The 277190-nt window shown below is 41.9% G+C and overlaps 2 protein-coding genes and 1 pseudogene across 7 annotated transcripts in view; 2 read left to right on the forward strand and 1 right to left on the reverse strand.

Moving 5' to 3' along the window:
- LOC146758585 (hydroxysteroid dehydrogenase-like protein 2) overlaps nucleotides 1-1813 on the forward strand; it is a 12934-nt pseudogene extending 11121 nt beyond the window's left edge. The window contains exons 10-12 of the transcript XR_014934005.1: nucleotides 293-439; nucleotides 997-1125; nucleotides 1502-1813. The product of XR_014934005.1 is annotated as a hydroxysteroid dehydrogenase-like protein 2 (transcript). The remainder of the gene's footprint in view (nucleotides 1-292; nucleotides 440-996; nucleotides 1126-1501) is intronic.
- Nucleotides 1814-38337: 36524 nt separating this feature from the next.
- LOC146758586 (receptor-type tyrosine-protein phosphatase T-like) lies at nucleotides 38338-237488 on the forward strand. Of its 5 annotated transcripts, XM_085514543.1 has the most exons (10): nucleotides 40134-40244; nucleotides 45728-45838; nucleotides 46944-47170; nucleotides 49221-49389; nucleotides 125886-126011; nucleotides 190142-190413; nucleotides 194551-194632; nucleotides 197550-197665; nucleotides 199818-199992; nucleotides 234100-234909. In XM_085514543.1, the coding sequence occupies exons 5-10, from the start codon at nucleotides 125990-125992 to the stop codon at nucleotides 234453-234455; spliced, it is 1023 nt and encodes a 340-aa protein (XP_085370669.1). In that variant the 5' UTR covers nucleotides 40134-40244; nucleotides 45728-45838; nucleotides 46944-47170; nucleotides 49221-49389; nucleotides 125886-125989; the 3' UTR covers nucleotides 234456-234909. The 5 variants fall into 5 exon arrangements, 4 of the variants coding, with proteins under 4 accessions (XP_085370668.1, XP_085370667.1, XP_085370670.1 ...); XM_085514542.1 differs by lacking the exons at nucleotides 45728-45838; nucleotides 46944-47170; nucleotides 49221-49389 and adding exons at nucleotides 38338-38729; nucleotides 235035-237488 and having other exon boundaries at nucleotides 40024-40244; nucleotides 234100-234393; XM_085514544.1 differs by lacking the exon at nucleotides 45728-45838 and having other exon boundaries at nucleotides 40107-40244.
- Nucleotides 74093-75635, reverse strand: LOC146758587 (uncharacterized). Its single transcript, XM_085514511.1, has one exon. The coding sequence runs from the start codon at nucleotides 75342-75344 to the stop codon at nucleotides 74487-74489; it is 858 nt and encodes a 285-aa protein (XP_085370637.1). The 5' UTR covers nucleotides 75345-75635; the 3' UTR covers nucleotides 74093-74486.
- Nucleotides 237489-277190: the final 39702 nt, after the last annotated feature.

A 277190-nucleotide genomic window follows, 5' to 3' on the forward strand; every position in this document is an offset into this window, starting at 1 on the left:
CTCCAACACAGTAGCAATTCACTGAGTAGAATAATTATTTCCTGATACACTGACCTTCTGCATGGCTTTTAGGGGCTGCTAAGCATTACATGCCTTATAAATTGCAAATGCTCTTTCTTAATGTTAAATGAGCACATTCACTGCAGTGTAGAAAGCTGCTGATTAAAGTAGTGAATTGATTCACACCTTAGAAGCTTTTGCAGAAGAACTGCTGAAAACATATATATTCTTAGAAAGATAAGTGAGATAGAGCGTTCCAGCATTTTACAGAGAATCCATCTGTTTCTTTTAGGTGCTTCACAGGCATCAGGTGGAGCCAAGCTTAATAAAGAATCAGCTTCAGCGGGGCCTGTTGCAGAAACATTCAGAGTTATTCAGGGAGAACTCAATAAAGAAACAGTGAAATCCACGCAGGGCGTCTTTCAGTTTGAATTGTCAGGTAAGACCATCACTTGTAAAATTCTCAAATGCTCACTTTTCTAGCAAGAGTCAGTCTGTATTTTCACATGTAAATACTTGTCTTTTATAACTGGTCTAGGAACAGGGACATCTTTGGGTGTGCTCTGTAAGATGCTGCCTTTCAGAGCCAACTTCAGCACATGTGGGATTTACCCTGCTGCTGTTGTCACAGGGAGATGCTTTCTGCATCAGCAGCATGTGCTGCTCTTTTGGGGACTGTGGTGTGTTTTCCTGGTGTTTCATTTCTGCTGTGTCACCCTGCTGGCCGTGCTGCACAGGGTCAGCATGGTAGTTCTGTTCCAAACCCCTGCTGCCTCCAGCTCCACCAGCAGCCACTGCCTTGTCCCCTGACACTGTGGCACTGTGGGGCATCTGCTGGGGCTGACCTTGTCTGCACAGAGAGCGCGGGGCAGCTTCTGGCACAGCACCTCCAGCATGTCTAGCACGAAGATGGGAGAGAAAAGCAGGCGGGGGTAGCAAAGGGCAGGGCACATCAGTCCTTGTGGTGCTGCTACAGGTTCTCCCTGTTCCACTCAGGTGATGAAGGAGGCACTTGGTACCTTGACCTGAAAACCAGCAGTGGGAGTGCTGGGTTTGGGAAGCCTCCTGCAGCAGCTGATGTTGTGATGAGCATGTCGAGTGGCGACTTTGTGAAGATGTTCACTGGTGAGTAACAAACGGGTTTGGCAGAACTGAGGCAGCTACTGGTGGCAGGAAACATCTTGCTGATGGATGAGCTGACAGGCTCACCTCTCTTTGTGGTCTTGGAATTGGATGAGCTGTAGCTGGAAGTGCATGGCCTTTAAATTCCCTTCCAACGTAAGTCACTCTGTGAGTCCATGATTTTATAATAAAAATATCTACTGCTTTGTTCAGTAGCTATTGAACTTTTCAGAGTGTAGCTTCAGAAAGCATCCAGTCAATCTGTTGAACCTCTTTTCTGATGCTTTTACAGTAGAACTTGGTAGCAAAGTAACTACTCTATGATATCGCAAGCTCCAGTTCCTTTCCTTTTCCTGATGATTCTGTGTCTTCTTTTTAGGTAAACTAAAGCCAACCATGGCCTTCATGTCAGGAAAATTAAGGATTAAAGGTAACATGGCACTAGCATTGAAGCTAGAGAAGATGCTGACGCAGTTTAATGCTAAACTGTGAGGGAGAAGCTGTACCAGCAGAACATCCAGCCTTTCTTTTATAATAGCAATGCTACATTTTAAAACGATAATCTACTTTTTTCTCTTTTTTTGTGTGTATAACAACTGTGGATAAAATGCTGATCTGTTAGAGAAGATCTAATTTAGTTTTATTAAGACTGAAAGGTGTTTGTGATTAAACAATTCCTTCTTGAGAATACTTCTATTATGTAACTGGTGTTTTCCTTTCTTACACTCCTTTGGAGCAATGCAACACACCTGAAGTGGGTTTTCTTTTACATATTTGCTTGCATGCGTGCATGTCCCATAAGAAGTCTGGGAGGAGCAAATATCACCTTGCAGATCTTCACACAAACACACCCCCAGCCCAGACTGCCACAAACAAGGTAATCCCTCCCACAGCACCTGCGTGCAGCACCAGAAGGTTTAAACTACAACATGTTTACAGGCACATCACCTTCCCTCTTTAGCATGGAAAGAATGGAAACTCATGAGAAAAAGCACAAATGCTCTCTAAGGGGACAAGAGCACAGATCCTCCTCCTGGTTCAAGAGCACGTGCAAAGCCAGAGGTAGCAACCTCACAGTGTTGCCAACAGAACTGCTAAAAATGTAGGGCATTTTACTCCTAAGTATGTAGAGAATATTTCAAGACTTAGAATTTATTTTCTAACTCGTGCAATGGTCAAATAGTTTATAGTCTTCAAAGCCTGGGCTCAAACAAAATTATGTGTGCTGTAAAGGTTCCATCCCTGTTGAATTCTGGTAATACTACAGAGAATGTTGAATTCACTTATGCACTCTGCAGTCCCAGCGCCATGAAAAACATGAAGGAACTTTCCTTTTGAGGTGACAGCTTGCCTGTGGCTGTGTGGTTGTTCCCACACTTGGCTACATTATGCAATACTGTATGTGTAATGCTGGTTGCAGCAGTGCAATCAGGAAGTATGCCTTAGGATTGCCAGGGCTGTTACATCTGGAAGGAGATGTAAGCAGATGTGGCTTGTTCTCATCTAGATAACATGAAGAGTATTGAGGGGATAGTGCAAGAAAAAGAATCTTTCAAAAGCAGTCAAACAAGTGCTTTGCTGCATGACCTGAAAGGGTGATGGTACCAGATTGTCTTGGTGTGAGCACATGGTAAGATTTTTGTGTTAATAACTAAAGACCGTTAGATACGCTGCTGTTCTCTGAGCTGAATAAACATCAGCTGGCGGTACCTCATGTATGAGCAGAGGATGGGTGAGAAGGTGGTGTGTTTGGAAACTGGGGGTGGCTGGGATCTAGAAGATGCAGAGTGAGCTGACAAAAGGTAAAGGTTGAAAACAAAATGGGAAAAGAGTTTTGCCAGTTCCTCAGCCGGTGACCCTCCTGAGAACTGAGAGTGGGGAAAAATTAATCAGATGAAATTTCAGCTCCCTCCCTTGAAGACTGACAAAGATTTTAGAGGCACGTGTTCATGTTGGACTACACCTCTTTTCCCCTATGAATAAAAAACCTTGCTGCCTCAAAAAACAGGGCACCTTACCCTTCTTTGATCCAGTCTTGCTCAGATCTGGAGGAGCTGGAGAGAGCTGCAGCATAAGTATTCACATATAGTAGTACTTTTAAGCACAACCTGTAGGTGACAGCAGGGCAGCAGCACCTCCAGTGCTGTGGGCTGCTCATGGGTGTGTTGCTCAATTCTATGCAGCTGGGAGCTGCTTGCAAAATGCTGAATGTGCTGTGACCAGCACAGTGCAGAGCTTTTACTCTATCTCACTTTCTGCCTTCCCTCGGAATAATGCACCTACTCTATCACAATTGCATTTGTGTAAAAATGAATATTTGAAACCCCATTCTTTTCGTTACTCAGCTGATCTCCATTCCCTTGTTAGTAGTCCTGTGTTTTTTTTATGGCTTGCACCATCATTAGTCATCTGCCTGTGCTATAAGATTCTCCTTTATCTCTCGTTTGCCTATGCCATATTCAAGCATTTCCAGGAAAAGCTCAGGGTATTGAAATATCCTTCAGTGGTCTAAGTATTCTTTCAGAATATAGGAGGAAGGAATGTGCTTTAAGCACCCGCATCTAAGTAGCTTCTGCTACACTCATAAATTAGATCTAATCCAACACCTGTGAATAACAGCTCCCCTCTGCTTTATAGTTTAGCTGTTCTTTTGGAAACCTTAATTGTGAGTATTGTGTGAGAAACAATTGATGCAATTAGATTTGCTGGAAAGAATAATGACTGTCACTTCCTTTGGAACAAGAGGAAGTACACCATTTTGTGAATTTTCTGTCTAATACAACAGCACATGTGAGATAAGTAGTGACTAGATCTAAGGGAAGACATGTAATATGTTCTCTCCACAAGTAATTCAGCTTCAGCAGATCCACTGCAGTTAAATTTTCTAAGGTACCTCAAACGAGATCAAGGCTTGGCTTTTCAAAAGATGCGTTTGCATGTGGGAGGGAACCTCTGAATGTTGTGCAATGAGCTGCAGCCTCTCTTCAGCCCCTAAATTAATGAAGATCCGTGTAAGTATGTTCAGCACACAATCAAAGTGCTGCCAAAACAGTCCCATTTAATGCAATTATCAGCTACTTTGCACTGTCCGTGCTTTCCCTTTGTTGGCACCTACAACACAATGCTGTCACAAGGGGAGCATGCAGGCACACAGCCCTTGGCAGCCCTTCTACATGATGCTGGGCAGAGGTGAAAATACAAAGAGGCTCAGTGAGGCAGGCACAGAGTGCCAGTGTCAGGTGCTCAGGTGGGGCTATGGGCATTCTGGGGACCTTCCCTGCCCAGAAAGTGTCTTTTTTGGCTCAGTGAGAGTGTTTTGAAGGCCCTCCAGGAAAGCATGATTTGGGAGTGGAAGATTGGTATGTCATGCTGGTCACACATCCATCCTAGTGCAGAACAGAGAGCATTCATTCACACTCCTACTACTGCTCCTTTAAGCTCTCCTACAGTCTGCAGTTCTGATTTACCAGCAGTCAGCAAAGAAATCATAGCTTCTTCCTACTCATTTGTCTCTAGCAGTCAAATAAAACCATTTGTGTCAAACCTTTCTCTCTGTAGCACCTGCTTTGGCCTGGAGGCGTCTCCCTCAGACTCACAGATAAGCATGCTGGCCCTGAAGGATTCCAAACCATGGCTCTCACCACAGCTCCCCTCTCCCCAAGTTGAAACATACCTTTTTACAGTTATAAACTGCATGTAAAGATCATCATACTCGAATAGAATGCACATGTTTTGACTTAGCCAAATGGAACTGTGTGGTAATAGTTACTTGCAAAGAGTTTGCTCTGCTCTCCGAGCCATTTTGAAAGCTGTGTGCCTTGAAGGCCAACTGCTCTGATTTTAATGCCTCTTTTATCCATATTTCTGTGTCTAATTCAGTCATACTGCAAAAGTGAAGGTAGTTATATGGATTTACAGCACCTTTGGGTCTCAGCAGCAGCCTGGAGACACGAAGCACATGTGCTTGGAGACTCATACTGCCCAAGTGCTCTTTTCTTCACCAAAGGTCCTCTTCCTCAGTTAGAAGGTTCCATGGTGGAGCTGCAGGATCCTTCTTCGGGGAGATTTTATCACCAGAGTGAGGAGATGATTATACAGAATTTGTCCACATGGGTGTGTGTGCATGATGACACTAAGCTGAGTGGTGCAGTTGAAGAAATGCCATTCAGAGGGACCTTGACAGGCTTGAAAGGTGGGCCTGAGTGAACCTAATGAGGTTCAACACGGCAAAGTGCAAGGTTTTGCACTTGGGCCGGAAGAACCCCAGGCACCTGTACAGGCTGGGAGGAGTTGTCCTTGAGAGCAGCTCGGCAGAAAAAGACCTAGGGGTCCTGATAGATGAGAAACTTAACATGAGCCAGCAGTGCGCTCTTGCAGCTCAGAAAGCAAATGGGATCCTGGGCTCCATCAGGAGATGGGTGGTCAGCAGGGATAGGGAGGTGATCGTCCCTCTCTACTCTGCTCTTGTGAGGCCCCATCTGGAGTACTGTGTCCAGGTGTGGAGCCCTCAGTACAAAAAAGACATGGAGATTTTGGAAAGGGTCCAGAGGAGGGCCACGAAGATGATCAGGGGGCTGGAGCACCTCCCCTATGAGGACAGGCTGAGGGAGTTGGGTTTGTTCAGCCTGGAGAAGAGAAGGTTGCGGGGTGACCTCACTGCAGCCTTTCAGTACCTGAAGGGAACTTACTCCCAGGAGGGGAGTAAACTCTTCGAAAGGGCTGATAATAGCAGGACTAGGGGAAATGGTTTTAAGTTGAAAGAGGGAAGATTTAGGTTGGATGTTAGGGGAAAGTTCTTTACTAGAAGAGTGGTTAGGTCCTGGAACAGGCTGCCCAGTGAGGTTGTGAATGCCCCGTCCTTGGAGGTGTTCAAGACCAGGTTGGACGGGACCCTGGGCAACCTGATCTAGTAAAGGCGTATGTTTGGTGGCCCTGCTAGGCAGGGGGGTTGGAACTACATGATCCTTGAGGTCCCTTCCAACCCGGGTAATTCTGTGATTCTGTGTGATTTTGTGAGGAAACCAAACCATTTAGGCACCTGAAATGCTTCTGCTCCTGCAGTCTGGCAGAAAGCAATGTTCTCTGTCTCATGCCATCTCTGCACAAACTGGAAGGGAATGGGGAGACATATGTCAGATCCAATGGGACAGGACTTCACTGGCTGCAGTTTAAAGCAAATCACCCCACCTCTCGTTGCCCTCTATTGCTGGGTACCCCTTGCCCCTGGCCACTGGATTTCCACGCATGCATCCTTCCTTGGAGCTAAGTGTGCCTTTCCCAGCAGCAAGCAGTGAGCTGGAGTCAGCAACAAAACCAAAACCTCCTTGTGCCTTTCCCTGTCCTTCTTTCACACATCGTCTTTTAGTTTCAGAAAATAGGGCCAGACCCCAACAAAACAAGAGCTCTAAGACAAAGCAGCTGCTTTATTTTCCTCCTCCCCTTTCCTCATCTACACCCCACAGAAAGACCATTTGCCAAGTAAGGGATGCAGTGATCAGGTGTATGAGGGGCAAAGCGAATCAAGCTTAATTTCAAAGGCTTGTCTTTTCCACGTGACTTCCCTGAGGTCTGATACAATTGTACAGCCATAGACTCATAGAATAGCCTGGGTTGAAAAGGACCACAGTGTGCAGGGTCTCCAACCAGCAGACCAGGCTGCCCAGAGCCACATCCAGCCTGGCCTGGAATGCCTCCAGGGATGGAGCATCCACAACCTCCCTGGGCAACCTGTTCCAGTGCGTTACCACCCTCTGTGTGAAAAACATCAACCTAATATCCAACCTAAACGTCCCCGTATCACTTTAAAACCATTCCCCCTTGTTCTATCACTATCCACCCTCGTAAACAGCCATTCCCCTGCCTGTTTATATGCTCCTTTCAAATACTAGAAGGCCAAAGTGAGGTTTCCCTGGAACTTTCTCATCTCCAAGCACAACAAGCCCAGTTCCCTCAACCTGTTCTCATAGGAAAGGTGCTCCAGCCCTCTGATCATCTTACTGGCCCCCCTTAGCATTATTTGCAATTATCTTTTGCCTTCCTAAAAAGCACACCTGCTTCAGGGCACATTTCATCCCACTGTTAGGCCTTGTAAGAAGCACTATGGCAAGTCCATATGCAGAAAACATTGGCATTCCATTCACTAACAGAGAAACTATTCTGCCCTTGCTCCTGACTCTTGTCCCTGCCTCCTCCTGCACTGGGCAGTGTTTGTGGGCAATGAAAGAAATACCCACATTCTGGAAAATATAGACAAAAAAGAAACAGGCAGAAAAGCGGCACTAATACTTTGTCACTGGTGGGAATCTCCACAGAAAGTGCTGTGCTAAAGGTGTGAGGTTAAGGGATCATCACTGTCACGATAAAAGTGATAGCATGGAAGATTTAGCGATGGCGTGCTGACTAGAAGGAAAAAACAACACTTACCTTGGAGCTTGTTCATTTTCTCTCCTATCATTGGATATCTTATCATCATCTACGTAGCTCTGAGGTTGGCCAAAGCCTGTTGCCATGAGCTTTGCTAAACGCAACAGTGCTGTGGCTCAGAGGTATTACACCGGCACATAGCATAGGAGAACTCCATAACCCAAGTGTCGAGGGAAGAAGAAAGGGGAACTGTTACAATTAATTACGTTCACTAAATTGATAATTGTAGGCTTCTTGTCACACACTACTGCCTACAGCAAAACAGCACAGATGTTGACAACTGTGATTTCTGCATACAAGCAACCACTTGAGGCTGAGCACACTATCCTGTCTCTTTGCCATGCCTAGAAAGACCCAGAAGAGCTCAGTGTTCTCTTGCTGTTAGTTGACATCCTCCAAGCACTTCCAAAGGCACGCTGCTCTGCAGAAAAAGCTGAGCTGCCCAGAAAGTTTGTGCAGGAAGAAGGCAGCAGTGTCACTGCACGTCATCCTGGGGGATCTGAATGCATTTGTGAAGAGAACAGGGAAAGAAGAGGGAAGAGAGCAAAACCAACAGGCACTAGCACTGCTGCCCACAGGGGGCGGGGCTTGAGGCAGGGCCTGTGCCAGAGGGGGGCCTGGCACAGTTAGGGCCAGCTCAGGGCCCAGAGCAGAGGGGGAGCAGGCAGAGGCAGGGCCTTGGGGCCCAGGATGGAGGAGGACCAGGCACAGCTGGGGCCAGCTCAGGGCCCAGAGCAGAGGGGGACCAGGCACAGCTGAGGCCACTGCAGGGCCCAGGTGAGAGGGGAACCCAGCACAGTCGGGGCTGCTTTGGGGCCTGGGCCGGAAGGGGGCCCGGCACAGCCAGGGCCTATCCCCCTTTTTTGCACATATGAAATGCTCCCAGCTGTGCTGCACAGCAGAACATCTTTCAATGGAGATGAAAGCCTGTGAAATGAAAGAATCCTTTCTTATTTCTTTCACATTTGTGTTTGTTGACTGCAGTTCCAACCAGGTGGACTCGCAGTGTCTTGCAAGTGCCACCTGGAAGCAGGTACAGACTGGAGACACAGCACCCTCAATGTCCAGGTGAGTAACAGCAGCCAAGGAGGCCTTTGGGCTCTGCAGGGTCCAAGTGTGGAGCATTACACACAGGAACAGCTGAGTATAAAGACAGTGGCAGAGCTGCAGAGCTTGCCATAGTAGGGAGGCACAGTGGCTCAGCTCATTTCCCACAGTAACACAGGAAATAAGAGCCATGAGGGAAATGCAGATGCCTTCTGCCCCCATCAGAGGGGAGGAATGAGCTGCACTTCCACAGAGACATTCATTCCTCTCACAGCCACTCACACCTCAGGTGTGGAGGGACGAGCTGGGGCTGCTGGTGGCAGCTGTGGAACACTGCCATCTGTGGTGCTCCATCCTACCTTGGAGGTGGGCATGTAGAGCTGAGGACCTTTGACACTGCACAAATGACTGCAAGCAGAGATGTAGCAGAGGGAACATAAAGCATTTAATAACTTATACAAAGCAATGAGTAATAGAAATGACAGTATCTCCAACCAAATATCCCCCATCCTAGCAGTCATATCTGATCTCTACAATCCCACCCAAACAATTTCCCAGCCCCCTCCAATTCCTCCTCACTATCCCACCCCTGAATTTTCCTCCCCCAATTCCCACACAGTAATTGCCCACACTAATTACCAGCATGCAGGGCATGGGGAACACCTGTTCCTTGTGTGCAGACACCTGGAAAAAAAAGAAGTGGCAGGGAACTGGGGGTCTGTAGCAGGTTGTGGAGGCTCTGCATAGAACGTAACCCCAGACCACAACCCCATCAGCTGCTGGGGCAGCATCATCCCTGTCACTGGGGGATGTTGCCAGTGGTGGACAGGGACACAGGGAGAAGCCACACCTTGGTGTAGCTCTGATCTGCTCATGTCCAGTCCAATCCTCTATAGCACTTTCCATCTTCTGTCCTTTGTTCTTAACCGTATCCTTCCTTCTCTTCTGCTCTTTTCCTTTCTTTTAGGTGTCTTACCTGTATCTGCTTTTCCCCTCTTCAGTTCTTTTACTGCTCTGGTCAGCATCCAGTGTCTGCACCGCAACTCTAGGTTTTGGGATGGAGAAAGGTACACAGGGCATAGATTTGTACAAGAAAAGCTCTCTTGCTGTGCCCAACAGATGACAAAAAGGAACCCTCAGGACCACAAAGGCAGCTTGTTTCTCCAAAGGCCACAGCGTAAGCTCGTGTAACTGGGAAGGACTCTGTTATACATCTCCGAAAAGTGCCTTTGAATGAATAATTTTCTGGTCTTGTTTCCAATTGTTTCTCAGAGGAAATGAGGTTTTTATCCTTGTATCTTTGCAGGAAGACAGAGAGGAGGGAACCTGTCTGGTGAAATGCTCAGGTGCTGTTTCCTTCCGTGCACCAACAGCCTGTTTGTGTCCACACGATGCCAGTTGTCCTCCTGACAGTTTCTACCGGTCCTTCTCCGAGTCCTTCTGCTAAGCACTGCTATTTCTGTATCCTCGGGGCCCTATTAGGACTAAAAAGAGGAGCGGATAACAGATGGAAGGATCTGGCCTTCTGCTGGGTGAAAGCCGCCTGCATGTCCTGTTCCTGCTTTCTCTTTTCCTCAGGTGGCATTGTGCTTCCCAAGGAGCATATGGACCTTTTAGATGGGAGTGCGCAGCAAGGAACACATGGGGTCTCATCTTCCTCCCTGCTCTACATCTGAGTGAGGGACACTGTGACCTGCTCAGGAGGCAAGATGTCATGTCAGGGAGGTGTGTTTGTGTGTTTTCCTTGTTTGGTTTTTTTTTTATATTTCTTTGTATTGCTCATTTGCAAGAGATTGTGAATTCTCCTGGTTCAAACTGCAGTTGGCTTAATCAAATGTGTAAGAAATATATAAGGGCTGCTGAGGCCAGGCTGGAGTTGCGTTTCTTTATGAACTGGGGTGTTGCTGCGGATACGTTTATCTCCTGTTTTGTCTCTTTTGTGGCTGTTCAAGAATATTAGAACATGTTATGTCAGTGTTTGTTGCCATCCTGCTTTCTCTTCTCTGTCTTGCAGGTCAGCTCGTGCTAGAAGTCAGTGGTATCACTGTATGAATGGAGGTCAGTTTAGGAGCAGCTGCTGATGGAAGGAATCAAAACCAGGCTAATAAATGGAAGCATCTCCTGGTAAGGTGTCAGAAGTGGCAGTAATGATGTCTGTCATCGTTAAAACCAGAGGGCAGGCTCATCCGAGTGCTTGCTGACTGATACTTCGGAGTATCTCGTTCTCCAGCTGAACGATAAAGCTAAACATGCTGAGCCATTACAGCTTGTGCTGAAGTTGTGAAGTGCCCCCAGATGTTTCCTTTAGTGGTAAATCATGTTCGGGCACTGTGGTAGTCCTATCTCTGTCATGATCTGGAGCACCGTGTCTTGTTGCGAGCCTTGTGTGCCTGTTTCCATGAACCTTGCTTTCTCTCTTCAGAGTAAGGGCAGGGTGCTTCCTTGCTTTTGGTGGATTCATCCAGGAGGCTGTTAGAAGGCCAAATGCAATGTTCATTACATGGAGGGACATGATGGGAATGGACTGTCGTTGCCACCAGGCAAAAGTGAGTTTCTTATGTCATGAATGATATAATTTTGATTATTCAGAGCAGTTGCAGTGTGGTAGAGGATGTCACGAAACCATTTATTTGGGAGCGCAGGGAAGAGTCATGAGAACCGAAACCGTAGTTTCTGTTTTGACTGTCAAAATGGTGGAGTTTCTTTGGGAGGGCAATAGCTGGGCTTCCTGTTAGCAGGCCCCCTCTGAGAGATTGGGCTTTGCTTGCTGCTTTGCTGTGCCTACCTGCCTGCTCCCTGTGCTTGTTCCTTTTACCTTTCCGTGCGTCTTTTCCCTTGCTTTGATGCTTTCCCTTTCAGGGCTCCTTTTCTCTTTCAGTGCTGCCTTTGCCCTTTTTGTACTCCTTTTCCCTATCAGTGTTGCTTTATGCTGTTCCTTTCCCTTCCACTGCTGCTTTTCCCTTCCACTGCTGCTTTTCCCTTCCACTGCTGCTTTTCCCTTCCACTGCTGCTTTTCCCTTTTAGTCTTGCTTTTGCATTTTAGTCTTGCATTTCCCTTTTAGTCTTGCTTTTCCCTTTCACTGCCGCTTTTCCCTTTCACTGCCGCTTTTCCCTTTCACTGCTGCATTTCCCTTTTAGTCTTTATTTTCCCTTTCGCTGCTGCTTTCCCCTTTTACTCTTGCTTTTGCCTTTTAGTCTTGCTTTTGCCTTTTAGTCTTCCTTTTCCCTTTTAGTCTTGTTTTTATTTTTTAGTCTTGCTTTTCCCTTTTAGTCTTCCTTTTCCCTTTTAGTCTTCCTTTTCCCTTTTAGTCTTCCTTTTCCCTTTTAGTCTTGATTTTCCCTTTCACTGCTGCTTTTCCCTTTTAGCTCTGCTTTTCCCTTTCACTCTTGCTTTTCCCTTTCACTCTTGCTTTTCCCTTTCACTCTTGCTTTTCCCTTTCACTCTTGCTTTTCCCTTTCACTCTTGCTTTTCCCTTTCACTCTTGCTTTTCCCTTTCACTCTTGCTTTTCCCTTTCACTCTTGCTTTTCCCTTTCACTCTTGCTTTTCCCTTTCACTCTTGCTTTTCCCTTTCACTCTTGCTTTTCCATTTCAGTCTTGCTTTTCCCTTTTAGTCTTGCTTTTCCCTTTTAGTCTTGCTTTTCCCTTTTAGTCTTGCTTTTACTTTTTATTCTTGCTTTTCTCTTTTAGTCTTGCTTTTCCCCTTTAGTCTCTCTTTTCACTTTCAGTGCTGCTTTTCCCTTTCACTTCTGCGTTTCCCTTTTAGTCATGCCTTTCCCTTTCACTGCTGCTTTTCCCTTGCACTGCTGCTTTTTGCTTTCAGACTTGCTTTTCCCTTTTAGTCTTGCTTATCCCTTTCACTGCTGCTTTTCCCTTTCACTGCTGCTTTTCCCTTTCACTGCTGCTTTTCCCTTTCACTGCTGCTTTTCCCTTTCACTGCTGCTTTTCCCTTTCACTGCTGCTTTTCCCTTTCACTGCTGCTTTTCCCTTTCACTGCTGCTTTTCCCTTTCACTGCTGCTTTTCCCTTTTAGTCTTGCTTTTCCCTTTCACTGCTGCTTTTCCCTTTCACTGCAGCTTTTCCCTTTCCCTGCTGCTTTTCCCTTTCAGTCTTGCTTTTCCCTTACACTCTTGGTTTTCCCTTTCACTGCCTTTTTTCCCATTCTCTGCTGCTTTTCTCTTTCACTGCTGCTTTTCCCATTCACTGCTGAATTTCCCTTTCACTTCTGCTTTTCCCTTTCATTGCTGCTTTTCCCTTTTAGTCTTGCTTTTTCCTTTCACTACTGCGTTTCCCTTTCACTGCTGCTTTTCCCTTTCACTGTAGCTATTCCATTTCACAGCTGCTTTTCCCTTTCACTGCTGCATTTCCCTTTTAGTCTTGCTTTTCCCTTTCACTTCATCTTTTCCCTTTCACTGCTGCTTTTCCCTTTCAGTCTTGCTTTTCCCTTTCAGTCTTGCTTTTCCCTTTTAGTCTTGCTTTTCCCTTTTAGTCTTGCTTTTTCCTTTTAGTCTTGCTTTTCCCTTTTAGTCTTGCGTTTCCCTTTCACTGCTGCTTTTCCCTTTCACTGCTGCTTTTCCCTTTCACTGCTGCTTTTCCCTTTCACTGCTTCTTTTTCCTTTTAGTCTTGCTTTTCCCATTCAGTCTTGCAATTCCCTTTCACTGCTGCTTTTTCCTTTCACTGCTGCTTTTCCCTTTTAGTCTTGTTTTTCCAATCACTGCTTCTTTTCCCTTTCAGTCTTGCTTTTCCCTTTCAGTCTTGCTTTTCCCTTTCAGTCTTGCTTTTCCCTTTCAGTCTTGCTTTTCCCTTTCACTGCTGCTTTTCCCTTTCACTGCTGCTTTTCCCTTTCACTGCTTCTTTTTCCTTTTAGTCTTGCTTTTCCCATTCAGTCTTGCAATTCCCTTTCACTGCTGCTTTTTCCTTTCACTGCTGCTTTTCCCTTTTAGTCTTGTTTTTCCAATCACTGCTTCTTTTCCCTTTCAGTCTTGCTTTTCCCTTTCAGTCTTGCTTTTCCCTTTCAGTCTTGCTTTTCCCTTTCAGTCTTGCTTTTCCCTTTCAGTCTTGCTTTTCCCTTTCAGTCTTGCTTTTCCCTTTCAGTCTTGCTTTTCCCTTTCAGTCTTGCTTTTCCCTTTCAGTCTTGCTTTTCCCTTTCAGTCTTGCTTTTCCCTTTCAGTCTTGCTTTTCCCTTTCAGTTTTGCTTTTCCCTTTCAGTCTTGCTTTTCCCTTTCAGTCTTGCTTTTCCCTTTCAGTCTTGCTATTCCCTTTCACTGCTGCTTTTCCCTTTCACTGCTGCTTTTCCCTTTCACTGCTGCTTTTCCCTTTCACAGCTGCTTTTTCCTTTCACAGCTGCTTTTTCCTTTCACAGCTGCTTTTCCCTTTCACTGCTGCTTTTCCCTTTCACTGCTGCTTTTCCCTTTCACTGCTGCTTTTCCCTTTCACTGCTGCTTTTCCCTTTTAGTCTTGCTTTTCCCTTTCACTGCTGCTTTTCCCTTTTAATCTTGCTTTTCCCTTTGAGTCTTGCTTTTCCCTTTCAGTCTTTATTTTCCCTTTTAGTCTTGCTTTTCCCTTTTAGTTGTGCTTTTCCCATTTAGTCTTGCTATTCGCTTTTAGTCTTGCTTTTTCCTTTCACTGCTGCTTTTCCCTTTTAGTCTTGTTTTTCCAATCACTGCTTCTTTTCCCTTTCAGTCTTGCTTTTCCCTTTCAGTCTTGCTTTTCCCTTTCAGTCTTGCTTTTCCCTTTCAGTCTTGCTTTTCCCTTTCAGTCTTGCTTTTCCCTTTCAGTCTTGCTTTTCCTTTTCAGTCTTGCTTTTCCCTTTCAGTCTTGCTTTTCCCTTTCAGTCTTGCTATTCCCTTTCACTGCTGCTTTTTCCTTTCACAGCTGCTTTTTCCTTTCACAGCTGCTTTTTCCTTTCACAGCTGCTTTTCCCTTTCACTGCTGCTTTTTCCTTTCACTGCTGCTTTTCCCTTTCACTGCTGCTTTTCCCTTTTAGTCTTGCTTTTCCCTTTCACTGCTGCTTTTCCCTTTTAGTCTTGCTTTTCCCTTTTAGTTGTGCTTTTCCCATTTAGTCTTGCTATTCGCTTTTAGTCTTGCTTTTCCCTTTCACTGCTGCTTTTCCCTTTTAGTCTTGCTTTTCCCTTTTTTGTCTTGCTTTTCCCTTTCACTGCTGCTTTTCCCTTTTAATCTTGCTTTTCCCTTTCAGTCTTGGTTTGCCCTTTTAGTCTTGGTTTTCGCTTTTACTCTTGCTTTTCCCTTTCACTGCCGCTTTTCCCTTTCACTGCCGCTTTTCCCTTTCACTGCCGCTTTTCCCTTTCACTGCCGCTTTTCCCTTTCACTGCCGCTTTTCCCTTTCACTGCTGCTTTTCCCTTTCACTGCTGCTTTTCTCTTTCACTGCTGCTTTTCCCTTTTATTCTCGCTTTTCCGTTTTATTCTTGCTTTTCCTTTTCTCTGCTTCTTTTCCCTTTCACTTTAGCTTTTACCCTTCACTGCTGCTTTTCCCTTTCACTGCCGCTTTTCTCTTTTGATTTTGCTTTTCCCTTTTAGTCTTGCTTTTCCCTTTTAGTCTTGATTTTCCCTTTTAGTCTTGATTTTCCCTTTTAGTCTTGCTTTTCCCTTTCACTGCTGCTTTTCCCTTTCATTGCTGCTTTTCCCTTTCATTGCTGCTTTTCCCTTTTGGTCTTGCTCTTCCCTTTTAGTCTTGCTCTTCCCTTTTAGTCTTGCTCTTCCCTTTTAGTCTTGCTCTTCCCTTTTAGTCTTGCTCTTCCCTTTTAGTCTTGCTCTTCCCTTTTAGTCTTCCTTTTCCCTTTTAGTTTTCCTTTTCCCTTTTAGTTTTCCTTTTCCCTTTTAGTTTTCCTTTTCCCTTTTAGTTTTCCTTTTCCCTTTTAGTTTTCCTTTTCCCTTTTAGTTTTCCTTTTCCCTTTTAGTTTTCCTTTTCCCTTTTAGTCTTGCTTTTCCCTTTTAGTCTTGCTTTTCCTATTCACTGCTGCTTTTCTCTTTAATCTTTCTTTTCCCTTTCACTGCTGCTTTTCTCTTTTATTCTTGCTTTTCCTTTTCTGTAGAGAGTGTTTTTTACAGCTAGTTAGCTGAGAAGGGTTGTAATCTTGGTGCAGCTAAGCAAGCAGCCATAACACCTGCATGGACAGCAAGAACAACAGGATGCCCTGGGATGGTGAGAAACTAGCCATGGTTCTGGGAACTCAGCAAGGGAGTAGCTTTCAGTTGATAACAACAAGCTGTTAAGATACTCGGGGATAGTATGTAATTGGGAACCAATGATGAGCTCCACTTTTGCAATATGTATGAGCTAATTATCCGTATTATAAAGGTACACGCAGCCAAGGAATAAATGAGATTCGCTGATCATATGTCAATGACAGGTGTGGTCGTCTGCTTTTCTCCCGCCGTTCTGCAACAAACACCTATATACAAATTTAAGAACACAACTGAGTAACTGTTACTGTTTATTAACAACCAGTTTTAATAATACGATAAAAGTATGTCCTGAGAAAGGGGAACAAACATGCTTCTTCAAGGTTTTTTAGCTGTTCTGGATCTCAGCCGTCGCTTGATGATCAGATGATCACTTTCCTTCTTTTGTTCCTCAGATTCCTGAAGAAAACATTTCAAAAGTTACTCATCTTTTCACACAAGACTGACACGCTCTTCTTGACCAACGCAAACATATTTCTTCCCCTAAATGGATTTCAGAATGGAATTGGCTTATTATATTTTATTCAGAAAACTATGGGATACCGAGATCATTTTAATGCAGCTTAATCACTCCGCCAGCTTCCTCTGCTCCATATGTGCGCGTAGCAGTACCTGCTAAAGGAGCGCTGCCTCAACACCACGTGCGTGAAGGCCAAGTACAAACAGACATTTTCTGTTGGGGTGACCTTTAGTGAGAACTGACAACTGAGGAGTGAGTGCGAGAGCAAACCCGGGCTCTGTGGGAAAGCATCTGGCGTGAGTCTCTGCTGCCAGCCTGCACTGCAGCAAGCACAGCCGTGGCTGCCAACTCTCACAGAGGGTGGATTAGGGATTAGAAAGTGCAGGAAGAGAAGACAAAGGCAAGGGCTGTGTGCTTGCAAGCCCTTGCTGCCTGCTAGGGTGCAGTCTTGTGTAACTTAAGTCTTGTGATTGGAATAACACCCACTACAGAGGGTTGTAAGATCTAGGAATATAAAGGTATGCTAAAGGATTCAGTAACTTTCTAGAATGAGAAATATGAGTGCAGACAATCAGCATTTCTCTCTAATTTAGATAGGTGATCTGACCTGTCCTTTATCTGGCATGTAAGGCCATGAGAGGTAGCACAGTGGATTTTGCTGAAGAAATGGGCCAAATTTGGTTGGCTGCTCCACCTTTTATCTGTGAATTGCACGCATAGCAAGGCAAGAGACCCCAAAAGACGGGCAAAGAAGGAAGACGGACATCAGTTTTTATGTTGGTGCGCTGAGCCTTCATATGGGATTCTTGCACTTTCCCAGTATCTGAACGGGAGTCTTGATTTCCAGACATGGGAGCAGATTTCCCATGGACATGTGGCTCATGGCTGACAGAAAGGCTGGTGTCCATGCGAGGATGAGCTTTGCTACAGAGGCTCAAGGAGATGCGGCAGTAATGGCGTGGCCCACCTCTTGTTCCCCTCTTGGCAGGCTCTCTGCCCTCTGATTAGATTTCTTTGGCTGGGGAACTGCACAATCACTTCTTCCTTACCCAGATGCTCTCCCAGAACTGATTGCATCTGGCTATCCGTGGAACTTCCAATTTTGCTGGCAAATACATTCAAAGCTTCAGGAGGTAGGAGGGAATGCATATACTAACATACACTTATGTATATCCATTTGCTGCCTTGCAGGACAGTATCATCACAAGTGCTGTTTCTATGGAAACAAGACTAAAAATACAGAATAACAGAAATTAGAGTCTCATCTAACAAGTATTTTCTATCCTGGACAAGGTTATTCTCATTTATATACTGTGCCTGCACATGTTTGCATGGAGACGGGGTTTCATTTTGTTTTGTTGGTGCTCTCGTCTGCTCTTACATGCAGAGCCCCTCAGCAATAGTCCTGCTGTTATTTCTTCTGAAAAGAAATGCTGCATTGCATCAATATGTGCTGCTGAAGCACCTCAATGAGATCAAGAATTGACGTTAAGGATTCTTCCCCATCTCAGCTGCTTTGCAGCTGCGTCTCCAGGGCACTATAGCAGGTGCCCAAAGCAGGCAGCTTTTGCCCTTTGGCTCAGGGCAGCCACCTGCTTTGCTCCAGTGCTGGTGGTGTCGGAAGGGCACTGCAGGCACTGATCTGCCCTCACCTCACAGCTTTCCCAAACAGGCCTTTGGGGCAGCAAAGCACTGAAGCACCAACAGTGTGTTGTGTGAACCCCGTGCCCTTCCCCACTTGAGCTGCCCGGGCCCACTAAAAGCTTTAAAAACCCATGAAAGTGCTCTTGCAATTTGCATATAAGCAAGACTGCACTTCAGAAAATCTTACATTTTACTTCATAAACATAGGCATCTGCTGCTAATTAAAGTAGCAGCATATAATTATACCCTTTCTTATTAGTAGATATAGAGTCTGACAGTTGCCTAGATACAAAATAAGCAACCACGGATTGTCTTCTGCACTTTAACAAGCAGAGAGAGCAGGAACAATAGAAATGTAAACTTATTCTATATTATCTCTGGTAAGTGCGCCTGGGAAAAATGTTTAATCTCATTGGTAGCTTGTAATTTTAGCTGTAAGGTTCTTCAGCAACTCCTCTGTTTTCCACAGTAAAATACCAACCAGTTGGTTCCTTGCCCCATCCTTGGAGGTGTTCAAGACCAGGTTGGACAAGGCCCTGGGCAACCTGATCTAGTAAATGTGTATGTTTGGTGGCCCTGTTAGGCAGGGGGGTTGGAACTACATGATCCTCGAGGTCCCTTCCAACCCGGGTCATTCTGTGATTCTGTGGTTCCTCTGGGGAGAGCAGTGAAGCTCCTTGGGGAAGGTGTCGGGCAGGAGGAGTGATAGTGGAGCTAGTAGACACCATTTTTCAGAGACCCCATCTTCTGGCTTTTTATTTCCAGGGAAGTAATGTCTGCTTCCTGATTAAAATAAAACCAGTGCAATCCAGGATTGTCACTGTAGACAGAGGCAGATAAACAGGAGCAAAGTGAACTGTGTGCAGAGCGTAGGTAAGGTTTTTAAAAGGCGGTGATGTTGCCAAATGTGGTTGCCTTATTTTCTAATGGGTTAAGTTTGCAGCCAAAGCAGCCCGGATGTGACAAGATGGATCTTCAAAGTCCTTACTGCTTCTCGTCAAAATACTCATGACGCTGTAGTGAAAAATCACTTCCCTGCCCCACTGAATATGTCAGCTGCATCCTGAGAGGCACATTGCAGTGCGTGACCTTTTCTTTCCTCTTGTTCTGCTAATAACCCCCAACTTTCCTTGCTCGCAAATCTAAAACTCTGTTGATACACCTACAGTCTAAGTGCTCTTGTTATTAAACTGTAGGGAAGGTAATCAGAGCAGCTAATGCCACGATAATCCCCCTGATCCATACTGTTATCTTTGGAGATATCAGAAATGATGCTGCCTGTAAAAGCGATGATGTATGTTCTGGTTAATTCTGCACTGGGAAACATTTGAAGCTAACCTTCAGAGTGTTACATGCTGGAGGCTGCAATGGGATTTCAATTGCCTTTCTTATTGACTAACAAAAAGTGCAATATTTCTCAGCAGAAACCACTGGCTTATTTCTAAAAAGTCATAGTGATAATAAGAAAGTTCATTTTGGGAAAGGTCCTTCTTCCCTCTGCAGCAGTGTGACACCTAGGCAAAAGGCCAAGGCTCATAGGGATGGGCAGCAGCCTCCCTTCCTTCTCCCTGTGTGGGGCGTTAGGAGTTGAAGAGAGACATGAAGCTTCCCTTTGCGATGTCAGCTGGAGCAGAATTTTGGGTATGGCTTCCCGTGCTCTGAAGACAGATTCGGTGGGCTGTTGCTGTTCTCTCTTTTCTGAAGCATCACCAGTTTTAGGTTCTGCGTTACTGTTTTGGCAATGATGCCAAGGAGATGCCAGCCTACTTGGTGCTTTCCAAGCTGGCCAGATCTACAGCATGGGCATTGCTGGCACACCTTCTGGTTCAAAGTTTTTCTGCTATGGCAGCACTGGGATGCCAGTAGAGAAAGGCCAAGGCAACTCTTTCTCTCGCTGTGCCAGTCCCTGGAAACCACCTTGCCACCTCCTCCCAGCCTGCACACAAACCAATTGATTTGCTCCACTCTCTGAGCCTCCTGGCAGCCCACTGTGAGCTGACACAAAGGAAGACCCACAGATCAAAAGAAACCAGCACAGAGACAAGGGGAAAGCATTACAGGAAAGCAAAGTGCTGCAGTGAAGTTCTCTTAGCATCTTTTTCCATCTCTGTTTTTGTTACTGGGCGATTTCCTTTTCATTCCCAGTGTGATAGAAACTTTATCATCCCAGTAACATTAATTTGCTAGATCCACCCCTCTCTGAAAGACTCCTGACAAGAGGACTGCATGGCAAACTCCTGTGCTCTCTGCCTCCCCATCGAGTTTCTCAAATATTCTGATGTTGTCTCAGAAGTGCCTTTCTTCTGCTGTTTTTGTTTCTCAGCATGAACTTTATGGTCCCCAGAGGTAGATTCAGAGCTTAAAGGTAAGTGAAATGCAGTGTCACTGGGTGTGCTTCAGGCTCTTCCGCATGAAACGCAGAAACAACAATCTCTTCACCTCCTTCCAAGCATAACTAAAGCCCTATTTTCAGTAGAACAAACTCATGCAAAAATTCCATAAGGTTCTTAATAGAGCCAGCTGAGTTTGCTGCTCACCCTTTCAATCCGTGGGCATTTGACAATTGTGAGATGATGTTATTTAAGCGAGTATCTGACAAAGCATCTGGTAAATTTTGCCCCCCTATTTTTCAGGAAACCAGATTTCAAGGTAAGGTGATCTTAGAGGTTGCCTATTGCAGCCGTGCTTGACATTTTGGCTGCAGGCAAGACATGCAAGTGCACGGCTGTGCTGTGCCAAAAAGGTATTTCTCTTTTGTTCTTGGTGTGAAGTCTCATCTAACTTGTTTGCTTCAACTGTGAAGCCTTGAACCATGAAGATCGCAGCGCTGCTCATCCTTTCAGAGCACTGTCATCATTTGATAGATTAATCAGGGTTACTTAGCAGGGATGCTTACCTGGCAAGGCAATTCCTTAGCTTTTGTACCCCTTGAGTAAAAAACTCAAGAGCAATGAGCAGCTGCATCTGGCTCCAGCAGCACTATTAAACTTCAATACCAATGGGGTATTCAGTGAAGGGTATGAGGGCTTCATGTCTTACAGTTGATTTTTTTCTCCCTTGAAGATACCTCTGTATTTTGTCTTCGGTGAGGTGAAAATTTCACTGTAACCCGCATTGTTGCATCTGATAATATTTACAAAGCTTTCTGCCTTAGTAGCCTTGAAGAAATTCCTGTCTCTGGTTTATATTTGCTATGAGCAGACCAGTGCATGTTACCATTGTTGTTTAAAGGATATTTGTGCTTCAAGACCTTTTGTGTAGCATCTCTTTCCAGCTTTGGAGTCAGACTTTCTGCTCCTCCCCTGCAGGTCTTCATGCTTCCTAAAGCGTGCCCGTGGGCACAAGATGAAGCACACACGTACCAGTGTCCTGAGGCTCAAATGCTTTCTGTCCTCAGGAAAGATCCTGAAAAGCCTTTTCCTAAGTGAAGCTCTGGCCCTTGTTTGGGTTGGCTATGAGCTGGCAGAGACAAGATCCTTAATGCTACCTGCATGCATGCTTAGATTGGATTTTATGGCTTGTGAGCCTTCCTGCAGCCCTCTGTGTGGCAGCCTGACATTTAGGCTTCTTTCTTCTTCCATCTTAAAGAGGGGTCAAAAGCAAGTTAGCTTTCTGCCTTCTTTCTTATCTGATCTGGTCTTTGTACCATGATCTGAGCTTTTGTCACCTGCGTGGACAGCTTATATTAACACTGATTTTAGTTTCCAGCCTTTGATCTGCTCTCTTCTAGCTATTAATCGTCTTATCTCGTTCATCAGTAAGACTGCTTTTCCCCTGAGGGGAGATATTCTCTTCCTCTGCCCCGTTTTCCTTTATATTACTGCTGCAGCATGTTTGCAGTGCCTGAACTTGGCTCTGCATTGTATTTTCTCTAACTACTTGCTTACAGATGCAGATTATCAAATAACATCCCATCTGCAAATGGACTCCTAATTTAAGCTTCATAGTATCTGAATATCACCACGCTGCAATCACATCAAGACTGAAGGGAGAAACACGTTTTGCAGAATGGCAGTGTTGTATTTCAGATTGGAGTCAGCCTCTTGTGAAAGCAGCCAACACTTTTGCTCCAACTGGAGCATACTGATGCTTCTCTTCTGTGACTCACTTGAGGCTGCAAATCTAGCTCAGTAACATCTTATTCTTGGTAACAGTGGTCTTCAGAATCCCTCCAGTTTTGGAAGGCTTGTATCACATTTTTTTTTCCCCAAGGACTGAGCCATAGGTGGGCTATGGCTTCTAGGCTGCAGACCTTGTGTATGTTTTTAAAAACCTAAAGGAAAGAACTAATATCTTTCCTAAACAACTTAGTACAAGCTGTGCTACGTTACTTGAATACCCTTTCCAATTAACATCTTCTGTGTACAATTCTTGAACGGCCACTAATTTGTGTTTGCTCCATTTTAGTGTAGCACTGTTTAAGACATCAGTTTATTCATTTGATTAGTTTAGCCACAGCAGTGGCACTCCCAAATATACTTTTGTTCCACTGTCCAGGTAGCTTGTCAATGTGCATATTGTTAATGCTTTTGTTTTCTTCTTTGCTTTCCCTTCTTTTTTTTCCCTCCTGCAGTTCTGCTGCAGTCAGCCCTAGAAATATCTTGAAGCATAGATTTCTTCTCTGTGCTAATTCTTTAAATGCCAAAAAGTCTTCCTGCTTCCATATGGAGGCTTTTAAGCTTTTTCTTATGCAGAAAACAAACATTTTCTGACAGCTGCAGAGGAATTCAGCCTGCTCTGGCATTTCAATACAGACACCTTTTTGCTTGCTAGATAACCACTTTGGGATGAGAGGTAGTCTTAAAAGTAGAATTTTATCGAGTATTTCCTTCCTTTCTCATAACAAAATTCAAAGCCTTTGGTCTACAAATACATATGACTTGTACCTGCCTCACTGCTGCTGAGTGTTAGCAGCAGGGTGCAATGAAGCCCTGTTTTCCTAAGTTACAGAAGGTCTTCTCCACCTGCACAGAGGCTTTTTCACCTCCCGCTAGTGCTGTGCAGTGGGAATCAGGGCTCATTTGGAGCAAGTGTAGGTGACCTCTGGGTGCTCACAATGCAATGAAAATACAGTAACCCCAAATACAGAGCTTGCTGTACCTAACACATTTACTTTGCAGATCCCTTTGTTCAGATTCCTGTTGCACAGAGTGATATGCTTTATCCTGCATAAAGATGGGTCACGCTGCTCCTGGGAGTGCAGGCTGTACAACTTTCCACTCTCTTCTGAGAGCATCGTGCCTGACAAGTCTCTCTTCGATCTCGCTAGACCCTCAGTAGCTTCCAGATATCCAGACAAGAATAAATGCCAGGATGTTCTTTCATTCTTCATTGTCAAAAAGGATTGCAAGATCATTTTTTCTACAGACTGACTGAACTTGCTCTATCTATCCAAGCCTTTTCCATCTTCATATTAAATTACTTCCTCATATTTCTACATCGGGCTATGATGAGTACAGCATATGGGAAAGTTAATAATGAAAAAGCAAAGAAGTTAAAAGTAAATCTGGAGTTTTAAATTTATTCACGTTAAAAAGCCAAGTGCTACTTTAAAAATTATTTCCTATGTTTTCAAAGTGTTATTTCAAAAAATATCTCCACTAAGAAAGCTAAAAATCAAATGTGAGTTGAAACTTTTTTAGTTTCATATGATGTTAATGAAGAATCTGGGCAAAACAACAAACTCTGAACCCAGATTGCAAAGTCTGTACAACCAAAGGAAACAAGGGGGGGTACCTACTGGGGGTGATGGCTGACAGGCAAACCGAGAAGAACGTGAACCCCAAGTACTTCAGCCAATAGGAAAAGGGGGAAGGGCTCACTACTGTTGGGGTATAATGATAAAATAGAGGCTGTGTCCCTCGGTACTTTGAGACATTCCACAGGGGAATGCCCCAGTGAATTCAAAATGAGAGAGCTGAAGATTCGCCTCTGTCTCTTTTTGGGATGATTGAATAAGCCTGCTGGAGCAGAAATTTTCCAAACAACTGGTTCAATGGTTCACCCACAGGTCTTAGGAGAATGGGAGGAAACTGGGGAGAGGCTTATGCATTTCTTTCTGCCTTTCTCTTGCCTGTGACACAGAGGTAGTACTGCAGCATGCAGAAAGGCTGCTCTGCTGAAGAGTGCTGAGCACACTGCCAGCTGCAAAAAATGTCATAGTGTGAGATTTAAACAAGAAAAAACAAATTAGTTCTCCTCACCCTATCTTGGAATTTTGAGGTGTCTGTGGGACTATTTTCTAAGGGCTGGAGGGCTGGAGGTTTGTGTTCTCTTCTCTCCTTTTGCTTTTTAAAAGATAGCTAAATTTCCTGTGGGATTATGTGGCTTAAAAAGCCGTAAGAGAGGGAAGTCTGAATCCTCGGGAGCAGTCATTGCCCTGCACAATGCAGAATGTGCAGGCAGGTGGGTAGGAAGGCTGTTAGTGTACAAAGATTTGTCTTCGTGCATTTTCATCCTGTGAGGACTGTTCAAAAGCTGCTCTTGTTTAAGGCAATTGCAGAGATTATCATTGATGAAGAGTGATTTAACAGTTCGTAGGTGCCATACATTCACTGTGCTGGCAATCCGGGCTCTCCAACAGCCTCCCCAAGGGCGGGCCTACAGCTGGTAAGGACATGCTTAGAGGCGGCATTTTTTCTGACTACTAACTTGAAAAAGTGGTGAACTACTCCTTGGTGTGAGCAAAGGAGGGACATCAGAGAGTGAGGGTGGCTGCAAGACCCCTCCCAGTGCCACGCTGGCCCCTCTGCCCCAACAGCTGTGTGAGGCCTCACCTGTGGCCTTTACCCACCCATGCCCAGGCCCTGTTTCAGCCCTTCTGAGGTCTGCACCAAAGGATAGCTGCTACAGATCATGCAGGTATGTGTATGTATGCTGTTTTGGTGGGTACCTAGCTCTGTTTAACACAAGTTTGGTTGGCAAAAGATGTCTGGGTGCCTCCTCTCTCCTGCTCCACCATGCAAGACTTGCGCTATGCAGGACACATGGCTGGAACTTGCCTGCTTGATGTGCTAAAGCCAGCCAAGTCTCTGTTGTGTCAGCTTTACAAGTCAAGAGGAGCTCCACCTGAGGCTTTCTTTTCCTTTCTCTGGCCAAGATATCTCAGCCCTGGAGCTGCCAGCTGGGGTGTGGGTGGTAGCCGGTGTGCAGGACTCCACCAGAGCTCGCTGCTTGCTTTTCCCAATGTTAGCAGGGTGAGCTGAAGAGTTTGAAAGGAAAGAGGATAACTTCCTCAGTTGGAAACTAGGGGTGTTGGTAACTCTGGGAGTCCTTTCTAGCCTCGTATTTCCCATCCCCTTCCCCTGTGGGAAACCTGAAGGAGCAGAAGTAATCTACTTCCCGCTGCTTAGCTGTATTTATTTTCCACTGCCTGCCTCTCGGTCTGCAGCACCACTAATGTTCCCAAAGCACCTGAAGTCATTTATTTTCTACCTCTGCCTATGGCAGTGGTATTGCACCCTAGAAGGTTTTTCTTGAAGCCTTCTGGGCTTTGTTGGGTGCGCTCTAGGCATGTGAGAAAATAAACGGGTATAGAAGCAGTATGTGTTAAATCCACAGCGGGTGTCTAGACTGCCAAGGCTTGTATATGTTTTCACTTTTAATAAGTGTACATAGATATATTACTAAGTATCTAGTAGACAAACATACTCTAGATGCTGGAAACTTGCTGCTCCTATGGTCCTCACAGGAGCAGTTTGAACAGCATCATCTTCCCTTTATAAACACTGTAGCATTTCTCTAAGAACTTAGATTACTTTTGATGCTCTCCATTTAATTAGGAAAATCTCTGCTTGTTTTACCAGCTTTTCTGGGTCATCCAAAGCCCTGTGTGAGAAAAGATGCTTGGATGTTGCTGGGGTTGTGCGGGTCTCCCTGCTCTGAACTGAGCTATGCATGCATAGACCAAGGTTCAGCATTTTGGTTAAGAGGAAAGGAGCCAGTCAGCTGCTTTTTCAAAGAATGATGAGGTTTAGAGTGATTAAATGTCTACAGGCTTCTAAGGTAACAAGGCTTCAATTCTTCAGTGATTATAAATGGCTGAGAGTCAAAATGGGACTATTTATTTCCATGAGTGACTGCGTAGGAAGTGCCTAGTTCATGCTGTGAATAACTTGTGTTTTTCCTCTTCTTCATTCCCTCGGCTTCTGATGGTCTCTTGCAGACGAACTTAGACACATTTCTATTAGCTGTCCCCAGCTGGTGTCACTGGCATCTCCTAGATCTACACCAGCAGTTTTTTGGCCTCAGTCATTAAAAAATACATGAGTAAAAATACAAGTCACTGGCTCCAAGGTGGACATAGTGAGCTAGGCTGCTTTCCCCAGTATCTAGCCAGTCTGCATCTAATGGTGAGCCTGCAACCAATAAAGTCCTGAGGAAGGCACATAAGATGTAAAGCCTTTCCCCTCTTATTTCCCTTGGACTGTTTTTCCCATCTTTCCTCATGTGTTTTGCTAGCAGAAGCACCTGTTGTTTGTCAGACAGCTACTTAAGACTTAGGCTGGAACAGGCACATGATACAGTCAAAACTTTTGTAATCTGAACTCCTATGTAACTTTCCTACTTACCACAGAGGAGATAAATCCTCTTACCCACCTGTCAGGTAGGCCCAACAGAGCAGCTGGAAAGAAGAAAACAAGCTGTGCATGACCATCCAATCCCTGCTGACCATTGCGGGTGTTGCTGGGAGCATGCTTTGCTTTCTCCTGTGTAGGAGATATTACCTGGAGCTTTACCTCTGGGGTCTTTCTAGGCACTCTGGTGCTGAAAAGTCCATTCTGCTCAGCAAAGTCATCAGAGGTGAAAAAAGCAGTTTGAGCAATTGATAGAGCTTAAAGTTACAGATGAAAAGGGAACTTCTCAACAAAGGCTTCAACTTTTTCTATAATGTTGCTGCCCCCAGGCTTGCTCTGCTGATGACTCTCTGTTGGCCTGTGCTCCTTGGGGTCATAGGAAAACTGCTTTGTCTGTTGAAGATGGGGGTGGAGGAGGAGAAAATAATAAGTTGGTCTTTCTTTTTTCTTATTTTTTTCCTCTCTGGAATTGAAAAACATGCAGTTTTAGAAGACATTATGTCAGTCTGTTCCTGCTACGGAGCAAGATTAGTGTTGTATACAAATGGAGATGTTAGGAGAAAAATGTAATGCAAAACAATGTCTTGTTCCCATGCAAGCTAGAGTGGCTGCATAATAAATACAAGGCATCCAGTCTGTGTTTAACATGCTTTTTTGAAGCCATGAAAAAACCTTCAGTAAAAGTCTCCTAAAAAGCTATGAAATGAAAAAGTAGCAGCTGATTCTTACAAATGTTTCTTCCTGGAGGTTTATGTTTATCTTCAGTATTTTTGTTTAGGATTGTTTGACCCTCACACAGCCCTGTGCAGAGGGCATATATAAAATCAGAACAGCTCCATTTTGAAACACGTGGGGTGGCTTCTGAGCTCACTGGCTCTGCTGTAACTAACACTGCAGCACCTCTCTATCTCTCTCTTAAAACTGAGACATCAAAAATGTTTTCTCCAGCCTCCTCCTCCTGGCCACAATTCACCAACCTTGCAGAAGATGAGGGATAGCAATCCATGAACTTTACGGCTTCAGTGCTGGGGTTGTTCCTGGGCCAGCTGCTCCTCTGGGTCCTGCTGATGGTCAAGGTATGCATCTCTGGAAAAAGCTGGCTTCTGAAGCAAGAGGTATAGCATTGAGACCTATTTGAGATCAGTTCAAGTGCACTGATGAGCTGCAAAGCAATAAGGCATCCAGTAGGAACACGTAAGGTGGTATTTCAGCACTTGCCAAGGAAGGGCATTTATCTGCTATTAAGTCAGCACCCATCAGGATAACAACTAATTGAAACCAAAGGGACCGCTCACAGCGTAATATACCAGGCAACGTGAATAATGATAATACTATTTGGCCCTCAGTTAGTCATCTACAGTTTCCTTCTAGAGCTAGAGAGCTCTGGCTGTATCTCCTGCTGCTGCACGTGGGCTCTGTGTGGATTAATTTGTGCCTCTGAAGAGGGGTGACTGCTGCTCATGTCTGCAGGTGTTTGGCCCAGTCTTACCCCTTCCATTTAAGAACTGAAAAATCTGTTATTTTTTTCTTCCTCCTTTACCACAAACTATCTGGGGTCTCTCAAGTGTCTCAAATAAATCTTTCTGATTTCTCTTTGTGCCTGCTAAATTATGGCATCTTTACTGCAGGATAACAAGCCTGGCTGCCTCCCAGCTGGTTTCTTTGCTGGTTGCCCAGCTGTTAGCCTGACCAGAAAGGTGACACGGATGTCTGTCACAACGCAGGGTTTGCCTTTTCTTTCACATTACTTATGTTGCTGTAAGTATACTTGATGAGGTTCAAACACATGAAGTCTGTGGGAATGAAAATTCCTTGTTATTGCCCATTAACATCTATGCAGGGAGACTGGTACTCAACAGTACCAGTGGATGGGGATTTTTTTTTCTTACTGCTGGGCTTGTTTCTTTTTGTAATATATCTTCCTGGAAACTGATTTTGGTTCTCCCGTTGCTGTCTGTGAACTTTAACAAGTAGACAGACTACTGTGATGGCTGCTGCTGCTGAACAATATTGGATGAGCAGACAGGGTTAGTGCTAAGTTTTGGAACACACTCAGCATGTGCCCCTTGAAGTCTGGATTCTTTCCTGGGACTTGAGGTCCTTCTGTGGACTGCTGCTGTGGCATTGCCTCTGCTCATTAGATTTGATACTTCTGTAAGTATAGAAAGGTGGCTTACTGTTAATAAGCTTCTCTGTTAATCTCAAGCGTGTCCCCTTACTGTGTAAAAGCTCCTTGCAAACATAGACTCCGAATCTCATCTTGGCTGTGCTTCTTCGTTTCTGTTTGTGCCATGCATTGCAGTAACGTATCATTTTCTGAATCCTGCCAGGAAGAATGTCTGCTATTCTTCATAGTCTTCTTTATAAGATGGCTTCTGTAGTGTTAGTCCTTGCCTGCTCTGGGAAACAAATACTTTGCTGACAGTGTTTTCACTGATACATCTTGCTGTACTATTTTTGAAAGCTGGTCTCGTCTTTGCACTTGGGCAATTCTCCCTTTAGAAAATGTGACAATGAAACCCATGTGGCACCTTTTGTTTTCGCCATAGCTGCTGATGAGTCATTGGTAGGAGACGCTCTCAATGAATTTTAAGTTTACACAGCACCAAATGAAAGTACTTATTTGGACACTTCCAGTCGATGTTGTGCTCAAGCACAATAGCAGCAATTAACTTGAATGTGATTATTGTGAGGTCTGGTTTTGATCCCACCAAAGATGTCCTCAAACACATCCTGCACTGTGAGCTACCAGATCTGAGGGTGGGAGGGCAAAGCACAAGGATGTGTATTTTGGCCACTTCTGAAAACAGAAGCATCTGGATGTAGATTCTGTCTAAAGGTCTCACCCTGCAAAAATGTCAGCCATCATAGTACCAGATTAGATCTTCACTTAGCTCCAGTATGTTTATCAAACTGCAAGGTTTTGCTTCCCCCATCCCCTGCTTCTGCAGTCTAAAGCTGCTGAGGAGTTTCATAAGAATATGTAGCTGTAGTTCCTGTAAATGGGTGAGAAAAATGAACTGCCAACAGTCGTATACTTTATCAATTAGCAGACTGGAGCTGGAAAAAAGAATTATGCCCACTTGTCCTCAACAGTTTCCTGTTTACTGGATTTATTGAGCCCATTCAACTTGACTGAAACATACATCTGGATATGCAGGACTGCTGCTTAATATGTGTGAAGCGGGGGATTTAAAAATCAATCATATTGAGGAGCAACTATTTTCAGTCCTTCACTCTTTCACATTTCTGCCTTTTCACTGTGTTCTCCAAGCTGTGAAAGCTTTTAATTTCAGTGTGTTTGACTGACACCCCAGAGGATGTGACTCATGAGTTAAGGGATGGACAGGAAGTGTTCAGTGGTTTCTCAGTAGGGATACATCTGTCCTGAGGCAATTCTCCTTTTTAAGTGGCAGGGGGCTTTAGTGGGAAGAAAGGAGGTTTTGACTAGGAATTATAAAGGGTATCTAGTAGAGGCTTCTAAGAAAAATGCTCACATAAATTCTTTTAATTCTGTGCTAATAGGGACTTGTCAGTGAGCATCCAAAGGTAAAGTTTGGCCAAGTTTGATCAGCACAGAGAGCAGAAAAGGATGTGGCAGCCCAGAGTGCCTTCTTTCCCCAAGTTTCTCTGGTTGGAAGAGCCACTTCTCTGGTCTTGACAAGAGGTCTAGAAAGAAAAAGACAGATTCTGCCTACACTAGAAATAAAGCTATGCAATATGCCTACGTTCTGACACAGAGCTCCATGGGCAGTTTTCTGTGGGCAATTTCTTATTCTTTCCTTGCTTCCTTATGCTGTTCTCTTTGTCATGGTGTCAAGATGTCCTGTGGATTTTATGACTTGAATTAGCTCATGCTAAGTAATTTACCTGAATGTTAACTATATAATAACACAGGGGAGGTTCAGGTTGGATATCAGGAAAAGGCTTCAGCCATGGGGAGGCTGGGCACTGGAACAGGCTCCCCAGCTCAGTGGTCATGGCTCCAGACTGCCAGAGTCTTAAAAAGGTCTATTGGTCAGTTTAATCCTACAGCCTAAGCTGACTAGAACAAGATATGTTGCAACTATAATGAGTCTATTTATTTCAGTGTATTCTTATTTATTTATCTTTCTGTTCCATGGGTTCAAACTCAGCTATAGCCCTAATCTATTTTATATATGGTTTTCCCTGGCTTCAAAGTTTTGGTTCAGACCCCTAGGAAAGTGCAGAGAGTTTCTCCAGACAGAAATCCGTTCAGCTTTCTGATGTGTCATGGAAAGACTTTTTTTGGGTGCTCATATGTGGAGCCAGTGAAGCGTTTTGAAGCATCCCTCACCTGTAGACCACTCTTCTGACTGCTTTGTGAGGGAGACGCTGGGTAAGGGATCTGTGAAAAGTAAAGCAGCTTGAAGCTTTTCTTGTGATCTTGCCAAGCGGGATAAATGGCTTCCCCATTTAAACAGGTCAGCCTCTAAGAGGTTTCTTTTCCAATTGGCTGCTGTGTTAGGGCACTCTGGGAAGACATTCTGTGATGTCTCGGAAAAGTTCAGAAAATGCATATAATGTTTCTCAGTCTTAAATTCTTTCATTACCATTGAAGGAACTTCTGGGATTTTGCTTTTTTATTAAAGAAGACTACGGGTGTGTAGGAATCAAACTTCATAAGCTTATGAACTTGAAGCAAATGAACGCATTTCCTCCAGTTTCCTATGGCTCTAATCTCAATAGGCTTTGATAATATAAGAACAGGGAAAGGACAGCTTGTGGTGATGGACAGTTTAATCTCACCTGCCTGCTGTGAAATACACTGGTCGATCTAGAGAACTGCAAAGTATAAATTGCCTTTTTAATACTGATAAACAATAAAGGGGTAAACAAAAACTTAAGGAAATATTACATCCTAATTGTAGTTATCTGCTGGGATCAACAAATCTGGTTCATCCCACAGCTTCTGCTGTTTATTGAGTCTCTCAGCCCCACAGTAATTATTTCCTTAGCCCTTAGTTTGTTTGTGCTGTAACAATGGCTTGAGGATGAGAAATTCTGTCCATGTTTATTATGCAACCAAAGCAGCTGACCAGCTAAGTATCTGTCTGATTTTTTTTTTATCAAGGAGTTTGTAAGCAAACTTATAATCTAAATGATGCCCTGATGTAATGTAAAGAAAGGGAGGTGATGGATAATCCTCTACCCCTCTCCATCCCATTCCTTACAAGTCAATAAGCTGCATTCCGTGCTACTTCAGGCTGTTTGCATGGAAAAGAGGTAAAGAGGGAATAGACTGAAATTATGTAACTTGTTTAATCGTAGAATTATAGGGCTGGCAGCAATGCTTCAAGTCTCCCTCACACCCAGCCTTTACTTGTGCCCTCGGAAGAAGCAGGATCCTTTCAGAAACTCCGAGCTGAGTCTCGCCTCTCTATCACAAGGCAGAGATGGATCTTACCAGATTTTCAGGCTGATCTGATGAAAGAGAGATGGAAAAATGCTACATCCTGTCAGTTTACAATCAGGCAGCCTCCAGGTGCCACAGCTTGGGAGTACAAACACCATGAAGAGCATCTGTTTGAGAAGATCTAACACAGGGAAAGAGAATGAAATTGAGACTGGGCAGAATATCAGAGCAATGTTTCACAGCAGTGAGGACTACTGAGTATGACTGGGAAAACAGCAGAAATGATCTTAAGAGTGGGGTGATAACTATGAACCAACCCATGCACACTGCCCTGTAAAGGAGGAGGAGCTTGTTATCTGCCTGGTGGGGAAACTGTACATCAATTGGTTGTTTGCAGTCTAATGAAGGATCCAAGTGTGCTGCCCAAAGGTGGACATTTTCACTGATTTATGCCAGAGGAAGACTCCTGGTAGCACTTCAGCTCAGTCTGATTTCAGTGTGTTGCACTCATGTCTTATTCTAGTGAATTAGGCCAGAGTAGAGTCCTTTGTTAACATAGGGTGGTCAATTGTATTTTGCCTGTAAAGCTTTATTTTTTATGCCTTTTTCTCCTTTTGCTTCAGGATCCCATGTCCCGAAGCATTTAGAAGAGCAGGCTCAGTTACAAGCACTGTAAGGGCGGTGGAGATGTGTGGCTGCTTACAACTGTCATGGACAGATGTCATGGGAGCTCAGCATTTTGAACAAGAGACAGGCAGAGCTGTGCTGTCATGTCTAAGGAATATGATCCCCGTAAGAGGAATGATATCTGCTATCCTGTAGGGCATCATGTTGATGGGTGATGTTAGCCTCTGAACTGCTTTTCATGACACTTGAGTGGGTCACTGGTAGCTCCCCAAAGAATTAACTGCTGTGGTGAGGTGGGAAAAGATGTCTGACCTTGGATAGCTGGCCTTTGTGCCTCAAGCACAGCAGCTGGTGCCCTCCCTCTGCAATTGTTTTGTGGGAGTCTGGGAGGGCAGGCAGGCAGGCATGGAGACATCCCTTTCACAGAGCAGAAAGGGGCTTGTCTGGCTGTGCTTGTATGCTTGAAACGTGGAATGAACTTAAATATCCCCTTTAACTTTCTTAGAAGAAATCCCATTTGCATGTTACACCATTATTAGCAGAGACAATGGGACAAACACTGGTATCCTGTTAATTATGGGCATGCTAATGATATATACTTCTGCAGTCAAATAGCTCTGTAATTCTATTTCCTGTCTTAATTTTGTGCTTTGCTGTTTGAAATGTTAATGAAGCCAGAATTCTCAAAGGTCATCCTCTGAATATATCGGCTTTTTTATTTTTTTATTTTTAATTTTGTTTCAGAACAATTTAAATGAGGTTTTGTTCTTAATGTTGCTAACAATGTTAACTTTTCTGTTTAATTAATGAAGGTGTAGGAATATGCCTTGGCCCTGGTCAGCGAGCTAAATGAGAACAGCTCTGTGTTCTTCTCTAAACCATTCCCTGACATTTTCTGCCCTGATACGTGTCCTGTTGCCTTGTTTCCCCCAGCAGCCCCTGCCTCTTTCTCTTCAAAGATGACATGGAAGAATAGTTAAAGGAAAAAAGAAAAAGAAAAAACAAGAACAAAAAAAAACCAACAGAAAAGTGCAAATTTAGCAGAACTGAGCATTGCATTTTCCACGAGGCCATTTATCATCCTCAGAAAGTTTAGGTTCTTCACAAATAATAAAGCAAAGAACTGGTAATTGCAGTTTTCGGCTAATTGGCAGAACTGTGTCATGCAAAAAGGAGAATTTCTACACTGCCTTTGCTGACGATACTTGAAGGTTGTTTTAAACTTTCTACTAAATTAAGTGATCGTCCCTTGTCCGGGTTCAATGTTAATCCAACAGGTGGGGTTTTCATTTGTTTTTAATACTCTTAGATGACGGGGAAGTGGCAAGTGTAAGAGGTTGTTTCCACCAACTCGATTTGTGTGATAAAGCTCTCCAGGTCTGTTGTATGCACCTTCATATTGTAAGCTAGGTTCTGCTTTCTTTTTCACTGGAAAGCAAATGGAAGCTCTGGGTTATTTGGTGCTTTTGTACATGACCATACAGCTTTTTGGTGCCTTAAATACCTCTCATGCAGCCAAAGCTTCTCAGTGGTTAGAAAATGCAGGAGCCGTTTGTCTGGCTTTTTTCAGTCTGAACTGCTGACAGTTTCCAGCTTTAGGAAGCTCTCACCTGGCTCCCAGTGTTTAAGTCTCTGATACAGTGGGGCTGAAAAGGAACTGGCCAGGGGGAGGATATGCAGGTATTTGTTTCTAATGAATTAATCGAAACTGGATCAGAAGGGAGTGGTGGAATTTTTAGCTAGCTAATCTATCAGCTGTACTTGCATGTACCTACAAATCTGTGCATGAGAGGCAAGCCAAGAGCTTCTGCAGTAAACTTGCTATTTTTCACATATTTAGATAGCGTGATCATCCTGCATGTGGAGGGCAAATGTGTGAGTGGAATTTTACCTGCTTCTAATATAATCAACAGAGAGTTTGCTTACTTCTCTCATACACCGTGAAGGTGACTTTGGTCTACCTCTTACATTTCTCACTTTACAACTGAGATTGTCAGTGTCTTTTAGCTTCACTGCCTAGGGCTGGATAGTTCCTCAAATATTATTTTACAGCAAGTGTTTCCACCTACAGCGCTGAATTTGCATGTTAGAGCACTTCAAGGGCAGCTTCCCAGCCTACAGACCCTGCTGTTCAGGTAGATAGAGGACAGTTAATCAAGTGTCTGAATGGAGTTCAGCAAGCTTTGCACAGGTATTCCTGGTGTGTCTCAGTGTCAAAATGGGGCAGTATTTACCCTGTGGTGAACAACCCTGGATGCAGATATAACAGCTGCTTGGGGAGGAGTCTGTGGCATTTGTAGTTCAAGAACACCCACTAGCTTAAAACCAGGGTTGTGGCCACATAAACTTCTAATCTAACACAACTGGAGAGACTATAAGCCTCTTAAACCAGCTTTTCCTGGTTTGTGGACATCACTTGTCCATCAGCCGTGGTAGTAGAACTGCCCCAAAACTGGGGAGGAGAACCATGCTACTGGTTAATGTCTCCTGCAACACTGCTGTTCTGGGGGGTGAGGCAGTTCGATTATTTGAATGCTTACTACACTGATATTGCCAACCTTTCTTTTTTTCCTCCACTATTATAGATCTAATCATAAAGTCCAGCTTGTACCCAAAGCACTAGCACATCCATCAAGACGCATTATGTTCTCTAGGGCTTTTTATTTTTATTTATTTTTTTTAAATAAAGACTGTATATTTGGCATTATATAAGAAATCAGTTTTGAGAGAAGATTGATGTTTTCAGCAGATTTTGGTATTTTATGATATTTACAAAGCCCACAGAAGTGCAGAGGGAGAAAAATATGACTAACTTTTCTTGAGTACTCCAAATAGTTAAATTGAAGTGAAGCTCTTTGTTGTTCCCCAGCAAAACAAAAACAAAAGTCTCTTTTGTTTTGTGTGGTAATTATGGATTTTCATGAGCACTCCCTGGTAATCAGGTTTAATGACACCAAACCCAAATCACATTATAGTCATTTTCCAAGGCTGTGTTGGAGACATGCCACATTAACCCAAAAGAACAAAGCTTTCGACGACAAGAAGAGTAAAAAGACAAAGGGAAGCAGCAAAGAAGTAAGATTTTTCTTACCTGTGACTGTACCCTTTGCACAATGTGATGCTGCACTAGAGGAATAAGCACTGATAAAAATATTGGAGAAATAATGTTGTCCTTGGATATCTTGGGAATCTAAGGGATAAACTTGTGTAAGGATTTACTCTTAATTTTATCTTCTTTACTATCATGTCTATTTGATTAAGCTAATAAAAAAACTGTGCTGCAGGTTGCATTATGTTATTTTAATATGCTCTTTTTCTTCTTGCTTGCTAAGCCTGACTTAGCTCAGTTGTCGAGTGCCAAGGGTTATGGGTTAGACTGTTCTGTGAGCTCATGAGCTGCAGAAAAAGGTTGGGGCTTGGTGGGTTGGAGGAACTTTCTATAGGAAACTAATGGGGGAATCTCATGTCTGCTGTGATGAGTAATGCTTTAGCAGATGCGCATGAAATGATGGAAATAGATCAACTGTACCACCACATTAAGCACTGAAAATAATTTTGGAAAGCCTGTCTATCCAGGCTATCCAAATAAAAACTTGATAGGAATTTCATTGCTGAGCTGAGGAGGGGATGTGGTCAAGAAGTAGGTAACTTAAAATTCATACAGGGAGCATGCTTTAACATAAATGCATGTTTTGAGTTCTGGTAAGATATGAAGTGTGCACACTGGCACACTTGTATCCATTTTTCTATTATGTCATATGCACTTATTAGTGAAAACCTCCATGTAATTTTTAATATGTGCTGAGTGAGTAAGATAACTCTCAGTGTGAATTTTCCTGCACTATAACTTTTGCTTTCTGGCTTCCACAAAGCACCGTAAGGACTTCATCTGTAATTAGTGAGTTGTTCGCATTGCTGTAAAGTGGTAACCTGCTGTAGCTATTGTCTTCTTGGCTGTACACAACTTTCAAAAATATGGTCTAGGATGTCATTATTCTTTTCTTTGTGGTTCAGAAAAGGAATCCATTTTCTTTGATAAAAGACCCATTGATCTTTGTGATCTATAAATCATTCTTTCAAAAGAAGCCCTTTGAAATATCAATTCAAGGTATTCTCACAGAATATAACTTTATAGCTTTTTCTAGTGATGGAAGATAATCCTTGCGCCTATCAAAAAGGAAAATCCATACTATTTTTCATTGAATTTTGTGACTTTAGTTGAAGCTTTCTGAAGGCCCAACATTACCATCTCTAGCCTTGTATACCATATGAAGTCAAAGCCTTTGTGTCAAAACAGCATTTCCTTACCTCCAGCAGAGCTTGAGATAATCGAATTAAAAACAGGACTGTACGAAACAGCACTCCTTGCAGCACTGCAAAGGCTTAGCACCTTTCATGAGGAACACTTGTGCTGTGTGTGATTTCTTCCTATTTCTATTTTTATTTTATTTTATTTTATTTTATTTTATTTTATTTTATTTTATTTTATTTTATTTTATTTTATTTATTGTCTTCTAAGGAACTGGTTTTCCATTACTGTAAACTGCTTTAGGAGCCCTGATAAACTCTCTCCATAGGATGCGTTTCAGCCATAACATACTTCCTGTACCAAAACAGTCTCGTAGTCTCTGATGTTCAAAAGTAAGCAATGTCAGGGAAACAAAGACAAGCCCATCACTTGGGGACTTGTTTTATTAGCCTCCTCTAGCTAAATACTCCCTGACCTACATCTGGAGCTTGTCTGCAATTAGGAAATAACTATGTCTGCTGTGTTGAGCAAATCAGGAGAGAAGCTCTCAAAACAAGTGAGCAGTGGGTTATGCCTAAGCTGGGGATATTTAAGGCAGAATCCTGAAGTTCACATTCAAGCACGGAAAGTGAATGACGTGGTAACGTTCTGGTGCGCAATCCTACACCCTGGTCAGAAAGGTGACTGAAAGCAGCCCTCTGTGGGTTTGCTGATGGAAAAGCTGAGTTACCAGACTTTGATCCATAATCAGCACCATTATTCACTGAGACGGTTGGGATAGCCCATGTTAGAGTCAGGCAGTCTCTAATCTTTAAGTAGGAAATTTGCAAAGCCTTGGATCAGTTACATTCTGAGTAGGAATAAGCTCTGTTTTCTTGTGGGGATTGAATATCAGTAAGACTCCAGCAGCAGGGCTCCCCTTTGCTCCCACAGTGAAGTGGTGTCCACAGCTCTGTACCTTTTCCCACATTTCATGGTGTCAGTGTGGAGTTTTTAACAATCAGCAGCACTTAAGTTAGCTAAGAGGCAGGCAGTGTGTTGGCACTGCCAAGAATGTCAGCAAGCAGTTTGTGGCCACCCCACATAATTGACACATCAGTGCGTTATTCAGAGTTTGCTCCATACAAACTGTTAAACAATGAGTTAGGATTGCCAGCAAGGATAGTCAGTTTGGGAGTATGAAAATGTGTGCATCAGCATCTCTAAAATAAGAGAAGAAGAAGCAGCTTTGAGTCTGGGAAAGATTTACAGGTAGGCAGCACCCACTTGCTTTAATTAAGACTGAAAGAGAAGAGCTGAAGGTGACCTGTAGGGGTATAAATGAATCTGGTGTGTGTAGTAGCAGAATAGGGATTAAAAGACCTGAGGAAGGGAACTGACTATCAGTGTTTGCTAGTGAGGAAGAGGAACCTGCAGCTTTTGGATGAGTACAGAGCTCTTCACTATTCAGTAAGAACCCAAACAGATTGAATGCAGTTTCCTCCTTTCTGGCTAAACAAAGACTGATGGAATATTACAATAAACTTCAGCCTTTTACTGCTTTAGTCAGTATAAAATTATAGAGAACAGGTCAGCCCTGTGAGTGCAGAGGAAATAGGTCAGGGGTAAAGCATATGAACAATAGCATCTCCATTTTCATAAGATATATTATTCCTGTTTTGAGGCAGATTCTGGTCTTTGTGAAGTGCCAGAGGGCATCTGTTGTGAACTCTGGAACAGGTAGATGAATGGTGGCTGAATTTAACTAATATAAGGAAGCCTTCATTAACTAATGAACTGAATAAGTACAAAGAGAAACTGAGCTTGAATAACTCAGCTTCTCCTCTGAAAAGAAGAACAATGGCATGGAAATCAAATAACATACTCCTTACGTGGGAATAAATTTCTGGCCAATCAGTCCTTGATTTGTTTTCCAGGTTGTACCCGTGCTGGCAAGCTTCATTTCTCATGAGTTGCTGGTAGTTGCTGGCTCTGGGATTCGTGGGTGGTTTATGCCAGAAGGTGAGTCCCAGTCTTGGCATTTGAGCTCTGTGTTCCACATGCAATGTAGTTGTCAGCATTTGGGCTCATGACCTTATTCTGACTGACATATCCTGTCCTATGCCCTGGAAAACCCATATGTGCACAATCCACTGTCAAACAGAGTTCATAGAGAGGACACGTTATTCATATAAACCTTGTTTTGAAATCTTTGGTCTTTGCCCTTTACCTGTTTATCTGTAAGTTTATTTACAAGACTGCTCTGTGTCCATTTGTGTCTAGATGATAAGTGACAAAATCAGATCTCACTTAAGGCTTACACTTGTTTACTTCTAGAAGATGGTGTGATATAGGTGCTAGGAGAGGTGAATCTATTGCAAAACAAAACAAAAATATTTCATTCAAAATTGAGCTTAGATACTTTCTTCTTGTAGTTCAGACTCTTTTACAAGGAATACAAATATGCAATCAGGTAATAGTGCAATCAGTGTCCTAATCAAAGTCAGGGGTCACTTGCTAGATGATCTCTTCGTTTGACACAAGTAGTAGGTGGCCAGATAGATAGTAGAGGACAGATAATTGCTATAGATAAAGAAACAATACAACCAAAATCAATTCAAACTTTTTTACTCTTATGACAGCAATATGAGTCATGCTGAAAAAACCTTCACAGCACACCTTTGTTGTTTTTTTTTTTTCCCTGGTAAATGTTTCAAAGGCTGAATATGAAATTTGGGTACAATTATTATTCCATTAAAAATAAAGATGTACTGCATCTGATTTCACTGTGTATCCAAACAGTTTTTAACATTTTTTTTTTTTTCCAGAACAAAATTGCACCAAGTAAATTTGTGCTAGAAACTTGCACTTTACACAGGAAAGAAACATTATTTTCTGGGCTGAGTGTACAGATGCTGCTGCTTTGGTACACGTGAAGTTCTTTTGTGTTTTATAGTCAAGTGTGTGATTTTTTTTTTTTCCACGTGGATGTACTTTTCTTTTGAAATGCCATAAAAATGTATTTTCTCCGCTTCCAAACAAAGATCAACAAGTATGTGATGCACTGACATGTCAGCAGTTACACAGGATAATTTTCCATGAAAAGGATGCTAATTAACTTGAATCAAAATGAATTTGAACTAGAACTTGCCTTCTGGTGGGTGAAGCATGTAACCAAAGTAATAGCCTATGAAAAAATGGGACACGTGTATGAAGGTTTTTCTTTTGTGGTGTGGCACTCAGGAAAATACTCTTCATGTTGTGGAATTTCACGGTGCAGTGGTTGGTAAGTTTCTCTCTATTTCATTCCCCATAGATACTCTTGAAGCAGAACTGCTGAGTCACAGCCTGCACCAGTGACGGAGCTCCTGGTGGGAAGGCAGGGCCTACCCAGGGGAGCTTAAGTGCATGTAATGTGTCTGAGTGATTGGAAGGGCTGGAGCCAAGATCTACCCTTTCCAACACCTCATTTGAGGGTTGGTGGTGAAGGTGAGGATATCTTGTTGGAGATTCCTGTATACCTGAGGCCTTCTCAAAGTAAGTAGCTACTTTTCTTTATTTCTGTGTCTGCTGTGTTTGAGCAAATCCTCACTTGTTGCAGCCTGTGATCTTGCTCCTCTGCTGTTGTAGTTGTGCTTTCTGTTGTGTTACAGCCCTAAATTGTGCTCTTAGTCTGTGGTAGCTCTATGGGCTTTTTCCAGACCTTATTTAAAAACAAATGGAAAATGGGCAAAGTGGGTGTGAGAGTCAGACGAAAAAGTTTGGGTTTCACAGTGTCAACAACATGTATTGCCTCCTTTGGATTCCTTGACAGGTGACAAAAGATCAGAATTTCTATATTCTTCGCTGCACTATTTGTTACAAGGCTATACTACAAAAGGAGAACTGTGGTTTCTTTTTCCTATTTCCATTTCTTTTCTTCCTGTTCATTAAACTTCTCTTTGTAGAACATAGTTTATCAACTGGATGTATATGAAAGGATGCAGCCTTTTCAGCCAGAAATTTGACTCAAGCACTGCTGTTGAGAGGAGAATGCCAGTTGTGCTTGACAACTTAGTACTCTGTTGAGTGTGGAGTAGCTTTTGATTAGTTTTAGTTTTAATGTAGGCATTCTGCAGGTGAGAGGAGGTTCATGTAGAATCAAGGTAAATGTTTTTGAAAGGCTGTTTCATTTGCTCAAGCAGCAATAATAAACTTGCAATTGTTGCATATATATTTCTAGGCAAGTCAGTAATTTGCTTCCAAAGTGATTTGGTTATGTTTGGCCACTCGTAATGAAAAGCCTTATTCTGATTAATCTACAGCACATGTCAATTAATCTCTTGTGTAAGACTGAACTATAGTGCCTAATGTGGTTCTTCAAAGTGATAACCCTCTTATGCTTTGCTAAAAAAGTACTTGTCTTTGTAGTTCTGAAATAGATTAAATTAAATTTCACATTGTTGCTGTGAAGAGAGGAGGTAGGAAGAGCCCAGTCTCATAGAATCATAACTGGAAAGCAGTTTTGCTCTTCATGAACACTCTTGTAACCTCACTGTACTAACGTATGGGCAGAACCTAAAGGAAATGACATAAAATCCAATTTAACTTCAGACTCTTTCATTTTATAAGCAAGAAGAATTTGTGAATCTGCATAGATGCAATTGAACAAAATATGTAATGCAAGCCCTTTTTCATTGACTTAATTTAACCAATTTCAGCCACGTGTCAAATCACATGAGGGGGATGCTCTAGAAACTAGTAAAGTCACAAACCTCTTAACTAATCTTGTTGATGCTAATTTAAATTCTTGTAATAAATTTCTATTATAAAAATATCAGAGGGAAATAGGAAATGCTGGTACATAATGCTCAGGAGATATGAAAACTAGTCTGATTGGCTGGGAAACTTGTGCCTTTCAAAATTCCACACTTACGAGCAGTCCTATGAATGTTTTGGTCAGTTGCTGGCATTTAATGAAACCTGCAGAATTCATGGCATCTGTAAGAGTCCCACATTGCATTAGTTGATGATGGGGCTTGGGCCAACAGGCTCAGTGTCTCTGGATGATGGATCTCAGGTTGAAAATCACTGTGCTCGCTCACCCTTCTGATCATCCTGGACGTCAGATTCATGGGAAATCAAAGTTGCTTTGTTATGCTCATTTCTGAATGGAAACGCTTTGCATGCCTCTCATGTCTACATCTGGGCTTTGGGTCAGATGCTTTGCACACTCAAGATTTCATTCAGTAGCTGTGGCAGAGTGCATCATGTTAGGTTTTCATTCGTCAGTCCTGGGTGCTTGAAACTGTAAGGAAGAGCCATTCTCACAATATGAGTGAGAAACCTGAAGTTGTGGGGTCCTCAGCGCATCAGCTGCAGCTGACTAGCTAGTTAAAGATAATCTGGTCTTTCTAATTTAAAAATGTAGTGTAAGATGATAAGTTAAAGGGAACACTGTTACGGTTGTACATGACGCTAGAATAGATTTGTCCTCAGTGCTGTTACAAAACAAGTCTCCACAAACAAATTTTAGTGTCTCATTAAAGACTGCTTTATTGAGAGCATAGTGAACAATGGATATTTAAGGTTATTTTTTGAGAGCAGAAATTATTTACGTTTAAAGAAAACTTTGACTTTATTTCTTGACCATCTTAAGCTATAAATCTTAAGCTGTGTTTTACTTGCTCTGTTATTACCAGAAATGCAGTGTAGTAAAACATGAAGTACTCAAAAAAAACCCCGCAAACATTATTGAAGTCTTATATGGGCACTTAATGTTGAAACATCTTTACTACCAGTTTATAGACACTTAAAATATCATTGTCCTATAAGGTCAATTGCTCTTGCAACTTCACTAGTGGCAGTTACACTGCCTACCCTGTATTGCATTAAACCTTTGTGTACTTATTTAGAGTCATGTGCTTCTTCCACTTTCAATGCTCTTACATATGTTATAGGAATCAGAACTTTTAAAGCAGGCTTTTAAAAATCGGATGTAACTTTTAAATCATATGTGCCTTCCTTTTGTTTATTTCTAGAGCTGTTAGAGACACAAATGAAAATTCTTTTGTAATATAATTGATGTCTGACTATAACATGAATCTTGTCATATTCAACTTTTACCTCTGTTCTTGTACTTGTATCATTCTGCTCTTTTAGCAGAATTGAAGAGGATAGTGTCTGGTCTTGATAGCTTGGGTACAAAAAGGGATCTATGGCGAGTCCTAAATGAAATCATTTATCTGCTTTAAAACTATACTTCAAGGACTGTTATGCCTTCAGCAGAGATTTGCAGGGGAGGGGAAGAGATCAGAAGGAAAAACTGAAGCGATGGGTCATCATGACATACTTGCGTACAAGCATCAATAAATACACTTCTTAGGGGCAGTTGCTGGTACGTCTTCCTCCCAAATATGAGTACAGAGGTATGGTGTCTGCCAGCACCCACTGGGCAGCTCAACACACAGCTACATGCCACACACACTCAGGAGAATGCACAAAAGGTAATTTGTGTAGGCATAAATATATGTACCGAGAATATAATTCCTTAGGAGCAGGCAAGCTGATTGTTTGATTCAAATTGTTTCTTAATTGAAACACAAAACAGCTCCTCTTTAATCTTCAGAGTACTTGAAATCATGTCTAGCTGGGAATATATGAACAACAGTATATGAACTGCATCTTTGAGGAATGATGTCTCTACTTTTTTCCAGTAACAGATGCCATTTGGATTAACAAATAGGGATTCTCCTCACAGCAGCAGTATCTGATGGGGTTATCAAATTCTCTGAAACTAAAGAGAATGTGACAGTGACATCAATCAGATGTTATTGCTGCACATACAAATTCATTTGCTAGCCCAAGTGGTAGTTCATTTTTTTGCAGCTGGGAAATTCCTTTCAAGATTTGGTAATAGCTCAGCAGTGTGTATGAGTGGATTTGTATACATAAATGACATATATGGGTGCTGTGGCAGCAGTACAAAGCCATACAAATCTGGAGCTGTTTGTTCCTGATTTGAGGCTTTCCATCATCAGAGCTTTGTCTTTTTGGCCTGTGTTAAACATGGGGCACATAACATCAAGTTGAAACTTGCCGTGGTAGATTCACAGATGTTTCACCTATGTATTTGTTAAATTAAATGTAGGTCTGTAGTGACAAATTTCAGTCTTGATTAAACCTACGTCGAATTATAGTCTGGTGCTGCAGTTTTCACGTTCATTTTGTAGTGGAGTAGGTATCAGGCTTAAAACCTTAACCATAATATTTAGAGGATGTTCAACACTAGATTTCTGTTATAACATTGCCTTTATGGTTTTAAATGGTAATTGCCCTAGTGGCTATTTTATGCACTCAAGTATAAGTGCTCTATATGTGTATAATACCTGGATTTAGTTGTCTTTGTTCAGAGCCATATCAGGCATAGCAACAGCTCCTGTGGGTCAAAAGCTTTTGCCTTTTGAATACCCTCCGTGCCTCTCTGAGTTGACCTTCTCTTAGGAAATAGGTTCACAATAGGGCTGAAACGTCCTGCATGCATTTCTCATTTCGTAGTGGAGCATTGCAACTGCTATGTCCTCTTGGGCTTTGAGCTTTGAAGAGCTCCTCTTCCTTATGGCTGCTTTTAGACAAGAAAAAATATGCCAGCAGACTCTATATCTGTGCGTTAGCACTCCATGTACTGCATTCCCTTTCTGGGCTGTTGCATTAATTTCACAGTGTTTTCCAATATCTAGTAGCTCTGAATCAAAAGAATCTTGGTCTTTTCTGTTTCTAGCAGTTCTGGATTTAGAACAGTCTAGAAATTAAACGATGTCCTAATCTTTCCTTAGTGGCAAATGAGGGAAGAGTACTTGTCTGTGTGGGCATGGCCAAATTGTGGCACTGGGACTTACAGTCCTGATGTTAATCCATGGAGAGAACATCCTCCTATCCACACTGTTATTGGGCCATGAGAAATTAGTTTATTATGAACAGGATTTAGGAAAAAAAATTAATGAAGTGTCATTAAAAAAAAAAATATATATATATATACACATATATATTTTTTCTTAAAGCACCCTGTAAAGTAAAAGCATGAATTCAGTTTGTTTGTGGAGTCAGAGGCATCTCGATATGTATTCGCACTTGTTAATGAAGGGGGACAGCTGCCTGGAGATGCAGAAATTGTAGTTGAAAGGAACTCTGAGAAACACTTATAAGTGTATGTCTATGTATTTTTATAGTCTTTTGTACAGATTTGTATCTATTCACTGTAAGAGAAACGCTATCCTTTTACAGTCTCCATTGAGTGGTATTGGCTTTGAAAGGTATATTCCACCCCTGCTTTGTTCACATATGCACATTATTTCTATTTTAAGGTTTGCTGTGAGTAAAAGCAATCACTGGGTAGGATTCATCTCCTTACAACTATGTCTCTTTAGAGTCAGTGGAGATCACATCAGGACAGTCAGTAGATTCTCGAGTGCAATTCCTGCTATCTTAAAGCAACACTTAAATAGGTCAGATTAATTGTGCCTGAGAGGTTTATTTCTTTCCACTGATTATGGAGGGAGAGTAGATGTTTGTATCACAGTCATCAGCTCTGAAGCTCAGTGATGTGCATCCCACCTGTGGTGTCAGCACAGAGTGGTTCCTGCAGTGAGGTGCTTCCCATCTACTGGCCTCCCGCTCTGCATTTCTGTGGTTCTGCTTTCCTGCACACCAGTATGATTTTTGCCTTGACATTAGAGTTCATAGATGTGAAAATGTAGTCTCCAGATGTTTTAATTCTGCCTGTCAGCACAAGAACCACATTCTAAAACACTTCGTTTGACATAATGCATAGGAGAGAAGTGGAGGTGCTGTAGGAGACTTTGTCAAATGGGTCCTTTGCTGTTACAACTAGGGCAAGTTAGCCCTGTTTTGAGCATGGTTGGATTATGCAACCTCCAAAAGCCTCTTCCAGTCTGGTTAATTCTATGACTCTTCATCCAGAGTTTTTCAAATTCATGGTTATTAGTGGCAGGTTTTAAGTCGGGCAATCTGTCTTTTAACAGGTCATAACATAGCAGCCAGTCTTGGGCCTGTACCTTGCTATCTGACCTATTCCTGGGGCTGGATGAGGAGAGCTGCCTGGATTTTCTCCATGAAGTTAGGCAGGATCTTCTGTAGGTACTCAGCAGAGCATTGCTTGGCAAACTTTTTTTCCCCTTTCCTTCCTCTACAAAGAATAAGTATATAGAATAAAGTGAAAGAAGATATTTTTCTGTTCTGCTAAGGCAATTTTGTAAGACTTGGCGTGAGTATCCTGGGAGTCTAAGCTAAAGATGGTGAACATATGGGAAAGCCCAGGAGGAAGCACAGAGTTTTAGTTTTCAAACCTTACTCTTGGATTGCTACAGTAATGTAATGAAAGGACATTAAATGAGCTGAAGTTATTAAACCCTAAAGGTTACAGAGTCCTATTGGGGGCCACATTCAAAATGTAATTAAGCCAAGTCCAGATATTTTAATTTCTAGCTGGAGATTTACACAACATAAGTAGATTCTTCTTCCAATTCTAAACTTTATTGAAAATAAGCTTGTTAACTTGTTTATTTCTCTCTAGCAGTAACTGAATAGACATTGTTTAGAGCCACTTGGCTCTAGTAAAACAGTAGGTACCAGTATCAAAGAGTCATGGTTCAAATCAGATCATGTATCTGGGAAAACAGATGCTTGCACTCTGCTATTAAAGTCTCACTCCCCCAAAACCATGTAGTCTGCAAATGGTTATCCATTCTGATCCTCCAAGGCTCTCCCTGCCTGTTGTTCCAGATGGTCCATTGCTGGTATAATGCTCTCCATTACAGTGTGTGAGAGAACAATGGTCCTAGAACTGTTAATTCTGCTTATTAGGAATATAGGATTACACTTATAAGAGGTTGTTTCCATCTAAAACATTCCGATTTCATTGTAAAATGAACTTGAGTGAGTTTAACTCTTCAAGAACACTATCTTTAAAAAACAAAACACAAGAACAACAACAACAAAAAGTTCACCAAACATGAACACCACCGAGAAAAATCCTTAAAACAAGCCAAAATCCAAAACCAAGGACATATCTTTATGGATTTGACTTGGCTTCCTATTGCTGGATTGGCTCAGCTTTTAGTAGTCCCTTCTGTCCTTCTGTCTGACTAGCTGCTCTTCTCTGAAGGAGTCGGATTGGCTCTGCTATCTATTTTCCTCAGGGAGAAAGCTGGCATGTGGTTCAGGTGCCTTGTGCTGCAGTTTGCAGGTCTGTGCTGGAAAGCTGACTCTTGAGATGACCTGGGTGAAAAAGAAGACGTCACTCCCTCTGCCCCACATCAGTTTATTTCTTGGACTAATTCTGTGACCTGTTTGGGCATTGTGACTCCAAACAAGTTTATTCATGAAACACATCTTGAGTGTGTCCTGTGACTGCCTTGGAGCTGGGAAGATGATTTGAGGGGGCAAGAAGCCAGCAGTCTGCCTTGGTGAGTTGTGCGCACACTAACTAGGGTTTGAGTGACCTGGAATAATCAGGCACTGGCAAGGTATACCTGGGTGCTGTGAAAAGGTGTGGATTAGAATTCTTAAGGTGAGGGGAGACTCAGTCCTAAAACTCGCTCCTTGGTTGTTTGTCTTGACTGTTGGAGGCAACGGGCTGGCACTGAAAAAATGCTTAAGTTTTAAATTCAGAACAAAAACCTGCAGCAAGCCAAATCACCTTATTTAGAACTTACTAATTGCTTATAACTTTGCTACATCAGTGAAGACATTAGTTAGAAGCAATTGTGGGGCAAGGAGGAAGATAAGAACATGTTTTTAAGACTGTCTTAATATTCAGTCGTACTAAACAAGGTTGCTATGCTTGAGACAACAAGAGTAGAGGAGAACTGCTGAGAATTGCTCTCCTGCTGGAAGGTGTTTGTGTTTGGAAGTACAAGCACTCTGCCCAAGAGACAGCGGGCTGCAGGCTGGCGTAAAAGCTGCTTCAAGGACAGAATCCAGTGAGAATGGTTTGTATGCAGGTGGAGGAGAACATGAACCTTGGGCACCACTCTCCCTTTTTTGTTTTGTTTCTCTACTCTGATAGGGTTGTGTAGGGCTGGGCTTCTTAGAGGAGTAACTGTATTAAAGACAGCAATTCCTGAAAAGGTCAATTTAGGATACCTTCGTCTTGATCGGTAAACAGACAAAAAAATAGATGTGTGAGTTTTGCACTTGAATCTCGATGAGCAGGAGGCATGTGGTAATGTGTGAGAAGAGCCTCAATGTGCAGAGCAGCCCAGAGAGACCAGTTCAGCAGCAGATCGGGATGTGGGAGTCAGACAACGCTCCCACATTAATTAATGAGGTGAGGAAATAGAATCACATGTTTTCCAAGTTTGTTCTCCAGAGAAGATTTATCTGGAAAAGCTTCTGTGTTGATTTAATGGAGATGTGCACACTATGAGGTGTTTGTATGAACAGTTCTGAGCTATTTGGATGCATGTCCCAAAAGCAGAGTAGGGCAAGCGGTGAGAAACTTCTCCCCTGCTTTTTTATTTGCTTACCTTATTTCTCACTGAACGAAGGTGCATTGGGTCTGAGGGCAGTGTCTGAGCCAGTTATTCCTCTGTCCTTCCGGGGTACAGTGCCAGACCCTGCCTGTTCCCTGCCGGGTGTTTCCTGAGGGAAAACTGAATGAGGAGTGGGGAGTGAAGAACCTGTTTCCCCCAGGAGAGCAGCTCAGGGATTTGTATTGAAACAGGCCAGTGATTGAGCTTAGTCCTTAACCAAAGTGTTAATGCTGGCAGCTTGCCTGCACAGTATAAAAAAAGAAGTAAAAAAAAAGGTAGGGGGAAGGATGAGGGTGAAGATGTGGATGGAAAAGAAAACACAGCAGCCTGTAAAACCCATGCAAAAGAGACAAAATGAATGTGCTACAAGGAAGGCAAGCTTCCTGGGTGAGGTCAGAATGGAGAGGGGAGCAGGTCACAGGCACAAGCTTGAGAAGGTTAGCTTTGAAAAGCACTCCAATGGCTTTTTTCTGTGCTAGGGAGCAGCAGCTGTTGGTTGTGCCTCTGCTGAGGTTGAATTTTGATCTACTTCAAGCTGCAGTAAAAAAGATGCAATATCCTCTGCAAAATGCCTGCTGAGCACAGAGCTGGGTTTGCAGGGATTGCATGGGTAGATCAATCTATTGGCTTATTAGCTAAAATGATCAGGAATTGCATCACAATGGACTATCGATGTCCCATAGCAGCTGATGGCTCTGAATTCTCATCTCTTCTCTTTGAATATCTATTTTATGTATGTAAGTATATATATATATACATACATACATGTATATAAATATAAATTTAAGTTTCTTCATAAATTTTTAGGATACAGTGCACTCGTACCTTGTAACAATTGTATCTTCTGAGATAATTGTGCTCTTAATTTTTTCTGCTGGTTGTTTCTTCTAGGCTTGCCATCTGTGGGACTGGCAGTCCTCAGTGGCTTCAAACATCCCAGTGAAATTTGATCTGATCTTTCCTTTTTCTTTGTCTAAACAAGCATGGTCTAAACTAGTTGGTTCAGGGTGCGTGGCACACAGAGCATGCTTGACTGAGAGTTTCCAGGCAGGGTGAGGATCCTTATGAGGAAAATCCATTCTCTTCAGTGAAAGCTGCCTTCAGAGCCTGGGAGCCCTGGGACAACTGCAGCCGTGCCTTGCAGTAATCTGGTAAGCAAGAGAAAGATGAGGCTGATTGGAAAATAAACCGAAATGATACAATATTTGCAATGGATAGCTTTCCTCCTGTCTCTGCATATATTGAAAGTTTGTGCTATTTGATGATGCCTCTCCTTTCCCTACCAAATGTTTTACTGTTTTGCTGCTTGCTCTGAAGCTCTAGCAGAGACCTGCTGTGGTACCTAACTTCTAATCTGAGGGTCAGCAGGCTGGGCTCATTCAACAGCAAACTCTGTGGTCACTAAAGTGTCACTGATGCCATGTCCCAAGATACATCCCAGTCAGGTTTTCCAGAAGTGAAAAGATGACAGTTCTGACAAATGCCGATGAAGTGGGAATTATCAAAGCAATGTAAAAGGGGAGTGTGTTCAATGAAGAAAAGAGAAGTTTCCTTTTGGGATTGGGGGAAAGGACTGAAATGAAATGAAGCTTTCTTGTAAATATTATAGAGAAACTCTTTGCTGGCTTGGCTGAAAGACAAAGTTAGCATGAAGTAAACCGGACAATGAATTGTACAGACAGTTGGATAGGCAGGCCTTGGATTTCTTCATAAAGACCATTTCCTGTGTGTTGTTAATCCTGTTGATTTAAAAACAAAACAACAACAAAAGGTTTCCTTAATTGTCCAGAAGTTTGCTGGACCCAAACCTTGATGGCTATTACGTATTTTCCACAGATTGCACAAATCTAAGTTTAGTTTGGATGTCATTCTAGCTGACTCTTTTTCAGCTATGCAGTGGAATTTGAATGTGGGTTATTATAGTGGGTCCCTTTTTCCTTTACTGACAATTTTCCCAGCGGTGTAATCAGTCTGTGATAAGTTTTGATTCTGCGTTAACTCTTGTGAGATTGTTTTTATGGATTCATAAGGAATCAGACCTTTGGAACCTGCGTTAGCAGAACAGAAAAACTTTTCCTCTTGTCCTCTGGATGCAGAAACGTCGTGTCACCTAGAAAAAGTGACACAGTAATCACAAGCTGAATGTGAATTTGCAGAAGAGGGCTGTTGTATGGTCCTTAGCTTAGAACTGCATGATGCTTCTTTAGAAGGGAGACCCTGAAGAGGCGTTCAAAATGGAGTACTTGATATGCTTCATGTAAAAACCAATGCCTTAGTGGAAATCATGTGTTGCATTTTAATATTTCTGGTTTTGCTAAGGGAGAGGAGAAAAAAATAATCCAGGTTGCTATTTCTAAATGAGTTCTAGCGGTGACCCATACAGTCCACCTTCTTCTTTTACACAGGCACACAAGGGATCTCTGACAGTAAAGAGAGCTAAGTTTGCATGCTTAAATTTAAAATCCTGCTTAAATAGAGTTTAACTAAGACCTTAACTCTCTTGACATTAGACCTAATAATTATTAGGCAAAGCAAGTACTGTCTTTTATTAAACTAATGGGTAGAGTTGGAAGGAAAAAAAAGACAAGCTCCTGGGTGTAAAAGAATTTGTCTTTTTTTTTTTTTCCCCCCAACATCTCTTAGCGAGAGGTGGGGAGAATGAAGTATTTTCTCTTTCCATTCAGTGCTTTTCTTGCCCATGTCCTTGATTGACCATAACTCTGTTATATACTACATTATGAACTATTGCTGTTCTGTGGTTGTGTGATTAAAAATGAGAGAGGTCCTATTGGGGGAAGCTGCAGTCTGACTGGGACTAGACTCCATGGCGAGGTGCAGTAAGCAAAGGAGCAGCATCAGGAAGAGACAGTGAAAAAAGCATGTTTACAAAGGTCAGTTCTCCATGTGGTTTTGGTTTTGAAGACCAAGTACGTAATGCAGTAAGCTTCAGAAGCTATCAGCAGCTTCTCCTAGCTGACAATTCAGGTACTGGGGATAAAAGAAGTGATTTTGAAGGAACTGATGAAACTTGTGAGGTTACATGTTAACATCCAGTAGATGTGAGCTCCCAATTGCCAAGCTGGCCTCTGTGTTCTTTCATTTTTTGAGGCCTGTGGCAGATGTAGGAAAACATGAGGAATTCTGACCTGTGAATTAGGTTGGGATCTTTAATTAGGCAGGGAACACTTAGGAAAAAAATTGGCCTGAATGGGGATTTTTGAGCAATGAGCTGATTTGAGAGGTTCAGGTTTGATATCCTGCCAACTAAAGTTTTGCATTAATACTCAGGCCTCTCTTGCTGCGTGAAGTAGGATGAAATCTGTTTGGGTTTGCCCAGTTTAGCAACATTTTAACTGGTACAAAGCACATATAAACTGTCTGCAGGCTGCTCAGTGTCCCTGACTCATGCTGGATACAAGCAGCAGTTAAAGTTACAGCATCCCATTCTCCAGCTGTGCCTGGTCTAACAGGGCAATATCTGCTTGAGACTAAGAATGGTGTGGGTCTTCCTGGCCAGTTGGAAGAAAGCTTTAGCACGCAAGCCTGGATGTGGAAACAGTCTCGTCTGCAAGAGTAACTCATTTCCATTGTTCTGAGACCTCATTTTCTACAATGATGTGGAAACACTGCTAATGAATTTCAATTCATGTTCATCAGATCTCTTGGATTTGATCAAATATAGGCAGGTCTAGTATAAGACTCAGTAAAAGGGGATTTAGTTTCTCAGTAGCAGGAGTTATGTTCTCTCTATTGCCCTGTATTATCCAGCATCAGAACTAAGCTTGGTAGAGCCTGTTGCAAAGGTGGAATGTGCTTAGCTTAAAAACTAGGTCAGGGTCTGAGTAGGCAGTGATTAATATCAGGGTTCAGACCATGTGTAACCCATTTCTGTGAAATATTTATATTCTCAAGAAGGATTTTATCATGGGAGGATTTCCCAGCAGGTTAGGCATATACCAATGTAGCCTTCATTTTTCATGCTGTGATTTAACTGGGTCTATTCAAGAAATGAGTAATTGCTACATCATTGTGATTTTTTGCTTTATCTTAGAACTGCAAGTTTACCTGTTGCCTACAGGGTTCTAATATGAACCTGGTGAACCACGAACGAAATGCTGTTTTGGAATGTAGCTGAAATTAAATCTTGATGTGGATCCTTTGCATGATTTCTAGAATAATGTTCTGCAGGGTATCCCATAACACTGCTGTGATTCTAACACTTGCCTGTAAGAATGTTTCCAACGGCATCCCTAACAGCGACTGGGAATCACTGTATGTTTTCATCTGAGATGTGTACTGACAAAACTTTTAGAAGAGTGTTTTGAGAATGTGATCATTTTCTATCACTTCTATTTTCTTGGAGTGTTTGCTGCTAACTGTGATCATAAACATAATAATAAGAAAGCAAGAGGATGAAAACTGAGACACAGGCAAGATCCACGTACTCTACCTGGTGCTAGTATTGCCTCGCTATGAGAATCATTGTTCTCATCAGCCACAGAAAATGTAGTTTAGTTTTGTCTTCTCAAGCTTATCTACTTTACGCAAGCAGCTCTAAGACACCAGGCTGAGTCATGCCTGGTATGCCTGGTAGATAAGTCTACTTCATGCAGTCATTTAACTTACAGTGCTTATCCCTTTCATAGCATAACGAGTCGTTTTTTCATCTTTGAAGTGCTTTCAGACTGTTTGCTCTTAGTTCACCTAACACCTGAGAGACAGTGACTGAGAAACGGAGGTTAAGGGGCTTGCTTCAGGCACAGAAACAGTTGGTGTCTGGGCTAAATTCAGGTTTCTGTACACTTGATTCCCATTCCAGAATTAGGAGCCTCCATTTAAAAGCCAACTAAGGCTTATATCTCCTTTTTGTTTCTTTACTTTTTTAAAGGGTAAAAACTATTTTGTTGCTCCACTGCAGCAACGCTAATGCAAGTTTTAATGTGGTAGCTGTAAGAAGGTATTTGTTACAGGTGACAGCTTAGAGTTTCTCATAATGACAGCTCCACACAAATAATAATCCAGTAGTTCTGTGTTAGGGTTGTCTGATGGCAACAAAATTCTGAGAATCAAAGGTATGGATGTAATTAGGAATCTTGCTAATGATTCTGTGCGTTTTTGTTTTTTCCTTCTCAATGAAATGAGATTCACACAGATTAATTACTACCTGCTATAAATAAACCCTGAGAATGGCAATCTGCATCGCAGTGGCAGAGGGTAGCTGTCATTTAATATATCACAGCTTTCCACACACCTGTTCACCCGGTACTGTTCCTATGGCAACTACACTTTATAAGGGAAGCTCTGCATAATTAGCATGGATCGAGGTCTATATCAATCAGAATAATTTGGAAGAGTATGGAGAGCCCAAAGGAGAAGGCAATGCTACTTGTCTCAGTAGGGAAGGTATCAGACCTCTGCTGCGTGCTACATAGTGAGGCAGTTACTAGGAGAATTCAGCAGAATTAGCAAATCTGAGGAAGCCAAATTATACAAAACAAGAAACTTTATCTTTTTTATTTTTTTGGTTATGAAACCATGTTAGAATGAGCTTTGAAAAGTGAACAAAGACAGAAAACCAAACTAAAACAAAAACCATGCTTGCATAGGAGGCTTTGTTGCAACTTAGGACATTTCACAGAGTGCACAAGTGTTGTCAGCCTGGGGACCAGGCGGTGATGGCCAGCACTGCTTGTAATGTCCAGCTATGCCTTTTACCTTATTGATCTTTGTTTTTTGTCAAGACCTGCCAGACGCATTTCAAAGTGACAGATGCAGATGTGTGACCCGTGTTGCCTCACAATGCAGCACATTAAATGTAGAACAACAGCTTTAACTTCAGTTTTATTTTTTTTTCTTGGCTGCTGGTGTCAGAAATGTCACTTAAAAAAAACAAAGCTCAATGATTTTATAAAATGCCTATAAAAAGAATAGTGCTGAAACTGGGAGAGCTTTGTGTCTGGTTGTGTGTGTGTGCACAGAAGACTGAGCGAGTCTTCTAACACTATCTTGGCTTCAAGTCTCATCTGGAAGTGACTCAGTTTTCAGCAGTATTTTTTGGTTATAAAATGCTATCCTTTTTGACATCTACTAAAAAATGCATTTAAAATCTTCCTTAAATATATGACCATCCATTTATCTGTGCATCGTAGATCTATCTGAAGTAAGAAGATGAGTAAAATGTCTCCTGATGCAATGCTTTAAACAACTAGACTGAAGCAAAGATTATTTCTAAACAGATAATTTACTGTTTATTAAAGGGACTAGATTGGGATAGCAAGAAAAGGTCCTCTAGATCTGAATGTATTAATAAGGAAAAAGCCCACTGTCTTGTCAACTTCTGTGTCTACACCACCAGGGATACTTCAATGACAATTACTGAGAGATAGTTACTCATGGAGATTAAATATAAGTTTACTTCCCTCTTCCCCTGCCCCATCCCTCTTGAGCTTAGTGGTATTAGAATGGACCACTGTCATCACAAAACTTGAGCGAAACCACTGAATCATTCTATGTGTGCATTCAGAAACCCCTTTAACTACAACAGGCTTTAATCACTATCTATAAAAGAAATTGAGATGAAATGGAAGTCTGGTACGTGTGTTATCAGTTCCCAAAGCTAGCCAATACACTTGGCATAAAAATACGTTCATATTCCAGGCTTACTTTCAATGTATCTTGCTGAAAATGAAGAGACTGTACAAAACCATTCCACCTTTGAGCTTACAGCTGATTTATGTAAAGTAGCAAAATGGGATCAAAGGTGTCCTGATGTGTCTTCTAGATTGTGGTTCTTGTAGATTCATAAAACACTAGTAAATTCAGCAAATTTCACCCTCATGACGAATAGTTTCTTCAGTGAACAATGTTTAATAGACTCCAGGTGATGAGACAGGCAGAACTGCAGGAAAGATCTTTGAAGGTCTGAGGATTAGCAAAATGCATTTGGAGTTTGGGTTTTCCTTGTAAAATGTATGGTCTACTTTGTCCCTCAAAGACCCAGACTAACTAGTTTCTTCTGTAAGGATGGACCTTCGCTTTGTTTTGCTTTGGTTTCCACACTTTGGATCTGTGTAAATCTGTGTGCCACGCTGAAGAACAGCTGTTGTGAGTTTGCCTTTATTTCTCTCCTTCCCCCCCCCCTTATTTTTCTGCCTAATTTTTACTGAATCTGTCTTCTCTTGCAGCTTACTTTAGCTCATTCAGGGCTAGAGATCTGGAATGGGAATAGGAAAAGCAGTCAGTCAGATCTGTAAGCCTTACTTCTTTGGCAAAAGCATTGGCACTAACTCTAGTTCTTCATCACTTTTATTACATCATTATGCTGGCTTACTACACTGACTTTTCAGTGTAAAATTGGCACAATGTGGGCTTTTGGAAGGTGGGGTTTAATGCAGGTACAAAGCCATGTAAAGCACTTGCTGGGGTTGCACACTGGAGGAAAGAGTAAGTAGGAAAAGAGGCAGATCCCTGTAGCGCCCACATGCTTTTATCTCAAACAGTGGATCTGTTTGTTTCTGCTGGCATATGGAGGTGCTTTGGAGAGCAAAAGGATCCAGAATTTTGCCATCTGAGTGAGACTAGGAGTGAAATGTCATGTACCCTTATAGGACTCAATTACAACATTTTGAAATGCTTGCATTGGGCATGCATACAAACACATTCAGAAGAAAGGCAAGGCTCGATTAATGATGGTGCATCAAAAGTTCAGCATCCTAAACCTTCCCTTTTAAACTCAGGGAGTCTTTAGAGATCTTGTCAACGCTGTTTATGTTGCTTAACAGTGTCTTCTGCCATTGACAAAGCAGCACTTCGCTTCTGTAGTTAATGTGGCAGATTCTCTCTGTCCCTATTCGGATGCTGATGGAAGTTATTTACAGCCTCAGCAGAAAGATCACACAGCGCTGTGATAACTGGCCCCTATCGACACTGCCAGGTTTCCAGGTCTGTAAGACAAATGTTGCTGCTGGCTCTCAGCACCCTGTGTGCCTTGCATTCTGATGCAGATTTTTATTACCTGGCAGGTGGCTTGGGAGAAAAAAGAGCTGAGATCAATAACTGCAAACGATCAAGTCATGTCAGAGAGGGGTCAGCATCCAGCACTTGTGGAAGCTGCCCCTTGACACGGCTCTTGTGGAGGAGGAAAGGGCCTTGATTTCTGAAAAGCACTGTGCTGTGTTAAGAGTGCCTAATTATCGCTGTTGCTACGGCCGGCTAAAATAACAGAGGGCTTTGAACAGGACTGGTGAATAACTGCACTTAGCTCTGATTGTTGGCTGTGTTGCTGCTGTCTCTCAGGTCTATGCTGGGTGTTCCTGGTCTGGAGACCCAAATGCACAGTGCTGTGGGCCTGGGAGAAGACCCAAAGGCCTTGGGCAGCCCCACACCAACTGTGGCCATTTTGTGCCTGGGGTGGGCTTATCTCACCTGCTCTTAAACACCACCAGTGTCACCTTCCTTTAGAACACTCCTGTGTGGCAAAACCAAAACCAGCAATTTTTGCTCTGGTTGCCAAAGCAGAACTATGAGAGGCAAGGGCCTTGTCAGAGTTTCAGACAGAACTCCAGCAGATATAGCAACCTTTTCATTTCATCTTGGTTCGTATCTCCTTGGAATTAGATGAGCAGCAGATTCTGCAGTTTTCTTCCGGCGCAATCCAGGAAGATGTCTGTAAGCAATTTCTGCATTAAAGTCCCTATTTATATCCGTAATTAAAGAAGTAAGTATCGTAGTTATCTTTCTAATTTCATAATTACCTCTTTGAAATAATAGCCCTGTTCCAGGTGTTTTCAAAAATAAAACAGCCAGGGAAATTAATTTCAATTAGAATGGAAAAATACAAACTGAAGTGGAGTGTTTTTTTGTTTTTAAAGATAACAGAAAAAACAACAATAAAACACAACTGCAAAGAACAAAAAAAGCCCAACGTGCACTTCTTGGAGTGTACTTCATTTAGATAATTAAATCCGTACAGTGTGAATGAACCATTGGCAGCAGTGCCCTTTGTCAAATGACATTTAGAATGCATTAATCTGCTCAATTCTGAGGCTTCTCAGCAGCTTAAAACACATCTGGAGGCAGAAAAAATCAGCGATTTCTTAATGGGAGTGAATAGTCTTTTGGTATGTAATACAGATGCTCTAGGCTTTCTCACTTGGAAGATTTAGTAATGTTGAGAAACTCAAGCTGTATTCGTGTGAATTCAGAAGCAATCACAAGCTCATAAGCTTGTTTATGCTTATGTTTAAGTGTTTATGTTGGGGTTCAAAATAAAGACTTTTTTTTCCATCCCAAAGAAAATGAGAGAACCCATGAAGGAGAACACTCTTATCTCAACCATTTCTTTTCCTCCTTTCTCCCTAATCTTTCTTCCAGCACCTTTTGTATTGTCTGTTACCACTACAAATCCTATTTTCTTCCTGTGACAGGGTTGTAGGGGAAACTGTTTGATGTGGGATATGTGGAAAGGAGCTCTTAAGAGAGCTGCCAAAGCTGACAGATTTTGGGAGAAAGTCATGCTTGTTAAAGCTCAAAGTCTAAAGTTGAATTCTGTTAGCAGCACCTGTTCTCTTCCCTTCTCTGGCTCTTGGCAACCCTTCAAAGTGGTCACTAGAACAGAGCTCGTCAAAACAGATAAGGCCTGAAAGCAAATTATTAAGGTCACAACTCCCTTCTGGAGTCTTTCAAAGTGTGTTTGTTGCCCTTGTGATGTTGTTGCTCCTATCGGGAATGACATCAGTGAAGTACAGTAGAACCTATCTTCCTGCAGGTCCCCTTGTGAGCCATTAAAATTTGAGACTTTGAAAACTTATTCTGAGTTTTTAATTCATCTGTGCAGGCCTTTGGGGATGAAGCTTCAGGTTTCAGTAAGTGTTTGATACAAGAGAAGGCCTCAAAGTCTGGACCTTTGGATTTGTGTGACATCTGAAAGTGGCCTGGACATCTCTGAAGAGTGTGTTCTCGGGTTGGCTCCCTGAACTTCTCGGAAAAGATCTAACATTGTTCTTAACAAGTACGAAGAAGTGCTGTGGCAGATGGTGAAAATGAACAGGAGGGTTCATTTTACCTCTTTAGAGGTAAATTACAGTACTGGGAATACTTGGTGTCTAAAAGTATGTGCTTTGAGGTTTAGAGGGAACTTAATGATATCTGTGTTATGCTAGCCGTGTACTGTTTCCATTTCGAAGTAAGATCTGGCACGTGCCAACCTTTCCCATCACACACATCACCCGAACTAAATGATTGTTTTCAATTGCATTAATTTTTCTGAATAAAATGTTAGTCCTTTAAGTAATAATGTGGTACAACAAATTGGGTGGGAAGGTTCTATGTGGGCACTGAATAGGAATGGAATGAAAGATAACCAGGATCCATTCATAGAAAAGGTGCATTTCAAATTGAGGGTGGGACCGCAGATCAAAAGAAGAGAAACGGAGTGCTTATGATCTCTGAAATTAGTGCTTTAAAAAATAAATAGGGGGAAAAATAATTTTTGAACATTGCAAGGTGTAAGGGAATTTACATTGGACGTTTTTCATAAATGTTCTTTTTGTTAGTAACTAAGGCTTTTGCAGCTTGAAGACTTGATCCCTTGCAGCCTATCATTTTATCTCTCCTTGATCCTGCAGTGAAATCATAATACTTCATTTTTTTGAGCGATATTATGATCATTTCCATGGCAACAGACTGATGTCCAAAGTACGGGATCATGACTTCAGTGTAGGATCAAGGAAGGGGAGATAAAGTCCTTATTAAAATACGCACTTTGTCAGTAAGAAACGAAACTCATGAAAAATCAATTAATTTTATTATGTGTTTCCTTCTCCAACTGAACATAAGTACAATAAAAAGTACCTTTTTATTTTTTTTAAAGAGGCTGTTTATTTTTGCTTGTTAATGCTGATCAATAAAACTTTGGCTTTAAAGAAAACATGAACAAAGGAATTCAAGCTATCATATATCGTATACATATATAAAACCTTACATAAAATCCTGATAATATACATATATATTTAAAAAACAGAGTGTTTTCTCACAATCTTTAGTAGGTCTACTGTTATGAAAGTAGACCTTCTCCCCAAAAGATTACTTTTGTGCACTTATATGCCAATTAGGAAGCTCCTGATCATCCCAGCTGTAGTTGTATTCCATTAGGCTCTCTTGGTCATGATATTTCTCTCTTAAGACATTTGTTCTGCCTCCAGTTACCCACATTAGGGAAAAAGAAATACTGGCCTCAGTGACCTATGCTGCAAACCCTGATATGTGTTTGGCAGAGGTGACTGCCTTCTGACCTACCAGATATTTTGGAGGGCATCATGAAAGCCAATGTTAAAAGATGCTATTGGCAGTCCAGAGGCATCAGAATTTTGCCAGATAAAAATGGTCAGTGTTACATTTGTTTTGTGCACTCTCTTTCCCTAGAACTGGCTTGGAGAGGTCACTGCATGAAGACTTTCTTGATGTTTCTAAGTAGGAGCAAGAAGGAAGCAAGGGATGTCCTGTTTTAGTAGTCCTATACTGAAAAATACACAGTGAGCTCTGTGGAATCGTGCCTCATGCAGTGGTTATTAGCAGAGGTTTCATACTCAGTCTGAAGTGGTTGTCAGTCCTGTCTACTCCCTCTCAGACCTTTTTTCTAACCAGTTGTCCTCCAGTGAGGCAGTACCAGGCTATCTGTATGTCTGTGATGTGTGGAAGGGCTGAACGTGTGGTTGCCAGCCTGTAGTGGAGAAGAGGGATGGTAAGGCAAGGATGGATGAGGCTGGACCATGAATGCCAGCCTATCCCATGCTGTTGGCTTCTAAGAAGCCACTATGAGTCAGTCTGTGGTACTCTAATATACTTGCCTTTTGTCACTGGATGAAGATGTTGAATTATCTGCTATCACCCCATGGGCCTAGTTCTCCTCTGTCTTATACCAGGTGTGTCAGAAGTATTCCTCCTGAGACCAATATTTTGGTGTAAATTAGAGGAGAATAAAACCCTCACTGCAGTGGATAAAAAAACAGACATAGATTTCACGATCTCTCCTCCCATCAGTGTGTGCCTGATTTATGCACAAAACTCCTATTAGCATTGGTGGGAGAAGAGATAACTTACATTGCTAAACAGGTTGTTTTTTTTTTTTTCCTCAGCTACCTGAAGCTACTCAGCATAAGCCTGTTGTGAAAGTGATTGGAGATTTAGGAGAAGGAATGCCAGAGAGAAATAAGAAAAACAAAACTAATTCTAAACCAAGCAACTGTAAGAACTGTGGGCTTTTTCTTGTGATTTTCCTTGAAACCTAGAGTTTTTAAGCAACTAAATAACTATTCTTAATGGTTTTGAAGTCTTGGAGCGGCTCTGTGGGTGGGGATTTGCAGAGCCCCTGATGAAGGTGGATGTGAAAGGACAAGGAAAGCTCTTAGGTGAGAAAGCAGGAGTAATTTCTCTGCTCATTTCCCTTATCCCAATGTTCCTTGTGACAGCAGAACTCCGTAGAAATGCAGCTCTAGCCCTTACTATTTTGCAAATCAGGTTTTGCTCCCTTTTCCTTTTAATAAAACTTCTGATCTCATTGCCAGCCTCAGAGCTGTAACATTTAAGATTAGTTTTCCCTCTCTCCCTCCTTCTCTGCAGTGTCTTCTGAATTTCTGTGACTCTTCTTGAATTTCTGGTCTCTAACAGAAAACTTGTTGTCTTGCCCTTATATACAGCCACCAACTTACTCACTGAAATTTTGGGTAGAACCTACCCATTTTGCTGTTTTCCAAGTGCTGGCATTGCAGTAAACTCTTGAAGGCAAGAGTTAACCTTTTTAAAGCAGAAGCATACAGGACCCACATAGACTCTATAGTCTCACTATATTCTCACACTTACCATTTCCTTTATTGATTTGCCTGTCTAAATGAGTACTTCTAAACTCTGTGGGAGTTTTCCGATTAGATAAAAGGCAATTCATGTCACCCTGCTGCAGCTCTAACAGCCATAACCAAGAGCGTGCGTTGAGGACTCTCAGCAGAACAACCTGGTTTAATCAAGGTGGCCCCCTTCGGTGCTGCCTCATCTGTAGGACATCTCTCAACATGCTTTCTTTACTGGAACTTTAGAGGAATGGTCTGCAGCTACACTAACAGCTAGATGGCTAGCAGAGAAGATGTGTGAGCTTCCCTCTCTTCACCTGTTTGGGGAAAGTGCTGCTTCTTTCAGAACACAGGTGTGATGCACGCAGAGCTTGGCAACTGTCATCAGCTGGAGCTGCCTGTAGCATCACCCTTTTCAAATGAGAACAAAATGTCTGAGAATGGCACTGCTGCTCATGTGAATGGTGTGGCTTCTGTGAGAGCTGAAACTGATAAACTTGCTAACAGAGCCAAGGTAGCGTTTTCTGAGTCTTATGCGTTTGCTGGAGAGTAATGGACTCTGTGTTTTGTGAGAGAAACTCATTTTCTTGTGTGCCTGGAGAGTGCTTATGTACCCTGTCCTGAGAAGCAACTGATGGACAACCTCTGGGCATGGCTGAAGAAACCACAATGGGAAGTGGGGGTTTCAAATTGAAACTCCATTGAACATTTAATGCTCTGCATCCTATCCTGGCTTTGGCCCTCTAAGTTTCTCCCTGCTGCTGCCTTCCACCCTCCTCTGCTGTATGCCCTTCCTAGCTGACCTGTCTACCTTCAGAAGGATCTCCATGCTTTTTGGTTTACTCTCCTGCATCAGGTTTCCGGTGCCTCTCCTTGGTTACTCCAGTGAAACAGCCCACACAACTACCCATCTTATTGAGGCTGCGAGCAGTCTCCGGGCTCTGCATGGCTTTTAAAGGCAAGGAAGTCCCTCACATCACAAGGATAATGGTCCAGCAGCCTCCTGTTAGCACAACAGATCCCCAGCAGGTCCTTCTTGACCTTGGGCCAATAGTAGGATTTAGCTGCTGCTGAGAGGAGGCTGGGGAAGGCTCAGGAGGGAAATGTCCCTCTCATCCAAGAGGAACAATTCTTGGGCCTGAGGGGGCTGAAGCAGAATTTAGAGTAGCACAGCCTGGTCCCACTAGGTGGGAACCCATCATGAGGATAAAGGGATGGGGAAGAGATGGGCATTTGTGGCCTCAAATATTTGTTATTAGGAGAGAAATGTGTCCGAGTATACAGAACTTCATTTGCTTTGCTTCCTACCTGCAGTCCTCTTGGAAGACACCTTTGCTCAGAATTGTTGAGTGGCACTGGGCTGAAGCAAGGGAGATGGGTTTCTCTCTGTGTACTCCTTGGTCTCATTTACTCTTTGGTGTATAGTGAGGGCTGCTCATAGCTCTTTCCGCCCACAGAAAGAGCTTGTAGCTTTGACTGTAGAAGACAGATGTAGATGTGACCTATCTAGATTCTGAGCACGACTGAAATTTCTTTACATGTGTAAGATCTCCACAAAATACTTCTCAGTATCAGATGCTCTTTCTCAAGGAACTGGGCCATCTAAGAGCTCCTTGAGACTCTGGAGCAGTGCTGCTATGTGCCCCAAACTGTGATCAGAGTCCTGTGGAATATTGGGTGGCTGAGGAGTATTTTTCAGTTGCAACTTCCCACACTGTCACTAAAGTTACAATGAGGACTATGTTAATTATTACCAATGCATTTTGTCATTGTCAGAGTTAATGCTGAATATTATTCTTTCTTTTTTTTTTTTTTCTTTTTTTTTCTTTTTTTTTCTTTTTTTCCCAGCAGGGAGAAGTGAAAATCCTGTTATTTTATTTTTTATCTAATATGATTGTGATATTAGTAATGCACTTTTTTTTTGAGTAATACAACTCTTTGTTCAGCCTTAGCAGTGTATTTGGAGTAGTGGTCTTCTCTTGCTGCCTTGTGTGTCTGCTGGGATGAATGCTGCAGTAACTCTGTAATCTGTAGCCCCTTCTCGAAGTGTACCAGCTGCCCTAACATTCTCATTCTGCTGCCCTTTGTTGTGTGGCTACATAAATCTTTCCATCAAGCACGGTGCCCCTTAGCTGAGAACACCTCAATCCACTGAGGCATTAGACTTTTCTGAGGAAACAGTATGGCTGAAAAATCTTGCTTATTGGCAGCGTTGGAGAATGTTGCCAATAGGAAAACCCGTGATTTGTCCCTCCTGCCCGCACTACTGCAGTAACCCCATGGCTGACCTGCAGCCTTGCATTGTCAGTATGTTAATGCCACCTGGCTGCTGTAAAGCAGAATGGGAGACGGCTCTGCTCTGCTTGTCTCTCTTCTGGAGTGTTGCTGGCTGTGCTGATTTCTGTCTTCTCTACTCTGCCTACGCATCCACTAAACTTGTAAGAACTCAGTTATGTTAGAGGCTATACCCTCCCCTTTCAAATTCGGGTGAAGTTAGCTACTGAACTCAAATGATAGGGGAGGACTTGCAGTTTGCACATTTGCTGGACAGACAGCATGAATATATCAGCACACTACTATTAGAAAACTAGGCTAGAAATAAATAGTAAAATTCCTGTGAATTTATGATGTGGTTCTCTGTATCTTAAACATCCTCATGATACTTGACTCACTTAAACAAATCATTATAAAAACATTCAGTGGGGGAAGTTAGGAAAAATCCCCTAACGATCATGGCAAATGCTGCTTTTCAGCTCTCACTGGAGCACATACCAAGACGCAGAAACCCAGCGTCCAGTGCTGTGATGACTAAGATGCTGCTTCTTTCTCACACTGAGAGACCGAGGGCAATGTGAAAAGGAATAAGAAAAGTAAAAGTGTAGTGGAGATGAAAATTATTTGATGGCAATTAACATGTTTTTCCTACACAAGACTAAGAAAGTTCTTCTTCCTTTTTAATGTTTAGAATGCCCCTAGCTGTAAATCTTACAAGTGTATGGGAGGACTTTATTAATTTTGAGAATTCTTTAACCTTGCTTTACCATCATCTGGGAGGCACAGCTTTACTCAGGAGTATGTAATTGCTGAACAAATGCTGCATCCGAGGGTAAGATGAATAGAATTAAGGTTGCCATGGGTACTTCACTTTTGAATTTCTTTACTTTGGAATTTAAAGTCTAAACATAAAAAATCCCAACAATTTTTAGCGCTGAATACACGTGTAAATTAATGTCTTAGCTCATGGCTGCAGTGTAGCCATTACTGTCTAATGTATAATTCTCTGTATACAGACAGCTTTGTTTTCACTTGTTCTCTAAGTTTTTAATTGCCTGATGTTTTGCAGTACAACATAAAGCACAGGTGTTCAGAAACAATGTAGAAATGAAGGGAAAAAATTAAAAAAAGAGAAGCAGGTTATCTTTTGACTAAGAAATTACCTCTGGTGTTTGGCAGAGCGAAAGGGAAGATAAATGATGATCAGCGTTCGGCTGGGGGTTTTATGGGTACTGGTGCGGGCTATAAAAAAACAATCAGAAGGAGTCTGTGAATAAAGGCATGTAAATGTCATTGATTGGGGGAATATCAAATTGCAGAGCATCTCTTCTCTTATATGCAGACCTGGGAGCCTGTCTCTGAGAGGGGGGTTATCTGATTCCAGCCTGAAGGTTTCATTGTGAAGGGAGGTTGTGATGAGGAGGGGCTTGGCCTCTTCTCCCAGGCAACAAACAGGACCCAAGGAAATGGCCATAAGTTGTACCAGAGGAGGTTTACACTGGACATAAGACGGAACTTTTTATCTGAAAGAGTGGTCAGGCACTGGAATGGCTGCTCAGGGAGGTGATGGAGTCGCCGTCCCTGGCAGTGTTCAAGAGGCGTCTGGATGAGGAGCTATGAGATATGGTTTAGTAGCTTGTGGTAGCAATGGTAATGGGAGGACAGTTGGACTAGATGATCTTGTAGGTCCTTCCCAACATTGTGATTCTATGATCAGAAAGTTGTATTACATTGTTTCTGATGTTCATGCTGGCACCTCATGGATAATGCAGTAGGTGCTGCCTTGAGGTGAGGGGCACTGAAACGATCCCAGGAGGGCCAGACTCACCTCACTGCTGCTGATCTGCCTGGGACCTCACATGTTTGAATGGGGCTGTTAAGTTCATTTTCTGCAGTGTGTTTCTGAAACCTGACAGAAAGACCACAAGACCCTTTCAGGCCTGAGTTACAGGGACAGTGCTCTCATCTGCCACTGAATTAGGCACAAGGGAGGATCCCAATATGTTCTGACCCAAGCTACACCTGGTTGAAGTACTCTTAATGAAGTTCGTGTAGGGTGGGAATTTCAAGAGAGTACTGAGCAAGCAAGCAGAGAAGTGATGGTTATGTAGGGGCGTCTGCTGGCAGGGCTAAATTCCTGCCCATTTCCAGAGATGCATTGATAGGCAACTCTACTTCTTTGAGTCTTGTGAGATATTCTGGGAAATGTCTTTTTAATGGTAATAGCCACAAGTTATAAGGTGTGCCTTGAGACAGGATGGCTTTTATATATTCTTACCCACATTACAAATTGTGGTATGAGCTGGTGTGTGTGTTAGTCTTGATAGAGTTTAGTCATTATTTCAGCGTCAGTGCTTTTTAATCATGCTTCCCCTGTCAAACATAGCAAATATTTCCATTCTTCACTCGGGTAGTTTTTTCTTTTTCCCTGTAGCCCTTCCAAACGAGACAAAGCAATAGCATTATTTTAGTTCATCTGTATGTTTGTGCATCTCTGCTCTTAGCAAAGAGCATGCTAAAATCGATGTCCATTGAGGAACTGTTGCTATTGCCCTTGCTGCCTGATACTCCACAGTAACTGTAAACTGAAGTCCACTGGAGAGTTTGGGGTTAGAAGAACGCTTAATATCAGAAGGGAACCCATATGGTAAATTGTCTTAAGACTAGTTGCTGGAGGATTTGTAGTTTCTAGCCAAAGCAAAGCAATAGTGGATATTTTGAAGAGAAAGAGCCCAAATTTCACTAAGATCAACAATGCTCAGGCTGGGATCTAGAGAGAGTAACTGTGGAGTTCTTCTGATTTGTTCCCTGACGTGTGTTCTAATCTGGGACAACTCATTTACTGAACCTCTAGCTTTGGGTTTTCCTGGCTGTAAAATGAAGATGTGAAGGTTCACAATGATTAAGATGAGAAATGTTATGCAAGTGCTGGAGGAGAAGGGAATGAGATGCTCCTTCTCAACACCAGTCCTTAGAGGAATGTCATTGTGGCATTGTCTGAAATATCTTCGTCTTCACTGTTTTACTCTTCTTGCACTTTCTCCTTTGGGTTAACCTTTTTATTAAGTCTCCAAACTGGCTCAAATTCTCTGTAGACTTAAAGTGAAATGCTAGTAGAGGGGTTTGGTTCTTTAATTCCATGGGGACTGAAACAGAGAGGAAGAGGCCTTAGGAGAGGGCCTAATCTGCAGTGTCAGAAAGGGCTAGAGAAGAAAGAGGAGTTCCAGAGAAAGCTGATGAATTGTGTATATGTGAGAACAGAATGTAAGATATATTTCATGGAACAGTTCTTGACAGAGGCGAGGTAGAAAAGCAGTCCATTGTGCACCTGATTACCTTGATGTATTCTGTGGCAGGCTGTTGTTGGATGGCTTTCTGGCTGGATGGCTTTCTGGATACTTGTCCTGGGCTGCAATATAGCCATTCCTCTTCAGCCCCCAATCTCTTACTGTTATTTTAATATTTCTTTTAGATGTCTCTCATCTCCCATGAGTAACTAACCACAGGCTATCCTGAGCTCTTCTCTATCTGAGATTTAATATCTTTGATATTAGAGATTCTTTCCATTACAACTCTGTAGTGTTTTTTCTTTCTGTTTATTGACATACGTGCACTAAATAAAACAATGTTAAGCCCTGTTTTGTAAAAGTTCTTTGGAGCATTATTCCATATATTGGAATGTATAGTTCCCTATATAGATTGCCTTGAAACCTCAACAATAGATTTGAAGAACTTTCTGCACACAGTTTTACTATTAGTCTGGAAGCTATTTTATGTATATATTCTTTGTGCATGGGCTCCCTCTGGAGCTTTCTCTTATTAAAAAAAGAAAGAAAACCCTTTAAAACATATTTAGAGGGAGATTTTAATAAAAAGCATCAGAAGTGCTGCTATGTCATTGCAGGGTTCAGTAGAGCACTGTTTGATATCAGTGTTAGGTACATGAACAGAGTCTTACTGTATTATGCCATCTGAGGAGAGGGGCCCTTATAATTAACATCTAGTTGGTCTTGGAGAGAGCCTTGTGTGAAAACAATGCCTCACAGTGTAAGAGTAATTAATTACAGTACTCTGAAGATGCAAAGTGCCATGTAAATCCCAGACATTCATCATAGCGTTTAGACTCTAATGGCTAATAACAGATTTGATTTCGCTTTCAATGAATCATCATAATCAAAGAAAATTTTGCTTCTCTGAATATTTTCACTATTTTCCAGATGTGTTTTATTAGAGTGTGAGCACAGAGGGAGGAGAAACATTTTAATTTACTGAAATCAAACTCTGCCAGTATTGGTGCAGACACTTCCAGTGCTTTCCCCTTGGAAATTCTGGGAAATTTTTGGAAAGAATTTTATGTGTGAAACCTATTCGGTGATGCTGAAGCGTTTACCAGCATCTAGTGGCTGGCAACCCTGCCTGCAGTGGGGCGTTGGAAGTTGGTGATCCTTGATGTCCCTTCTAACACAAGGCATTTAATGATTCTGTGCTTTCATAGTTTTCCTTATCGAGGACAAAGTAAGCAGTAACATCTACATTGGTTTTCTCTGAAGGGAAGATAGTAAAAGTCGTATTTCCTTGAATTATGTTACTACTTTTTGAAGAGCTTATAGATAGTGTTATTCTGAGGAGCATTTTCTCTTTATTTTAATAAAATTGGATATAATTGTTCTGTGACCAGCTACATGTACTTTTTAAAAGATGCAGTCTGATTGACAACAGTAACAAAAAGACGTTATGTACTTGGATTTTTATCCTGTGATCTGCTTCCCAAGAGTCTTAAACTGAGCAGGGTTGTAGTTTGCTCATGTCTCAGTGCACTGTGACAGGTGTATCAGAAATTCTGTCACCCTTCTGGCCATTACTGTTTTTATCAGAGATTTTAGTACCTTATCAGATTTGAAGGAATTTCTACCGCATAGCGGCGCGACTGGGTTTCTGTTTCTTTTTTGAAGCTATTTCAGTGTTTTCTTGGTTTGTCTTCCTTGTGTTTAACATGAATGGAGTCTTGTACAATTAGCTTACAGACAGTGATGTGATAGAGATATTTCTTGCATGGTTGTAATGAATTTATGACTCTTCTTATAAAGGCATTCTGATAACAAACAATCTTTTTCCTGTGGAACACAGGGAAGGAGGCCAGGATGTTCAGCTTCAACAAAGATTCCCCAGTCATTGTTATATATATATTTTTTTACTCTATGGTGAACCAACTTTTATTTGCTAGTATTAGAAGCTCTTTTGCACTCCAACTTTTGGCAAGAATGACCCAGTGAGCACAAACACTGTTGCTGGGTACGTAGAATCTCTCAGTTTTGGCTGGTGCTCCAGACCCCTTCACATCTGGTCAATTTTTCTCTTGAAGTACATTGGTCTGATTAATTGTCTGGGATGAGAATATCACAGGTGTCCATACTGTTCAGAGTTTCTTCTAAACGTGGAGGTCTACACAAAGTGCATGCTCCCTTACGCTGGTATTAATCATCCTTGCCTATGCATCTTATTTTTGCAGCATTCCTTCCTGTAATGGGAGGTTGTTAGTGGTTTTGCTGGTCTTGCTGCTTATTTTTATTTATTAGCCAATGCAGGACTAATAGTATATCGGTTTTAAAAAATAATAGAGCCATTATCTTTGAGACCACTATAAGTTGAGTTACTTCTTCCATTAATAATTCACATTTTTAGTCCATTTGCAAATTAAACATCACATTTTCATTTTTAACATCTACTGCTCTTTGGAAAAATTTAATTTCCTATCATTGTCTCATAATTAAGCTCACTGTGCATACTGTGTAACTTAAAGGACTCTAATAAGTAGGACATAGAACCAACTGTTTCAAATCTCTGCCCTTTAGAGTAGACACATTGAACATAAAAGTGGTTAAAAAAATGAAAAAGCAAGGGAAGCAGCAAAATCCAATGGGATTTTGTTGTTTCACTGAGCCATGTGCCTGGTACTGTGACTGTGGTCCTACTGAAAAAATGTTTCTTGACACTGTGGTAAAATGGGAGTTACCTTTCAGGCTGAAAACTTTTAATGAAGTTCTGTTGCAGTTTGGTTTGGCACACAGCACACGCAGGTGTTTTTGCTCCATTTTCTGTCTTCTGGATCCAGCCACTCTTTTCATGTAGCGAGAAACAACAGCAAGGGCTTCAGCCTGGCAGGGACTGCATGGGACTGATGCTTTGCAGATGGAAAGCAAAGTGCCTTACCCAGGCAAACACAGAGGCACGGCAAAAGTAGGACTGCAGGGAGGTGAAAGAACCAGCTATGGGTCCAACAACATTAGTAAGTTAATTTTCTGGACATCTGTTCAGATCCCATGAATTGTAAAAGGATACATTTTCCCCTGGTGATAGGACCCCACAGTTTGCTCCCTGAGATTTCCGCCTCTCTTTGCAGAGTGAATCTCAGGTGTTTTATGAGCAAATGAAAACCAAGATTTGCCTTGGTCCTGTGCTGTTAACAAGGCTGATTTTCCTCTGTCTGCTTGAGCTGCTGCTGATGCTGCACAAAGCCCAGCTGGTTTTGCAGGAATGGAAATGATATTCCATGAATGATATGAAAGGCATAGAAAGGCAAGAAAGAGGGAAAGTAATCGTGTGGGCTCAGCTGTTTACTATTTTCAGCGTACAGGAGACTTTTTCTGGTCTTCCTAAGTGAACCTGGTGAACTGAATGTATAATGTTAGCTCAGACCATGGTTCCTCAGTTTTCTGTGGTTTGCTAAGTAAGGACAGTGATTACAATTCTTCTTTTTCCTGTAGAAGATCACTGAAAACTAAATGAAAACCGTGCGCTTGTGCTGCACTTGCTGCTATGTCTTTTTCTTCCTCTCTCCCTCCTAACTACCTCCTGACCCAATTAACTGATGGAGAGGTAGAATAATAAAAAAGAATGAGTTCACATTAGTTTCTTGAGCAGAGGTGTCTCATTGAAGAAGATGGGTCTTGTGCGTGCTCCCACAAAGCGAAAATCCTTGGAAAATGCACACAGAGTGCAGAGCTGTGCTTTGGATCAAAACTTTGTAGAAACTAAGCTTCTTAGTTTTGGCTGCTGATGGCTCTGTTAGCTTGTCATTTTAAATGCATCAAGTTCCTCTTTGTGATGGCTGAATGAGTGTTATTCCATTCATTTGCTTTATGTGAGGACATTTTCCATACAGTTGATGCATGAATGGGTTTATGGTCCAATTTAAGATGAGTCTGGGGTTCTTCTGGAATGCTCTGCTCTACCTGTAAGGCTGGTGATTCATAAGGCAGGAGGGGTTTAACATCACAGACAAACACTGATTTATAAGAATATAAAGTGTTAAAACATTCTTTTTCCTCTTATAATTGTCAGTCCTAAGTCTCTTGTGGGGAAGACATATTTCACATTAAAAAAAAAGTAAATGCCACAGTTATACTGAAGACAAGAAGGATTCTTCCCCTCCCCACCCCAGTTTGATTAACCACAGCATTGTTTTTACTCTTGAACATTACTTGTTTCCTCTTCTATCTTGTACCAATAATATCCAGAGAGTGCTTGTACAAGCTTAGAGATTTTATTCCTTAATTTATACTCCAGGGGGTACATCTCCCAGAATCTTTCTAAGGAAAGGCCAGGGAAATGAAAATTGTTGGAGTTCTTATAGCCGCACCACTGAAGTATTTTAACCTTTTTATTGCTGTGTGGGTACATGCCTACAAATATTACCACTGACCTAAGTTTGTTCCGGGTTATAAAACTGCCTCCTGTTGATAAATGGGACTTGTCTTTCCAGAGACCAGGAGGCCAAGTATTTTAGGCCTCACATGATTATGATTTCCTCTTTTATTTCTGCTTATATGAGCTTAATCCAATACCCAGTTGAGGAGATAAGTCTTCCTGTTGACGCATGCAGCAATTGAAGGAAAAGATACAACAAAGCTGTTTGAAAGTTTCTGGTAGTTTATTTTTGTCAAAACAGAAGTGATTTGGTGGTTTCTTTACAGCTCTTCTCTCTGGCTGTAAATATGCCTGGAGAGGGAGCCTCAGTTCTAAACCAGGAAGAGCAGCCCTGAACCACTTACCCCATGCTGCTGATGAGTGTCTGAAGTGTACAGGACCCTTTTGTATTCTCTTTTTGCTACCACGTATAAGAAAGACCTTTTATTTTCATTCTTATACAAAGTGACATTAAGTTAGGTCTGCTTTCCCAACAATCCCACTGATGCATATCTTGGACTTTCTCCTTTGGGCTGCTTCTACAGCATGGTATGATTGCAGTGGTACAGGGGTCATCCTAGGTGGCTGAACTTCCCTTCGTGCAGAGGGCCATCACTGAGCCCAGAGGAAACGTAACTTCCACAGGAGTCCTAGTCTGAAAGTGAGCAAGGACTTTAAAGTGGCCTTTAGGGGCGAATTTATGTCAGCCTCTGCACTCTAACTTGTGTTAAGCATGCCTTCTGTCATGGAAAAATCCAGGCTTGATTATTTTCATGGATGTATTTCTCAAGCGTATTTAACTCTATTCCTTTCCTCCTTCAGGACTCCAAATAATGTCTTGTGTAATTGCCATTGCGAGCAAATTTTTGGAAAGAATATTGCATTTGAGCTGTCAGCAATGCAATAATATAATAAGCAAATACAAGGTATGGAATAGGGTTGCATTCACAATATCTAAGTGCGTGTATACATACATGTGAAAACTTGTATGCGTCATATATGTGGAGTGTACATAGGTATAAGTATCTATGTATGTACATGTAAGGAGATTCTTTTACTGCAAGTGGTATTGGTCAGCTGAAATCTGTGAAATAATAAAGTAATCCACATATTGCATGTTGAGAATGAAAGGGAGAAATGTGCATGAGAATACATTGAAAGATCATGTAGCTGTACAGTTAAAGTAAATGTCTCAAAGTTTCAAGAGAAAGTAGGAAAAATACTCTTTACAGCTGTGCACTTTGCAGTTGCTGATCTATGCAAACTGATAAGACTGATAAGCATTTTGGAAAACAGACCAATAGGAAGGGGAAGCTTGTAAAGTCACCTCCCCACACAAAGCAAACAAACAAAAGAAGATAATTCTAGGATGCAGAAATGGGAAGTAATTGCTTTGCTGAGTACCTGAGATACTGCCAAACTCTTCACCTGGTGTGGTTTACTCAGTTTTGGATATCACGCTAAAGAAAGATGTGAACAAACTATAGAGAGCTCACAGAAGAGAATAATCAAAGTGGGAAAGACACACCTGAATGAAGCAATTTCTCAGCATAGAGGGAAGATGACAGGGTGGGATGTGGTAATGTTTTTCAAATATCCAAGGTGGCTATGTGAGGAAGGAAATAATCTATTTTCGGTATCCAGAGAGTTGTTTGCTAATATGAGTACCGTCATCAGATGCAGAATTGAACTAGGATTTCTTATTTATTTTGTGAATCAACATATGCATGGTCATGTATGCAGCCATTGCTGAATTTGATGGATTTTGTTGGCTCTGCACTACATGCATATGTTGCAGATATCAAAAAGAAAAGTGTATTTTACCAGAATCTATTTCCTTACATTTTCTTGGTGGCTTTTTCTTGTCTTGCTCCCACTCTTGATGCAAGTTCATAATAAAATTAGGCCAACTTGATTCGTTTTTACGCTTGTGGCCTTTTCTTTCTGTAAAGCTGAACTAGATCCACAAAGAGACATCACAGAATTTGGCATCTTTATCCCATCATGTGCTAGGCTGCCTAACTCTAGGTGCAGCATTTGGGAGCTGAGCAGAGGGGCAGGATCACCACCTTTCACTTGCTGGCAGCACTTGCCCTCATGTAGCCCAGGACACCATTCACCTTAGTGGCCAGGGCTCCCTGCTGGTTCTGCCTAGTGTCCAGCAGAACTCTGACTTACTGTCCAGATGGTTGGCACCATCTATGAAAGAGCCTGGTGATTTTTCTCCTCAGTTGCAGAAATTTGCTCTTCCCTTCACTGAGACCCACGGGGATCCTGCCTGAAATGTAACAGTGGCACAGCAGCAGGAAAAAGGGGAGAAAGCATTTGGGGTAGGGAGGCAATGACCACTATGCTGTTGGCAGCACCAACACGATTCTGCATCTCTGTTTCTGCTTGATTTCCATGGTGGAAGTGGACAGCAATGACAGGAGTCCATGGGAGCTGATTTGTGTCCCAGCTGCCACACAGCCCCAGTCTTGCCAGCTCCACCACTGTTGTATTGCTGCTGCTGGTGGGGTGGAGTCTTCCTTGGTGATGGCAGATCCTAGTAGTTACTGGCCTTCCTGTGGGAGGCTCACTGGGTCCCCCCCAGATGGGCTGATGCCACAGGGCCCTGCCGTAGGCTCTGCCAGTTCCTCACCAGATGATGCATGATCCACAATGAAGGTGGAATAGATGCAGCTCTTCTGCCATGGTTGGCACCTCATCCCTGTTGAAGCTGGTTGGGCTGCTGAACTGGGCAGAAAGTATATTACAGGTGTGCTTGCTACGGTGTTTCACTTCATTGAATAATACGAGATTAATTCTCATTTTTCCTGTGTTCCCTTGAACAGCCACAGGAGCCTCGTGATATTTGGAGTTTTTTTAAAAGCAAATTGAGGTATCACATATGAAGCTGTTCTCCATTTTAAAAAAATCGGGGGATTCAAGTAAAAAAAGATCATGATGTAACTTAAATGTTTCAAAAATCAAGGGTATCACTCAAGGCTATGTGCTGCTATTGGATTGGAGTTTGATTCTTTAGTGTTCTATGTGTTTTCCTTCCTCTGATGAGTTCCTGCATTACTCACAGTGGGATGGTTTGGGACGGGGTCTGATTTTGTGATGTCATCACGCAGTGTCATCACATGCAATCATAATCGGTCCATCTTCTGCTTATTAGGGTCTTTGTCTCTTTTATTAGTAATATCAGGAGTGCTGATTTACGGTCATAAATTTCAAAGATGAAATTTAACACCCTCTATCTATAAGGACAGAAATATGGAGAAAGCAGCATGGGCAGCATGGGTAGGAACAGCAACGCCAGCAGTCTTGTCAAAAACACAGAGACTTTTTGTTCTAAGTTTTAAGGGATGTTTATTAGGTATTATAAGCAGCAGGCCGAGAGGCAGATGTTGGGCTCCCGGCCTGCCGGAGCCGTGCTGTGACGGCATTGCGGTGCCGGCCTAGTGCCGCCGCCGGGGCCGCCTCTTGCAGGGCAGCGCAGAGTCCTGGGGGCTGCTGCGGGCCTTCCTCTTCGGGGGGCGCCGGGGCCCCCCAGACGAGCGGTCCCTGCCCTGGGAAGAGGGACCCGCTGTGGCCGCCTGCCCTGGCTCCGTGCTGGGCCCTGCGGTGCTGGTGGAGCGGCCTGGGCCCGAGGCAGGAGGCTCCTGATGGGAGGTGCTGGTGATGGTGCTGGCTGCAGGACTGTCCTCCCTCCCTCCAGCAGCACGGGTGTCCTGGTGGTCCAGCTGGTGGCGGATGGTGGGGCCGTACAGGGCTGCAGCGATGCCGATGAGCCTTCTGACGAAGGGCACCACGTCACCACTGGTGGTCATCTGCAGCGCCTGCACCAAGGCCTCCTGGTCCAGCCCGTGCTGGCACAGGAAGTTCACGGTGGTGCACTGTGCCACGTAGACTTCCCACCAGTCGTCGCTGGACACCTCATGGATCTCTCCCTGCAGCCATCGGAGCAGGGGTCCGAGGTCTTCCGGATGTTGCTGGAAGAAGGCAGCCCAGACCTCGGCTGGGAAGTTGTGCTCAGCTGGGATGAGCACCGGCTCTGCAGGCCCCTGCTCGTCCTGCAGGCCGTCACCTGAGTGCGCTGCGGGCTGCGGGACAGCACACTCCAGGTAATCCTCGTCCGACCTCACCGAGTATCGGATGGTGGCGACTTTGTGCCCGCATACGGCACAACTCGGTTTCTTCTGTGCCCACCAGACGGCACAGCCGTAGCACAGCTGGTGCTGGCAGGGGGTCACGTAAGCCACATCCTCCCGTACTTGCCCACAGATGGGGCAGGTCCAGTCGGATGTTGCATCCATGGCCCGGGCTGTTCGGTGGGCTGGGGAGAGCTGAGGTCGGGAAGCTGCTCCCCTCACAGGTGCTGCAGCAGGCAGAAAGACGGTGTCACCAACTGCAAAAGACAGAGAGAGGCCACGGTCACTCACTGTCCCAGTCTCTCATCAGCAAACCCTCCCGGTCCCTGTTCCCCTCCTGCCACTGCGGAGGCCATGTCCCCACGGGCATAGGCCGGCCTGGGGAGGGGCCCTCAAGAAGCACCCCCAGCTTCTGGCGTCAGGCATTGCCACGCTGCCCACCTGCGCTGCTGCACGCTCCTCTCCTAGATGTCCCAGACGCCTGCAACCAGCAGGGTCGGGGTACAGCTCAAGAGGCTCTGGGACGGCGGCTGAGTGCTGCGCAAGCAACACCCAGATCACGTTCCAGCTCCAAAACTCGCCCTGTCCACACTCCAGTCCTCGCACACTCGCTCGGTTGGAGGCCAGGCACGAACTGCTGGGCTGGGCTGCTGCGCCCGCATTGGAGCAGTGTGGGCCAAGCAGTCACAATCCATCGCACGGAGATGTCACAGACCAGGGCTTGGCCGTGTTGCTGGGCCTCGCCTTCACTGGGGGACATCACCACCCGTCCCACAGCGACGCCGTCATCCACTGCTTGCTCATCACTATGCGCCAGCCTCACGTGCTGCACGTTTTATTATTCAATAAAATTTCCTGCTTCCCTCTGTCTCTTGAAGTTGGTGATCTTGGAGATCTTTTTCGGCCTTCATGAATCTATGATTTTGTGTTACCCAAGATCACTCTGATTTAGATGCTGAGGGAAACCTTTGTTAATGAATTTTCACTGCCAGTGTATGGAATCTGTTTTAAGATTTTTATATCAAGTAGTTTGAAGAAGGTAAAATAAGAAACAATTTTCTATCCAAGTATTTAGTTGGACATATGCTGCTGGTGTAAAGGAAAGTTACATGGTTTTTTATTATGGAAGATTAAAAATATTTTTTTTTTCTGTTTTTTAGTAAAGTGATGTTTTTATTAGTAAGTATATAAATTTTATTCCTGTACATAACACTGTGCTTTAGCCATTTTCATAAGCCATCTTGGAGTAGATTTATCTTAGAGTAAAAAAGTTACTTCTTACATCCAGTGTCTTGTTTTTCTGTTTTGGAAGAGATACAAAACAGAAGTCAAATGCACATACATCAAGTTATTAGCACTCAGTGGAGAAAATGTAGTGCATTACCAACAACAGTTCAGCTCTAGCTGATCTCCAGACAAAGGTACTTTATGATTCTTACACCTTCACTTGTATGGAGAGCATATCTACTGTCACAGAATATCGCCCAATTGAATGCTGTACTGGCACTATGTAGAAAATGGCACCCACATAAGTGAATGGATGTTTTGTTACTGCTTTCAAAGTGCTACTGAGTATCAGACTTGCCTTGTGACTTGCATAAGGACTGTCCTATTTGAGTTGTGGCTGAATTGATGCTGTCTCCCAGCAAGTGGTTTTGAGGCTTCTCTCTTTCAGCTAGCTTTGAAGGCTCAGGGGCAGCAATTCCTGGCTGAAGGTGAAAATTCTACTGCAAAAAGATGAACTGTCCCCTCGCTAGTGCTTGCTTGTATTTCTGTTCTATTTGGAGTATAATTTCATTTTGGGCCTTCTTCCTCCCGTGTCATATGAAAGTTCTATGCTTCTTTTTGGGTATTTTTTATTTAATTCCTGTCCAGAGGGGTATAAAATGCAAGATGAATTAAGCTCCTTGAAGATAGGAACATCTACCTCTTTTCATGTACCATTTTGGGTGAATGTATATAAAATGTCTAAGAAGATGTTTCATTGAGAAGTAATCTGAAACCTATGGACTGAGTGACAACAAGTTTGTTTTCTTTTGACATGAAGGACCACGTCAATTAATGTTTGAAATTTAAATGACCTTGTGAAGGAGAAAAATAAGTACTAGCACTGTCGAAGGACCTCATGGGACTGGTATCTAAACCTTTTTCTACTAAGCACGGTCCTTTTCAGTGGGGAAAAAAATATTAAGAATATTAAGGAGAATTAGAACTGGATTTTCTTTAAGGTCCTTTCCAACCTGAGCCATTCTATGACGCACTGCTTGCTCTCTTCTGAACTAGAAGAACTTTGCCCTTAAACTGATGCAAATGCAGTAGCTGACATAGAAGAACAAGAATGCTCTCTGAGAGTTTTTGTTATGAAATACGTCAAATTTGGGTACCTTACTAAAAATACATTGTGTTTTGATCTTATTGGCTGTTGGAGCGCTTGAATAGTTAAAGAAACATTGAAAACCAGGATATTTCTGTTGTGAGGTGACTGTCGTTTGAGTTTTCTTTCGTGATGAGCCTTCTTATTTTAAAGGAGCATGATCTTTGTACTTCTTGTTTATCACCTTAATTTTTTATGAATTCAGAATGCTTTAAGAGAACTTGCTATGTCTCTTTGTTTATCTTTTTGCTTTTGTCACTATTAGTTTTGAACACATGAATGTGTGATCAGCTTTAAGAAACTGTCCGGACACAGACCAGAAGAGGAAAAGCTGCCGCAAAGACATGCCATGGTTTTTAACCTCCCAGCAGTTAGCTTGCTCATTCTGACTATGCAATTTTTTAAAAGCCTGCATGAATCCTGGTGTAATCTGAGTCTGCCACACTGTGATTTATGACACCTTAATGCAGGAATTTAGATTTTTGCTTGTCTGCCATGAGGCACCAATTGTAGTAAAGAGTTAACGAGGGGACATGAGTAACTTGAGCACAGAATAATTTTGCTGCCATAGGTAGGATTTAAGCCTTACAAACCTGAACATTGTGTTATAAATATGGTAAACACTGCCTCTTGTGTATGCCATTTGACAAGGAAAAAGTAGGCAGTGTGTTTGGAACTTGCTCCCTATAAATGATAGGACACAGAGCATTCATGCATAATTTTCTGGGGTCTGCATGTGCAGGCTGGTACCAAGTTAATATGCCACATAGGTGCAAATACAAAACATGAAAAAACCACTCACAAGTTGTTCTTGAAGTTTCCATCAAATGCCCTTTGAGTTTATACTTTATTTCTAGGAGTCCCTTATATTTCTTTTTATTCAAGATGTTTGTCATGATGCATCGGATGCAGCACAGATGGGAAATGAGATTTTTATCTGGAAATGTGTATTATCTTTTACAGAAGCATAGAGTCCAGAACAACTCTGAAAAATGAGTTTATCTGTGCAGCTGCCTGGGAGAAGTCTTTCTTAGTTTCTATAGGTACCTTGTATGCTTAGTGGGAATGCATGACCAGCCACTCTTTCTCTGATCATGCAACCTAATATATTTAATTTCGTGGGTAAGGTTCAGAAAAAAGGTGGAAGGGATTTGTCAGGGAATACAGCCAGTACGTGTTTGAAATGTTTCTTTAAACTTGGCTCCTTTAACTATAAAGCTAGAAATTTAACTTGGCTTCCTGGGCAAACTTCAGTCGTCCTGATAAACATACACAAGGATGTTTGGATAACAAAAGAGAGAGCATTACCAAGGTGATGCTTAATTGAGCTAAATCCACATATAATCATTCCTGTTATAGTGAAGTGCTGTTCCTCTTAGATGAAGTAAGCCACTTAGAAAATTCTGCAAATGTTTCATTGTGTTGCTGCTGCTTCTCTGACTTACACTAATGAGGATGAGGAAATGCTCTACTGAAATCCGTGGTGCTAAGCAACTGTTAAACATCATTTGACATGCCAATATTAAGACAGACTTATGTTTTCTTTGATTTTCTTTTAGTAAATTATTCATTATTATTATAAGTGATTGGGCAAAACTTCAAAAGGAAGAAAAAAGCAGCTAAGGATTGAAACAGGAGGAACTCACGTTGAACTGTTAATACGAAACGATCCCAGGAGGGCCAGACTCACCTCACTGCTGCTGATCTGCCTGGGACCTCACATGTTTGAATGGGGCTGTTAAGTTCATTTTCTGCAGTGTGTTTCTGAAACCTGACAGAAAGACCACAAGACCCTTTCAGGCCTGAGTTACAGGGACAGTGCTCTCATCTGCCACTGAATTAGGCACAAGGGAGGATCCCAATATGTTCTGACCCAAGCTACACCTGGTTGAAGTACTCTTAATGAAGTTCGTGTAGGGTGGGAATTTCAAGAGAGTACTGAGCAAGCAAGCAGAGAAGTGATGGTTATGTAGGGGCGTCTGCTGGCAGGGCTAAATTCCTGCCCATTTCCAGAGATGCATTGATAGGCAACTCTACCTCTTTGAGTCTTGTGAGATATTCTGGGAAATGTCTTTTTAATGGTAATAGCCACAAGTTATAAGGTGTGCCTTGAGACAGGATGGCTTTTATATATTCTTACCCACATTACAAATTGTGGTATGAGCTGGTGTGTGTGTTAGTCTTGATAGAGTTTAGTCATTATTTCAGCGTCAGTGCTTTTTAATCATGCTTCCCCTGTCAAACATAGCAAATATTTCCATTCTTCACTCGGGTAGTTTTTTCTTTTTCCCTGTAGCCCTTCCAAACGAGACAAAGCAATAGCATTATTTTAGTTCATCTGTATGTTTGTGCATCTCTGCTCTTAGCAAAGAGCATGCTAAAATCGATGTCCATTGAGGAACTGTTGCTATTGCCCTTGCTGCCTGATACTCCACAGTAACTGTAAACTGAAGTCCACTGGAGAGTTTGGGGTTAGAAGAACGCTTAATATCAGAAGGGAACCCATATGGTAAATTGTCTTAAGACTAGTTGCTGGAGGATTTGTAGTTTCTAGCCAAAGCAAAGCAATAGTGGATATTTTGAAGAGAAAGAGCCCAAATTTCACTAAGATCAACAATGCTCAGGCTGGGATCTAGAGAGAGTAACTGTGGAGTTCTTCTGATTTGTTCCCTGACGTGTGTTCTAATCTGGGACAACTCATTTACTGAACCTCTAGCTTTGGGTTTTCCTGGCTGTAAAATGAAGATGTGAAGGTTCACAATGATTAAGATGAGAAATGTTATGCAAGTGCTGGAGGAGAAGGGAATGAGATGCTCCTTCTCAACACCAGTCCTTAGAGGAATGTCATTGTGGCATTGTCTGAAATATCTTCGTCTTCACTGTTTTACTCTTCTTGCACTTTCTCCTTTGGGTTAACCTTTTTATTAAGTCTCCAAACTGGCTCAAATTCTCTGTAGACTTAAAGTGAAATGCTAGTAGAGGGGTTTGGTTCTTTAATTCCATGGGGACTGAAACAGAGAGGAAGAGGCCTTAGGAGAGGGCCTAATCTACAGTGTCAGAAAGGGCTAGAGAAGAAAGAGGAGTTCCAGAGAAAGCTGATGAATTGTGTATATGTGAGAACAGAATGTAAGATATATTTCATGGAACAGTTCTTGACAGAGGCGAGGTGGAAAAGCAGTCCATTGTGCACCTGATTACCTTGATGTATTCTGTGGCAGGCTGTTGTTGGATGGCTTTCTGGCAGGATGGCTTTCTGGATACTTGTCCTGGGGTGCTGCAATATAGCCATTCCTCTTCAGCCCCCAATCTCTTACTGTTATTTTAATATTTCTTTTAGATGTCTCTCATCTCCCATGAGTAACTAACCACAGGCTATCCTGAGCTCTTCTCTATCTGAGATTTAATATCTTTGATATTAGAGATTCTTTCCATTACAACTCTGTAGTGTTTTTTCTTTCTGTTTATTGACATACGTGCACTAAATAAAACAATGTTAAGCCCTGTTTTGTAAAAGTTCTTTGGAGCATTATTCCATATATTGGAATGTATAGTTCCCTATATAGATTGCCTTGAAACCTCAACAATAGATTTGAAGAACTTTCTGCACACAGTTTTACTATTAGTCTGGAAGCTATTTTATGTATATATTCTTTGTGCATGGGCTCCCTCTGGAGCTTTCTCTTATTAAAAAAAGAAAGAAAACCCTTTAAAACATATTTAGAGGGAGATTTTAATAAAAAGCATCAGAAGTGCTGCTATGTCATTGCAGGGTTCAGTAGAGCACTGTTTGATATCAGTGTTAGGTACATGAACAGAGTCTTACTGTATTATGCCATCTGAGGAGAGGGGCCCTTATAATTAACATCTAGTTGGTCTTGGAGAGAGCCTTGTGTGAAAACAATGCCTCACAGTGTAAGAGTAATTAATTACAGTACTCTGAAGATGCAAAGTGCCATGTAAATCCCAGACATTCATCATAGCGTTTAGACTCTAATGGCTAATAACAGATTTGATTTCGCTTTCAATGAATCATCATAATCAAAGAAAATTTTGCTTCTCTGAATATTTTCACTATTTTCCAGATGTGTTTTATTAGAGTGTGAGCACAGAGGGAGGAGAAACATTTTAATTTACTGAAATCAAACTCTGCCAGTATTGGTGCAGACACTTCCAGTGCTTTCCCCTTGGAAATTCTGGGAAATTTTTGGAAAGAATTTTATGTGTGAAACCTATTCGGTGATGCTGAAGCGTTTACCAGCATCTAGTGGCTGGCAACCCTGCCTGCAGTGGGGCGTTGGAAGTTGGTGATCCTTGATGTCCCTTCTAACACAAGGCATTTAATGATTCTGTGCTTTCATAGTTTTCCTTATCGAGGACAAAGTAAGCAGTAACATCTACATTGGTTTTCTCTGAAGGGAAGATAGTAAAAGTCGTATTTCCTTGAATTATGTTACTACTTTTTGAAGAGCTTATAGATAGTGTTATTCTGAGGAGCATTTTCTCTTTATTTTAATAAAATTGGATATAATTGTTCTGTGACCAGCTACATGTACTTTTTAAAAGATGCAGTCTGATTGACAACAGTAACAAAAAGACGTTATGTACTTGGATTTTTATCCTGTGATCTGCTTCCCAAGAGTCTTAAACTGAGCAGGGTTGTAGTTTGCTCATGTCTCAGTGCACTGTGACAGGTGTATCAGAAATTCTGTCACCCTTCTGGCCATTACTGTTTTTATCAGAGATTTTAGTACCTTATCAGATTTGAAGGAATTTCTACCGCATAGCGGCGCGACTGGGTTTCTGTTTCTTTTTTGAAGCTATTTCAGTGTTTTCTTGGTTTGTCTTCCTTGTGTTTAACATGAATGGAGTCTTGTACAATTAGCTTACAGACAGTGATGTGATAGAGATATTTCTTGCATGGTTGTAATGAATTTATGACTCTTCTTATAAAGGCATTCTGATAACAAACAATCTTTTTCCTGTGGAACACAGGGAAGGAGGCCAGGATGTTCAGCTTCAACAAAGATTCCCCAGTCATTGTTATATATATATTTTTTTACTCTATGGTGAACCAACTTTTATTTGCTAGTATTAGAAGCTCTTTTGCACTCCAACTTTTGGCAAGAATGACCCAGTGAGCACAAACACTGTTGCTGGGTACGTAGAATCTCTCAGTTTTGGCTGGTGCTCCAGACCCCTTCACATCTGGTCAATTTTTCTCTTGAAGTACATTGGTCTGATTAATTGTCTGGGGTGAGAATATCACAGGTGTCCATACTGTTCAGAGTTTCTTCTAAACGTGGAGGTCTACACAAAGTGCATGCTCCCTTACGCTGGTATTAATCATCCTTGCCTATGCATCTTATTTTTGCAGCATTCCTTCCTGTAATGGGAGGTTGTTAGTGGTTTTGCTGGTCTTGCTGCTTATTTTTATTTATTAGCCAATGCAGGACTAATAGTATATCGGTTTTAAAAAATAATAGAGCCATTATCTTTGAGACCACTATAAGTTGAGTTACTTCTTCCATTAATAATTCACATTTTTAGTCCATTTGCAAATTAAACATCACATTTTCATTTTTAACATCTACTGCTCTTTGGAAAAATTTAATTTCCTATCATTGTCTCATAATTAAGCTCACTGTGCATACTGTGTAACTTAAAGGACTCTAATAAGTAGGACATAGAACCAACTGTTTCAAATCTCTGCCCTTTAGAGTAGACACATTGAACATAAAAGTGGTTAAAAAAATGAAAAAGCAAGGGAAGCAGCAAAATCCAATGGGATTTTGTTGTTTCACTGAGCCATGTGCCTGGTACTGTGACTGTGGTCCTACTGAAAAAATGTTTCTTGACACTGTGGTAAAATGGGAGTTACCTTTCAGGCTGAAAACTTTTAATGAAGTTCTGTTGCAGTTTGGTTTGGCACACAGCACACGCAGGTGTTTTTGCTCCATTTTCTGTCTTCTGGATCCAGCCACTCTTTTCATGTAGCGAGAAACAACAGCAAGGGCTTCAGCCTGGCAGGGACTGCATGGGACTGATGCTTTGCAGATGGAAAGCAAAGTGCCTTACCCAGGCAAACACAGAGGCACGGCAAAAGTAGGACTGCAGGGAGGTGAAAGAACCAGCTATGGGTCCAACAACATTAGTAAGTTAATTTTCTGGACATCTGTTCAGATCCCATGAATTGTAAAAGGATACATTTTCCCCTGGTGATAGGACCCCACAGTTTGCTCCCTGAGATTTCCGCCTCTCTTTGCAGAGTGAATCTCAGGTGTTTTATGAGCAAATGAAAACCAAGATTTGCCTTGGTCCTGTGCTGTTAACAAGGCTGATTTTCCTCTGTCTGCTTGAGCTGCTGCTGATGCTGCACAAAGCCCAGCTGGTTTTGCAGGAATGGAAATGATATTCCATGAATGATATGAAAGGCATAGAAAGGCAAGAAAGAGGGAAAGTAATCGTGTGGGCTCAGCTGTTTACTATTTTCAGCGTACAGGAGACTTTTTCTGGTCTTCCTAAGTGAACCTGGTGAACTGAATGTATAATGTTAGCTCAGACCATGGTTCCTCAGTTTTCTGTGGTTTGCTAAGTAAGGACAGTGATTACAATTCTTCTTTTTCCTGTAGAAGATCACTGAAAACTAAATGAAAACCGTGCGCTTGTGCTGCACTTGCTGCTATGTCTTTTTCTTCCTCTCTCCCTCCTAACTACCTCCTGACCCAATTAACTGATGGAGAGGTAGAATAATAAAAAAGAATGAGTTCACATTAGTTTCTTGAGCAGAGGTGTCTCATTGAAGAAGATGGGTCTTGTGCGTGCTCCCACAAAGCGAAAATCCTTGGAAAATGCACACAGAGTGCAGAGCTGTGCTTTGGATCAAAACTTTGTAGAAACTAAGCTTCTTAGTTTTGGCTGCTGATGGCTCTGTTAGCTTGTCATTTTAAATGCATCAAGTTCCTCTTTGTGATGGCTGAATGAGTGTTATTCCATTCATTTGCTTTATGTGAGGACATTTTCCATACAGTTGATGCATGAATGGGTTTATGGTCCAATTTAAGATGAGTCTGGGGTTCTTCTGGAATGCTCTGCTCTACCTGTAAGGCTGGTGATTCATAAGGCAGGAGGGGTTTAACATCACAGACAAACACTGATTTATAAGAATATAAAGTGTTAAAACATTCTTTTTCCTCTTATAATTGTCAGTCCTAAGTCTCTTGTGGGGAAGACATATTTCACATTAAAAAAAAAGTAAATGCCACAGTTATACTGAAGACAAGAAGGATTCTTCCCCTCCCCACCCCAGTTTGATTAACCACAGCATTGTTTTTACTCTTGAACATTACTTGTTTCCTCTTCTATCTTGTACCAATAATATCCAGAGAGTGCTTGTACAAGCTTAGAGATTTTATTCCTTAATTTATACTCCAGGGGGTACATCTCCCAGAATCTTTCTAAGGAAAGGCCAGGGAAATGAAAATTGTTGGAGTTCTTATAGCCGCACCACTGAAGTATTTTAACCTTTTTATTGCTGTGTGGGTACATGCCTACAAATATTACCACTGACCTAAGTTTGTTCCGGGTTATAAAACTGCCTCCTGTTGATAAATGGGACTTGTCTTTCCAGAGACCAGGAGGCCAAGTATTTTAGGCCTCACATGATTATGATTTCCTCTTTTATTTCTGCTTATATGAGCTTAATCCAATACCCAGTTGAGGAGATAAGTCTTCCTGTTGACGCATGCAGCAATTGAAGGAAAAGATACAACAAAGCTGTTTGAAAGTTTCTGGTAGTTTATTTTTGTCAAAACAGAAGTGATTTGGTGGTTTCTTTACAGCTCTTCTCTCTGGCTGTAAATATGCCTGGAGAGGGAGCCTCAGTTCTAAACCAGGAAGAGCAGCCCTGAACCACTTACCCCATGCTGCTGATGAGTGTCTGAAGTGTACAGGACCCTTTTGTATTCTCTTTTTGCTACCACGTATAAGAAAGACCTTTTATTTTCATTCTTATACAAAGTGACATTAAGTTAGGTCTGCTTTCCCAACAATCCCACTGATGCATATCTTGGACTTTCTCCTTTGGGCTGCTTCTACAGCATGGTGTGATTGCAGTGGTACAGGGGTCATCCTAGGTGGCTGAACTTCCCTTCGTGCAGAGGGCCATCACTGAGCCCAGAGGAAACGTAACTTCCACAGGAGTCCTAGTCTGAAAGTGAGCAAGGACTTTAAAGTGGCCTTTAGGGGCGAATTTATGTCAGCCTCTGCACTCTAACTTGTGTTAAGCATGCCTTCTGTCATGGAAAAATCCAGGCTTGATTATTTTCATGGATGTATTTCTCAAGCGTATTTAACTCTATTCCTTTCCTCCTTCAGGACTCCAAATAATGTCTTGTGTAATTGCCATTGCGAGCAAATTTTTGGAAAGAATATTGCATTTGAGCTGTCAGCAATGCAATAATATAATAAGCAAATACAAGGTATGGAATAGGGTTGCATTCACAATATCTAAGTGCGTGTATACATACATGTGAAAACTTGTATGCGTCATATATGTGGAGTGTACATAGGTATAAGTATCTATGTATGTACATGTAAGGAGATTCTTTTACTGCAAGTGGTATTGGTCAGCTGAAATCTGTGAAATAATAAAGTAATCCACATATTGCATGTTGAGAATGAAAGGGAGAAATGTGCATGAGAATACATTGAAAGATCATGTAGCTGTACAGTTAAAGTAAATGTCTCAAAGTTTCAAGAGAAAGTAGGAAAAATACTCTTTACAGCTGTGCACTTTGCAGTTGCTGATCTATGCAAACTGATAAGACTGATAAGCATTTTGGAAAACAGACCAATAGGAAGGGGAAGCTTGTAAAGTCACCTCCCCACACAAAGCAAACAAACAAAAGAAGATAATTCTAGGATGCAGAAATGGGAAGTAATTGCTTTGCTGAGAACCTGAGATACTGCCAAACTCTTCACCTGGTGTGGTTTACTCAGTTTTGGATATCACGCTAAAGAAAGATGTGAACAAACTATAGAGAGCTCACAGAAGAGAATAATCAAAGTGGGAAAGACACACCTGAATGAAGCAATTTCTCAGCATAGAGGGAAGGTGACAGGGTGGGATGTGGTAATGTTTTTCAAATATCCAAGGTGGCTATGTGAGGAAGGAAATAATCTATTTTCGGTATCCAGAGAGTTGTTTGCTAATATGAGTACCGTCATCAGATGCAGAATTGAACTAGGATTTCTTATTTATTTTGTGAATCAACATATGCATGGTCATGTATGCAGCCATTGCTGAATTTGATGGATTTTGTTGGCTCTGCACTACATGCATATGTTGCAGATATCAAAAAGAAAAGTGTATTTTACCAGAATCTATTTCCTTACATTTTCTTGGTGGCTTTTTCTTGTCTTGCTCCCACTCTTGATGCAAGTTCATAATAAAATTAGGCCAACTTGATTCGTTTTTACGCTTGTGGCCTTTTCTTTCTGTAAAGCTGAACTAGATCCACAAAGAGACATCACAGAATTTGGCATCTTTATCCCATCATGTGCTAGGCTGCCTAACTCTAGGTGCAGCATTTGGGAGCTGAGCAGAGGGGCAGGATCACCACCTTTCACTTGCTGGCAGCACTTGCCCTCATGTAGCCCAGGACACCATTCACCTTAGTGGCCAGGGCTCCCTGCTGGTTCTGCCTAGTGTCCAGCAGAACTCTGACTTACTGTCCAGATGGTTGGCACCATCTATGAAAGAGCCTGGTGATTTTTCTCCTCAGTTGCAGAAATTTGCTCTTCCCTTCACTGAGACCCACGGGGATCCTGCCTGAAATGTAACAGTGGCACAGCAGCAGGAAAAAGGGGAGAAAGCATTTGGGGTAGGGAGGCAATGACCACTATGCTGTTGGCAGCACCAACACGATTCTGCATCTCTGTTTCTGCTTGATTTCCATGGTGGAAGTGGACAGCAATGACAGGAGTCCATGGGAGCTGATTTGTGTCCCAGCTGCCACACAGCCCCAGTCTTGCCAGCTCCACCACTGTTGTATTGCTGCTGCTGGTGGGGTGGAGTCTTCCTTGGTGATGGCAGATCCTAGTAGTTACTGGCCTTCCTGTGGGAGGCTCACTGGGTCCCCCCCAGATGGGCTGATGCCACAGGGCCCTGCCGTAGGCTCTGCCAGTTCCTCACCAGATGATGCATGATCCACAATGAAGGTGGAATAGATGCAGCTCTTCTGCCATGGTTGGCACCTCATCCCTGTTGAAGCTGGTTGGGCTGCTGAACTGGGCAGAAAGTATATTACAGGTGTGCTTGCTACGGTGTTTCACTTCATTGAATAATACGAGATTAATTCTCATTTTTCCTGTGTTCCCTTGAACAGCCACAGGAGCCTCGTGCTATTTGGAGTTTTTTTAAAAGCAAATTGAGGTATCACATATGAAGCTGTTCTCCATTTTAAAAAAATCGGGGGATTCAAGTAAAAAAAGATCATGATGTAACTTAAATGTTTCAAAAATCAAGGGTATCACTCAAGGCTATGTGCTGCTATTGGATTGGAGTTTGATTCTTTAGTGTTCCATGTGTTTTCCTTCCTCTGATGAGTTCCTGCATTACTCACAGTGGGATGGTTTGGGACGGGGTCTGATTTTGTGATGTCATCACGCAGTGTCATCACATGCAATCATAATCGGTCCATCTTCTGCTTATTAGGGTCTTTGTCTCTTTTATTAGTAATATCAGGAGTGCTGATTTACGGTCCTAAATTTCAAAGATGAAATTTAACACCCTCTATCTATAAGGACAGAAATATGGAGAAAGCAGCATGGGCAGCATGGGTAGGAACAGCAACGCCAGCAGTCTTGTCAAAAACACAGAGACTTTTTGTTCTAAGTTTTAAGGGATGTTTATTAGGTATTATAAGCAGCAGGCCGAGAGGCAGATGTTGGGCTCCCGGCCTGCCGGAGCCGTGCTGTGACGGCATTGCGGTGCCGGCCTAGTGCCGCCGCCGGGGCCGCCTCTTGCAGGGCAGCGCAGAGTCCTGGGGGCTGCTGCGGGCCTTCCTCTTCGGGGGGCGCCGGGGCCCCCCAGACGAGCGGTCCCTGCCCTGGGAAGAGGGACCCGCTGTGGCCGCCTGCCCTGGCTCCGTGCTGGGCCCTGCGGTGCTGGTGGAGCGGCCTGGGCCCGAGGCAGGAGGCTCCTGATGGGAGGTGCTGGTGATGGTGCTGGCTGCAGGACTGTCCTCCCTCCCTCCAGCAGCACGGGTGTCCTGGTGGTCCAGCTGGTGGCGGATGGTGGGGCCGTACAGGGCTGCAGCGATGCCGATGAGCCTTCTGACGAAGGGCACCACGTCACCACTGGTGGTCATCTGCAGCGCCTGCACCAAGGCCTCCTGGTCCAGCCCGTGCTGGCACAGGAAGTTCACGGTGGTGCACTGTGCCACGTAGACTTCCCACCAGTCGTCGCTGGACACCTCATGGATCTCTCCCTGCAGCCATCGGAGCAGGGGTCCGAGGTCTTCCGGATGTTGCTGGAAGAAGGCAGCCCAGACCTCGGCTGGGAAGTTGTGCTCAGCTGGGATGAGCACCGGCTCTGCAGGCCCCTGCTCGTCCTGCAGGCCGTCACCTGAGTGCGCTGCGGGCTGCGGGACAGCACACTCCAGGTAATCCTCGTCCGACCTCACCGAGTATCGGATGGTGGCGACTTTGTGCCCGCATACGGCACAACTCGGTTTCTTCTGTGCCCACCAGACGGCACAGCCGTAGCACAGCTGGTGCTGGCAGGGGGTCACGTAAGCCACATCCTCCCGTACTTGCCCACAGATGGGGCAGGTCCAGTCGGATGTTGCATCCATGGCCCGGGCTGTTCGGTGGGCTGGGGAGAGCTGAGGTCGGGAAGCTGCTCCCCTCACAGGTGCTGCAGCAGGCAGAAAGACGGTGTCACCAACTGCAAAAGACAGAGAGAGGCCACGGTCACTCACTGTCCCAGTCTCTCATCAGCAAACCCTCCCGGTCCCTGTTCCCCTCCTGCCACTGCGGAGGCCATGTCCCCACGGGCATAGGCCGGCCTGGGGAGGGGCCCTCAAGAAGCACCCCCAGCTTCTGGCGTCAGGCATTGCCACGCTGCCCACCTGCGCTGCTGCACGCTCCTCTCCTAGATGTCCCAGACGCCTGCAACCAGCAGGGTCGGGGTACAGCTCAAGAGGCTCTGGGACGGCGGCTGAGTGCTGCGCAAGCAACACCCAGATCACGTTCCAGCTCCAAAACTCGCCCTGTCCACACTCCAGTCCTCGCACACTCGCTCGGTTGGAGGCCAGGCACAAACTGCTGGGCTGGGCTGCTGCGCCCGCATTGGAGCAGTGTGGGCCAAGCAGTCACAATCCATCGCACGGAGATGTCACAGACCAGGGCTTGGCCGTGTTGCTGGGCCTCGCCTTCACTGGGGGACATCACCACCCGTCCCACAGCGACGCCGTCATCCACTGCTTGCTCATCACTATGCGCCAGCCTCACGTGCTGCACGTTTTATTATTCAATAAAATTTCCTGCTTCCCTCTGTCTCTTGAAGTTGGTGATCTTGGAGATCTTTTTCGGCCTTCATGAATCTATGATTTTGTGTTACCCAAGATCACTCTGATTTAGATGCTGAGGGAAACCTTTGTTAATGAATTTTCACTGCCAGTGTATGGAATCTGTTTTAAGATTTTTATATCAAGTAGTTTGAAGAAGGTAAAATAAGAAACAATTTTCTATCCAAGTATTTAGTTGGACATATGCTGCTGGTGTAAAGGAAAGTTACATGGTTTTTTATTATGGAAGATTAAAAATATTTTTTTTTTCTGTTTTTTAGTAAAGTGATGTTTTTATTAGTAAGTATATAAATTTTATTCCTGTACATAACACTGTGCTTTAGCCATTTTCATAAGCCATCTTGGAGTAGATTTATCTTAGAGTAAAAAAGTTACTTCTTACATCCAGTGTCTTGTTTTTCTGTTTTGGAAGAGATACAAAACAGAAGTCAAATGCACATACATCAAGTTATTAGCACTCAGTGGAGAAAATGTAGTGCATTACCAACAACAGTTCAGCTCTAGCTGATCTCCAGACAAAGGTACTTTATGATTCTTACACCTTCACTTGTATGGAGAGCATATCTACTGTCACAGAATATCGCCCAATTGAATGCTGTACTGGCACTATGTAGAAAATGGCACCCACATAAGTGAATGGATGTTTTGTTACTGCTTTCAAAGTGCTACTGAGTATCAGACTTGCCTTGTGACTTGCATAAGGACTGTCCTATTTGAGTTGTGGCTGAATTGATGCTGTCTCCCAGCAAGTGGTTTTGAGGCTTCTCTCTTTCAGCTAGCTTTGAAGGCTCAGGGGCAGCAATTCCTGGCTGAAGGTGAAAATTCTACTGCAAAAAGATGAACTGTCCCCTCGCTAGTGCTTGCTTGTATTTCTGTTCTATTTGGAGTATAATTTCATTTTGGGCCTTCTTCCTCCCGTGTCATATGAAAGTTCTATGCTTCTTTTTGGGTATTTTTTATTTAATTCCTGTCCAGAGGGGTATAAAATGCAAGATGAATTAAGCTCCTTGAAGATAGGAACATCTACCTCTTTTCATGTACCATTTTGGGTGAATGTATATAAAATGTCTAAGAAGATGTTTCATTGAGAAGTAATCTGAAACCTATGGACTGAGTGACAACAAGTTTGTTTTCTTTTGACATGAAGGACCACGTCAATTAATGTTTGAAATTTAAATGACCTTGTGAAGGAGAAAAATAAGTACTAGCACTGTCGAAGGACCTCATGGGACTGGTATCTAAACCTTTTTCTACTAAGCACGGTCCTTTTCAGTGGGGAAAAAAATATTAAGAATATTAAGGAGAATTAGAACTGGATTTTCTTTAAGGTCCTTTCCAACCTGAGCCATTCTATGACGCACTGCTTGCTCTCTTCTGAACTAGAAGAACTTTGCCCTTAAACTGATGCAAATGCAGTAGCTGACATAGAAGAACAAGAATGCTCTCTGAGAGTTTTTGTTATGAAATACGTCAAATTTGGGTACCTTACTAAAAATACATTGTGTTTTGATCTTATTGGCTGTTGGAGCGCTTGAATAGTTAAAGAAACATTGAAAACCAGGATATTTCTGTTGTGAGGTGACTGTCGTTTGAGTTTTCTTTCGTGATGAGCCTTCTTATTTTAAAGGAGCATGATCTTTGTACTTCTTGTTTATCACCTTAATTTTTTATGAATTCAGAATGCTTTAAGAGAACTTGCTATGTCTCTTTGTTTATCTTTTTGCTTTTGTCACTATTAGTTTTGAACACATGAATGTGTGATCAGCTTTAAGAAACTGTCCGGACACAGACCAGAAGAGGAAAAGCTGCCGCAAAGACATGCCATGGTTTTTAACCTCCCAGCAGTTAGCTTGCTCATTCTGACTATGCAATTTTTTAAAAGCCTGCATGAATCCTGGTGTAATCTGAGTCTGCCACACTGTGATTTATGACACCTTAATGCAGGAATTTAGATTTTTGCTTGTCTGCCATGAGGCACCAATTGTAGTAAAGAGTTAACGAGGGGACATGAGTAACTTGAGCACAGAATAATTTTGCTGCCATAGGTAGGATTTAAGCCTTACAAACCTGAACATTGTGTTATAAATATGGTAAACACTGCCTCTTGTGTATGCCATTTGACAAGGAAAAAGTAGGCAGTGTGTTTGGAACTTGCTCCCTATAAATGATAGGACACAGAGCATTCATGCATAATTTTCTGGGGTCTGCATGTGCAGGCTGGTACCAAGTTAATATGCCACATAGGTGCAAATACAAAACATGAAAAAACCACTCACAAGTTGTTCTTGAAGTTTCCATCAAATGCCCTTTGAGTTTATACTTTATTTCTAGGAGTCCCTTATATTTCTTTTTATTCAAGATGTTTGTCATGATGCATCGGATGCAGCACAGATGGGAAATGAGATTTTTATCTGGAAATGTGTATTATCTTTTACAGAAGCATAGAGTCCAGAACAACTCTGAAAAATGAGTTTATCTGTGCAGCTGCCTGGGAGAAGTCTTTCTTAGTTTCTATAGGTACCTTGTATGCTTAGTGGGAATGCATGACCAGCCACTCTTTCTCTGATCATGCAACCTAATATATTTAATTTCGTGGGTAAGGTTCAGAAAAAAGGTGGAAGGGATTTGTCAGGGAATACAGCCAGTACGTGTTTGAAATGTTTCTTTAAACTTGGCTCCTTTAACTATAAAGCTAGAAATTTAACTTGGCTTCCTGGGCAAACTTCAGTCGTCCTGATAAACATACACAAGGATGTTTGGATAACAAAAGAGAGAGCATTACCAAGGTGATGCTTAATTGAGCTAAATCCACATATAATCATTCCTATTATAGTGAAGTGCTGTTCCTCTTAGATGAAGTAAGCCACTTAGAAAATTCTGCAAATGTTTCATTGTGTTGCTGCTGCTTCTCTGACTTACACTAATGAGGATGAGGAAATGCTCTACTGAAATCCGTGGTGCTAAGCAACTGTTAAACATCATTTGACATGCCAATATTAAGACAGACTTATGTTTTCTTTGATTTTCTTTTAGTAAATTATTCATTATTATTATAAGTGATTGGGCAAAACTTCAAAAGGAAGAAAAAAGCAGCTAAGGATTGAAACAGGAGGAACTCACGTTGAACTGTTAATACCCACAAGGAAAGTGTTTTGGAACAACAGTAACAAAAAAGGCATAGCCTTTGTCCCAAATCATTTTTCCTCTTGAGTCACTTATCTAAGGACTGTTTGACAGATTCTGGCTCCATTTAATAACAGTTTTATGCACTCTGCACTCTCATTTTCTGTGGCATAAGGAGAACCTGTTGCTATTCAGGTGCCTATTTGGCTAACATAGATAAGTTCACGGGAAATTGGTAGCAACCAGTACATCTGGGAAGAGAGAGATCAACTCAGTATGTTCATTCCGATGCTTTAACTTCTCTTGCTTTTTAAAATTAATTTAATTTATCAGAAGTTGGTAAAAGATTGAAGTAAGGGGAGGAAATGGCATAGGCTGTGGTTATTTCACGCTTGTATTTTGAGGTTGTTTTCTGGGCATGATCTGCATTTCTTGGTCTTGCTTCACTCTATGTAGTGGATGGAGATGGAGGGCTTAGCTCTGGTGTAAAGCCAGCTGTTTCTGCTAGGAATCATGATATTCATTCACAGGTTTTTCCTTCAGGTGATTTTTACTGAAATTAAATGGTCTGGGAGTTACTTGAGTAGCTTATGATGCTTTTCTACAAGCATAAGTGAAGTATTCCTGGTCTTTTAGAGCACAGCTTTTCTTTAAATTAAACCATTTTCTGTGTGCTTTTATATAACCATTTCTTTATCCTTCTTAAAAAAAAATAAAAATAAAAAAAGCAAGTTTATACAGGAGGGAATACAGGAAAGTAGAGAACGATATTTGGCATGTTTTCTGAAAAGGGTAGATTGGGTTCTTGGCATCTGTTTGTTCCATATTTCTGAATATTGGGTTGGCCACAGTTTTTCGCAGTCTTCTTTCTGAAAGCTTTGGTCAGCTTGAATTCTAGAACAGCTGGATCTTCTGTGAAAAGTAGGTGTCAAGAAGACTCTGAGGGTCCTGGATTAGCAATTTCTTTCCCCCAGGCTTTCAGTCGATTGTGGCTGACAGTGCTGTACTTAATACATTTTCTTTCCAGTTGTTTCTGACAAATGTAAAGAAATCAATTCTGATATTGCTTTAGAGGAGCACCTTGTTCTCTGGTTTCTTGCTGAAAGCTCACTAAGATCTTATTATTCAGAACTCAGCAATTCCTTAGAGGAATAACTGCTGTAATTTGGACTGGGAATTTAGGTAATGGAACAGTATTTATGTGAGTCCACTTACAGTGGAAAAGAAGGAGAAGAAAAATGTGAATAAAGGAAGGAGAAATATGTCAAGTATTAGTTCAGAAAAAATTAGCATTCAGTAGTTTTGTTCATATTTTATATTAGAATGGCAGATTGTTTAAAATTTAGTCCTAAAGTCCCACAGTAGTGCTAGTAGTTAGATAGACCTCATTTTATCTTTAGGATAGCAAGAAGAATTCCCTTTTTTTTTTTTTTCTTTCCTCCAAAATATGAATTTAATATTGTGACTTGTTAGATATGAATCCGTTTTGCTTTCCTAAGGGCTTGTGCATCGCTGGAGATATTAAAGATGGAATAGCCTTATTCAGTCATCAACAAGGCTGTTACAGGTTTTATTCTCTGGACTATGGTTTCTAGTATTGTGCTCTCCTGGTTTGATATGCTCTCAACAATAAGGCTGCCTTATCTTTTCTCAGGAGGATGTTCTACTGCCTAATACGAATCACTATCAAGAAATACTTAAGATATCAAGTGTACTGTTTCTAAGAGATCTGATGCAGCAGTGTATGAAATTGCTCTGTATGGAACTCGTGCTGATCCATCGACACAGGGAAGCTCAGTCTGAGCTTCATGCTTCTGGAGTTCACAGGAAGGTTCTCATCAGAGGAAAAGGTTTCTTATTTTGCTGCATATATTCCACCTAAAATTAATTTTGAACAAAACTAATGATAATTCATCCACATTGGTGAAATATGAGGTCTGCTTCAAAAATAATGCTTCCTACTTTGTTGGCCTACAACATTAGAGGCAGATGGTGGTGGTACGGCAGTAGAGAATGAAAATTCCCACCAATATTCCATTGCATTTTGTTGCTGTGTGACAGATAGAAGCAGAAGGGCAGACTAACAAAGTGGTTTCTGGCATGGAAGTGCAGATGAAGCAAAAGTGTGTCATCCAGTGGTTTGGACAGGTTATGGAGGCTCTTAATTCTCCCTTATAGATGAGTTCCTTTACTTCATGTGTCTTACTTGTCTTAAAACTCTGTCCATTTTATTAACATAAAGCAAAATTTGCTATCTACTAACTAGAACTGAAGGCAGTTCAGCATGCGAAGTCACTCTGAAGCCAAAGAAGCATGGATTTTTACCTCCCCGATTGCTAAGCAGCAGATGTAATAAAGCTGAAATATTTGTATCACTTATACTGGAAGTATGCTCAGTTATGTCACTATTTTCAGCTCATCTCTGAAGTCAGTTATGTCTATGCCTGCAGAATACCAGGAAAGCTTGTTATGAGTATTATCTACTTCATTACCTACTTCATCCAAACCAACTAAACTAGTGAAGAAATTTCTCCTCTGTAGCACCTCCCCATGACATGCCTGTAATCTTCATAGATGTTTGCAGAATTTTTGCCATCTCACGTGGTTGGACGTTTGCTGAGGTGCCTTACTGCTGGCTTAAAGAGGAAAGCAACTGAGAGAAGGACCTTTGTGACAGCAAGAGCAGAGTAACTGGTAAAGCCCATTTAGAAATCTGCAGCTTTTCTTGGCCAAGGGCTCCCCAGGGAGCTCTCTGGAAGTAGTTCTGTCCATCTGCTGAAAGTAAGGATACGTGCTGCTGCTTAGCTTTGCGCCCAAGCCTTCTTGGTAAGCTAGTGTCAAGGTTTTATCAGTGTTCAGTTGTTACTGCATCACCTGCTGAATAGACTGCAAAATGTGACTGCATGAGCAGTGGGAAGAGCAAGGGGCATTTTATGTATGTGCACTAATGTGAAGGCAATATTAACTGCAGAACCTCCAATTTGCTTTGGTCAGAAGCTGCTAAGTTTGCTTTTTGTTGTGAGGAGCAAGATTGAAAAATAAGTAAATCAAGAAGTTTTCTACTGCTTTCATAAGTATGAGTGTGAATTTAGGCCACAGAATAAAACAGAGATTCTGAATTAATACTAGGGAGTACAGCATCTGAACCTTTACCTGAACAGGCTTTTCTACTGTACCAGCTCTAAATTTCCGTTGTTCCTAACACCAACCATACATGTAAATCTTTTGAGATGTGTCTCTTTTGAGAAAATGTATCGAGAGGTGACCTTCAGTGTGCTGCTCATTGTCACCTTCTAACCAAAGCCACTATGCTCAACTTAGTAGGCAGCTCTGCTCAAAGTGCTTGACTTATGTTTGAGATGCTCTGCACTGCTCCTTCCAACGTGTGAGATATTCTCAATAGCATTTAGACTGTCAGGAATTGACAGATGCATCTGTTTTGGCTGTTCCATGTTCATAGTCTCAGTCTGCACCAGCTGTTTTCTCCCAGTCCCATTCAGGCAAGAGGGCAGACTGAGTGCCACGTATATCCTTTCTTTGTGTGTTTGTGAGAATAAGTTGTCTACTCCTTCATAAAATGCGTCTGTGATGACAATCTCATATAAATGAGGGCAACCTCTTGAGACACTATCTCTTTTTACAACCATTGTTTCTCTTTATTGAGATACACAGAACTATTTTCATGAAATAGGATAGTTTCTAAGGCTTCCAATTGTATTATTTTTTGTTTTTCTCTGTCTGTTGCTTTATAAATCAGCAAATCTCTAATGTGTTTGACACTGGGTTTCAACAGCGTAGGCAGGCATTCTGGTTTTCAATTTTCTGTTGAACACAGTGTCGGAGGGTGACAACCCACACTTAAATGGTATTGTTCCTTAATTAAATAGTACGGAATATGGATAGGAAACTGATTCCAAGGTCTTTCAAATAAGCAATTTATTTTGATACTGTTTTCCAATACCTATTTAAATGAAGGATAATGGTGACTAGTGGTTGCTTGTCTCCAGGTGCTCTTTAAATTCATCTCCATTAAACTCTGGTCCACTTTCAGACATACCTCTGGGCAGGTAGAACATGCAAGAAAAATGCATTTGATATAAGCAGTTGTTAATTCAATTGTGCTATCTTCTAGTGAGACTGTTTCAGAGAAATGCAAGTAGAAATCTAAGGGAAGTTTGTTTTAATACACGGAATGAAAATGGATTGGGAGTATGCCACTCCAGCCGTGCTCTATCATCTAAATTACTTTTGGTGACCTAATCCTTGCCAATAGCTGTTGTTAGTAACCATAAATGCAAACTGACACGTGAAACCTGTTTTGTTCAACTTCAGGCAAAGACTGCTGAATTTGCCTGTTCATCAAATTGTTATGCGCCTCATATGTTTTAAAGTACTTCTATTTTCTCTCTTCGATGGTGTGTGATGCCACAGTAAGTAGTTACTAGTTAATGCTGTTTAATTTCCACCCCTATGAAGGGAGACAGGTCATTTTTACACTTTCTGTATATGAGCATGTGGACGTTCAACCTTTGAACTAAACCTTCAGTTTAGTGTTACAAAAGCAACACTAATCCCCATTGCTGGGACATCCATCAAGAAGTCCATTTGTTTAACTGTTCCACACCATAGACATGAATCCTTTGGTTTCTATGTCTATTTTTGCCACAGCATCCTCGTGTTGTCCTCTGTGCTGCCTTGACTTTTTTTCTTTGGTAGCAGACTGCTTGATAGACTTCATCACAGCATATTTGAACTGAAGAGGTCAATTGCGTAGCCTGAGCTGAACTCTGTTCCTAGCATCAGTTGTCTTGAGTGGTGTAGCTCTGCAATCCATCTTTAGTTTAAAGCATCTGTCGTGGTTTTCAACTCCTTCTCCATAACTGAAGAACCAAGTTATAACATTCAGAACAGGGCAATACAGTGAAGCACTGACATGTTTTGGTAGTTTAAAGAAGCTCCAAGTTTATTGTAGTAAAACAGGGACAGGCAGTTTGCATTTGCTTCTGCAACTCTAATCTCATCAGAGTTAAGACAGCCAAGATAAACCTAAGGCAACTTCACACTTAACATATCTTTTTAATGCAGTCATGCTTAACGGTGCTGCTGCTGTATATTCCTAGGGTAACTATGGCCTGTTTCTCAGTGTGTGCTGAAGTGTTTCTGTTTTTAATATAAGGATCTGACTTGAAGAGGAGAAAAACATCCCTTTTCCAAGTTTTTCATGCTGAGAACTACAATTAAAAGTAATTGCTTCTATTTCCAAAGTAAAACATGACTTTTAAAAGCTGTAATATTCAGCAGTACCAGGAGGACGCTTATGTCATGTTGAGACAGTTTCGATATTTCACTTTATAGGTGCTCCCATCTGCCTCTCTTAAAGCAGTTCTTCCTGAGAGATGAATGAAGCAGGTTTCTCAAAAAGGCAATATAAAGGGAAGAGGAACACAAAATACCAGAAATAGAAAAATGAAATAAATATAAATGCCGCATCAATCTGAAGGCATTTGTGCAAATTGCCTCATAAATATAAACAGTGTAGACTGCTGTGATAAGTAGAGGCATTTTAGGGCTGAGATGTTTTGTATACAACTCCGATGCTAATTGTAAACGAAAAAGATTATATTGATAAATGAACCTTGTCTTACTTCTTTTCTTCTTCTTCTTCTTCTTCTTCTTCTTCTTCTTCTTCTTCTTCTTCTTCTTCTTCTTCTTCTTCTTCTTCTTCTTCTTCTTCTTCTTCTTCTTCTTTTTCTTCTTCTTCTTCTTCTTCTTCTTTTTTTTTTTTTTCCCCTCATAAAATAGAGGTACAAATTGCATGAGTTAAATTTGTTTTACCTATAAGCCATTATAAATAAGAGAATCAAGAGAATGTCTGAACTTTGAGAGGAAACAGAACAACATAAAATGGGTTTAGAAACCTATCTTGATTGGGCAATGAATTGTGCTGAAACAGCTCAACATAGAAGGACATGATCAGAATATCCCAAATTTGGAAATTTAAGTTTTATGCCTGGGAAGGAGAATAGACTGAATTAAAACAAAATACAAGTTCAGATGACATTGGAAGGGGAGATATGGCTTTCTGCAGAGTTTGCGCCTGCCTGGGAAAATCTGCTGTGATCTGACACATCCAGAACAACTGGACAAGTATTGGTTTTGCTGGCTTCCTTAATGTGTTGTTCCCTGGAGTGCACACTGTGGACAGAGTAAAAGCCAGATGCTTGCCAAATACAACAGAAAGGAATTACAGAATTAGAACCCTTAGCAGCCTCTTAAAACGCTATGAAACTTGTGAGATTTACACATGGCATCACTGCTTTCCGGCTTAATGAATTGGCCAAGTCCATTTTCCACTGCCCTTTGGACCTCCTCTGTAGGTCATCTCCCTGCAGAGACAGGCCAGCCTTTTAGGAGACCCAAGCTTTCAAATAGAAAAGCCATTTTTTTAAAGGCCATGCTCCTGTATCCATAGATGTAGGAAGTACTTTTAGCAGTAAGGATGGGGTAGGTTGGAGCATGTGTAGGAAGGCTGGGAAACCTGATGCCCTGACATCCTGCTCTCCATACATTTCCTGCAGGATTTGGGGCAAATTACTTTGCCTCTTTGCCTGGCAGTTACACAGTTGTGAAATGGGGACAGCTGTCCTCCTCTATTTCTCAGAGGACTTGTGAAAATAAAGGCATTAAAGATTGTGAAGCCATCTGTTGCTATGGTGATGAGGCTCATTTAGGCACTGAAGCACCAAGATTAGAAACTAATATGTTTCCTGCACAACTTATTTAGAAATATGGATAGGCGGCACTGACATGTAGGGTCTGGCTCTGCCTCCAGTAACAGGGTTACTGATTTTCATTGGGAACAGAATCTATAGATTGTAGCAGGCACTCTTTGCTAAGCCTTGGTATGTTAAATGCCTCAAATTGGGTCAGTTGCATAATGCCTCATGGTTGCTTGTTACACCAGGTAAAAACAATGTGCAGGATTTTAACACCTATTATGATTGCTAGATGCTTTTGCATTTCTTGTTAGGCATTCAGAGCTCAGGTGAACGCAGTGGGAATGTGAAAACTTTGCTGGGGAGGTACTGGAGGAAAGAGCAGAGAAAGGGTATAGGGAAATGGATTTTCTTACTTCAGCCCTGCCATAAAGAGCATGCTATGAATGAGTCAGAGGCTGGGGAGAAGGATCAGTGGGATACCTGTGATACTGCTGTTGGTGGGGAAGGATGATTACTTCCATTGTTGCTTTGCCCTGCAAGTGTAAGTTTGATATCATGAGGCTGACAGATTTTGCAGATCTTACCTGCCTGTCTTTTCCCAATGCTCTGCATCAGTACAGCTAGTGCCGTTTAGCTGTATTGAATAATTCAGGTTGGAAGGGACCTTTGGGTCCTCTGGTCCAATGCCTTGCTCAAAGGAGGGTACGCTTCAAAGCTAAACCAGGTTACTGGAATTCTTGTCTAATCAAGTTTTAAAAATCTCCAAGGATGAGTATTCCATACCCTTTATGGGCCCCAGTTTCAGTTCTGATCCACATTTTTCACTATTATTTAACTAGAATTTTCTTTGATGCTGCTTATCCCTGATGGGTCTTTATTGGACTCTGAGGAAAAACTGCAGTACCTTGAAGCCATGAGACTGTGCTTACAGGACATTTGCTTATTAGCAAATGCTGCATGACCAGAAATCTTCCTGCTTGCAAGGCCTGAGCTTCACCCCACGTGGGACAGCCCTCTGCCACACTGCTGCTCATTCTCAGCCTGAGTCCTTCCTGCATTATGCTGCTGTGCACCATCTGTGTTTGCCCTTGGAAATAAAAAGACTGGAAAACAAAATCCTACTTATGATGAGGAGCTTTAATAAGCACTTGATACAAATAGAGAAAGCATCTGGGGTCGGCTGTAAGATGTTTGCTTTTAAATGGCCTATCAAAGTATGAGATGCTTTCTCTAAATCTGATCTTGAGAGAAATCTGAGTTCTATATCCCATTTCCAGATGGCATAACTTAATATCATGGTGAATTATTTGGCACACTTTAAACAAATTCTTCTTCTCTCTGCACCTGAGACAGAAGCATCATCAAATTATGTCTGGAAAGTTTGGTGAATTATTGTTTCTTATACTTAAAAACATAATACAGCTTTTCAGACTTTTCTGGGACCTGGTTAGTATTCTCTCTTTTTAAACCTAACATGACTTTTCTCCTATGTGTTTGTGTTTGGGAGTTATTCTAGCACACCATTCTCAACCATCTGTTTTTGTTCAGTGTTTTGAATCTTCTTCCAGCTTCCCTATAGCTCAGAAGTCTCCAATGCAGAGGGAGAATAGGCTCCAGTAAAACACTAGAGTGGTTAAGTGGTTCCAGCATGACCAGCGTGAGTTTGCTCTGTTTTTAAACAATGTGAATATGAACTAAATGAAAATGCTCTGAAGGAGAAGGACAAGGCAGGAAAACTTCTTATTTTCTGTATCTTGCTGAGACATTGTAGTCAGAAGTAACAGGAAAATTGATCATTTTCTCACATCCAGGTGATGGCGCACATGGCCTCTATTAGCTGACAACAAATTTAGATTATGTTTATGTTGTAGCCAGCTTTGTCAGTAATTTTCTTTTGAAGTAGTAAATAATATTAATTGTGTAGAACAGAAGCATAAATACTGTTCTTTACCACTCTCTGCTGTTTAGAACATTATTTTGAGAAGGATTTGTATTTCCTACAGTTTTTAATATTAATTTGTTAAGTCATTCATGGCGTGTTCAAGTGATTAAGACTCAAGGTCAGCTTTCCTGTACCTCTAGGTCATTGCAATGAATTTCAGTTTTTATTTGCTTCTGTTGCCTGAAGTACAAGCCAACAATCACATGTAAATGCACTTCAGAAATTCCACAGGTGTTCCATGAACACTGGCTTATAAATTGAGTTGAGACAGAATAGGATGCAGCTGAAACATAAAAGTAAAAGGTTGCAGAACTGTATTCCTGCAGCTGGGACCATGCCTTGGGGGGCATTTATCAGTTCAGACAGCCTCCTGATTAGGACTCAAAGAAACACAGGAAAGCACAGTGAGGGTGGATGTAGGAATAGGGCATTGCAGAACATACAAGCCAAAATCAAACATCTGAGGAGTCAAAATGTCAGATATGGAGTGGCCGAAAAACAATTGGAAGTCAGTCAAAGGATCCCAAAGCCATCACAACCAAAGCAAAATGTGGTCAGAAACAGGGATAAGGCAGGAATGAGTGGTGCTGACCCTTAGAGCAATCTCAGGATGAGGTGTAAGAGCCCCACGTAGCACAGTGGTGCTGTCCCCATGTCCTCCATGCCTGCCTGGGTGCTGCCACCATGCCTTAGGCTGACTGTGAACACTCTCCAACACCTCTGCAAGCTGTACTGCTCAGTTGCATTTGCAAATTCTTAAACACTTTCTCCTTGGCAATGCCTCTGCAAGGAAACGAGTGACACTTAGGTCTCTTTCCTTTCACTGTCGGCCTTGTTCTTTGGCTTGTCAGGGTTATTATCATTAAGGGGTTGCAAAGCTCTCTTCAGCCTGTTAGCAATTAGCAGACTGTGGCCTGGGATTTCTGAGACAGAAGATGTGGCCTTGCAAAAGCAGTTACAGCTGAGAGTGGTGTCTTTGCTGTGCTCTCTTAATGCGTAATTGACTGCTCCAGGGCAGAGGGAATGAGCAGACAGAAGTATCGGGGAAAAGTGTATCGTTCTGCTTTTTCTTGATCTGATCCAAGCACTTGGTTGAATCTACAGTGAGCAAGGCATGCTTGTAATTGGCCTGACTTTTCTTTGCTGGGTTTTGTTATTCCCCGAACTATTTGGAGCTCTCCAAAGTTTTGGTGTTAAGTCTAAAGGAAGGATTTCTGTATGTTATACTCAAAATGGAGTAAAAGGTCTTCAGGGCCAAAAGCCTTTGGACCTTTGTGGTGCTACCATACTGGAAACCTAAGTTAAACACTCTATCACCACTGCAAGCTTTGTCTCTGCCTTAGAAACTAGACTAGTATTTTGTGGACTAACCTTTGTGTCTGTGAAAGCAGACTTGCACTGTGGTTCAGACCTGGTAGAAGCGAAGTTCTGCTGATCTGGAAGAAATGGTTCTTTGTTCCTATTTTCTTCCACTGTTTGGATAGAGAATGTTTTATGAAAAATGACTGTGTTCCAGGTAGCTTTGTTGCAGCGGATAGCTATAGCACTGCCATGTAGCTGTATCATCTCAGTGACTGCAATAAAAGATTCAGTGGGCTTGATTCTGCTCTCCATCTGATGTGTTTATGCCAGCAGGCTTCTGTGGCTGTATTATTGTTTGTTTCTAACAGTGTCAGAACAAGAACAGAGCTTCTGGGGACAAATATAGGTAAATGGAATATTTCTTTGGAATTCAACTCATTCGTTGCTCTCCCTCACCTGTCTAAGAGCAGACTACCCTGGCAAGGCTCTGAACCAACTTCCCATACTGGTCCTGTTCCAAGAAGGTCATCTGAAAAGTTGTACCACTTGGCAGCGATTTAAAAACAAATAATCAAACCTACTTGTCTCATTTCTTCAGAAGGGAGAGAAAGGGCACCAGTCTTAAAGAGAAATTTTTGAGCTGTGAATTCCAAGGAGACAGTGGCATCAACTACGGCCATGACAAAGTTGGAGGAGAATGCAGATTTAAGAATTACTCTATCCTTACTGAATAGTTGTTAGCTAAGGGTGGAGGAGAGTGGATTTTACATGGTCCCTTGGTTAGTGAGCTTGAGTGCATTATATACTGCTATTATGCATTAAATGCACCATGTACTAGACAAGATGTCTCAGTAGAGTTGAGGTCTCTAAAGTCAAATATAGTAGTGGCTGTCTTCAGCTCTGTCTTTAGTGTGAACATCTTTGCCAAAGGAGGGAACTTGTTTTAATTGACTTTTTTTTCTCTGCCAACATTTTGCTTTGGTAAAATAAGTGAAAAATCCTATTAGACAGGGGAAGGAAAAAAGAGAGGGACTTTTTGTCCCTCAGTGTGTTCTGAATATTTGAAGGATGTGATGTTTAGAAATCAGTGAAAGCTAGATAGGATTTAAATATTAAGGGGCAGGAATTTGCCTTCAGGTAAAGGATGATATTTGCATGACTCATGTTGTTAGGTGAACATTCCTGTGTATTGGTGACCTTTTACCTTGGTAGCAATGGGAAATATGTTAAGTAGGGGGCCCAGTTCTTCATCGTGTTCCACCATAGGAAATGATTAGAGGGAACTCAAAAATAGTGTGTAGCATAACAAGATGCTGAACTAAATATTTTCACTGCTCAACTAAATCTCCCATTGCTTTTAATAACACACTATTTTTTTTTTTCTTTCTTTCTTTTTCCCATGAATACCATACAAGAAGAGGAAATCTTGTAACAACTGCTATGGAAGCCATGAATTTCACTGCAATTTCATTTCTATAGTTTAAATTATATGAAAGAATATGCTGATTTATCTGCTTAACCACGTCTCTCCTCTGCCTGGTATTACAATTTTCAAGGTATCCAAAGAGTAGGAATGTTTTGGTGGAGGTTTGTATGGTTTCTATAATGCAGCGATACTTGAAACAAGTGTCAAGTATGTAAACAAAGTTTATTGAATTTATTCTTTCCTGTTTAAGTCCTGTACGGGCCAGGAGTCCAAAAGAGAATTAGAAAATGGTGTTCTGCATGTCTGCTAATGATGACTTAGGATTGCTGATACTTACTGAACTTGTAGTGAAAGGCTTTTTTTCCTGTTTTAAGGGGAAAAGATCTATTTTATCAAACTGTAGCCACAAATATTCAAGATTATTTTTCTGATTGGATGTTATCTGAGCTGCCTATGACTGTATCTTTAGTGTCAGTCTTTATGTTGGTCTTTTAGCTGATGCAATATAAAGAAATCATAAACAATGGAGTATGTTTATGTAATTCAAATAAAATAGTGATGCAGATAAAAATAGCTAAGTTCCATTAACTTTTCAGACCATAATAGTGAAACACTTGTAAGTCGTAGGATACGCTTGAATGTCTGTAGTACCAATTTATCCCTCTGCTTAGTCATTCATTTCTATTTAGATCTTGGTGCTTCTGTGCAGCCTGTGATTAGATTGGCAGTTCTCATTTAAACCCTAACTCATTCAGTCTTGGTTATCAAATAGCTTAAAAGGCAAGAACAAACGCTGTTGTTTTTAAGATGTACTGATATATGATTTGCATCCTTACATGTGGTATAGGCTGGATTTACCAGAGTAAATGTTCTTTCATCTGTAGTTTTCTTTGTAGGTATTTTGTGTTTTGTTGTGTGGGTTCAGTACACAATACTTTAAATGTTATATTTGTTCCAAATTCGCCGTTGTAGCGAATCAGAGCGGAGCAGGATGAGAAAGTAGCATGTTTTGTAAAAGAGAAAAATTTTACTTTACAACTTTAGGAAGTGGAGGAACCGGTACTCCCAAAAATATCCCTACCCATCAGTACTGCATCTCTGGCTCCATTCAACTTTAGTTTTCTGACTAGCAGTACTGTCTCATCGTCACCAAGCACTGTTTCAACATCAGTGATGAACAAGTTGAATCTATGTTGTATGCTATAAATGCTTTCCTGTATGAGTCTGTATCTGCTCTTTTGCAAGTTAACTTCTGTGGTGCTCATGAAATTAACTGGTGTTAGTTCATACTGAGTTGAGTAAGTCAGAGTTGTATTGCAGTTTGGAGAGAAAAATGCAGGTTTTTGATTGTCAGTCTTAGACTTGCAAATGTCTGGTTAAAGATAACTGTTCAAACACTATGGAATTTTAGGGAGGTGGGGTTTTATGCCAAGTTCTTCATAGTGGTTTTGTCAGAGGTAGAATTAATTTTCTTTATAGTAGCTATGAAAAGTTGCCAGTCTGTGATGAAAACAGTGTTGATAACAGACCGGTGTTCAGCTGTTGTTGTGTAGTGCTTACGCAGCATCAAGGCCATTTCTGCTTCTCAAGCAGCCCTGGCAACAGGAAGGCTGTGGTGCACAAGGGCTGGAAGAGGGCTCGGTCCCGTGTGACCAAAGGGATGAGCCATACCGATAGCATCATGCTTGGCACTAAACATGGGGCCAGGAGGGAAGGGGGAATAATGGGAGTATGTTTGAGGGAGTGAGTAACTGCCTACTATGGTTACGCCATGATATGAAGTTACTGAATTAGAGGTAGCATAAGGTGATCGTTCAAGCCTTGCATAGAATGAGCCTAGGGTGCAATAATTGGAATATTACTATATAGGAAAAAACATTAATTGTTCTAGAATACTTGAAATAGTTTTGCATTTTTTGAAGCAAATATCTGCTTTAACCTGTTGAGGAAGTTCTTTAGTAGAGCTGAGTTTAGAGATGTCTTCAATTTCCTGCTTTTCCATCTATTTAGACCTAATTAGCATCTCATCTTTTTCTCTTGGTTTGTGTGATTTGGTTTTAAAGATGATGTCTTGTAGACTCACTAGCAGACTTCATTTTGTTTTATTATTCCTCTAATCTGTGGATTAGAAATAACTAAAACACCAGATTTCTGAACTTCACTGCAATTCTGTGTTGCATTCTGAATTCAGGTAGTTGCTGCTCTTAGATATAAACCTTTCATTCTTTTGAAAATACAGGTACAACCAACAAGTAACGTTGGCAGTCCTGTGTTCAGATTTTCATCTCCAATTGTGAAATCTACTGAGGCAGAAGTGCTACCTCCATTGTCTGTAAGTAAAATGAAAAAGCTCAACTTTTTATCAGACATTTAGTAGAGTATTGCGGACCATTAAGACAGAGGTGGCTGTGCTAGTGGGGAAAACAATTATGTGGCTTTCTGCCTTATAATTAATCATCCAGTATGTATAGCAAAAAATTTGGAGACTTGCTTTCAGATCTGTGCTTGTGTGTGAATTTCATTAAAGTTTCTTAGGTTTCTGACTCTGAAAAACCTTTCTTTTTTGTAGCAGACTGGGTTTACCTTTAGTGTTCCTGTTGTAAAATCGGCAAAGCGTTCTGGATCCAGCGATACACCAGTGACATCCTTACTTACCTGTGGTAACTGCAACTTTAGCATTTCAGTTCTGAAGTGCAGGTTTTCTTTTTTTGGGTATCAAATACTAAATCTGTCCTTTCTGAGCATGTTAGCAATTGCAGACAGTGTTGGGCTTCCACAGTCCTTTTTTCAGTGACAGATCTGCTTTATAAAGTGTAACTAAAAGTTGTAAAGTGGGCTGAATGTTAAAGATTCTTAGATTCATGAAGGTTGGAAGTTGTTGTTTGTGGCAGAAGTGGGTGTGTTCTGTTCTTGTTGGATTGTGCCACGAAAGATGTTTTTGTTTACTCTTGTTTCTAAAGAAACAAACCTGCAAACCTGCCAGCAAGGGACTTCACTCTTACGTATGTGTAGGACGTTCTCTTCTGGCTTATGGCATTTAATTGGGGTAGTAAAGATATCTCATTCATCTTTATTTTTATATGAGTGTGTTAGGACACTGGCAAAACCTAACACTCACTTGTAGACTACTTGTTTAGCGTAACAGCATAAGGTGGGAGATTGTTCCTGGGTTTTGTCATGAAAATCCTTGTGTTCCCTTCCTCCTGCAGGAGTCTGGCACCATTATTAATGTGAAAGTCAGTTCAAATTGGTTTATAAATCTGATATTTTAAGCATACAGAAGTGCAGGCTTCAGCTGCCATAGCTGTAAAAGTTCTGTGGACTAAGGATGATCCCCGCTGTCAATCTCAGCCTCAGCATTCAGCTTTTGCTTACCCTCCTTAGTGTTAGACTTCTCAGCTCACACTTTGTACATTTACAATATACATATTGTATACGCATGTATACAATATGCTTTTCAACCTGGAAATTATTGGAGATAACTTGTTGACTTAAAGGAGGCAACCATAAACACAAATATCCTAATAACAGTGCTTTAATTTCCTGCCTGTCCTTGATTATTTCTGTGGTATTCCTGATGACTAGGTGTTTTAGTTATGAAGTTACAAAACCTTAAGTGATGACTGTATTCAAAGCAGGTGAGAGAAGGGAGGAAAACTTAGCTTTGAGCTAACAATCTTGTGCCTTTAAACTACTCATCTTGGAAGGTATCAATGATTTTCTAGGCCTTGGATCTAGTTAACCCTCTGTGTATTGGATTACTTGTTACTTCACAATATATATAATGATAAATAGGTCAGGTTGGAAACAGAATATTCTAAGAGCAGAAATTGCTGTGGCAGTAGCTGTGGAAGCTGCTAATGCCAGGTGAGGCAGTTCCCTACTACTATGTGTGATGTAGGTATACATATATGGAGGTGGGTGTCACGGGTTACTTAGATTTACCTATCCCCGTGACAGGGGAAGCCACCCCACGGCCCCCCCCGGGGCCCGGAAAGGAGGGGGAAAAGGGGAGTGGGATAAAACAGCGACAATCTAAGGAGGAAAAACTTATTTTACTAAATATGATACCGAAATACAAGATAACACAATATAATATAATTAAGGCTAACAAATCGAACGAAACAGAGAGAGAGAGAGAGTCTCCGAAAACCGAGAGGCCTACTGTGAACTCTAGGCGACACGGCTGGAACGCTTCCCACTCTCCGAGAAGTTCGAGAGAAGAAGGAGGGCACTCCAGCCTGGGAACGAGATTATATAGAGTCCTGGTCCCGTGACTTATTGTTATTCCCGTTGTTCTCTGGAATATGTAGTCTTCTTCTGTGGACTGCACATTCAACAGAAGTATCCATACTTGACATGATGTTATGATGTGGAATACTGATAGCAAAATTACAAAATTACAAAACCATGACATTCCACCCCGTATTCTACATTATTACATCATGGTTAATATATACATATATATACATATATATACACATATGTAAAATTGTGATAGCTAAATAGTAGAATTGCATGTAACATAACTAAATGTACAACTATAATAACTAAAATACACTACACATGCAAACATATATATATATATATAGATACATAAAATTATTGACTGCACTCCCCCAGCATCAAATTCCCTTGTGGCACACATTGAACATCCCCATCCTTCTGCATTACCCACCAAGTGCACCCAGGTCCCTGGGCAAAGACAGTTCCACGGATAGGTTTGCCCTTTCCAGAAGCTGGAAGGACCCAAACAGCTTTTCCCAACATGTTCTTTACATGTATAACAGGGACCTTATCTCCTTCTACAGTGTGTAGGGGGCTAGATTGACTAGGACCATCACGATTGACAGATCCTCTAGTATTGACCAACCAAGTGGCTTCTGCCAGATTCTTCTCCCAGTGCTTAAATGTTCCACCACCCATTGCTTTCAACATAGTTTTCAACAACCCATTATATCGTTCAATTTTACCAGAAGCTGGTGCATGGTAGGGAATATGATAAATCCACTCAATGCCATGATCTTTGGCCCAAGTATTTATAAGGGAATTTTTAAAATGTGTCCCATTATCAGATTCAATTCTTTCTGGGGTGCCATGTCGCCACAGGACTTGTTTCTCAAGACCTAATATGGTGTTTCGAGCAGTTGCATGGGGTACTGCGTATGTTTCAAGCCACCCAGTGGTTGCCTCTACCATGGTGAGTACATAACACTTACCACTGCGAGATCGTGGCAAGGTGATATAATCAACCTGCCACGCCTCCCCATATTTATACTTTTGCCACCGCCCTTCCTCCCAGAGAGGTTTCATCCTTCTGGCTTGTTTAATTATGGCACATGTTTCACAATCATGAATAATCTGTGCAATAGCGTCCATGGTTAAGTCCACCCCTCGGTCTCTGGCCCACTTATATGTTGCGTCTCTTCCTTGATGGCCTGAGGTCTCATGAGCCCATCGAGCTAGAAATAATTCGCCCTTATTCTGCCAATCCAAGTCGATTTGAGCCACCTCAATTTTGGCAGCTTTATCTACCTGATGGTTGTTTTGTTGTTCTTCAGTAGCCCGACTTTTGGGCACATGTGCATCCACATGACGCACCTTTACAACCATATTCTTTGTTCGGGAAGCAATGTCCTTCCATAGTTCAGCGGCCCAAACAGATTTTCCCCTCCGTTGCCAGTTATTTTGTTCCCACCGCTGTAACCACCCCCATAAGGCATTTGCCACCATCCATGAGTCAGTATAAAGATACAGCATTGGCCACCTCTCCCGTTCAGCAACATCTAAGGCCAGCTGGACAGCTTTTACCTCTGCAAACTGACTTGATTCTCCCTTACCTTCAGTGGCCTCTGCAACCTGTCGTGTGGGGCTCCACACAGCAGCTTTCCATTTGCGATGCTTCCCTACAATGCGACATGATCCGTCAGTGAATAGGGCATATTTCTTTTCATTTTCTGGTAATTCGTTGTATGGTGGGGCCTCTTTAGCACGTGATACCTCTTCTGCTGGTGATGTTCCAAACTTTTTATCTTCAGGCCAGTCCATGATTACCTCTAGGATTCCTGGACGATTGAGGTTTCCCATTCGCGCTCACTGTGTAATCAGCGTAATCCACTTGCTCCAGGTGACATCGGTAGCATGATGGGTGGAGGGAACCTGTCCTTTGAACATCCAGTTCAGCACTGGCAGTCGAGGTGCCAAAAGGAGCTGTGTTTCAGTCCCAACTACTTCGGAAGCAGCCCGAACCCACTAATACGCGGCTAAGATCTCCTTCTCAGTTGGAGTGTAGCACTCTTCAGACCCCTTATATGATCGACTCCAGAATCCCAGGGGTCGGCCTCGGGTCTCTCCTGAGGCTCTTTGCCACAAACTCCAAGTGGGGCCTTTCTCTCCAGCAGCAGTGTAGAGGATGTTCTTTACATCCTGTCCAGTCCGTACTGGCCCCAGGGCTACAGCATGGGCTATCTCTTGTTTAATCTGTTCAAAAGCCTGCTGCTGCTCAGGGCCCCATGCAAAATCGTTCTTCTTCCGTGTCACCTGATAAAGGGGCTTACAATGAGGCTGTAGTTTGGAATGTGCATCCTCCAAAAGCCCACTGGTGGTTGGTATGTCTAGTAGTTCTTTCACCCGTGCTCGTAGTGCAGACGTGGGCTGATCATGCCACTTCCTCATGTCTTCTCCACGGTCACGTAGGTAGCGCCACATGGAAACACGCGGTGCAATCGTACTGTTGTTCTTTGCTTGAGCTGGGAAGCGTGTGCGTTTAACAGCTGAGACTTTTGATGATGCAGGTGAGGAGTAGGACTGGACTAGTTTGATCAGATCCTTCATTAGACCTGGTGGCCCGTACGAGGATTGACCTTCATCAGTTGTTTCTGATACTATTACGGGATCATTACAATTAGTTGATGGAAACAATTTCTTGCACATTTCATCTACTCGGTTTTCTAGCCGTGAGATGGCAGAAACTGCGGCATGCAGTTGGGGGAGCTGCTGATCGGTGGTTTGAAGCATTATAATCAGCTCAACAACTCGGGGCCATCTGTCCACGAACCCTTTAGAACCTGTTACCAATGACTGTGCCATTCTCTCTGGTGCTGTACTTGTGATTTTCTGCCACATGTCAGGATCGGCCCTCACTCTCTCAGGGTCAAGTTCGCTTGGATCAGGGCTGTACAACATTTTCGCCATGGCCAATTCCCTCAGGCGCTGAATACCTTTTTGGACGGTATTCCAACTATCAAATTTAGGCTTCAAAGCATCCTTATAGGGGTACCTTTCTCTCACGGCTTCTAACAGCCGCAACCAGAGAGTGGCAGCTCCATCCGAACATCTGCTAATCCCTCTGTCGATACCTGCATCTTGGGCAATGCTTCCTAGTTGGCGAGCTTCATTACCATCTAGAGACAAGCTGTTGGCCCCGTTGTCCCAGCAGCGAAGCAACCAAGCAAGGATACCTTCATCTTGACGCCGTGTGAACTCCTTTCTTGAGCCTTCGATTTCAGTCAGCTTCAGAGGTCGACAATAGGTGATTTCCTCCTCATCATCAGTCTCTTCTTCATGCCTCTTGGTTTTTGCCTTTGCTTTTTTCGGTACTGCTCCATGCCCGGCACCTGGGTCTTCTGCTGCCCCCCCCTGTGCTTCTCCTTCTTTTCGTTCTAGACGCATGGACACCCGTTTCCATTTCTTGCCTTCCACAGGGGCAACTGATATTGCTACTGATGCCTCCTGTGACTGATCAGAATTAACTTGGGCTTGAATCTCAGATTGGAAACTCTCTCTCTCCAGAATAGTATGATACAAAGCACGGTATGCATAAGCCAAACCCCACATAAGGTTTACCTCCTTAGATCTCTGACCCAAATACTCACTTAATTTCTTAGGGTCCCTTAGGTGTTCAAGAGTGAAATCCCATGACACTGCGGGTCCCCATGCTTCTAAGACTTTTCCTAAACCTTTCCATATTCCCTGCCAGTCATCATTCTCTGGTTCTGGAGGAGACTTCCGCATAGAACGAATGCATAGGAACATATATGCATTCATTAATAGTGATAACATGGATGCAAGTATGAACCCTATCTCAGTTATTTAAAAGCATGTGGAAATCTGAGAGTACAACCTAAATAAAAAGGGTTCTTTTAGCCTGTACAACGAATTAAACATGGTGGTGTTTGTAAAATTGCCTGTTCCATCTGGGATGCAAGTATTTGTAAAATTGCCTGTTCCATCTGGGATGCAAGTGTTTGTAAGATTCACAATTCCATCTGGGGTGTAGATGCCAAAATTCTGACCATACCACATCTCGTAAAAGTACCAGGCAGGTGTCTCCATCAGTATCCACCTTATTAGGCTATATACCTGCACAATTCCACAACACCAAATTATGGTGTTAATAGTTGACCAATACTTTAAGAAGATCATAATTGCTTTCAATCCCTTAAACAGAGCAACTGGGATGAAGAGTGGATTCATAGCTGGCAGGCTCTGTAAAAGTCAGAGCTAGCTAGCTTTGCTCTAAGGGAGAAAGAAATCCCTTTGTTTTCTACACAAAAGTTAGATAGCAGTGCTGAGAATGTGCAGCAGCCCTTAATGTTGACAATTTGTCTGGTATTTCAAGGTCACGTTCTCAGTGAGCAGCTACGAAAAGATAACACTCCCAACACTCCCGTAACGAAGCTCTATAAGAGCAAAGAGAGAGTCGTTCTAAAAGCTAAAAAGCTCTATGCCCGCATTCTCCACCAAAAATCTGTCACGGGTTACTTAGATTTACCTATGCCCGTGACAGGGGAAGCCACCCCACGGCCCCCCCCGGGGCCCGGAAAGGAGGGGGAAAAAGGGAGTGGGATAAAACAGCGACAATCTAAGGAGGAAAAACTTATTTTACTAAATATGATACTGAAATACAAGATAACACAATATAATATAATTAAGGCTAACAAAATCGAACGAAACAGAGAGAGAGAGAGTCTCCGAAAACCGAGAGGCCTACTGTGAACTCTAGGCGACACGGCTGGAACGCTTCCCACTCTCCGAGAAGTTCGAGAGAAGAAGGAGGGCACTCCAGCCTGGGAACGAGATTATATAGAGTCCTGGTCCCGTGACTTATTGTTACTCCTGTTGTTCTCTGGGATATGTAGTCTTCTTCTGTGGACTGCACATTCAACAGAAGTATCCATACTTGACATGATGTTATGATGTGGAATACTGATAGCAAAATTACAAAATTACAAAACCATGACAAAGCGTTACGTCAGTTAGCTCTGTGTACAGCGTGAAGACTGTGTGATTCTGTGAGGAGTGGGATCGCTGAGGTTGGAGCAGTGTTTTTGGAAGTTGGTGACATAATTATAAGTCAGGTCAAATATATTCCATAAATCAATGTTCCCAGCTGTCCTGCACTTGAATGCAGATGATTTATGGATATAAAATCTCTCAGAGGAGGAGGGAAAAAAAAGAAGAAAGGGGAAAGATTTCATTAAAGTAAAACTTGAACTACTCAAAACGATTTGGTATGATCTTTACATTTGAAACCAAGCCCATCGCCTTGATTCTTTTTAGTCCTTATGCTAATAAAATGATAACTGCTAGTTAAATATTGCTCTTCAAAGTCCATGTTAATTGTGGTAACAGTTCTGGGAAATTCTATTAGTTTCTGCCACAGATAAGTGTTTTCAGAGGTAGTTAAATAACATCTTTATTCCAGCTGGGACCTCATTGTCAGGTTTCTCTTCATTAGATAATCTTAAAATAGCCTTAAACTACTAGAACTGCTGCAATACAGTCAAGTATACCGATTCTTTTTCTCCCTGAGAGACAGTTCTTCACAAGGAGAGGGAAAAAAAAAAGTACTGTTGGCTGATAGCCTAGTGAGAAGTCTATCTTGTCCCAAAGTGCAGAATGTGATTTAAAACAGTTATGCCTCCTGGGTACAGCCCGACAAGCGCTGTCACTTACATGGGAAAACAATACGCTGTAATCCCTTTCTCATCACTAAAGTGTCAGTTCAGCACATGAGGTAAATGCCATCTCTGCAAAGACAGCGTCACTGTCCTGTGCTTGTATGGCTTTGCGTAAGGGCAAAAATCACCCCATCTCTAAGTATCCCCAGGAAAGTAGTAGCCAGCTGTCGGAGTGCGGTTCAGCTGTAGAAGCATCACAAACGTGAAGGTTCTGAAAATGGTTGGGTAGATTCATGGGGAAAGAACAACTGACTTGAGAGAGGCTTGTTTGGGGCTGGGAAGGAGTTTTGAAGAAGATCTGTTGTGTGCATGTCCTATTTCTGCATCTTTCCCAAGTGACGTCTAGCAGATGTCTGACCTTTGGTCTGACGTGCTGCTGTCACTCTTCTGTTTTGGAAGCAGCATGAAGTGCTCTGCTGTCTTTTCCTTCTGCCAACCTCAGATATGTGCAGGTTCAGGCGATTATGATGGAACCCAGGGGCATCAACAAAGGTCTGATACGGTACCATGCTTGTTCTCTTAGGCTAGGAAGTGCATGAATAACAAATGGAGATACCTGACTAGCTTATTTTTGTCACTATTGTGCTTGATGTGATATGCTAAAACCTGCATCTGAAGCCTGAAAGATCTTAAGTTGCTTTTTCTTAAGAGAAGGACCATGGGGCAAACGCCAAGAAAGCATTACCTTCATTTCTTACATTTTTGGCAGTAGTGCCTTACGTGTTCTTGCTAACTGAAGTATCAATGGAGTTACAATGTGGTTCTAATTTAATGGGTATATTTAGTACCAATTCATTTGATCAGAAACTGAATCTAATTTCTGAGTTAATATTATCATTGTAATGTTTTGAAGCATTATCTATTTAATGAATCAGATTCTACACAATTACTTTAAAATTACAGTGTCTGGCATGAAAATATTATTGAAGAACACTGAGTTGATTTGAATTTTTACACTCAATTTTAACTGCATAGCTGAGATCTTTAGGATGGCGCTTTCATCTCTGCTTCTGAGTATCTGCACTTTCACCTGGGGACACTGGGAATGCATTACATGTTAATGAGGTTGCCTGTGTCATCTTGTAAAGCGAGTGCATGCAGTTGTGTGCATAAATACCCTTTCCTCTACCAAAATCAAGTGGGAGAGAAATTTTTTAGGGCTTGATGGTGTATGGATAGAACAATATCGTAGAGTAAGTGTTTGTCTAATTAACAGAGGCAGCGTTGTTAGACCTCTACTGTAAAGAGAAATTCTGTAAGCAAAGGGATTTACTTTCTTAGAGTGATGCAAAGACTTCTTCCAGAATTAGACTTCAGCAAATGAGCTTTTTGTGCATCTGAGTCGCACCTGTGAGCCAGAACTATTTCAATGTAGGAACAGTGATGAAATCTTTGACTGCAGAATTGTTTTGTATTGCACTCTATGTAGAAAACGTCACAAAATCCTTGTATGTTACTCAAAGGAAATATTGATGTATTGTGACCTACTGTATGTTAAATGCTATTCAGACCAGGTTCTAAACTTGGATCTTTAGGTGCCTTTCCCTGGGCCATCTCAGCTGTACCAAGTATGTTTGCACTAGAGCATGAAGCACAGGTTAGACCTGTGTGCACTTGGGATAAGAAGCTCAGGGTACCTGGTTCGTGTCTCTCAACTCAATGACACAAGGTTTAAACCGTGACCAAATATGACAGCAAAAGGTTTCCTGCTAGAAATTGGCTGTTGAGTATCTTGAAAAGTAATTGTGTTGATGTTCTGCCTTTCATATCTTGGGAAGAGGTGCTTTAAACATATAATGCTTCCTGGCATGGTTCAAACTGATGCTATTTTAAGAAGTAGGAACGGAGGAATTCAGAAAATCCTCCTTTAGAAATAGTTTCAATTTAAAACGTAGCATTCTAAGTTTCAGACTCAAAATGGAGAAGATCCATCCCAGAAATGGGAGGAAGGCTTTGGATGAGGGCATACTGTTTATTATTTTTCTGCTACCATTCAGGTTTTCTATAACAACAGCACAGCCAGAACCCATTTTGAAATGAAATGCGTAGTGAACTTAAAACATTACAAATGAGCCCATTTGTGCAGTTTGGAATTCCTCTAAAACCAAGGATCTGAGCGGATAGCATTGAACTGTTCTCAGTCTTCTATTAGCAAATGATTTTCTGCATCAGAGGATGAAGGAGAAGCTGTTTTCTCCCTTAGTGGAACTGCCTTAGTATTACATGGCTGATGGTCATTATTTGAGATTACCTTTGCTTTGTCTCTGGTTGCAGCTGTTTCAGGACAACACTGTGCGGTGAGATGTGCTCTGGTGGCCTCCTTTTTAACACAATATGAGCTGCTATTAGAGAGTTGCATTTGTGTTAATGCCTTTAATTTTTTCTCCTTTCCCCTGCTGTCCTTCTCTAATACACAGTTTAGGAGCCAACAGCTGTGTCTCTGCTAAATGCATGTTCTGGGTCTGGCACTGCAAGTTGAAGATTCAAAGCTGTAATTAGAGGGGCACTTTAGCATTTCTGCTCACATACCTAAGTTGGATATTTGGTTAAGCAGAAAGGGAGCTCTATATATTTTCAGGGACTCGTTTGCTATCAGGCAGGGATCTAGTCTTTCCTGGCACCTATCTGTGTTTTGCTCTTTGGACAAAGATATTTGTGCTACAGGCTAAAAGTAAGCAAATCTTCCCATGATTCCCATGTTTGCAGTGTGCTGCAGAGGATAACAAGGCTCCTGGTGCTGTTTGCCCCCACTGTACTATGATTCTGGAAGGCATTTCTGTTATTACAGTGCAATTGGGGCACTCAAGAACGTCAAAATGTGTGAAAAATAGAAAATAAATGGACTTAAAAAAGAAAACAAAAATCAAGTAACAGATAATTAACTTTTGAGTCCAGCTGATTGTTGGTGCCTTGGCCATCACTCAGCTGACCAGACTTTGCAAGGTCTTTCGCGTAGTCCATCCAGCATTTGACATCCTGCCCCCAGCCTGACTGCAGGGCACCTGAGAACAGAGCAGCTGGCTCACTGCTGTTATTTCAAGGCCTGAGTCTCTCCTGACACATTAAATGAAGATCATGATGCAACTGAAAACAGTTTTAAAAACACATCTCCTACTATCCTTGAACCCTGCACTTTACATGTAAATTGAAACTGCTGGCAACAAATAAGAGAGTATTTTATGGACCTCAGTCTATGGAAGGTGCAAACTCATAGCTGCAAAAATTGATAGACCTCAATAAAATTTATTTATGCAGCCAAACACTCGGAGTAACTTCCAATAAGCACAGAATTAAATTTAACAAGATATGTCAATTGCAACACTCATTGCAAGTTATTATTATTGTGATATGAGCCAATGAGATTCTGTCTGAACAGGTTATATCCATTTTTCTAGGTAACTCTCTGGTATTTGACTGGTATGCAGTTGAGCTATTACATTTTATATACACCAGCTTAAATATCAAGAAGCAATCTTTGGAGATCTATGCCACGCTGGATGCTTAAATTGCACGAGTGCTTCAGAAGCAGTTTAACAAAAAAAAATCAGTATTGATCAGAAAGAATCAAACTAGGATGTGGCTCTGGGCATCCTGGTCTGGTGGCTGGCGACCCTGCACATAGCAGGGGGGTTGAAACCGGATGATCATTGTGGTCCTGTTTAACCCAGGCCATTCTATGAATCTATTCAGTGAACCTATGAAACTATTGGATTTAAGTTTCTAGAGGAAAACTTTGAAACAGGTATTTTTAAAATTACCTGTATGCGGGCACAATCTGTAATCAAATTATGACTACCTTGTCTTTATGCATGCTGTATGTAGCTTTCTATGAGTATAAAATGGAGGGGTGGTCTTTGGATCATGCTAGGTGTTAGTGGAGGTTGGCTCTGGAAATGTGGTGAAGGATCAGTGAATGTCAGATGCAGAGAGAATTAGAGAGGTCATTGCAGACTGAATGACAGCAACTACCACAGAGAAAAGGAGTTATTTATTTCACTTGGGAAAAGCACTGAGGTAATAAAATGCCTTCTGAAAATCTCAGCTTAATTTTTTGCTCTCTAAAAGTGATAAAAATCTGTTTCAGTTACTTTTGATTGCAACCAGATTGCGTTTAACTGCTTTCCTTTTTCACTGTTGTGGCAGTTAACATGATTTCTGTTCCATTGCCAGAACTCACAAGGACAGTAGCTTAGAAGTCTTCAAAGAAAGCATCTCAGCTACAAGGAGATCCTCCTTGGGATTCCTGATAGTCCATCTTTTTGTTTTCATTCATCGCCATGCACAATATGAGTGAACCGATGACTGCTGCTTGTTTGAAGCTCTAACATACTAATTCTAGGCTTATTAAAAAAATTAAATAAAAAAGCTAGGGTTCATAATAGAATAAAGAAAATAAGTGCAAAAGAGCTACCTTCATGCAGCTTTTCCGCTGCCTTAGTGGATGGGGAAAGTCATAGATATGTAATTTAAATGACTCTGCAGGCTGAATATCTAGCTATTCAATGTGACATTATAAAATGCTGAAATAAAGTCAGTCAGTAGAGCGTTCTGACTGATCCAAGAGCTCCAGTGGAATAGCTGATGTAGAATGTGGTTGTAATGCACCGTACACATAACATTAGATAACCCCATTCGGATTTACAGAGTTACCAGACCCAGCACTTTTCAGATGCTGGAAGGAAAGAAAAGCAACGTTACTGAATGTTGAATATTAATTTTGGAATATAAAACTGTATTAGGAGGAAAAAGGTGGCTGTGGAACTTAAAAAGCAGAAATTGGAGCCAAGTAAAACTTGGTTATATTTATGGTACAAAAATAAAGTCAAGTAAAGCGCTATGAATTTGCATTTTAAAAAAGGAATCTTAATTTTATCATACTGTGAATAGCACAGAAGCCTCCTACAGGAGTGGAAAGCTACCTGACTAATGAATTAAAAGGATATGATTAACTGGAAGTGTAACAAAAGCCATTGGGGAATGTCTATTTAAGAATGTTTCATGATTTTGAAAACCTGTGTTAATCTTGGAAGTTTAATTACATGAAGATAGGCCGGCCCGAAAACTTCCTGCAAGTTAATCCTGGTGTTTCAGCAGCCTGAAGCTAAGCTTCATTTGCAAAGCCTGGATTCCTTGAGAGCCAGCTCATGTGCCATGCTGGGTGAACTGACTTGGTGCTGTAGCTTAAAACAACATTGGGTTTATAAACGTGTATATATTTAAAGCAATTCAATGTTACAATTGGAGAATAGATAAAACCTCCCTTGCATATGTCCAAACCAACTAATACTTTGTGTTGAAAGTAAGATGGAAAGGAAGTTAATGGATCTCCACTGTGGCAGATGAATCCACCCCATGACAGTGAGGACTGATATGGCAGCAGAGAACCAACAAGTCATTGTACTTGTAGGGGAAATGAATGTGTTTGAAGCACTGGAGAAATCATTGGTGTTTCCTCCTGAAGCCCGAAATTTCTGGATAGCTTGAGAAATGCAGCTCTGTCAACACAAGACTTTGAAGGGTAAATGTGGATTTGCATTTCACAGTTGTGTTATCTGAATTTCTGTTAGGTATGAGCTCAAGCAACTGACATAAGAAAATTATACCTTGTTTTATGCTGGGGAATCTGCTCCTTAATTTCTTCTGGTGTAGACCCTCAGGTGACTGAGGGACAAAACCTTACCAGAGCTTTCCCTGCAGTTTAAAGAGAAGCATCTTCCTCATATTCTGAATATATGCAGCGAACACGTGGTAGGTTTTGAGATGGTAAAGGCAACTTTTCTCTTTACAAAAGTCTTTTTCTTGAAAAAACAGGTAATATAGAAGTAATTCAGGAAAATAAGGAGGTATTGATTGAAATTAACCAGTTACAACAGTAGATTGATAAGATGGCAGAAGGATGATTTTCTGAGGAATGAGCCTTTCTGAAACTTCCTATCTTGTACTATGCAGAATCACAAAGCTTATCACTTCTAGGCTGTTACACATGAAACTAATGATGACTCAAGTGACAAGCACCCTCTGCCTTCTCTTTGGTATGATGCCTGTTGAGAGCTGAGGTCACTGGACAGTGCTCATCAGAAATAGGTCTGTCGAAGTTGGATCTGTTCAGCTTAGCATTTCTGGTTGCTTGTACGTGTATTTCTGATGACTTCTGTGTTAACCTTTCTGGATGGAGTAGAAGGTATATGAAGTTGTAGCTACCACCCCTGATGAAAGAAAACTCAATAGCCCTTGAAAAGATTTACCCTGTCTTAAATGAAGTGGCTCAACACAAAGTTGATTTGCACACCCTGTGCTACATGAAGTCTGCAATCTGAGAAATTTATTACAAATGGATTCTTGTAAGACAAATCGTGTGGAATAAATTGTTTTTCTAAGGAGCCAAATGCAGCTCTTTCAGTGAAGTATAGACAAAAATTATTGATCAGAGAGCGTTGTTTGGTTTTGTTTTAATTTCTGGAGTCTTACAATTCCCAAGCACTGTCTCATTCTATGACCATCTGTTTCTTCCTGAACTCTCTTCTTATTTTGTGAGGCTAAGAATGAAATGAATCAATTTCAACCCATTTTCAGAACAAGTATTCCAGGGAAAAAGCATTGGTTGGAATGGTGTGTGCTGTTATAATTTCTATCCCCAAAGCAAAGGCATGGAAGGTGACAAACGGCACTATTGAGGTTCTTGCTCTCTTCCCCCCCTCCCCACACTGGGAATGTTGTAAATGCCTCATTGAACTGTCTGAGGGTGTGTTATTTTCAGTCTGTATCTAGAAATACAGGATAACCAACGAGGCTTCTCCCATTAGTATATTTCTTTATCCCTCTTTAGAAGTATTGTTTTTTATCTAGTGAGTCTGTGAGAGTTTGACATTGGATGACTTTATAAAACATTCTACTAATTGGATTTGTTAAAATAAATAAATCAAACACTAATTGGAACGTGCCCTGCCATTATTTTTGCTTACTGAATTAGATATAATGGCGTGAAGTCCTTTTTATCATATTTGTGCACTTATTTAAACACCCCCCTGGCGCACACTTCTGCAAATTCAATTATATATTCAAAGGAGGCACTCAATTTATGCAAGGCTGGTTTACATTTAATCTGGGGGCAAGACTCAGTAACTGATGATAGGTCTGTTCAAGATTAATTAGCATCACTCAGATGAGCAGTGGCATTGTTACAAGCCTGCAGTGTAAAACAAGGGATATTTAATCTGTCCTGTGTGAGCTGTTATTTGCTTCAATATGACCCTTTTCAGGAAGGGAACGACTTCATCCTTTTTTGGCTTTCATTTTGTGTGAAAAGAGATGGTCAACACCACATGCATTATCTTAACAGTATCAGAGTCATCTCAGTTTCCTTTCTTTTTTTGCCCTACTTAGCAATTGTATTTCTTCACTTAATTTTTAGCTGATTAATGGAAAGATTCTGGTTTGCATCCCGAAATCCTTAGCCCTGTTAATTATTAACGAAGACACCAAACCCCATTTTGGTTGGTGTGCAAGTGCTTTACTTTTCCTCTGAGCTGCTTTGTGACGCTGTGGGTAGAGCTGTGACGTGCAAACCTAGAATCTAAATTCACTTAATGATATCTTTTATAATGAATTATCTTCTCTCTGTTAATGAAAATCCCTGTTCTGCAGTCAAGCAGTTTTGTTTCAGCAGTGGCTGATTTTGTATTAAGATGGAACTTATCTATGTGGTTTTTCTTCTCTTGTAATGTTCCTGCAGAGCTGTAGCTTTTAGGTATCCATACAGGTGATGTCTTAGGAAATAGTAAATATTAAGCTTGTGCTTCTGCCAGTGAAAGGAACTCACCTGCAGGTTTCAGCCTACTATGCCATTTTGGAGTCGCTATCCCTACTTAAGTAGGCATTTAAAGTCCGTAATTACATTTTTTTGTTTAGACTGAAATTAATCAGTGGGGAGTAATTGAATTTCTAAGGACCTGGCAATGAGCTGCTCATGTAGCAGAGCGGATGGCTCCATCCCAGCAGGTTAGCACTTGTGCAAATGCCACGTGTGCCTTCACCTTGCTGCCTTGCCATCTTGCTTGGGAGCTTGTTCTCACGCACACACACTTGAACATAACAGCACACTCATCAGTTGGGTCAGCAGTATTCCCCAGAAGAGGCAAGATGCTGTGCTTCTCTTTAAACTCTCTCTTCTCCCCTTATGCACGGTTTGCTCTGCTCAGAGCCTGCTGCAGCCTGGACCAGGCTGTGGGCTCCATGGGCAGTGGGGTGCTGCTGGTTGCATGGATGGGGTGATCCTATTTGATCTGGTGGCCATATGCATGGATTAAAGTAGAGTTTGGTGCTCTAAATATCTGCAGTGGGTGTCTATGAGTGGGGGCTGGCAGCAGGGCACCTCTGGGAGGAGAAGGCAGGGCTGTGCTAGGCTGGGCATGACCACTTCCACAGGGCACAGATTGTTTGAGAAAGAGCTTTCTTGCTCACGGGTGATCATGGCTGCGTCCCAACTAGGTCCACTTTTAGTTCTTGTCCCTTTTGCCACTCTCTAGCACAAAGCCGACAGGTGCTTTCCTCTTCTTGATCACCAGGATTGAGCCGTTGTGTGCTCCCTGTGCAGCCACTCTGCTTATCCGAGCATTGAGAATCGACTCCAATGCTTTTTTTCCCCCCTGTCCTCATTTCCTGCAAATTCACCTCTCCAAATTCCAATTCTGCTTCCAGTAAATTAATCCATCTGGTTTATTGCCTTGTCACTTTGCATTTGGTGGTTCCTCCACTAACTTTTCTTTCTTCAGAAATGTAGATGTGTTTGCAGCTGCTTTTAAGGCTCTCCATGGTTTATCCTTTCTTATCCAATCTCACTACACGGGTTAGCCTTGAATTTCATTCAAGGCACTTTCAAGCTTCTTAAGGTGTTGTCTCTTATCAGTGGAAACTCCCAATTAATTTCCAGAAGCTCTCACTATCCTTGTTCAGCTTGCCCTCCAACTTCACCCGCCTCTGTGTACATAAAACAATCTATTTGGCTAATTGTATCTGTATATCAGCAATTAGGTTCCCTGTTAAATAAGGACTTCTATTCTGTATTTTGTTGTTGTCTCATTTTGCTTCTGAGACTATCAGCACCTGCGTAATTTTCTCTGTACGCGAGTCCTCGTACAATTGCATGTCTTGATCAGAGTATTTATTTGCAACTCCTTCAAAGGAAGAGCTGAGAGACAGCACCACTTACTGTACTGTAGCGTGCTTTAGAGAGGTGTTGTGTAAATGGAGTTTGTCTGAAGTCCTCCTATTAGAGTGAATCTATTAAAACTAGAATGCCCTGCGTGGAGACGGAGAGCAGAGTATTTGATATTGTCTCTTGTGCCTGCTCGCTATGGGAGAAGGTGATTTTTGGCTGCATTGCATGCTTCTCACAGACAATCCAGAGCACCTGTTTTTTCTGTCAGACATTTTAATAAGCACATTTAATATTTTAAACTTGAACTTTTTCACCTAAATTAAATTAAAACTTGAGGGAAACAGCTGAAGTGCGGTCCTGCTCATTTTGACAGCTCTGAAAGCCTCACAAGAACTGTAAATTTAAAGCAAAAACTACTTTTAAATGCTGTAGGAAATACATTTGCAAGGTCTCTGCTGGAGCAGGCAAGGCTGCAAGGGTCATAAAATCTGCTAAACTCAGAACTATTTATATTAAAATTACACAACATAACAATTTTTTTCTGTTACGACAAGCTTAATCTTTAAACTTGAACAACACCGACTACGGTCAGGTACTCTATCCAACAAATCCTTCAAGCGTGTGCTTAAATAGGAATAATTTGTGTGAATTTTGACATGAATTTTTAGAAAATCATTTGTGGTTGGAGTGCACTTTAAGTCCTTTAGCAGAATAAGGATTGTATGAGGAATTTTGATGTAACTGAGATGGGTTTGGTCTTCCTTGGGACACGTAGAGAAAAAAAACACATGTTAAAACTAAAGAATGCTTAAATGACCCACTGCTGGGTAACAGTTATTGAATTGAAACCAGAGATCACTTGTGTACTTGCTATTCGTTGTGCATGTGTAGGGAATGCAGCCTGTGGGAAGGTAAAGAGCCGGGAACGTCTCTGTGCATATAACTCTGATTAGTGTCAGGAGCAATTGGCAGTTTGGCTGGCACAGCAAGATCGTGTAGCCCTGAGCAGTGCTCAGTCCCTGCAGCTCCAGAAGTGTTAGATATGTCCAGCTGACTTTGGAGTAACTGCCCAGAGATTTCTCCTTGCTTCTGTAAGAGAAAACAAAAGCAGAGCAGTGACACTGTTGTCATAATTAAGGTTAAAACCCAAACATCCAAATTACCTCATGTAATAGAGCCAGTACTACAATATGTTTGGCAAACCAAGATGGGGAGATGTGAGGAATGTACCTGAGGCAATGGAAGGGGAGGTTCAGCAGTGTAGTAATGATCCACTAGTACTAAATGGGGATAAACTAATTGAATTAGTTTGCCTGACACACGAGCATGTGTTGAAATATATATTTTTCCCCCACCGTCAATGCATTTATCTTGATTTGTAAGTGTTCAGGCAGCTGCCAGGTGGCAGTGAACCACATTCAAGTATTTCAGGAACCGGAGTAGGAAAGATCACTTAGTCAACAGTCTGGAAGGTGTGAATGCCAGTTTCTATCCACTTCTTGTTATTCTCCCATTGTAGAGAAATTAAAGGCTTACACTGTGAGGTCCAGTTCTGAAAGGCCTGGAGAAGTAGTCATGTGTCACATAGGACTTTGTGTTATTAAGCATAAGAGGTGGTTGCAAGGAAGGATGCAAGTTCTCAAAGTGCAACCCAACCCAGTGTAATTTGAATCTCAAGTGAAATCAAGCGTGTATTGCTGTAGTATAGGGATACTTTGCTTGTCTTTGCCATTTGGGTTCTTTCTTTCTCTTATTTCTTTAAAAAATCTGACCTGGAGGTTTCTGTAAATACCAGCACTGGGACCCAAATGCGTGTGCTTGTTATGTGCAATTGTCCGTGAAAATGTTAAGAAAATAGGTGGAAATAAAGGGAGCTGATGGAGGAGAAGAGCAGCAATGTGAGAAGAAAGACTTCTAAGGGATACAAAAAGGTTGAACGTTCAGAACTGTTTTCTGGATACCTTCTCTGCTCTCTGAAATATATTATACATGACTTGTTTGTTCCCCAAATTTCTCCCTCTGTAAACCTAGGTGTGAGAAATTAAATGATTTTAGTGTCATGATTATGTATAATATTAATGCAGGAATGTATGTGTTTTTCTTGCTTTTAGGTGGTTGTTCCTTTGATGAGCACTACAGTAATTGTGGTTATAGCGTGGCCTTGGGAACCAATGGATTTACCTGGGAGCAGATCAATACCTGGGAAAAGCCAACGATGGATCCTGCAGTCCCAACTGGTGAGTGAGAAGCCTCAGCAGCAGCAGAGGTGTTACTCTGTGAGGATCAGCTGTTAGCCCTGAACAGATTACTGACATATATTGTGAGCACATCATAACACCACTGTCTTTTCAGTATTCTCTGAAGAGTTCACAATAATGATAACTTCCAGTGGTTTTATTTCTTAATGGAAACTAACATTATATGTTGGTGTATATGGCATAAATCCCACAGAATGCTTTGTTGACCCTGAAGAAAAGCATATTTTAGGAGAAGGCGCTATATTTTTCTGAAAACCATAGTTTGTGCTTTTTTGGCAGTTGAAATAGCTGAAGTCCCTGCTCTAAAGCAATTGACACAATGGCAAACAGAACTGGCCAGCCAACTTGACTGCAGTCTTAAAGTATTTGTTCCAGTTAATTGATTGCACTCTGACAAGCATGAACTACTTGGCAGAATTAACATCTTGTGTTGTTGTTGTGGTATTTATATGACTGTAAATTATTGGGCTAAGAAGCCTGAAATTGCCAGGTGCCTGTTAAGGGAAGCACAGAGAGCTGATGTAACAATAGTTCCCTGCTGTAGCCGTGGAGAGGCAGGCTGGTGTTCATCCCTGTGTGTTAAAGCTATTAAAAGAAACAAAACAATAAGAAAACTTGTTTGTTTGTTTGTTTTAATTACAGCCTAGATTGGAAACTGTTAGTAACTGAATCTTTCATAGCATGTGACTTGTAGGACTATTTGTTTAGACTCTGGTATCCCAAAAGTTAATTCTGAAAGTTACGTCTCTGGTCTTGTCTGTAAGAATGCATTTCATTATTCTGAATGTGTTCTCAATGAGGGCAGTTTTATTTCTACATCTCCTCACCTTCAGCTCTTGTGTGTGTCACAGTCCCTGTTCATGGTAGACCTAACTAGGGAGAGATGGCAGTTATTTGAATTTACAGATCTCAGAATGATCTGAAGGAATAGGAACAGACATAGCTGTGATGCCATCTGGAAGGCAAGGAATTAATGGGAGGGCTTGTACTGGAAAAGTTCAGTACTTTGCTAACTCCAGATGTGAAGGAAAAATCTATCTTCCTGGCTTCCATCTGAAAGTGTTTTATCATCTGAAGATGCTGGGTCTGTGGAGAAATTGATAGGCAATCAACAGGCTGGGATGGCAAACAAACCCCAGAATAGTGCAGTGTGTTTCTTAACAAGGCCTTCAGAATTGATTTTCCCAATTAAGAAGTAGATAGAGATGTGTGTGGTTCTTTCTCTTAGTGCTGTGTTCCATATTATCAGGTAGCACTAATAGTTAGATCCATAAAAGTGTTAGAGCAACTGCAAATTAATGACAACGACAACAAAAAGCAACATAAAGAAATGCAGATATCTCAATTGTATGGAAATACAGAAGAGGGAAAGCTTCTAACAACTTATAGTGTGCTGATATTGAAACGCCATTTAAGTGAGCTTAAAGGGTATGAGGGGCAATGACAAAGTGCTTCGCTTTACTAATTGTTTTCTCAGTACTAGTCATGCAGAGCAGAAAGTCAAATCAGTAGGTAGGAAAATAAGGTTGACCACAGCAAATGTGTACAGAACACATTTCTCCACTAACAAAAATATGTTTTCAAAAGCTGTCCAAATGATGCTAACGTCGAGGTAAATTATGGTGGTCAATTAAACTGCCTTAAGCTTGCAGAGATGCTAGCGCTGTTACTGGGAGTCTGTATTGCTGGATGGAATCTTAATGCATATGTTGTTTGTATTGGTTACTTGTTTGAAAGTCTGTTTTGTGAGAATAAAGGATTACTTAAAAATCATCTAGTGGCAAAGCCAGCCAAATAAACTGATAAACAGCATGTTCCACTCCTACAATCAGAGACATCTTTAAAGCCAGAGTACCAGAACATTTGGTGATTGACTTTCTATTTTGTTTAATTTATCCACAGCAGCTGAAAGCAGCAGGGTGGAAATCCATCGAGTTTGCAAGGGTGTCAAAGGTGGTAACAGTGGTTGGAATAAGCAACTGTGGCCAACTGGAGGCAGGAAATCTCTTTTAGCATGGGCAGGAGCAACAGGAGTGCAAGAATGCATAGAGTTGTGAGCAGTAATGTGTGTTTTCTTGATCAGGATGCTGTTTTAGGCACTATGCAGTTCTTGTGTGACTGGAAACAGCATAAAATACTGTATTGTGAAAGTGGTAAAGCATGAGTGAGCAGACATTAAATTGGTTCCACGATACTAAACAAGTCTGCAGCGCAACCTGCTGGGAGACGTTGGCAGAAAAGCGTGGCCTCACCCCATCCTGGTCAGCCCACATTAATGTTGCTCTCAGAGCTATTTCCTTGTTTAAAATGTCGGCTTTCATAAGCACCAGCTTATGAAAGCTGGTCCCTTTGAATTGAACTAAGTCACAGAATTCCATCCTCCTGAATACTAATGATAACATCTAGTGCTTTTTACAGTCCTTTTCATCGTTAGATCTCAGAGTGCTCTTCAGAGGAGGTCAGTATCATGAATGAGAGCCTGAGTCTGTTATACCATGTAATTCTCTGCTCAGACACTGCTGCAAAGGTCTCTGCTCAGGGATGACTTCCTATTTTTATTTATATTATTTTGAAATCCAAGTGTGCTCCTCAAAGGAGGGGGACAAAAAAAAGCACAATTAAACTGCTCTATTAGCCATGTAAAAGTTTGTAGGCAATTTGTTTTACACCACTGCTAGCAAATAAACTGTTTGTCGTGAATTCTGTGGTTAATTCCTTAGGGCTGGAAACTGTGTTAATTGGAGGATTAAGAACCAGATGTTTGTTGTTTCAAATAAACGTTTCAGACAACCTGAAATAAATGAATTTGTAGGTATCTAGTCCCCAGACTTTGGTGCAACTCTTTCCACCTCCTTGCACAATAGCAGGAGCGATTATAACAGAATATTCCATAACAGATGGGTGTTTACTTAAGCTTGAATTTCCTCAGTGATGAGTATTCTACAGCCTCTGGGCTACTTGTTCCACTCTTTGAGTTATAAAGGTTCTCAGTACTCATCTTCCATTTTCCCTTTTATGGCTTAATCTCATTATTTTTTTCTCTATCTATGACTAGGAAGAATAATCAGTTGTTGCTCTCTTTTATTATCTCTGACGTAGCTGTGTGAGGTTAAGTCTTTGTTTCCCAGGACTAAGTATGACCCAGTGCTTTTAACCTCTTTTAATTCAGAATGTTTTGCTTCCTTCTCTCTATTTAATGCCTTCAGTCATTACCTTCTTATCTTTTTTGGGTATTTGCCTAAAGCTCTCTTATCAAGCTGGGGTTTGATACACTGTATAAGAGTCTTGGCAGGATGTGTGGCTGTAATTCTGTTCCAGAAGTTTAGACTACAGTACGTAGTTATATCCTGCTCCTTGTATTTGCTTGATGCAGTTTTTATTCTTTCTTTCCCCGCAAATAACTAGTCTTTATGTGCTTATGTATTAGATGATTTGAGATGAACATGGGGGTCTAGTCTGTGTTGAATGACAGAAGATGCTTCCTTGCTGATAAAAAGGCCTGAGCTGTTGTGTATATCAGAGGCAAAAGCTTGGTTCATGGAACAAGTTCTTGTGTTAAAACTAAGAAAAACACTGGCTTTACTTTGCATGTTATGACACTGCAGCATTCCAGGAACCCTGCACCTGCCTACCCTTGCAGCATTTGTGAGAATATATTAATAATGGAAGTATTTAACATTTAGCATTTGCATGTTCAAAGTATTTTACTGGCATTTACTAATTAACTCCAATGGAGACCTTGCTGGGCTGACTAGACTGGAGCAATTACTTTAATTGTGTTAAATACAGTCGTCCTCTGAATGCAAAGCTATGGTACAATGTGCCTTTGTGCATCAGTGTTAGGCTGGCTGTTAATCTGCTGGTTTGGCTGTGTGAAGTTTGGTGGAAAGCAATCAGCACACAGCAGTTTGAAGGTCTGGCCTCATCTTCCCAACTGCTGATTTCCTTTCATTTATACAAACTGGCACTTAGTGTAAGTGCTAGTTTACTTTGTATGTATGTGTGTGTGTATATCCATAGTTATCCTGTAAAGATGAGCAATATCGCTGCTGTTTTGGGCTGAATCAAGTAGACATTGTGTTTATCTAAGAAACAAATTTAGATGAGCTTAGAGCTGAATTAAAAGGTTAGAAGAAATCAGAGCATTCAGAATTAGCACTGTGGCATTAGTGTGTCACTTACCGAGTGCAGGCAGCTTACCTTTCCTCACACCACAAAAATCAACAAGACCCATTATCAGCCAGCAGTATTTTCATGCTAGAAATGGATGCATTGTTATCTAAGGGTTGAACTCACTTGAAATGTGTAACCGACAGTTTGGAAGCTGCAAATGTTTGTGGAAAATGCCACGAGTACATAATTTTGTGGGTTTTCTTGTGTGTATTTATGTTGTGCTTCTCAAATAGCTGCTAAGTAGCATTGCACCACAGATATGGAAGTGTGCATGTACTGCATTTGCACTCTTGCTGTTTACAGCTGAGCTAAAGCATTTGAACTGTTTCACAGTGCTTCAGAAGACAGAGTATGGTAGTACCAAGAGACTGCAAGCTGCCCTATTGGTTTAAACCCTAATGGCAAGTGCAACATTGAAATAAGAGGTTCACTCTTCAGAGATGGCAGTCAGCATTTGTCCTATAGTCTTCACATGAATATGGAGAAGGGTTCTGTGCTGACACCTTATAATTGTAGATGTTTTGAGATAATGGTAAGGTTAAGACACAAACATGTCCTGTGAACTTCCGTATGTGAGTTGGTATTGCATGACACAATGAAATGAACCTAACTTGAGAGGTGCTTGGTGTTTGAATTGCATTGCTTCTCTTGAACTCGTAGTGGATTTTTTCTTTTCTCTTGCAGCAGAGATAAGGGATGGGGACTCTTCTCTCATCTAATTGGGCGTGTACTTTTGTTCCAGTAGCTGGAGGGCTCACTAAGCTTCTCACTGAAAGAACAGAAGGGTTATCATCATTAGCATTGCTTCATGAAATAACCATTTAGCAAGTGAACATCATAGGCATGATGTATATCTGAATACCAGATGGCTAAATTCTACTTGGACTCCACTGAACTGAGTGAAGTTTTATGTTTCTCTAATAGGCCAAATGCTTTCCTGTGTCACCTTCTTCTTTGCAGCGAGTGGCACTGTGAAGTTAGTGTGAATGAATAATTGTGGAACAGCTTTCTTTGGGGAAGATGATAAACTTTCCATCTATGCCTACACAGAAGACTGACAGGATTGTTCAGTTTCATTCAGAGAGGAGTGATGTGCAGTCAGTGTTAGCCTACCCAAAGAACAGAGGACCTCTGTACACACATCAGGCATTTCTAGTTTTATTTCTTCAAGGCTAGAGTAAACACCAACGTGAGTTAGACTCAGCTTTTTTAAGTTTGAAAGGCAGTGCAGTAGAATTAACATTTTCCTGTGTCAGAGTGGATTAATACTTGCTTACAAGAAAATAAACAAACTTGTTAAAGGAATAAATTAAAACCCAATTGTGTCTATGATGAATCATGATCCAATTTTGTCTGAGAGGGGAGAAGGAAAATTGGCTCAGCTGTCTATGTATTGTTTCTCCAAAAAGTATTTTTTGTGGGGGAAAATTACTAAGAATGAGTGAAATATGTTTGTTCCCACTCTCTGACTTCCATAGGAGTAAATAGATTAGCCTGGGGACTGGGGACTGAACTCAAAGTAATTTCTCAGCTTTTAAGGTCTGAGCAAAAAGGGATCTGTGGAGACTTTTCACAGTGCATTTTAATTCTGCTCTTTACCATCTCACTTAGTGTCTGTATTTTGGGGTTGGCTTTTATAGTAACAATTGTAAATAATTCTTCTGAATTTTCATCACTAACTTAAACTGACTTGAGTCTGGGGGGATGATTTACATCTTTCCCCTGATTTTATTTTAGGTAAGTGTACCTAAGAATGCTTAGAATTGGGAAAATGAATGATTTTCATCCATACAGCTGTTTATCCATACAGCTTTGGGATGGACAGAACATTGTAAACAACTAGAGGGAACTTACTTTGAACTGCACCTTTTAAATTGCTCACACTTATGCTATCTATCGGGTCTCCCCAGAAGCTATTACTGCAGCTGATTCTTTAATAGCCGCTTGCAGCCCAGTGTTAGTATTTAGCTTTCCCTCAGAGGAATATATTGTCATCCATATTTTTTTTATTTTCTCTGGTCTAGGTTATCTGTAAGTAAATCATACCTGCATTACTATATAATTTGCTTTTCAGCCAAGGGAAACTAGCAGTGAAGACCATGAGCAATTACTTCTGTTGCACACAATTGCTTTCAGGAAGGCAAATCTAAGCAATTAGTCTTGAGGGTGATTCGTACCAAATATTAGATTTCTATCTGGTGTTCCTGTATTCTAACACCAAGTAGATTTCTTCTGTGGTTAGACCTACTGATTTTGGGTGGACCATAAATAGCAATGAATTAAAGTACGTGTGAAATTACAGACTTGTAAATTAACAATCTTGCGCTGAAAAATAATAAGCATAAGTCAGCCAACTACTCTGTGATGTTATATGCAGGAGAAGTTGATTTAATTAAGAACTCTTAGCTCTCCAGAGGCTCGCTTCTGAAGGAAGCTACATCCCGGTTATTAATGTTTTGTCAGTCCATTGTGAAATAGAATCTTTCCTTATGCGTCGTTGTGAGAGGTCAGAAGAAGCTTCCATGTAGTTGGCACTTTGGTACTGTCATCTTGCTTAGCAAGGGAGCGTAGTTTGCTCTGAACATGCACATATCAAGATAAATCAAAGAGGGTGGAAAGAATGACTTCTAGGAAGGCCTTTTAATGACCGTGAAGGAAACATGTAGGGAATGCATGTAGTTACTGCAACTTGATGTGTTAAATGGTACGTTTGAACTGTTGTGAGTCTATTTCTGATCCTTTTCAGTGGAAAAAGTCAGAAGTGGGACTGTTTGTGAGTGCCAGGACCTTTCCATTATCACCATTAGAGAGACCATGACACTTAAAAAGCAATGCCATAACATCGTTCAGCATCATGCTAGGAGGAAGGACAAGAAATCCATTGTTATACATGTTTATCTTCCATAGTTCCAGGCATATTCATTTTTCTCAGAACCTGTTGGCTCTGTCAGGAACTGATGTTTTTCAGCATCTTAGATTAGGAACAATGCAGACTATGAGGGCGTGCTGTCCACGTGCCATGGGGTAGTTGTTTGAGAGCCAAGTTAAGGCGCTGTATAACCAAAGTAATGGAAAAACGTTTCTAATTTAAAACTTGAAAATGTTAGAGAGTTGGAAAGAAATGTTTCTTTTCATGTTAGGTTTCTTCCAAGTGGATAAATACGATCTAGTTTAAATGCCACAGAAGTTAATATAGTTGTGTTAAAATAAGGCTAGCGTAGAAAACGAGTTTACTTATCCTGTGACTAAGATCTTTTGTTTTAAGTAGTTAATTCTATAGCTTCCTATAACAAAGGGAAGATTGATAGTTTTATACTCCACTTGTTAGAAGGTTTGGAGCAAGAAAAGAAGTGCGCTATAGGAAGACGAGCAAGATGTGTGAGTAGGAAGAGGCTCGGAGAAGGTCTTTCTGGTGAAGCTGGTATAGTAAAACTGATAAATGTGAAAGTAGTGGCTACTAAGGAACAGAGGAAAAACAATGACTAAGGTCATCTAGAGAAGGTAGACCCAAAAAGGAATAAGTCTGAGAGAAGAATGACCTGAGCAGTCTGTATGGACAGATGGCCAAAGTCAAGATAGATTAGATATGAATAAGATATCTTTGGATAAGATTGTGAATGAGGAGCGAACGTTGAAAGATAAGGATTTACGAAAGGAAATGCTGAGGAAACAGTAGGCAAAATTACATCTCAGAAGTGATCAGAAAGCAACAGAGGAAAACCTTGGAGGCATTCAGAGCAGAGACTGAATGGAATACAGGAAAGGCAAAAGGTTTAGTCAAGGTCCAGTCCATCATCTGCTTTTATAGCAGAGTCTTGGGCAGTTCTCTATGGGTGTTCAGCTCCTCGCAGCTGCTTAACACCAAGTCAGTGGAATTTTCCTGAAGTCCTTTGAATTTAGTGGATACTGGATACAGTCACTGAAGGGTACTGTATGTTGTAATGATTGTCTGACTAATGCAGTACTTTTCCTGTTTTATTTCTTCCCAGTAAGCTCATCTTTCTACTTTTATTATTACTATTACTTCTCTCACAAAACCAGACTCAGCATCAGAGCACAAAGCTGTATTGCGGTATCTAAGATTCCAGTGTCATTAATTATTTAACTTTACCATAGGCCTAATTTGTTGTGTAGTGAAATAAGTGAAAGCCTTTCCACCAACCTCAAAATAAATGAGATGAGATTTCATAATAGGCAGAGTACATAGTCTAGGCTTTTAAATACTTCAGTCCTTAAAAGGATGCAGGTTGTTTGGATTGAATGGTAATAACCTCAGTTAAGTGATCCTGCTGAGAACTGTGACTACTAAGAGCCCTAAGTCATTTTTTGTTCTTAGGAAATACCAGCATTTCCCATTTCCAATAGTAAATCTTTAGTGCATGTAATTCAGCACATAAAAGGAAAAAAAAAAAGAAAGGTCTGTTTTCCTGAAAGTCATTTGTGTGTGTACAAAAAGAAGCTGATAGCAACAGCTTTCGCATATTCTCATGAGAAAAAATAATGTATGCATCCCTTGCATTAGGCAATCCAATGCCTTCTATAGCATTCACCTCTTTCAGAAGGAGTGGGAACTGTTGCAGTTGTATTCCTTTGAGATGAAAGTTGTAATACTACAAATTATCGCTTGTTTTCAGTATGGACTAGAAAAATAAATGCAATTTATGCTTTTAAATGTGGAAAATTAAGCAAAATAAAGCAATTTTATATGTTTGAGGATCTTTTCAAATGAAAAGCTGCACTCAGTGAATTCTCATCAGTTCCTTTTCTCACTGTCGTGTTTCACGATGTGAACTCTGAATTGAATGAACAGCTGCAGTAAAATGGTACCAGTCAAGTCACAGGGAATTCACAGGGAGTTGAGACATTTCAGGCTGTGACACAGCCCTTTGGAGCTCTCATTTACCTTGAGAAATGGTTGACTTTTAGCATAATGTCTTCAGTACAGCTCACAAATAGAGAGGTGTCAAGCCCTTATTTGCAGTACTTATACTTAGTACTAAGAGTCAGCCTTGTACAAACAGAACAAAGACTCTTACTATCACTATTAGGGGTTTATATTTCTAATTGTGGAAACAGATTTTTTTTTCTCCTGATCTTCCCCTTCAGTCTTACTTACAGTGCAAACATGAGAGTTAATATGAAGGAAATGGCAGAGTTGATCTTAAGGGTGTTTTAGGGAAAGCAGAATAGGAAATGAAAGACATGGCTCAGGTGTCTAAAAGCCTTCTTAGTTCACCTGAAATAAGGCTATTCTTCACATTAAAGATCTGACTGTATCCCTTTGATCCTTGAAAATGCCACCTACTGCAGCGTATGGATGTTGGCTGAGCCAGGATGCAGTTTCAGCTGATGTCTTGGTCCAGTCTCATGGCTGTGCCTCTGTGCACACAACAGAAGCAGTGGGCAGAAACATGCTGAAAGCACAAACAGAGGGGCAGTGAGTGGCCGGCACTCCTCAATATCCTGAAATAACAGACCTGATTAATTTGAAGATTTTTCAGAACAGATCTTCTTTTAATCTGTACAATTACAGTGGTGAAGGTTGAGCTGTGGGGAATCTGGGCAGTACAGCTGAGGTTGCCTTCTTGCTCACCCTGAGCCAAACTGATCAAGCTACAATAACTTAAATTAAGTTCTTGTTATACTTGATGCAGCGTATGCTGATTGAGTGAAGATGCACCACAGCCTTCATTACGTGCTCTCATGGCCAGTCTGATTACTCCATCTGACCATAGCAGACAAATATCTTTCACCCTTTCCATTTTATAGGTTTAAGCTGTTTAGTAATAGAGGGAATATTAAAAAGAGGAATCATAACCAGATCATATTTTAGCTTAGTTCTCATTAGCTGTTCATCTAGAACAGATTGCATAGGACAATCTTCTGGAGTGTGTCTAATTGCTGCAACATGGTAATTTAATGGGAACACATTTTTATAAGCTTGTTTAACCGCATCTGTGCCAACTGACCTCACAGCTTGGTGTGCAGTGATGCAATGCGAGCAACTAGCCTTTAAATGTAGGGTCTTATTTGTATGGCCCCTTTTGAACTTCATTCACTGTTGTGCCTTTTCTAATGTGGCATCTAGCATCACTGCAGTATCTGAATTCAAAGTGTTCATCCTCCATCCCACTCATCATCCACAAACGTTTGTTCTTCAAGATAACTTTTAGGTCCTTAGAGTCTTATCCCTTACATTTTTCCTTCTATTCTTTATACTGTGAGCGTTTCTTTTCCTAAAATGTTCTTTGTCATAATTTGTCTAGGAACCAAGTTTTCTTGTTGTCTGGAGTGTTTTTACATGGCAGCAAACAAAGCAGCTCTCAGAACTCTGTGGTCCTTCAGCCCATCCCAGGAAATACACCATTTCTGTGCATCTATCTCAAAACCTTGTGACTGTTTCTGTTTTTCCCTCGATTCCTTCTTCATTGACCTCAGGCTTCCCTGTTACTCACAGCCTCAAGTCCAGTGGGCCACACTTGATTCTTGTAGGCTGCCTAGAAAAAAAGGTATGTACATTCTGTTGCAGCATGGCTGAATTGGTACAGAAATCATCCCTCAGCCTTTTACCCTTTAAGTGAGTGTCATGGTTTTGTAATTTTGTAATTTTGCTATCAGTATTCCACATCATAACATCATGTCAAGTATGGATACTTCTGTTGAATGTGCAGTCCACAGAAGAAGACTACATATCCCAGAGAACAACAGGAGTAACAATAAGTCACGGGACCAGGACTCTATATAATCTCGTTCCCAGGCTGGAGTGCCCTCCTTCTTCTCTCGAACTTCTCGGAGAGTGGGAAGCGTTCCAGCCGTGTCGCCTAGAGTTCACAGTAGGCCTCTCGGTTTTCGGAGACTCTCTCTCTCTCTGTTTCGTTCGATTTGTTAGCCTTAATTATATTATATTGTGTTATCTTGTATTTCGATATCATATTTAGTAAAATAAGTTTTTCCTCCTTAGATTGTCGCTGTTTTATCCCACTCCCTTTTCCCCCTCCTTTCCAGGCCCCGGGGGGGGGGCGTGGGGTGGCTTCCCCTGTCACGGGCATAGGTAAATCTAAGTAACCCGTGACAGATTTTTTGGTGGAGAATGCGGGCATAGAGCTTTTTAGCTTTTAGAACAACTCTCTCTTTGCTCTTAAAGAGCTTCGTTACGGGAGTGTTGGGAGTGTTATCTTTCCGTAGCTGCTCACAGAGAACGTGACCTTGAAATACCAGACAAATTGTCAACATTAAGGGCTGCTGCACATTCTCAGCATTGCTATCTAACTTTTGTGTAGAAAACAAAGGGATTTCTTTCTCCCTTAGAGCAAAGCTAGCTAGCTCTGACTTTTACAGAGCCTGCCAGCTATGAATCCACTCTTCATCCCAGTTGCTCTGTTTAAGGGATTGAAAGCAATTATGATCTTCTTAAAGTATTGGTCAACTATTAACACCATAATTTGGTGTTGTGGAATTGTGCAGATATATAGCCTAATAAGGTGGATACTGATGGAGACACCTGCCTGGTACTTTTACGAGATGTGGTATGGTCAGAATTTTGGCATCTACACCTCAGATGGAATTGTGAATCTTACAAACACTTGCATCCCAGATGGAACAGGCAATTTTACAAATACTTGCATCCCAGATGGAACAGGCAATTTTACAAAAACCACCATGTTTAATTCATTGTACAGGCTAAAAAAACCCTTTTTATTTGGGTTGTACTCTCAGATTTCCACACGCTTTTCAATAACTGAGATAGGGTTCATACTTGCACTCATGTTATCACTATCAATGCATGCATATATGTTCCTATGCATTCGTTCTATGCGGAAGTCCCCTCCAGAACCAGAGAATGATGACTGGCAGGGAATATGGAAAGGTTTAGGAAAAGTCTTAGAAGCATGGGGACCCGCAGTGTCATGGGATTTCACTCTTGAACACCTAAGGGACCCTAAGAAATTAAGTGAGTATTTGGGTCAGAGATCTAAGGAGGTAAACCTTATGTGGGGTTTGGCTTATGCATACCGTGCTTTGTATCATACTATTCTGGAGAGAGAGAGTTTCCGATCTGAGATTCAAGCCCAAGTTAATTCTGATCAGTCACAGGAGGCATCAGTAGCAATATCAGTTGCCCCTGTGGAAGGCAAGAAATGGAAACGGGTGTCCACGCGTCTAGAACGAAAAGAAGGAGAAGCACAGGGGGGGGCTGCAGAAGACCCAGGTGCCGGGCATGGAGCAGTACCGAAAAAAGCAAAGGCAAAAACCAAGAGGCATGAAGAAGAGACTGATGATGAGGAGGAAATCACCTATTGTCGACCTCTGAAGCTGACTGAAATCCAAGGCTCAAGAAAGGAGTTCACACGGCGTCAAGATGAAGGTATCCTTGCTTGGTTGCTTCGCTGCTGGGACAACGGGGCCAACAGCTTGTCTCTAGATGGTAATGAAGCTCGCCAACTAGGAAGCATTGCCCAAGATGCAGGTATCGACAGAGGGATTAGCAGATGTTCGGATGGAGCTGCCACTCTCTGGTTGCGGCTGTTAGAAGCCGTGACAGAAAGGTACCCCTATAAGGATGCTTTGAAGCCTAAATTTGATAGTTGGAATACCGTCCAAAAAGGTATTCAGCGCCTGAGGGAATTGGCCATGGCGAAAATGTTGTACAGCCCTGATCCAAGCGAACTTGACCCTGAGAGAGTGAGGGCCGATCCTGACATGTGGCAGAAAATCACAAGTACAGCACCAGAGAGAATTGCACAGTCATTGGTATCAGGATCTAAAGGATTCGTGGACAGATGGCCCCGAGTTGTTGAGCTGATTATAATGCTTCAAACCATCGATCAGCAGCTCCCCCAACTGCATGCCGCAGTTTCTGCCATCTCACGGCTAGAAAACCGAGTAGATGAAATGTGCAAGAAATTGTTTCCATCAACTAATTGTAATGATCCTGTAATAGTATCAGAAACAACTGATGAAGGTCAATCCTCGTACGGGCCACCAGGTCTAATGAAGGATCTGATCAAAGTATTCCAGTCCTACTCCCCACCTGCATCATCAAAAGTCTCAGCTGTTAAACGCACACGCTTCCCAGCTCGAGCAAAGAACAACAGTACGATTGCACCGCGTGTTTCCATGTGGCGCTACCTACGTGACCGTGGAGAAGACATGAGGAAGTGGCATGATCAGCCTACTTCTGCACTACGAGCACGGGTGAAAGAACTGCTAGACATACCAACCACCAGTGGAGTTGCTCCAGTCATCACAGGTAACCAATAGAGGGGCCCTGCCCTCAGTCAGGGGAGGGAAAGGGATAATAGAGTTTATTGGACTGTGTGGATTCGATGGCCTGGCACATCAGAACCACAGGAATATAAGGCGCTGGTGGATACCGGTGCACAGTGCACCCTAATGCCCTCCAGTCATGAAGGGACAGAATCAATCCATATTTCTGGAGTGACTGGGGGCTCTCAAGAATTGACTGTGCTGGAGGCTGAAATAAGCCTCACTGGCAAAGACTGGCAAAAACATCCTATTGTGACTGGCCCAGGGGCTCCATGTATACTGGGTATTGATTACCTCAGAAGGGGGCATTTTAAGGATCCTAAGGGGTATCGATGGGCCTTTGGGATAGCTGCTGTAGATATGGACAACATTAAGCAGCTGTCTGTTTTGCCTGGCCTGTCAGAGGACCCGTCTGTTGTGGGGCTGCTACGAGTAAAAGAGCAGCAGGTACCGATTGCTACAAAGACAGTGCACAGACGGCAGTATCGCACCAACAGGGATTCCTTGCTCCCCATTCATGATTTGATTCGCCAGTTGGAGAATCAGGGAGTGATCAGTAAAACTCACTCACCTTTTAACAGTCCCATATGGCCAGTGCGTAAAGCCAGTGGAGAATGGAGGCTGACAGTAGACTACCGTGGCCTGAATGAGGTCACACCCCCATTGAGCGCTGCTGTGCCGGACATGTTGGAACTCCAGTACGAGCTGGAGTCAAAAGCAGCCAAATGGTATGCCACCATTGACATTGCCAATGCCTTCTTTTCTATTCCTTTGGCCGCAGAATGCAAGCCACAGTTTGCCTTCACCTGGAGGGGCATTCAGTATACTTGGAACCGTTTGCCCCAGGGGTGGAAACACAGCCCAACCATTTGCCATGGGTTGGTCCAAACTGTATTGGAACAGGGTGGTGCTCCTGAACACCTGCAGTACATTGATGACATTGTTGTGTGGGGCGATACAGCAGAAGAAGTTTTCACAAAAGGAGAGCAGATAATCCGGATTCTTCTACAAGCTGGCTTTGCTATTAAGCGAAGCAAAGTAAAAGGACCTGCCCAGGAAATTCAGTTCTTAGGTATAAAGTGGCAGGATGGACGTCGTCACATCCCAGCAGATGTGATCGACAAAATCACTGCCATGTCTCCACCAACTAGCAAGAAAGAGACACAATCTTTCCTGGGTGCAGTAGGCTTTTGGAGGATGCACATTCCAAACTACAGCCTCATGGTAAGCCCCATTTATCAGGTAACGCGGAAGAAGAATGATTTTGCATGGGGCCCTGAGCAGCAGCAGGCTTTTGAACAGATTAAACAAGAGATAGCCCGTGCTGTAGCCCTGGGGCCAGTACGGACTGGACAGGATGTAAAGAACATCCTCTACACTGCTGCTGGAGAGAAAGGCCCCACTTGGAGTTTGTGGCAAAGAGCCTCAGGAGAGACCCGAGGCCGACCCCTGGGATTCTGGAGTCGATCATATAAGGGGTCTGAAGAGTGCTACACTCCAACTGAGAAGGAGATCTTAGCTGCGTATGAGGGGGTTCGGGCTGCTTCCGAAGTAGTCGGGACTGAAACACAGCTCCTTTTGGCACCTCGACTGCCAGTGCTGAACTGGATGTTCAAAGGACAGGTTCCCTCCACCCATCATGCTACTGATGTCACCTGGAGCAAGTGGATTACGCTGATTACACAGCGAGCGCGAATGGGAAACCTCAATCGTCCAGGAATCCTAGAGGTAATCATGGACTGGCCTGAAGATAAAAAGTTTGGAACATCACCAGCAGAAGAGGTATCACGTGCTAAAGAGGCCCCACCATACAACGAATTACCAGAAAATGAAAAGAAATATGCCCTATTCACAGACGGATCATGTCGCATTGTAGGGAAGCATCGCAAATGGAAAGCTGCTGTGTGGAGCCCCACACGACAGGTTGCAGAGGCCACTGAAGGTAAGGGAGAATCAAGTCAGTTTGCAGAGGTAAAAGCTGTCCAGCTGGCCTTAGATGTTGCTGAACGGGAGAGGTGGCCAATGCTGTATCTTTATACTGACTCATGGATGGTGGCAAATGCCTTATGGGGGTGGTTACAGCGGTGGGAACAAAATAACTGGCAACGGAGGGGAAAATCTGTTTGGGCCGCTGAACTATGGAAGGACATTGCTTCCCGAACAAAGAATATGGTTGTAAAGGTGCGTCATGTGGATGCACATGTGCCCAAAAGTCGGGCTACTGAAGAACAACAAAACAACCATCAGGTAGATAAAGCTGCTAGAATTGAGGTGGCTCAAATCGACTTGGATTGGCAGAATAAGGGCGAATTATTTCTAGCTCGATGGGCTCATGAGACCTCAGGCCATCAAGGAAGAGACGCAACATATAAGTGGGCCAGAGACCGAGGGGTGGACTTAACCATGGACGCTATTGCGCAGGTTATTCATGATTGTGAAACATGTGCCATAATTAAACAAGCCAGAAGGATGAAACCTCTCTGGGAGGAAGGGCGGTGGCAAAAGTATAAATATGGGGAGGCGTGGCAGGTTGATTATATCACCTTGCCACGATCTCGCAGTGGTAAGTGTTATGTACTCACTATGGTAGAGGCAACCACTGGGTGGCTTGAAACATACGCAGTACCCCATGCAACTGCTCGAAACACCATATTAGGTCTTGAGAAACAAGTCCTGTGGCGACATGGCACCCCAGAAAGAATTGAATCTGATAATGGGACACATTTCAAAAATTCTCTTATAAATACTTGGGCCAAAGATCATGGCATTGAGTGGATTTATCATATTCCCTACCATGCACCAGCTTCTGGTAAAATTGAACGATATAATGGGTTGTTGAAAACTATGTTGAAAGCAATGGGTGGTGGAACATTTAAGCACTGGGAGAAGAATCTGGCAGAAGCCACTTGGCTGGTCAATACTAGAGGATCTGTCAATCGTGATGGTCCTAGTCAATCTAGCCCCCTACACACTGTAGAAGGAGATAAGGTCCCTGTTATACATGTAAAGAACATGTTGGGAAAAGCTGTTTGGGTCCTTCCAGCTTCTGGAAAGGGCAAACCTATCCGTGGAACTGTCTTTGCCCAGGGACCTGGGTGCACTTGGTGGGTAATGCAGAAGGATGGGGATGTTCAATGTGTGCCACAAGGGAATTTGATGCTGGGGGAGTGCAGTCAATAATTTTATGTATCTATATATATATATATATGTTTGCATGTGTAGTGTATTTTAGTTATTATAGTTGTACATTTAGTTATGTTACATGCAATTCTACTATTTAGCTATCACAATTTTACATACGTGTATATATATGTATATATATGTATATATTAACCATGATGTAATAATGTAGAATAAGGGGTGGAATGTCATGGTTTTGTAATTTTGTAATTTTGCTATCAGTATTCCACATCATAACATCATGTCAAGTATGGATACTTCTGTTGAATGTGCAGTCCACAGAAGAAGACTACATATCCCAGAGAACAACAGGAGTAACAATAAGTCACGGGACCAGGACTCTATATAATCTCGTTCCCAGGCTGGAGTGCCCTCCTTCTTCTCTCGAACTTCTCGGAGAGTGGGAAGCGTTCCAGCCGTGTCGCCTAGAGTTCACAGTAGGCCTCTCGGTTTTCGGAGACTCTCTCTCTCTCTGTTTCGTTCGATTTGTTAGCCTTAATTATATTATATTGTGTTATCTTGTATTTCGATATCATATTTAGTAAAATAAGTTTTTCCTCCTTAGATTGTCGCTGTTTTATCCCACTCCCTTTTCCCCCTCCTTTCCAGGCCCCGGGGGGGGGGCGTGGGGTGGCTTCCCCTGTCACGGGCATAGGTAAATCTAAGTAACCCGTGACAGTGAGAAACAGGGTTTTAAAAGCTAATTTGCTTGTTTTCATGGCACGATCTTAATTCTACAAGGGAGAATAGATGATCTAATCTAATTTAATTTTGCTCTTTGAGAAGGAGGGAGATCACTTGGCCAGCTGCTGCTCTGAGCAAACATGGAGCATGTAGGCTACAAGATAAGCTTTGAACTCTATCAAGTCTCTCGGCAGTATATGCTAATGTGCGCTGTTGGGAGATTTCTGAAACTTTCTCTTCTGATTGTATTAATTAGCGTGCCACTCCAAACCAACAAAGCAGTTGGAATGAGCTGTAACTCTGTAAAACAAGTGAGTGCTGTTACACATAGGGCTTCCTCTGTCCCTGATGCTTTAGTGTGTTGGCAGTGTGGACTATGAAGATATATATTTGGCCTGATTTATGGAGTATATCTATTTCATCTCTTTCTAGAACTTTAAGCATATTTTAGCACTTTAATCTTTTCCATTCAAGCTGTTCATTTGTTAGAAAAGTGTACATGCCAATCTTGCATCTAAAGAGAAACCCTTTTCTTCGCAAATATTTAAACATTTAACATGAGGTAGGAAAGCATCTCTGAGTATCAATAGCAATACTAAATTTCTTTCTGCACTGTGACAAACCCCCTGAAAAACCAAGGCCTCTACAATTCAGGGCCTCAGAGTTCTTCAACTAATCTTCCCCAAGGTGGATTTGTTCTTTTTTGTAATCTGATGTTTGTCAGGGTGGAATAAGTTTATCAGTACTGGCTGTTGAATCTTTGTATGTAATAAGACACAGAGATGTTCCTGTATTCTTTTATCTTCCTCCATGCAGTAACGGTCCATGCAGTTGACAAAGACATGACTTTATTCCAAAAGACAGAGCAAACCAAGGCTTGGAATATAGGAGGTAATTCCTATAACTTAAATGTATAGAAGTCCATGCTTGTGCCAGCAGAGGAGTTAGGGTTATAGCACTTGGGAGCTCATACTGCTTGCTGTGTATAGCAGCTTAAATAAGACATAAGATGAGAAGCAATAGTTTGTGAGATAATGTCAGGGAGTATCATAGTGTACAGTACATTAAAGCTGTATCCCCATTTGGGGAGTTTATTACTCTATGAAATTGTGAACTTTACCTGTTTCACTGTAGCCTTGTTTGTTTTTTTCCCCTTACATCATCTTTAAGATGTTGTTTCACGTGTGCGGTCTAAATCAAGTTGTTACCTTTCTCATCTCATGTGAGGTCTTGACAAGTGTAGGTTCTGCCTATGGCTTCACCTCTAGCCTGTCCTATTGCTGAACTTGAAATAGCAAAGTTTGCAGGTTTTAACTTCTGTTTCATACCCATAAAGAAAGAGATGAAAACATTTAGCTAAAATCATTATATCATTGCTGTGTGAACTGGTTACAAACTGTTGTTTGGATCTAAGTACATTTCTGGGAGAGCCTTCCCTGTACTATTGCTAAAGAATTCTTTAGGCTTTCGTATTCTATTCAGCTCCCTCTTTAGCTTTGTTTCCCCTTGTCTGATAAGTACTGATAAAAACTCACCAACAGCCTCCCTTTGAAACAGAGGTCATACCTCCCATAGTAAAAATAAAGCATTGCATCAGTTCCTTCACAAGGACTCTATTCAAGCTACTTCTTTATGGGGGAGAAAGAAGCTACTAACATTGTTATCAGAAATCAACTCTTTCCTCATGTTGAAATTAACCTAATGATTCTCCCATATTACTTCAGTTAAAAGAATATGATCAATGTTGGGCTTCCTTGGTCACACTTAAAGCTTTATTTTTTTCCTCAGAATCTCAGATATCAGATTTAATCCTCCTACCTGCACTTCTTGAATACTTTTTCGTTATTCCCAAAGTAAAAGCAATAAATAATTTCCTTTATGTTAAATATATTTAAAGCTGCCTTAAGCTCAGATAGGAAATCTAAGAAACATCTCTTGGTGCCATATACGTACAGTATGACAGCCCATCCAGAATTCATCTGGCTATGACAAATTATTTCCACAGGCATGAATGCAGTGTCTTTTATGCATGTACTCACATACTACTGCTTAACTTGAGAAAATGATAAAAGCATATCAACTTTAGAGCCTACTCAATACTTTACATAGTAGATATTTATAGGGCATCAGCTATGCTTTTTCATTCACTTAACCTACGCTTACTTCTGGAACTGTGTTGCCTATGTAGTTGCTTATTTGCTTGATTTAAGAGATGTCACCCTTTTCTTTTGTACCTTGCTCACAAGGCACAGCTGGACCACAGCTGAGCTTTCTTGTGCATCTATGATAGGAGTGTCATCCCGCTGTAGAATGATTACAGGGCTTGTAGAACATGTACCCAATTTGCAACTAAATGATTTTTGTCTGCTATCACATCGTGCTGCAGCTTGAGATCCAACCACCAGTCTACATTTTTCCTCCCTATTTACATCGTCATAAATTATAATACTTATTTTGCCAACCAATTCCGTTATCAAAAATACACACATGTCATCTTTCTTGCCTTTGGATGTCTAACTGAAAGTTTGCTATGAAAACTGTTACCCTGGGCAGTGTGGTCATTTCTGCTATGTTTGTTTACTTTTGTTTCTATTGTTAAGGCAGTAAATCAGTAGTGTGGTGGCTGCTGTTATACTGCGAAATCCCCAAATCCTTAAACAGAAATGATGTAATCCCAACACAAGAAGTGCTAAGAAAAGAATGCGTAAGTGTGGGTAGGCACATTGGCTAATTAGCTCAAGTGCATAGGAGAATTCAGCTCACTTTTGAGTAGCTGGACATGTAGGGCTAACAGCGATTGGATGTTTTAGTGCAGAATCAAAATGCTTCATTGCAGAGTAAGCCATGTTTTCCATAGTCTTTTCACCACAACTTCAGGACACTTAATAGTTCAAAGCACTGGACTGTAAAAACTCTGTAAATGAGTCTTTAAAAGTTAGAATGAAAACAGGGGGATGGTGGTACAACCACAACAGAGTCAGTCAACATTGCAGTAGTGCAGCCTTACTGAATTGCTGCCAAGGAATGTAGATTAGGAGCCATTCTGTTTTAAAAGCTTCAGCTAAGATAATTAATTGCATTTATTTTCAAGGTGATGTCGTGCTTGTTTGTGGGAATGAGCAACAGAGAATTAGAAAAAAAAACATGGAAATTTCATCAGTGATTACCAAAGCGATAGTGATTTACTAATTGCCTTTTGCTGTTTCCTGACAGTTTGTATCTCTTATAAGCGAAACAATCTGCCTCCAGTCACTGAAAACATTTGTGTGTTGAGAGATTAGGATAAATATACCACAAGTAATTGTTTAGTTGTAAATTTGTTCTTTTCCCTTTGTGGGGAGTTGGATTTGCCTCCTGTCTTCTGTGGGAAGTGCAAATACTTACCCTGTAACCCTTAAAGTGTGCTCAGAAGACCCTAAGCAAGATTTTGGCAGAACAGAATGTAGCCAGGAGCAAAAATCTCCTTCCAGATGTGGTGGAACGGAGCCCTGGCAAATTCTTTGCTCTCCTGGTTTTGGCTCTGGGAAATTCTTGAGAGCTGCGGTTAGCATCAGTTAAACAAAGACTGCAGACTGATGCAGGTTCTGTATGTTGTCCCCATGTTGCTGCTGTTGCTTCTTAAAGGTCTTTCCCCTCCATAGCCCTGTGTGCTTCAGCTGGGAGTTGGAAGGCAGATGCAGCTACATGACTGTATTTGCACTGTGTGAGCGGGGGCTGATCTAGGGCAGTATTTTCTGCATTTTTCCTTCTCTATGCTCTGGTATTTCTTTGCCAGCAGTGTGTGGATAGCACATTAATCAATATAATGAGATTTATGTGGTTCTGTTGAGTTCTGTAGGAAAACATATTGAACGTAGATTGAATGATGGAAATGAAGGCTCAGACAAATGTCTGACATATGCGTTTCTTCAGGCATTTCAGAGTTTAATACGCAAATGGGAAAGGTGTTGATTTTGTGACCCTTCGTGAATTGGCAGATCTAGATCCACAGAGGCAGAGATCCTTCTGCTGCCATCAGTAACTCAGTTCCTGAGTGTTTAATAAAGTGCAACCGAAACCTCTGGATAAATAAATAAGTACCTCGTACTGCAAATCAGTAACTTCTATAGTAAAACCATATTCACAGGTTTTTGCTATGTGACTGTATCCTTTTTTTCCCCCCATCCTGAAATAGTTTTTTTCTAATTAAAACTAATGTAAAAGTGCAGACAAAAGTAGTGAAATGCCATATGAAGCTGCCCCATAACCATGGGCCAGGCCTATCTTTCTCACTGCTGTAAGAACAATACGGTTCTGTGTTTGTGCTGATCTTGAAATCATCCTGCAGTACTTTGCAGTCTGAAACAAATGAAAATCACCATACATTGTTGCATGGCAGATCCCATAAACAGCAGGTCTGAACGACAAGTGTGGAGTGTAATGGGATAGGAATAATTCAGTGAGAAAGCAAAAAGCCTCCTTTAAGGAATGCTTTTTGGAATATCAAAAAACCCAACCAACCAACCCTACCCACAGCCTTTGTGCACAGCGTGTGGTTACTTTCATGCACAGAGCTGGGCTGTGTGAGCAGGGAGATGACAATCCTGAGCCTGGATGGACAACCTGGACACAGTCTTCCACTTTGGATGCTGTATGTGAACTGAACCTGGTCTGCTAGAGATGTTAATTAAGTTGTAAACCTGTGGAATGGATTCCAAAAAAGCCAGACAGTTGGAGCATATAAACAGGAGGGGCAATGGCTAATTACAAGGGTGGACAGTGATAGGACAGGGAGGAATGGTTTTAAACTGAGACAAGAGAGGTTTAGGTTGGATATTAGGAGGAGGTTTTTCACCCAGAGGGTGGTGATGCACTGGAACAGGTTGCCCAAGGAGGCTGTGGATGCCCCATCCCTGCAGGCATTCAAGGCAAGGCTGGATGTGGCTCTGGGCAGCCTGGGCTGCTGGTTTGTGACCCTGCACATAACAGGGGGTTGAAACCAGATGATCATTGTGGTCCTTTTCAACCCAGGCCATTCTAAAATTCTATGATAAAAAGGGGTATATTGATGGAAGACGGCTGGTAGATTTGCTTCATTTTCCCATGGTTCCTCTGCTATTGTTCTTGAGGAGCAGAAGGGAGTGAAATGGAAGTAGTCCTCTGGTTCTCTATTACAAGCCTGTGTATTGTCTGTGTCACCTTAAGTGGTGGAAGAAATCTGTAACTACTCAGGACACCCCCTAAACTCTGTATTCAGCACTTACTTGTTTTAATCCCAGCAGTTGCTTAGTTGCATTTAAAGCCCCCGGGCCCCATTGAGTTAACTGTTGTGACTGTCACCAGGTTGTTTTTCTTTCCTGCCCAAATGAGATGTCTCCCCTGAAAATAACATGAGTCTCACATGCAGAAAGCACAGCTTTCAAATGTTAAACCAGATGGCAATTATCCTGAATTAGTCTCTCATTTGCAATGCTCTCATTTTTTTTGAGGTCTTCTTTTTTTTTTTCCTTTTCTTTTCTTTTCTTTTTTTTTTTTTTTTTTTTTTTTTTTAAACTTAAAAACAAAACAACAACTAAAACAACAGCAAAAGCAACCCTTCAGCCATTTGTGATCATTCTTGTTTGGTATTTAAAGACTTGTTTACTTTTAATTGGTTGCCAAAGTCACGTACTGTTTTTGATACAATGGAAAGGCAATAGAATCTTTCTGGGGACAAGATTTGTACTATGACATTCAATGGCAAGGATGTACATGAGGGACATGGTTCTAATCTATATGGAACAGTAAACATCAAGTACTTAACTGGAGAATACATGCTTTTACATTTGGACCATCTACATTATTTCCCTCCAAATACTATGTTGGCTATATACCGTATTTCTCTGCTTTCAGAGCTTTTGTTTTCTAAATTACATTTAGAGCTATAAAACAGAATGCAAGCAGAAGGCAGGAGACTCCCTGTAAGCTTATTTAACTTACTGATGTGGACTGAAGATGGGTTTGTGGAGTTTCTAGCTCTGAAAATGGCCGTCAGAAAGCTTTGATCTCTCTCCCACCTTCAGTCAGGTCGTACTGTTCCAGGAGTAAATCTGAAGATACAAAGCAATTTCATTTTCATTTTGAAGTCATTTAAAACAGAATTGGGCCTTTTTTTTTTTTTTTTTTTTTGTGCAGTGAGATGAGTAATGTATAATTCTGAAATACAAATACTGATTTCTCATATGTGGGCTATTCCAAAAGTAATGCCTCCTATTTTATGATGCTGGCGTGCAACATCAGAGGTGTATGTTGGTGGGATGGCAGCAGAGGTTGAACCTTCCCACCAATATCCTGTTAAATTTTGTTGCTGTGTGACAGATGGCAGCAGAGGGTCAGTCTGACAGAACGGTGTTGACATGGGAGTATGTATGAAGCAGAGGTTTGGAACTGAATTCCTCCATGTGGAAGAAATGTTACCCATCAACATTCATTGACATTTGCTGAAAGTTTATGGAAATCAAACAGTGCATGTTGGCACAATGGGGTGGGGGGTAGAGCATATCAGCAGCATGGAAGACAAGCCTCATTCTGGACAGCTGTCACACCATGGAATGAAGAGTGTCTCCATCAGCTCATCTGCGTGAATGAGCAACTTGAGAACTGTGTACAGAGCTTAATATCATCTTCAGTGTGTTGGAAGTGATGGTGACTGTGTTAAAATATTGGAAAGCCTGTGCCAAGTGGGTCCCAGAAATGCGCACACAGGAACAGAAAGAGCACCATATGCAGGTTTGTCAGGACATATTGAACCACTGTGAGGATGAAGGTGACAGTTTTCTGGATCGCATCATTATCGGTGACAAGATGTGGCATCACTGCTACAAGCTAGAGTCAAAATGGCAGTCTGTGGAGGAGTGATGTGAATTCTGCATCGAAGAAAAAGCTCAAGATGCAGCAGCCCTCAGTGGGTAAAGAAACATACACTGTCCTTTGGAATAGGAAAGGGGAGGATCCTTCTGGAGTACCTGGAAACTGGACAAACCATCAATTCTGACCATTACATCATATCTGAATAAGCTGAAAGCTTCAACTTCTGGACTCTGCCAGAGACAGTCTCAGTTTTACAAGATAACACAAAGCCACATACCTGTTTAGGGACCATGGAATATGTTGCCCATCTTGGTTGGACTATCCTACTGCACTCACCATATAGTCTGGATTTGGCTCCCTCTGACTTCCATCTGTGCAGGGTGATGAAAGATGGGCTGTGTAGACAAGATTTTTCTAGCAGCAATGCCATCATAGCAGCTGGGAACCACTGGGCCATCTCTGCTGGTGCAGATTTTGACATGCATGGCATGCAGGCTTTTTCTTGTCCATCACTGGTGAAATTGCACAGTGAATGACTATGTTGAAAACGAATGTTTTATAGGTGAGAATTTGCTCTAACGAATGGTGATATTATGCTCTTTGTATCTGTTGTTGTTTCTGTGGAAATAAATAGGAGGCATTACTTTTGGAACAATCTCTACATAAAAAGTCCCAGGTATCCATATAGTTTCTTTGCAACGAAGTAATCTCTTATGGATCAGATAAGAAGAAAGCTGCTCCTTCCACAAAATCATTCTGCCTTTGGTAGTTGCTGTGTGACCACTTAGGGGTTTGGAGTGCAAAGTGAAACATTCAAGGATTGCTTTATTCCAGTATGTTTAGGATTACTTTTTCCAGCATGTAAAAGACACAGATATTCCTGTGTACATTCTGAGTTCTTTAAAAAAAAAATACAACCATGTATTCCGATGCTGAATATGCAGAATATACTGAATAGCTTTAGTTGGTACTTGGAGGCAGTTAGAATTTTTTCTTTATCAGCTGAAAAATCTCATAGAAATCTGCAGAGTGTTCAAGGAATTCAGGTACTTCAATCCCACCCTCATATATATAACTCAGTGTTTTGAAATGTAAATCCTACTGGTATCTTAAATATACATATATATTAAGTACTTCAGAGAATGTTACCTATAAAGCATTTATTTGTAGCCATGGACTGTTTTAAGTATGTGCAATAAGATACCATGTACTGCTAACATAATTCCTAATCATATTGTAAGAGCCCGCAGACAGGTTTCTTATATCACAATCAGTGTGTTTTATAATGCATTGTTCCCCAGGGCTCGGTGCTGGGGATGCTTCTATTTAACATCTTTATTAATGATCTTGATGAGGGGGTTGAGTGCACCCTCAGTCTGCAGATGATGCCATGTTGGGAGGTAGTGTTGATCTGCCAGAGGGGAGAAAGGTACTACAGAGGGACCTGCATAGGCTGGATTGATGGGACAGGGTAAACTGTATGAGTTTCAATAGGGCCAAATGTCTGGTCCTGCATTCTGGTCTTAACAACCCCAGGCAACCCTGTGGGCTTTGGGAGGAATGGCTGGAAAGCTGCGTGATGGAAAGGGACCTTGGTGTGCTGATGGACAGTCAGCTGAATATGAACCAGCAGTGTGCACAGGTGGCCAAGAAGGCCAATGGCATCCTGGCTTGTATCAGGAGTGGTGTGATGAGCAGGACTAGGGAAGTCATCCTGCCCAGTACTCTGCACTGGTGAGGCCTCACCTCGAGTGCTGTATTCAGTTTTGGGAACCTCAGTAAAGAAAGGACACTCAGGTCCAAAGAAGGGCAACAAAGCTTGTGAGGGGTTTGGAGAACGTTGCCTACGAGGAGCAACTGAGGGAACTGGGGCTGTTTAGTCTGGGGAAAAGGAGGCTGAGGGGAGACCTTATTGTTCTCTTCCAATACCTGAAAGGTGACTTCCAATCTAGATGCAGAGGGAGATATTAAATGCAAGAAGAGAATAGTTGTTGAATTGAATCTTGAATCAGGACCGAGTAGGCAACATAAACAGTGTATTTAGTTCTGTATAAGGCTGGAGATAAAAGGATAATGACCGTAGGAGGAGGAAAGAGAATTGCATCAGCCTCTGGAATGAAGGTTCTTGTTTGTGTGCATTAAAGGAACTATTATTATTCCATAGAAATATCCATGGAGATCTGAAGTAACTATGTGAGCTGGGATTAAGTATATGTATTAGGTCTTCGTAGCATATGAAGTTGTCAAAATGATCAGTCCTAGAACTGGTCTATGGAATCTTCTGACATATGAAAATGTAGCAGGGTGCTGAAAATACAGACCCAGAGTGTTTAAAGAAAAGAAAAAATGGTATTTATAATCAAAAGAAGGAAAAAAGGATCAGAATTTGTTCCTGCCAAGAGATTAGGACAAGAATTGATTTGTGATTTCTGGACAAATGTAAGGAAATAAAACACAAAAAGCTGAAAAACAACAGTGTAAGTACAAGCACACAAAGGCAGTAATAGAAAAAAAAAAAGGGGATTATAAAGGATAAAGCTGATGCCTTTAATGCGCTGCTTGGCAGTATTAAAAGCACAATGAAAAGCAAACAAATTCTGCAGTGGATACACAGAAGTAGTGAAAAGCCAAAAGGTATCTTCATAGCTGCTGGATGACTGTACTTAGTGGAGCTTACCCCATTATAGAGAAGCTGTTAGAAGAGAGATGAGGATTCAGCAAAGGTCAAACTGAAGTGGTCTGGGGTCCTGAGGATCTGAAAGTATTATGAGAGAACAGGAAAATAATATTTTAATAGCATTTAGAAAACAGAGAAGGAAAGTGATCAACAGAGGGCCTTGTTGAATTATAAGAATGTGCTTGGAATAAAATGAGCAGATGCTACAAGAATACTTGAGCTGATGATGCATTTAGGAACAAGGAGCTGTGAACTAAAAGTGAGAGGGGGCCATGCACATTAATTTAACCACATTTCCTTAAAGAGTAATGCATCAAATAGACTTTCAAGAAGAGTAGGGTAAATGCTCCAAGCAATTTTAAAACATTAGCTAAGTTTTAACTTTCAGAGTGTGGGGAGAAAAGTGGTTTTCCAGCAGCCCTTCAGTCCCCCATAAAAATTTTCCAGACTTGCTTTGAAAAAGAGCTTTATACATCTAACTCCTCCTAACATCACTGGAATGGAGTTAGAGAGTAGAGAGTAACTGACTACTGGGATTGTTCATGAAAGTCCAGGCTAAAGAGTGAAAGAAGAGGAGGATACTGAAGTTATGTGGAAAATGAGCATCCAGTTGACCTTGCTGTTTAGCTGGACCTTCCCCCAAAGTCTCTGTTGCTTGACAGTTTTACACATGAAATTCTCTATTTCTTTTTTCTTAGTAGACGCTCTTCTGAAGACACAGACATCTCAGCCCAAAAACAGCTTCTGCAAATCGAAGTTAGTAAGCACTCTGGATTGTTTGCACCTTGCTCAATATCTGCAGCAGTTAGACTTTTGGAACAAGAACACAGAATCTTCTCTAAAAAGCTAGAGATGAAGTCATTCTCCAGTGGAATAAAAGCTTCTAGTGAAACACGCTCATTTTAATTTAAGATGAATGAGATTGAAACTGTATTGCCTCAAGATAATTTCCGGCTGCACTGTTGGTCAGTCCTAGCTCTTTAGCACTTATAGCTTGATTAACCCTTCTAGTTCTTCAGAGATTGCATTAATCCTGTTTTTTTACTCAGCCTTCCCCAGGCACAGAACTTTATTAGGGAAGAACAATATGTATTGCTGTGCTAGTGACTGAACAACGCACAGCAGAGCTGAAGGCAAAGGATCCAAACCACATTTCAGCTTTGTCCACATTTAGTTCAGTATGTAGAGCATCATACACAGTACTACTATTTTTTTCTGTTTTCTGCTATATTTTTAATTGATGACTTGCTCTAATTATACTACTAGGTGTCAATTTAAACTATACTCATCATCAAAACAAAGTTTGGTACGTTCTGTATTTGACAAGTCATGTTCTCGCTGAACAGTCGTATTTTGTGGATTTTTTTGGTGTTACTTTGACTAAAAAGCAGTCTGCTCATTAGCTTGCCTAGATACTTGCTGCTCTAACAGGTCAACATTTTCAACACCTTGGTTGTGCAGGTGATGTTTTTCAGACTCTAAAAACATTGCTCTGTCCTGAAGCAATGATTTTTGTCTTGGTCGAGTGAGAATTTCAGTAGTTATCATGGTAAATAGAACTAAGTTATAAATATGGATTTTTGCATCTGAAAAAAAAACCCAGTGTTGCCAAACGAATTCTTGCAGGCAAAACCTAAATACTTATTTTTATTCATGAAGCCATCAGTTTTTCCAAAAGGTATGCTGCAAATGCACATATTGAAATCTGTGGGAGGGTTCTATCAAGCATGCAATTACTACAGCGTGAAGTCAGTAATATTTGATAGAGACTGAAAACTGGTACCGTCAGTGACCCAGTTCTTTGGACAATGGCAATGGGAATATCTTCCATCTTCTGCACCCTTCCCATTGACGTGACTCTGGTGGTGGGTATTCTGTTGTTTCCCACAGGTGATGTTCACAGATTAAATTGATCTTGCTCTGAGGTGATATCCAATGTAAACGTTCTTTTCTGTTTCATCGTATCTCTTTGGAGGATTGGTTTACTGCAGGAAGAAATGTCAAAGTTCTTCTATCAATCAGGCAAACATCATCTCTTCTGACAGGAATTTGCTCAGTTTGGTCCTGTATATGGTGAACATAGAAGTGCACTTGTTTCTCCCTGGAATTTTTAGTTTTGGAAAGTCCTTCAGCAGGGAGTGCTGCTTAATCACTCAGTGTGACTTCGTCTCTTCTAGGTAGGCTTTTGGTGAAAGCCAGGATGAATGAATTGGTCCTCAGAATAATTTTTAAGGGAAAAATTGGATGTTTACCGCTACATGGCATGAACTTCATGGTGCCTCTTTGCCATATGATGTCTACCAATTGGCGTGAGGTTTTAATTCCCAATTAACTAGAAAAGAAATACACTTGAGAAGTGTTGAAGGTTTGTGCTTGCTTTGAGGCAAATGATCTTTGCAGATAATGAAGGCAGCATTGTATCCTTACAGCAAATTGAAGTGGAAATTTGTGGGCTTTTCTGATTGTGTGGTTTTGTTGCCATCATTTATTTCTTGGTTGTTTTTCTTTTCCCCTCTTAACCAATAGGCCAGATTTCCACATGGTGCTTTAGTTCTCTTGGAGCCTGGCTGGTTTTTATCAGTTGAGAATTTATGTCTTGAAGGGAGTGCCTCTATCAGATGTACTTGTTTTCCCAAGGAAAGAACTTCCCATTCTGCAACCTGCCTTCTCATTCCCAGTGCTTTTCAAACGTTGTAATATCTTAGCACTTTCTAAATGTTGCAAAGGATTTGAATAACTTCTACTTCAGCATATGGTATGTATCATCAGTGTAATCCACTACAGGTTCTGAGAGCTGATAGCAAACTGCATGAGAGAGTCTATGCGGAAAGTAAATGAGATGGGGAAGAACTTTAAATATGAAATTAGAGCAACAGTGAGATAAATCAATAAAACCCATTTAAAACATTAGGATAAAGTAATTTGCTTTGAATGCTCAGGAGAATTTACTATCTTGTGTTCAGTTTGTATCCCATGTTTACTTAATTTTGTCTTCTGCCTGTTTGTAATGGGTTTTTTCTGTGTTTTTTTTAAATTTTTTTTTGTTTTTTATAACTGCGCATATTTGAGGTAATTCAAGTAATGAGAGAAATTGATACTTGCAGTATAAAAATGACTGTCCAGGTGTCTTGGATGGCATTGAAACCAGTTCTGGAAGTAAACAAGTAACATTCAGGATGTTAGTTCTTCTTCACCTGCAACTTATTCTGCATATCTTGTAGAGAAACTGATGCTTCAATTTACTGTGCCACCTGGACTCTTTTACTTTGTGCCTTAAGCAGAAAGACTCTGTACTCTCTGGAGCTTTGTTATACCTCATGCTGTACTTTCTGATGCATCAGCTCATGGAGAGAAGATAATGGCACAGAGTTGTTGGATTTTTTTTTTTCCATTCCAGTGAAAATGCTTTCATTTAATTTGTGAATGTTTCTGTCACTCCACTTAAAGCAATGTTCGTGTATTTGGTTTTGCACAAAAGGTGGAAACGCTGCCTAGTTTCTCTTCACAACCTCAGTCCTTGACTTCAGCAAACCATCAGAGACTGAATTCCTCTTACAGCAACAGCTGCAGGAATTAGGAATTTTAGAGGGTCACACTTTATCACATGCAAGTACAGTGTGTCTTGCTTCACTGGAGCTGGACTCTCGTAGATTTAATTGAACTATGTTGCCGTTGGGTTTTTTTTGGTTTTTTTTTTTTTTACTGCTGCTTGGTCTCACTTTATTGGATATCTTAGCCATAGCTGTTAAAAAGCAACATTAGAGCTGAGCAAAAAATAAAATTGCAGAAGAACAAAATGTTACAGGAGGCAGATATCCATGTGTGTTTTATAGAAATAGGACTTAGGTTGCCAGAGGCGTTGTTTGTGACTTTATAGCCAAGTTGAATGCTCTAAACCATGTACAAAACTAAAAAGTGACATGATATAATGCAAGATTTAAAGATGTAGACAAGCACAGAGTTGTTTGTCTTGTCCTGAAGTGTAGAAAGGACCTGTGGTGTTTGTGGAAGGAATCACCTTGGATGGACATATTTAACCCTTAACAGCTTAATCTTCTCATGCTTTCTCAGCTGTCTCTGTTGAGACATGGGCTACATGACAAGTTTAATGTTTTAAACAGCTATTTAGAAATGTATTAGAAATTACTTGAGAAAGTATTATGTAGGTTTTAGAACAACACCAGCAATACATGCCAGCAGTTGTTTTCAAATGGCCATTAAGCAAAACTTCCACGCTTGATCACTCTTTTTTTGAGCTGACATGGTGCTTTTGATGTTGCTATGAGATGATGATGGTAGAGATACTTGCAATGTAGACATGCTGCTGTCTAAAATCCCTAAGGATTAGAAGAGCAGTTGAGGCCAGTTTCTTACTGGGTCTCTGTAGCTTGCTTGAGGCCCACGGCTTAAAGAGTCCTTGAAGCAGATTTTGCATTGAGCACTAAATAAAACATTTTCTGTCACTGTTTCAGACAAGAAATTCCTTAAAATAAAAATACTTCTAAATAATTTACAGGTTATTGAGGATATATCTTCCAAATTCAGAATGTTTACGAGTAAAATAAAGCACTAATCATTCTAATGTTTTTAAATTGAAATTCTTTGAAGGCAGAGCTGTCCGCATACATTGGGAATATGGTTGCTGTGCTTTTGTTACCTATGCATCAGTGGTTATATATTTTTTTTCAGTTTGAGTCTGCTATTATGATGAGGCTTCTGTCTGTTTTCTGCATCTAAAGGAAAGGATTGGTTCAGAATATTGAAATACAGAGGTTTTTTTTTTTTTTTTCCCTGCAAATCTCTCACAACTGGTACAGTCCAATCAAAATCAGCTTTCACGCTGTGTCTGGTGTTGCTGCCAAAGGCTGCCTGCCCTGGGCTGATGTTGATGTTTCTCTTCCACTTCTGAGAGTGTTTGTCATATTGTCTCAATCAGGCCAAATGAAATACAAACTGGAAGCAAGAGAAAGATTGGGAAATCAGTTGTGGTGTGAATGAATATGTTTGGGGGCTCTTGGGGGCTGAAGCTTGGAGACTGGGGCAAATGGGTGCTATTGAGAACTGCATTGCCTACCTGGAGGAAAAAAAGAGCTGTATGGTGTTTGCTATTTATGTTGGAAGCAGTTGTTCCTTGCTCATTAAAGGCTCAGTGATCTGATCCAGAAATAGACTTTGTTGCTTGGAGGCACGAGTTGTGATGAGTAGAAATGAACAGTGAGTAACCCATCAGCTGAAAAATGCCACAAACAGAATCCAAACTATTAGAAACCCCAAGAAAATTCATAGGTGTCAAGTTAGGTTTGTGAATAATTCATAAATAACAGTTTCCATGTTACAGAGTAAATCACTCAGGAAATTCTGCTCACCACCTTCTCATAGTAGTGACTTCTGAGCTAGTATAGTTGGTACGTTTATTATTTCTTTTGTTTGTTTCAAAACAATATCTTTATGATTAAGTTAGCTGAATAGCTGTGCCAGGATTGCAGCTGGCATCCATTCTGCTCTGCCAGCATTTCACAAGGAGCACCTCCATGACCTGTTGTTGAACAGGTGACCTAACAGGAAAAAGAATCTTGTTAATGACATGATAGCCTTTGACATTGCTTCCTCAAAACCCCACTTGCATGTGTGCTGAAAGAGCAGTGCAAAGCATTTCCAATCGTATTACAAGAGTTTGCAGAGCAGAATGGTGTGGAAAGGTGATCCAGAATGGGGAGCTGGTAAAAAGGGCTGGGATTCTAATGCAATGCTTCAGCGTTATTTTTCTGTAGGTTTGCTCCCCTCTTTGAAAGACATTTCATACTAGTAGAATGTCAGTGATTTTATTCATTCTACCAAGCATATGATCACCCTTGCTGAGATCGGTGTTCCAGTGACTAACAGTTTCATCTTTGCTTTGTTTTGGTGTAACTGCTATAAGCAGAACATCTGGCCTTATGGGACAAGGAAGGCATGTGGCTTCTGAGAAGAGGCAGCAGAACAACTCAGATTCTGCTGCTCTGAAAGTAATGCCTCCTGTTTAGTTCCATGGCATCTGCAACAGTTCCTCGCTGCCTTCCATCCCCCCTTCTTGGCTTTCTGTGCCCAGCGCTGAGCCCAGGCCGTGCCCGCAGCCTGCCCTGGGCTGCTGTGTGCCCAGGCTCCTACCCAGAGCTGAGGGCTGGGCTGTGCCCTCACTCTGAGGGGCAGAGCTGTTCCCACTGGGGAGAGCAAGAGGGGACACGGGAGTCCCCAGGCAGACCCTCAAGTACCCACATGGAGAGGCACAGACTGTTTTTGCTTTTTTAAGAATTGCTCAGGTTTTTATTGTTATTATTTTGTGTTGTCCTTTTAAATCCGTTGTGGCCCACTGTTGAAACAAAAGTCCTAATGGAGCAACTGCGGTGGACCTTCATGCTGCCCTTGAGCCCTTCTTCCCGTCCAAAGCCAAGTCCTCTGCTTCTCCAAAGGAACAGCCGCCTCTGTAGCTTCTGTGCCAGTGCCTGGAGGACGCAGGGAGCTCGGGGCCGTCCGCTGGACTCCTCGTGCTGTGGTGGTGCAGCAGCTGAGAGGACACCAGTCCCAGTCCTGCCCTCTTGTCAGGGCTCAGCTGGAGGCTGCAGAAAGCTGAAAGCCATCTGTTGGACTCCTTGTCTTGTCCCGGTGCAGCAGCTTCTAGGACAGCAGTGCCAGTCCTTCCCGTCTCCTCAGAGTTAGGGGAAGAAGAGGTGAGAGGTCTTGGGGAAGGCTGAGGATGGAGGGCGGGGAAGAAAGGGCGGCAGGGAGCAGCAGCTGGCGCAGGGGCTCTCTGGCGGATGGTGCCATTTCAACGCCAAGATGGAAATGGAGAGCCCCTGGTGCGCCGCCGATGGAGGTAGCAGCATCGCCAGGCATACAGGATGTTGTGGTGCCTGCCCTGCCTCGATGGAGGTGGATCCACCTCCATGGGTTCCTCCTCCAGAGGGATGTCCACCTCCATGGGCTCGACGCTGCTGTCTGGTGGATCGACATCCATCGGCTCAGGTTTGCTGCTGCTCCCCTGAAGCCGCCGCTTCTTTGGTGGAGGAGGATCCATCCTCCTCCACGAGGGACAACACAAAAGGTGTGAAGGGACTTTATATGTTGCTCCTTGGGCCACAAGGGTGTCACCAAGTCGCGAGTCTACTAAGGACTGATGTTCTGTTGTCAGGGTCCCTGTATTTATAGTGGTTGTCAGGGAGGTGGTTTGTGACATCAGAAAGCCATGGCAGTGTGACCGTTAGAATGTCCCATGGTGACCAAAACATGGCTGTGTTGGGCGTGGGGAGGCAATGGCCTGAGAGCAGCCATAGCTTTCAATGGGGATGTAGGGTGCATATAATTTGAAAGATGAATAGAAATAAAACCAGCTCACAGTAATAAACAGACAAGCCAACAAACTTTGAGGCAGTGCATGCTATTGAGATCCTTCAGTCATTTGCTTGAGTTCTGGGTACAGTGAAGCACATTTGAAACATTTATACACCAGTGCACACAGCAGGTGGAAGTAGGTAGAGCAGCTGGAAGTCTTGGCACTGTCCCATAGCTGCAGTGTCATTGGCATTAGCAAAATGTGTTGGGAAGAGCCCTGTGCCTGTTGTGTCATGATGGACGGTTACTGGCCCTTCATCAGCGACAGGCAGGGCAGTTGTGGGAGAGAAAGTGAAGTGTCATCTACCATAGGCCATGGTAGATGACAATTAGGAACGGTGCTTGTAGATTTGTTCCTTTTAAACATTGAAGTTGAAGTTTCAAATCCTTGGTGGTGGTTGGGAATTTGTCACAAAACTTCAACCCAGGATATCAATACCACCAATATCTGCCTCTAATGTCCTGGGCCACATAATAAAATAGGAGGCCTTACTTTTGGAGCTGTTCTCATAGCTTGCATTGAATAGGATGAGCTTGGAGTGTGACCTTTGCTTCTGAAATCCTCTGCATCCTCTGGTAGCGTGTCAGACCTCAAGAGTAAGCTGGTGATTAGATTTTTAACAGATAGGAGTTTAAGTCCTTATTGAGCTGTGTGGAGGATGTAACATGGCTGTAAGCAGTGATATGACACGTAACCAGAATCAAGAGCATGGGGATCATTTTGTAACCTCTAATTCCTGAGGGAATCTCGAACACATCCTTCCAGCAAGCACAAGTCATGGCTGCTGTAAATACTAGGGTCTGCTTTGTACAAAGATTCAAGTAGTGCATAAAAGCATTCTGCAAATATATGTATTTTGTTACGTTAATCAGTGTGCAAGGTCGTTGTGTGTATGTTCCATGTGTTAACAAGGTGAGGCAGAAGCCCCAAAGAAAATAGAAAATCAAGTCTATAAATTATCATTTTGAAATTAGACAGTGTCAGCCTTGAAAGTTCTTATGTAAATGTAAATAATGGGACTTGGTTATTGTTATCCCTAATGATTTATTCATCAGGTAGAAAAATACCTGTATTGACAGTGCAAGATAAATCCATGCTTCTTCAAAAATAGGTGACCTAACAGGAAAAAGAATTTAGTTAATGCCAGGATAGCCTTTGACATTGCTTCCTCAAAACCCCACTTGCATGTGTGCAGAAAGAGCAGTGCAAAGCATTTCCAATCGTATTACAAGGGTTTGCAGAGCAGAATGGTGTGGAAAGGTGATCCAGAACGGGGAGCTGGTAAAAAGGGCTGGGATTCTAATGCAATGCTTCAGTGTTATTTTTCTGTAGGTTTGCTCCCCACTTTGAAAGACATTTCATACTATTAAAATGTCAGTGATTTTATTCATTCTTCCAAGCATATGATCACCCTTGCTGAGATCGGTGTTCCAGTGACTAACAGTTTCATCTTTGCTTTGTTTTTGTGTCACTGCTATAAGCAGAACATCTGGCCTTATGGGACAAGGAAGGCATGTGGCTTCTGAGAAGAGGCAGCAGAACAACTCAGATTCTGCTGCTCTGAAAGTAATGCCTCCTGTTTAGTTCCATGGCATCTGCAACAGTTCCTTGCTGCCTTCCATCCCCCCTTCTTGGCTTTCTGTGCCCAGCACTGAGCACAGGCCGTACCTGCAGCCTGCCCTGGGCTGCTGTGTGCCCAGGCTCCTACCCAGCACTGAGACCTGGACTGGGCCCTCACCTTGCGGGGAAGAGCTGTTCCCACTGGGGAGAGCAAGAGGGGGCACGGGAGTCCCCAGGCAGACCCTCAAGAACCCACATGGAGAGGCACAGACTGTTTTTGCTTTTTTAAGAATTGCTCAGGTTTTTATTGTTATTTTGTGTTGTCCTTTTAAATCGGTTGTGGCCCATTGTTGAAACAAAAGTCCTAATGGAGCAACTGCGGTAGACCTTCATGCTGCCCTTGAGCCCTTCTTCCCGTCCAAAGCCAAGTCCTCTGCTTCTCCAAAGGAACAGCCGCCTCTGTAGCTTCTGTGCCAGCGCCTGGAGGACGCAGGGAGCTCGGGGCCGTCCGCTGGACTCCTCGTGCTGTGGTGGTGCAGCAGCTGAGAGGACACCAGTCCCAGTCCTGCCCTCTTGTCAGGGCTCAGCTGGAGGCTGCAGAAAGCTGAAAGCCATCTGTTGGACTCCTTGTCTTGTCCCGGTGCAGCAGCTTCTAGGACAGCAGTGCCAGTCCTTCCCGTCTCCTCAGAGTTAGGGGAAGAAGAGGTGAGAGGTCTTGGGGAAGGCTGAGGATGGAGGGCGGGGAAGAAAGGGCGGCAGGGAGCAGCAGCTGGCGCAGGGGCTCTCTGGCGGATGGTGCCATTTCAACGCCAAGATGGAAATGGAGAGCCCCTGGTGCGCCGCCGATGGAGGTAGCAGCATCGCCAGGCAGACACGATGTTGGGGTGCCTGCCCTGCCTCGATGGAGGTGGATCCACCTCCATGGGTTCCTCCTCCAGAGGGATGTCCACCTCCATGGGCTCGACGCTGCTGTCTGGTGGATCGACATCCATCGGCTCAGGTTTGCTGCTGCTCCCCTGAAGCCGCCGCTTCTTTGGTGGAGGAGGATCCATCCTCCTCCACGAGGGACAACACAAAAGGTGGGAAGGGACTTTATATGTTGCTCCTTGGGCCACAAGGGTGTCACCAAGTCGCGAGTCGACTAAGGACTGATGTTCTGTTGTCAGGGTCCCTGTATTTATAGCGGTTGTCAGGGAGGTGGTTTGTGACATCAGAAAGCCATGGCAGTGTGACCGTTAGAATGTCCCATGGTGACCAAAACATGGCTGTGTTGGGCGTGGGGAGGCAATGGCCTGAGAGCAGCCATAGTTTTCAATGGGGATGGAGGGTGCATATAATTTGAATGATGAATAGAAATAAAACCAGCTCACAGTAATAAACAGACAAGCCAACAAACTTTGAGGCAGTGCATGCTATTGAGATCCTTCAGTCATTTGCATGAGTTCTGGGTACAGTGAAGCACATTTGAAACATTTATATACCAGTGCACACAGCAGGTGGAAGTAGGTAGAGCAGCTGGAAGTCTTGGCACTGTCCCATAGCTGCAGTGTCATTGGCATTAGCAAAATGTGTTGGGAAGAGCCCTGTGCCTGTTGTGTCATGATGGACGGTTACTGGCCCTTCATCAGCGACAGGCAGGGCAGTTGTGGGAGAGGAAGTGAAGTGTTGCCACCCTTCTGGGATGATGACACTGATGATGTATTCCTTAAGGACCTGAGAGGTACCTGTGCATCAGGTGCTCTTGTCCTTACAATGACTTCAACTTGCCTGACGTTAAGGGTGAATACCACACAGCTGCTATAAAACAGGTCCAGAAGAGTCCAAAAAATGGCTTGATGGTAATTTCTTGGTACAGGTTCCGTGGGAACCAATGGGGAATGGTGCTTGTAGGTTTGTTGCTTTTAAACATTGAAGTTGAAGTTTCAAATCCTTGGTGGTGGGTGAGAATTTGTCACAAAACTTCAACCTAGGATATCAATACCACTAATATCTGCCTCTGATGTCCTGGGCCACATAATAAAATAGGAGGCCTTACTTTTGGAGCTGTTCTCATAGCTTGCATTGAATAGGATGAGCTTGGATTGTGACCTTTGCTTCTGAAATCTTCTGCATCCTCTGGTAGCACGTCAGAACTCAAGAGTAAGCTGGTGATTAGATTTTTAACAGATAGGAGTTTAAGTCCTTACTGAGCTGTGTGGAAGATGTAACATGGCTGTAAGCAGTGATATGACATGTAACCAGAATCAAGAGCATGGGGATCATTTTGTAACCTCTAATTCCTGAGGGAATCTCGAACACATCCTTCCAGCAAGCACAAGTCATGGCTGCTGTAAATACTAGGGTCTGCTTTGTACAAAGATTCAAGTAGTGCATAAAAGCATTCTGCAAATATATGTATTTTGTTACGTTAATCAGTGTGGAGGTCGTTGTGTGTGTGTATGTTCCATGTGTTAACAAGGTGAGGCAGAAGCCCCAAAGAAAATAGAAAATCAAGTCTATGAATTATCTTTTTGAAATTAGACAGTGTCGGCCTTGAAAGTCCTTCTTGTAAATGTAAATAATGGGACTTGGTTATTGTTATCCCTAATGATTTATTCATCAAGTAGAAAAATACCTGTATTGACAGTGCAAGATAAATCCATGCTTCTTCACAAACAGGTGGCCTAACAGGAAAAAGAATCTAGTTAATGCCAGGATAGCCTTTGACATTGCTTCCACAAAACCCCACTTGCATGTGTGCAGAAAGAGCAGTGCAAAGCATTTCCAATCGTATTACAAGGGTTTGCCGAGCTGAATGGTGTGGAAAGGTGATCCAGAATGGGGAGCTGGTAAAAAGGGCTGGGATTCTAATGCAATGCTTCAGCATTTTTATTTTTTTTTTTCTGTAGACTTGCTCCCCACTTTGAAAGACATTTCATACTAGTAAAATGTCAGTGATTTTATTCATTCTTCCAAGCATATGATCACCCTTGCTGAGATTGGTGTTCCACTGACTAACAGTTTCATCTTTGCTTTGTTTTTGTGTTACTGCTATAAGCAGAACATCTGGCCTTATGGGACAAGGAAGGCATCTGGCTTCTGAGAAGAGGCAGCAGAACAGCTCAAATTCTGCTGCTCTGAAAGTAATGCCTCCTGTTTAGTTCCATGGCATCTGAAACAGTTCCTCACTGCCTTCCATCCCCCCTTCTTGGCTTTCTGTGCCCAGCACTGAGCACAGGCCATGCCCGCAGCCTGCCCTGGGCTGCCATGTACCCAGGCTCCTACCCAGCACTGAGACCTGGACTGGGCCCTCACCTTGCGGGGCAGTGCCATTCCCACTGGGGAGAGCAGAAGGGGACACGGGAGTCCCCAGGCAGACCCTCAAGTACCCGCATGGAGAGGCACAGACTGGTTTTGCTTTTTAAAGAATTGCTTAAGTTTTTATTGTTATTATTTTGTGTTGACCTTTTAAATCGGTTGTGGCCCATTGTTGAATCAAAAGTCCCAGTGGAGCAACTGCAGTGCACCTTGGTGCTGCACTTGAGCCCTTCTTCCCATCCAAAGCCAAGTCCTCTGCTTCTCCAAAGGAACAGCCGCCTCTGTAGCTTCTGTGCCAGAGCCTGGAGGCCGCAGGGAGCTCGGGGCCGTCCGCTGGACTCCTCGTGCTGTGGTGGTGCAGCAGCTGAGAGGACACCAGTCCCAGTCCTGCCCTCTTGTCAGGGCTCAGCTGGAGGCTGCAGGAAGCTGAAAGCCATCTGTTGGACTCCTTGTCTTGTCCCGGCGCAGCAGCTTGTAGGACAGCAGTGCCAGTCCTTCCCGTCTCCTCAGAGTTAGGGGAAGAAGAGGTGAGAGGTCTTGGGGAAGGCTGAGGATAGAGGGCGGGGAAGAAAGGGCGGCAGGGAGCAGCAGCTGGCGCAGGGGCTCTCTGGCGGATGGTGCCATTTCAACGCCAAGATGGAAATGGAGAGCCCCTGGTGCGCCGCCGATGGAGGTAGCAGCGTCGCCAGGCAGACACGATGTTGTGGTGCCTGCCCTGCCTCGATGGAGGTGGATCCACCTCCATGGGTTCCTCCTGCAGAGGGATGTCCACCTCCATGGGCTCGACGCTGCTCTCAGGTGGATCGACATCCATCGGCTCAGGTTTGCTGCTGCTCCCCTGAAGCCGCGGCTTCTTTGCTGGAGGAGGATCCATCCTCCTCCACGAGGGACAACACAGAAGGGGGGAAATGACTTTGAGTTGCTCCTTGGGCCACAAGCGTGCAACCAAGTCGCGAGTCTACTAAGGACTGATGTTCTGTTGTCAGGGTCCCCGTATTTATAGTGGTTGTCAGGGAGGTGGTTTGTGACATCAGAAAGCCATGGCAGTGTGACCGTTAGAATGTCCCATGGTGACCAAAACATGGCTGTGTTGGGCATGGGGAGGGAATGGCCTGAGAGCAGCCATAGTTTTCAATGGGGATGGAGTGTGCATATAATTTGAAAGATGAATAGAAATAAAACCAGCTCACAGTAATAAACAGACAAGCCAACAAACTTTGAGGCAGTGTGTGCTATTGAGATCCTTCAGTCATTTCCTTGAGTTCTGGGTACAGTGAAGCACATTTGAAACATTTATACACCAGTGCACACAGCAGGTGGAAGTAGGTAGAGCAGCTGGAAGTCTTGGCACTGTCCCATAGCTGCAGTGTCATTGGCATTAGCAAAATGTGTTGGGAAGAGCCCTGTGCCTGTTGTGTCATGATGGACGGTTACTGGAACTTCATCAGCGACAGGCAGGGCAGTTGTGGGAGAGGAAGTGAAGTGTTGCCACCCTTCTGGGATGATGACACTGATGATGTATTCTTTAAGGACCTGAGAGGTACCTGTGCATCAGGTGCTCTTGTCCTTATGATTACTTCAACTTGCCAGATGTTAAGGGTGAATACCACACAGCTGGTATAAAACAGGTCCAGGAGGGTCCTAAAAATAGCTTGATGGTAATTTCTTGTACAGGTTCTAGGGGAACCAATGGGGAACGGTGTTTGTAGGTTTGTTGCTTTTAAACATTGAAGTTGAAGTTTCAAATCCTTGGTGGCTGGTGGGAATTTGTCACAAAACTTCAACCCAGGATATCAATACCACCAATATCTGCCTCTGATGTCCTGGGCCACATAATAAAATAGGAGGCCTTACTTTTGGAGCTGTTCTCATAGCTTGCATTGAATAGGATGAGCTTGGAGTGTGACCTTTGCTTCTGAAATCCTCTGCATCCTCTGGTAGCATGTCAGAACTCAAGAGTAAGCTGGTGATTAGATTTTTAACAGATAGGAGTTTAAGTCCTTATTAAGCTGTGTGGAAGATGTAACATGGCTGTATGCAGTGATATGACACGTAACCAGAATCAAGAGCATGGGGATCATTTTGTAACCTCTAATTCCTGAGGGAATCTCGAACACATCCTTCCAGCAAGCACAAGTCATGGCTGCTGTAAATACTAGGGTCTGCTTCGTACAAAGATTCAAGTAGTGCATAAAAGCATTCTGCAAATATATGTATTTTGTTACGTTAAACAGTGTGCAAGTTCGTTGTGTGTGTGTATGTTTCATGTGTTAACAAGATGAGTGAGAAGCCCCAAAGAAAATAGAAAATCAAGTCTATGAATTATCTTTTTGAAATTAGACAGTGTCAGCCTTGAAAGTCCTTCTTGTAAATATAAATAATGGGACTTGGTTATTGTTATCCCTAATGATTTATTCATCAAGTAGAAAAATACCTGTATTGACAGTGCAAGATAAATCCATGCTTCTTCACAAACAGGTGACCTAACAGGAAAAAGAATTTAGTTAATGCCAGGATAGCCTTTGACATTGCTTCCTCAAAACCCCACTTGCATGTGTGCAGAAAGAGCAGTGCAAGGCATTTCCAATCGTATTACAAGGGTTTGCAGAGCAGAATGGTGTGGAAAGGTGATCCAGAATGGGGAGCTTGTAAAAAGGGCTGGGTTTATACTGCAATGCTTCAGTGTTATTTTTCTGTAGACTTGCTCCCCTCTTTGAAAGACATTTCATACTAGTAAAATGTCTGTGATTTTATTCATTCTACCAAGCGTATGATCAGCCTTGCTGAGATCAATGTTCAAGTGGATAACAGTTTCATCTTTGCTTTGTTTTTGTGTCAGTGCTATAAGCAGAACATCTGGCCTTATGGGACAAGGAAGGCATCTGGCTTCTGAGAAGAGGCAGCAGAACAACTCAGATTCTGCTGCTCTGAAAGTAATGCCTCCTGTTTAGTTCCATGGCATCTGCAACAGTTCCTTGCTGCCTTCCATCCCCCCTTCTTGGCTTTCTGTGCCCAGCGCTGAGCACAGGCCGTACCTGCAGCCTGCCCTGGGCTGCCGTGTGCCCAGGCTCCTACCCAGCACTGAGACCTGGACTGGGCCCTCACCTTGCGGGGAAGAGCTGTTCCCACTGGGGAGAGCAAGAGGGGACACGGGAGTCCCCAGGCAGACCCTCAAGTACCCACATGGAGAGGCACAGACTGTTTTTGCTTTTTTAAGAATTGCTCAGGTTTTTATTGTTATTTTGTGTTGTCCTTTTAAATCGGTTGTGGCCCATTGTTGAAACAAAAGTCCTAATGGAGCAACTGCGGTGGACCTTCATGCTGCCCTTGAGCCCTTCTTCCCATCCAAAGCCAAGTCCTCTGCTTCTCCAAAGGAACAGCCGCCTCTGTAGCTTCTGTGCCAGCGCCTGGAGGCCGCAGGGAGCTCGGGGCCGTCCGCTGGACTCCTCATGCTGTGGTGGTGCAGCAGCTGAGAGGACACCAGTCCCAGTCCTGCCCTCTTGTCAGGGCTCAGCTGGAGGCTGCAGGAAGCTGAAAGCCATCTGTTGGACTCCTTGTCTTGTCCCGGTGCAGCAGCTTCTAGGACAGCAGTGCCAGTCCCTCCCGTCTCCTCAGTGTTAGGGGAAGAAGAGGTGAGAGGTCTTGGGGAAGGCTGAGGATGGAGGGCGGGGAAGAAAGGGCGGCAGGGAGCAGCAGCTGGCGCAGGGGCTCTCTGGCGGATGGTGCCATTTCAACGCCAAGATGGAAATGGAGAGCCCCTGGTGCGCCGCCGATGGATGTAGCAGCGTCGCCAGGCAGACACGATGTTGGGGTGCCTGCCCTGCCTCGATGGAGGTGGATCCACCTCCATGGGTTCCTCTTCCAGAGGGATGTCCACCTCCATGGGCTCGACGCTGCTCTGTGGTGGATCGACATCCATCGGCTCAGGTTTGCTGCTGCTCCCCTGAAGCCGCGGCTTCTTTGCTGGAGGAGGATCCATCCTCCTCCACGAGGGACAACACAAAAGGTGGGAAGGGACTTTTTGAATTGCTCCTTGGGCCACAAGCGTGCAACCAAGTCGCGAGTCTACTGAAGACTGATGTTCTGTTGTCAGGGTCCCTGTATTTATAGCGGTTGTCAGGGAGGTGGTTTGTGACATCAGAAAGCCATGGCAGTGTGACCGTTAGAATGTCCCATGGTGACCAAAACATGGCTGTGTTGGGCGTGGGGAGGCAATGGCCTGAGAGCAGCCATAGTTTTCAATGGGGATGGAGGGTGCATATAATCTGAAAGATGAATAGAAATAAAACCAGCTCACAGTAATAAACAGACAAGCCAACAAACTTTGAGGCAGTGCATGCTATTGAGATCCTTCAGTCATTTGCATGAGTTCTGGGTACAGTGAAGCACATTTGAAACATTTATATACCAGTGCACACAGCAGGTGGAAGTAGGTAGAGCAGCTGGAAGTCTTGGCACTGTCCCATAGCTGCAGTGTCATTGGCATTAGCAAAATGTGTTGGGAAGAGCCCTGTGCCTGTTGTGTCATGATGGACGGTTACTGGCCCTTCATCAGCGACAGGCAGGGCAGTTGTGGGAGAGGAAGTGAAGTGTTGCCACCCTTCTGGGATGATGACACTGATGATGTATTCTTTAAGGACCTGAGTGGTACCTGTGCATCAGGTGCTCTTGTCGTTACGATGACTTCAACTTGCCAGATGTTAAGGGTGAATACCACACAGCTGCTATAAAACAGGTCCAGAAGAGTCCAAAAAATGGCTTGATGGTAATTTCTTGGTACAGGTTCCGTGGGAACCAATGGGGAATGGTGCTTGTAGGTTTGTTGCTTTTAAACATTGAAGTTGAAGTTTCAAATCCTTGGTGGCTGGTGGGAATTTGTCACAAAACTTCAACCTAGGATATCAATACCACTAATATCTGCCTCTGATGTCCTGGGCCAACGTAATAAAATAGGAGGCCTTACTTTTGGAGCTGTTCTCATAGCTTGCATTGAATAGGATGAGCTTGGATTGTGACCTTTGCTTCTGAAATCTTCTGCATCCTCTGGTAGCACGTCAGAACTCAAGAGTAAGCTGGTGATTAGATTTTTAACAGATAGGAGTTTAAGTCCTTACTGAGCTGTGTGTAAGATGTAACATGGCTGTAAGCAGTGATATGACATGTAACCAGAATCAAGAGCATGGGGATCATTTTGTAACCTCTAATTCCTGAGGGAATCTCGAACACATCCTTCCAGCAAGCACAAGTCATGGCTGCTGTAAATACTAGGGTCTGCTTTGTACAAAGATTCAAGTAGTGCATAAAAGCATTCTGCAAATATATGTATTTTGTTACGTTAATCAGTGTGGAGGTCGTTGTGTGTGTGTATGTTCCATGTGTTAACAAGGTGAGACAGAAGCCCGAAAGAAAATAGAAAATCAAGTCTATGAATTATCTTTTTGAAATTAGACAGTGTCGGCCTTGAAAGTCCTTCTTGTAAATGTAAATAATGGGACTTGGTTATTGTTATCCCTAATGATTTATTCATCAAGTAGAAAAATACCTGTATTGACAGTGCAAGATAAATCCATGCTTCTTCACAAACAGGTGGCCTAACAGGAAAAAGAATCTAGTTAATGCCAGGATAGCCTTTGACATTGCTTCCACAAAACCCCACTTGCATGTGTGCAGAAAGAGCAGTGCAAAGCATTTCCAATCGTATTACAAGGGTTTGCAGAGCAGAATGGTGTGGAAAGGTGATCCAGAATGGGGAGCTGGTAAAAAGGGCTGGGATTCCAATGCAATGCTTCAGCATTTTTATTTATTTTTTTCTGTAGACTTGCTCCCCACTTTGAAAGACATTTCATACTAGTAAAATGTCAGTGATTTTATTCATTCTTCCAAGCATATGATCACCCTTGCTGAGATTGGTGTTCCACTGACTAACAGTTTCATCTTTGCTTTGTTTTTGTGTTACTGCTATAAGCAGAACATCTGGCCTTATGGGACAAGGAAGGCATCTGGCTTCTGAGAAGAGGCAGCAGAACAGCTCAAATTCTGCTGCTCTGAAAGTAATGCCTCCTGTTTAGTTCCATGGCATCTGAAACAGTTCCTCACTGCCTTCCATCCCCCCTTCTTGGCTTTCTGTGCCCAGCACTGAGCACAGGCCATGCCCGCAGCCTGCCCTGGGCTGCCATGTACCCAGGCTCCTACCCAGCACTGAGACCTGGACTGGGCCCTCACCTTGCGGGGAAGAGCCATTCCCACTGGGGAGAGCAGAAGGGGACACGGGAGTCCCCAGGCAGACCCTCAAGTACCCGCATGGAGAGGCACAGACTGGTTTTGCTTTTTAAAGAATTGCTTAAGTTTTTATTGTTATTATTTTGTGTTGACCTTTTAAATCGGTTGTGGCCCATTGTTGAATCAAAAGTCCCAGTGGAGCAACTGCAGTGCACCTTGGTGCTGCACTTGAGCCCTTCTTCCCATCCAAAGCCAAGTCCTCTGCTTCTCCAAAGGAACAGCCGCCTCTGTAGCTTCTGTGCCAGAGCCTGGAGGCCGCAGGGAGCTCGGGGCCGTCCGCTGGACTCCTCGTGCTGTGGTGGTGCAGCAGCTGAGAGGACACCAGTCCCAGTCCTGCCCTCTTGTCAGGGCTCAGCTGGAGGCTGCAGGAAGCTGAAAGCCATCTGTTGGACTCCTTGTCTTGTCCCGGCGCAGCAGCTTGTAGGACAGCAGTGCCAGTCCTTCCCGTCTCCTCAGAGTTAGGGGAAGAAGAGGTGAGAGGTCTTGGGGAAGGCTGAGGATAGAGGGCGGGGAAGAAAGGGCGGCAGGGAGCAGCAGCTGGCGCAGGGGCTCTCTGGCGGATGGTGCCATTTCAACGCCAAGATGGAAATGGAGAGCCCCTGGTGCGCCGCCGATGGAGGTAGCAGCGTCGCCAGGCAGACACGATGTTGGGGTGCCTGCCCTGCCTCGATGGAGGTGGATCCACCTCCATGGGTTCCTCCTGCAGAGGGATGTCCACCTCCATGGGCTCGACGCTGCTCTGTGGTGGATCGACATCCATCGGCTCAGGTTTGCTGCTGCTCCCCTGAAGCCGCGGCTTCTTTGCTGGAGGAGGATCCATCCTCCTCCACGAGGGACAACTCAGAAGGGGGGAAATGACTTTGAGTTGCTCCTTGGGCCACAAGCGTGCAACCAAGTCGCGAGTCGACTAAGGACTGATGTTCTGTTGTCAGGGTCCCCGTATTTATAGTGGTTGTCAGGGAGGTGGTTTGTGACATCAGAATGCCATGGCAGTGTGACCGTTAGAATGTCCCATGGTGACCAAAACATGGCTGTGTTGGGCTTGGGGAGGCAATGGCCTGAGAGCAGCCATAGTTTTCAATGGGGATGGAGTGTGCATATAATTTGAAAGATGAATAGAAATAAAACCAGCTCACAGTAATAAACAGACAAGCCAACAAACTTTGAGGCAGTGCATGCTATTGAGATCCTTCAGTCATTTGCATGAGTTCTGGGTACAGTGAAGCACATTTGAAACATTTATATACCAGTGCACACAGCAGGTGGAAGTAGGTAGAGCAGCTGGAAGTCTTGGCACTGTCCCATAGCTGCAGTGTCATTGGCATTAGCAAAATGTGTTGGGAAGAGCCCTGTGCCTGTTGTGTCATGATGGACGGTTACTGGCCCTTCATCAGCGACAGGCAGGGCAGTTGTGGGAGAGGAAGTGAAGTGTTGCCACCCTTCTGGGATGATGACACTGATGATGTATTCTTTAAGGACCTGAGAGGTACCTGTGCATCAGGTGCTCTTGTCGTTACGATGACTTCAACTTGCCTGACGTTAAGGGTGAATACCACACAGCTGCTATAAAACAGGTCCAGAAGAGTCCAAAAAATGGCTTGATGGTAATTTCTTGGTACAGGTTCCGTGGGAACCAATGGGGAATGGTGCTTGTAGGTTTGTTGCTTTTAAACATTGAAGTTGAAGTTTCAAATCCTTGGTGGCTGGTGGGAATTTGTCACAAAACTTCAACCCAGGATATCAATACCACCAATATCTGCCTCTGATGTCCTGGGCCAACGTAATAAATCAGGAGGCCTTACTTTTGGAGCTGTTCTCATAGCTTGCATTGAATAGGATGAGCTTGGAGTTTGACCTTTGCTTCTGAAATCCTCTGCATCCTCTGATAGCATGTCAGAACTCAAGAGTAAGCTGGTGATTAGATTTTTAACAGATAGGAGTTTAAGTCCTTATTGAGCTGTGTGGAAGATGTAACATGGCTGTAAGCTGTGATATGACATGTAACCAGAATCAAGAGTATGGGGATCATTTTGTATCCTCTAATTCCTGAGGGAATCCCTAACACATCCTTCCAGCAAGCACAAGTCATGGCTGCTGTAAATACTAGGGTCTGCTTTGTACAAAGATTCAAGTAGTGCATAAAAGCATTCTGCAAATATATGTATTTTGTTACGTTACCTTGGCTATTTCATCATCCTGAGCAAAGTAAGTGTTTTGGCATATATATTTGTTGACTCCAGTAATTAAACTGCTGTGGTATGAGGAGTGAATTCAAGAAATCCAGGCCCTGTAAGTGCAGCCACCTTTGACCAAGGTGCCTTGGTTCTGTTGTCTCCCCCGAATAGAACAGAATGGTTCAGTTGGCAGGGACCTACTTAAAAAGCTTCTTGGCCTCTTTAGGGATGAAACAAATTTGTGAGGGCATTGGAGTGTCTCTTGAATACTGACATGCCCAGGGCGTCAGCATCTCTGTAGGAGGCTTGTTCTAATGTTTGGCCACCCTTGTCATAATGGAATCTTTCCTTGTATCAGCTTTGTGTACTGAAAACTGTGCATTGTAGGATATAGTTCAAGAAGTTATTAGGATAGTCTGGACTACAGTAGCTGAGAATAGAAAAATACAACATCGAATGTGTAGCTTCAGTACTACTTATGGTTTATGGGAGAATGTTCACTGTAGCAGAGGCCTTTGCAAGCTGCCCTGGAGGCTGGGTGGCAAGGCCTGCCTTTCCTTGTCTTGACGTTCCCATGTCCTTCTGCATGTAATGCTCATCCACTATATGCTGAGGAAGGAAAACAATGTTTTAGAGAGTTATCTTTTCTATGAAAATCTGTTTTCGTGTTAGATATGGTTGGAAAATCAGCTCACTCTAATTCAGAAGGAGAGAAAAACTGTGTAATACATTTTCAATGGTCATGTTTGCATAATATATGCAATGCATAATCTTTCTTTCAGTTTTTTTCCTTAGGTCTTTGAGGTAAGCTTTTCTTCATGCTTTGGTGACTTCCATTGCTAAAAATGAGACAACACTTCTGGTAAAGGTTAAGAAAACCTTCAGAGCCTTATTAAGGCTTGTACCTTGACTGATCTGTAGAGCATCTTAGACGTCAAAGTAGTAAGAACATCTTCAAAAGACTGATGAGTAATTAAAATCCACGCCTTTTCAGAGCTGCAAATGCGTTGCTATACCAAAGGCTTTACATGCTACAAGCATGTCTACAATTGCCATACAACTGTGTGGTTGAATGCATGAAATCATGTCATGCAGCACATGTATGGGTTGAGAATGCAGAAATCAAGATGTACCAGGCTTTTGGAAATCATAATTGTTGTACTTCACGTGATTTAAAGGTATCTGGAGCTGTAGGCAGCGTGAATGCCGTATTTAAAGTGCTGTGCTTTCACTGACATTGTCAGAGTTTGGTACAAATCCTTAGTTGTGTGTACCCTTATGGCACTGGCACTATCTGGAATTTTAGATACTTCTGGATATTTTATTTCTAGCACCATTGCATATGACATAGAGTCATTTGGTAGTTTCCTAAATGGAAAGAAGTTAAAATCTACTATTGTATTGAGCCATATTGAAAATACTACGGAAAAAATAAGTGTGCTCATGGCCAAGAGAATTAGAGTAAGATGAGCAATATATACTCTTCAGCTCTTAACAAACTGTTTGATAGGCAAATTGTTGCATGCTGAGTCTAAGCGGTTCTGTGAGCAGGAGGAAATCATCCTCCACTGTTGTACCAAATTAGCACCCTGGATGGAGGCTGTGTGAATGCAAAATAGAAATGGAGCAAATGATCTCAGTTCTTGTTAATTCCTTTATGCCTTATTGTAAATAGAACAACTAAAATCTTGAACTGTTTAAAGTAAAAGCGTTCTGAATAGAATACGTTAGGAGGAAATTAAAACAGGATGGAATTCAGAAAGATCTCTTGGAGGAAAGTTTGCACTCAGCATACGGTATGTGTTTCACAGCGCTGTGAAATCAGACTTTCATCAAGTTATCTATGTTGAAAATGTAAACCTTCAGCCTGTTACCAGTTTTAGTGGAATATGCTGAGCCTTTGCCTTACTAGGGTGAAACATAATTGCGTGTCCTCAAAGCACAAGCTGCAAGTGGTACACATTCAAAATGGAAAGATGTGTTTTAAATGAACTGTCTGTAGGTTTGGAAATTGGATTCTTCCTTTACAGTATGAGGAGGCAAAATAGCAAAGGAAATTGTCAGGCAGCAGGACTGCTCAAATTCCATTCCTCTGGGGGCTCACATCATGGTGTTCTGAATACCAAAAGTAAGAGGAAAGACTAAACAAATGGAAAAGAGCTTGGGGTTTGTGTTTATTTATTTATTTGTTTTTAAATGTAGTTTTTATGTTTATATCACAAGCAGCAGTTGTCTGTTTTGGGTACTTTTCCTCCCCAGCTGCTGAAAATGATACGGATACAGAGCCAATCTGAGCATGGACTGTGTTTTAAGCTGTTATCATTTTTACTGCTCTTCTAGACAATGTTTTTTTAATGTAGTATATTCTCTATTCCTTTCAGTTCAGAGCTGGGAAGGGAACAGCTCTGTGCGTGTAACAACACTGGGCTCTTGACGTTTGGTTGCAGTACCTCCATGTTGTTGTGTATCGCTGGCTCAAAGATGGTAAACTTCAGGCAGTATTCCACAGTCAGCTTTTGGGTACTGGGCTCTGCATTCCAGTGCGTCTCAGTGCTTTAACAAGTAACTACAGAAGACAGTTTAAATGCTCTTAAAAAATAAAACTAAAAACTGAGTAATCTTGATTGCTTGAGAAATGCATGTGCTATCCAAACACAATACCACTGCCTTGAAAAACTGATTAGCCCGATGATCCAATAGGCTACCTGTACGTACACTGACATTTAAAGGAAAATCTAATGGGTTTCATGAGGTTGCTCACCATGCTGCATTTTGTAGATCAGCGCTCCTTGTGAATGGCAGCTGTGAGCAAGCTAAGCAAGTTATTTCAATTGAGCATCCATAAAACCTCAAGAGTAGAAACACCGTTGCATGGCTGTCAGAAATGCTGAGCTTATTTTAACAATCGTTCCCCTGGGGTATGAACTTCCTAATTTATTCTGTAAGTCTTCACCTGTGGGTAGACTGCCATCCCAGTGCCTGTGGGCAGAATAATGCATGCTGACCCTGCTGTAGCACACATAGAGTTATGCTGCTTGCAGTCAAAGTGAAAGTGGCCTCTAGAAAGGGAAGAAGTCCTAAGATCCCTCTGATATTTTTACTATGTGTTTGCCTATGTAACTGCCTATGTTTTTGGATCATGTTATAAGCGTAAGTAATGCTAATAAATACAAGTTTAAAAGTGATACGTTTTATGTTGTACATGATCACCAGAGGAAAAAAAACTGACTTACGCATTTTGAGGCATTTTCTTATTTCTAAAATGGAGCAGAATGTGGATGCTAGAGAAATCTCCATCCCAAAATCTCTGCCAGGGTGTTGACTTGAGAGCTTCCTGCAGCTGCAATAATAGAGTTCAATATATTAAATCAGGAGGCATAGAAATAGGATTCCAGAGTACATTTCTGTAATAGAGATTAATGGGAAAACTGAAAGCCTGAAAGCTTAATTGTGTCCCCATGCTTGGAATGCTAGTTTGTTTGCATGAATTTGTGGAAATTCTAGTTAGCTCGGTGTAAGTCCTACAGAAATTGCTCATTTGTTTGCAAGGCCACGAGGAGCAATTATTTTTCAAAGATAGATAATCCTACTCAGAAAGATGCTTGTTAATAATTTGGCCCTGATCCTGATCGTGCTGAGTTCAGGAGGAGCTTTATTTGTCTGCTTCATTTAGAGCAGTATCAGAACCTGAGAAAACCGCTCAAGTATGTTTTAATTTGAGTTCTTTCTACCTAAAGTGTTTACAGCCTGTTTCAACAGCGTGCTCATGGAATGGTAAGGGGGAGCTTTGCCTATGGAAAAATCTGTTTCCTTTTGAACTCATGCCAGTACTGAAAACTTCCTTCATGTTCTAAAAATACAACTGAATTTTTCACTTTACCTCTTGGCCATCTTAAACGTTCTGCTGTAATTGCCCAGCCCTCCATTTAAGTCTCGATACTTATGTTGTTTCAAGGCTGTCTCGCACAGAGTTTTAGGTTTTTTTATCTTGCTGTTCCAATTGAAGAATTAAGAAGGGTTATGTGTAGGAAACCATGCTACTGTTTGTCCTTACACTGAAGTAAGTTTATTCAAGCGTTGCTACATTTGGTGGCATCTTTGAAGACTGAAAGTATGAACTAAGAGAGATTGTTAGGGCTGCCATGGAATAAAGCAAATAAGTCATAGAATCATAAAAGATGACTTGGTGTCATCTGCAAACTTACTGAGAGTGCACTCAATCCTCTCATCCAGGTCATCAATAAAGATCTTAAACAGGACAGACCACAGTACTGAACCCCTGGGGAGCACCACTAGTGCCTGGTCACCAGTTGGATTTAACTCTGTTCACCACCACTCTCTGGGCCTGGTGTTCAGCCAGTTCTTTACCCAGCAAAGAGGGTACTGATGCCAGCCATGGGCTGCCATTATCCTGAGTGGTCAGGTACCCATCTGCATCCAGTAAACGATGGAGATTCTCATTAGCCCTTCCCCAAGAATAGAGAACTCTACCATTGCGGGATTGCTCTGCATAAGACAGCTCCTGGCCTCCACATCTCCATCAGTTCTTCTGTTTGTGAACACCAGGTCTAGGAGTGCACCTCCCCTGGTAGGCACTCTTACCAGCTGTGAAGTTTGTCTTCCATAACTTCTAGAAGCCTCCTAGACTGTGGGTCTAGATTAATGTGCAGCGTTATATTTCCAGTATTTATCAGGGGAAGTTAAAGTCCTCAATGAGAACAAGGGCTGGCAATCATACAGCCTGTGCCAGCTGTTCACAGAAATGCCTTGTCTGTCTCTTCATCCCGATTAGGTTGTCTTTAACAGACCCCCACCTGGATGTTCGCCCTGTTGGTCTTCTCCTGGATCCTTACCCACTCAGATTCAATCTTATCATTGCTGTCCCTTTGAAGATAAAAATAACATTCCACTTTAAAAAATAATTAAATAATAAAAAGAGCCTATTAAGAATAACTTTGAGGTCTAGTACAGACACTTGAAATTGGGGTAGAAAGATAATTTCAGACTAAGGTAATAAGAGATTCTAAGTTTATTTAAATCTCCTGGCTGCGGGAATTGAGGACTGATGAGTCAGCTAGAATCAGAATATCAGTAATTGGGTTCTTTTTTAGGTACAGAAATCTACACTTCAGGTAACCTAACTGATTACTTTGCACTAGCATTATTTTTTTTTTTCTCTTGGGAGGTGTGGGGGGAGGTTTTTTTTCCTTCTTTGATTCTTGGTCAAACAACCACTTGTGGTTTTAGTAACAAACAAGAAAACTTCATAATTCTCTGAGGAATTTTTTAGGGGAAGGACTTGATTTGCTAATGTGCTTTTTCACAGCTGCTTAATTGGCTACTGAAGAGAAGAGCCAGGAGTCTCTTTCTTTAACATAAAGAAAAAGAGATGATCCTAGAAAGCTTGGAGGTAAAAACGATTAAAACAATAACAAATAGATGAATCCACTTAGGTGAATCCAGCATGACAGACTAACCAGCAGAGCACTATGACATTCTAATTTACAGAAATTTCTTCAATGCCAGTGTAATAATGGATTAAAAACTGGATTTACCAGGGATTTCAAAGCTTTTGAAATACCTCCCGAGAGTTTATTAAATAAAGTAATCCTCATGGGAGGGTTAAAATTCTGTTTGGGATTTGAAGGCTACTGAAGATAGAAAATAGTCAAATGTGGCAGAAGGTTAACAAAGGATTGCCCAAATGACTTTCCTAATAGCATATTAAACTGCATTCTGTAAGAGGAAGCGAACAATTAAATAAGTAGCATGGCACTGACTGCAAAATTTGTTGAGAACTGTGAGGAACTTGAGCTGAAGGAAGAGCTGGCATACTTGGGTGTTTAGAGGCTCTGAGGATTTCTCAGCAAAGTTATGAACTATTTACGTCACATTCTGAACATCTCTGTTTGTGTACATTTAACCCTTCTGTCACTTCTAGCTCCATGTGTTTAACCAAAGTGCCAGGACTTGGTGCAGTGTTTGTTATGTGGTTGCTAAATAATGCTCTTCATTTAAGCGGGGTCCCGGTGGCGTCAATTCACGGCTACATTAACCAGTTATTTTGGTGTGGCTGGTACAACATTTGAGTTACCTTCTGGGGATAAAGGTGGATTTAGGTTATGTCAAAGAACTTAGCAGGTAAAATATTGGAAGTTTTCACCCAAAAAGTGGTATAAACTCAGTCTGTATCACCTGCAGAGCTTGGAATGGATGTTGCACAGCCATGTTTCTCAGCAGGGAAGAGCATGGCCAGAAAATGTGATTCAGTTAATGCTATTAATTTCTAATCAAAATCTAACATTGTGTGTATAACGCTATTAGGTTCTAAATGAACTGCAGTCCACAGGGCATAAATGTATACACACTTTTGGGCAATTTAGTAAAAATAAATAAATTCACACAGGCGTCCAACTGGGCTCCAAAAACCACATGTGAATAATAGCCTCTGTGGATGTTAATAATCTTGTTGCTGCTTACTATCAAAAAGACCATGAAGTGAGTCATGATCAACTATTGCAAACTATGCACATTGAGTGTGCTGAGCGTACTTGTTTGACTAAAGCACAGGGATGTGTCCTGTGGCTCAAAGGCAGCTTCTTTTAAGCTACTCAAAGAAAAGCTTTGTTATTGAGTACAGCTGTCAAGTTGAGTAAAAATGTTTGTCAATATTCAGTAACTATTGGGCTTTTACTTAGGCTTCTGTGTAGTGATTGATCCAGTTCAGTAATCGTTAATTGCAACTGCATGGTTTGGGACTTTTTATGAGCACAAATATTGCCTTGTGTTCTGAGCCAGCCACCTATTCATCCTGTTACTGAGAAATGTCTTCTGCTTGGATTAAACTAGTATTTTATTGTGGAGAGTTTAAACCTTCTCTGAATGGTAGTGTTAGTCAAGGCAGTATTTCATTTTCTCTTCCTGAGGCATAAATAATGTTCAGCTAGAAAATGACCACCCTAAGAGGATAACATGCTTGGAAATGAGGATGGTGACTCTTCTGCTTAGGTTGCTGTAATTGTACCAGGGGTTATGATAGGCAAACAAACATTGCCTGTTTAAAAGAAAAAATCTGGTTTAATTTAGTTCCCATGGGAATGAGCAAATCACAGTGATCACAGCTGGTAAAGGTGTGGGCTGAAATGACTGAGGCTCCTTTTTGCTGTGCCAATACGCCTCCACAGTGGCCTGCATGAACCTCTGCTTTTGCAGTTTAGAGCTGCTCCTTTTGAGAAATTCTTGCTCTGCCATACAGTGTGGTGACTTGTGAGATGGGCTTCATTATTTTCTGAATTCTCTCTGCCAAACTCCATCGTTGGCTGCACTGCAGTAAACCCAGAATAGCATCACTGACTTAACAGCAATTAACACTTTCTGTTAAAACCAAGCTCCGTGAAGTTGGGAGTTTGTTACAAAAATAACTCACCAGCCAACCTTTGTCATATTCTGAGTTGAGAGTTGTGGTGCTGATCTCTTAAGTGTGTAAAGAAGTGACCATATGGTCAGAACTCTGTTACGTAAAAACAAACTCCTTAAGAAACAATTCCTCTTCAGACATTGTTTGCTGCAGTTGCCTTTTGGCATTGCATTTAATATGTGTTTTCTGTCACAAATACAGACGGTAATAATCTCTCCGCGGTTGCCTGGTGAATGTTACATAGACAGACATATGGAAGTTTTACACAAGTTGCAGAGGCCGTAAAAGTTGGCCAGCAATGGAGCTGCATGCCTGCTAATGAGGTATTTGGTTCTGGCTGGCGTACAACACACTTCTTATGCTTTGGAATGACATAATAAATTATTTAGCCATTTGTCTTTAATGATTAAGCAAAGATAGAATCCAGTGTATTGAAAATAAGACTGTGCTTGGATTACTTGGAATATAGTACCTTCTAATAGACTAATAGTTTTGCTAAAATACTTCTGGTAGCCCTCATGCCAACTCCAAAGGTTATTCCAAAGTTCCTTTTGGAAAATACACAAGTGTTGAGGTCCAACTTGCATGGCCATTTAGAATTTTTATGAATTGCAACAGCAAGAAAGCCAGGAGTCTATGAACATGTGCTCCAGATGGATGTCTTATGGGGCACTGGAAACAGGCAGTGGGTTTTGTCTGATGCAGAGTTAGGTGCTGTGGAGCATCTGAGAACCTTGAGCTCCAGCAGCAGGGTAAGTGTCTGGTGGTGTTCCATCTCAGTGGCCTTAGATGAGTGAAAGTAAAGTAAACTAAACCAAGCCATTCTGTGAACCTTGAGCCATCCATCCGCGCACCTCTCAAATGAGGCTGCATCTAACAGATGTCTGCTGCATACTTGAAGAATGAGGCATAACGGAGTTTGCAGTCATCTTTTAGAACGCGTGTAGAGGAGAGAAAAAATGTGTTCAGAAGCAAACCAGAAATGAGAAACACTGTAAATACAAAGTAAAAGTAGAGAATAAAAGTGTATTCTAAAGAGGGGCTGTTGTTTTTGAATGACTTTGACTGGTCTGACATTGTATCTGAACAGTGCAGGATAGTTGCTCTGTGCGGGTAGTTACAAGTTGTTATATCATGTCTGTTGGCCGTTACTTGTATATGAAACATTCAGACAAAACAGCTTTCAAAGCCAGAAAGAAATTATGTTCCTGGTTTAGTGCATACTGTGTCTGTTCAGGCGTATCAAAGCCTGTTGCCATTGGCTGTCCCAGTCCAGAGGGGCAGCAGAGCTTCCCTTTGCCTTGCTGCCCTTCCTCCAATAAGAGCTGATGTAGCATTAGCTGTAATGTACTCATTTAATTCTTTAATGACTTGTAATCAACAACTGAAAACATGCTTTCCTTGAGCCTTGGTTGGAGAGACCTTTATTTTTAGCCATTGAGTTGTAATGAGATGGGGAATTTTATTTTTAAAGTAAGTTCCATATTTGTAAGCAAAGCTATGAGGTGCACGTTCTAAACAGCAATTACTTGTTCAGAAAAATCTGTACTGACTGCTACCTCTGAACTCATTTGTTGTTGGCATTTCCTCACGAGAGCGTTCTTTAGCATCTGTCTGTAAATTATGCTCATTACACAAGCATTTGCATGCCTGGAACCTAAATAAATGGTCAGTGTGTTTTCAGAGAGTGGGTCCGGGGGTTCTACACTGAAATGCTGCGTTTCCCATGAGTGAGAGAAGCACTTGGCAGCAGCCAGTTGGCCATGGGTTAAATCAGGTGAAGAAGATATTTAGTATTCTGCTGAACTCTGAGCCTTCTTGGAACTACATTTGCAAGAGGCTTTGAGGCTTACTAATGTCCCTACAACTCATTCCTGTGGGCCTCTCTTTCAAGGCTCAGCTGTAATAAAGCTCTTGAGTGCTGAGAACAAGATTTGCAATGTCTTTAAACATAGATATTATGCTGAGTTACGGCTATTCCCTCTATTTTGCTTATTTGCCCATTTAATAACCTATGCCTTATTAAGTGTTTAAATCAGTTCTCTACATTTTACCGAAGTGTTAAGGTAGTAATTGATAGGATGAATAGTAATCAAACTACTGGAACTGAAAATCAACAATAACTCCTCATGGTTTTAGTGTATATTTTCATGCGATTTAAAAAATGATGATGCAAACAAGAAGGTATAATTAAAATCAAAGAGACTTCTGATCTTTTGATTGTAGAGACACGTGTTTATTATTACAAGATTCATTTATCTGATAAACTGGGGTAACTTCATTGCTAATGGATCCTTTTTTTGCAGTACTGCAAAGCAATTCATACTGTATTTATAAATAATGGAATAAGGACAGTCTCAAAGCATGCTACAGCAGTGACCTTAGCAACAATGAATGAAGGCAGTGAATCCATTAAAAAGTTGTTCGCCATTGAGATTTATAGAATAGTTTGTGATTCCACAGCACTGTTTGCTTCTCAGGAACAGGCTGATGGCTGTGACAGTCACTCTTTCAATAAATAAACATTTACAAAACATGGAAAGACAATTCTGAAGATGACTGTGGAGCATTGCGGTACGCAGAGCATTTGTAAGGTACATGTAACACATGAGCGATGGCTTTCATCTGGGGTCTGATACCAAGGATTTTTGCTTTGTAAATTAAAATTTGAGGGAAAGAGGTGATTGGAGCACAGATGTTATTCCAGCAAACACCAGCTGCCGGTGTTCTTCCTCTGGTTGATGATGGAAGCAACTTGCTTGTGAGGCTTGAGTGGTAAGCAGTAGCACTGGACAGCATTGTGCACCTTCAAGTGTGAAATTTTATCATGAGTCTTTGTGATAAATCATCCCTATTACAGACCAGGGCTATTAGATGGCACTACTTTCAGGATTCATCTGATGGAGGCTTAGATCGAGGTTCTTTGGTTATCAGAGTTGTAGTTAAGTATCACTACTGTGTTTGTGCTCCATACAGATGTTAGTTAACCTCTAAGTGCTGATCTTCCACTGCATCTAGCAGTAGTTTGGGTACAGGTATACCTGCATTGAGTGCATAGCTGCTTGGGACTGCTCTGGGCTGGTGGTGAGGCCACAAAGTCCCTCTGCTAATAAGAGACCCTGCTTCAGAAGGGTCAGTGAGGCGACAGTGCCACAATCTTCACATCCTTTCAATGAGTACAGCAAATATTTGTAGTCGCTGAAGCAATATGTAATCAGTCTTGTTTCCAGAGAAGATTTATCTTATAAAAACCCTCAGCAACATAATTCTTTTCACGACATAAATATCCAGAAGAAAACGTCTTTACAAATAAAGGCTGTATCTTTAAAAAATATTTTCCTATTATCCAACAGTTTCCCAAGTGAATGAATTGTCCTCATGAATTATATGGGACTGAACTTGCAGTTTATATTCCTGTTTATCTGTGAATCAAGCTCTTTCTTATTCCATGGCAGATTAATTCAGTGTGGCCCACATTTGAGAGATAAAACCCACGGGTCTGATTTTGTCCTAATATTTGAAGAAGGGATAGCAGCTATGAGATACGCCTTGTTTAATTCTGAGTTTGTACAAGCGCTGCTCGCTGTGGTTCATCAGTCAGGAGAAGAGATTTCTGAGCCTTCTTCAGCTGTTATTACATGTAGCTGAGAAGGGCAGGGGTAGAAAAATGAGGAAAGTATAATGGTAACTTTTTGTGAAGAAGAACTGTGAATTTCATGGTTTTAACTTTAAGCAATTATATGGAAATACTTTCTTTCTTTTTTGGTTTTGTAAGATGTGAAGTTACCAGAGCTCTCTTGGTCCTGTAATTCAACTGCAGAAGAAGTGCTATGAAACTACGGAGACCAGAGTCAGGACAAAGCTTCATGTGTTTCCAGGTCAGGGTGTTGTTATGGTCTGGGCTGGTGGTGGTAGCTGTGGAGGTGTGCACTGGTTGGCTGGCAGTAATTGGTGGCATCTCTAGTTTGGCATCAAACTATGGGAACAGTTGATACAGTCAAGGGTAGGACCACCATCCAGAGGGGTAGAGGCAGGCTGGAAGAAATACTGTGAATGTGGACGTAGACTAGTCAGGTAGAGGGCAGCCTGAATATAAGTCATCAGCATGTTCTGACTGCTGATGCCATCCTGGGCTGTATTAACAGGGACCTAGCCAGCAGACAAATAGAAGTGGTCCTTCCTTGCTTGCCACTCATTAGATTGCCTTTAGCCTATTGTGTCCAATTTCGGGTGCCCCAACATCACAGACTCTGATGAAAGGGAGGGAGGAAAGTGAAGGCCACCGAGTGAGTGGTCAGGGCAGGAGCCAGCACCCTGGGACAAGAGGTTGAGGAGTGATGACATTGTTCAGGCTCGGGCAGGAAAGATTTGGGGGGGTCCTGGGAGCAACACCTCAGTGCCTCCAGGATGGGGTAGAGTCATTACTGCACTGAGTGGCTGGAGGGTGAGAGACAAGGGGTATGGGCTGAAATGAGAGGTTATAGGGGTGACAAAAAAACAACCTGAGGGCAGCCAAGTACTGGAGCAGGTTATCCAGAGGGACTGGACCATCTGGGAGGCTTTAGAGAGTCAGTGGGGAGAAGAGATGACCCTGCTCTAAGCACAGAAATGGACTAAATATGATGCCTTAGATATTACCTGAGGCCCCTTCTGACTGAAATTATTTCAGGTTGCTTCATTCCATGCTAACAGGGTCAGGTGTCAGGCCCTTCCTTTTTGAGGGTAGAGTTGTTCTTTGGTAACCAGAAGCACTGTGTCTGAAAAAAAAAAGTGCCTGTGCTGTGATGGAGCTGCTGGAAAAGCAGATTGATGTACTGGGAGAAAGAGTTTGCTGTTTCAAAGAAAGTTCTGTACTTTCTGATTTGGGTTCTCAGGGTTTCCGAAGGCTGTTTTTGCAGTTGAGCATTTTGACAGTTTTCTTTTCAAGTTTACATTCAGTCTTTAATGGTTGCTGTAATTTTACTTTTAAACAGCGCAGTTCTTCAAAGGCAGCAGTGAAAGAGCATCAGCTGAGGTCTGTCTGGTGATCATGAGGGGTTCTCAGTGGCTCATTTCTTCAGCTGTCATTTGTCAGAACACACTCATGTAATCTTAATGAACAATGTGCAAAGCCATTAAAAACTCAATTACGGCTTTCTTTTTTACTGCAGACGTGAGAAAATGCAATCATAAAGTGCTGATGTGTAAACACAATAGCCACCATCTGCTACAGAGCAGCATTTCAGCTCAAAAAGAGGGTATATGTTGCAGATGCATCAATAATAGGAAGCTTATCAAGGCATCATTATGCACCAAGCAGGGGAAAAATTGAAATTTATGGCCAGCTAGAGAGCTCTTCATGGTTTAATTCCCCAATTTTCGGTGGTATGTTTAATAACTATAAGAGAGTGCCTTTTTATGTTCACTGTCATTTGAATGGATTTTTAAAAATGAATTTATTTACCATCTTTCTTTTCTCCATGCTTTTGACTGATCTGAACGCAGCACATTTGGTTTTAGTTATTCAGGAAGGTGGCAAAGCCAGCAAGATATTAACTGATGTAACCTGTTGGTTCAAGAGCACTAAATTTAATTGACCTCATATTCAGCTCCTTTAATGAGCATTTACTTCTGTGTCCAATAGAAACAGAACAACCCAACAACTTTCACACAGCAGAGATCATTTCTTCTCTTCAAACTTTCCCATTTCAGTGTCTATTTGATGACATTTGAACTTTCCAGATGGAGGTAAACAAAAACAGCACTCAGTGTTTTTTTCTGCTCTCATTACTGTTCAAAGTCAGTCCAAATCAGTTTCTTCAAGGAATCTTTTGTTTTATACACATTCATGCCTGGAGAAATTTAAATAGGTTTTCAGTCATTCATTGATCAATAATTTCTGTTTGTGACACGTTAATGCATTCCCTAGTTCTTTATATGAGTGAGAAATGTGACAAATGGCTTGCTGGTGCCAGACCCGCTTGTACCTCTTTTATTTGCACATACAGGCCTATAAATTCAAAAGAAGTCCCATCAGCTTCAATTCTGCGCTCATGTTAAAGAAGTCTGTCAGGCTCTGAATCGCAATGTGTCAGTTTTTATTACAGCTAATAAGGCAAAACACGCTTGTCCTTAAAAGGCTGTTCTGAACTCTGTTTGTTTGTTTACTTATTGCTGATCTCAGAGCTACTGGTAAGCAATGCGTCCTGCCCAGAAAAGCTTTAGTGGCATGGACAGGTAGTCAGTGCATCCCAGCTGCTGGTCCAGGAGCACACAGAGCAACCTTTGGAAGGTCCTTGAGGGTAGGGGATGGGTTATGCATTCAGGTTCACAGTGCAAGAAGGGAAATGAGAATCACATACAGCTAGGTTTGTTTGGAGGGTAATTTGTGGTAGAGGGTATAAATTATTCACAGCAGTGAGATTTTGTGAGATAGCAACGTTCTTGTACCCACTGTCAGTCATGGCATGGGTGAAGTTTAATAATATCCCCTCCTAAGGGCAGGCTTGGGGTGTTGAGCACCAACTTGACCTGGCAGGAAAAGACCTTCCTGAGGCAGCTGCTATTTGAGGTCTCTGTGGAAGTAAGAGCAGGTAGAGACACCAGATGGCACAGTTAAAGATGGGAGCAGCACCAGTAGTGGAATTTTTTTTTATCTTTTTCACAATCATGTAAAACAGTCTCTCCCCTCTGGACTTTACTGGAGACAGTTATGATCTTAGAGCCTTTTCTCTTGTATTTCTAGGCATGCTATGGGGTGTGGGTTTTTGTTTCTAAGGCATCCAGAAATGAGAACCAAGGCTGTGAATAACATGCAAATGGCAATGATTTTTTTTTTTTTTTTTTTTTTTTGGTAAGGCTATTCTTCCCATAACGAAGGCTGATTATTTTATTAAGTGTTTTTTTGCTTGATGGATATTTCACTCACTCACGTTGTGTCAGTCTCTATGTACAGGCTCTATACTCCAGAGTTATTGTACAAAAGGCCATTGTCGTTCTGCAAATAGGGTATGATTCATTTTTGGTGGGTGTCAAAAACTAAAATTGTAATTATTGCTTTGAACTTTTACTAAAAGCTGATGTTTTTCTCCCAGAGGAATGCTCCTTATTTTCATACGTGAATCTGTAAAAGTGAAATCCTCCTTAAGTCTTTCTATCATTGAAACGCCTGCCTGATGTAGTACAGTTCAGGACCCTGTTGTGCTGGGCACTGTATAGCTTCAGAGTAGATCTTTAGGGCAGGGATCCATCTACTATCCAAATAGATAAGGATTTCCAAATAGGGAAAGGATGAGGAAGACACCCAGAAGTGAAATGATGTGTGCTAAGATCTGATCAAAGATGGAACAGAAATGAATGACCTCTTCTTTACTGAATGTTTGCTTTGGCTGTAGCATCACCCCTGTATCTTACCTGTTGGAAACTGTGCTTCCTGGTCATAAATTATCCCAGGTGATACAGTCTGAGCCCAAATCTCAGATTGCCACTATTTTAGTTTATTTGGGTGGATCAGAAGATTACTGCAGCACTCAGTGAGAAACTAACTGACGAAGGGGGTTTTGAGTTTGACTGAGAGCAGGAGTGAATCAACAGAGAATGTTTATCAGTCTCACCTTACAGACTTTGATTATTAGAGAAAAAATTGAAGGCTTGGATTCAGCTTTTCTGTTTCTTGAGCTCTTTACTGTGAATTTGGAATCTCTGGATTGGGGGCCGTTGGGACTTTTAACCTATCCAAATGAAAGATCGGATCGCTAGAGAGCACCTTACTGTAGCTTTTTTGCTTGTACCGCCTCATCCCCAGCTGTGCCTGCACTGTGCTCGAGTTTTCCAAGGTCTCAGGAGCGTGTGTGATTTCTTGTGAAAGATGCACTTTCTTCTGCATCCGTGCTTTGCAGTCCTTTACAAAATGTATACACATATCACATAAACAGAAACAAACCAACAAACCACCAAAAGCAGTTTTGTGTGAGGAAGTGGCTGGTATCTGGTGGCTTAAAAGAAAATAAAATAGAATATGTATGGCTGTCCACTGGACAAAACTGATCAGAATGTTTATCTGGCTCATCTGAGTGTCTGTCAAACTGCTGTGGCACGGAATTGGGGAAGTCAATAGGTTAGAAGTGAGGCAAGGCTTTTCAAACACAGTGTGCTGTGAACTGCAAGAGGCCAGTAGAGAAATACATTTGTAGCATGACTTGGCAGCTGCAGCAGGACTCTGAATGTCAAGAAGGCTGCATTTGATTAAAAATTATTATGCCTAGCTGCTGACACATAGATTTTTTTTTCCCCCGGATCTTGGTATTTTCTTCAGCTTTTTCTGTGAGTGTCTGCACACACATAAAGCAGATCCCTTAAACAGAATTGAATCAAATAACTCTCATAATGTTTTTTCTTATTGCTAACATTTGTCACCTTGATGCATCTGTAAAGAGATGAGTTGAGACACAATGTGCTGTAAAATAACTGCTTGATGAATCAAAACATGAGTTCAACATCCAGTGCCATGCTTAATATGATGCAAGCTTCAGGGTTAACAAACTCATAAATTGCCTTAGTATAGATTTCTCTCCTAAAATTCAGCCGGTCCTTCCCTCCTAGAAGTGTAATTGTCCTTGTTGCTGTATTGCTAGTTGAGATGTTGCTCTTGTGCTAACAAGCCTAATTCATCTAGGCTCTGTACACTGGGTTTTCTTAACACCTTGCTGCTTTCCAAAGCTTGTACCACCAAGATACAGTGTTCCCGGGTACAGATTGGCACTAAGGTGGTAGAGACCATGCAGGCAAATGCCAGCTGAGAATGTGATCTTTTATAGCATTCTTTTGTGTTGAATGTGCCTTTGGGAAAGTAGGTATTTGGGGCTGTACACTGTAGGAGAGCCCTGTGGCTTCTTGGAAGGTAAATATGACTTTGTTTAGGGTGACTCTTTTATTGCAGTGTTATAAAACAATAAAAGCAAAGTTGTATTTATAATTTCTAAGTTATCTAATTAAGGCGGTTATAGCTGGCCATGAATCTATTTGTATTTATACCCTGTAATTTAGATCTCCTTTCTTTTCTGTTACCTAACAACTAGCATAAAATAGCTAGTTTGAGTTCTTAGGAGGAACTGTTTTGTTTGCTGGCTTCTAAAGGAATCATTGACTTTTCTAGGGAATCTGCTTTAACTGAAAGAGCTCAGCAGATGTTTAGTATTCATTCTTTTTTCCCTTGTCTGTGTACAGGCTCCTTCATGATGGTGAACAGCTCTGGACGGGCATCCGGGCAGAAAGCTCACTTACTTTTTCCCACGTTGAAGGAAAATGACACACATTGCATCGATTTCCATTATTACTTGTCCAGCAGAGATCGTTCGAGTCCTGGCTCTCTGAATGTCTACGTGAAAGTGAACGGAGGACCACAGGGCAATCCCATATGGAATGTCTCAGGGGTTGTAACAGAAGGATGGGTGAAGGCAGAGCTTGCCATCAGTACTTTCTGGCCGCATTTTTATCAGGTATGAGTTCACAGTATTTCTCTGTCTGTTTCCATTGAGTGTCTGGCTGGGTGTGAGCTATGAGCTGTTGTTAGCAATAAGTCTTCTGAAAATTAAATACAGCTTTTTTTCCCCGCATTTTTTTTTTTTTTGCATCAGATAGAGTTTTCATATGACAGTTTTATAGCAAGAGATGATAGAGACATCTTGACTTAATTCTTCTCACCCTTTTTCTTTACATATGTTCTCAGGTCACAGAGGAAAAGCTGGGCAGGTGAAGTAAATTATTGGAAAGTTAGAACCCACTTATGTATCATGAAATATGCATGTAAACGGACTTGGATTGGCACTTCCCATGCACACAATGGACTCATATACTCCTTGTTAAGCAGTGAAGACATGAGAACTCTTATCTTCTGATTTTTATCGTTTTACATTCAAGGGAAAAAAAACAGTGCCTGGGAGGTAATTGCACCCTACACCTTGCAGGAAAAGGAGAAATACATATTATAGTGTAAGAAAAAAGAGCATGAGTGAGATGGGAATTACAGTAAAAGAAACTATGAAAAGGCATTGAATGCTCTACGGATAGAAAACAGTAGGAAGAAAAGCTTTTTTTTTTTTTTTTTTAAATAACTGGGTAGTAGGTCTGTAAAATCTGAGCTAAAGTAGAACACTTTAATGTTCTGCCTCCAAAAAGGAGCCAAGGATTTCAGCAGAATAGATAAGAGCACACTGTACAGGGTGAAGGGGAATATGGGATAAAGAGATGCAAATGCACTGGAAGTGGTGTTTTAAGGGCTGTGCACAACTTGTCACTCGCTCTGAAATCATATTAAAGTGATCGATACTACTTTCATATTAACATCAACCAGAATCTGCTTCGTAGTAGGTGCTGTACAGAGAGAACAGAAATGATCTTTCACCCAGGTAATCAGTGCTTGAAAAACCTGGAAAAGACAGTCTGATCTCAAACTACGAGATCCAACTGTTAGATATACCAATACCAGACTTCCTGAACCTCATTACATCTTTTGCAAGTTTTTTTAGAGGTCAGGTTTGCTTTTCCCGAGGAAGAAAATCCTTTAAATCAAAGAAGAATTTTGCACCGCTGTGCAAAAACGAAGAGCCTAAAGGCAGCAGTGACTGCCTGGGAGTGGTTCCTGCCCAGAAAATGCAAATGTTCTCTCTCTTTTTCTCTCCCTCTCCTGAGCCTCACCTTTATGATGGATAAAGTTCTAATTTCCCTCTGCTAAAGTATGGCTCTTAAAATGTTGTCAGGGATCTGACAGTCTGCTCTGTCCTTGGTCCCTAATTTTGTCCATTGGTTTCTGCAATCTAGTGACTCTCTATGTTTAAGGAAAAAAAGAAAAAAAGAAAGAAAACTTTAAGCTCTCAAAAGTGGGGGGGAAATGCAATCATGGAATTTTATCAAAATTACTGTTGGTTACATCGTAACACTTGTGGCTGAAGGAGTCCAGAGGTGGCATGGTGATAAAAGCTTCTGTGTACCGATGCCTGGGGAACGTCTCATTGACACTCACAATCCAGATTATGCTGTGAGAGTGTTATTTGTCAACTTTAAATCAAAACTGCACGCCCGGAGAACAGTTTGTGCAGAAGAGGCCTGAATGGATATTCTGTATTTCAAAAGTACAAGGTAACACAGGGGGGAAAAAAGTATTTCTCCTAAATAATGAAATCTACGTCAAGAAAAATGTTTATTTTCTTAATACCCAACAATTACACCATCAGTAATTGCTGTGTGCATTGAGAAATCTGAAGCCAACTGCCCAGGATGCAAGGTATTGACAAGTGCCCAGAGCTTTGGAGGTGTGAGTAGCAGCAAACCAGTGCTAGGCCTATTGCCAGAGGGTCATGGTTTGGGTCTGGCAATTCTGCACAAGGGTTGTATGAGTCACCTACATCCAGAAGCACTCTGCTGAGGTATTAATGTGATGGTGGTAGAGGTTTATCAGCTCTGCCCATGAGTTAGTTGTGCCTGGATTCCCAGTCTGCGAGCGTTTGTAGTGTAGTGAGAAAAATCTATAATAGCTCTAGGAGAAAGGTAAGACGTGTGCTCTTGAATTACTGCATGCCACGAGGATTAACTTAGTCCCAGAATGCACTGAGCACAGCACTACAGTCTGCCAGGAAGGGGTGTTTTGATGTACTGATCCTGTGTACTGTATTGATCCATGCCTGAAGAAGTCTGTCGTACCACGACAGATGAGCCACGCTACATCACTAACACAGACATTGCTGGTAGATAGCAGCAGTGAAATGTGGGTTTGTTTATGGGTAAGGAAACATGAAATGAATCTTGGTATTTGCAGTTCTCAGGAGCATTTAAGCATGTTGAAGAGCCAAACTTTGCATTTGCGAATTATATTAATTTCTGAGAACTTCCAAAAATGTTAAGTATTAAACACTTGTTCTTCAGCCCAGGTGCTTCTGCTCTGCCCACTCTGACAGGGCTGAAGTGGTGCAAAACTGTATAAAAGGGTGAGAACAGTGTGGAAATCTGAACTGAGAAATAAAGAGATCTTAGAGTAGAGTTAAAAAGGTAATAAAATAGCTGTCCAAACAAAGCAGTGTGAATTGAGACCCTCTGCTCTTGTCAGTGATTTTGGCAGCAATGTGAAGATTAAATCCATGGTCTTTTTAGAAGCTGACACAGCTGCTACCGACTCAAGGTTTAGGTTATTTTGTGCTCTATTAAAGACACTGAACTGTGTCACTAATTAACAGAGGTCAGTCCGCTATGTGTTTGTTTTTACCTCAAAGAAGCGGGGAATTATTCTTTCCAAGTTCTTGGCTTTCAGGAAATTGAGGTAGTAATTCAGCAAAGCTTGTAACTTCTCAGCTATAAGATAAGCAAAGTAAAGTTTGGTGGCTATGAAGGCGCAGTTTAATCCTAGTCTGAAGGGAGTCACAGTAATTGCTGTGTGACCTTAGCAGTAAGTGTCGTGTTTATCATGAATGAATTTTCATTTATCAAATAAATTGTCATTTCCATACTGAGGACATGCATTCTATTCCTTGTTTATACAGTCCTTAGAAAGTATTCTTGAACACAGGAAACATTTATTGATGGTTTGATCATCTTCCAGATATTTGCTACCTCCTCTTATCCTTCGGACAACCTATTTTTTGCCCACCTTCATCTGCTGCAGAACTCTGTTTATATTGCTAGCACCTGAGCTTTTCTTACTTTGTTTTTTCCCCTTTATTTCTTTATTCTACCTGTTTTTATCATGGCATTTTTCTAAAGGGCTTATTTCAGGAGTGCTCCCACTTGGAATGCTTTGAACTGAGGGAGTAGATCTTAAGATATCATGGGAATATAAGTAGAAACTAAATTATGGAAGCCCAAATGCAAAGCAAAATGATTAATGGCAACCTGATTATGAAGTACATGCTGCTCCACTTTTGTAGCTTGAGCTGTGGTGGTCGGCATTCAAAAAGCTGAATCTTTTGTTGAGTTACATCTTCCAATGGAGGAGATGAAGAAAAGGCTCAATAGTGACAGGCTAGGAATGCCAAATTTTATTTAAAGTGGGAATAGCAGTGTTGAAGACTGGCTTTTAGTAGTTAACAAACTTAATGGTGTTTCGGTAATGATTTTGATAGTCACGAATTATCCTGCAAAAACAGTGGCTGCTGCAGTAGTAGTAACTGTGCCAGCTGAACACATTAATTAGCTTTGTCCTTGTAAACTTTACAGCATTTAATACTGTTTTTTTCCTGAATTTTATTTTGCTTATTTGGCAATAGTTAATTAGTTTGAATTTTACCAGTCTCCCAGAGTCCCCTTGCCCTGCCCCAAACTCTCTGCACACAGTATTTGTATTGTACTTATAGAACACTTCAAATCAGATGTAATTGCACACGTGTGTAATTGGTTTCTTTGCTCTTCCAAATGGAAGCAGTACATAGTTCTCACTAATCCTAATTAATATTGCTCTTTTTGTTATCTGTGTCAAGTTGATTTTCTGTCTTTGACATGTGTCTTCATGCTGTATTGCATAGGTACCCCTTTGTTATTAATGATAAAATGCTTTGAATGTATCAGACATTGGAATAGGAGTGGAATGTGGTGACTGGCCAAATGACTAGTGCAGTTCTTTCTAAGAAAACCTTTTCTTTGTATTTCAGGTGATATTTGAATCTGTCTCTTTGAAAGGACATCCAGGGTACATAGCTGTGGATGAAGTCAGAGTTCTTGCCCATCCATGCAGTGAGTATTCTTTGTTCTTCTAACCGTCTCAATGCGTTAAATACCAGGCTTTGCAGTCTATAATACTGGGCTTGGCAGTCTTAAGTTGTGACTTATCCAATAGTGCCAACTGTAAAATCTCTTCTGTTTTGGTATCCCCCAAAACAACTAAAGACAGCCAGCCTTGTGCAATTAAATAACTTGACAATTTGTGCAAAAGGCAAAGGTGCTCTGATTCGGTCACTTGTGCCAGGATGTTTGTGGAAGTTTCTCATTGTAGAAGAGTCACAAGAACATAAAACTCTGTTTTGTTGTTTCGGAATTGTTCTGCTGTAGGAAAAGATCTAAATGTTTCTGATAATGTCCTGCGTGGTTAACTTAAGGAAATAAGACAAATTGGTTCGATATATAAAGTAGTAAAATAAGAAAAGACATATCCTAAAGGTATCTCTCAAAAGAAAGGTTTTTGATTCTGCATGAGTTATTTAATAAATAAATCTCATTTAGACTTACACAGCAACGAAAACTAATGCAAGTTCATTACACTGTTCAGAAATATTTGTTCTGTTTCTCCTACCTTAGCTGTACTATGCCCAGCTTACATTTTTCCAGCATAGAGAGACATTAAGCCTCTACATTTGTGTGCGCACTTCTTTGGTTTCTCTGTGCATCTACTGAGAGGCTCAAGGACTTTTGTATCCCTACACTGTGTATGGAGCATACAGATTTTTAACAGCTTTCATGTTCATTGATGAGTTTAGACATATCTCTTTAAAATATAGTATTTTTAAAAAGTAATCCATAATAAATTAATGTCTTTTAGTGCTTGAATTATTAATTGTTATGTAGCAGATTAAATTGAATTTATGGGTGATACTTTGGCTTATTATATTTAGGTTTGTTTATAACTTTGATGCTGTAGTATTTCCAGGTGGCCTGATGTCCTTTGGGAAGGTAGCCCACCACCCCCATCAGGTTGGAGCTTTAACAGCCCCTTTCACTGGTTCTTAGTTTCAGTAAATGAGCAGCAGCTCTTCCAAACAAAATTCTGTGGGTGAGGTTCACCCATTTTATTTCAAAGAATAGCAACCATTCGCAATGTGAGGTACATGGCTCTGCTCAAGTTTAACAGGACATTTCTGATAACTGCAGTATGGTTAATTGCAGTTTAACTGAATTATATTTGTATTTACCATGTGCTTGTTCCTCGGGCCTTTGGGTGTATTTACTTCATTAAGAAATACTTACAATCTGTGTTGACCAGATGTTGCTGATAACTGGCAGCCTCCAAACAAATCCCCCAAATGATGTGTATGCATTCCAAAGCATGTTTGGTGGTGACTGATCCCTTTACTGGGAAAGAGGCCACAGAACCAACTGTGAGGCAAAGACAAGAAGGTTATGGGATTAAAAAATATATAGCAACCCCAAATCCTGCTTGGTGAATTATTAAAACTGATGTTTAAAACTCCATCTCCAAGTACATGCAGGTTCCTCTGGAAAATTAAATGCAATCTTGGTGACCCAAAGCTGGAATTACTCAGACTATATCCAGTGCATTTGAAATCAGTTGGCAACCTGCAGTGTGTGCAGGTCCCTACAAGCTATGAGTTCTCTGCAGTCTTTGCAAATACTTCTGTCTGATTCCCAGTGTTGTCTTTGCTGTTCAGTAGTGACACTGTACAGACTTACTTTGCCCCTCGGGTTCATTTTACAATTGTTAAAACTCAAAGCACAGGAATGAGGAAGCTTCTGATTGAGCCTGAATGGCACTTGAAATTATTGGTGTTATGTTTTAGTTTTGAGGCTGGTGTGGCTATATGTGCCTGATTTGGAGCTCACTCATACCTGAACATAGGCAGAAGTCACTCCTAAATAGCCTGCAAGCAGCACATAGTACTTGCTTTGCTGCCTGTCACCCAGAGGTGGTTTACCAGTTGGCTTTGACACGCTGCTCTGACCCCTAGAAAGCACGATAGTACAGAATCCCTGCACTTTGCTTGAGTTGTCAGCAAACTGGGCATATGGAGAATGTGGCACAGGAATTAGATAAAAACCTCTGACGTAGCATGCGGGCAAGGGTTTTCTGTTCATGTGCCTGTAGTAGACAACCATCTATTTGCCAGGCTTCCTGCACACACATGCCTACATCTTCTGAACCTATTTAATTCCAATAGAAAAATGTAGGTTAGTTTGTGCTCTGAAAATATGTAATTCCTTGGCTACTTATATCCAAAAGGTAAAGATGAAGTTGAAAAATGCTGACCCTTACTGTATTAGAAGGCTGTTGTGTGTCCTACTCTGAGAGTATTTGGTTGGTGCACAAACTTCCTTCTGAAGCCCAGCAAGCACAAAGCTAATCAGATGATCTTTTTCTGCTGTCACAAAATATGTTGGTGATATCAGCATTTGGATGTTGGTGGTTTAGTGTTGAACGAATACTGAATTTATTGTCATCAAAAAGCAGATATTGGCGTTATTAACCAGTGCAGCAATCCAACACTTACCAGTAATATCAATGTTTCATTTAATATCAGTGATTTTATATCAGCGGCATTGTTACTCCACAGTTACAGGATGTATTTGATAGTCAATACAATTGAAAGGAGAAAATTCTTTATACAAATTTGTTTTGGCCAGCCACACTTGACAACCTCAATTTCATTTCATTTTGCCCTTGGTAGAGCCACAGTTTCCTAAAGAGAAAAAATGTTCTCAGTTACTCTTAATAGAAGGGAGTAACAAATTGTTTTGGTGACCATGAAAGATCTGTAAGATCCCCTTGCTCTGCACCAAGTAGCTCAGTACTGAGGGACAGCTTTATTTTGCTAAATCTCTTTGTCAGGAGTAGGATGACTTGCTTTGTTCTGATATCTGTGTTGGTGTAACACAATCGCTGCCTTGCTCTACCCTTCCTATTCTTTGCATTTCTTGTTAGGAAAAGCACCTCATTTCTTACGGCTTCAGAATGTGGAGGTTAATGTGGGACAGAATGCGACATTCCAGTGCATTGCCGGGGGGAAGTGGTCCCAGCATGACAAACTCTGGCTTCAGGTAAAGTGATGCAATTTTTTCAAGTAAAATAAATAGACAGAGGACAGCAGGGTGGTGGGGCAAATGTTTATCATCAAAATCCTTTGAGAACTGCCTTGAGTTGTTTCCAGATCAGAATTCAAGATGATAAAATGCAGAACTGTGCTTCAGAAGATGGAAAAAGTGGCCAGCAAAATGTTAGTTCTAAACATACATCTTCAGACCTGTAAGCACTCCTTCATAAAAAAGAAAAGGCAGAACAGGTGCAATAATCCCTCCCTTCTGCTTAATTTTTGGTCTTCTTTCCTTTTGCCCTCCAAAAATATTGTTGACAAAGGCTGAGGGAAGTATGTTGAGATGAAAACATTCCTTAAGGTATGTTATAAAAGGACAAAGCCAGTTTGTACTCATTTTGTTTCTTCCTCCCAGTTTCCGTTGGCTTTTGCTCTGCATTGGCTCTATATTGATAGCAGAATGTTCCTCTGGTTGCTCACTAAATGACCAAAGAGTTCCTTCTCTTTGTGTCTATTTTCATTCTACTGGTTGGACTTCAAAAACTGTGTTGTGCTATTCACGTAGTGACAAACTTAAGTGATTTTCAGTTCTGGAGTTAGAAATGGAGCTTTTAGCAAACTGGAAGGGTGGAGTGCTGTTTGCCAGTGAAGGACAAAGTTATTACTTGTGCCCTTTGGAGTACTTGGCTCTGTGGAGTTCCAGCATTGCCATATTCTATACTAGAGTTCTTCTGGAGACTTTGAAGATAGTTGAGTTGAAAATTGTTTGAAATTGGTAATCACAGCCTGAACCTCTGATTAATCAGCTGAGGCAAATGTTAGGTCAGCTGTGGGAGCACAGGTGAGACTAATTTAGCTGTGGTCCCAGAAGGGGTGGAGCTTGACTCCACCTCCTCTAGACCTCATTTAAGGGCTGACCACCACTGAGGCAGTATCTCTTGGAGATTGCTCCCTGGTGGAGGTTGCTTCAGCATTTCCCAGCGAAGACATCCATATTAGTGAGTTTTTCCTCATAAATAACCTTCTGAATATCTGTTACCATCTTTGTATCATTCCACCTTGCACTAGTCTAAATACTCAGGCAAGAATCAGTTTACTAATGGTGTAAACAAAAATTAATACCGGGAAAAAGATTGTGTTGGTGAGAAATGTGGTTGGCGTTCTGTAAAAATAACAGTCATTCTAACTGTACATTATTAAAGCTGTTATCTTAAATTATACCTTTTAGCCTGAAAATTATTGGCCTATGTTGTACTTTTAGCATTAACAGGAACATATTTTGGCTTATTCTATATCTTTTTTTGAATTATTTCTGTGAAATCTTTCCACGGAAAGATTATATGTGTGTGAAAAAACTTCTGATCTGAAGCACTGTGAACCTTTTTTCCAAAGAGAAGAAGGGATTTGGGAGGAAATCATCATTGGTAGGGGGATCCTGGTTTCCATTCTTTTAAACTGGAGGATTTAATGAAAACAGCCTTGGAAATATTTCCCAAAATTGATTACTGGAAACTGGCACAATGACTCTGTGTTTTCCATTGAGGTTTCTAATAAAATAGACCAACTGAGCAAGTTCAGGTGTTTATGCTGATTTCCAGTTAATTCATCATCTGTCACTTTTCCAGTTGGGAAAATGCTGCATGGCATTGGTGGAGAAAGATTTATTGAGGATTGCTGGACATATAAACATTGCTGTTCATCCAAGCAATGTATTTAAATTGTTCTGGAAACAAAGTTTTATGCCTGAAAATGACAGGTTTATAAAATCTGTTCACTTATAGTATTTTCACAGGAGTACAAAATGCATTCATTTGTAGTATTTTCATGTCCTGGATAAGCTTCTGGATATACCCAGTACAAATAGTCTTAGCTGTCACTCTCCAGGCTTTTCAGTATACATAACACATCAAACGCACAAAAATATGTCAGAATTTAAGTAGATACAAAAAACTTAAATATATAAGAACATTTAAGCCCACTACTTCATAAAACCCAGAAAGCCTGTAAATTTTTCAGGGACGTTACCAGCTGTCTTTTCCTGAATGAATTGTACTCGTACAAAATCTAACCTAGTGAAGGTCTGAGCAGTTTTAAGAGTAACGAAGAGTGAATAATTTGTGTGCCTTTGTGATGTGAGTTGTTTTCATCTGTCTCCACAGCAGTGGAATGGGAGGGACACAGCATTAATGGTTACTCGAGTCGTCAACCACAGGCGTTTCTCTGCTACCGTCAGCGTTGCTGACACTTCGCAGCGCAGCATCAGCAAATACCGGTGTGTCATTCGCTCAGATGGAGGATCTGGAGTTTCAAATTATGCAGAACTAATAGTGAAAGGTAAGTTGTATTAATACAGCAACTTGGTGTTAGTTGAGCGTTTCCTCCTGTGTCAACTGTGTGTAAAATTTGACGTCCTATTGGGCCTTTCTTTCTTTCAATCCTATTAGATTCAAGTAGGAAAAATGGGTAAAAGTGACATGAATTTCAATCATTTTCTTAAAACAAGTATTTGAATCAAAGCTTTATCTGAATACAGCCTTCTTCATGAGCTCTTGAAGTAATGTATGGTAGCTGTGGATAATTTTAATGCAGTCAGCAGAATAGTTTATCTGTCAGTCAGCTTCATCTGGCTTGCTTTACATTTCATCAGACACAAATAATCCTATGGTAGTGTTGCATGTCAGAAGAGTCTGTTCAAGACTGTTGGGTGCAGGTGATCTGGAATGATTCTGTTGATGTCCTGAAGCACACAGTACAGATATCAGTAGCTCTTAATGGAAGCTGGAGGTTTCAGCTCTCTTATTAACTGTGATTCAGGAGGTGATGCTGTGCCTGACACGTGCAAGGTGGTATTTGCTTAAGAACATCCATGATGCACGGAATGAAATGCTATTTACTGCGCTGCTTTATTAATGTTACCCAAGCTGCACCACAAGGATGCTCACTGTGTCTTAGGAGAACAAACCAGAAGGTGACAGTCTCCCCTTAGACTGCTTTAGTGTCTATTGAAGGCAATACTGATGTGGGTGGAAGGAATCTTCTCAGAGAATATAGTTTTATTGATCAAAACTTTTGTACGTTATGGAGATAGAGGACTGTTGGAGAAATGAGATCACTTTGTTCTACTGTAGTACTTTTTTAGCAACTTTTTCTGTCACTTAGCACTAGCACCTTCACAATGTTTTAAATATCCAATGTTGTAGATATTCAGGCTACACTGATCATGAAGAGAATGTTCAGATTAGGTGCGAAATGCTTTTAATTCCCACCAAATTATCTACTATCTCACTTGTTAGAGGAGTTAACTTATGATTAAAATGAAATCGAGTTGCCAAAAGCAGCATATTGGTACTGTAAAATTGTTAAGTAGAGGGAAGGCAGTCTTCCAGAGCAACCAATATTAGAGTATGCAGAGTTGGGCATGTGCCTGACACTTTCATGTTTAACAGTATGAGGAGGAGAAAAATAGAAGAGTGAGTTGTAAATGTGAATGGCTGGACATCCAACATGATGGACATTGGTAGACTCACTGCTGAATTACCCAGGCAGACACCTAGGCAGAGAAACTTGAGGAGAGGAATATTGTTATGGGAAGGCACACTCCTCTGCTCTGTGCTGCTGTATTAGTAAGCAGGCAAAGTTAAGTGGTTCATTTGAGGTTAGCTTGATGCAGCACTGTGAAACACTGGGATTGCATGGATGAGTACTTCTAGTCTGGCTAATTTTAGCGTGGGTAATAGCAAATTCGCAACACATATATACAGACTGAAATGAAAGCAAATTGGAATTGTTTAATTCTGAAGAGATGTTTATTGAATTGCAGTAATGTACTTGGGTATACATTAAATTAGTCTGTAATTGAAGTTCTGCTCAATTGATAGTCCTGTCCCTAAACCTACTAAATCCAAGCTAATTCTTTGCCTCACATGCTTTTTCCCAGTTAGCTGAACATAAAATCATGTAGGATTTTTTCAACAAAGGTCAAGGTTGAAAAAACTATCTATATATCTTTCTCATGTGAAGATCTGTTTGCTTCCCTTAGCCGTAAGATATTTTATTACAGCAATGAGAAAGTGATTTACAGTTCTTGATGCTGCATAATTTAGTAGACACAGATTGAGGAATCTTTATTTGAAATACATTTACTACCTCAACACTTGAAATTGGAACCGTAGATACTTCTTTCAGCAAATAAACCAGTGATATTAAACACAAACCAGCCCCTTCGGTTGTCATACGTGACTATGTGGACATTATATTTCCAATACTGAGAATGCTAGAGAACTGCCACTGCAGAGCTGTTCACTGTCTGTGCAAATACCTTCTGTAAGTGGCAGTAAATCTATTCTTCTCTTTGCACTTCAGAATCGTAATCACAAAGCCTGCAAAACCCATCATTTCCATCTGCACACCTTACCATCCTTTGGTGCTCCTCTGGAAAATAGCTCTCCTCTATTTCTTAACTTTCACAGTCTCTCATACAGTAATTTTGTGTAGGGCAGGCTTCGAGTATCCTAGAGCTTCTACATCTTGCTGTACTGATCGCATGCAGATGGAATGCTTCTAGTCCGTAATTTTCTTTTAAGTAAAAGCTGCATGGCAGTTATCCATATTCTGAAATAAATGCATATTTTGCTTGTGTAAAGATTGTTTAAAATACTACAAAACTGTCCAGGATCTGAACACGTGAGATCTGTATTAATGATACAATTCGAGTGTCCTTCCAGAAAGCCTCTTACTTCATGTGGGAGTGTGAATAACATTTTAAACTGTGCGTGTGTTTGTATTGGCAAGTTATTTGCGATTTATTTTTCTGATCCATTTCAGGTAGTTTGAGTGCCCAAATTAATGAGTGGTAGAAATTTGTAACTTCTTTTTTCTTGAACCTGTTTGTTTTTGCAGTCTTGGCTCACCAGCAGGTCTTTTGAGATCATTTTATTGCTACCTGATGATTTTTATGAGATCTGTTCTATGCTGCCACAACAGGAGTTGCAGTATGCGACAAAACCCCTTTACAGACCTCTCAGGATATGTTCTTTTTCCCTTCAGTTTTGCCTTTGTTGATTTTTATAGTGTTTGATTACTCAACACAGATGTAAGACAGTCTGTTCCTTAGCTGAGTGGCTTTCTGTCATCCATGTGATGTTTGGGACAGCTCATCTGTTTATCAGTCACTTTTTTCTTGAGGTTTTCAGACATGAAGCTGATACTTGCAATGATGCCAGAGGGAGAGGTGGGTTGTTGTTTTTTTCCCCAGTGTTGCTTACTGTTTTTTCTCTAATTCTTTTCTGGTCTGATGCCTGTCAAGACAACAAATAACAATAAATAATTATGCATTAAGACAAAATACCTATGTATGTGGTTAAGTTGCTTCAGTATTAAATATATAGAGATATACCTTGCAAATTCACTATTAAAAATTATGAAGTAGACAACCTCTACCTGCATTTTGACCAGTCTCAGTATGTACCATTGGAGTTGTATCCAGAGTAGTTTCAATTAATTATTAAGCTTCAGGAAGAACTATTAGGAAAAAGAACTTTCCAAAGCCTAAAAAAAATAAGAAATAAAGATATGTCTCGCACATCTGATCCAGGCTGGATCTGGCCATAGAGATGTTGCATCAGGCCCTCCATAGGTCTGCTTGGGTGAAACAAGTGGGAGTGTAGATATGAAAGTATATTATATGGCATTATGCATGTACTGCAGATTAGAGCTTGCATCTGGACTGAAAATACAATTGACTTCAATGTACTTCCTTAGGATGACATTGTTATGGGGGCCTGTAGTGACAGGATGAGCAGAAATTGCCCTCTTCCAGTTTAAAGCTGATTTAGATGTGATATCAGGGAGAAATTCCTTACTGCGAGGCTGGTGAGACACTGGCACAGGTTGCCCATTGAGGCTGTGGATGCCCCTTCCCTGCCGTCATTCAGGGCCAGGCTGGATGGGGCTGAGCAACCTGGGCTTAGAGGGAGGTGTCCCTGCCTACAGCAGGGGGTTGGAAGGAGGTGATCTTAAAGGTCCCTTCCAACCCATTCTTTGATTCTGTGACCATAAACTCCATAGTCTTTCACTTCATATTCATCCACAGTACATGTATAATTTTGTACCTTAGGATACTGGTATGAAAAGTACTCATTAAATGTATCATAATACCCTTGCCATCACAAGATAATATAGCAACTATTGCCATAACAGTACTCAGATCCCTGGGCTGGGGGTACTGATAAGAATAGTAGCAATGTTGCAGTCATCTTCTTTTGCCTGAGAGTAGCTGGAAGATCCTAACCTGGCCCCTCACTTGGAGCCATTTAGGTGAGAAACTCATCTATGGTCGAAAATAAATGCTTTTTAGATTTCACTGTTAAAATATTTTTTTATAGTGTGCAGAAATTCAGATAGGAATTTTCGTGCCTCACAGCTATTAATCGGGCTCATCCAGATTGTGAAAGTTGCTGAGTAGATTTGAATTCACCTTGAATTAATCAAGGTCCTGCACGTTATCACTTTATGAACAGGGAAGCATCTCTCGTTGGCACTGTCAGCGGTATCAGGAAAGCTGTGATGGGGAGGGCTTTCCTCAGGCTTCATGCTCTCACACTCTCATGTTCTCTCTTTGCCTTTTTACACATCTGGATTGTCTGCAGAGTTAATGTGTGCAGCACCAGGAGAAGTTAAGTGTAGATTTGATCGGGTGTGTGTTAATGTTGCTCTTTTGGATTACCACAGAGTGTATGTGTGGATGTGAACCATTTGTGAAGGTTATGAAATTAGTGAACATGAGAAACTGACTTTGTGGTTGCGGGGTGCCTGAAGAAGCTGCTGCCATTCCTTTATTCCTCTGTAGTCACAGTGATGTAGGGAATGCAATGCTCCAAACCCTGGTGTTCAAATCTGGCTAATAATTACTCGAACTCTTCACTCTGTTTTAATCATCTAGTTTGGTGTTGTCCAATAGCTATTGCTTTAACTCAGATCTAATCATTGGATGTCTGTGTGCTGAGAAAAGGGGAGATGAGATTTTGAACACTCATTCCCTCTCACTGAGAGCTTTGCTTCCTCTCCTTTCACTCTGCCTTAATAGCTTTTGGAGGAGGGGAGAGCGCTGAGGACAAAGCCGTTGTTTCATAGAAATAGGCAGTTAGAAAGAATGATACGTGTTATTTCAAAAGAAAATATTTCCTTCTCCTTCTGTTTAACCTCCAAAATAGAACTGGAAATGAAGCCTTTCTTGGGAGCTGATTGATAGACATACATGATATTATAGACTGGATCCATTTTTCAGAGCTGCACTGTGCAATGTGGACTTGCAGTCGTGTTGCCATGTTTGTATTCCTTGTTTTCAGTGTTTACGTTAGCCAAGGATGTGTGAATTAGAATGGGTGCTTCCGGGAAGAATACAAAGCTACAGCTGTGATACAAGGACATTTCCTAAGCTAATTGTTGACAGTTCAGGTCTCCAATTTCTTTTCTTTCTGCCATAGCTCTTCAATTTCTAAGCTAAGCAAGCAGAGATTGCTGTATGAACTTTATCTTCATTGTAGGCACTTGGGAAATGAATACAACTTTCCTGTCACAGCACTGACTTGAGTTTCAGGAACTATCAGTGTTGTGCATATAGGAAAGAAATTGGAGATTGGGATGGGGGGAAGGCTGGGCATTGGAGGGGGGGGGGGGTGGAGGTTGGTGGTGTTTGATTTGTTTGTTTTCCTCCTAGAGATGCATTAAGGAGTTATGTTTTAATCCTGACTGAGCATGGTAGACAAGTAGGCATGGGATTGAGTTCCTTAGGATTGTTCTTAATATGTATGTTTCTAAGCGTGATGCTCATGATGTATAAAGTTCTTAACTGAATACAAGATAAAAATGCAATAACAAGTAGAAAAAAAAAAGAATACAAAACAATCTTTTTGAAGTGAAGGAGCTTGAGTAAATCCTTGTGCTTTCTGAGTGTGGTTACCTGCAGCCTCCCTGATGTATCTCAGGAACCGGTTGTGATGGTGCAGGGAGCAGACGGCTCATGTGAGCTGTTGTTCTGCTGGCTGAAAGCCATGGGGCAAGCAGTCCTCACCAGTCTTAGGCAGAGAGAGCTGTTACAGCTTTGTAGGAGCAAGGAGGCTTCTCCCAGGGTTATCATCTTCTCTCTCTCTAGAAGAGGACTCTAGAAATAGCTAGGAATGATTAACTTAGTAAAAGGCTTGTTTGTTTTTAGTTTTGTTTCTTTAAATCTTTCCTCTCAACTTGACCTGAGTAACTGCAAGATTTGTTGTGGGAAGAAGCCTTCTTGCTGCTTTTAAGTAAGATAATGTTATGAATGTATTGAATGTATGAAATAATTGTGCCCTGTCCTATACCCTCTTACCTGCCTCTACCAAACAGAGGAGAGGAAATCTCCAAAGAGCAAAAGTAATGAAAGGAAAAGCATTGCTGTGTGATAGACTTTGTCATCTCACTAGACTGCCCTGGCATTCCTTGACTTTTCCATCAGCTATTCATGTAGACCTGCATATTTCTATATAACCTTATTCTTCTACCTGCTGTTCTGAGAAGTGTCTCCCCACATCAGACAAATACAAAGGATAAAGTGGGAATCGAAGTAAATAAATGAGCTGTTTAATCATAACAATTTCAATCTTAGTATGTTAAAATTGCCAAAACAATTTACATAAGGTTTTGGTCTTCAGATAAAAGATGTGGTCCAAAAGTTGGTGGAAATAATATGTTGTTTTTTGGTTAGTGTTCCAGTAAACATCTACCTATTAGCTTCCTATTGTAGAGAAAGCTCCCAACAAACAGTTCAGCTGGTGGAAGGAGGGAAGCTTGCAAGAACAAATGAATGTGTTTCAGTCTGCCTAGGATTACACTCATGCTTGAAAAGTACAGACAAGGTAATTTCGTATATTTCATGCTGCCTTACATCGTGGAGGAAGATAGCAGTAATGCAATTTTCAAGTATCTATTGCTGCTGGGGCGTACAGCGTATTAACTTATGTTGAGGGACTTTCACTGCTGGAGGCTTCTGTTGTTCTGTAGTATTCATATGACAGTCTGTAGTCTTGCTAATACCAATTCTCATTTGTTTATTTTTAAAGGGATGGGAGGGGTAGCAGTTACTTGGCCAGTGTTGTTTATTGTCCCCATTAGCTTTCTTGCTTGGTGGCTAAAATATAGTCAAAATACAAAATTGTCCCTTTGTTAATTGTTCTGCAATCTATGCTGCTGTTTCTAGTAGGGTTTGATCCTGCTGGGTTATGCCTGTAGTTGATATTTGGCAGTCAGAACACACAGCCCTCTCCGTGCCCATTTAAAATCATCAGAAAAGTTGAAGGCAGCTGCAAAGAAATTAATTCAGGAGTGCTGCTATCGGAAGGAAAAAAAGCATCAAATGCTAAGGAGATATCTTAAAAGCCTTTGCTAGCTGGAAACGTTCTTGCAGTTAGGATAGCTTGGCAACTCAGACGATCAGATGTACACCATGCAAAATGTATCTGGAACTTTCCATTGTTCTTTGTTTCTTTCCAAGGTACGGTGTTTTCTAACAGCTGATTGCTTGTGATGCTCATATGATATTACAATTCAAAATGACGCCCCCCCACCCACCTTATGACTCAACTATGAAATTTAGCAGAAGGTTTGAGTCACATGCGTCGTTAACTGTCTCTCTTCCACTCATCTTTCTTCTGCCTCTTTAATTGTAGGGAAGTTATTAATGAACTTTCAAACCTCTTGGCAAATGGAACCTAGAACTATTCTTAATTTGCCCATGCTGTGGTTACAATCCTGTTAAGTGCTTTTAATTCAAGAGAAGGCACTTGAAGTACCATCTGTCATTGTACTGGATATTGGTGAGGAGTCTGGTATGATTAGGAGACCTTTGACACTTGTTAGATATAATTGGTGGATATGAGCTGTTATCTCCGCAGGAAGGATATCCTTTCTACATCAAAATATCTTTTCTGTTGCAGGAGGGGGGAAAAAAAGCCCAAAATTGTAGTGCTATACTTAATATGAAATGTGGGCAAAGATTCATTAGATTTCTCAGTGTGCAATGGTCATTATTAATAAGAGAACCTGTCAGAGTAAACTGGCAAAACAGCACGGATTCCATTTATATGTGAGAAATGGTTGAATTTCAAATGAAGGGAGTAAACTCATTCTATTGGGATGCAGGTGCCTCAGATCATGATGACTGGAGATTGTAGGAAGTTTGTGGTGCTAGACACACAGAGTGTAAGGAAGCATAGTTACTGAGCTCTTTCAGGAATGCAGTAGTTACTGCAGCTAATAGGCTTGCTGCAAAAGTATTACATTTGCTACTGGACAACTGAATGAAGTCAGGTGTGCTGAATGGAGGCCCTTCAGCCAGCTTCTGTTAGATATTGAGGGAAACAGGGCTTTTAAAGTTCACACAGTATTTGCCTCTGAATGATGGAGCTGAACTGCTTTGCATTCAAAGCCGGCAGAACTGAACTCCAGGGAGAAGCTGGGTGTTGGTTACGTTAACATTCGCCCTATCCAAATGAAAAGATTAAAGAGCATTTTTCAGCGTTAGGGAAGGAATGCTCACTCTGCAGTCAGCTCCCACTCAGCTTCGAGATTATTGGAGGTAGGAAAATATCCGAAGTTGCAGTTTTGCATTTAGATTTTGCAGTCCCACTTCTTCCCCCCTGCTCCACTGAGGAATTTATCTGAGCCAATGATTTCCCAGCATCCATGGTAGCTGTCAGGTGAGGAAATGCAGATCCCAGATGATCACCAACAAACCCCAAAACCTGTTGTGATGCTTTTCAGCTTTGATCTGATGTGTTAATCTTCTGCCATGATAAATATCACCACTTGTTGCCCTCCTTTACTGGTGCTGGGATGCTTTGCTCACTTCACATCCTTCCTGTTACTTCTGCCCTGCTGTGACTTTGAGAGATGCCTTCAGATGTAGGGGCAGAAACCTGCTGAGCAGCAGTTAAGTAGTGTGATTGCAGCAAGCCCTGCCTCTATTGTAATCCTTAGCCTATGGATTTGAGGGCAGAAAAAAAAAACAAACATCAACATAATATGAAGTTTCTTGGCTTTGTACAGACTAGACCTATCTCTCTACAGGTGAGATTTCCCTCCCGAGCATCTCTCACTTCTCTTTCTTGGCAGGAAACTTTCTATCAGTGCACGTTTGTATGTGAGGAGGATGCAAATAGCTGCACGACTTAGGCTCTCTCTCTTTGGATCCTATAAATCAGTCTTTGCGTGTGCTTTACTGTCCTATTTATGAGCCTGCAGCTAATACTGAATCACATGGCAGACTACAACTTACAAACTGCTTGTTCCCTCAGCAGGATACAGACACAAATTAAAATGGAAAAGGGTTGAATTGCTTATTTCTTTAATTCTCTCTTTTGTTTCTGCTGTTTCTAAGTTTCTGACTGGCCCCTGTGAGCAGTGCTGAGAAGATCTTATTCCCTCTTACTTGGCATTATGGTATTATTCAGTCCTTTGTTCCAAACTCAGTATTTCTCAGTATTTTCCATGGTTTTGAGGCTGGAATTCTCAATATAAGCACTTTTGTGTTTCCTCTTGCATTTTCTTTTGCCATCACTCTACTACTTAGTCTTCCACATACCTTTGTCTACTTGTTGAGCCTTGCCAAATCACTTACTTCTGCTTCCTTGTGTGTGTTATGGATGAACTTCTCTCAAGTCTCAGCAAGGAACCTTAAGCATTGGTAGAGGCAAGCACTTGGGCAATGGAATTACTGCTTACCCCTGGGTAAGGGCTTCCACAGTGATGCTCCCAAGAACTACAGGAAGACACAAAAAGCATCAGCTGAGAACAGCATAAGAGCATGAAAAAGTAATTCTGAAGTTTAAAACTGTACAGTTGGTGATGTGTTCTGGGAGACAATGATTTCAAGTGGTTTGTGTACACTAAATCAGCAGCCTTCCGTATTTACTGCATTTACGGCTGTATGCTGTACGATCTGTTTATAAGTAAAAAAGTAAGGTGTCTATCCTTAGTGAATCCACTGCACATCTCTGTGTCAGTTCTTATGCTTTTATATGCACCTGCTGCTTCTCTTTCCTGTTAGCTGCTCTCAAGAGGAGCAACTCAAATGACAGGCCATAATGTTATCCACTCATTGACTTGTCTGTCCACATCAAAATGTTTTGCTGCAGACAAGGTGATAATTTCCCTTACATCAGTCAAACTTCTGTCAGTAAGATCAGACAAATGTCCCTCTGGTTGCTGCAAGGTATATTTATCCTGTTTCCAGTCTGAACAAAGAAAGGAGCAGTAGGTAATTCTGGTGGAACGGAATAGAGCAAATTACTGATAATTGACAAGTAAGACACTTGAGTTGCTAGGGTTACTCCAGAATAGGAGAGGTTTATGTATAATTACAACAGTTCAGTTCCTTGCGTGGGACTGCACTATTGATTCCCCTTGCTTTAGATATGTTTGTGAGAAAAGCAAAAGAGAAAAGCCAGTGTATTTCAAAACAAGTAGTGAGAGTGTTGTACACAAAATGTTCTTTCATTTTGGCTCCTCCATTAAACTGAAATTCCTTGGGCACTAAGCCCAAGAGTTCAGAGTGACATTTGTAAGGTTACGGTCTTCTATACGTTCTTTCTCTTGCCATTTGTGTCCAACAAGCCAAGAGTCCAGACAGTTACATCACAAATTGAGAGGAGAGTTCAGTTAGTAGTTGGATGTGTGAGGTGTTTATATCTTTGGGGACAAATGAGTCAACTTTTCTGATCAAACTATGATTTGATAGTGTTCTACATCAAAATGTGTAGAAAAAAATAAACAAAACCCAAATAACAGATTAGTAGAAAGCGTGAGAGAATCTAACTTAAAACATAACTATTGATTGTTCCATGTGTTCTTATTGTCCCATCTGCTGTTGCAGAATCTGTCATGATTTAATCATCTTAAAAGTTCATTTTTAGGATAGAGATGTCTTAGTCATATATATCTGTCAAGTCTTGACTATGTGGGCAATTCTGGGATTCACCAGTGACTCTCTTCAGTTGTTTTCTCTTGAATATTACATAGTGGTTATTTGAAAAAGATGTAATATCTGGAGACCTACACTGCTGTTTTTTTGTGTTCTTTTTAATTTTATGTTTTCTGATGCTTTATATATGTCTGGTCTGGGTGGCAGCTCTGTTTACTAATACTGCTTCCAAATTGATTCATGTCACCAGACGTGCACCACATTTCCTGTGCCTTTTGATGCTTGAAGGGAAAAACGTGTTCTACGTACACAGCAGTGAATCAGTTTGGGTATTTACTCTTGTAAATAGATGGAGACAGGAGACAAGCTTTCGCCAAACTCAAAGGCAGTGGATCTGGTGGTATTTATAATTCTAGGAAGCTTTCAAACAGGAATGTGATGGTTGGCTGACAATGGATGGCATCCAGTCTGCCAAAGCTGAGTTATCTGAACTTGAGCAGATCTTTCTCTCAATGGCTTCAAAGGCATCTGCCTTTCAGGGTGAACTGTGTAAGAGACTGAGGCACTTGTTCTCCAAGGCCATTTCATTAGATGACTGGAATTCATCCTCAGGATAGCTATACTTGTACAAGTTAATGTGCATATCATTTCGAAAGCGGCTGTAGCTTTAGGCACAGCAGGCTTAAAATAATCTCTGTAGTTAGGACAGTGGATGCCATCATACTGGAGTACAAGCACAAGTACAGATCTCACTCCACATTGTGTCACACGTGCAAAAGTAAGCATTTACCATATTGCAAATCTAAGCCTATATTTGTTAACATGCATGCAAAAATGAACCCAGGGGACTTTAAGATGATATCTAACTAAATGATTGTGCTTGGGGCCCTGAGGCTAATGGCATAAAATGTGGCAGTGCATTAAGATCACTTAGCTGAAATAGCACCTCAAATAATTTATATGTTAAATGAGTTGTCACATATCTTGCTGGGATCTGCAGCCCTCTTTTCATTATATGCATTAATATATTCCTGTTTGGAACCATCCTTTTTTTTAGGGGGGGGAGGAGGGGGGGGGTGGAAAAAAGGGAGTATTCAATAAAACCCCACTGGGTTCAATTTTCAAGAAAATTAACAAATGCCAACTTAATTAGTGTAATAAAATTGTGAAGGATGGGGTGTGGTTAATATTGCATGAAATACGTATCCAAGAAGAAAAAGCAAATGGATTTTTGTAGGAATGCATGTTTGGATCCATCTGCAGTTTATAATAGATGTTTTGTTCAGATCTACACAACAGAAAGTTGAATTAGTGTAGCAGGTGTACGTTTTTTGTTTAAATACACTGATTGGCACCTGCTTGCCCCTGCATCCCTTCCTCTGCTCTTATTAATGATCAGTATCCTGTTAGAGTGAGAAAATTCACTTTTCATTCAGTTATATACAATTCATTTGCACTGACAATTGTTTTGAGATGGAACATACTTCAGCAGATTTGAGCAGCATTGCTAGTCAGTGCCCACAGTCTGTAGTTGTGGTGGTTGTCCTTAGCTCTGTGGGGCTTTATATGCACTTAAATCCATACTTTCTTCTCTTATTCTTCTGAATGTCTGCTACGACCACAGCATTCTGAGTTACTTATTGTCCTCCTCTATCTGTCCTCCATCACCTCATTTTTCTTATTTCACTCCTTCAGTCCTGTCCTTGCCTCCTAATCAGGAAAACACACCTTTAACCTGTTGCTAATGCCCTTAGAAAACAATGATGCTGTTTGGATCTTTGCATAGACATGCTATGGTCTGTATCAAGGGAAAAGAAGTTTTTCTCCTGTTCCCAGACACAACTTGGAAGGAAACGTACTTAAATCATCTCTGTCACACGTGTTTCTGTGAAGCAGGAGGGCAAAACATGATACTTTCTAGATTAATACTGCTGTTAGTCAAGGTCGTTGTATCATCCATCAAGAGGCTAATCCTGCTGGGTAGGAAGGTTTGAATTTTCCAAGTCTTTCCAAGTGAAAGGCAAGCAGACCATTAGCATAGTGCCTGGGATATCTCTGTTCACATCAGTTATAGGCAATTAGTGTTTTATTTTCCAACTGAATAAACAATTTCAAATATAATTAGTCAACAGAATGTCTTTCCTGTTCTTTAAATGCAGCCTTAGGGAGTGTTGGTTTCAAGCAGGTTAAAGTTCTTATTAGATCAGCTGGAATGTTGTAACAAGATTTATTTTGGTGCTGTATGGTAGAAAAGAAAAAAATCACTGAGAACATCTTTTTCTTTGTGACTTTTTAGGAGAGAAAAAAAAGCCTACAGGAAATACTGCTGCCACTTGTTTCAGATAGGACTTTTAGGGACTTGAGATAGAACTTTTAGGGCTGTGAATGTCCTTGCAAGATCTGGGAAACCCATTCCAGAAATTATTTCACTCTCCAAGGAAGTGTTTGTTGATCCCTATTGTGGGCCACACAAATGGGAAGGAATGCCATGTACCCACTGAAATAAAATAATAACACTTTTACATTGGTTGTAAATTGCAGATATAATCATGCGTCCTTTTCCGTTATCTGGAAGCAGTGTGTTCCTTTAAAAGCTTACTAATTTTATTTTAGAAAGGGAACATAAGTATCTGACTCACTCTCTCATTCGTCTGCCGTAGAAAATGCCTTCTCTTCAGTATTCAAGGCATCTAACAATACTTATTCACGTGCCTCTTGTTTCTTTAATAACTAAATAAGCATTTCTGAATAAGTACCATTAAACCAATTAGCACAAACATCTATTGTATTGTTGTCGATAAAGGAATAGCCTGTATTTACTCTTTCTGATTCAACCCTTCCTCAATTAATAAATATCTTCTGAGGAGTCCGTGCTAGTAAATCTCCTTTGACCTCTCTCTTCTGCTGTACCAAGGCCATGTGTAAGCGCTTCCTTGGGAAAGGAGTTTAGTTCTTACTCTATGTAAGCTAAATAAGCATCACTGAGTTTGAGTTACCTCACAGCCTGTGGCTGTTTTCCTGTGCCCACTCCCAGGTTTGGGTGGCATATTGGCTCTGGTTTCTCATCTTCGTTTAGTGTGATGGAAGACCCCAAAGTCATCCATTGGACATGGCTGCTCATACTCTGCTCCCTGCGTGCTTGATGTCACCCACCTGTCTGACTACGTATTGCTCGTCATGCCCAATGAGTTTTATGAGTTTTTACATACATCCAGAAAGCCATCTTTTCCTATTAATGCAATTTATATCAATGTGTATGAAATAATAATATTTTGTATAATTTTGCTCACTTATAGTTACACCTAAGCATTGTTAGTTATTTTTCTGAGTGTATTAATAAGGAAAACATTGGTGTACAGAATAGTTTCCCTCAGTTATCCCAGTGGCAAGGCAATTAGTGCATCTCTGCTGGCCACTGGCTTGAATCTTGCATGGTTGTAGTGCTTTTATTCACAAGCTGTCACTGTTATTCTCTAATCTATCTAGTTCACAGGGAAATAAAGTATGCCATCTTTCGGGATTGCGTTGGAAATGGAAATAACGAATAAAAGATATTTAGTTTAAAAAAAAAAAAAAAGTAATGCCTAAACTAAACTGTAGCCTGATTCTTCAGGGAGAAAATAAAATACCTGCTGGCAGCTCTTACCATAGTGACGTTCTTGCTTCTGTCAAAATATCAGACGCCCCATCATTTCCATTGGCATTTGCAAGACTCTTTAAAGAGATGCATAGGAAAGCAGAATGTTTTGATGGGTGAATTTTTCAGTTGGAATCCCTTTCTGTAGCCACTGTTTCAATTGAAAAGAATTTTTTTTCTGTCTGCATGCACTCAGTTTGATTAGAGAAGGTTTGGGAGCAAGTGAAGTTGAAGGGCAGATAAGATATTAAAATTCAGCAAAGTGTAAGTTTTTCCACCTGTTGTGCAACTGGACAGTGAGAACTTCTGCTATTATTAGAGAAAAAGAGATATTTATAGTGCAGATGAACTGTGGGACCTGGGATGCGCTGCTCATCACTTGGGTATCTGTGTGTTATTTACAAGCGAGTGAAATTCCTCCTTTACAGAGGTGTAAGGCAGAGTGAAGGACATAGCAATGTCCACTTTGAGATAAAGATAATTGCTCAGCATTCAAGACCTCCTCCTTTCAGGTTCTGGTGCTTCTAAAGAAATATTAGTCTTATCTCCCTAGGATGTGTGTGCCTATTTCTGACGCTTGTGGAGAGCGGCCCACACTATCTGTGTTGTGGTTAATCTCATCTGATTAATAGAGGAGAAGTCAAACATCTGATGTAATTGGGACTGAGGCACTGAGCACAGGTGTGTGAGCTGTCATTGAAATAGGAAGATGGATGCCTATGGAGAAATAAGCCTTTAATGTGTCATTTAGTACTGCAGTGTTTTCTTGTCTGCTTAGCTTTTCTAGATATGGGGCAACCACAATCCTTCTAGTTACAAGAAAACAGCATCCTGTGATTTCGTAGCAAAGTGGTTGTTTGTGACTTTCTTTCCTTGGAGTATAGATTCCTTTACTGAGTTGGAAGAAGGCTCCCCTTCTTTTTTCCAGACATATTGCCTAAATAGGAGGGATGGTTATATATATATACTGTGCCAACAACTAACTGGTACTGGGGCAGGGTACACACTTGATAGCTGGACGTCCATGCTTAGTACCTGGTGCTGACAGAAAGGATGACAGACTCAAATACAGTGTATTAAGTAGTAATCTGCCTAACTTCATCTACTCTTTGTCAATAATAAACCCCATAGGACACCAATTTTTTTTTTGTCCGTGTCCACACACATGGCAGAGAGAGGATGAAACTATGGAGAAATAGGAGCGAAAGAGGCAAAAATGAGAAAGTAATTCCCTGTCCAATTACCCTTATCCACACCGCTGTTGTTTGCAGTCACTTTGTCTGGCTGTGTCGTGCTGATTGGCAAAGAGCTGCAGACAGGGTAAGAACAAGTCCATTGCAAATAGGTCTGCATGACTCCAATTCATTGGAAATTTTCATTTAATACTTACTAAGTATTAAACTTTCTTTGCTTCTTACTTCCTTGATGAGATGGACTGGAACATAAATGCAGTCAGCTCTGTGTTTATTGTAATGTGGCTTTTAAAGGAAATAACAGATCATGGGTAATTATATCCCTCCTTCCTCATCTCTGTTCTTCAGAAGCGATTTAGGCTGCCTCATTATAAGCCCTGTTTTCTTTACTCTGAGAGCTTCCTTAGGAGCTTTGCTTTCTGTTTGGCACCTCTGCAGTGTGGAAGTCACCTTTTTACTTCATGGATTTTTTTGTGTGTGTGTTTTTAACAAGAAAGGTCAATAGGGCTGGTATTTTAGAATGCATAGTCTTAGGTAATGAGTTTGGGAGACTCCTCTGTGCTTTTGAAAAAGGAAAACCATTTTAACGCTTTCCTTCACATTGCTGGCATAGTGCAGTTTTTGACAGCTGCTCCTTTACTGTGATTGCCAGATTTGCCTTTACTGTACTTACCAGATTTGGTGATGTATATTAAAGGCTAAACATTCTGATCTCTCAATCCAGCCGTTGGGAAAACCATTACTTAAAGAATGATGTGATGACAACAACTGCAGTAACAGGACCTGTCATTACATTTAAAGACTAAGAAGGAACCGTTGCTGCAATATCAAATGCATACTTTTGTACCTCACTGGTTCATCAATTGAATATGTGTTCAGTTTATTGTTCAGCTTATTAATGGAAGTAAACAACCCCCTAAACCTTCACACTGCATTATGAGAGGTACTGAGCTCTGGCAAACAACTGGAAAAGATAACCCATTAAACAAGCTGGCCTTAAAACTGCCTATAGCAGGCATGAATCCTGGAGCATACCTGGCAGTCCCAAGTTCCATGTGTTGAACGAATGAAAGAAGCCCAGTTCTTTGCACCTCTGTGGTTCTGTATGGGTGCACTCAAGGTTTGCACCAGGTCTTTTTTGTTTGGAAAGGTGTCTTGTCAGATGAACAAATATCACCATATAATGGATGTGTAGGTGGTGATTATAGGATGAGAAACATCTAACTTGGGTGATAAAGTACGTGCCTCCAGCTGTGAAGTGACTGAGCAGGGAATATTTCAATGACTGAATCCTGAATGCTTTATGTTGGTAGGAACCATCTACTTCCTTGGGAAGAGGAGGAAGAAGAGTTCTTAGAGCCCCAAGAGTGAATCCCTGTTGTTTTTGTTAGCTTGGTATGACAAAAGGAATTCAGTGGTGTTTAATATAGGTGGGATTAATTATTTACTAAGGCTGGATCTATTTGGTTTTAATGTGGATGCGCTTATGTGGATTAACCAATAACTATAAAGACCAGGAAAGCAGGAATAGCACAAACCAGGTCTTCCTTGATGTACTTTTATTTTATTTTTAAGCTAAAGCACATCAAAAGATTTATGTCTGACAGAGTGAATTTTTGTGTGTTAGTGCACCATCCTGTCCTGTTGTTGGAAAAAGAAGAGACTGTAAATGTAAGTGTATTGCATATTCACTTTGCAATTCTTCTTAACTGTTCCCTGAGTGGCTTGTCGTTTGAGCAATCATAAATGATCCATGATCACATTTGCCACTGCTCCTTCCAACAAATGAAGCAATAGCAGTGTACCCTGTAAATCCCGCAATACAGATGATCTTAGAGTGGAGGTAATGAGAAGATATTTTTCCAAGTATGAACCGTATTGCTGCTTCTTTTTTTTAATCAGCATATACATCTGTATCTTGTCTAGCCGTGATTGTGTTCAACTGTTGAGTTCAAACATCACTTAATCAAGATTCTCAGTCCTTTATTGACATGACTTGTTAAGTTTGCTTTGAAATAGGCTTTGTATAGGAGAGTTGTGGTGTCTGTTTAAGTGCTTGGTTGAGTCACTGCATTTACCTTTTGTGTTAAATTACTCTATGGGTAGTTCTACTAATAATTTGTAGCAACATCCTGAAAGAAATACAAGGAACTCAGGTCTGCCAACTAATTCCTAATTCCAACTAATTGCTCACATGCAGCTGCTAGGCATTTTTTCTTGTTTACATACAAGATAATAGTGCCTTAAGATTTATTTCATAACGGCTTCTGAGATGCATATGCTGTTATTATCTACATAAATTTCTTTCAGTGAGAGATCTCTTATACAAACAACTAATTTTAATGTCCAGGCACTTTCAACTGAGCAATGAAGAATGAAGTAATTCCTTTTAGCTGATATCACATTAGGACATCTTTCTTACTTTCTTAATTCCAGTGATTTGAAAACAAGATAGGCTGCCCAGAGGCAAATGAGCTGGTAGTGCTGCTGCTCTTCTACCTGAGCTCTATTGCAGGAGCTCATTGTCCTGCAGAGGTAATAGGTAGGTAGATTTTCATCGTTGTGTCTTTGAAGTATGGTTAATATGAATCATTAGGATCATCATAAATCTGTGCTGTGATTTCTGAAGAAAGGAATTGGGTGCAAGGCAGTGGTAAATTAACCTAGCCGAGTAATTAATTGTATCAGATGGAAATTTCAAATTCTCCACTTTCGTATACCTGTCCTCCTTTCATGTGGTTAACTGAGGTCTCCCGAAGGATTACACTGATTGAAGAGCCAGATAACTGCTGTTACCAGAAGTGTGAAGGAGGCATTGAACTCAATGAATCAAATAAATGAAGGGATTTGTAAGGCACAATTCAAGTAAAAAGCACTTCAAAGATACTTGAAAAGGCCACATGGGTCAAGTTAGCTAATTGTGGATCTTAACCTATGCGCTGCATTCTGGCCCAGATTTGTGCATACCTGTGGGGGTGGGCCATGGGAACAACGCGTGTGCTGCTTTCTTCATGGTCTGTTACGTTGCCTGCTGTCTTTATAAAATTAAAGCTTACTGAAAGCTTTTGCATACCATACACTGGTAAGGCTTGTCTTGTTGAGATTATTTTTCCCTTGTGTTAGCTAATATAAGATTTCTGTTTTTATTTTTATAACCTGAATGCTTTCAAGGAGCTGCAGGTCTTCTCTGTGTTTTTGCAAATTCCTTTTAGGAAGTACTGAGGTAGATCTGTCCAGTTACCCCTACAGCTCTCAAAATGCAGAGTGCTGGATTTCCTGGGGAAGGAGTTGCAATTTTCCATACTGGTGTGGCAGAATACGAGGCTGTCATGGCAGCTAATTAGATGGGAGAGGCAGTGCTGCTTTTTTCCCCTCATGCTCTTCCATGTTATGGTAATCTCTTATAAAGAAGCACCTTAAACTGTAGTGGTTAAATTTAATAACTGTCTGTAAAAGTCATTTAGCTGTAGAAATCCTTTGCTATGGAGCAGAGCTTATTTACAGCTTCCTGTGTGCTCGTTCCCTTTATAAAACAGTGGTCAATGTTCTGTTGTAAGTACACCTTTGTTTAGGAGAAGGTATGAAATATCAGGACTGTGATTTCCATGAGATAACAAGATTGTCTAAATATTAAGCAATGAATTGTGAGGACTAGAATCCAGAATTGGTACCACAGGCAGTTAAGAGTTGTAAGTGAAAATTGCGTTGGTTGTGTAATGGATTGGCAGCTAACACGGTACTTGAAATTCATTTGGCATTTACATGCACGGTAAATTCCAAACGAGCTCCTAAGAACCCTATAAAAAGAAAGAAGTGCATGTGTGGACTGCTAGTCCCTCCCTGTAATCCTCATAGTATCAGGTTATCATCTGTGCATCATCGGGAGTTTTTTAATGCATGTGCAGAGATGAGTTACATTCCCAGTTATAATACATTTCCAACACCATCAGAGGAAGTAGACTGTTGTTATCTTCTCATCTGATGCTTGCACTTTCCACATGAATTTATCTCAGTTTTTCTGCCCTGCTGCTTTTATGCAGTGAATATTGGTAGATCCCAAGAAAATACAGCCACGAATTTTATTACCAATGAAGTGATTGCCCAGCAGATCGCATTCACACTGGCAGCTTGTGACAGATGTATATATAATGGTCCTAAATCATTGCATGGATTCACTGCGTTCTGTGTTTTACTTGAATAAGTTTCAATAACAGTTATCCAAATAAATTAAAATGCCGCTGTCAAGATCACCAGCAGGAGCTGAAGGCATGGACAAAACATATTAAATATCCAATTCCTTGTGGAAAACCTGTGAAATAAATTTTGCTGAATCTGAAAGCGGCAGATTCATCTCCGCTGTTCGTTTTTCTTCTCTCACTTTTATTAATCAAGTCAACTTGTAATTGAGCTTATTCCAGAAGGTTGCTTACAGTTCTGGGTCTGGTTCTGTATCTGTTCCATCAGTCCTGGTTTACTTTTTTTTCTGAATTATAACTAATTTTCCTGGAAGTTATATACTATAATACTTTATCTAGGGTTTCCAATACCTACAAATGAACATAGCTTCTCAGAAACTCCAGATAGATTTGACTGCCACAGTTATTTCCTTTTATAAAATTATTGCCTAGTTCTTAGAATTGGGGTTTTATGTGATCTTAAAACTAAAAATCTACTGACAACTCTATTTTAGACTCTCGTATTTTATCTTAGTGCCCCAGAGATGCCAGTTCTGGATGTTGTCAGTGCGTGCCTAGTGGTTTGAGTAGCTCCCCATCCACTTCCTTTGTCTCCAGTCACTTCTTATCCAGTTGGCAATGGCTTATTTTGACTCCAAGCTGCTGGCTCTGCTTCTCCCTGTGCTTGCTGGGGAGCTGAGCCAGACCCTCAGGGGCCGGCTTCACTCCACTGCCTTGCTTGCAACCACTGTCTCCAAGTAGCATCCTTTCCACCCTTTCCTGTCAAACTCTCTTATAATCTCCTATTTCCCAGCACCCCAGGACTTACTCATTAATTCATGCTGGAGCAAAAAGTAAAGGAAGCTGTGCAATGGCTTCTTTTCTCTTGACCTCACTTTCAACACTTGGTCATCACAGTTTCTGACAACCAGCGGGGTGCTCAACATTTATCTGTACTCACATTCATAGATCTGTTGGTGTTGAAACATTTCTAGAAAGCATCAACTCTTTCTACGTAGCTGACAGTGGTTTTCGTATCTCTCCAGGCTCATTATAGCCACCTGTTCAACAGACTAAGTTCATCAAATCATTTTTAATCATGTTTGTTGGGCTGTGGAGCTGTGCCAGGGTCCTACTAAGCAACAAATGGGTTCAGAGCAGGCACAGCACAGATACTGCTAGAAAATAGTTCCCTCTGGTGCTTATCTTCTTACCAGCTTGCCTATGAAGGGTAAGAATTTATCAATATTTCAGATTACTCGGGGACAAAAGAGCAGGAACTTGGCTTATTTACCTCACAGTGGTAACTCCATTTATTTTGCATTTGTACCAGAGTAAACTAGGGAAGAATTAGGCACAGAGCCAAGTCATCTTTGTGTTTCTTAAATAATCAGCCAATTCTGCAAGGAGTTATGCTGATGAATATTTAACGAGTGAGAGGATCAGATGCTATTCGTTAAAGCCAAATATTATACCATAATCCATATCTTCCTGTTCTCAACCAGGAGATGTTTTTAGGGGTATGCTTTGAAAAGAACTCTGAGGAATGCAATCTAACCGGTGCTTACAAAGCAGTAGATTTTGCTGTGCAAGTACTTTGGGTAAGATTTGACCTGTAGTGTTTTACTCTAGCTCCTCTAGGGTGCATGATTATCTGCAGCAATTCACTTGTGATTAGACACTAGTCTAAGAAATAGAGGGTTTTCTATTGCACTGGAGGGAGATCTCATCAGGTATTACCCGCAGTTTGTTTGGACACTAGGTTTCTGCTTGTGCAGATAGAAAGTAGGAAACTGAACTTTTAACTCAGTATAATCAGGTCTTATCCATTCATATAATAACAGGACAGTTCTAAATGTTTTCTGTTGCTGCTCTTTGTTACAGTACCTGTGTTTCAGTGGCATAGTGCAATGCTGCTTCATGTTGAGAGGCATTAAGAATCTGAGAGTTTCAGCAGGTACATGGCAGGTATTACTGACAGTAATAAAAGTGAATTTTGACCCAGTGCCTCATAATTACATAATGAGAAAATTGCTGACTTTTTTAGCACAGATGTTCATGATTATGTAAATGACAGCTTATGGAGGACTTGTCTGCTTAAAGTTCTCCATTGATCTGCATCAGCAGGAGTTCCACACGTACAAAGTAATGGGCAAAAAGAAACCCCTTATGTACCCTAACTCAATTTTATGTACGTACCAAAGGCTGAAATAATCAACATATGGCCTTTGCTGTGTTGCTTCAATGTGAATGACAGCTTGAGAGTTCACAGCCTACCTTTCTAAATTCTGTGGCTTTTTTAATCAAACCTGTTTTTCCATCAGTGACTCAAATGGATCTAAATTAATGACTTCTCCACTGAGTTAAGAAGTACAGACCTTGTACAAAGTGATAAACGTCCCTTACTGAAGAAAACATATTTTTTTCCAGTCATCATTTTCATCTAAGCTAGGCATAACACTTTTTCATACTGAATAGTATGTTGGTCATTTTGCATTTTAGTTGCTGATTCTTCACATTCACAGGATGACACATTGTTCAGGCTGCTGCTAATTACGTATTAGCTATTAAGGTAATTGGCAGCTCTCAATTTAGCTGTTGTGATTACAAAGTACTTGGTAACAGGATGATGGTGCAAAAAGGTTCCAGCCAGTCTTCCTGCTGGGAGTCAGTGCTGCTCCTGTTCTCCTGTCTGTGTGTACAGGTATGAGCCTGGTGTAGAGTTTCATCTGTGCAGTGCTTATCACCATAACACAGATAGTATGGCAGTGCAAACGTGTGCAGGTGTGTAGTCATGTATACATGTGTAATCCACTCCTCTCTGTCAGCAGTGGTCTCAAATCACACTTTGGAATAATGTAGTGTTTAATCAGATCTTGTTTCGGCCAGAAGGCATGTGTGAACTGCTCTTTCTTGATGATTCTTGACCTGTTTGATGGCCATGCTTAGGGAGTGTTGCTATTAGAAGCTGACAGATTGTATATCAAAGCTTGTGTACCACAGCACATCATCTTGAAAGGATGAGTCGCTGTGACCTGAATCCTTTGAAGTGTTTTTGAGATTGTAGTTTTTGGTTGTTGTGGGTTTTTGTTTGTTTTCAAAGCTGTCTTTGCATGTCTTAACAGATTTTCCCTTCTGTTTTTAGACTTCGCTGAATGTTTGTCTGTAGGGAACTAAACTATTTGGGAAGCACTCAGCTCATTACATCAGTACATTCAGGTAGATTCTGAACCTACTCAGGATTGCCCAGGTTCAATTTGCATGGGTAGATGGAGTAATAATGTACTTTAAGCAGAAAACTCTGGACAGAAAAGTGTCCTTCAGTGAACAAACTACTAATAATCTGATGAGTCTTATATGCAGATGGTTCTCAGACACCTGCAGATTCTGTTTAGGTAAGATTTGTAGCAAAGTGAATATTCCATCCATTAGTTCCTCCATAAATCATTTTAGTCTATCATTTTATATCATTGGAACACACACTTTTATAATGGAGATTTTATTTGGAGGAAGTTGATTTGAGGTCATGCAGGAAGTGTGTGAAACTTGATGCGACGTGAATGAGAAATAGCATCTTCTCAAGAAGGACAGGGTTCTGTTGCATAAGCTCAAGTACAAGATCTTGTCTGTGGAGGACACAAGTTGTCTTAATACTAATTTTGCATTGACTTCTAGATACAGTACACTACATCAAAACCTGCTTTAGCTCTTCTACAGTTACAGTCTGTATTCCAGGAGCCATGACCAAATAAGCTTCCAGGTTTGTCTGGTTATAGGAGATCTTGTTTCAAACTAACTCCCTCAGTGACAACAGGACAAGCAGTGAACATGTACTTACTGAAAGAGTTTATTAACTAATTACAGACATCCTTGGGAATACTGGGAGACTGCTTGACAAAAAGCCAAAGCACACCCAAACCAGTAAAATGGCAGCACCTTTTTTGGGATCTTGGATTTCTGCTGGTCTTCAAGTCTAAAGGAAATATCCTACCAGCCTTCGCTTAGTTGGACTATTAGATTTATTGATGTGGTCTGGCCTCTTGGTTAGGGAGCTGCACTCTGTGTTTGGGACATTTTCTCCATTGTGCTGCAGCTGAGGAAATTACCAGCTCTTACTTCTCATCCCCTGTAATTTCTCTGCGATTGGCTGCTCACTCAGTTGGTAGCTCTAAGAATAGTTGGGTAGAAATGTCATTCATTGTTCACCACTGTAAATTGCTGTCTTAGACCTTCAATCTCTTTTCTTTAATGGCTACAAAATAGATTCTTTCATACACAAAAGAGATTTTGAAATGCCTCTTTTATACTTTTTCAGGGGGAAGTTTATGATACAGGGTGAGACTTTTTAAATAAAATGGGGATTTATCAGGCCTGAAAATCCCAGTGTCAACAGGCGCAGTTTCCCAAGTGCAGTGCTCTATTAGAGCTGTACACCTATGATAGGTTTCAGTGTTCATGGGTCCCCATGCCACAAACCAAGCCCTTCTGCAAGAAATTCTTTGTTTTATTCACATGATTAACGTAAGTAGCAGATACATAGAAAACAAATTGAGTGCAGTTTGTATCATCTCTGAAATAACGGGGCTTTTAGGGCTGTACGGATATTGTCAGGCACTTTTTGGACTGTAACATTTCAGCAAGGAGAAGGTCTTGGTCTGAAGCCCCATTTAACTTACATTAAGATTACTTGGACTAGACAGTGAAAGTGGTTTTTTGAAGAATTCCTTATCTTGTTGGAGTGTATTTGGGGTTAATAGGACCGACTCTCAGGTATTCTGTTAGGTACATTCAGAAGTAGAAAGTTTGTTCTTCATGGAAATAAAAACAACAACACCACACATTGGAAATCATAAGTACTAATACAAATAACCAGTTTGGGGAGTATTTCTTGGTGTAATAGGCAGATTTCTTTCTTTCTGGCTGGTATGAAGTATGTACAAGAGTCTGGCATATAAGCTAAGGGTGGAAAGAGATCCCTTTATGATCTGGATGTCAAAATGGAGCTTCATGGTGTGCTATTAGGACACACTTGGACTTTTTTACACTTTGCATGAGTATCTTTCACATACTTTTCAGAGGTGGCTGATGGTAAAGGGCAGTGGGATGTTTTAATTCCCCAATTTGCCTTAAACGAAATGAAAAAACCCTGCCTGAGGCTTTTCCTGCAAACCTAGCAGGTTGCTATGGATTAAACTACTTAATCAATCTGGACAAACTGTTCCATGCTGCTCATAGTAGTCAATACCACCAGTCACTTGCCATTTCAGCAGCTTAGAGACAGACAATCCTTCATTCTGCAGACAGAGATGTGCCAGAAAGCCAAAGTTGCTAAATAGCCTCTCTAGAAGAACCTATAAAATCTTGTTGTCTCCATCCTTTCCCATCATCATAAGCTAGTAGCATAGCAACTGATGAAGCTGCTTGAACTTGAGTTGACCTGAAATTACATGTTTCACGGTTTATGTGTTTACTACTACTACTGCCTTTCTACTTTTTTGTGCTTGTTGAATTTACATTTGCAGTCCCTGTGGGAGATTAGCAGCTTTTTCATGCAGAAAGCTGAAATAGATTTAATAACACATGATATATGAGCTTAAGTAGCGCCCAGAGTTAGAAGCATGAGATAGAGCTAAAGCTGGCCCTGACTACTGGCTGTTGAGAATTCCTTGTTTTTGAATGGGATGTGGATGCAGTTTTCAGTATCTTTGTACAGAGTAGTTGCAGCCATAAGAAAGGAGACTTCATCTGTCTTGGATATGAAAGTTACCTTGAACATTGTCTGAAATTGTCCATTTCTCTCCATTGACTATAGAGGGAACTTGAGATGATTAGTACAAGCTTGAATATATAGAAGCTACACATTAAATTTTAGAGTATTGCCATCAGTTCATGGATATGTAAGTTCTTAACACATAGGAGTGTGTTGTGTTGAGTCTCTCGTGAAAGATGTCCGTAACAAGAATGGTATTCCATAATAGTGTCATTCCATAAGCAACAAGGAGCATGATGCTGTTTCTCTTGTCATGATGTCATTGTGTAGCTATTCTGTGGTTGAGAAGATCACACAAACATTAAAAATGAGTTAAATGGCCATTACTCGCAACCCTGGGGAGCTTGATGCTCGCATAGATTAGCTGGAGACTGCCTGTGCACTCCTATCTGTGTAAAGAAAGGTTGCCTTCTAGCACTCTGAGAGCACAATACTTATGAGTGTGTCTTGCTACAGTAGTGGAGGTTTTTGATTCTTTTGATACAGTTGTGTCTCGTCAATACTGAGCCATTAGGGAGCCTTGGGAGAGTCTACAATCACTTTCTTTTTTCCCTCTTTTACACTACAAATGATGACTCAAAGAGAAGCATTCAGTTCTAATCTATGTGGGTTCTTGTAATAAGCTTTACAATTAGAGCAGTCTTCCATCTAATTCACTTAATTTACGCTGGGAAATGAGATACTGTTCAACTAATCCGATGCTATTTTCTTCTTTATTAGAGAATGAAAGCATCCTTGGAGGCTCTGGTGGGATTCAGATTAAGCTTCTGAGAGACAAACAGTATGAAAGGCTAATGAAATAGCATGCTATGGTAATTCCCAATCAGTATCCGTGCCCCACTCCTTTAACCTATAACAGAATTAGGAGAAGAGTTGGTAGGGGGTGATGGACTGTACCAACTCTTTCTGGTCTCAGGGTAAGTTCATAAATCTCTGTTTAATAGGATGACACTGATAAACTTTGTTAAGTAGGGTTTGTTCCACCTGTCTTATCTGGTGACTGCAGTGCTTTCAAAAAGGTTTCAAGAAGTTTTCTGAATTATCTTACCTCTTAACAAACTTCATTGCATTCCCCTCTTTAAACCCAGGCAGCTCTGTTGCTTAATTTAGAACAGACATATTCAAATCACTGAGGAGTATTTCCACTGCTTTTTAAGGGGGAAATGTATAGAGAGTGTGTTCCTCATTCTCATCAGGCTGCAAGTTCTTTAGAACAAAAGTACTACACCTACCCTGCTGTGAGATGTAAAGGATATAATTCCATACGTTTTGACTATTAGCTCTTTGGGAGTGTCAGAAGATGAGCATCTTGTCAAATATTGGTTATCTTGCTCCAATAGCTTCTTTTTTCTTTCTGTGATTACAGTTACTATCCCCAGAGATCTGCTCTGCTCTTGTTTTATTGCCATTGCGTTGAGTTTTTTGACCACTTTGTTTAGTTCTTTGACACCATTCTGGATCGCATATGTTTTCTCCCCTGCTTCTTCTACATATGGGCTTTGTTTTACTGCTTTTTATTCTCTGTATGATCTCCTGTACTTGTGCCTTTTCAGCTCTCACTTCTGTCCTTCTCAGCCAGATCGCTGTGATTGCCTTGCTGTCAACTTGCAATTCCATTTCTACACAAAACCTCCCACTTTCCACCTTTCCCACTGTAAATACCAACAACCTTTTGTTTCTTATGCTTTTGGAAACTAAAGCATTTCCTAGCTTAATCTGTCACATAGATCTGCACTGTATCTGCTCCTTCTGCTTCCCCATGACATTGATGCCAGTACTTTTGACCGAGTCTTCTACAACTTCAGTTTTTGGGAAGGAATTCCTGCCTCATGACGTGGTGGACATTGGCTAATATTTGTAGGTGACCTTTTTGTTGTAAGACAGGAGACAGTTGATCAAATCATGATGTTGTGTCCAGTCCCTTGCAGGCAGAGATATTAGCCGTGAAAGCAAAAGTGAGAAGCAGATGACATGCTATGACGTGTGGTCTGTATCATACCGTACTGAAGCTACTTACTGTGTGCTAGTAAATTCTGCATTGGAAGGAGTATCACATGGAAAGGACTGACATTAATTTGCTAATGCATTAAACAATATGGCAGCATCTAATTGCATCTCCCCAGTTACTACTCCAGTGTCCTGGATCTTTAGCTAAGTACCAGCCTGCCAAGTTCCCATTCTTTCTGTAAGTCTTTGATTGTTAAGCACATAAAAATCTTCTGATTGTTCCCAGGAATGGCTGCAGTGTTGATCTCAAGAGGGCCAACGAGACACCTGCACACCCGCTGGGCCTCTGCATGCAGTGCAGGAGTGCTTGTGAAGGATGAGAAGTGAAATGTTTGTAAGGGTGGTGATTGCAGGTTGGGACTGCTGTGTTGGGATACAAATGGGATAACGGGATACAAAACCAGCTTCTCGCAAGAAAGGCTTTTGCATCCTTAGGATGTATGAATCTTTGTTCTGTAGACTGTAGAAACCCGGCATTGTCTTCTCTCTCTTCCGTGGATTTTTGCTTTAATTAAATATTCAGAATTATTGATTTTAGAGCTGGTTCTGGGCACTTTTCTTTGAGAGTAGGCAGACTGGTGCAATTTACCCATGCAGGTGAATTAATGAATCACTTTATTAACGCCACTGGCACATTTCTTCCAACACAGTTGACATATGCCATTGCTGTCAGCCTATTGCATTACCGAGAGACTGATTTGAATGTCTCTCTTATAGACAAAAGAGCTATTAGTACCGTGTCTGTCAGTGCAGTGAAATGGTCTCATGCTAAATTTCGTCAAATCCTCATGCTGTTTCTTTGTGCAGTTAATGGAACTGGAAGTTCAGACAGTCTCTGGAAAGCAAAATTCAATGGCTGCATTTATAACAGTAACGTGCTCTTAATAAGCAATATAAATACCATGATTCAGAGCTTAAAATGCTCATTACAGGGGTGTAAAAGTAGAAGGAGTCACACAGATGCTGTTCAGACATTTACATGACTGGCTCGAAGCTGTCATTACAAACAAGGTGTGCGACACAGCTGTGCTAAGGTGACAGATTTATCTTCAAGGACAGAGGTACGAAAAATCCCAACAGTGGCACTTCAACGTGTTGCCACTTCATTTCTTAAAACAGCTGGGTTTGCATTCTTAAATGTAAATTTAATTATGTACATTCTCAGTAGCCACTGTTTGTGGCTGTTGTGCCAAAAAACACACAATTATGTTCTGTTCTGCAGTTTTTGTTTTATTAGAAGAAAAAGGGTTCTAAGAAGCTTGACATTTGCCTTCTGGCCTCATCTTTACCCGTTTCACCTGCTCAGTGAGGATGCCGTGAGAAAATTGTGGTTACAGTTCCTATTAGTAGGGGAATAAGCAATATCAGGTTTGGAAACACAAATCCTGCTTGTCCAGCAAATAGCAGCTCCCCATCCTCAGCTCTTTAACCGCCAAAGAATGAAAAGCACTGTGTGTCTTTGAGCTTGTAGTTGGAGCCTGTGCTCTTGGCTGTGTGCATGTGGGTCTGGGCAGGCTGCAGCTGTCTTGCTGCTCTTTGGGATTTCTGGCTACAGACAGGACATGTACTACTGATGTTACAGGATATCAAGCACTGTGACAGGTATAGACTGGATGGCTCAGGCAGCCTTGTAACAATAGGGGTTCTTTTTTATCTTAAATCATCTCTTGGCCAACATGCAAATGCAGGGTTGATTTTTTTCTAATGCCTTTCTCTTATGAATTGTATCACAGTAGACAGTGAAAACAGTTCTGATGTTTCAGTATTCAATCGGCTATTGACATTTCTAAGCTGAGTTCTTGCATTTGGTGCATTTTTAAGTTCAGGTGGAGACTCTGGTCAGCTGGAGGTTTGTCCTGTGAAACTACTTGGGATGATACAGATACTGGGAGACTCTTTTAGGGAGCTTGGGAAGTCCTTACGTAGTACTATGTGCTGTAGAAAATCAACATGTAACTCTTCTGTTCTTATGCTTTGCTAGAGGTAGACTTGGAACTGGTTTTTGAGTGTGACAGACCTTTGGGCTGATCAGGTTGAGCTGATGTTGTGTTCCCATGTGTATGGCTGTCTATGGAAGCAGGGCAAGAAAAAGTATCCAGTATTAACTAACTCTCTGTAAAGCCATCAGCTACTTTCCCTTTTGTTTTACTCTCAGATCAGTCTCTTCTATCCCTGTTTAAAAAGCAGCAACATTCCATGGCTTCAGTTTTGCCAATTAATTTTCTTGAATCTTTTGTAATTGATGTAAGCTGTTCACATAATTCCCTTCTGTCATGAGATACTTGCATGAAGTCTCAAAACACCAAAAAGCAAAAACAGCCATCTATCTAATTGCAACAGCAACCCCAAAAAATAACATCAGCAGCGTGCCAATTTGGCATAGAACGTTTTTTACTTTATTATAGAAATCAGAAGCTCTGATTTAGAGCAAAGCAACAAACAAAAAAACCCCTCAACATTCTCCTGTTTTCACGTCTCAATTTGAGACAGCTTCTTTGGCAGTTCCTTTCTGGTGCCTGGGAGAACAATGGAGGTTTTCTAAAGGTCTCTTGGTAGAGTTTGCCCTTTTCCTCTGGACAGATCAGGGATGTCATGGTGATGGAACTTCAGCCTTCTTTCACAAGGATTGATATAGCAAGATCTCAGCTGTGCTCCTTTCCAGCTTCGTGCTCAGGTCTTTTTCTTAGTGAGGGGATTATTGCTTTCCATCTGGGATTGCAGTGGTTTAGAATAGGCAATAAGCAAGGGCTTGTTCAGGAATCGCCTCTCTTTTTTCTTAAAGATGATACAAACTTTCAGACAGAATTAATGCAAGTGACATTCACTGCAACATTTAAATAGCTCATTGGTTGTCCTAGTGGGTATTACCTCTTCTATGATTATCTCCATATGGAATATAATCAACAGTTTCTGTTTGTATTTAGTAATGGATAATAAAATTAATGGCTTTAGCTCTGTTCCAGTTAGGCTGAGTGTGTTTCTTGCAACTGTATTTTCAAACATTTTTTGCCATGTCTGCTTCCTCCTATGCTTCTGCCAAAAGGGAGTTTTTCCCTCAGTTCTATTTGGCTTTTGAACAGGCTGCTTAGTTTTCAGCAATCTCATCTTGCTTTTTCACACAGGGGTTTTAGATGTGAGAGGTAAGTTGGGCTGAAGTTGGCAAAAAAGAGTTCAGAAAAAGCACTCTGTGAAATAATCTTAATGTACCTCTGGGTGCATTTCCGAGATGAAAGTCATTGCTGATTGGGGAGTATTTGTCACACTGCTGGGAGAACAACTACATGCCTTTTACTTGAATGATAGTCAATCTAGTACATTTTACAGTTGCTTACACATTGGTCATCTACTGATCTACTACTTAAAGGATTACCCAGCACCTCCTATGAAGATAACTGTAGTTTCTTTCACTGCAGCAATCAAAATCTGTAACATTTCATGTTTTCATTGGGAGCTCCATTAAAAGCTCCAGAACTGTTTAGACCTCTACCAAGGACTGATGGACCAGCTGCTTCCTGCCACGTTTCTAACAGACTTGTTGATTTTTTCCAACATAACATTTTCTTACATCATCTTTATGGGAGAGAAAAAAAGTAGCGTGTTGAAGGTGTCTCCAGCAAATAATTTGTCTTCTATAATACCGTTTTCCTTCGCGATTGATCTCAACGGACAGAGCTTAGCAGTCTTCTATTGACTTTCTCCATCTTTTGGTCCACTTTACAGTGTTTTACCACTGAACTATACAGATAACTGGAAAACTAAGTATAGAACATAAACTCTGTTCTCATTTCAAGCTTTTTCACCCATGCTGCATCCAGTGCTTTGTCACGGAGCACTCGGTTCATCCTCTTTTCTCTCCCTCATTTTGGAGCCTTTTGAGCTCAATTAAAGCAATTGCTTAGAATTGTCAGGTAGAGAAGTATTCCAGTAGAAGGGTAGAGATACCCAGAAGCGGTTGTCCAAGAGTAAAATGGGTGCTGTATGTGAAGTATTTCTCTTCTTATGGAGGGCAGAAGAGTACACCCTGAATTCCATCACTGACTGCATAATTGGAACTACTTTGTGTGCAGGGTAAAATCTATGCATGTTCAGTAACTATTTTGGGCTTGTACTATGTCTTTTCTTTTCTTGAACCCTCATTTTTGTGTCCATCCTGGGACTGGCATTCAGGCTAGATGCCGTCCCAGTTGCAGCAGCCCAGTTCCAGGTGTGCTCTTCCCTGCAGTGTCTGCAGGAAGAGGGATAAAGGCTGAAAGGGAGCAACATGGTGGACAAAGCTTGCTATATAAAATATGGGCTGGATGGATCAAATGATGCTTAAAATACTGCTGATTGCAATTACATGTGTACAGACCCAATCTGTTTCCCTGTTAATCGAGGTTGCAGAAAGGTTTTAATTACAAAAGGAAGCTGTTAGCATGAGGCTGGTCATCTGTAACTGACAAGTGGGTTTAGTTATAATGGCCAAAAAAAAGGTCCTGGTTTATGTTCTAGTTGTGCTAAATAGTGAATAACTAGTTAAGATCACTTGCAATAGTTTGGCAAAGAGTGATATTGAAAAGTAGCTTCCTGTCCAGTTGGTGCCAGTAGGAAAGAGCCCATTATGTGCAGTGAGGTGTTACTGAGTCTTGAAAAATTGCAATTACATCTGCTCATCTTTGCTCCTTCTGTTTGGAAAATGAGAACAACAGTTTCAACTGCTAATATTCCATTATTCTGCAACATCTCTTCCTCTAATGTTATTAGAGAGACAAAAATGAAGGGGTAGATGAAAATGGAAACCCTGTTTTGGCAGAGGTGGAGGGGAGGTGGTTTAGATCTGTCCTGAAGTAGGCAGGGAAGTAATGCTGGATGCCGTCTTAATTTAAATTGCTTTGGCAATATTAGTTTCTAAACTTGCTAGACAAGACTTTAATGTCTGGTTAGCAGGACAAACTGTTCTATTAATTAAACTCAGGCCCATAAATCTGTTCTAACTGGCAATCAAATCCCAGAGTAACCTGGATCATGCTGTTGTTGAAGCATCACCAGCCCAGGAGAATGATGCTTAATATTTCATTTGTCTTGTGCTCAGCTGTAATGTGACTTTGCAAGATGTCATTTTTTGCACTGGGAATAAAAATCAGCGAGTCCATCTTTTAATGCTCTTGCACCAAGAAAAAAGCAATAAACAATTTAAGATTTATAATGATGTGATTTTTAATGATAATGTATCAACATGCATTTCTTGAAAACTAATTATTTTATTTTTAGAGAAATAACTTTACTGCATAGCTGATTGTGATTAGATAGCCAGAGGAGGTGAATTAGGTAACGTTTTAGTTGGTACTTTTGTATTTACGCTGGTTTCTGTATATTTGTTTCTCTTCACTCAGCAGATGTTAACCTGCAAAACTTCTCCAGAGGGGAAAGTGCTCTGGTCCTCCATCCCGTGTTGCTCCATCTCCTTTCTTCCCCATTCCCGTGGTTCTGCCCTCTTGCTGTTTTCTGTGCTCAGTGAGGAATCAGCTGTGGGAGTTGCAGAGTAATTCCCATAGGGCTCTAAAATTAATGTCGTGATGTAACATTCATAGGTTTCTTTTTTTCTCAGAGAGAAATGTCCTTTTCGTTGCCTTGTTTTCACAAGAGAATAGGTTTTGTGTCCTCTGGGCTGAAGGCAAACTGCATTAGAGTGTGGCAGAGCAAAAGCTAAATGAAATTAATGAAATTGCTCATAATCTTGCACAGTTCAGCTCGGGTTTTCAAAACCACAAAGCATATGCTATTCATGTGGCTTCCAATACCCAGGTGTTATTTCCAACAGAGGGGGATGATCAGGCAGGCAGGGCTCAGGAGACCATCAGTGGCTTTTGTCACAGGGTGCTGCTGAGATATCAGTGCTTGTCTTTGCTTTTCTATCACAGAGGTTATATTCAGTGGCTGAGTTCCTCGTGATGCTTCTCAGACATCTGGGCACTCTTCCAAGTCTCACACAGACTTTATTTGGGTACTTCTGCTCATGAAATTAAGCAAGTTCACAGTCAATCCTTGGTGCCTTTGTTTTTTTTAGCTCTGAGCTATCAAAGCTCTCAGTCAGTTTTAGTGGTGCCTGGAGTGCAGGACCACTGAAAGATCCCCAGCGTTTGTAACTGCAGTACCTTCTCAGACAAATAGCCAGTGCTTTCACTGCAAATCTGTCCTATTTTTCATGTATGTTTGCCTCTATAAAACTTCAGAATGAACAAGTGATTTGAGTTTTCTGCTCTTTGCTAGTTGTGTCATTTTAAGCACTACACAGGTGTGCTCAATCTGTGTTATTTAAGACTTCTTTTCCTCCTCCTATGTTCTATTGACTGCCAGTATGTGTATGCGTAAAGGAGGAAATAAGTACAAACCTTCTGTTCTTTTAAATGTATGACTGTTGTGCTTTATATTTTCAGCAGAAGTTGCTTTGTAAGCACTGTATTTTTTGAAGTGGTGTTTCTGCATTGGTAATGCTACCAGTTGCATTAATACAGCAGTGCAAGGGGCAATAACTTCAAAACAAATATAGTGCCTTTTTATTGTTTTATTTCTGTAAAGCAATAAATACTTTCATAAAAAGAATATTCCAAATGAAAGATTTGGTAAATAACAGGAAAAATTCAATAACTAACAATGGACTGGGGGCAGACTTGCTTTACAGGTACATAGTGGAAGGCCTCAGGCCTCTCATGATTTCTTTTTGTCTACAGAACCCCCAACTCCTATTGCTCCTCCTGAGCTGCTGGCTGTCGGAGCCACCTACCTGTGGATCAAACCCAACGCCAACTCCATCATCGGAGACGGGCCCATCATACTGAAAGAGGTGGAGTATCGGACGACCACTGGGAACTGGGCAGAAACCCACATTGTGGACTCTCCCAATTACAAACTGTGGCATCTGGATCCAGATGTGGAGTATGAGATCAGAGTGCTGCTGACTCGCCCTGGAGAAGGAGGCACGGGACCACCTGGACCACCACTCACAACAAGGACAAAATGTGCAGGTAGTGTTTCTGCTGCTTTCCAGTACTGCATGGATGTTTTGGTTTGCTTACTGATGCATTAACAGACAGGACTTTACCTGTCCTTCTTGTAGATGTGCTTCTTTGGAGATCTGAATGAACTTTATGGATTTTGATATGCTGTAGGTATATTTTGACTTTTTATCCATGGACAAGTGTTTGAGAGTGTTGTTTTTATTCATGCAGTGTGTTTGCTTGCAAGACTTTCTTCCACAGGGTATGTCTGCTTTCTGTTGAAACGGACAAGCAAACGAGAGCTTTTCAACTGATTCTCCAGTAGGCAAATAGATCTTAGGACTTGACTATTATCACATTTTCACCCTGCAAGTTTATAGCAAAATATGTGTTCTTCTTAAGTAGAAGCAGTTCAGTGTTGGCTATTCTGTGCAACAGGGATAAGCGGTAAGCATTGAATTGTTAGAATATATTTCTGTATTCTATTTGATTGTGCTGATTGTTCCTCTACCTTCTGACAAAGAAACCTATTTGAACACTGCACAGTGTCTTCCTTTTTGCTTTTCATATTGGAACAGATCAGTTTTGATCCAAGGTTATGAAAAATCTTTCTAAAGCATTTTGGACTTATCAGTTAAAATTAAATGATCACATTCTTCATGTTTCAGGTATATTCATCCCATTTTCATAAATGGATCACTAATGGAAATCAAGAATAGTGCTCCTCACTGTCTCTCACAGCATAAGTATCCCTAGCATCATCCTCTTCCTTTGCCAAAGAAGCCTGGCAGGTTGAGAGTGCAGGGCAGAGCTGGGGGCACATCCCTACTGCCTTTGCTTTTTGTGTGGCTTATACAGCAGTGAACATCTGGAGTCTCTTTGAGAAGTTTTGATTGGTAAAAAAAATAGAAAGGAAACTTTAGCATAAGGATTTGGCAGTTGGGTGTTTGCTATATTCAGCACTTATACATTGGCAGAAGACAGATGTTTGGAGGCTTTACTTCAGTGGTATGGATGTTCTGCTGGCCTCTTTGGGAAATGGCATGTGCTGTGCTTCCAGCTGTCCTCATTCACTAGTGTTGTGGTCACGTCGGTGTCAAATTTTCTAACCTTCAGCAGAAATAACCTGGCACAGTGCATCTCCATGTGGAATTATGACATGCTGAGGTTGGGTTTCTTGCAGCTTTGCAGGCCAACTTTCTGCGACAGCCAAACTTGCAAGCCTGTCTGGTAATACTTTCTAGGTAATACAGGATTAAAAAAAAAAGTGGTTAACTTTGTGCATTATGACGGCTTGTACAGGAACTCAAATTGCTCAATTTCTTGCTCTGATTATCAACTGATGTCATAAAGGATGATGTAGATAATCTATTAAAATTGGCTAAGTGGTGCTACTTGCTGTTTTCCGTCCTAGTTTGCTAATGAAAATCTTACTGGAGAAGGTCATTCTGTTAATATATGTTGCAATTTAGAGCTTGTTAAGGCTGATGATGGTGGCATTTATGTTTTGTTTAGGGCACTGGGTGGGGGAACTTGTAGCGATCTTTATGGACTCGAAGGAAGAGACCTCCCTACTGTCTGAAGATGTATGCCTTCTAGAAAGGGCTAACTGAAATGATAGACAAGAAAACATGTGGTATTTCCTGATTTTCATATGTGGTGGCAGGACTACAAAATAACCTATTTCTGGTATAATTATACAAAATTTTCATAGTAAAGGCTTTCAGAAATGTACTGAATGAAGAAAGCAGCGCTACCTCCTTGGTTTTCCTTACAGCACCCAATGAATGACATCAATTGAAAGAGAGTTGTTGTTTTCTAAATAGTTCAGTGATGAGCAGTTCCACTTTTTTTTCAGCCCATTATTTTCTTTTGTCATTGTGTTTTCTTAGCAGGGAGGGAAGTACCAAACTCCCACACATTTGTATGTCATCAGTAAGTGGTGAAATGGTCCTGTTTTATGTTGTTTGTAACGAGTCTTGCTTTAAATAAACAGAAATAATACAAAGTTTTTATTAAACTAGATAATATCTTATTTTTTATAACTTATATATAATATATATAATGTATATAATTTTTTATAATTTCTTTTTTTATCCCACTGGTGGAGCTTTTGCTTTCACACAGGATGGTATTGCAGGACTTCATTTATATTTGATATTTAGAAATGATACTGAGAAGTAAGTCCTACCTTGCTTTCTTCCAGGAAAAAGCCAGATGCAGGGAAAGGGCAAACCCTGCCCTTGCAAATAAATGATTATTTTTGTTTGTAGTTTGTTTCCATAGGCTGTGATAGGTCCTGACTTGGGGTATGAGAAGGTTAAATGGTCTGGCAGTGCATTGGCAGTCACAGGGAAGAGACAAGAGAACAAGAGAAAGACTGTTGGAGGTTAAAACCAGACACAGGGTTGAGGAGCAGTTAGAGGAAAGGATGATATCAAATGTTAGGTTGTTTTCCCCCCAAAAATAATAGGGAAGGGATAATAGGGTCAAAATAATATGTCTGAACACAGCTCCCAGTAATGATCTGTTCAGCTCAGCACCATCTTCTGAGTGAACTGAGCAACCAAAGCATCTGTTCATGGTAAACACTGAGTTTTTACAGTTTCAAAAACATTTTGTATTTACCTTTAAGGTGATAACTCCCCTTAAATGGGAAACGTTACCTGTTGATGTTGGAAAATAACATTTGGGGTTACTTACTTATGTTTCTTGTCTGTTTTTATTGGTAAATGTTGTAAGGGACTTTCTATTCTTACTGCACTAGACAAGGCACAAGGCTCAGTGGCACATGTTCCGTTCGTGTTTGGTTTTTGCTATATTCCCCAAAAAAAAGGCTTGTATAGCACAATGAAATGAGTTGTTCTTCTCTTGATAGCTTCTGTTCCCAAGAGCCACAGAGCCCTGCAGGTGAGCTGCTGAGGATGGCACAATCTTACATCTGCGTTTTGATATGTGGATCCCACAAAGCCTGTGGGACTTGTACCTGTTTGAGCGACTCTGTCCGTGAGCTGCAGCGTTTTGTTGATGATTGAAACTCTGCTTTCATTCCACCTCAATAGCCTTTGGCATGGCAGCTGGAGAGATAAGAATAGACTTAGGAAATATGATATTCCTTTTTCTTGATCCCCAGTTGGTGCTTGGAAACAGTCTGATGGTGTTATTGAAAAACAGGGACTTCATCTTAATGGCTTATGTCCTTTTACGAGAGATGATGACTTTCTCTGTCTAATTGATTCAATAGATAACGCACGTTTCTTGGTTTCTCCTTTTTCCCTCCTCACTTCCTAATTTTTGGGGAGCAGAAGAACAGCATCTATCCTTTAAATAACAGCAAGAAAGGGCGTAGTGTTTCCTGATGACATGCATTTTGTGGCTGTTGACGTGCTGGAGTGGAGCAATTTCCTCATCTGTCAGGTTTTAATTTCTTGTAGCCCATAATAGGTACATTCAGACCTCCTGGACAGTGCAGACATGGTGTCAGTTTGAAGAGCTGAGTTCCATAGGAAGAAGTTGTTTCTGTTTTGTCTTTGTGCTGCTAGTGCCAGGGGTGTCCCAGGCAAAAGGTGTCTCTTGGAGGAGCTGCCAATACCAGGTTAGAGATGCACCAGCTGTGGAAGTGTGGTCAAAGCAAAGTGACACCTTTCAGAGAACAGAGGATTGATTGTATGTAACTAGGAGTTATGGACACTAGAAAGGAACTGAGGAAAATGCCATCAACCAACTGTGTTGTCTGAGCTGTAACAAGGTGATGACTTACAAGGAACAGAAAGAATCTGGGAGCAGGAAGGGGTGTAATTAAATGGTGAAATGAGAAGCAGGATGCTTCACAGTACAGGACTCTTGAAGAGCCAGATTGGAGTATGACAGGTTATGTGGATAGGCTTGAGAAGCCCAGCCAAAGTTCAGGCAGTACATTCAGTGCATTGGGAAATGATAGTGTGCAGAGGAGAAGCTGGGATTTACTGTGGGAGTTCATCAGCATGGCACAGATCTAAGGCTTGCTTCTAGCAGCTCCCGAGCCTAGCAAAGCGTGTCTCCTTTTGCCCTGAATCAAGACACATGTGGTGAGGAAATTTCTTTATCCTGATCCTGCAGGAGATCAGCTTTTGTCCCAAGGCGTGTGGATTGACTACCCTTATCTTAGTCTGCATAAATACTTTCATGAATGTAGAAGCAGTCATGATAGGGTTTTGGTCTGGAGGTTTTTTTCCAGTGGGATTTTGCTCATGATGGATTTAAATTCTAGGGATTTATTTCATTTTATCTGCAAAGGCAGTTTGTTATCCTGAAGTGGTTATTTTTATTTATTAGTCTGAAGTCTATTTATTCATTTCCACATCCCCCTGTTTCTGCTTGGTGCCGTTGGTGTTAAATCTAATGACTTTCTACAGTGGTGTTTGAATATAGCACTACAGAATGAATATAGCACCATATTCTGAGTGGGCTGGCTGGCCAGCCTTTCAGAAAGGCATGAGGCTTTCATGGTAAGAGGAGGAGATCTTGCTGGGGATGGGACAGCATCTCTTTCCCAAAGGAACAGAACCTACCTGGCACCTGTTTCCATGCCAGCTGTGTTGGGACACTCTTGATATTCCTTGTCTCTCAAGTCCCATCTGGGTTTCACCCTGAACTGACAGATCTGAAGAGGCGGAAATGCAGAGGGGGGAGATAATGGCTCGATTCTCCTTTTTAAGCTCACTTAAAGTAGGGAGAGCAACAAAACAAGCGGATATTTGGCGCGCTGATGGCTTCTTTCCGCTTTGCTTTCGCAGCTTCATTTTAGCATCCTCGATTTGAGGGTCTCTTCACCACACGATCCTAAAAGTGCCATTGCACAAAATGGTATTCAGGGGTTTGTGTGCAACCAGAACTGCTGTACCAACATCACCATTTTACACCAGTTGAAAGTCGGGCCCATGATTTGCACAAAAAACAAAGGGCCGGGAGTGGGGTTGTGGTTTTTTTTCCTGATTGTCACTCAGTCCCCTGCTAAAAGCAATTTATGGAAATTGCATGGTGTCTTTTAGTCTTCAGTTAAGTGCCATCTCTCGTAAAATTTCATCCCTTATTACCATATTATTACTGCTTCTCTGCCTTTTTGAGGGTGCGATGAGATGATCATTTCCAGATGTTGCTTTATACGAGAGTGAAAAGCCCAGTTAGTGGGAGGAAACTGGAACGGAGAACACTGTGTGTGTTCCTGCCGTGCCTGTGGGAAGCACTGAGCTTCCACTGGGGAGTGACCCAAGAGAGGAGGCTGTTTTTCCTCTCTATACAGTTCACATTGTGAAATGACAGACCCCACACTTGCAAAGCATTCATGAAGCTCTGTGTTTGTGTAGTCATGAACCTACCTTTGTCCTGGGACTAATGCTGCTTCCTGCTTACGCTTCTCTTTCTGCTTTTCTAAAGGCAGCTGAAAAATAAATGCCTTTTCATTTTGATGTACGCGAGTCTGCATGAAAAAGCACCCAAATAATAACAGATGCTTAGGGTTTGTATACCAAAAGTGCCCAATTTTAAACATTTCATAGAATAAAAGGCACTTTAATTGGCTTTTTTAGAAGCTCCAGCATGTAACACAAAAGCAAGGTAGGGGCTGAACTGAATAGAACACTGCATCTTTAGCCTCGCTTTACTCTTTTAACCCTGAAATATTTGTGAAACATTTAGAAAGTGTTTTGTTCCATACATTGTCAATTGTTTTACATTGCCGTGAATATTTTACCCTTTTACTTTTTCCCCACTGGATGTTGAAATATTAAGGTGAGTGTGGCTTCCTGCCCAGTGCTCTCCAGCTTACCCCTATCAGCTGGGATGGTGCACAGCTTATGAGAGAAGCGGGGAAAAAAGAAGTAGAAAACCCAAACTGAACATAGAAATACAACTGATCCCTACTGAGGAGAGCCAGCAGGTGGAGTATGAGAGTACAGAGCCTTTTATGTGCTGGTGTGTGAGTTCACCTTCATAAATACTTTTCATTTTCATTTGGATCTCACCCTGGTTGAGCTTGAAAGTTCGTTGTGGGTTTGTCTGTTTGCATGGGTTTTTAGCCCCTCTTTTGTTCGTGGATGCTTCTATGATCCATTACTTTATGGCATCTGAATATGACAAAGCCAGGAATGAGCTAGACTTGTCCTCCCTCCTCAGAGGGTGCCAGAATCCCTCTGTATCTCAGTTTGCATTTTGCAGGTGGAGAAGCAAAGACCCCGAGCTCCACAGTCTTTGGATTGTGGTGCAGTTTGTTTGCCATGGGATTGATAGGAGACGGAAGCTTTGCTGCCGTCTTAATTCTTTGTTATTCCACTGAGCTCAAAGTAAGTGAAAGGGAATGCTTTCACCTCCTTTAAACTTAATCTATAAGCTTTTAGCTTATAAAAGCTTTTTATTGTGATTTAATAAAAGCTGTGCTTCTAAAGCATGTTTAGTAGTAGACTGTTTTTTGACTCTAGACATTTTCATGTAGGCCATAGCTGTGACCATATCAAAGTATTCAGATGTTGCTGGAGAGGCGTACAGGCCTGAGCATCATAATCAGCCTGACGGTTGTTATTACAATGTACTTCATTCAACATCCACAAATCCTCCCCTTAGCTGCCAATAATCCTTCAAGTATTAAACTAAAATCTTGGTGCAGAAACCATTGGAAAGGGATTTACGTGGAGTACCACAAGTGCCAAAATAACAAACTCTGAAACCTTAACATAACAGATTTCTCCCTGTGGCACTTGGAAAATTTTTCCAGCATTTACTAGAAAATGAAGAATAATGCAGGAGAGAAGGAGTCCTTGAATATATCCAGATCTCCAGAAGCTGATTTGTGAGTAAAGGAAGGGTGAAGAAACATATTTGGTGAGCTTGAAAGATTATTTATCAAGGAAGGCTATTTATCGAGGAAGTCCATCACTTTGGAGATGAAGTCTTAGAGTGATCTATTTGTCCAACGTGGAATTTTTAAGGAACGTTTGGTTTAGCAATGCTTGTAATAGGTAAGTTGTTAGTACTGAGTTATTTTTAACAGAGAAGGGAGTGAGGCAAAGAAACAGGACATCAGCTACAAGGCAATGAACGCTGCACCAAAGGCAATCTCAGGTACCAAATACTGTATGTGCTGTGATCATTGTGAGCGTGGATACTCAGTCCTCCACAGGTTATTGTCTTCCTTCTAAATCACCCTAATTTCAATGAAGAGAACATGAAACACAGACATGAAAGCTGAATTTTGACCTGGCCTAAAACCCACAGAGTTAAACTCAGCCCTCTGTGCGCTGCCTGTGCTCCTGCTTGTTCCAAAGTGGTTTTCAGTCACTGCTGGTTTCAGTTTGTGCTGTGCATGTGTACTGCAAATACCTGCCTTCTTCCTACCTCCTCTCAAAGGTTTGTGCAATATATAGCTTTCCCTTGATCCAGCTGGCACAGCAGAGCAAATATTTACTTCTTTTCCCACAGAAGCAAATAACCTCAGTGTAAAAGAGCTGGAATTGCAATCTGTGCAAACAGGTGAGCAAGCAGTACAGCATGTTACAGCCTATCAGGAGCTGAATCTCCCAAAGCTCCTGCACTGCTGCAGCACAGCAGGGGTGCAATCTCAGGCTGCAGGCAGTTCCTTGTATTGCAGGGCTGCACCTGGGGGCTGGGGGCATCAGCAGCATCACCCTGTTGTTGCTGCCTTTTCTTTGGGACACTGGGGGTCCCTTGGGAGTAGAACAAGGAGGTTTTAAAAGCAAGCACTTGTTGAAAGAGGGGAAGGCACTGCATTGTTTAGGTTGGATATCAGGAAAAACTTCTTTACAGAAAGAGCTGTTAAACACTGCAATAGGCTCCCCACGGAGGTGGTTGAGTCACCATCCCTGGATGTGTTTAAAACCCATTTGGATGTGGTACTCGGGGACATGATTTAGTGGAGGGTTGTTAAGATTTGGGATAGTACGGTTAGGTTATGGTTGGACTTGATAATCTTTAAGGTCTTTTCAACCTGAGCAATTCTACCATTCAATGATTGCTTAGATGTGTTAAGCAAAGGGTACGTTTCCAAAAGTGCAATGGAAGAACCTAAAATGAAAGCAGTGGGGGGATATTCTCACTGTACTGAAAAACACTCTAAAAATTGGTTTCAAATCACAGGCTGTTTTCTGGGGATGTGTGTGTTCTGAGCTGAATCACTTCAGTGCTGAGTTTCTTTGTGCAGGAAAAGGGTTGTTGTGGTTTTTTTTGATGTTGTTTTTCCTTCTGATTGGAGCCGTTTGCTACAAAATATTTACGTTCACCTGAAATTTTCTCAATCATTTCACTCAGAGACAGTAATTAAAAATGAAGAATGTTCTCCTCGCGTTCATCCTTAAGCCATGTGATCCTCCAGTAACCCTGAGATCCTTGGATCTTGTTTTCCTATGCATGTGGCAAGAGAAAGTTAAAGTAATAGGAGTTATAAAAACACAGAACATACCTGAGTCTTAACTGTAGATGACACGGATGACAGTGGAATGAACAAATGTAAAGTCAGTCTGCATATGTGCAGTGAAACTTAGTTTGTCTAGCAAAATATCTCGGTGGTGTTTGACTTGCAGTTTGTGTGGCCACCATAAATATTGGCGTATGTGCAATTGTGCACATGTTGGAAGTTTTTGCATAAGAAAAATGCTGGGTGAAGTTGGTAGGTGTTGGATTGAATCTGCATTTAAATATCCTAAAGAATACTTTGGCTTCATGAAAATAATTATTTTAAAGAATGGATAATGAGTTTTGTTTTTGCAATGCACTTGCCTTCATTCACAGCATGAAAAATAACCCTGTGTATAATTCTGCATTTCTTTGTCCATAATTGCTGCATTGATTCCTCAGTTTCAGATCTGGAAGCGGTAGTATCCACAGAAGTACATATGGAATCATATAAACAGTGAGATAGAACGGATTATGAGGCATTATGCTATTCACGTTATAGATATATTATGTATTTTGTTTCCTCACAGGAGTAATAGGAAGATTAACGTTAGAGCAGCATGATGCTACAGCTCAGCTTGCGGGAGACACCAGAGGTTTCTGGTGTTGCATCTGAGATGTAGAACTATGCATTTGTATTTCAAGCCAAAGCAGCAGCCGTGCTCTGGGAAGCAGGGCCCAACAGCTGTGGGGCAGGCACTCTTTGTCACTGCCATCCAGGAACAGGTCTGTGACCTGGACACTCCAAACCTGGTGCTGTGGCCGAAGCTCTGCCCTGGGCAGTCTGTATTGGAGGTGGGGGATTCCTCTGAACCACCAGCTGGGGGAATTCAGGGCTTCCAGCTATTTCGTTGGGAATGGCCCATCATTGGAAGTGCTTGTGACAGGGTTTTATAAAAGAAATCTCAAGCAATTGCTGCTATAAGAATATGGAGAGTTAGACATCCGTATGCATTTTTGTTTTCTCCTGTCTCTGTCTCTGCCTCAATTCTAAACAAATTCCTGCCTGTGAAGCTTTCATCTAATTCAACCTTTCCTTTCAAATAATATTTTCTTCTATCTCTGATTTCTGAAATCAGAGTTGAGTTTTCTCTTACATGCCTGGAATCGATGCCCTCCGGTCCCTGCAAACAGCTTGCCTGCACTCGGTGATGGTTTTCTCTCTGCTGGAGTGCCTGTCCTCAGTTAGCTGTCCCACTTGGCACGGTCACTTTTATCTGTTTAACCATTGACAGTTTGATTGCTCAGACCTTTCCAGTTGTCAGCAAACCTTAACAGTTACCCCCTTATACCAACATCTGTTTGACCATATATTTTCCATTTCAGGTAAATAAAACCAGGTTATCCTCCCTGGGGTTAAGGGGGAAAAAGATATATCCAAGAAGGCATGATTAAACTGCTGCCTGAGTGACAGACTTCATAAACATCATGAAGAAATCTCCAGTATTCTCCATTGCAGGACAAAAATGGCCATACTTTGCATGGCAGCTGCATGGGATTCATGAAATGCCATTGCCTCAGATAATGTACTTGAATGTGTTGACAGCTTTGAAACCTAAATACCTTAAAGGGTTTATGAAAAAAAATCCTACCTTGGGTTGTCCCCTGGGTTAAGGACTGGGGCACTGGTGGTGTATCACCTTCAGCATTTCCTTTCAATTGGTCTTTCTCAAAGGAGTCAGGCTGAAAAATAGCAAATTGTAGCCTGCAGCCGTCCATCTGTTCCCTCCTGAGAGCACAAGGACAGTGTGAGATGCTCTGGGCACCCTTCACACAGCTGCAGGTTGCCTTCTTGTGTATTCAGAGCATGGAAGGAACAACAACGTGATCGGATTCTGGGCAGCAAAGCTGAGCGATTCCCAGATTGTGTTGACAGGTCTATCCTTAAAAACCCTTTCTGCTTTGCTTTTGTGATTTTTATGACAGTTCTAGTACCATTGGTCCAAAGAGCTTGAAAATTTTGGAGTCAGAAACCATCTATCTGATTCGCCACTCCCTGCATCCAACAACCTCAGGAAAACTGGTCTGGTTTTTGTTTTTAAACCTTCTTTTTGCTTATGCTTTCATGTGTATTTAACAGTCATAAATGGATGTTTTGTTCTCCATGCAAAAACCACAGGCATTGAGCTGTGCCTCCAGGCTGCCATCTACATGCATCCTCTCTTCTGCATTGCTCCACTTCAAGACTGAATACATTTCCACAGTGGTAAAACCAACAGCTTTTCTGTCTAGAAGGCAAGTTGGGGGGCAGGCTGCTAAAAACTGCTTTGTTGGTTCTGCTGCCTGTTTGTCCTCGAGTCCAGCCCCAAAAGAGTCAGCAGGTGGTGGGATGTGCTGCCCCAGGACTGTGCTATTTGTTTGCACTGCAGGGCTGATGGCAGAGGGTCTGGTATTTGCTCCTGCTGTCTCTGTAGAGCACCAGGAGCATCTTTGCTGCACTGCTCTTTACCTGGTCGCAATTAACTCAAACAATTCCTTTGAGCTTCCTGGGCTTCTTGCAATGCTAATTGCCAAATCATGTAGCTTGCAATAATTTTAGCTCTACTTACACTAAAATATTATCCTAGACTATCTAGGGAGCCTTATTCTGTGTAGTATGTTGTCTGCTTGAAAGGAAGCGTGGGAGCTCAGGAACTGTGCCAGTCAGTGTGATCTGCAAAGCTTTACGTTTCCTACACTGCTGAGACAACATATGGGTGTCAAGATGTACCATACTAGAGAGACATTTATAAGGGGAGGTTTGACATGAAGCTTCAGAACAGCACAGCTTCTTGGCAGCCTTTGCATTGCATTATACCAATGTATATTTATTTTTTATATATATACAGAGCTATTATGGTATTAATATGCAGTGCTGAATTTAGTGGAGAAGAGCAGTGATGTCTGGAATGCTGTTGAGTTTACTGCAGATACAGCAGTGCTGGGCTGAGTGCTGCTCAGCTTTCACATTAACATCTCTTGCTTCTGTTTCCATTATTTTCTTTAAATTTTATTATCTCTTTTCCTTCCGCTGAAAAAGAAGTATTTTTAAATTTCAGAGTTGAGCTGATGCTTCATCCTCACGGGAATAAGAGCTCACCTTCTCCTCCCTCCAAGCACAGTCTCAGATCTCTGCTTTCTTTAAGCACTGTGCCAGCTTTCAGCTCTCGAGTGCCTCCTTGCTTTGACTGCTGTGTCAGGTGGGTAGTGCGTGAATTCCAGGTATTGTCCTAGGAGGATGAAGCATCACGGAATGGGGGTTTTTCATCCCTCATACTGTGTCATCTGCAAAGCCTTTGGGTTATATTTAAGCTCCTTAGGGCCTTGCATGTCACTGGAAAACACCACGTTTTCAAATAATCAAACTCTTATAACATTCCTTAGATACGGTTTTATAACTCCAGGTCAAATTGCCCGAGAACCTAAATTTTAAAAATTATCTGTGTGGGGAAAGGCAAAAAACCTCTGAATAAAATGTGTGGCAATTAAACATCTAAGCAATGTCACTTGCTTAGTAGCAGCTTTGTGGAAGATCTCATTATTTGATACCATATAGAGTATCCTTTGTAATAACAGAAGCTGGAGACATCATGCTCCTGCGGTGTGTTGTATTGATGCATGTTGTCTGTGTGCATAGAAGTGCTCAGTAGAAACTGCAGTCCTGTCTTTTTGTGCAGTGGGAACCTGAACTGGACCCAGGGCTCCAAAATACTGATGTAATACTAATAAATGTAGAAGGAGATGTGAAATGTGGTAAGAGCATCATTGAATTGCATCAGACTTTGGCAACTGGATGGATGCACTTTGTGCCCTTCTCCATCCTTGAATGTGCACGCACAAAAAGTGGGTGAGCAGCCATTTCTGTGACAAAACTTGAAGACTGAAGGCTTCTGTTGTTTTTAGTGTCGCTGAGGCTGCACAAAAGAGGAAGAATCTTCTAATTCTACCCAAGTCTAAATACTGGTGTTTGGTTGGTGTTCTGTCGAATGGATGGGGCCAAGCTCTTCTTGGTGTTGTGTAGCAATAGGACGGGGAGCGATGGCCTCCTTAATGTTGAACATAGAAAGTCCAGTACTAACGTGTGGAAGAACTTCTTTATGTAAGGGTGATGAAGTGCTGCGGCAGGCTGCCCACAAAGGTTGGGGAGTCTCCTATGGAGTTATTCGAGGCCTGGCTGGATGCCCATCTGTGTGACCTATTGTAGGGAACTGCTGTAGCAGGGACTGGACTCAATGATATCTTGAATCCCTTTCAACCCCATGAGCAACAAAACATTTCCATTGTAGGAATGTTAAGCTTAATATTTAACGGGGAAAGTAAGAAATTTTCTATTTAACTTTCTGTGTGAATCAGTACCAAGGAGCAATTTTCTGTATATAATATCTGTAAGTATCTATCAGTAGCTTGCAAATGTTTGATCAATTTCTTTCTGGCCTGTAGCCCATTCAGTGAGTCTGTAGCATTGAGCGTTAATAGTGTATATATATATAGTGTATAGTGTAATATATGAAGTGCATTAAGAGTCCTTTTCCTTGCTCCCTGGATGGGACTCGTTGCAGGGCCAGCAGGCTGTGGCCTTCCTCTGCTCTTCAAACACAGCCTCTGACATCCAAACAGCAAATGGAGCAGCTTCCTTCCTGTCCCTGCATGCCATACAAAAAATAGTTTTAGTGAAAATAAGTGATCTAGTTTAGGTTCTAAATACAGAAATAAACAAGTCTGTGGTAAATGAGGTTTCAGTCTGACTCCTGACCCACGCAGTAACTGTGGCATTTAAAATGCAGCGCAGGTTCAGCTCTGGGTTCTCGGTTACTGTTTCTGCTATCCTGAGATGAGACAAAATGAGGTTTCATCTGGTGCAGTCACTGGCAGTTTGAAGCGTTAACTGCTGTGGAAGAAGATTTGAAAGGCAATTTCCCTTCTCAATTTTCTCCTAAGTCATTAAAATTCATCTTTGGTTCTTGAAACATCCAGATTCTGTTCCGCCTTGTTATCTGGATTGGAGATCTTACGATTGTTCGCTGCATTGAATATCCCTTAAATATATAGCAAACTGTTTGACACCGTTTTACAAATCGTCTGTGATTCTACAGATTTATCTTTAGAAGTTTAATTTTTTCCCTGCCAAATGAACGCTAATCTCGCAATGATCTGAGCTTAGTACTGCTGAAACCTGAAGCTTCCTCGTTGCTTTCATTACTTATTAGCATGATGCACTGCTGCGGCACTTTCTTGGAACTGTTCTTTCTTCAGGTTGGACCCACTCTTGACTCCTCAGCCCTTTCGTTTAATGTGTTTTGCTGTGATGCTGACGGCTATTGGCAATAAAATGAATGGAGAGAGGAAGCAGAGTGCACAGTTCACTCATCCATGCCTCAGAGCACCTATTTGGGAAGAGACCTGGAGGAAGTTTGTCTTAGAAGTGCAGAGGAGTATAAAAATAACTGTGTCACCATATTTGAATTTAAAATAACTTTTTTTTTTTTTAATTCAAAAAAGCTCATGGCAGGAGTTGTCAGGCTGTGGGTGTCAGAAGGGGATGAATTTGCGTGAGCGGAGGCTAGAAGAATACATAGGACTTCCTGCATATCTTTTCTTTAGGAAGCTAGTGGGAAGGGAATAGCCTTTTGTCATGCTCGTGTCACATTTTATTTTAGCTTAAGACTGATGAGAGAGGAGAAGAATCTGGCTGTCAAGATCAGCCTGTCTCCTCTTGCCTGCTTTGTTCCTCCAATCCTCAGCTTCCACTCCTTGCAATGTGCAGCAGAAACAAAGCTCCAGCTAATCCAGGCATTCAGCTGGCGATGCTCACTGCCCTGCTCATGCTACTGGCTTTTAGTGAACGCGATGATGTGCCTTATTCTTGTCTTCTGAAGGTTACTCTAAACCATGTTTGTTTCTACTCGTTATGTTCAGCTCCGCAACTGTTTTAAGTATGGACATTCTAGGGTGCGCTGATTCGCCTGGGATTTGGGAGCTGGATTTTTTCTGTCTAGACAACAACCTTGACAAATGATCATTTCAAAAAGTTAAGGTTAATGACAACACACTTTTCAAGGTGCTCCAATAATAAATTACTACGAAGTGAAACATGGGCACACAGTATGTATTTATATCCCAGTTTTGACACCTCTCGGTCATAGAAGAGATTGGCAACTCTTCTGTTTGTCAAGTACAGCGGGAAAGAGAGGGGATGAAGAGATTCATCTTGTTCTCTGAAGTTACTTCTCGTTTCAAGGCAGACACCAAAAGAGAAGGTTAAATGAATGGCGAGAACCTCTCTTTTCCTTTCATTTCATTCTTCAGCTGTGCCTGTGATTGTGCGCCGCGCATCAAGTAGCCAAAGGCCCTTCTGAAAACTCTTTTCATGTGAGAATGATGCCAGACAGAGCGCTTGTGAAATAATTACAGAAAATGAGTGTTGATATATGTTTTGACTGTGCTGCAGAAGTAATTCTGTCTTCTCTAGCTGAAGTAATTACATTTGTTTCTAAATAGAGGAAAAAAATGGTAATTGTAAAAAAAAAAAAAAAAAAAAAAGATAATAAAATTAATAATAATAATAGATCCAAATTCTACTTTATGTAGTGGCAGATAGTTGGGAAGCAAAAAAAGTAATTGTTATATTAGTGGAGTCATTGTTGTGTGTTATTCATTGAGTGAAGTACTGTTATTAAACACATCGAGTCGTGAAGGATTTGTGGGTTTTACGGAATAGTTTGCCTGATGGTTGTTGCTTTCTGTAGCTTTATGGAGAATCAACGTTTTTACATTGTGCTTGGTTAATACTAGACAGCATAGAATGCTGCAGGAACTCGTTAGCTGCTATTACTTTTTAATCTTTTTAAAGGCAAAGATGATTTTCTGTAGTTTCAACTAGAGTTTTCACCAGGGGAGGAGCAAGATTGTCACTTGTAGTTCTATACCTGCGAAGTTTCTGCTCCATGCACATGGCCAGGGGTGAGGCTGTGCTGTCCTTCCTTTTGGACTGGGCTGGGACTGCCCTGTCAGCAGCACTGCTCTCAGCCCTCCAGCAGAACAAGCCTGCAAGTTCTGCCACTCAGTATCTATTTCACCATCTATCTTTTCAAAGAGATAAAAAGTGTGTGTGGTTCCTTGAGACTCGGCTCCCTGAGGTTTTGGTGCAAATCAAGTGATGTAGACCTTACAGCCTTCAGTAAGGACAGAGGTTTAGTGTGTGTTTGGGGTGGGCATTTCAGGAGCACTCCGGGGAGAATCCCAGGCTCTAGAAAACTGCTGAGACTTCTTGATGCTGTGTGCTGTTGGTTTTTCTGTCACAGATGTGGCCTTGCAAGCAGCACATGTATGCTGAGTCTGTTGGATGTACTAGAAATCTTGGTGGTTTCAGAAATGCAGATGACCCAGGTCTCAATGGGCTCAGCGTTGCTCACAGTTTAGTGTGATGGACACGTAATTCTTCATGCTTTGCTGGTGCGTGGTTTTCTTGATTTTATCTTCTGTCTTTCACATTCAGGGAAGCCTTGTTCTATTGACCTTAACTGGAAATTGGACTTCCACTGGAAATGGGGATTAAACCTTTTGAGATAAACTTTGGCTAGACTTTTGCCCAGCATACTAGAGTCCTGTTGGCACATATCTGAAAGCAGAGTTGGACATCTGTAATGCAGATTGCATGTTACTGTGAGTTGTTTAATGAGAGAATTTGAATTGTTGAGTGTATTGTTAAATTTAGAAGTTAGTGAAAGGAAATACAGTGGAACGTTGCTCTACATTCTTAATGAGGCACCTGATACTCTGTTCAATATTAGTTAATTTACTAGTTTCCTGAAGAGACTTCTTAATCTCTTCCTAATGCCTGTACTCAATCTGACAGCATTCATTTACATAGCTAGTGTTTGATTGCATGTATTTAACAGGTGCACATCACCGTAGAGTCATGGACTGAAATAGCCACACATCAGCAATGGATTTAACCGAACACTTTTGGTGCTTCTGAGATATGTGATGAAATTCTGCATCTCCCAGTCGGTCACAATCTGGAAAACCTGTCTGTGTAAAATCACATAACGTGGTTCCAGCATTAATGCTGTGGACTTGCTTTGTGTTTCAGTATTCTATCCATAGATTTGCCACCTGCTCTTTGCATGGTGAGCTGAGCAGCAAAGTAGGCATCAAGCCTTGATTCCACACTGCTAGCAAGGCAACTGAGATGTCAAATAAAGAATAAAGGCCACTGAAATTAACAGGGTTTAATGTCCTCCAGGGATGAATTCTATTTGCAAGGCGATTCTTTCCGTTTTTAAGGGAGAGCTGTCAAAAATGATGCGGGGACCCTACCTGCTTTTTGGAGAGCAGGGTAGAGTCACGGGAGCTTTGTTTTGGTGTAAAATCTTGATGAGTTAACCAAAAGCACTGTGCAGACTCTCACACAAATTGTCCCTTAGTGAGTCATGAAATTATACTCACTTTTCATTTCTATTTTTTTCTTGCTTGTGCTGGAAAGCTTTGGATGACACACGATGCTGTCAAGGCTGTCAAAACTTCATACAGTATATTTCAGCTAAAAGAAAAACCCACAAAACCAACCTCTGGTGTGAATGGGAAGAAGGAGAACCTGGCAAGCTCTCTGACATCAAGGAATGAGAAGGGCGTTGAGAGATTTCTCCCTATCCAAGATCATAAGCAACATATGTTCAGTATGGTGATTTTTTTGCTATATATATTTTTTTTCTTTGATAGTAAAATACAACTACTCTCTTTTCACTACAATGTTTGATGCTTGTGAAATGAAGATCACTTATTTGTGCTAGTGTAGTTTTGATGGGGATGAACTGGCTGTGCGGCTGCTTTCAGGTCAATGGTGGTAACACAGAGCTGTGGACTGGCAGGACTTGAGGTATGAAGCCTGTTTGTGGGGTCTTGTGAAAGCCCACAGACCCTCTTGGAAGTACCATTCCCATGCTGAACTTCAATAACCCCAACATCTGCTGGGAGGGCAGCATGGCAGGATATGAACAGTCCGAGAAGCTTTTGGAGTGCAGCAAGAACAATTCTATGAAAAAGATTAGAACTTGAATCATTTGGTAGGTGATTGTTGGAACTGGATGCTCTTTGAGGTCCTTTCCAGCCCAGGCCTTTCTAGGAGAAGTTAAAATGAGTTTGTTCCACCTGAAAACGTGGGTCTGGAGGGGAATGGTGTCTGATTGCTGTAGCTGTTATGTGAACTGTAATAGAGAGAACACAGTGAAATCATCCTTTTGATGCACAGGGAGAGGATCAGAAGAATATATCTGTTGAATTTTGAAGTTGAATGTAACTTTGAAATTCTGTTTTGGATGTGGAGTTGTTGGACCAGATGACTTGCAAAGGTTTCCCCCAACCCGAATGACGTCAGGATTGGCTTTTTTCCCTCTTTGGCTTTTATCCCTCTTCATCACAACCCTTACTGGGTTATAGAACAGCTTCTCTTGTCCTTTAACTGACACTTTTCATTTACTGTTCCACTTATTCAACAAATTCTGCCTTCTGACCAGGAGTGTGTTACTCTTGATTTTTAATGTTGCTGCACCAGCTATTGGCTGGTGTTGGTGGTGGGGGGGGAAGGATGAGGAAGCTGCAAACTAAATCAAGGACCAGAGGACTTTTAGTCAAGGATTCAGGAGAACAGGGGAAAAAATGCGACTTTAAGGTCACCCTGTGAGGGGATTGTTGTTCTGCAAAAGCCAGCTGTTCTCCCATGGGTGCTATGAACAAAGGCCTTGCTGCATGCAGAACTGATGGAGAACTCTTTCTGCAAATACCTTCTTTACGCTGTTCTTCATGTAACTTTATTGTGTTTTTAACTCTGAGGTAACAGCATTTTGTGTTAACTCTATTATGCCACGTTTATAAATTGCCAGAGCTCCCAGATGTATCACAAACTACCAAAAAGCAGCAGCATGAGAAGTGTAGTGATTTTACTCAGTGGGGAATTGCAGACACTGGACTTTGAAAGACTTCATTTAAGGGAAAAAGAGATCTTCAAAGCTGGCATTTCCCAAGTAAATAAGGCTTCATCTTTGATATGCCCGCTTCGTGCTGCCTCGTTGGTCTAGAGAAAGATGTACCTTAAATCAAAGTGGACAACTGAGAATGAAAGCTGATAAAAGATTATAATAACAGAAAGGAATCCCTGACAAAAGAAAAGACAAAAAAAGAAAGACATTGTGCTATCTGTTACAGCAAGCGTTTGTCGGGGTGGATAGCTCATGTACAGTCTAGACTGAGATTTCTTTGGGTGAACTTTTATCATGCGCTCAAAGCTCTGCAGGGTGATGTGAAAAATCATGGGGCAAGGGAAGTCCCCAGCCATAGGTTCTCTGTCACCTTGGAGACTCCATAATGTTACCATTATGAAAGAAAAATCACTGCTGGGCTGGTGATGGTTTTGCTGAGCAGGCAAGTACACAGTATGTATAAGCACATGGATGAGGATTCAATAGCCTCATATTTTATGACTGAAATCAGCATGATTAATATTTAGCAGAGCAATAGATCCCTGACCTTGAACAGCCCTGCACAGGCCATCATTACAGACTGGCCATGGAGGAGGCAATAGCACTTCACTAATGGAGAGCATTTGTCACTTTTAGGGAAGTTTGTTTGAGCTCCCAAACTTGGGCATTTCAAACTACTGAAAATTAAGATTAAACCAGTCTGGAGCTGAGTTCTTTCTCCAAGAGCTTGAAGTTGATGCTGGTTTGGGATAGGGAAGTGTTTCTTGTTTTAACATGTTTCCATGGCCATCTTGGCAGGACGGCACAGTCATTGGTGCAAGACTGAAGCACATGTTGTGTATTGGTGCAGTGCTGGGGCTCAGTGATGACACTCATAATCTCTTTTTCTCTTACAACCTCAGAACAGGGAGTGCAGAAGGGATTGCCAGATACATGGGGCAAAGAATCTGCCCTTCTAGGGGTACAGGATGTTGGTGGTGATGTGAGGTACAAGAGCAGGATGAACACAGGTATATCTAAATAGTCTTTTGGAAGCTTGCAGTGCGGGGAGGACCTCTCAGTTTGTTTTACCTGCCCTGGGACCACTGCCAAGTGCTATCTCTAATGGACTGAAGGGGCAGAAAGTGTCCTTGCTGTCTTTGTGACTTGGTTTCTTTGCCTGTAAGCACTGGATGTTTTGTAGGGTTGGTTCAGCTGGAAGGCTGAGTTGTTGGAAAGCCTGAAAGGACCTGGAAGTCACTGGGGAAATAAAGAGTTCATTTCATTTTCCCATCTGTAAAACAAGGATTAGCAATGCTGCTTTGCATAGTGTTTTTTTGTTTATTTTAGGTACTGCAATTGTAGGAGCCCTACGATATCTGTAGCACATTGCCATCCTCTCTTTGGTAAACAGCAACAAGATGTTACCCCAGTTATCCTGGTGCACTTAACAGTGTTTACAGTGTGCTTCAGCTGGGTGCTGCCTTCATGTTTGTTCCCTGCCTGATCTGTGTAGTAGTGTTGCACAAAGGATGCTGAGGCAGACTGAAGTGCAAAAAGATCTTCTAGTGGCATCTGTTGTTGCCATCAGGTCTTTCTGAGGGATAAAACTAGAGAAAGGACAGTGAGCCTTCCAGTGGCAGCTGGGAGGAGAAGTAGTTCAGTGCTTCCATGGTCATGGAAATGATGCAGTTTCCATCAGGATCTTCTTAAAGTCACCGCTGGTTGCAGCCAAGTGGGTTTGTGTTGGCTGGAGCACTTCAGGGGCAGGAGGTGCTGCCTACTGGGAGCTGCTAAGGGCAGGTCCGGTCCTAGCACTGCCTGGGTTAAGGCACTTGGGATGCTGTGTGCTGCTACATGTGTCTCAAGTGGGCTTTTGCCCCTCGTGCTGGGGGCATAGGCCTCTTGTCAATGAGGATTTTCCATAGCATCTGCTTTCCTTGCTGGGAATTCAACAGCAGAAGGTGGTGATATGAAATATCCCATCTTCCAGATAAACACGTTGATGACTTCACAAGTGAAACACGGTGCCAGGTTCTGAAGCAGGAGAGCACACGGTGCTGCAAAGAGTAGGATTTGGCAGACCCTCCGATAAATACTGTGACTTTGCATGTTGTAGGTAATGGCCCTGCAACAAATTATCTCTGATAAAGCAGGGCTGTAGTAGCATGGGTAGATTCCCACTACTGTCCTGCTGCTTGTAGACATCCTTGAAGAACCATTCTCACATCAAATACTTTCGGAGTCCTTTGTGCTGAACTGCAGCAGAACTGTGCTGTGCACGGTCCTGCGAGTGACATGATGGCTCATTTTGTCTTTACAGTCAATGCCAAATGAATAAATAATGTTCTGCCACTTACTATAAATAATGCCCTATTTCCACTATGAAACCACATGCATCCTGCAGAACTCTGACACACCAAGGCCACGGAGCTGCTTCTGCAGAGGTGCTTTGCTGGGCTGGCAGAAACGATGTGTGTGTGGCTTCAGGCATAGAGTCCGGTGGCCCTGCTCTATCTGACAGCCACTCAGTTCTTCTGGAAAAGAAACTGAAGATAGAAAGTCAAGCAGTGACAGAGTGAGCATTGGCTGGGGGCTGGAATTCACCAGCTGCTAAATGAACAGCGAGGAGCAGGACGGCTCCATTAGGGAGAAACATCACACAATATGCTGTGCTTAAAATGTGTCGTTTCATAGCAAATGTTACCGTTTCTGTGTGTCAGTCCTGTAATAGATTTACGTGAGCAGCCTTTGGCAGGTGCTGAGTTCTGTCCAAACCCATGGAGATCTTCAAGTCTGGTTTACATGATCAGATCTCACTAAGGATGCAAATCATCAAGGATGGCACTTGGCAAATTCTGGGGCACTGCATAAATAATCTCAAGGCAGAATATGTTACAGGTGACGCTCATTAATATGCTGCAAAGCTGGGGATTGAACCTACCTGACATGAGATGTCTTGGGAAATAATCTCTGGCTGCATTGTTCCTGATCAGTCACATGTGGCTTGTTAAAGCAGTTGGAAAAAACACCAGACTGATATGTTCTGCAAGCAGAACAACTTGTGTGAGCAGCAAGTTTTTCACCCAGAGGGTGGAGATGCACTGGAACAGGTTGCCCAAGGAGGCTGTGGATGCCCCATCCCTGCAGACATTCAAGGCCAGGCTGGATGTGGCTCTGGGCAGCCTGGTCTGTTGGTTGACAGCCCTGCACACAGCAGGGGGTTGAAACCAGATGAGCATTGTGGCCCTTTTCAAGCCAGACCACTCTGTGGTTCTATAAGGGTTTCTATGGGGAGGGATGGTCTCCATGACCATTTAGGTGTGAGGAATGACCCAGCATTATTCTCAGCCTGCTAATGTTGTTAAACCAAAGTATGTGCACAGCTACAGTGTGCTGAGGAACATGGAGGTTGTAAATGTGTTTGTAAATGCTTTGCTTTAACTGTATAAATAACGTTTCGCAGGGAGAAGTAAAGAACCATAGGCTGAAGCAGCCCTAACAGTCATATTTCTCTTACAGGGAACTGACAAGTTTAAATGTCAGGGCCATAATAATAATTAATTCAAAATGCTTAATTATCATTTTGTAGCCAGTTTTCCTCTCTGTGCCACAATGCCAGGCATAAATTGCCTGCTGCTGAAATGTGGCTACCAGGAGAAGCCACGGCAGGCATTTTAATGTTGTTTGGGAACGTTATATACTAACCAGTAGCTTGAGGTACGAGGGGGGGGAGGCATCTCTTAACTCTCCATTTTAGTGCACATAAAGGCAGCACGCTGATGTATCCCCAGCTCCAGAGACTGACCTCCCCATGCTGGATGTTGCACTAGGGATGAGTTTTGGTGCTTACATGTGTTTACAAAGGCAGACAAATGCTTCAGTGCCCTGGGCTTTCTGCTGTGTGCTTTGAGTAAGAGAATTTGTCAGCAAACAGTGTGGCATACTCCAAGAGAGCAGGGAAAGCAATTATCTTCCCTGGCACCCTCAGTTCCAAGCCCAGCAATATTGAGGGGCAGGGAGCTAATTGCTCCATCTGTTGCTTTGGGTCTTTGGGAAGGAGCCGGGTCTGTCTGCCACACCCCATGGAAGCTCCAAGTGTCATTGGCTTCATTAGAGCCCACACGATTTTCATTGCATCGCTGCATTAGCCTGGGTTTTCTGTCAGACTGGGGTCGATGAGGTTTGTTTTCAATCACAACTTGTGTTGGATGCATTTTTTTCTGCCTGGTGGTTCAGTTGCGATCATAAACCAAAGTTCTTTGTGCCTGCAAACCGCTGTGCAGAGATGCATGTTGGTGTCTGTGCAAACTTTAGTGGCCCAATATCACAGCGGCATTTACAACAGGATGCTCAGTACCCGGGTTTGTACTTAGGGTCTGTTTTACTTAGTGGTAAAAAAGAAAATGGGCATTGGCTCTTCAGGTTCTGTATTGGTCCTGCAGTGCTTTCCTGTCCTCATTCATGTATATGATGCTCTGATAAGCATTAGCATTGGTTTGTATATTTATGAACTGTTTTTGTACGCTGGGATGGCAGTCACATCAAGTATAGCAGAATAGCAGCCGTTACAGGTACAGCAGTACTGAAATAACCTGAGATGGAAGAGACCTGAGAGGACTGTGCTGCTTCTGATGGTGAGGTCTCAGTTGTGTAGAAAGCCGAGCTCTTCTGTGCTGTGCCCAGCTGAGCTTTAGTCTGCTGAAGGGGGGTGGGTTTGCCACGAGGCTCTTGTACAGATTGCTTTTTAGTTGCCTCTTGCTTTTTGTTGCTTACATTATGCATACCCCCAAACTGGAGGCAGTGCTGCTGATTAGCTCATCAGGCGCGCAAACTGTGCAGCACCGCACTTTGATCTTTGCTGTATTAGAGATTTAAATGATAAAGCAAGCCTGATTTTCTGTTGAGGAGTCAGAAATAAAAAGCACAAATTTAAAGAGCCCAGGAGTCTTCCCAGTAGGCTAACATTCTACTTAAAGATATTTTATATGGCAATATGTTCCCGCTAAATATCTTTCCAAATACCATCGTTAGCCTTCCATCCAGAGCCACGCTGACATGCTGCTTTCAATCAGACCCAGGCTGCAGAGGATGTCTGAACAGAAAGCAAACCTGAAGCTGAAAGTTGGAGCTTTCAACCCACCTGACTGGCCCAGAAGAGCCCAGGGAGCAGTTCCCTATGATCCACTTGGTTATGGGACAGCTGCACTGGGAGCCTCCAGAACAGCTCTTCTTTGCTATTCCACTGCTCTGCCCCTCTGTGATGGCAGCAGCAGCTCACAGAGTTTGCTTATCCCTGTCTTAGTATCATCACAGCTAGAGACAGAAAGCACCTTAACACAAGGAGCTGGTAGCACGGGTCCATGTCATACATCCTTATCTGCAGCATGCCCTGCAGGAGCCATGTCCATTACACAGGTGAAGGTGAAAAGGCTTATTCGACCTCAGTGACCTCTTCATTTTTTGTAGTTCATGAGGTTGAGAAAATAATGTTACATTGCTTATGTTACATTGCTTATCTTTATGATTAAGTTTTAGAAGTCGCAGCTTATCTCAGCCTGCTTTTTAGACAGATGCTGCTGTTTTCCACTGAAACTGTTAGGAGTGCAAAGATCAATGCTTTCGAGTTGGAGTAAAGGTGATTGAACATGCTACAGGAGAAAAACAAAACCAGGTTTGCATTCAAGGCTGCTGTTTGAAGAATTGTTAGCTGTAGTAAGTGATATTGATTCATTCTTGGAGATGCAAGTTTGGAAAGAGCTCTTTTCTTCTTGCACCTCTTGCAGAGGAGAACAGAGGGACATTCCCCTCTTCTCAGCACCCAGCTGCAGGAGTGAAGCTGAGCTGGCTCAGTGAGTGACACGACTGCTGCATCTTCATGGCTCCTGAGCAGCAGCTGCAACTTGTTCTGTTCCAAAGTTCCCAAGCAAGTCTGGGATGCAACATTTGTTTAAAGCTTAATGAATGTGTACGGTCTGTAGTACTAAAGAGCCTGGGAAAATCAGCATTAAAACAAAAAGCAAACAACAAAACAAAAAAAGGCCAGAAGATGAAATAATTACCTAAAAAGCAGCTTGTAGATGCTAGAAAAATATATCTCCCATTTTCTTCTATGTGAAATTTTGCAATCGCAATTCTGTTTCCTGAAGACCCATGTACTTATTGGGTGCTCCAGCAAGAAGCTCAGTGAGGAACATGAGGCTGAAATGCTGCTCCTTGCTGCCTGAGCTGCCCCTGAAGAAGGCTGAAGCATCCCAGACAAGTGTGCAGAGGTGAAGGAGGATTTCTTCCTGCTGTTGCTCATGGGCTTGTTTTGTTGCCAGCTTCCACAAGAGTCAGAACAGAATCCTCTCATTTCACTTCCAGAGGTCAACAGAAGCAAAAATCTGAGGCAGTAGCAGTCCTTGGTTGGATTTTTGTAGCTCAGCATGTAGCAAACGTGAGGAGGACGTGCTTGTTCCCCCCTTTTAAAAACAAATAAAGAAGTCTTAGGTGCTTTTGCATTGCATGAAGGTTTATTTCCCAGGTAAAAACCATACATCCTAGAGAACACTTTGGTGTACACCATGGCTTGCTGAAGAAATAGAATGGGAAGACAGAAGGCATATGCAGACAGGCATATGCGTGCATGCATGCATTCACGTGGACTATAACAGTTCATTTCATATACATGAAAATCAGTGACACGTAGTAAATGTGACCTGACACACTGCAGATAACTGTGTGATTTGGTGGTGTTCCATGTTCTGAAACTTGGAACCATTGTTGTAAAGAGATTTTGGAATATGGATGATGTTGGCAGAGCACACCCTGGCTGTTTGATTGGCTCAGAGACCGTTGCCAACCAAGTGATAAGAGGAACTGCATCAAAAAGTTCAGTTCCTGCATGAAGCTTGAAAAATACAAAGGTGCAGATAATTCCACATTTATCTGCTTTAAATTTTGATTCATTTCCCTAGCTGTTCTGTTGATGGAAATCTGTGTAATCTGCATATAGGCCTGCAAAGAGAAACTCAATGATTTTACAGAGCTTTTGGGAGAGCTTAAGCATCAGGCCAGTAGGAGAAGCACAGGCAGCTCTGCTTCCTTGCCAGTGCATGTGGGATGAGGGCCCTGCCCCTTGTTTCACAGCACTCATGTGCTCCGTGAGTGGCATTAAAGACCCACATCAAGGCTTTTTTTGTTTTGCTTTGCCTTGCCCTCCCCATGGGTTATTTGAAGTCTGCTGGGACCAGGCATAGTATGAAGTGCCCCATGGCTGCTGAGGACTGTGTTCTGGTTGGGGGGAAAAGAATGTTCTGCTGCATGGCAGAAGGGGAAACAGCATCTTCAGGAGCACCCCTTGGTTTGGGTAGGATTGTTGTCCTGTGACCCCATTAATTACCTGCATGCAGCCACCCACCTTGACTTTATGAAGCCCCCGTGTGTATATAGCTTGAAGAATTAGGCTGTATTTGCATCTATGAGATGACAAGAAAACCAGAAAAATATAGAAATCCTTTTAAATGCAGTATTGGTAACCATTTTTTCAAAACAATTCATGGAGTTGTAGCTCATCCTCTATTTCTCAATAGGAAACCCCAAGTGATCCCAGGTTGGCAGCCCTGGATCTGTGAGCATTCCTTTTAGTTTCCAGAATGAAATTTAAATGGGAAATGAGCTTGGTGCTGGATGGTGTGGGGACAGATGGAAGAGGAAACGCTGGCAGAAGGAAAAAAATACCTTGACTATGTCAGTACAGGCGAATGTGCAGCACTGCAGCGCTCATACAGTGCAGTGATGGAGCCATCAGTAATGGGAATGCACAGAACAACAAGGCTGGGGAGCAGCAGATTTCTTTTTCGCTATTAAGCCTATAAACCTTTAGGCTACTTCCTATTAAGGCCATGCAATAAAACATTCCCAGCTGTTTCCAGAACACATTTTGTGGCAGTGACCACAGCAATATAGTATGAGTATTGGCTGCATTTTATAGAGGCTTCTGGAAGTATGAGATACTTGAAAAATACACTGGAGTAATGCTTGAAAACACTTAGGATGTGCCCTCAGGCCACTGCTATAATGTTGGGACTGCTTGTTTCTTTCCTATATTGTTAATCTTTCCTTTTTCTGCGTGCTTGGTTCCACGCCAGTCCTGCAGGATAGGAAATCAAAGTGTCACCAATGACGGAGCTGTCTGAAGGTGAGTGTGCACTGCTGGGTGCTGAGCATCCCATCAGCACCTTCCTGGCTCTGGAACTAAAATGTAGGAGTGCATTTCCATAGCTCCAGCATAAGGTGGCTGAAGTCAGATGTGTTTTGATGAAGAAGCCCAATTGAATTGCATTGCCTTATTCTTCTCAAACGCTTTGGTTAGAGTGAGCAGGCATTTAATCGCCCTTGTGGGTCACTGCTTCACACTGTTTCCTTTCCCATCCATCCCTCGAAGTCACTGCTGAGTTTCAAACCAGGTTTTTCCTTTTCTCTGGTGTTACACGTTCAGCTACGCAGCCAATTGTGGTTTGTTTCCATATCTTGTTCTACATCTCTCCTAGTGGTTTCATTTCATGCTTTAATTAGAAGAAAGGAGCACATCAGTTATTTTCAAAGGAACCGTTGTTAGGTGGAAAAAGCATTTGCTGCAGGTTCATTGCTTCATAGTTTTGACCCTTATACGCTGTTTGATTTAAGCAGTTATTCATCAGGGAAGATGACAGCTAGCTCCTGAGTGCTTGAGGGTGCTGCAGGTATTGCACTGCTGATCTCTGTGTGTCCTGCAAAACACCGTGAATGGTGTCTGAAGGATGAAACCAACAGGATCCTGCTTCCAAAAGCAGCAGAAATTAATAAAGAGCTGTTGGAGTGGGTCCAGAGGAGGGTCACTAAGATGATCAGGGGGCTGGAGCACCTCTCCTGTGAGGAAAGGTTGAGGGAACTGGGCTTGTTTAGCTTGGAGAAGAAAAGGCTCCAGGGAGACTTCATTGTGGCCTTCCAGTACTTGAAGGGAGTGTATAAACAGGAGGGGGAATGGCTTTTTGTGAGGGTGGGCAGCGATAAGACAAGGAGGAATGGTTTTAAACTGAGACAGGGGAGGTTTAGGTTGGATCTTAGGAGGAAGCTTTTCACCCAGAGGGTGGTGATGCACTGGAACAGGTTGCCCGAGGAGGCTGTGGATGCCCCATCCCTGCAGGCATTCAAGGCCAGGCTGGATGTGGCTCTGGGCAGTGGCGACCCTGTACATAGCAGGGGGGGTTGAAACCAGATGATCATTGTGGTCCTTTTCAACCCAGGCCATTCTGTGGTTCTATAATGTCTATTCCTAATGTGTTTTTTTAAGACTTTCCCACATAAAATTCTATAGCAGCGATAAAATATACAGTGATATGAAAACACTGAATATAGAGGGTAATAGAAAAATTAAATATTTTGTGAGGTCCTTCCCCATCAGGGATAACTAGACATCACTAGTCTGTCTGAACTTCTAATCAATATGAAATTCAATTTGGAAGTGGATAAAAGAGCTAACAACTTCTTTGCAAAGAGAAGATAATACATCTCAGTTCAGCGAACATACACCATTCTGAAGTACAGCAAAAATGTTTGGGCAGTAGAAAAAGATGGGAAAAGCATCCCTGAGTGGTGTTTGCATAACAGAAAGGCGCTGTTAGAGTCTTCCAGTGCTTCATGGGGAGTGAAGACCTCAATGAATACAGTATGTAGGATGAGGAAAGGCTGATCTCTGGCATTTGTGGTATCAAATAGAGATGAGGGTCTTATTTTTTACCTAAATAGCCTCAGTAATGTTACTGGTGTTCTAAATTCAGCTGCAGAACAGTGACTGGAGCTCCCCATGCTGCCCCATACAGACCCAGAGCCCAAACCAAACCACTGGGCACACCCAGACTGCAGAGGATAAAATGCATCATCAACACAGCACTGTTTCTTGTGCACAGGGATATTGTTTGGATGCCATCTGAGGGCTGCTGGTCACAGAGTTTACTTGTTCAGGTCATCGGTTACATCTGTGAGATTTTATTTTGCCTTTCATTGTGTAAAACCCAGAAACTGGGTTATAAGTAAGTGACACCTGAGCTCATGATCTGTGATATGTTGGAGGAACTGCATTTGCGGAAATTCTTCCTCAGAAGATCCCCCAAACATTTGCCAACAGATGACTTTGTTCTCTTGGCTCTTCAGTGAGGTTTAAATGCTATCATGAGGCTCAAAGCCTCGATGGTTGTGAGGGCAGTTTGCATAGAGAGCATTAACAGGTAGCTAACCTTTCCCACTGCAGCTCATTATAGGTGCAATTAATGCTCAGGTTTCTTCATAGCTACGATATAAAAAATGTCAATAGTGTGCAATAGCTGGTTCTGTGCTGTGGAAGAGGTGTGTGTGTAAGAAAGGAAAATGCATTGCTTGGAAAGGGAGCGCAACAGAAGTCAATGGGCAGCATTTCAAAGTAGAGAGTGGTATCATTTCAGGGGTTGTTGGATTTGGGGATTGGAATTAATTTCTGACCAAAAATGCTGTTTGTGGGTGGTTTTCTTTGGTTGTTTTTGTGTTTGCTTTTAAAATGTTTTGAGCAGTGAACTTTCCCAGTGTGAACTAGAAAAGGGGCAAACAGAAAGCAATCTTAATATTGTTTAGGCTGTGATAGATGTGTAAATATTTTATAAAACCATGGCCAGCCAACAAGCAAATATTCTGTCTGCCCATTGTGACTAATTAGAAGATGGCTGAGCCTTCTAATGCCACAGTGCCTTCAAATACAATGCACAAGCAGAGTAGCAAAGCACCATCCGTTATTGACTCGTATTGTTTTATGCTTTTACCTTTGTGCTGTATTGCTGCAGATGAGATTAGACGTCAGTCTGCTCAAACAGAAATCTAATTGAACTTCTTGATTTAGTGCCTCGTTCTAATAACGTTGGAATAGATGGACTAAAACTTTGTTATTGCTCCCTATATATTTAAAATTAAACAAACAATAAAAAAGCAGGCAGAATCTGGATTTTATAGCTGTAGCCTTTGGCAAGAGCAGTGTATGCTTCTATAAATTCTGTTTGATATTGTTGGATCTCTTATGTGACAGCAGTGTTGAAATGAAAGAGTATTACTGCAGAGAACCCAGGCACGAATAACACACCAGCCCGGCGGTGCTCAGATACAGAGGGGCGGCTACAGCTTTGAAACCAAGGTGTTCATTTTGTTTTCCTTCCTGGAGGATGAGTACAAATGTGTTTGGATGCCGCTCATTTGCAGGCAGGAACTTGGTTGTTCACACCACCCCCATTGTCTGTTTTGTTCTGTTTCGTTTTTTCATTTCTCTATAAATGAATTGCTAGAGGGAAATTTGGCCAGAGAAAAGGTTTTTAGATGCCTTTGAAGATGTAAAAACAGCAAACGGAACGTGCTGTGGCATAAACATCAAAGATCTGCCCAGGAGGAATCAAAGGATTTTTGTCAGTCTATCAGCTTGCCCATAAGCTGCAATGCTTCAACTGCTGTATGTTTCCTCATGCAGGGCACCTCGCTATTGATTTTGGTGCCACCCATGCATGAAAAGATGCATGGTACATTACAACTGCAAAATTCTACCTCTCATTTCTACACCAGCAGTTCTCCTAAGTGATGTCAGCTCTTCTTCCTTGGGTCCCACACTTCTAAGAGTTCGGGGATGCAGCTGGCAGCCCTCCTTTCTCTGAGCTGGGAATAAGGCAGCAGGTCTTGTCCCAGAGCTGCTCTTGGGTGTTGTTAGCAACCTTCGGCCCTAAGAGGGATTGGGGAGTTGCATTATTAGTGTTAATCTCGTAGTGCTACTGTATGTAGGCAGAAAATGCTTTATGCCAATATACTCGCATTTTATGTCTCTGTTTCTTGTTCTTGTGCTGCATCAGGGCAGTCAGGTATTAATAACAGTGCTAATGGGACACACACATTTTATTCCTTCCAGATTAGTATGAATACTTTTCCCTAAATGGCTTTTCAGATAGAGGAAAAGTTAACTCTGTGCAGATGAGCTGGTATTGGTTACTAATGTAGTTTCCTTCTGGTTTTGATGCAGTGACCTCCCAGGGCAAAGTGAGAGATTTTTCTCAGTGGAATGCAGAGTGAATTCCTTTGCATTGAACCTGAGGTGTTAACAGTGCAGGTTCAAATGTTCAAAGAACATTGAAATTCTGTCTCAGCAATCCCTAATGACTCTCTTTGGATGTGTTCTTAACTACTGGGTGTTAGAAGGGGTTGGTGCTTTTTGCTTTAATTATCTTCTGTGAGTTAAGGAGAAGTTATGCAATAGCCTCTTATTGCTATTTATGCCACTAGTTCCATTGTGATAAGATCCTGTTTTTGAAGAGTAGAGCAAAAACGAGGCATTTCTGGGTGAAGTCTTTCATTTGGAACCATGATTAGGACTTCTTGAGAGCCTCCCGGTTTGGTGCATCCATGTAAGGCCGTGGCTGCATCCCACAGCCAGCAGCAAATCCCTGCCATGGAGCACTGCAGAGTTTGGGCACCGATACCTCCTGGGGCAGAAGACAGAGTCCAGCCTGGCACTGTAGGAGAATGTCAGCCCAGAGCACAGTTTGGAAGGAAAAGCCAACTGCTTGAACATCATGTATTTTCTCTTCAGGTATTTTTTTTCCCTTTGGATAATTTTCAAATTGCCATAGTTAGTCTCTGTGCCGGTTGCTCAGGTTTCCATGCCTGCAGCGCCACATACGCAATGTCAGGGGAAGTTGTTGATGTTGAATTGATAAAAGAGTGAAAAGAAGAAAAAGAACAGCTTTGACAACCTGACAGTAAAATGCCAGTTTAATTGCTGTGCCCTCTAAACTGTGCTGCTGGCTCTAGTGTGGTGTCCCTGCCAGCTGGGCCTGCAGAAGCAATGAGTGGTTTGATCCACCGGTTCTGTTTCTTTTCTAAATGAGAAAATTTCTCTTATGTTTCCCCACATGCACCTTGCCCAGGAGCTGCTCTGTCCATTTAACACCTCTCCTTTGGCATTAATTGAGCTAGGAAGGTGTGATAAATGGAAAGCATAGTCTGTTTGCTTCCTTTCCTCTCTTGCAGTCATCCAAGACTGGCCCATTATAGTGATTCCCTTTGTCTGATGTTCATGTGAATGCTAACTGATGGTTAGGTGCTCTCTCTAGTTGCACTTCTAGCTACTGGAATTGAAGACCTTATTTCCTTTCCCTTGGATCACACCAGCAGCTTTTCTCTTGTCTTATGAATTCTTATTGCTTTCAGAGGTGGAGAAGTAATATCCTCGTCCACTAGGTGAGAAGTACGTGGGAGTATTTACAAGTGGAAAGATAGAATGAGATTGGTTCCTTCTGTCAAGCTAGATTAGTAGGACGCATCTTCCCAACGGAGCTGGAGCACTGCAGGGTGTCCCTCTGCTGCCCAGTGCTGCACACAGGCTGTTTAACAAGTTTTCCATTGCTTTTCTGAGAATGATTAAAAAGATGGGAAGTTTTGCAGTCAGCTGGTGCTCCCGTAAGCAGGAGCTACACATTTATCTTCTTGTGTTGCGTTTTTCCGTGGGAGAACTGTAGATATATAACAAATCTGATGGACATCTGTATTTCACATTATGAAATACCTGATTTTAGAATGGTTTGCTAAAGACAGAAGAGCAATTCTGAACGTAGCAGGGCTGCTCAGACTGTTTGCGGAGAAGTATCAGTTTTAAAACTGGGTTCTGTTGCTGAGTTGGCATTGTATGTCAATTGTTTCTTCACTTCTTGTGAGATAGGAAGCCAATAGAGTATATAAAGTGAATGAGGGAAAGATCACCACTTCCTATGCTGTGCTTCGGTGGGGAAAAAAAGCACTTAGAATATTTTGTTCTGCTCTAAGAAATAAGACATAGAAATAGGAGGTCTCAAACACATGAATACCCACATGTGCAAGGTCATGTTGTGCACTGCTGTGCCTGTCCAGATGGACAGAAGTTGGTGTCAGGCTATGGGAGTGTAGCACTGCAATGACAAACTTTAGTACTTAATTGTAGGCTCTGCAACTCGGTGTGTTTGGGGAGTATATGTTTATTTCTAGGAGGAGGAAAAAAGGCTTAGTGCCTGTTGGTGTGAAATAGTCAGCAGTTTCTGTCTGTGAGAGGACTTCATAATAGCAAATGGGCTGCTTCTGGAATGGGGACTCAGTCGATTTCTTATTATTGGTTTTTAATTTTATGGTACATTCATGCATTTCCTCGTGCCCTGGAGGAGGCTGCTTATTGCCAGGACCTTCTTTTTACTCTTCTTTGACAGGCCAGAAAGGCGCTTTTATAAATCTAAGTTCATTATCCAAACACAAGTGTAATTATTAACACGACAAAGCTAAACTCAGAGAAAATGCAGCTCATTCAAGGACTGTTTCAAAGGATGCCCACTGGGTCAAACCCAACAGATCAAACATCCTGCAGCACTGTAAGGATTAGGTGTCAAACTGCAGGATATCAAACTTGCTGTCCTACGGTCCCGCATTGCAAAGTGAATTATCTTGAGCCGATCAAAGAACACCTCCCCCCTCTCATGCTTACTGCAGTGCTTGGAATGAAAAGCTTCTTAAGAGTAGTTTCCCAAGGTTATGTTTCTTCACTGCTGTGTATTGAAGAGGGATGCATGTTGTGTGTTTGGGAAGAGTGGGGCAGTGGTAGGAAAGAGGCTGATAAGATAAAATGCAAACCCCACGTTGTTCAAGGAGTGTCACAGATAATGTTCATGTCTCAAAGATATCTGGAACTTTGGAGACTGAGAGCACAGGTGGCAGAGCATGCTGATGGTCGGTGGTGTTTCTGCTGTGTGTGTCTTTATGCAGCCTTTCTCATCTGCTTTTGCCATTAGTCTGCCATATCGGATGCTCAGAAAGATGCATGGGCTCCTGTGTGAGGCACAGGCAATACATTTGGTTTTAGGGACTGCTTCCAGTTCTAGCAGAAGTGTCATGTAAAACCAGGAACTCTTCTCTTGCATATGATTAATAAAATAGAAAACATTGATTGATTATATTTCCAGCACAAACATGAGAGCTTTTGATCCAGTTAGCCAAAAAAAACCCAACAACACCAAAACACCAAACAAACAAGCAAAGAAAAACCCCAAACTAAACAAAATCAAACACCAGAAAAATGCTTATCTGTAAATATTAGAGTTGCAGTGGCTGGTCTGAGGTAAGTTACTGCCTCCAAAGTAACAGCCCTATTTGTAGTATTGCATTTCAGCTTTCCAGAACTCTGAGAGTCACTGAATCGTTGAGGTGGAAGAGAACGTTAAGATCATTAAGCTGGTTCTAAATGTGGGTCTTAAAATAGTGCAGGAAGAGAAGAAAGATGTTAAAATATTCTTTTACGCTGTAACTCAGTTCATTTTGTCTGGATCTGAAAGCTTGATGTTGTAGATGGGGAAGATCGTTTCTAATAAGCTCCAGCTGGTCGCCTGGTTTGGGGATGGGATTCAAGGAAATGGGAGAGGAGAGGAGAATGATTCCCTCTCTCCTTAAGCCGCTCCTACATGGTCTGGCAGGTGGGAATGTGGCTCGTGGTTGTTTCCCCTCACTCATTACTATGAGATACTGGTTATCTTCCTCCCTATTTTATCAGCTTCCAGATGTGACTGTGGAGTACATGAATTGTTCCATGCCTCAAAGTCTAAAATGATACATCTGATCTCTCAGGAGAGTGAGCTGTTATCTAGGAAGGAAGAAAACAAGCACAATGGACAAACCCCAAAAGCTCATCAACCAAGGGCGACATTTCTGGCAGCCTGTGTTTTATGGCAGGTTGCTTACAGCAAAGTTTTTGGGCTCTTGTAGTAGATTTCATCTCTTCTACCTCTATTGTTGGCTTGTGAAGTACCTGCAGCAAATCCTAAAGAGATCGCAGTACTCAGACTGCTTTTGCAAATGTAATGCAAAAAGGCTCCTATGAAGAAGTGGCCTGCAGGTGTTTGGGGAACAAGACAGCATTATTAAAAATGGAATAATTAATCTCCCAAGGCTTGTTGTATGTTGCTTTTACAGTCAGCTGTTGTTTCTAGGCAAGCTTCAGATGCTGCAATCAGTACTTGAAGTCTGTGGAAAACTTGCAGTACGGTGTGTATCTGTTCAAGTGTGTGTGGAATGGGCTGAAATGGTCTCTGCCACCCTTCTTACCCTATGAAAAAACGATGCCTGTTGTCCCAGAAGCAGGTCAGTCTGGACAGCCACATCTTTGCATGCTAACCCTGAATCTTTTAACCTCTGTCAGGGACAAACTTTGTTTTCCATCATAACTTTCAGCTGTTGAGCCGAGTTCCCCTTACCATTGTTATCTCTCAATTGTAATAAGGCATTAATAAGGCTGCAGCTGAAGAATCAAATCCAGTATTGGATGTTGCAAAGTAAGACCTGGAAAGCAATAGGAAGAGCCCAAGGGAAAGCATTAAGAACAATCAGAGGTCTGGAAGGCAAGATTAATCATTAGGGTGGTTTTGTCTGGAGAACAGCATGTAAAGCACATAGTGTTCTTCAAGAACATTAAAGGAAAGAAGAGAGTAATTTATTTCCCATGTCTATAGTGAGCATAGAGAGATGCAGTCAGGTTAAATGGCAGCTTTGCAGTTTGACCTAACATTAATGTCTATAAGCCAAAGCTTGGTATAGTTTCTGCTTCAAGATCCATTTGGCAAAGGTAACAGCTGTGCTCCGAAGTATAATTCGGTATCATGCAAGAATGGAACATCAACAACAAAAATAGAAATTATTTATCTAAGTAAACTTTTTTTGGTAGTAATGCTTAGAGTTGTGTGTTTATGATTAAATGCCTAATTAAATATGAGCATCTCACCTTGATAATTAAGCAATAAAGACACATCAAGCAGTGCATTTCAGGGTGATTATAGTCTGCCTTGGGTGTTACTATAAGGCATGAGGCCAAAGATTAAGTGGCTTAAACCACCTGAGAAATTCATTAATATCTAGTAATTTCCTGCTTGGAGTGTTTTGTTGCTATTGAGAACCAGATTCATACATAAGAGCAAGGAAAGCAGGTCTTAGAGGGGAAATTTAGGTAGTGTGGTTAGAAGTGGCTGAAAGCCATAAGGCTCTCAAAGCAGTAGGTACATGTGGTGTTAGCTTATATTCCTTATAAGAATAAAATGTACACAAATGCATATGTATCTTACCTGCTTTTTCTGTTTGACTTCTCTTAATATATTCTAAATCACTCAGTAGCCCCTATGACTTCATGGAGCTCTGTGCATGTCAGTGCATTAACCTTGACTGGATTCTCCAGGTACCACTTTGAGATAAACATTAGGCAATAAAGCATATTGTGGCTGGTATTAAGCAGAGAAGAGTGCTGAATGTTTAATAGGCTTGTGATTCCATGTGTTAGCTTCATAAAATAACCTACATCGGAGTCCTTCCCCTTGCATCCACCAGAGAGCTTATATTAGTGGGGTTATGCTGGCTTTACAGCACAGAATTATATATGTTGATGTTGTTATTTTTCCTTTTCATCATCCAGGCTTTATGTTCTTCACTTACCTTCTTCAAGCATGTTCTAATTTTGTTTTCTAATTACTCCAACCAAGTCCATTCCCTTGCCAGCACCAATACCTGCGTACAACTGGTTGTCAGTGGGGACTTGGTGAGAGCCTTCCAGCTGGTAGTTTGTGTGCCATCCAATCTGTGATGCCTGTTTATTTTTGCTTGGATGAAATATAATTGCTCCTCGGGTTGACATTGATAAATGGTGTTGACTGGAGTGTGTTCTGATTGCTTCAGTGAATGATGTGAACCATGTGCTGATTTTTGACTGTTAAACAAACATCTCCTTGGAAGACAATAGATTATTAACCTCTTGCAACGATGTGCTAATTAGCCACTATAAAAATGGGAGAAAACAGAGTCTTATGCTCATTGGTGTTCAGTGGGGATAAAGTTTCTTGAAGTTCTTGGTAAGATCAGCAGGAAACATGCAGCAGTCGGTTTGTGCTCCCAGAATAGGAGGCACCCTTAATTTTGATGCTGAATATTAGAGAAAGAAGTGAAACTAATTTATGTACCACGGGAACTTCTGAATTGAATCAAATGGATTCTGAATCCTGTATTTTGCTGCTTTCTAAAGCAAAACTGGCATATCTCAGCACAGATGTAATTGCTGTTTCAGAATTAGAACTGAGATTTGGGCTGCAGTAAATGTCTCCGGTTACATTTTGGCCCAAGTCCTTCATTTGAATAAACAAACTTTAGAAGGGTTTTGGGAAGTGATTGAAAGGGATAGATTAGAATTTCCCTGCCATTTCCAATCAGAAATACCTTCCAAGCTCTCTGTTTCTGTCCGCACTGTTTGAAATATCTGACCCTTTCTCTAGTGGTTCTGCAAACATTCTGCCCAGCTCTCATCCCATCTCCCCCCATGCCTGTTTGATAGATTTGTTTCCTCATCATTTATTTGTGACATTTGTCTATGCTTCCTCATTGTCCCCACATAATGCACAAACTTTGGCATTAAAATTCATTTTCAGATACTTCTTTTTCACAGTATTTTTGGATGCTGAGTTCAAAAGGAGGACAAAAAGAGGCAGGTAGCTGCCTGCTTCCCAGCATCAATGACTGCTGGACCTACCGACCTTAGGGGTCTTAGAGGCACATAGAATCTTACAACCATAGAATGGCCTGGGTTGAAAAGGACCACAATGACCATCTGGTTTCAACCCCCTGCTATCTGCAGGGTCACCAACCACCAGACCAGGCTGCCCAGAGCCACAACCAGCCTGGCCTTGAATGCCTCCAGGGATGGGGCATCCCATCTCATCTCATGTTCTGCTTGAAGCATGAAGAGATGCGAAGGGAAGAAGCTGCATTCATGAACACGCTGTTGTAATCCACAGGTATCTTCAAGATGCTGCAAAGTTGGAAGGATTAGAAATAATAGTACTCCAAATGCTCAGGGAACTGGAAAGAGACGTGGGTTGTGGAGAGGTAATTAGATGTACGTGTTGTGCCTCTATTGGCCAACATCTGGGCAGAGAGTGAAAATTAATAATTTACACATTTGTAAACATTGAGAGGGAAGAAGAATTTGGGATGACACCGAGAATATGGCTATGAATAGTTGAATGGAAATAAAGAAAGCAAAAGCAAAATAATAATTATAAACCTCAGTCTTGGGAAATGTATTAGAATTAGTAACCTCTGCCTGGGGCATTTAAGATTAGAACGGAAATTGCAGTGCCAGCTCATTTCCTACAGCATGCTTTACAGAGACAGAGGACATTATCTTAATGATCTGTGGTCCTGAGGCAGAGCTAATTTAAATTTCATGTTTGTGTAAGTGTAATGTTTTGGAAAAGAGGATCATTTATATTTTTCTGTCACTTTTTCTGATATCGGGTCTTAGATATGAACAAACGTGTGAGCGTTTGTGTTGATGGGTTAGAAGGATGCCAGTTCAAAACGTGTTGCTTCAGGAGGAGTGGTTGTCATACAGAACCTCTTGCATGGAAACAGAATGGATGTGGTGGATGATTGGAGCAGTGTGACAGCACATGTCTTGTTGTGCTTGTTCATTTTACAACAGGTTTTTAGTTAAAAGGCCTTGAGTAACAGGTGGCCAAAAAAAAAAAAAAGTCTAAGGAAAAGCTGTATTTAAAAGGAAATCTGTTGTAAAATAGTTCGGGGACTTCTGATCACGATGTGATTGATCTCACTGGGACTTGCTCGAAGAATTTCAGTCTTTAATCCTCTCTGGTACTGACCACTCTATTGATCACACTCATTGAAGGCCAATCACAGGTCAGTAGCTGCTAATTTACAAATGTGCTTTCAGTCTCCAGACCTCATGAAACTCATTTGGATGCATTAGATAACGAGCAAATCCGAATGCCTTTAGTTTGACTGACAGAGAAATCTCCAAGGCATTGTACAGGGACCATAAAAAGCACCTGTGTCAGAATGCCAGTGCACGCTTTTTTACCCTCCTGTTTGCATGGACTGCTTAAGGCCCTTTTTGATGAAGAAATAATTAATGTATTGCTTCCTAACCCCGATTTCCTTCATCTCTTTGGTCGTGTTTCTGATGTAATGATCTCAGTACCATCTCCACAGCACCCATCCAAGCTACAGTGTTTTTCTGTTGCTTTGGGAGAAAGGCGAGGACTTGAGACCTGTTTCTTGTTTCAGTTGCTCAGTGTATCCCAGAACAGCCCCCATTTACATTCTTTAGTCTGTAGCATAATGTGCATACAAGTTCTTATAATCTGGATGCAAAGTAAACTGTGAAAGTAGATGGAAATAAATGTGTTCAGCATGCATTCAAATGCAAAGCTATTCAAGACCAATACCATAGTACAAATTGCATACAAGCAAACCAATGCATTCCTGTTTAGTAAGGGAGATTTCAGTGCTATTCTAACACTGCCTACCATGGCAGGGCAATTACACAGCAACTAACCACCCTCCCCTGAGTGCCTGTTCTGTGAGCCTGAGCATGTAATTGAAAAAGCCACAAGTACATTGAAGAGCCACCTGTTTCCTCTTAGGATTATTTAAGGATGTAAATATCTCACTTCAGAAAATCTTAAGAACACATGCAACTATTTGCTGATTCACGAACAATTTATCTCCAAGGTTACCTACGCTAGGACAAAAAGAAAAGGATGTGCAGCAATTGTACTAAAACACAATCCAAAATGGTTTGAAAGCAGCAAGAAAACCTCATAACCATGACAGCGGTTCACACTGTAGGGCTCATCCTGTGCTCCTTCAGCACAGGCATTTCATTCCTGCCCTTCTCTTCCTTACGGCAAATTAAAGTCTATCAAGATTGAAGATGTGTTAAGAGCATGTTCCAATGAAGAGAAGCCAGTGGTGGCTGCTGGTGCCAGGGACGATCAACTTCCTCTTCTTCTTGAGCAGCTTAAAGCAAAATGGATGCCCTCTGCACTGAGATCAAAGTGTGTTTTCAGTGTTGGCAATGGAAACCCAAAGAGAGCAGCTGGTTTGAAAGGAGTTTGTCAGCAATTATATGCACCAGGTCTGTGCTAAAGGGCAAACGTACATTTCTGACAAATGGGACCATTTTACTTTTGAATAACACTTCTGGAAGTGCCTTTTGAAAAGCTTCCCATCTTTTATAACCATTTGAGATTCTAAATAGGTCAGTATAAGCATATCAGCTACGACTATCAGCTGACAAAAGCCTTGCCTGGAGTGGACAAAATGACATCCAGATACAGAACTCAGTCCTTGCTATTGCAAGCATTGAGAATGAACTAAAGCAGAAGTTTGCTAAAAATTCAAAGATAGAAATGCTAAACTAAACAACTGCTGATACATTCATGGAAGGAATACCAAGGTTTGTTTTAGTGTTTAGAATTCAATGGCAAATTTAGAACTTGGAGCAGCAAGTGGGGGGCTGCTCCGCCAGGGCTGGGAGTGGGGAAGGCCCTGAGCCTCCAGCAAGACGCTGGCACAAACCAAGCATCACCTCTGCTTCCTATGCAGGTGTTCATTCATAAAAATACACCTTCTGAGACTGAAACACAACAGAGAAGCTCACAGCTCTGCTATCTTTAATGTGTAAGGGTTGCATCTACTTAGCTTCAGCTGTTTGCCATCAGCATGAGGTACTCATCAAAGAAAATCCTTTCTATTCCCATTTGATTAATACTGCAGTTCTGGACTGGGAAAAGGAAGTTTTGAGGTAGAAGCAGTCTGTCACTAATGAAAGAGAGCAATTTCCCTTTGTCTTTGCTTGGCTATAGATGATCTCTGTGAGCACTGATATTCAGGTGTCAAATTGGATAAAGCCAGGCTTACTCTGTCATTCTGTGCTCCTGAACACAGCTGTTGTGGCACAAGTTCTTTCTCAGTGGTTCTTTTCTATATGAGGGGATAGACCATGCTTGTGGCTGTGTGGGCCTCACCTTAGTACCATTGACAAGCTGAACCTGGAGTCATTATTGGTATTCCAGTTGCTGAGGCAGAAATCCAACTCTTGAATAGCTCTGGGACTGGGGTGTTCTATTCCTGTTGCATCTGATCCAGCTGCGGGATGTTCCCAAACTGACTGACATTTTGCAAGAGATTCAAATGAAACAGAAATATCACATCACAGCAATCTTTGTGTCAGGGTAAGTTGGAAGCTTTCAAGTGTGAAGCAGAATGGCTGCCTCTTTATTGTATCCGTGGGCCAAAAATTTCTTTCCTGCTCAAGGATTTTTTTCCTACTGGATATAGGTAGAAATTGAAGGCCAGGACACGTGAGTGTTCCCTTTTCTCAAGTCACGGCTATTGATGAATAGCAGACCTAAGATGTTTTTAGTATTATCCTGTACTCCATTTAAAACTTAGGGGTTGGAAAAGTAGGAAAGAGATTTGTATGCACACTGTAAGCAGAGCAGCTTCCATCACACTGCTGCTTCAGATGTGGAATGATGGGATGTGAGCTCCTCTTCTCAGGTTGCCTGATTAGCAGACCAGGATTAACTGACAGGGCTGACTTTTTATCACAGTGACGTACAAGATTGGAAATGCCAAAGATGTATTCTTATTTAAAGGCTGGTATTTCAGCTCATGAGCTAAGTAAGACTGATTTATGGTTATTTCTACCTGGGTATTAATTTCTGCCTATAATAGAAGCACCAGATGTGTTCTGTCCACTGCTGCTGAATGCAGCTTTATTTCACTTCTCAAAGCCATCTCCTAGGAAGTTGGATTTGTCATATCTTGGATAGGAGGATTATTATCACAAGCACAATAACTCTGTGGCTGAACATTTCCTTTCCTCCGTTTCTAGTTCTTTCCTCAGTACTTGTTCTCTGATGGTTTGTTTGCATATTTACTGCATATCCATGTTTTTTACTGCTCTCTGGTGTTACTGTCTGTGGGTTTTGCGGTTATCCAAAGGTGATTTGTAAATGACCTGTTGGACACATAGCCCAGAAGAGCCTGGGATTCAGCAGCAGCTCAGAAACCAGCATTTACTGAGTTGGTACTTGCATTGCAGCATATGTGGCTACTGCAGCCTATTTCAATGGCTACACTGCTAAGGATGCTCAACCCATGAACTTCAAAGCTCAGCTGGATATATACATACATACATACATACATACACATATATATATGTATGTATGTATATATCCAGCTGACCTTTATATATATTATATATATATAAAGGAAGTAGTTAAGAGTGCTTAATGGGTGACAGACATGTTGCTTTGTCCTCTTATGTCTGAAGATCCAAATTTCCTTTGAGGAAGGAGAGAATGCAGGATGTTCTGTGCTTGTGTAGGGGGGTCTCAGTCCTATAGCAGAAATTGATAGTTTAGATTCTGGCTTAGGAAGTCAAACCCATCCGCTGTTCGTGGGTTGCTGTAATGAACAGGTCGTGTTAAGGAAAGAAACTACGGCATGGAGCACGTTTCTTTTAATTACTGTCCACTTTGAAACGTGTCAGCACGTGTTCAGCGCCTCAGCTGGGAGGAGCTGCGTCTGCCTCGAGGGCGGGGACACGGGTTGGGTGCAGCTCCCGCAGCGGTTCCTGCTGCTGCCGTCGGGCGCTGACAGAGCCGGGCAGCCCGAGGCCCGGCCGCACGTTGGATGCGGAGCCGCGTCCGGGCGGCTGCGGCGGTTATTGAGGCTGCGGAGGCCGCGGCTCCGTGCCCGGTGGGGGCCGTGCCGGGAGATCATCACCGCCCTTGTCCCCCCTGGGCCTTCTGGGCCCAGCACCGAGCACAGGCCGTGCCTGGGCAGACCCTCAAGTACCCACATGGAGAGGCACAGACTGTTTTTGCTTTTTTAAGAATTGCTCAGGTTTTTATTCTTATTATTTTGTGTTGTCCTTTTAAATCGGTTGTGGCCCAGTGTTGAAACAAAAGTCCCAGTGGAGCAACTGCGGTGGACCTTCATGCTGCCCTTGAGCCCTTCTTCCCGTCCAAAGCCAAGTCCTCTGCTTCTCCAAAGGAACAGCCGCCTCTGTAGCTTCTGTGCCAGCGCCTGGAGGCCGCAGGGAGCTCGGGGCCGTCCGCTGGACTCCTCGTGCTGTGGTGGTGCAGCAGCTGAGAGGACACCAGTCCCAGTCCTGCCCTCTTGTCAGGGCTCAGCTGGAGGCTGCAGGAAGCTGAAAGCCATCTGTTGGACTCCTTGTCTTGTCCCGGTGCAGCAGCTTCTAGGACAGCAGTGCCAGTCCTTCCCGTCTCCTCAGAGTTAGGGGAAGAAGAGGTGAGAGGTCTTGGGGAAGGCTGAGGATGGAGGGCGGGGAAGAAAGGGCGGCAGGGAGCAGCAGCTGGCGCAGGGGCTCTCTGGCGGATGGTGCCATTTCAACGCCAAGATGGAAATGGAGAGCCCCTGGTGCGCCGCCGATGGAGGTAGCAGCGTCGCCAGGCAGACACGATGTTGTGGTGCCTGCCCTGCCTCGATGGAGGTGGATCCACCTCCATGGGTTCCTCTTCCAGAGGGATGTCCACCTCCATG

The sequence above is a fragment of the Coturnix japonica genome, chromosome 13, assembly GCF_054131305.1.
Source record: "Coturnix japonica strain WE chromosome 13, WE-NBRP24, whole genome shotgun sequence".
NCBI classification, from domain to species: domain Eukaryota; kingdom Metazoa; phylum Chordata; class Aves; order Galliformes; family Phasianidae; genus Coturnix; species Coturnix japonica.

Coding starts and splice junctions, on each gene's coding strand:
- LOC146758586 (XM_085514541.1), top strand. CDS start 40,121: ATGTGTCTGAGTGATTGGAAGGGCTGGAGCCAAGATCTACCCTTTCCA. Junction 190,414..194,550: donor TCTGGCCGCATTTTTATCAG/GTATGAGTTCAC, acceptor TTTGTATTTCAG/GTGATATTTGAATCTGTCTC. Junction 199,993..234,099: donor TGCAGAACTAATAGTGAAAG/GTAAGTTGTATT, acceptor TTTTGTCTACAG/AACCCCCAACTCCTATTGCT.
- LOC146758587 (XM_085514511.1), bottom strand. CDS start 75,344: ATGGATGCAACATCCGACTGGACCTGCCCCATCTGTGGGCAAGTACGG.